Raw genomic sequence first — 288358 nt, forward strand, 5'->3', positions numbered from 1 at the left:
ATTATTTTTATTCCAATCATTTGGCTTTGTAGATGCAGGCTTAAAGTTCCTGCATGTTTTAGAAAAATCACGCCTCTCCCTTGCTCTTCTACACCTGCCAGAATTAATTACTTTTTGTAAGATTTTTCATGAAAGCAAAACACTGTGATATTTGCAGAGGATTCTCAACTACCGTTTCTTTTGTACAGAAGAAAATTTTGTGTAGTAATTGTTATTACTACATTCATAAATAACAAAAAAATGTGTGCATCGCATGAACCATATGAGTATGTCTGTATGTTTCTATATAAAAAACAAGAATGCCCTTCAAAAATCGAACAGGCGGTTCAGTCGCTCCTCACATTCGCTCCACTTCGCTCGATTTACGTCAAATTACGCGCCAAAACGCAAACAACAGCTAATCATTTAGAAATTAAGACAAAGAAAAATAAAAAAAAACTCACACGCTTTTTTTCCTCGTGCTAAAAAAAATATTTTACGTCAAGAATTTATTAAAAAAATCGCTACTTCATAAAAACCTGCGTTAATTTAATTTTTCACTCATACGTCTGTTTAAAACTCTTGTCTTCTGTGTTCTTTCAATAAATCCCGACTCCAATACGCGTTAGTTATGTAATATTTTTTTTCGAACCACGTTTTTTGGAAGAAGTTATTTTTTTCATTGAAAAACTACTTGCTTCCCTCTTTTTGACGATGTTCAACCATTTTAACGAACAATTGACAATAATTAATTGTGAAATTAATTTTAACGGAAATTGCTAATACGGACTAATTAAACTATGTAAATATGTTAATAAGAAACTTCGCGTGTCGACCAATTTTTTTGTGTGCAATATTTTACCTTTGTGATTGAGTAAAAAACGAAAAAAAAATTTTATTATTATTGTACGTGAATTTGTGATAAAATTGCTTAATGCGCTCATATTACATTAATTTGAAAAATATCAATATGAGAAAAAAAATTTAAAAGAATTGTATTAAGTACGGTGAGTAGTTCGGTTTTGTAGAAATTAGTGAAAAAATGGTTTAAAAATATTATATAAATTTCAAAAACATGTACTAAAATATTTTTTTGCTACGCAAATGTTTGTGCTTAAATCGAATATTTTTCTTTAACATCAAAGAGAGTTAAAGTTGTATTTGGAGACAGTGGTATGTCTCTTTTTTTAAGTTGGTGCTCAATCTCAACAATTAAATTAAGCTGGCTCTGTTAAACATCTCAGCGATAAGTGTCTGCTTGTCGCAATGAATACTACCGCAGCATTTGCTAAAGTTGCTAAACATTGCCTGTAACAATAACACAATATAATTCACCACGCTTGTTTATTTTCAATTGATAATATCAGCCAGCGTTTCTTACCACAGACAGGCTCCATATGACTGGGTAGAGCATTGACCCAACGAAAGCAATACCTCTCACAAATACATCACACACATACATATGCACACATTTATAGAATTATGTGTAACTTAAAAGTAAATTTGTGTTTTTTTAACTTTATTTGCAACTCGTCTTAACCCTAAACATTTCCACTAGCACTTCGCAATTCACTTGTTTTTCCTGCGATTGTGTGCGAAATTGATAAAAAAAATTATTTAAAAAATTTTTTAAGTGCATAGCGAGATGAGGAACTGCAGAGTTAGAAACTATAATTTGCATTTTGCAAAAACGGCCAGTTTAGATACAAATTTAATTTTATAATTTTTTTTTTTATAATGCGAGGGAAAATAGTTCACAAAAATTTACATGAAACTCTGTTTGAACTTTCCTAAGCTTACCTGCTGTAATTTGATTAACTATATAATATAGAAAAACCAAACCATTTGAAAGAGCTAAATACCCAACTCTAAGCATAAAAATCGCCAAATTACAAATGTTTTGTTTTATACATACCATAGTGGTATTGCCAATTGCAATAGGCGCGAAAGTCAAAAAAGGCGTACCCGTTATAAACTGGAAACTTTAGCTACGAATTCCAATTGTGTTATGGCTGTGCATCCGATCTAATTTCGGTATTAGTATTCTTTCAAACGCAGAACGATTTAAATTAATTTGTTGGTGGTCGTGATTTAATATCAATTTTGGGACTGACAAACCTTGGTTAGGCGCTTGAGCAACAGGGATTTATACATAAAAAAGTTCAATTCAAGGTCAGAGAACGTCATTTCTGAATTTCAAGTTTCACACGATCTGCGGTGCTTGAAAGCTAAGAAACACATGTTATATTTATATGCGGAGTCCACCATTTTGAAATTTCGACAAACGAGATTCAATTGTTGAGATTGATAATAGAAAAGTGGTACGTATTTTTACAAGCTTTAGCAATTGAAAAGCATTTTATATCTATGCAGATGTGGTTTTTAAAAGTTTTAAGGTTCTTTTTTTTATGGTTTGATCTGGACTATTCCTAACCTATGCTCTACTCAAGGGGTATAAATTACGTAAAAGGAAAATTTTTGTAAATTTAGTTAATATTTGCGAGAATAAGTCAGCTTCAAATAAATAACTGTTATTAAAAGCAAGTGACATACATTTTTTAGCCGAACTTTCGCCATCGAACTTCATCAATGTATCCAAGTTTCTCCTCTTGCGAAAACTTCAAGCTAGGTTTCACATAACCTTAATTTTTCAAAACCCCCTCTTCAGTCGCACTGGCACTCTCAGTCAGTCTGAACTACATAAGAAATACCATCTATTTAACGATCTTGTTTAAATTATTTTCAGCCTAAAAGCTGTGGTGTAGAGTTTTTTGCCGGTCTAACTATACAAGGGTCTTCGACTCAAGTGACAGGATAACAAACATTGAAAGTACCCAAGAAGTGTATTTCTGCCTTGGAAAGCTGCACAGAAAAATGCATCTGCCGTTCGCAGTCTGCATAAAACATTTAGGTCAAATATTTCGTGGGTGGTGCTACCTTTTATTTTTTTCTACAAACTTTTTATGCCGACTTCGAACAGCATCTGCACGGTTAATGATCTTTTGCCGATAAGCTTGCAATGGCAGAATTACACTTAAAGAGTGTTTCCCAAAGCACCACCGAAGAACGGCCATGCAGAAAAATGTAAACATTTTACAGAGATTTGAACCTCAACCCTTTGGTAAGGTAGGTGATCGAATATATGGGCCACCAGGATTTTTAGAGAGTTACTCCTTATCAACAACTTGACATTACTGCAACGATTTCAGTCAATTTGACATACCTACATATGCCTAGGAAAATTTCGCGATTATGTTCCATTAATTTTAATGTGGCATACGTTTTATTTAAAACTCCAGATGTTACAATGGTAATGCCTTCGAAGAAGGTGGACTATACTGCAGAAGATTTGCGTTGAGCATGAAAAGCACTTTACTAACTCGAAAGAAGTTATTACTGCCTAGTTCTTATATGCTGCGATTTTTCGTTTTTAAATTCTCTTTCAATCACTTCCAGAGATGCTATTTAATATTTTTCTTTGTATATTCACGTTCTATTCGAATCATCTTAATTTTTGTCTTGTGAACTTCTGTTTTTTTTCAGTAAAATACTTTACACATTACATAAATAACTCAGACTCCCGAAAGATCAATTTTAAAACCGATCTCATTGAGCGGACATTTAAGCTAGCTAAGGACCACGAAATTGTACATCCCCAAACACCAGCAGAAGAAGCTATAAACTTCTATACGTTATAACATAAAACAAAAAAGTCCATGATGTTGTCCTGTGCGCAAATAAACAAGCTACTTTACTCGAATGCCACATCCGGAGAAACTATCATAGCACCGGCTACTTCGAGCGGACCACATTCTGTTCGTGGTGAATCAAGTGGAGCACCGAGTGAAACACAGAGTGAGATCTCATCAGCTGATAGTGACTGGAGTGATATAAGAGCGATAGCTACTAAATTAGGCGTAGCTAATCCTGATGACTTGCACACGGAGCGTTTTAAAGTGGATCGTCAGAAGTTGGAGCAGATGCTGAAAGGTCAGTCTGAAATATATTTTTGAAAGTTTCAAGTAATAATAATAAAATATATACAAATTTTGCTCGTAGAAGATAGTCTAATCGAAGGCATGAACGGCGCTGAGTACTTTTTTGAGAGCGTAAGTGAATGGTTAAAAGTACTTTATTAAAAATTTCCTAACAAACAACTCCATAAACCTCTTAGGTTATGAAGTGTACTGAAACTTACATAAGTTGGCCATGTCGTCTAAAAATTGGCGCTAAAAGTAAAAAGGGTGAGTTTTTGTGAGTAAATTTTTTAGAGTGTAAGGCCTAATGTATGTCAATTTCAGATCCTCACGTCCGAATCGTTGGACGCATTGAGGAAGTCCAAAAGGCTAAGGACCGTGTGCTTGCAAATTTGGATTCAAGAGTATTTATTTTATAGCTTAGACGACTTTACTATTCACTTTTTAACGACCAAATTCCTCTTTAGGGTACACGAGTCATTATGAAAATGGATGTGTCATATACAGACCATTCATATATTATTGGACGCGGTGGTAATAACATAAAGCGCATCATGGAAGATACATCAACGCATATTCATTTTCCTGACTCAAATCGTTTAAATCCCGTCGAGAAATCCAATCAAGTATCTTTGTGCGGCTCTCTGGATGGCGTTGAACGAGCACGCGCTTTAGTTCGCCTTTCAACACCATTACTAATTTCATTTGAACTACCGGTCCTGGCACCTGGTCACCCACAACCAGATCATGACACACCTTATGTAAAGATGGTAGAGGCACAATACAATGTACAGGTGAGAAATAACAACAAATAAATAAAATGACACAGTTAAGTTTAGAATATATATGTGCTTAATAAATTGCCTGTCTTTTATTCCAAGGTGATATTTTCATCTCGCCCGAAGCTTCACTCGTCTTTAGTACTTGTTAAAGGTTGTGAGAAGGAAGCTACGAAAGTACAGGATGCAACTCAATCGCTAATAAATTTCACATGTGAAAATGTTGCAGTGAGTATGAAAAGTTTGATATGAAAATTCAAAGAAGAAAAAATGTGTTTCCTTCTAGAGCCAAATGAAGGTGCAGATGCAACTAGAAATTTCTCCACAGCATCATGAAATTGTAAAAGGCAAAAATAGCTTTAACTTGCTTGGTATTATGGAACGTACAAAGACTAAGGTGAATGTTTTTATATTACAACTGGCTGGCTCATCTCAACTGGTTAAAAGAATTGATATCTGTTAAATTATCTTTCTAAATAAACCCTCAAAAAATGGGGTGCCAAGTTTAAGCATATCATACATTTCGAAGATATTGGCCCGTAATCATAGTCGCTGACTAAAATACTCTTTAGTTAAAATCTTGCCTAAATTAAAAATGGGATTTAAAATTTTGGTCTGTCATAGACGTATTAAACACAGTTTTCAACTAAAATAAGCATGGACAGGGTATCCGCATCAAAAAGGCATTGATTGGCGCTATGAAGAATTTTTTTTAGAAATTTTAAAAGTTCACCCTGTTCCCTACAACCGTGGTTACTTGACTCCACGTATAAAAAATGGTAATTTTTTACTTGACAAAAACTCTTACAATACCACAAAAATTGTCAAAGCAGTACCTGAAAACGTGTTTTGAACATAATCCGGTGGCGGATAATTATCATTCAATAAATTCTATTAAAAAGTTATTAGCAAACATTTTGTAAAAATTCGCTGTTTTTTATCATCCGTCAATTTTAAATTGAGTGCACAATCTATTAATTGAACATGAACATACTTATTTAAAGAAAATTTACTTAATTTCGTTCTTAAAAAATTCACTCATACACTCGAATTCATGTTGAATAGTTTATATAGTTTGTAAGAATGTTGTAAAGAAAAGTTGTTTGCATTAAGACAGATGTGACGGCCGAAATGATGCAAACCTTAAATGTAAGGTGGCCCTAACCGTTAAAGTCATTTAATTTAGTAGACCCGAAACCGAATAGGGTTATGTCTAACCTCGATACTAATAAGTATGCAGGAAATTCAATGATAATCAGGTTAAATCAAATTTAGGTTTGTCTTCGCAAAGTTAGCATAACTAAAGGGCGTTTAGTATAGTTTTCCGTAGGAAAGAAGTGACCTAGAATGTTGAGCCGTTGTACATGGACTTGCAAAGTGTAAGTCCCTTGTACATTAGAAAATCATTGAACTCAAGTCGATATAGGCTAAGAGGGTGATAAAGGAGGGAAGTAATACAACACCGCCCATACCAAGCAGTTCTTAAAATTGTTGTTGCTAATTTTTGTTGTATTCTGTGTTTTATTCACGCTTTCTTTTAAGAGGAATTGGCAAATGTAAAGGGGAATAGAAGACACAAAAGGAAATGCCAGCAGAACTGAAATCAAGAATTCTGTAATGTAATTCAATAATTCGTTCGGAAGTACGAATATTATTATAGGAATTTTTCTTTTATTAATTGAAATTCACAAAAAATCGAATAATACACTTTCGCAGCCGTAACTGGTGAAAATTGTATAAGCGCAAAACGCCTTTTTAGTTAATTCGTTTCTATGTACAACAATATCACCACAATTACACATGAAAGTCTTATACTATGTTCAAACAGAAAAATAAATTGAGGAAATTTCCATTTGAATTGAGTGCTGTTCATACAACTCGATTTAGCTTACACAATAGTAATTTTATAGCTGGTTGGCTCATCTCTACATCAAGAACATACCTTTGTTCAGACTGTCAAAATGAACACGTACATTATTGGGCGAATGAAATGGAATGAAAACATAAAATTTTGAAATTTTTGTGTGTTGTAAGAAAATGTGTTCAATGTTTTGGTTTCATTTTGAGTTTGCCATCTTCTTTTGACAATCCCTACTCCAGTGAAATGAAAGACATAAAGTCAGCTGATGAGATGAGCCAACCATATAGTTCAGCCATGCGTAACTGACATTGAAATATACTCAATAAACACACTTTACAATGTTGCATTTGCAGTTTGAAACAATTTATTACGCAATTTTTTTTAAATTGGCAATTTATTATTACAATTTATTATATGACAAATTGCGTAATAAATTGCCCAAATAGTAGAAATTGCCAATTTGGTGTGTGTTTGAACTTAGTATTAAACTTTTTTTTTGCAAAACTATCTTGACAGAGTAAAAGTGTTACTTTTCCGCCTTCGGATTATTGCTTCCGAAATTAAAACGCGTCATTTGACACCTCTGCCGAAATTTTTTAACATGTATTACAAATCGAAGCCTGTGGTAAATAATTCTTTCCATTGAACATATATTTCTAAATTTAATGCCAAAATCAGTATAGGATGCTACTTTTTCCTCAAAAGATACTACAATATCAAAACTCACAAATATCTATGAATGCGGAATAGTCTTAATTAAAGATTTCGCATATGTGGAGTCAAGCAACCATTGCACATTTTAAAATTGTGTAATTTTCATCACAAACATATTAATACGCATTCTATGTATAATAAATTAGTTCCTGACGTATATTTGCTTGTCGTGGAAGCCTTTTTTCACTTCCATTTAAGTTCATGGCGTTTAAATAGCAAATTGTTTAATTTCTCGCAACTTTTGACAGCAGACCACCAATTTAAAACCTATTTTAAAAAATTAAAATCGCGCGCATGTCATTTTAAATTTAAAGTACTTTTTTAGAGATAAAATAGTGTTTAAGTGGACTATAACAGACTTAAACTGATAATTAATTTAGAACCATGTTTAAACCAATAAAACTCTATTTTATTTCGACTATGACTACGGGCCATTGTTTCAGTGGTTTTAGAAAGACAAACTTCTCATAAAGCGTACCGTTTATTTTATTAAATACACTTTTCGCAAAGTTAGAAATTTGGTCACGACTTTATTTGCTTATCAAATTGCATACTATTCGGCGAGTTGAAATAAGGCAGTAGTAAAGTAGTCTATACGTAGCTAGCTTCAATCCGTTTTAATTGTTGGTATTTCTAGATTATCTTTCCTGATCTATCGGACTTAAACGTCAAACCGTTAAAGAAATCTCAAGTGACTATTACGGGTACTATCGATGGGGTCTACAAGGCGCGACAGCAATTGCTTGTAAGTTTAAATTAAAATATGTTAAACAATAAATTAAAACAACATCGGGCGATGCCAATTAGCCGTAACAAAATCCTCAAATCCCTCGCTGGCAGTACCTGGGGAAAAGATAAAGAAACGCTCATGACTACATACAAAGCAATTAGCCAGCCGATTACGTGCTACGCGTCACCCATATGGTCGCCAAGCCTAAAAATTACCCACTGGAAGAAACTACAGGCCTGCCAAAATACTACTCTCAGAATCGCCACGGGCTGTCTTCTTATGTCCCCAGAACACCATCTGCATAATGAGGCGAGAATACTCACCATCAGGGAGAGAAATGAGATGCTGACCAAACAGTTCCTGTTGAATACCCAGAAACCTGGGCATCCCAACAGACATCTGATTGATGAGCCAGCACCGTCTAGGGGCTTAAGGAGTCATCTCCGTAAGCATTTTGAAGAAATACGGCACCAGAGAACCCAGCCGTATGAAGTGAAAAAACTCAAGCAGGTCCTTGGTGAACTCCATAAACAGGCGTCGGATATTTATGCCGGGAATTGCCCGGTGAATCTAGTACTTAAAGAAAATTATCCAAAACTCGCGGAAGAGGAACGCATACTTCCCAGGGAAACGCGTGTCACTCTTGCTCAACTTCGGTCTGGACAGTATCCACACACAACTCTTACTTATCCAGAATCAACCCCGACATACAAAATGTATGCCCCGCTTGCAATGTGTCCCCACATGACACCAACCATCTCTTTAATTGTAATGTGGAACCAATGCCTCTAACACCCCTTTCCTTATGGTCCACCCCTGTTGAAACGGCAAGTTTCCTTGGACTCCCGTTAGAGGATATTGATGACAATTTGTGATCGGTCGCGGCTATTAGGTGGGGAGGGCATTGCTACAACAACAACAACAACATGCCAATTAGGGGCGATCCATAAATTGCGTAAAGCTCATTTTTTTTGCTTTTTAAATGACTAATCTTCGAGAAAAATGCAAATACCTACCATTCTTTATTAGGACGGTATTATTGTAGGTCAGGTCGGTGAAGAAGGCCCCCTCATCCGACGTGTTACCACCACTACTCACTACCCCAAGAAATAATGTAAAAGTGTTTTTTTTTTAATTCGATACAGATGACTATGTAAAGTACACATAATCAAATAAGAATAGTTTAAACAAAACCTACTCCGATATTTGACAAAATGAAGTTTATATTGCCTGGAGGCGAGGCCCAGCCCACCTTTCGAGAAATTTTTTGTGAATCTAAGCCATTTTCAAATCCCCTTGAACGCACACAAGAAATATCATCAAAATCGTTCAATAGGAACACAACGCGTCAAGCGGTGACAGTGGTCAACTGCCCTCAAAATCACTAATTTTTTATTAAACTTTTGTTATCATTCTGGTTTTTTTTTTTTTAATTTGCTTGCAAAACATCCTTGAGCCATAACGAACGAAACTAACAAAATCACGAAATTGGCAAACCATTTTCTGCGAAATTATCATAGTTATTCTGTTACAAAAATGTGATCTGAAAAGTTCTCTGATTTTTAGTTTTGGGTATAATTTTCGCCATGTCTCTCCATTTTAAGGGTAATTTGCCTATAGCGTTGATTTTCGACTTTCCGGACAATCAAACCAATGCCTCTGAAATAATAGGACTCAGCACAAAATATGGAGTTTATATTTCACTACGTCAAAAGCAACGACAAAGCACTTTGGCCATTGTTATAAAGGGTGTTGAAAAGTTAATAGGTATGCAATTAATTTTTATTTTATTTTATAATGTAATTGAACTAATTTCACTATTTTGTAGACAAAATCTATGAGGCGCGTCAAGAGATTTTACGTCTCAGTACGCCGCTTATAAAAGCAGTTGTACCCGAGAGTTACTACGCACCAAATGACAGGGAATTCAACGCCGACTATCGTGCGATGTTGACATCGTTGCTAGCTGGCTATCCTGATAGCCCGAAAATGCCTGGTTTGTTAACGGCCCATTTGCAAATGTCGCCCTATGGCAACAATGGGCAACTATGCAACAACAACAATTTGCTGATCAACAATAAGAGTACCGATAATCGTAATGGCAATTGTAAATCCTATCCGCCAGGTTTTGGTCCTTGTACTCCTTGTACTCCAACGAATGCTTGTCCACCCGCTCAAAAATATGTGAATCTGCTGAACAGTAGCTTTGGGCATCAACAACCCAATCATGTCAACAACAGCTACTTAAATGCAACGTCACCCAATATGCCACATCCACGCCAACAGAAGGCACCTTTGCAACAACAGCAAATATCACCACTCAACAGCTGTCATAATACTAGCGGTTATCATAGTTTCAGCAGTAGCGCCAACTCATTAGAACAAGTTTATCCACCTTACGGTGGAGGTGGCAATAGTAATAGTGGTGTTGGTGCAAGCAATCGTTTGATGGTACCAAATGCTGGCCCTGGTGGTCAATACTCACCTGACTCGACCTTTAACGGCGAAATTGGCTTTAGTCGTATGGGGCGGCGTTCGAGTGATGGTGTACTCTTAGGTTTGGGAGCTTCAGGCTCACTAGGGGGGCCATTATTACCGGGTAGTGCCGAGAGTTATCGGAATTTGCATTATGATTTCAAGGTAAGCTAATTTATATGATGCTTGAAAAATTATTTAACTACTCGATATGGCTTATTGCAGCAAAGTCGCATTTTTGACTTCGATATGAAGCGCGCCATGGGCTTTAAGGCAATGGAATGCCCACCGGTAAGTGGTGAATTGCGGACTCCTACACCTAACTGGGCTGGTATGGCATTGAGTCGCACCTCTCCGGGTGTTTTAGAGAGCACAGATGATAGTTTATGGCCTCGCAATGTTTCTGGTTTAAAGTATAATGGTGAAGCCGGTGCAGGTGGCCCACCCATATCCCCATATGCTTTGGGTGTAACAGTTGGGCTGATGGATGCGACTCCAACAAATAGGAGACTTAATTTGGCCCACCATAAAGACATACACACGCTGTTGACAAGTCTTGGCCTAGAACATTATATAAGTGAGTATTTTAACTATCGACTTAGCTCTAGAAACTTTATAAATTATTCGGTTTATTATTTGCATACATCTTTAGAGATATTTGTTACGAATGAAATTGATTTGGAAATGTTCACAACACTCAGCGAAGAAAATTTGCTAGAATTGGGTATAACCGCTTTTGGTGCTCGGAGAAAGTTAATGCTGGCTATTAACGCTTTGCAAGCTGGCGATTTTGCACGTGCAGGCATGTCGATCCCCCCAGGCCCACCGCAATCGAATAACTCTTCGCCACGATTTTCGGGTTCAGCTGCTCCTGGTGCCGAACGGCGCCCCTCAAATCAGTGGTAAAGATACCAATGTATATAATATACTGAGAATGAAAAAAAGTTAAACATTTTTAAATGGAGAAATCATTGAAAATTCACAGAAGCCTGATCCAACATATACTGATTGTCAAAACGACTTAAAACTCACATATATTTATAAAGCCATAACCGCAAATTGGACTTCAGCGACCAAATTTCCGATTTTCCTTTTATTTTTGATAGAAGTCGATAGCTTCATAGCTCTAGTATAAACCGTTGAGAAGTTATGGTTGGAGCTATTATAGCTTAAGAGAAAATTCGTAAAGTTTTTAGAATTATTTTAAGAATCAAAATTCTTCTGTCTACTGTAAAATTTTCATTATGCCGCTTAATACATTTTAGCGTTTATGGCTCCTTAAAGTATAAAATATCTGCTAGAAATAAGTTTGCATGCTGATTTGTTTTATTTTGTAAGCCTATTTAATTTAAAAATCTCTCAATATGGATATGATTGATGTCAATATATCTGATATTGTATTTTAACAACTTAACATAATTGAAAAAAAAAAAAACAAGAAAATCCCAAAAAAATACTAAACACCGAGATCGCAAAAGAGAAAAAAAGCATGAACTTAATTGATTCGATCACTTGCCAAATAAAAAACTTAACTGCATGACAATTAAGCATCCTTTTGACTGAAAACATACAAAAAGGTTAACGAAACGATTCCGTTTGACTTATACACGTATTTGTAGGCAGAATAAATAGCAAGTAATGAATCAAGCTCTCGAATACTTCTCATGTGTTTGTTTTGTAAAAAATTTACTCAGCAGCGCTGTTGTGTCAATTTGAGAAATCGATCTCATTTTATAGATATTATCAACAGATCTATTATTATTTTGTAATTATTTAATGAATATTTATTGAATAACTTAAACTATAAAACAATTATATAAAATACAAAAAAAAAATTAATTCAACATTTCTAAAATAGTATTTATACACATATTTATTTTGTTATGAAATTGCATGCCTTTATTGTGTAGTTTAAGTGTAAAAACCAAAAGATATTGAAAAACAAACTTTATTATACATTAAGAATCAATGAATTAAAAAGAAACAATAAGATTTGGATGAAAAGTACTCTGCAAATAATAAAGAATCCAACAAAGAAAACATATATAAATAAACTTACCTTTAATAAAAAATACAAATGAAGCAATAATAAAAACTCGTATTTATATGTTTTGTAAATTACTAATCTATTAACTCCGCATCAATATTTTCAAGAATTTAATGCTATTGGATAACTGAGCAGGTTCTTTGAAAAACGTGCGTACGTGACGTAATGACACTTGAAGTGCTTTGTGTCAGAGATGCACCTTAACGTTAAGCTAATCGTTTATCAAAAAATTTCCACCGTTTCCGTTGAAACACTTCGAAATATTATCGATAAAGAAATTATCAAGATAAATTGTATCTCGTTTTTAACCGAAACGAAAAGCATTCGTTAATACTAGGTTCAAACACACACCAAATTGGCTATTTATACTGTTTGGGCAATTTATTACGCAATTTGTCATATAATAAATTGTAATAATAAATTGCCTATTGATAAAGGATTTACGGTTCGAAACGAGCTCAAGACCAGAACAATAATTTTTTGTAATGATTAATGTTTTTTTAATTTTTCTATAATTGAAAAATTGTATTTTGTTTTTGGAATAGTAAGTAGAAAATTTTTCAGACAACCTGCCATAGCTGCGCAAATAGATCCATTTCGAAGGGTGCTAAACCTTCATCATCAGTATCTGGCCTTGAGCTCGTTTCGAACCTTGAAGTAATTAGATAAATAAATGTAAGGCGCGATAACCTCCGAAGAGATTTTCGGCAGAGCTGCTCTTCAAGTTTCCGTCGTGCTCCTTCTTATTTTTCCTGCGAATTGACGGGATGGGACCTAGTTGTTTTATGCCAACTCCGAACGGCATCTGCATGGCAGATGAGTTTTCACTGAGAAACTTTTCATGCCCGGAATACACTCGGAGTGCTTGCCAAACACTGCCGAGGGGCGACCCCCTTAGAAAAACTTTCTTCTAATTGGGAAAAAACTTGTTTCTAAAATTTTGATGTTGCTTTGACCGAGGCGTGAGCCCAGGGTCTTCGGTGTAGTAGGCGGAGCACGCGACCATCACACCACAGCAGCCGCCTTCAATCAAAGTAATTAAGCCACTCAAAAACAGCAGGAATCTAATTCCTCGAATTCAATAATTAATTATAAGGAGAGCAAGACAAAACCAAACTACACGCATTAGTGTTGGACATAACAGTCACCTTCGCTATTGGTCAAAGTTTTTATCCAAAAAAAAAAATGAAATACAAAAAAGGCGTTTTCTTATTTTATATTTTATGAATTATATACTTTTATTCACAATTTTTATTTTTTCAATTTGGTTTATTTGCTCTTAAAACAAACATAAACGTGTTCACTCTCGTACATTGTTATTATGTATATTAAATTATTACGCATTTCATAGTAATAATACAAATTATGTTATACATACATACAAATAACTATTCGTATAAATAAAATCTTCTCTTATATTAACTTAGTCGTTATTTTTATATTTTGCGTTTACCTTCATTTTGCATTTCTTACCATATGTTGTAATTGTACTACATATAAGCACAGGTCGAAAACTCAAGATATTTCAGAACAAAGTTGTACATATGTATTAACAACCACGTGTTTGATAAACAATTTTAGTATCAGTACAATTCAAATACAAAGCGGCACTCTTGAAAATTTCGATTTCTTTGTTAATATTGCTATGTGACCTACATATGTATGATATATGTTTCGATTTTCTATTATAAATGGCAATTGTAATGTACATATCGCTCATTTACTTCAATAGTGTCATAACTCAAAAAACACAATTTTCCAGGAGAGCCTTCAAAGATTTTAACTGCCATATGTAGCGCATATAAAGGCATATTTTCATTTGTATAGCACGTGGTGAATTTTTAACGGATCACAAAGATTTTTTTATACAACATAGATCATGTTATTGGGTACGTTTATATGTTATTAACTCAAAATTCATGTTTTTGAGTTATGACACTATTGAAGTAAACGAGCGATATGTATATGCATTCAAGGGTGTATTTTGCAGCTAATTTTAAAATCAAAGACGCCCAACAGTTGGGTTATGTTTATGCGTTACGTTACGAGTGATATACGTTCCTAAACTTATGATATCTGCATCTAAAATTATAAAAGCATTATAAGGTTGAACTTACGGCCAGTTTTACTAGCGTATTAGAGTTAAGGGCTGTCTTGTGCCATGGAAGCTTTTTTCAAATCTTTACTTGATATAGAGTAGCATTTATGTTGAAAACATGAAAGTTTTATTTTGAAAAACCAGACTATTCACAAGAACTGAACCATTAATAAACAACTCATACCACACAAAAAACAATTGGCAATTCACAAGGTCCCACATTGGCCGTATGGGGTATGTTTTAATAAAATTTTATATTGGAAACTATGGCAACAACTCATACCTTAAAATGTTACATGATACGACACTCTTGTGAGTTGCAGGACTAAACTCCAGTTATCTGAAACTCGCACTGGAAAACCGTGCCTTGTACCTATATAAAGTCACTTTGTTTTCCTGCAGAAGGCGTGGCGATATTTACAATAGTTTATGCAATTTTATTGTTATGACTACTACCACAAATTTTTAATTAATTTTTTGATTGGCTCAAATGTCAAACATTTTTCAAGGGTATGTGAAGGTGTTGGTACTACCAATGAAGCAACAGCTCAACTGCCTTTCTCTTTTTTGTCACTAAATGTAAGGCGCGATAATCTCTGAAGAGGTTTTAGGCCTTAGGCAACTAAGGTAGAAAATATGATGAAAGGTTCAATTTTATGTAATAGAGTTATGGTAAAACCTTTGATGGGCGGAAAATTTGATAGGAGAGCAAGCATTTCGTTTGGGAGAAAATACGAAAATCGAGGAATACAAGAGAAGTAGTCCTGCTGGCAGACAGATATACCAAGTGACAATTTCACACCTCACGAGGCATGACACTATCCCCGAACTCAATGAATTCTAACTCGAATTATTATCACAAGTGCAAAATTGAAAGACATACATATATTTAACTCAAATAGCAGCCGTTAAAATATATACAAGTTTTAAGCGGAACATTTCATAGAGTTTTCGCCTTACTGCATATGCCTGTACCTTACAACGCATGAGCCTATATTTTACATTTAATAACTTTATGACTTTATTTGGCTTAGCTTATGGATACGAACGCATTTTTGCATTTATATTGTATTTTCGTATTATTCACATTTTGTATGTTTTATTGTTCATAACGCCTTTACTCTTATTCTAGTTTAAGCTAAGTTTTTTGTTTATTAATATTTTAAGCAATAACAGTATAATAGACTTATTACTCTTACTTATTCTAATTGCATGTACATCAATTATGATACAAACAAAGTTTAACAAAGCTTATATTCTTAAATGACGCTATTTACATCTCCGTTTTGAGTTTTGAACATGAACTGCCAGCAATTATTTGCTAAGACTTATAATACGTTGCTCCATTGTATTTCTTAGCAAAATACTGCCCTTATTAGACGCTATCAGCGTTAAAGTGGTGTAACTACAGGCAAAAAAGCTGCCGTAATCGCTTTTGCCACTTTTGCTTTTTTTAGACTGTGAGTAATATTTGTAGATACCAAGATGTGGTCAATGTACTTCATTATTGTGAAGAAAGCTCGTAATGCATGGAAGTATTTTACGCAATAACCAAGAAAAACATACCACTTTCGCGCTGATAGCTTCATTTATTTATTTTTGGCGTAAAATTTAAAAACATATTTATCGTCCCTAATATCGGCATATATGATAAAAATGTCAGTAGAAATCGAACTCCAAACATCGAACTGATATAACTACTACACGCATTAACTCTTTTCAACTTGTACTTCACAGAACACAAAAATATAGAATTGGTTTTTTATTTATGTTTTCTCTACAAATATATTAGAGCTTACGAATTCTCGAGATTGTTCGAGAAGAAACATTCCGCGAGTCTCGACTTGTCGCGAGATTCTCGAGATACTCGCTCGTAAAGCGCGCGAGCTTCTTGACATTCAATTTTATCGCTGAACTGGCAATTTTATATAGAGCCTAAGATATCTATTGGAGCCCATGAGAAAATTTCCACAAAACCACAGATAAAAACAAGGGAACACAACTAATACAGTTACTGACTTGAGTGACGGGAAGCCCACGAGACTTACGAGTGTTCCGAGATTCGAGAATCTCGCGAGAAGCCGAGTATTCGATTTCTCGTGTCTAGAAATTCTTGCTTGTGTTCGAGAAGAAATTAGCTCTAAAAAATATATGTTAGTACATATTTGCAACATATAAACGGAAGCACTCGATTTATATGTATGTACATCAAACGGTTTTATAAATACAATTCACTACTAATTTTTTTTAATAATTTTTTTTAGTCAATGCATTTGCTCTTAAAATATTTAACGAATCAAAAAAGATTGAATTTATGCCAAAAATAAATTCGATTTCTGCCATTTCGCAGTGTTTTAGTTATTTTATAATTGAATACACTTTGTTGCATTCAATGTGTTTACTAATTTAAATTTTTTTTTTCATTTTAATTTGAATTTCAATTTACAAGTTCATTTCTTTGCGCACTCCAATTTAAGGAACTATCTACCGTTGGATTTATAATTTCTGGAGATAATTTGAAATTACGGTTTGGCTAAATGTTGTGTTAAATGAGAACAAAAAACAATTAAAAAAAAGGATAAGGGAATACTGGAACATTTCTTTTTCTATTTTGTATAATAATACACATATTTTTTCAATACACAATGAAGAGAAGTCGAGAATAACGTTCTGAATGACATAATCGTTACTTTTCTGACAGCAGAAACCTTTTCAAGCAAAATGTCATAGCTCTTTTTTTTGATTTTTTTTTTAATTTGCAAAAATTTAAGTATCAAAATGCAAACAAAAAAAAAAACAAAGAAAAAGTGGTAGGTGTGAATAAAAATATTAGGAGTTGTATGGATTTAGATTTTTAGTGGTAGTCTTCACAAGGGTCGTATTTCATAAAATACTCCGTGAGATAAATTTAGCCCATGTGAATTGCCTAAATATTACAGGTGTGCAAAGAACGAATTTTGCCAAAATTGGCTTTCAGAAAGTTACTCACGACTACCCTTATACTTATATCTTTAGAAGCATGCTATATTTCATTAAATTCGCCCATGCGGTTTGAATGCAAATACCTTCAGTTGCCTTAAAGCATGAATAAATGTTTCGAAAGTGTGCCAACATTAGATGTTGGTCTCGTTCAATCTGTGGCTCGAAAGTTTTCCAAACGTCCAGGTTTTTTCCGAAAAAAAGTGCTAAAACTTACATATGGGCAATTCTCAAGAGTGTAGTATTCATGTAAAATTTTAAGATTTGAGTTGTTTCCATGATTTCTAAAATAAAATTTGATTAAAGCTTAGCACGAACGGTGCATAGGAAACCTTGTGAATTTCCTAATTAATTCACAAATGATTGCAAGTTCAAAATTTTTTGCTTATACCAAATTGTTGTTTAATTATCGATTGTGCTAATCGGTCTCGTTCGATATAAGCTGTCAACATAAAGTGACCCGTTTCACACAAAAATATAAAAATACAAGACTTTTAAAACAAGAAGTCTGAAAACAATTTAAATGAGAAAAAGAACAAAATAAAAAACATATGTATATCTAAAAGTTGCGTCCCTTTTCTGTGCAAACATATACTACCCACATTAACTTCCTAACATTTTTTAATTTATGCTTTTGGGCTTCACATAGGTACATGTTTTTAAGTCCTTGAGCGATTTCGTATAAATCAGCATTAACAGAAAGCTCGCAAATTTTTTAATCTATGCATCCTTGAAGGCAACTGTATACTTATTTCTAAAATGTGTTTACATATTTTATGATACCCTGTCGCTTATGAGACTATCTATCCTAAACACCACCAATCAAGGACACCAACCATTTTCTTTATAGATAAACCTACAGTGGCGCCTACAACTCTTTGAGTATTTTGGTTTATGCTATTACAAATAACGGTTCACAACTTTAGTGATTTTACTATACTTTAAGCTTGTCGTATTTACAATAAAAGCTTCGTACAATATTTTATGTATTTATGTTAAACGTTTTTGTATGTATGTAATTTTTTTGTATGTAACTCAAATACAATACAACATAATTGTTTTTTTTTCTGTTTTCTTAATAAATGTTTACTTAAATAACTATAGTGGGGAAAAATGCACACACAATTGGTTACATCTTTGCATAGGAATCATCGCATTAAGGGCAGCACTGCGTATTTCAGAAAATTATAGCAAACGGTAGGTTTGAGTCCAAAAGAGAAGTGCGCATGTGTTCAATATCTGGTTCATTTAATACAACCAAAGCTGAAAGCAGAATCCATTGTTATAGCATACAGTTGGGGATGAAATTTAAAATGCATAATCCTTTACTGAGTAATAGCAGTTTTAGAAAATTATAGTACATTTTTACAATACTCACAATCAGGTCACTTCTAAATATTCCCTCGGAATTTTGTATTCTCGCGGAAAAATTCCTCCAATTCTTTTCTCCTAGGGAGAACAATAATTGGGGAATAGGAATTCGAACTTTCGAAGTCAGCTGTTTTGTCAATTGAAATTTTGTTGCGCATTTCTGATTATTGTTGCGAATTTGTTTTAAATTGCGAAATAAAATATGAATTGGGCTCAATAAGTTTAAGTCAGTATTTTCTTGAAATATGACTAACGTAGAGGAAGTCCTTCCTCACGCTTCAGTCATTGCTTGCAAATGTCAGTAAGAGACGGCAACAGCACCTTTTGAGATCTCCGTACATAAAATACGATTTCATACCTTAATAATCTCTTTCATGTTACATTTTGTCATCTCTCTCACAAAGTAGTTTCCTCTGAATAAGCAAAAGTACCCCACTACCTACAAATTTAGACATTATTTACAGCGCCTAATAACCAAACTCGGCGGTCTCTCGTGGTTCGGTGGTAGCGTGCTCCACCTACCACACCTAATATCCTGGATTCATGCCCGGGCAAAGCAACATCAACATTTTAGAAACAAGTTTTTTCAATTAGAAGAAAATTTTTCAAGTGGGGTCGCCCTCTGCAGTGATTTGGCAAGTACTCCGAGAGTATTTTTGCCTTGAAAAGCTTCTAAGTGAAAGGTAATCTGCCTTGCAGATTCGGTTCGGAGTTCGCGTAAAACATGTCCCTTCACTCCAATTTGCATGACGCAAATCGGAAGAGAATCTCGGCCCAAAATCTCTTCGGGGGCTACCGCCTTGCATTTTTTATTAAAATAACCAAACTCAAACTATAATACCAGTTCACCAGTAAACACTTTTCTAGAAACGAGAATGCCATTCCGTTTTAGAGTTTATATTAAACTGGACTTTTTACGCTGAAACTAGATTTGTTAGCCTGCTTGGAAACAATAGAAAACATCCAAAAGAGCAGTGTCACATTTATAATAATTTTTAAAGAAACGTTTTTAAATTTATTGTAATACGTGCCGGACCCTGCGCATCTTAAAAAAAACTGTAAGGCGCGATAACCTCCGAAGAGATCTAAGGCCGAGCTTCTCTTCCAATTTGCGTCGTGCTCCTATTTTTTTCCTACAAATTGGCGGAATGGGACATACTTGTTTAATGCCGACTCCGAACGGTATCTGCAAGGCAGATGAGTTTTCACTGAGAGCTTTTCATGGCAGAAATACACTCGGAGTACTTGCCAAACACTGCCGAGGTGCGACCCCGCTTAGAAAAATTTTCTTCCAAAGTTTTGTTTCTAAAGTTTTTTTTTTATGTTGCTTTTGCCGGGGCGTGAACCCAGGATCTTCCGTGTGGTAGGCGGAGCACGCTACTATCACACCACGGCGGGCGTGCGCATCTTGTGCAACTAATAAAAAAATCTCATATCAAATATCAACAGAAATGAGCTGTTCTATCAATCGAACATCTATAAAGTTACATGCGCTTGCGCTGCCATCTGGCGAATGTTATCAACTGCCGGTAATGCAATGTTAGTTCTAATCAAGTATTCACAATAGTACCATAGTACAAATAGATTTCTTTGTGTGCTCACAATTGTTTATTTTTAACAAATTATTTTAATAAAATATAGCTAAACAAAATCACTACGACTAATAATGCCTAAAGCTCGCTAATAGCACGAATCCTCGTCTTTACAACCAAAACTTTATTTATAGATTTGGATTCCAAATAAGAGCGAAAAAGGGACCTGTACATAAAACAGCAATTTGAAATAATATATAAGATTGTGGAAATAATTTTATATGTTTGTAATTTGAAAAGATAGATAAATTGAGTCATAAAATTTAACGATGAATGTGATGTGAGTGAACACATTTCTATGAACATGTTAAAGAACTTTCTACATTTACTGGATGATCATATCGAGGATATGGATCTTAAAAACAAGTGAATATTGAATGGAAACTGCTTATGCATGGCTATTTAAGACTTTGTTCGGAGAAAACCCTATCTTAATATTTCTTAAAAAAATGTCAGTTAATGTGTTCTTCAACAGAACGTGGAAATATGGCCCTATTCAATAACCTTCTGAGAAAGGCACAGCCAAGCTAAGGTGATATTCCGTCCAGCAGGCGATATCCAAATATGGTTTGTGTGCCATAGTTATGAGGGATATTTTATAATAACAGCTATGTACATATTTATGTGTATTTTATTTTTTAACTTTGGCATTCTGGCAACCCAATATTAATAAAGCATTTCACAACTTTTTTCTACTATAATATAATACCTATAAATACACATACTATATTTACAGTTAAATGCTGCCATGATTTCTCTAGAATATGCATATACTTAGGCTTATCTTTTGAAATATTTATTCTTATTCATATTAAATTAGCTTTTGTTGTTCTCATTGCATTTTGAGTGCGGTGCTTAGGGGATTATTATTACTGTTCCTATAGTTATACTTATCTTACATATACATATATTTATTTATTCTTGCGTTCATTTTGTGGTGTAAATTTAATTGTCAAACTGCTCAGCATCAGCAATTGCAACAGAAAAAGCTTGGAGAGATAGCGTTTTTTTGCCAGTAAAATGTCAACACCTTCGTTTGTAATTCGTCATTTTTTATTGATTGTAGCGAGAATATTTGCTTGTGCTTTTTTCTTGTATATTTGCTCCACTGTGTAAGTGTTACAAAATCATCAGCATGTTGACAATCAAAACCTTGCGCAATCATCATTAATAATTTTTGATCCTTTGACGTGTCCTTAGTGAAATTGGCAATTGCTTGATAGTTGCTGCTGCTGCTGCTAGTTTCGCAAGTGATGTTCGAACTGCAAATATCAAGAGCTGCATGCTTGGTAGCACTAGCACCCACAGTGTCAAATGTCAATACATCGCTAGTTGTTGTTGTTGTTGTTCTTATTGGTAATGGAGGTGTTGAGCTCCCATCAGCAACTGTCAGCGACAGCTGTTCATTTGCGTTGCACTGTAAGTGCGTTTCAGCGCGCTGTTTTATAGCTGTACTTTGATGATGCTCTTTTTCTTGTTGTTCTTGTTCTTGTAGCAGTTGCAATTTTTGTAATGGATTCACCGTTGATATCGCGTACTGCATAAACATCTTCAATAACGTGTGGAGCAAGCACACCAATAGCACAATCAATGATTTCAAATTGTTTTCAATGCAATTATGAAAGGATTTTCGTGCTTTTACTGCCCGTTTAACTATCACCGTTGAAGTAGTCGTTGATTTGGTTGCAGCTGCTGTTGTTGCTCTTATTACCTTTGGCGCCAACATATTCCTGGTAAGCTCCGTTGCAAATGCTCGTCTCAGTGTTGAATGTTCCCTTTCCATTGTAGTTGATTTCTTCGACATCTTCTGACAGCTTATAAAATGGCGTGTCAGTACCCGTACAAAGATGGTTGTGAATAGAATGGCAAAAATATAAGCAACACTTTCTTTTTTTACCTCGAAACTCCCCAAAGCTTTTGCTATTTTGCCTTCCTCTTCATTATATCGAGCTTCTGTAATCCTTTTGACAGATTTTAGCTCTAGTTCTTCTACTACAGGTTGCTTAAATTGTTTGCTGAATATTCGAATAGCTGCCATTGATGCCGTCAGACTAGTCCAAATTTGTTTCCAGCGCATTTTTAAGGTTTTCGTGTAAGTATTTGTGTGGACTGTTGTTGCTGAAGATGTAATATCGGCTGCTGGAAATGAGAGACAGAATTGATGCAGTTAGAAAAAGTGATTTACAAAGGTCTTCGAAAAGCAAGAAAAATGGTGCGTTAACACCGTTAACCACATTGACTTCAAGATGTTATTTATATAGGCTGTTCACAGCCTTCTAAGTTGGTCTGTTGTGTTTACCGACTGGCAAGGCTTTGACATATTAGAATGTTGTAGATTTTTTGTTTTTGTTTTGCTTGTACTTCTTAAACACCACTTTAGAAGATTCTTGTTTTATTTGTTGGTAAATATTAAAAGACATAAAAACTCACTTGAACACAAAAAGACATTAATTATTAAAAAATAAACGCACTTAAAATATAAATAAACGTGAAAACTAAAAATAAATACACGTGAAAACTAAATATAAGTAAACGTGAAAACTAAAAACAAAACTGTAAAACTATGTAAAAAAATACGATTGTCAATAACATTTACTATACAGTTTAGCAACTTAAATTGAGGTATGTTGCGAATAGTTGAATGGATTGGAATGAGAAACAGCAGGATAATAACTAAATGCTTGAATGTAAGCAAAAATTTTCTCTGAATTACTGCAGATAAGGTGTCCTAAATGCTATATATTCCAAAATTATCACAGTATATGTCTGTTTGAATATTTAACTTGACTTTTTTTTAAGATTTTCGTAGTTAGGACGTTAGTAATGTTTGTGTGTGTGTGCTAAATTTAAGCGTTGTAAGTTGCGCTACTTAATAAGCTTAACAATGGTCAGTAATTAACATTTTGACGTATAGTGCGAAGATCATAGATTCGATTTAGTAATGTGGTAAATTTTTAATACTTTAATATTTAAAGTTGACTGTGAGCACCCTAAAAGGTTGAATAAAAACATTTAAGTATATTTGTTTTTTAACCATTATATTTCGGTAGCTCACCGGTAACCGTCTTCAGGGAGATTGTTGACAAACGGCGACCGCCGTGATGTGGTGGAAGCGTGCTGATTCTTTTGAAAATCCTGGGTTCAATTCCCGGGCAAAACAACATGGCACCAAAAATTCAGAAACATGTTTTTTCAATTAGAACAAAGTTTTTCTTAGCGGGGTCGCCCCTCGGCAATGATTTGACAAGCACTCCGAATGCATTTCTGCCATGAAAAGCTCTTCAGTCAAGCCTCATCTGCAGATGCCGTTCGGAGTCGGCGTAAACTATGTCCCGTCCCGCCAATTTTGTAACAAAATAAAAAGGAGCCCAAACGCAAATTGGAAGAGGAGCTCGACCTACAAATTCTTTGGAGGTACATATGTATCAGACCTGTAAAGAAAAAGTACCAGTACAAGTATCAGTACCTCAGTACTTCGAAAAATGAATACAAGTATAAGTATCGAGGTACTGGTACTTGAATTGTTGAAGTACAAGTAAAGTACTTGTAAGTACTTTCGAAGTACTTTGATAAGTGTTGAACGGTTTTGAAGCGGATCAACCAGCACCCTTACGATCACCTAACTTTGACAAAATGGTTGAAGAAGAGATTTACCGCCCTCAGCTTCCTCCGACCCAGTAGAGCGTTTATTTTCCTTAGAAGGCATTGTTTATAGTCCTGGAAGGCAATCAATCACGGAATTTTCGTTTGAAAAACTAGTACTAAAGAAGGCAAACACAAAACTACTTTAATATTGTTAGCTGTTGTACAATTTATACTTCTTTGATATGTTGTTTTACTTCTTGTTGCTTTCTAATACAAATTTTACTCATATTTTGATTTTCCGTTTATGAATCAAACTGACATATTTTATCATAAAAAGTACTTTCGTGTACTTGCAAGTATTTCGAAAGTATATCTACTTGTACTTTCGGATTCGAAGTACAAGTACTGTAGTACTAATATTTTGTCTTAGATTTGAAGTACTTGTACTTATTTGGTACTACTACAAGTATGTACTCAGTACTTTACAGGTCTGATATGTATATCGGTACATATATACCAATGTGATATATATAGATCAATTTGTTGTTGCATTTGCATGTTAAATTTCTATCCGTATCTGGATCACGCTTCATTGGAACGCAATATATAAATATTCTTGATTTTATTAGAAATTCCGATATGTGATGCAACATTCGGTAGGTTTATATAAGCAATAACGAGTTTATTATACAACTTCACTACTCAGATATAAGAAAACTTTTTTTTAAATAGTTTTAAATAGATATAATAGAAAATCATTACCAACTTTACTGTCATGATTACTGATGTTTTTAAAAATACAAACAATGGCACCATAAATATCCTCAAAACGCCCTTTAAAAAAAAATTACAAATTTGGTAACGTAGAGCCAATGCTGAGATTTATCTTTTTATATGTGAAATTACATTTTGTTTTACACATCGCTGGCCTCAATCCTTACATTTATACTGTTTTTATTATTATATGTAACTCCGAGAAAATTTAGGCCGAGCTTCTCTTCAAATTTGCTTTGGGCAACTTTTTTCATTTTTCCTACATATTGTCGAAACGGCACCTAAATTTTGTATACCAATTTTACGCAATCAGGCTTATTTCATGGGCCGTTAATATCTTCTACATGAGTAAACAAATGGGAAAAATAATTTGTGTCGTAGAGAACGACATGTCCATTTTTCGATTGGCTTCTATAAAACTATCCTAAAAAAAATTTTACGTCTTTGTTCTTTGCATATGTAAAGATATATGTCGTAAATCTTGTGCGCATTTCACCCAAAAGCGCCGATGGGCATATAAAAAAATAAAAACAGCAAAAACCAATTGGAAGAAAGTCAACGGCGTGTCGCTCAAAATAGTATGAAGAAGAATAAAAACCACAGAACGTTAGGTAACTAACACTTTGTTGACACTTTGGTGTTTGCATGGATTGAATTTGCATGCATTATGAGTTGTAAGTGCCAATCTGGGACGAAAAGACTGGGTTTCCTTTTACTATCAGTATTGGTTTAAGAATAGTCACAGTTAAGTTTCCACTTTGCGGCAAGATTTTATACATTTCCAGTCGTTAACGCCATTAAGGACTGACTGGCACACTTGCTGTGCAGTGTTTCAGGGAATTATAATTATTGACAACAGCAGAAGTTTGCTTTTCAGCGCAAATTACATCACAGAAGGGCAGTTACAACATTTGAGATAACTAACAGAGCATTTAACCTTTCTTCGTCTTTTTTCATTTGGATTACTTTAACTGAATTTTAATTGCTATTATGCATTCGCATATGTATCACTAAAAGTATCTATATGTTTATGTGCCAGCTTTAGTATTTCTTATGCATTTTCTTTTAGGCGTATTTGCTTAAATTTGTGAAAGTCAATGTTGTTTCAAGTAAGTGGCAACACTTTAGCGAAATATCTTTCTATTTACCTCGAAAGGGCATATTCATTCACTTCTTACTACGCTTCACCACTGCATTTACTTCATGAGTTGTCAGTGTTTACATAACTGAAGATTTATAGTCAAACTATTTACAGTAAGATTTTATCAAATAAAGACTAGTAAAACGTTTGTAGCATATATTTTCATTTAGTCGAAAATAGGCCATACATTTCAAAGCTAGTAATTAAGAAATTTCACAATAAAACTCACAAATATAGGGTAAAGGACTGAGCGTCTTGTTCTAGCTGTAAAACCTTACATGTTTTTGAGACGGGTCTATATTTGTATTGAGAAATTTTAAGTCCCGTGCTAAAAGAATGCGAATTTTAATAACTTTTGTGAGAGTTGTCTTACATCTGACAGCAAGTGTTGACGAAATATAAAATTTGGTTGGAATCGGTCTACCTTATTAATATAAACTGATATTTTTATTTCTAGTTTTATGGTAAATGGGCGTGTCCTTCAACAGATACGGTTAAATACTAGTTTTTCTTAATTTGTGATACCAAAGCGTGTATGCAAAATTCAATGGATCTCATTTACTCTATCACGCTATTTTCGACCATTTATTTCAAGGACACGTCACACTGTACGCTCTACACTGTATGCAAGTTCCTTAACAATTTTCTCAAATATTGAGTAAAAACATTGTCGTTCGATGTATTGCATTCTTTGAGGTGTATAACTACATAACATATTTTACTATACTGCGCATATGCATATATTACGTTGAAGATGCTATATCATAGTTATGTTATAGTATAGCTACGTATTGTATGTACGTACATTTGTTGGAAAGTTGTTTGCATTACTTAACGTATGTCAACTTAGATCAAACAAGCGCGTATCAATATGGGTGAAAAAATTTTGCCAAAAGAGGATGGCTAAAGGAAATATTGCCAGAGTTGAAAATAAAGTGTTATATATCTATATATGTACCTCTGTTTATATTTGAAAAAAGGTGCTTGATGATCGAGTTGATTTGCTTTTGATTAAGTATGCTTTCGAAGGGGAGTCGATTTATTTATTGAACGAGGCGGGAAATTTGAAGTTTATTGCAATTTCCATTGAGCAAACAAGGCTAAAAACGAACGTACACATTTATATGCTGCGATTTAGTTTTTTGGAGGCAGTGCGTTTAAATACTAGCAAAATTCTATTAAAATTTTGGTAATCGTAAATTAGAAAAAAGTATTTCTAAGCGGGATCGCCCATCATCAGTGGTTTGACAAACTCTCCGAGAATACTTCTGCCGTGAAAAGTATCACAGTGAAAACTCATCTGCTTTACAAATGCTTTTCGGAGTCGGCGTAAAACATGCCATCCCCGTTCCGCCAATTTGTAGTAAAAACTAAAAAAGGAGCACGACGCAAATTGGAAGAGAAGCTCGGCCTAAATTTTTTCGGAGGTTATCGGTCTTGCATATATTTTTTTATATATAACTATTTCCGGAAAAAAACGATGTCACATTCGGTAAAGATCACTGAATTTGATACTGCAACAATATCTTAAAGTGTTCATTTCATTGTTCAATGTAAAGTGAAATGTTACGTTAGGTTGAATATAATCTATGGATGGGTTTGCAGAATTTTACCAGAAAGTGCCTAAATGAGACTAAAGATGTTTGGTATCCTTACGGTTATCATGGGATATGCGTATAATTCCAATAAGGTTTTTCGGTGGGATATTATGTCCCAATAAGACTAATTGTAGAGTATTCATGGTAAACTTTTTTGTGCTGTTCTTCGTACGTGGCTGGCAACAATATACGAATCATGAATTTACATCGAACATACACTTTAATGAGCTTCCTAAACATAAAAATTAAACAAAAAAGCCACATAAGCAAATTTATACACACAACATCGTGTTTGTTAATAGGGACTATATATATCCCTGAAAATAAAAACATAACAAAATTCTCAACTCTACAATATGCTTTTTAGATATATAACAGAAATTTCCTCAAATATTATTGGGACATAGAAGATACAAAATATATAAAAAAGGAAAAGGTTTTGACGAATAAAACTTTTCCTGGGATGAATTGTGCCAGTAGGAGCGAAAGGGTTAAATGTCAAATTATGTAAGTAAGTATGCATGCAGGTATTCACGGAATTGCTTCCTAAATGGATTGACCGATCTTAATCAAATTTTATAGTATGCACTGAAAAAGGATGGGCGTATTCTAAAAATTATTTGATGAAGATGAAAATTTCATGTGGTTGTTGTTGTTGTAGCGACCGTGTAGTGTACTCAAGTTTTGGGGAGTGTTATCGACGTTGATGCCACTTTGCCGAATATAGATCCGGTACGTTGCGGTAACAAGCACCATTAAGGTACGAGCCTGACCATCTCGGGAACGATTTGGTATGACCACATTGAACCTTCTAGGGCATCCCTCCCCTGATTCCGTGAAGAACTTGTTGTTGTCAAAGCCTTGCGTGCTGAAGAAATAGGATTCGCCACGGGTTAGTGAAGTTGACAATGGGGTTTGAGAAACTTTAAATTGCGCTGGCAACCCCTTAAAAGGATTGCGCTAACCCGTTGAATCATGAAGCTTTCATACTCCATATATCTGCAAATTATTCAGCTACCTTACTTACATTGGCTAAAAAGTTAATCTCTAATACCTCCAGAAAAGTTTTGGATAGGGAAAAAGGGTCTGCTCACTAATGGGAGTGTTTGTAATGAAGTTTGTCAAAAACTTAAGTGAGATTACTCTATAAGACCTTAGGAAATACAAGACGTTAGGAAAAGTGGGACGTTACTTCCAATATAAATGGGATCTTCGTTACTACATATCTCTGGAATATTGAAATCTGGTAAGTAGTTAAATGAGATTGGAAGTGGGTGCAAAGTGGGATTTAGGAATTGGGATTTAGGCTAGGCTGAAGGAAAAGGAGGAGAGAAGAAGAGGAAGTAGAAATTGATGAAAGGGGAAGAAGAATGGGTGTGATAGGAAGAAAAACTGGGTTGGGAGAGGATAAATGATAGAAATAGAGGGGTCATTAAAACCAAAATTCGGGCAAAACAATGTCTGCCGGCCTCTATGTAAAGCAATTAAAATTAAATTTTTATGTAAAACGCGGCTATCTACTTACTTTAAAAAGTATACATTGTCACACTGCAATATTGCTGTTTAATTTAATTATATTTATTTTACTGCTGTCAGCAATTTCACTCATTGTCATATTGAACAGGCAACCATATACATATGTAGATATATACTTGCATATATACCTCTCAGGCAATAATATCTACATACATGTACAGCTTACCTGAATATGTTAAAAATGATTCATTATGATCTTCGAATCCATCACCGCTCGCATGCTGCTCATATGGATAATTATTATGCATATCATATGAACGTCCTGAGGCCATAATGCGTGGTCGATCTTCTTCGATGACACTTTCGATTTCCTCTTTAAATATATCAAATATGCTTGCTGTGCACTTAAGCTGTTGGCATCGAATTTCATATACAAATAAATATACATATTTACATTATTTTTTCAAATATTTATTTATTGTATGACACAGTAAATTACCCTCATTTGTCCTTTAATAAAATGCTGCGTGGTTACCATGAAATGCAATGCGCTGACCACTGACTCCAAATTATTCTCTTCATATCGTTCTGTTTCATAGGTTTTTATATGGTGTAAAGGCACCTGAAATACGAAGAGCAAATATATGTATGTATAAATGATGTATGACGTTAAAAATCCTTATATATAAAATAAAGAAAATCACAAGATTTGCGCAGAGCTAATTGAAATTATCAAGAAAAAGGAAAAATATTCAGGGAGGACAGATTTTTGGCAACTTTAACAAAGCATCACTTATTTCACTTAAAGAGATATAAATAAATGAAAACGCAAATTTAATTATATCTTTTTTAAACAAGTTATAACTATGACTCAGGTTAACTCTGAGTTAAAAAGTTATCTGGCCGGTATGAAAGTGGGCCTTAACTTAAAAATGTATTAGAAGCGTAAGAATTTCATGGAAAGTAATTTAGCGAAAATCAAATGGGGAAACAGTGGGAATACCTTTGGATATGATTAAAGTTGTTGAAATAGGACAATGATTTGTGGCTCATTCCCGGTATGAGTTTTCGAATAATCTTCTTTGGATTATTAAATTGAACGGAATCCTATTAATATGCTCACGTAAGTATACAAAAAACAGTTCGATTAGATCAACAAAAATAGTTATATACTTATATACTGCTGAGAGGTTCCATGAGAAAGTGGATATTGATATGGGGATAATTTATGTTTTGAAATTAGAGCCATTGTCGATAAAAATGTTGTGAAAATCTTCAACCAACCCAAAAATACTAAATTTAGTTTTTAATCCATTTTCGATTTCTTTTCCTTTTCCTAAAGTAAAGTTGTTATTGTAAATTTTGCAACTGCCTCTTATTTCATATTTGTTATACATTGTTAGAAACTCATTTTAGCTTTATGCAGTGATTCAGTTATGACTTATTTGAAGTCGATAAGGAATTAATCATCAATGAAATATGTCCAACCCGTGATACGTTGTCAGAAATAGTTGTTAGAAGTGGGTAGGCATAGCTAATACCCCTTATGATTTTAAAAGAATTATCAACTAATTGCGTCCAATAGAAATTTCCATCAAAATACGACACCTAAAATACTTTTCTTTAATTGAAAATAGTTCAGATCCCTGTGCACCTTCACCCCAGTCACTCCCCCGAGAGAGGAATGAGGAAGAGGACTCATCTGGGGCAGGGGACCCGTTAACTTGTTCACGGATGGGTCGAAGTTGAACGGAAAGGTTGGTGGAGGCATCTTTTTTCAAGAGCTAAATGTAAGTCGCAAATTTAAGTTGGCTAATCACTGCAGCGTCTTCCATGCGGAACTGTCAAGCGTATCTCATAGCCTGCATCGGTACAACTGACCCGGATGAAGATGGCTGTAATGAAACCTCCAGTAAAATGTGGAATGGGGAAAAAAGGGGCGTGGCACCTTCCCTACAAATGGGATTTTTCAGAACTATGGCTGCCGTACAAATTTAAGTTATTTTAACACCTATAGTTTGACTGCATTGTTGAGTTTGGCTGTTATGCCTTTTGGACGTTTAGTAATCTGCCGCAGTTAAAAAATTTTTTAGTTTCAGTCTATCTAGATCTTCTATAAAAATAAAATTATGTGTGTGTGTTCCCTATGAAAACGTGTTTCCCATACTTCAATCATCACCAAATTTTGGCTGTAGGTTCCTTCGATCAAGACGAAAGTTTTTCATATTTCAGAATTAAGAATTTTAAATTTAAATGAAATAAATTTAGAAATTAATGCCGAATGTAATTGTAGCAAAAACCATCAGCGGTAAAAGCAAAATGAAGATGTGCTCATACCACGGATCCCAATGATTCCTACAGATTTGCCATTCAATTTTAAGCGCTTACAGTTTCCTGTACGCCTTGCTTTTGCAATTACAATCAACAAAGCACAAGGACAATCGCTTACTGTTGCAGGCTTAAATTTAGAGTCCCTGCTTTTCCCATGACCAGCTATATGTTGCTTGCTCTAGAGTTGGAATACCAAAAAATTTGTTGATCTTTGCACCGAACGAATAAACCAAAACTATTGTGGCACTACAATAAGATACAAAAACAAGTAAGGAAGGTTAAGTTCGGGTGTAACCGAACATTACATACTCAGTTGAGAGCTATGGTGGCAACATAAGGGAAAATAACCATGTAGGAAAATGAACCGAGGGAAACCCTGGAATGTGTTTGTATGACATGTGTATCAAATGAAAGGCATTAAAGAGTATTTTATGAGGGAGTGGGCCATAGTTCTATAGGTGGTAGGGATATAGCCATAAAGGTGGGTCAGGGTTGACTCTAGAATGCGTTTGTACGATATGGGTATCAAACGAAAGGTGTTAATGAGTATTTTAAAGGGAGTGGGCCTTAGTTCTGTAGGTCGATGGCGTTTCGAAATATCGCCATAAAGGTGGACCAGTGGTGACCCTAGAATTTGTTTGTACAATATGGGTATCAAACGAAAGGTGTTAATGAGTATTTTAAAGGGAAGGGGCCTTAGTTCTGTAGGTGGATGGCGTTTCGAAATATCGCCATAAAGGTGGACCAGTGGTGACCCTAGAATTTGTTTGTACAATATGGGTATCAAATGAAAGGTGTTAATGAGTATTTTAAAAGGGAGTGGGCCTTAGTTCTGTAGGTGGATGCCGTTTGGAAATATCGCCATAAAGGTGGACCAGTGGTGACCCTAGAATTTGTTTGTACAATATGGGTATCAAACGAAAGGTGTTAATGAGTATTTTAAAAGGGAGTGGGCCTTAGTTCTGTAGGTGGATGGCGTTTCGAAATATCGCCATAAAGGTGGACCAGTGGTGACCCTAGAATTTGTTTGTACAATATGGGTATCAAACGAAAGGTGTTAATGAGTATTTTAAAGGGAGTGGGCCTTAGTTCTGTAGGTGGATGGCGTTTCGAAATATCGCCATAAAGGTGGACCAGTGGTGACCCTAGAATTTGTTTGTACAATATGGGTATCAAATGAAAGGTGTTAATGAGTATTTTAAAAGGGAGTGGGCCTTAGTTCTGTAGGTGGATGCCGTTTGGAAATATCGCCATAAAGGTGGACCAGTGGTGACCCTAGAATTTGTTTGTACAATATGGGTATCAAACGAAAGGTGTTAATGAGTATTTTAAAAGGGAGTGGGCCTTAGTTCTGTAGGTGGATGCCGTTTCGAGATATCCCCATAAAGGTGGACCAGGGGTGACCCTAGAATTTGTTTGTACAATATGGGTATCAAAAGAAAGGTGTTAATGAGTATTTTAAAGGGAGTGGGCCTTAGTTCTGTAGGTCGATGGCGTTTCGAAATATCGCCATAAAGGTGGACCAGTGGTGACCCTAGAATTTGTTTGTACAATATGGGTATCAAAAGAAAGGTATTAATGAGTATTTTAAAGGGAGTGGGCCTTAGTTCTGTATGTGGATGGCGTTTCGAAATATCGCCATAAAGGTGGACCAGTGGTGACTCTAGAATGTGTTTTTACGATATGGGTATCTGGGTCCCGGGCCATAGTGATATCCCGGGTAACTGTCAAGCGGATCTCTTAGCCCGCATCGGTACAACTGAACCGGATGAAGATGGCTGTAGGGACTTCGGGATCCCGCTGGCCACCTGTGGATTGCTCCTCCATAGCTGGGCCTCGAATCAGCTCAGCAAACGTTGGGCGGATACCACGTCTTGCAGGGTAGCAAGATCTTTCTGGCCGAAAGTGGATGGCAGGAGGTCTGCTGAAATAATTGGGTTCACTAAGGCTCACCTATCAATGGTCATTGGGGTTTTGACAGGGCACTGTCCCATGGGTATCCATGCGGTACGTCTCAATATACTGGAAACTCCATCCTGCTGCAGCTGTATGGAGGATGATGAGGTGGAATCACCAAATCACTTTATGCTTGATTGTCCAGCTTTTGCCAGAATTAGGCGAAAGTACTTCGGTCGCGACTCACTTGGATCTCCCGAGGATATATCCAAGGTTGAGATCGGTATCATTCGGAGCTTTATCGTTGCTACCCAACGATTCTCTAAGTAGCTGGATCTAGGTCACCGTTATTTTTGGTGTATGTGGTATCACAACGGACCTTCGTGTTGTCCAAGTGAGCTATCCTTATCAGGGCAGCTACCACCTAACCTATCCTATCATAAGGGTATCAAATGAAAGGTGTTAATGAGTATTTTAAAAGGGAGTAATCCTTAGTTCCATAGGTGGGCGCCGTTTCGAAATATCGCCATAAAGGTGGACCAGTGGTGACCCTAGAATTTGTTTGTACAATATGGGTATCAAAAGAAAGGTGTTAATGAGTATTTTAAAAGGGAGTGGGCCTTAGTTCTGTAGGTGGATGCCGTTTCGAAATATCGCCATAAAGGTGGACCAGTGGTGACTCTAGAATGTGTTTGTACGATATGGGTATCAAATTAAATGTATTAATGAGGGTTTTAAAAGGGAGTGGTGGTTGTTGTATAGGTGGTCGCCTTTTCCAGATATCGCCATAAAGGTGGACCAGGGGTGACTCTAGAATGCGTTTGTACGATATGGGTATCAAATGAAAGGTGTTAATGAGTATTTTAAAAGGGAGTAATCCTTAGTTTCATAGGTGGACGCCGTTTCGAGATATCGCCATAAAGGTGGACCAGGGGTGACCCTAGAATTTGTTTGTACAATATGGGCATCAAACGAAAGGTGTTAATGAGTATTTTAAAAGGGAGTGGGCCTTAGTTCTATAGGTGGACGCCGTTTCGAAATATCGCCATAAAGGTGGACCAGGGGTGACTCTAGAATGTGTTTGTACGGTATGGGTATCAAATTAAAGGTATTAATGAGGGGTTTAAAAGGGAGTGGTGGTTGTTGTATAGGTGGTCGCCTTTTCGAGATATCGCCATAAAGGTGGACCAGCGGTGACTCTAGAATGCGTTTGTACGGTATGGGTATCAAATTAAAGGTATTAATGAGGGGTTTAAAAGGGAGTGGTGGTTGTTGTATAGGTGGTCGCCTTTTCGAGATATCGCCATAAAGGTGGACCAGCGGTGACTCTAGAATGCGTTTGTACGATATGGGTATCAAATGAAAGGTGTAATGAGTATTTTAAAAGGGAGTAATCCTTAGCTCCATAGGTTGAAGCCGTTTCGAAATATCGCCATAAAGGTGGACCAGTGGTGACCCTATAATTTGTTTGTACAATATGGGTATCAAAAGAAAGGTGTTAATGAGTATTTTAAAGGGAGTGGGCCTTAGTTCTATAGGTGGATGGCGTTTCGAAATATCGCCATAAAGGTGGACCAGTGGTGACCCTAGAATTTGTTTGTACAATATGGGTATCAAACGAAAGGTGTTAATGAGTATTTTAAAGGGAAGGGGCCTTAGTTCTGTAGGTGGATGGCGTTTCGAAATATCGCCATAAAGGTGGACCAGTGGTGACCCTATAATTTGTTTGTACAATATGGGTATCAAAAGAAAGGTGTTAATGAGTATTTTAAAGGGAGTGGGCCTTAGTTCTATAGGTGGATGGCGTTTCGAAATATCGCCATAAAGGTGGACCAGTGGTGACCCTAGAATTTGTTTGTACAATATGGGTATCAAACGAAAGGTGTTAATGAGTATTTTAAAGGGAAGGGGCCTTAGTTCTGTAGGTGGATGGCGTTTCGAAATATCGCCATAAAGGTGGACCAGTGGTGACCCTAGAATTTGTTTGTACAATATGGGCATCAAACGAAAGGTGTTAATGAGTATTTTAAAAGGGAGTGGGCCTTAGTTCTATAGGTGGACGCCGTTTCGAAATATCGCCATAAAGGTGGACCAGGGGTGACTCTAGAATGTGTTTGTACGGTATGGGTATCAAATTAAAGGTATTAATGAGGGGTTTAAAAGGGAGTGGTGGTTGTTGTATAGGTGGTCGCCTTTTCGAGATATCGCCATAAAGGTGGACCAGCGGTGACTCTAGAATGCGTTTGTACGATATGGGTATCAAATGAAAGGTGTAATGAGTATTTTAAAAGGGAGTAATCCTTAGCTCCATAGGTTGAAGCCGTTTCGAAATATCGCCATAAAGGTGGACCAGTGGTGACCCTATAATTTGTTTGTACAATATGGGTATCAAAAGAAAGGTGTTAATGAGTATTTTAAAGGGAGTGGGCCTTAGTTCTATAGGTGGATGGCGTTTCGAAATATCGCCATAAAGGTGGACCAGTGGTGACCCTAGAATTTGTTTGTACAATATGGGTATCAAACGAAAGGTGTTAATGAGTATTTTAAAGGGAAGGGGCCTTAGTTCTGTAGGTGGATGGCGTTTCGAAATATCGCCATAAAGGTGGACCAGTGGTGACCCTAGAATTTGTTTGTACAATATGGGTATCAAACGAAAGGTGTTAATGAGTATTTTAAAGGGAGTGGGCCTTAGTTCTGTAGGTGGATGGCGTTTCGAAATATCGCCATAAAGGTGGACCAGTGGTGACCCTAGAATTTGTTTGTACAATATGGGTATCAAATGAAAGGTGTTAATGAGTATTTTAAAAGGGAGTGGGCCTTAGTTCTGTAGGTGGATGCCGTTTGGAAATATCGCCATAAAGGTGGACCAGTGGTGACCCTAGAATTTGTTTGTACAATATGGGTATCAAACGAAAGGTGTTAATGAGTATTTTAAAAGGGAGTGGGCCTTAGTTCTGTAGGTGGATGCCGTTTCGAGATATCCCCATAAAGGTGGACCAGGGGTGACCCTAGAATTTGTTTGTACAATATGGGTATCAAAAGAAAGGTGTTAATGAGTATTTTAAAGGGAGTGGGCCTTAGTTCTGTAGGTCGATGGCGTTTCGAAATATCGCCATAAAGGTGGACCAGTGGTGACCCTAGAATTTGTTTGTACAATATGGGTATCAAAAGAAAGGTATTAATGAGTATTTTAAAGGGAGTGGGCCTTAGTTCTGTATGTGGATGGCGTTTCGAAATATCGCCATAAAGGTGGACCAGTGGTGACTCTAGAATGTGTTTTTACGATATGGGTATCTGGGTCCCGGGCCATAGTGATATCCCGGGTAACTGTCAAGCGGATCTCTTAGCCCGCATCGGTACAACTGAACCGGATGAAGATGGCTGTAGGGACTTCGGGATCCCGCTGGCCACCTGTGGATTGCTCCTCCATAGCTGGGCCTCGAATCAGCTCAGCAAACGTTGGGCGGATACCACGTCTTGCAGGGTAGCAAGATCTTTCTGGCCGAAAGTGGATGGCAGGAGGTCTGCTGAAATAATTGGGTTCACTAAGGCTCACCTATCAATGGTCATTGGGGTTTTAACAGGGCACTGTCCCATGGGTATCCATGCGGTACGTCTCAATATACTGGAAACTCCATCCTGCTGCAGCTGTATGGAGGATGATGAGGTGGAATCACCAAATCACTTTATGCTTGATTGTCCAGCTTTTGCCAGAATTAGGCGAAAGTACTTCGGTCGCGACTCACTTGGATCTCCCGAGGATATATCCAAGGTTGAGATCGGTATCATTCGGAGCTTTATCGTTGCTACCCAACGATTCTCTAAGTAGCTGGATCTAGGTCACCGTTATTTTTGGTGTATGTGGTATCACAACGGACCTTCGTGTTGTCCAAGTGAGCTATCCTTATCAGGGCAGCTACCACCTAACCTATCCTATCATATGGGTATCAAATGAAAGGTGCTAATGAGTATTTTAAAAGGGAGTAATCCTTAGTTCCATAGGTGGGCGCCGTTTCGAAATATCGCCATAAAGGTGGACCAGTGGTGACCCTAGAATTTGTTTGTACAATATGGGTATCAAAAGAAAGGTGTTAATGAGTATTTTAAAAGGGAGTGGGCCTTAGTTCTGTAGGTGGATGCCGTTTCGAAATATCGCCATAAAGGTGGACCAGTGGTGACTCTAGAATGTGTTTGTACGATATGGGTATCAAATTAAATGTATTAATGAGGGTTTTAAAAGGGAGTGGTGGTTGTTGTATAGGTGGTCGCCTTTTCCAGATATCGCCATAAAGGTGGACCAGGGGTGACTCTAGAATGCGTTTGTACGATATGGGTATCAAATGAAAGGTGTTAATGAGTATTTTAAAAGGGAGTAATCCTTAGTTTCATAGGTGGACGCCGTTTCGAGATATCGCCATAAAGGTGGACCAGGGGTGACCCTAGAATTTGTTTGTACAATATGGGCATCAAACGAAAGGTGTTAATGAGTATTTTAAAAGGGAGTGGGCCTTAGTTCTATAGGTGGACGCCGTTTCGAAATATCGCCATAAAGGTGGACCAGTGGTGACTCTAGAATGTGTTTGTACGATATGGGTATCAAATTAAAGGTATTAATGAGGGTTTTAAAGGGGAGTGGTGGTTGTTGTATAGGTGGTCGCCTTTTCCAGATATCGCAATAAAGGTGGACCAGGGGTGACTCTAGACTTTGTTTGTACGATATGGGTATCAAACGAAAGGTGCTAATGAGTATTTTTAAAAGGAAGTGGGCCTTCGTTCTATAGGTGTTCGCCTTTTCGAGATATCGCCATAAAGGTGGACCAGGGGTGACTTTAGAATATGTTTGTACGATATGGGTATCAAATGAAAGGTGTTAATGAGTATTTTAAAAGGGCGTGGGGCTTAGTTCTATAGGTGGACGCCTTTTCGAGATATTGCCATAAAGGTGGACCAGGGGTGACTTTAGAATATGTTTGTACGATATGGGTATCAAATGAAAGGTATTAATGAGGGGTTTAAAAGGGAGTTGTGGTTGTTGTATAGGTGGTCGCATTTTCGAGATATCGCCATAAAGGTGGACTAGGGGTGACCGTAGAATTTGTTTGTACAATATGGGTATCAAAAGAAAGGTGTTAATGAGTATTATAAAAGGGAGTGGGCCTTAGTTCTGTAGGTGGATGCCGTTTCGAAATATCGCCATAAAGGTGGACCAGTGGTGACTCTAGAATGTGTTTGTACGATATGGGTATCAAATTAAAGGTATTAATGAGGGTTTTAAAGGGGAGTGGTGGTTGTTGTATAGGTGGTCGCCTTTTCCAGATATCGCAATAAAGGTGGACCAGGGGTGACTCTAGACTTTGTTTGTACGATATGGGTATCAAACGAAAGGTGCTAATGAGTATTTTTAAAAGGAAGTGGGCCTTCGTTCTATAGGTGTTCGCCTTTTCGAGATATCGCCATAAAGGTGGACCAGGGGTGACTTTAGAATATGTTTGTACGATATGGGTATCAAATGAAAGGTGTTAATGAGTATTTTAAAAGGGCGTGGGGCTTAGTTCTATAGGTGGACGCCTTTTCGAGATATTGCCATAAAGGTGGACCAGGGGTGACTCTAGAATGAGTTTGTACGATATGGGTATCAAATTAAAGGTATTAATGAGACCTTTAAAAGGGAGTGGTGTGAAGGCGTTTTCCAGATATCGACCAAAATGTGGACCAGGGTGACCCAGAACATCATCTGTTGGATACCGCTAATTTATTTATATATGTAATACCTGCCAAGATCTTAAGGGTTTTTTGTTTCGCCCTGCAGAACTTTTTCATTTTCTTCTACTTAATATGGTAGGTGTCACAACCATTTTATAAAGTTTTTTCTAAAGTTATATTTCGCGTCAATAAAACAATCCAATTACCTTACCATGTTTCATCCCTTTTTTCGTATTTGGTATAGAATTATGGCATTTTTTTCATTTTTTGTAATTTTCGATATCGAAAAAGTGGGCGTGGTCATAGTCGGATTTCGTTCATTTTTCATACCAAGATAAAGTGAGTTCAGGTAAGCACGTGAACTAAGTTCATTAAAGATATGTCGATTTTTGCTCAAGTTATCGGGTTAACGGCCATGCGGAAGGACAGACGGACGACTGTGTATAAAAACTGGGCGTGGCATCAACCGATATCGCCCATTTTGACAGAAAACAGTTATCGTCATAAAATCTATGCCCTACCAAATTTCAAAAGGATTGGTTAATTTTTGTTCGACTTATGGCGTTAAAAGTATCCTAGACAAATTAAACGAAAAAGGGCGGAGCCACGCCCATTTTGAAATTTTCTTTTATTTTTGTATTTTGTTGCACCATATCATTACTGGAGTTGAATGTTGACATAATTTACTTATATACTGTAAAGATATTAAATTTATTGTTAAAATTTTACTTTAAAAAAAATTTTTTAAAAGTGGGCGTGGTCCTTCTCCTATTTTGCTAATTTTTATTAAGCGTACATATAGTAGTAGGAGTAACGTTCCAGCCAAATTTCATTATGCTATCTTCAACGACTGCCAAATTACAGCTTGCAAAAGTTTTAAATTACCTTCTTTTAAAAGTGGGCGGTGCCACGCCCATTGTCCACAATCTTACTAATTTTCTATTCTGCGTCATAGCGTCAACACATCTACCAAGTTTCATCGCTTTAACCGCCTTTGGCAATGAATTATCGCATTTTTCGGTTTTTCGAAATTTTCGATATCGAAAAAGTGGGCGTGGTTATAGTCCGATATCGTTCATTTTAAATAGCGATCTGAGATGAGTGCTCAGGAACCTACATACCAAATTTCATCAAGATACCTCAAAATTTACACAAGTTATCGTGTTAACGGACGGACTGACGGACATGGCTAAATCAAATTTTTTTTCGATCCTGATTATTTTGATATATGGAAGTCTATATCTATCTCGATTCCTTTATATATGTACAACCAACCGTTATCCAATCAAACTTAATATACTCTGTGAGCTCTGATCAACTGAGTATAATTAAATGTTTTAACAGAAAATTTCACCAAATATACAAATCCAAAAAAATTCAATTCAATTTACAGAACAATAAATTAAATTATCAACAAACAAAACATAAAAAATAACGCAACATTCATTCGATCTCGGGCGTTACAGCGTACGCTGGGTAAAGCTAGCCCCATTATAATTTGCAAAATAAATATATATTTTGAGTTTTGTTTTCATAACTGTAATGATTCAATCGTTTCAACCTACATATCTCTTAAAACCAGAAAATACCGAGCTTTTTACCAAAATGGTTCAACAATGATGAAATATTCCGTATAAGTGTCACGATAATGATAATAATAATCACTGCCTTTTGTTTTTTTTTTTTTGAGCATTAATAATTTCTAAATTGAATGAGATTTAAAAAGAATGGCAAAAAACGGTACATATGAAGAGCTCGCCGCCGTGGGAAGGAAGTTTAACTCGTTTGAGTCGCTAAATGAATACATAACAATACTAAAACATACATATATTTATGATTAGATTCGTATTTGATCGTTAGTTCCATATTATAACCTTAGCTGAGTCAAAGAAATTACATTACATACGCCAATCATGTAAAACACAAAGGTAACTGAAATTTTATACGAGAATTACATATGTATGCTACAAATCCCTCCTCCGCAAACGGTTGATGCATGTGCAGATACTCTAAACCCAAACTCAGCTTAGCAGTTTCTTTAATATACGAAAATAAATTTTATTGATTTATGTATATAATTTTCATTTGCTTATACTCCCCATTGAGTTGAAATTAGTATTACGGTCTTTCAAATACATATTCACTAAATTAGTCGGGAGTTCCTTTTATGCCCTAAAAATGTGCTACGCTTCGTTCTAACTAACCACTTTATGGCCTGAGTTTTTCTCTTAAATGTTAGTTACGCAATGCATAGTTGGTTGCGGTTGTTTATTTCATTCCGCTGACACATGAGAACCGCAATGTCATCTCGGTGGTGAATTCAAACCAGAAGTTTCACTGTCGGCATAACAGCAAGGATTAAGTGTGGCTCTAATTGGATATAGCAAGCTATGCATAGAAATATTTTCGTACTTATCGAGGTTGTTAAATTTGGTTAGAGTAGCAGTCACTTTAAATTTTAGAAAGGTAAGGTTTTAATGTTCTTGAATTTTAAATTAATATTTATAACTGTAGCTTTGTACGCTCACATGCCATTAAAGGATTTTCTAATTAATATTCAATAACATTTTGACTACTCAACGATTGTTTATTTGCTTTCGGGACATAGGAACGTTAACGCAATACATTTGCTTTGCGGTTGATTCCGTTGTGGCTCCTTGAAATATGCTATGATAAAAAGGTATAGAAAATACCGACTCACCAACTCGACAGGACATTTTGATGAAAGATAGTTGCAAAAACTAAGCTGAAGGCATTCCGCGAGCGTCTGACAGTGGCAAAGTTTCAACAAAACAAAGACATAAATAACAGTTGAAAAACACCATAAAGTGTGAACATTTTGGTAACCGCAGAATTTTGGATTTTAAATAGCCTGAAGCTTTGAAAATATAATACTGTACCTATACATACATATGTATCTGAGCTTTGTGAGTCGTTGACCACTGACTGACGGCCATAGTGTCAACATTTACAAGAAGACATTAGCTGTGAATGCAAAATATTTATTTATTTGTTTTTTTTTTTTTTTTTTTTTTTTTTTAAGTTACAATAGCTGTGGCCTTTGATGGGTATGATTCTGGGAGTATAATATATTCGCATTGTGGGAAAATCAGGAATAATGCTAGAGGCATAAATGCTGGAGTTTTAATACCTTTTTCTTTATTAAAATTGTGTTGTGTACGAAAAAATTTGTCTACAATTTTAAAGGCTCGCATAAAATACTACTGGTATAAAATATTTTTGCAACTCCAAGGGTTGTAAGTGAAAAACATGTTTTCTCGTTCTTTATGTATACTATATTTTTGGAACACACAACGACTAATAAATATCTTTAGATCCGCCACTGAGCAATATGGTCCACTGTACCTCTTTGCGTATGACCCCAAATTCTAGCCCCCGGTCAAATTTACAATATTGATATTCCGGACGACGTTTGTTTGCGGCTTTAGTCCAAAAAGCAGCTCTGTAGCCTTACAAAGAAAAATAGCAATAGCAAAACTATAAAATCACTATCTATATATACATATAAAATGTCTATTTAGGTAAGAAGCACTGTTTAATATAACTCCATTTATAAATTGACCTATGTATGTACACCAGGGTGGTCCTTATGAATCAAATTCCAGATTTGTTCCCGTACCACTATTTCAAAGCAAAATTCGACTGATACCGCAGTCATACGTGTTTGACTTTAAAAACTTCTAACATATTGTGTTTATGTAATTTTATTATAAACTTCGGCTTACATAGAATACGCGATATTCTCGTATCTCGAAATAAATACTCGTAAATACTCCAAGCTTCTCGACATTCAGTTTAGTCGCTGTATTGACAGTATTTTATTTTTACTTGTGGTTTTTTCTTGACTACATTGCCTTTCCTAGCATTTATATTTATCATATATCGATGGGTGAGCGCACACTTGTGCTAAATGGCTTTTTGACCAAAACTGAGTTAACTGCACTTTCTGAAACTTCAGCATCATGCCTACCTAGTGTACATTTTTTGTAAGCGAGTTATCAATAATGACGGCTCAGAAGCCAGTGGAAATATCTGTTAAGTGCGTAAAATTTTAAAATAAGTGCGACAAATATGTTAAGTGATCTAACAAGTTTATATTTCACATTGAAAATAAATTTAATATGCGGATCTGGCAATGCGATACATGCTTTCGTATATATTTTGGCGTGCTGAGTCTGCTATTAGAGTTGACCTATCGAGTCTAGTTTCGGCTCTAACATCAAAAAAACAGAAAATAAGCACTGGTGATTTTATTTAAAACTCGATTTTTGGAAAACCGTGATCCGTTAGGTGAATCTGATGGCGGACTCGGATTAAGCATGAAAATTACATCGGAATACATGTGCCGAATTACCAAACGCCTTATTTTGGTTTGTGTGGCTGTGTAATGTGAATCAGGTACTACGACACATGTATTCGCATGTTTTTTGGCGTGTAGAATCCGAGTCCATCAACAGAATTGACCTTGCGGCTCTAGGCTCAGGCCCAACTTGCAAAAACAGAAAAAAAATACTGGTAATTGGGTTTAAACCAGATTTTATACAAAATCGTGACCTGTTAGGTCAACTGAAATTGTGGCCGTGTAATATAATGAACTCTTGCAAAAATTTACTGTATTCTCATTGTATAAACAAAGTGTCTTATATATATACATTTAATGTGACATATGTTAAAAGGTGTCTAATATTGGTTTTCATAGTTATTTTTACGACTTCATATCGTACGGGTCTACAGAAAGTATTCAAATAGTGTTTTTAAACTTAGTGCGTTTTAAAGATGGAATCCATTCTTGAAACCAGTACCTTAATAGTTGAGTTGTAAGTATAGACGTAAAAAATGTCCTCTACAGGAAATAGTGTAGGTATCGTGATTTTTTTATAGAGAAAATAATTTGGTCCCTACATTATTGTCCACAAAATTGGTACCATATTCTGACACCGAGTCTGACAAAGGTGACTCCGATATAGTTTTTCAACCCCCAGCGGGTTAGGCGGTCAGAATATACCCGCGGAAGGTATGCCTGTCGTAAGAAGCGACTAAAATACCAAATTCAAGGGGCTGTGTAGCGCAACCCTTCAGGTTGCCAGCGCAATATATAGCTTCTCCAAACCCAATTATCAACCTCACCTATCCGCCGCGAATCCTGTTTCACTAACAGACGAGGCTCTGGCGACCCTAAGCTCCTCATGGAACTTGGGGTTGGGGAGGGAGGGGATGGCCTGAAGGTTTAATGTGGCCACATAAATCGTTCCCGAGATGGTCGGGCTAGCACCTTAATGGTGCTGTGGTACCGGAGCGTACCGGATCTGTATCCGGCAAAGGACCATCACATCGATAACACTCCCCAAAGCCTTCGGGGAGCAACCTTATAGCTACAACAACAACAACGATATACAGATTTTCAGGACGCAACCGTATTATACCCCAAGTTCCACGTCTCTAGCTCAACGAAAACATAGTTAAAAAATTTAAAAGTTGCTGACGAACCAAAAAGAAATTTATTAACATGAGTGTACCCTACCCAAAGCCATCAATATTTTTTTTAGCATATTTAGATTCAGAATGAATCAACTCATGATTGGGAATCATAATATCCGACAAAAAAATTTGCGTTTACAGGCAATCGCCTCTAAAAGACAAAATATGCTCTCCTGAAAACCTTGAAATTCGTCACTTATCACAAGTGTGCGCTAATCCATCGATATGTAATACTCCTATATTGATGATAGAAAATGATCGGAATGTGTGTTGATGATTTTCTTTGTGTGATTCGAAATCAAAACAAGACAGTCTATACAATTTTTGTGAGCAGCATAATTGTGACAAGAAAAAATTTAAATATAGGTACATTCGATTATTGAATACAAAAACAAAAACGTTTAAACAGCAATATATCGGCACTCTGATGTTTTGGAATGTACCTAGCCTTTTGTAGCAATATAGGAGTATTACATGATATTTATATAATTTTGTTAATAATATTATAGTTTTTTATAGAGAAATCGCGAACCCGGCTTTTCACGAGATTCTCGAATCACGAAGTGCTCGTAATGCTCTCGAGCTTCTCGACATTCAATTTAGTAGCTGCATTGGCATTCTATGCATTTCGGAGCCAGTGCATCGTTTGAATTGAACAACAACAATGACGAGAATATCGTGAGATTTACGAGTATTTTGAGATTCGAATTTCGATTCGGATATCTGGATCTGACTTCATTGCAACTCAGCTAATATCGCACATAAATTTTGGTCACGATTGGAGACGATAAGGGGTGACGAACAAGGGTCAAAATAAAGACTATGGAAACTCAAAAACTTGAAATTTGTGGTTTTGTTTTCCAATACCTGGAATCAATCAATTATAGTAGTCGATATCATTTATAAATTTTCTCCCTGATTAGAATCGGTTAAGGGGTATCGCAAAGTGGTTGAAGCTGATATTTTAATACATCGAGTCTTCATAGGTAATATGAAGTTGAACACTTGTGCAATACGCCTTAATAGTTTCCAATCGGGATCAACATTTTTATACTGCCAACTATAGCCCAGCCAGCATTTTTTGAAATTTTTGATAATAAAATATTCAAATATCATACCCCAAGATGATTAAAAACGTTCAAATTTAAAAGTATTTTCTATTCGAAAATTAATGCATCGTCGGGAGAAAAATGTACCATAAATGTGATTATTCTTGAATAATCATTTTTGATTCATGTTTCGAAACGCTTTTTATTCATATTTGTTATCATTGTAAAATTGAACTTTAATTGTTTTTTTGTTTTAGAGTGACTGCTTTTCACAGTCATTTTCTGATCATATTCGTGAACATATTTCAATCGTTTTAGTTGAGATTTTTGAATCATTTTTGAATAAGATTATCATGATTTATTCTTCATATCTCATACAAAATAAGATACTACATGATAATCATATTTCATCAGGGGAAGAAAGCATGCAGAAGTGCGCTATTTGAACCAAAGGTAATTCGCAAACAAACTTGACCAATATACACCTGCGACTACAACATCCAACATCAGTTATGATCGTCAATATCTTAAAAAACGACGGGATGTGGAAGCCGTATTCAGGTATGTCAAGAGAGTTTCACTTACCTGGGATTCAAATAGCTCACAACCTTTGTATTGTCCAACCATTATGTATTTTCTGGGAAGCCGAAGGTGGAGAAGTGATTGGGGACATCTTAGGTTACAAGCAGCATTTACAATATACATATTTTTTCTAACTTCGTGATTGAAAAAATGTGTAGACGTGAAAAAAAATAAGATTTTTAATGAAAAGTACAATTTTAACAAGTATAAAATTTATTGTTCAGTCAACAAATATAGTCGGGAAAGATTCGGAAAGCTCATTGAAAAATGATTATCAATTTTTGATCACGTAAAGTAAACACATTTGATTCAAATATGATTCCAAAATGTGATTGAAAAACAATATTAAGTTTTTGATAATCAAAAGTATTCATATTTGATTATTCTTTTTGTTGATTTTTATGAAATATTAAAATTTAATCATCAAAGGACTTCAAAAATGATTCCAGAAAGTGATCGAAAAATGGTTTTCAGTTTTTGATCATCAAAAGTATTCATATTTGATTATTTCTTTTGTTCAATTGTATGATAACTCATTATTTAGTCAGAAAGAGAAATCAAATTGTACTGATATGTAGGGAAATTCAAAATTGAATCACCTAAATGCTGAGTGGGAGTAAACCAAATAACACGCTCAAAAAAATTTTAACTAGAACAAAAGACCCAATTACAAAAGAAGAACAAACAGATGTTGTTTACAAAATAACATGCAATGGTAACGAAAACGAAAAATGTAACAAATGTTACATCGGTACAACAAAACGGCAACTAGGTGTTATAATTAATGAACATAAGAAAGATGCAGAAAACAAAAAAACGTCGACCGGTCTAGCGCAACACCTTACAAAGAGCAAACACGTAGCGGATTTCTCAAATGTTAAAATTTTAGACATTGAACGGAGAGAGAAAACGAGAATGACGCTGGAAAGTATTCGCATTCAACAACAATTACAAAACGCGATGAACTTCAAAGAAGATATTGACAACATAAGCAGCGCCTACTCAGCTGTTATACAGAGATGCAAGAGAATGTAAAAAATAAACAAATGTCATTTTAATGTACCTATGTTAATAATGTTGTGCAAAAATTATATTAGTACCTGAAATAAATAATTATTAATGTGAATATTAATGTAAGTAGCTAAATAAGTGTTAAGTGATGTGCCAGTTTTATGTTTACTGTTAGATATTCTAAAATAAAGTTTAATGTATTTAATTTTATATACTTAATATTAAACAGATCCCCAAAGAAAAAGACGTAAGGTAACGTCGAAACGCGTCGGGAATAACAAATATACCCTGTTTTAATTTATGGCCACAAATGCTCATTTTAGCAAATCAAATATTTATAAATTGGCCAAACAACATAATAAAAAAAAAAAAAATATATAGTATTTTATATTTTAGGTATTAGAAAATTTTATTTAAATTTTTGGAGTCCCTATAAAGAAATCTTAGATTTGATTCCTTGAGGTCTTCAATCGGGACAATATTTATATATTTTGACCTTGCAATTCTCGTTTGAAGGAGTGAGTCTGGAAACATTGGCATGCTTGATTTATTATGACCACCCTGATGTAAACTTAGTGAAATCATCACTAATGACAACCACAAGGGTAATTATTGACAAAAAATCTATAAACCAATCAAGCGTTTCACAATTTCAAAAGATTTGTTATCAAAACCTTTGCTTAACGACTAATTTTAGCCAACAATAACGATTACACATTTACTTATTTGTCATTTTTTGCAACATAAGCAGTAATCCCCATAGAGTAAAAATAACTGTCACATAAAAACACTAAAAATCGTGAGCATGCTAAAAGTGCAAGCAGAAAGGAGAAATAAAGCAATCGTGCCTACCTCTAGGCGCATAAAATCAAATTTGTCAAACAATGCCGATACAAAAATGACTACGCGATTGAGCGATCCACGTGTATGTGAGGGATTGCCAAGCACAATTCATATGATATCTCGGTTGATAATAATGGTGACGATGTTATTGCTGTTGGCGATTGATGGCCATGATGAATATACACTTGTTTATGATTTTTATGTGACAATTTGTTCACAGCTCTTTTGTTTGTTTGAATTTTTTTTCTTTACCACGGAATATACTAGTAGAAACGTATGTAGTACAATACTGTTATAAATGGCTTATAAATATATGTGTGTGTGTGGGTTTCTGTTGCCATTATTACTGTTGTCACTGCCAGTTGACAGTTGGTGATGACATATTTGTGGCAAATATTTGCGCGTATTTTTACGGCCAGTAAAGTGAATACAGAAAATATTTCAAAAGCAAAGGAACGCATAATTCACATGACCTATTTCATGTATTTGTACGCACCCAACTTTGTATGTATTGTGATCCTGTAGGACAATTCTAAGCGGGTCACAAAAATTTATGGTTAGGTATATACTTATGTATTTTTCTAAAAATTTTAAAGAAGTTTCTTGGCGCTTTGCTAACAAAACGTATGAAACTTAATTAGGGTACTCCTAATTTTAAACTACATAGATCGGGCTTCTTTTTCCACATACCAAATCAGTATCTTGTTTCCTTACATAACTATTACAATAAATATTTGTAAAATTAAAATAAACAAATTTTAAGAAATTTAGCATAATTTTTATTTTATCAATACTAATCAGACAACTTATTTATAGTTAACTTTATTTACAAGGACCTTAACCATCAGATTTGTCGAAACTGCGTTTTTCACAAATTTTTGTATGATATACTAAAAATACCCCCAGTATACAAAAGGAATAGATTTAGAACCAATAACAACGGATTTAAGCTACTTTAGGAAGCCGTTTCTGCATGTAGTGAATTTAAAAATAAAATATAGTTTTGCTTCTCCTGATACATTTTTAATTTATTGGTTAGGGCCTTCTGAATTGCGCTAACGATATAAGTCTTGAAATAATAATGGGTGCAGTACATTTTTTCAAGTCTCCTTATTGAATTTGCAAAGCCCTTAAAGTAGTTAATGTACGCATAAAGAAGTTTGGGACCAATTAGGAATTTCGTTGCTACGATTTCGAACTTATTTTGGTGTCAATTCTTACCTAGATCGTAGCAAATCCTTAGCAGTCATATTGACATACATAATATTATATATTCTAGTTTGGAATAAGCCGAATAAGAGCATGGAAACACTTCGGTTTGCCGCATACTTGGTCTTTTCGGTAGAAGTTTGGAAAGTTAATTTCGGCGCAAATATTTTATATATTATTTAACAATATATACAGCATGCGGAGCTATAGGCCGAAATTCCGACCAAAATCTTGATTAGCTAGGCACACTGTTTATCGAAGGAAATTGCATAATACGGTCTTGTAGCGGGTTGTCGTTTATTGCAATACTTAATCCGATTGAGAGGCAGGCATAAGTGTAACCCTGGTTTGTTGTCTGGGAAACACCACAACTTAACCAAAAATATATTACAGACCCTCAATCCGACACGAGTCATTAGTCGACACTCGGAAACAGACATCAATAACAGTATTTTTCGTTTTAATTTCTTTCCTAGTAAAAATACAATACATCGAGCTTTATTGCGTTTTCTGTCATTTCACCCTTCGCCTTCTTGAAAGCATCAAACAACTTTCCCATAAAGGGTCCGGACAACCCAAATGTGTCGTTTTTACTATATTCTCAGCTGAACGGTGTTATTCAAATCACTTCCACAGCTACGGTTTTGAAGAAATATTACAAACATCAAAGTTGCATGCCACTTGATCTCTTAGATCCCACAAACCAAGCTGCGAAATCGGAGAAATATTACATTTTTATGTACGGAGCGATTTTATCTAAGATAGAAGTGGCAAACTATGACAGCCCAGCAAATAACTCCCTAACTGACCTGTTTTTGTATATCTTTTTTAAAGATATGTTTCCCTACGAGGAATTTTTGCACCTCTGTATGTGTTCATGAAGTATCTTTGTGTATACAACAGTTATCAATTGTTTTGTAAGTTTATTGCTCGATATATATGTAAATTAAGAGTTTTTTATCACTTGCATATAAATGTATCTACAAAGATCGCGCTATTTTGCATCAACAACGTGTTTAATACTTTCAACGGTGAATGCGTGATGTGTCAACAATCAGTGTCAACTGCAACTGCCAACAGTCAAAAGTTTTCATCAACGTCAACAAACAACTGAAAGGCGTTAAAAAATTGCAGGTATTTTTTTTTACTTTTTCGGAAAATTATGAATAGTTTTCAGACAACAAAGCAATTTCATGTACTTTTAAAAATACTTATTCACACACTTTGACAAAATAAAAGAAAATTGCAACCGAAAAGCACGCCCAGTTACAATGCAAAAAATGCTCATATGCGTTGCAATATTTTTTGATACACAAAATTGAGTGAGTGAGTGAATGAAAGACAGCAAAGTGCTGGTGGGTGCAGCGCCTCCGAAAAGCTTAATACTCAAATAACCATAAAAGAAAAACATACTTGAAAGGGACTAAAGTGGAATTTAATAACAAACACAAAACACAATTTGCGATAATTTACAGATGCGCTTATTTATATGTAAATGAATTTTCCATGTTAAAAAAACCACCCTTAACACGAGGGATAACAACTTAGAGGACCAGTAATATTGAGAGGTGCGTATTCAATGGGTTTACTCCCAACTAGTTTTCTTAATATTCTTAAAGCTCTCAGCCCGCTTTGTAATATAACTTGAGCGTTTTCAATCTATTTCAACCACCATCAGATGAAACATTTCATAGACATAGCCTTTCTAATTTAAATCCGCTTAGAAGTTACTAAGTCTAAATGGAGAGAGATTGCGGTTTAAACAGAGTAGTTAATTTCGGGGTATCTTGGTAATGAGACGAAAGGTTTACCAAAACAAAGCCAATATCCCACACCATCGCTGACCAAAATAGAAGCATTCAATCTTGTATAAAAAACCTACAGATACGAAGTGGAATGTTGTCTTCTTCGGATTTGTATGAAACGCCTTAATTAGCAGGGTTTCCTTCTTTAATAAAATGAGGTTAAAATATTGTAACGAATTTTCTGCAAATCCTCTTATTTGCCCTTTTGCTAGGTTCGTATCGCTAAACTGTTGAATAAATGACTCCAATATTGAATAATGGAAAAATGGCCTTTATTAAAATACTTCATAATAACACTCAAACTGTGCAACGAATAGCTTAATAACCAAACTGATAGCTTAAATGAAACTGACTTTCAAAATAATACTGCTATTGCTCGCTAGATATCGTCTTAGTCGTAACTGCTTGACAACTCAAATCAAACTGAATTCCAGTGCCTCTACATCTGCGGCCTTTTATACTCTCTGGTTTCCTCGTTCGCATCTTCTAGAATCTACTAGCATTGTCCATGAGCTCTCAAACTTCTCAGCTATAACTAAAATTGCACGATTTTATAGCTTCTCTCATACCCCATGCTTGTATGTGTGAGCGACACTTCCACAATTATAATTGCCTAAATTTAGCAGCATCTCAAATAAGATGTCTGCATATGGTTGTGCCTTGCTGCTCAGCTGCGGGTACCTACATATGTGTGGACATAATGATTGAATTATTGATGTGAATGTTTGTAGTTCGCGCACACATAGGCGTATAAGTAAATGCATCTGTGTGTGACATCTCTCGGCTGCCTTATATATGTGTATACATGATTTGATTATTGACGTAAATATCGCTTAGCATGGCCTTAGCATCGCCTTAGTGATGGTATAGCTTAGTGATGCTAATATCCGTGACAATATATTTTCAAGGTATATAGGGAAAAATTAAAGCTTATTTTGGTTTGGTAAATAAAGGTTGAAAGGCATAACTGGAAGATTAGGATGTTGTGGGTTGTGATGATTTCTATATCGAACTAAAAGTGTTTCACAGACAGCACTTGGTGACTTTTATTGCAACATTGAAAGGACAGCGCCCTTTTTCGCCTTTTGCCAACAGTATTGCAAGTTTTTATCAAATTAAAATTTTAAAATGTATATCATAATAATATAAATATATTTTTCTACCAATCAGATAACTTGCGACATGCCGTAAACATTACAAATGTTTGCCTAATAACGATGTGGCAACATACATGCGAGCACAGACATACGCACACCTCTTTAATCTTCACCTGGCTATATCTACCATCGCGATTGCCACATAGCCATGGAAACCTCGCAAATGAAACGATTTTTCTTAAAAAACAAGTAAGGAAGGCTAAGTTCGGGTGTAACCGAACATTACACACTCAGCTGCCACAGCTTGCAAAACTTTTAAATTACCTTCCTTTAAAAGTGGATGGTCCCACGCCCACTGTCCAACATTTTACTAATTTTCTATTCTGGTCATAAGGTCAACCCACCTACCAAGCTTCATCGCTTTATCCGCCTTTGGTAATGAATTATCGCACTTTTTCGTTCATTTTAAATATCGATCTGAGATGAGTGCCCAGGAACTTACATACCAAATTTCATTAAGATATTGTTACGAATATTAGCAACACTAAGGGGTACTGTCATCTCTAAGCCGATGCTAAGCAGTGACTTGTATGCACATCCATAAATCAATCATTATGTATCTACATAAAGGAATCAATCATTATGTCTACACATACGTACGTACACGCAGCGGAGAAGAGATTCACAAACACATGCAGATATCTTATCTGAGATGCTCCCAAAAGTATGCAATTGTAATTGTGGAAGTGTCACTCACAAATACACGCGCATATGAGAGCTACACACGTGCATCTGTAGTTATAATTATATACCAGTAAATAAGTAAATTCTGGAAGCGCCTACAAGATGCAACGAGGAAATCACACAGTATTAAAGCAGCAACAGTAGAGGCGCGACAATCAGATTGACTTAAGCATTCCATCTGCCGAGCAGTAGCAGTGTTATTTTTGAAAGTACTTTAATAAAGGCTATTTTGCATTATTTAATAGTGGTGTTATTTATTCAACAATTTAGTGATTCGAACGTTAGCAGAAGATTGCAAATAAGGAGAATTGCAGTAAAATCGTTCCAATATCAAAATTTACTGAAGTTATCGTGTTTATGGACAGACGCACGGACGGACATGACTAAATTAATTTCTTTTTTCGTCCAGATCATTTTGATATATAGACGTCTATATCTATCTCGATTAGTTTATGCCGTTACGGGGTACCGTTATGCGCACAAAATTAATATACTGAGCTGAGTATAAAAAACGGGGAATAAATAAATATTTCTTGGTTTCAAAATTCGTCCAACGTTACACATTGTACTATTGATATTATGCCAATGGTAATTTTGTCTTATGAATTGATAAGTGCAAAACGTAGAATCAACATTGCTATAGTGTAGAAAAGACATAAAAAATGTGTGTACATTAAACCATTAGCATTTTTTTATCTACATGCCACTATGTCGAATGGATAACGAAAATGAAAACTTGAATTTCTTAATGTTAAAGCAACATGGTCCGATGTGAAATTTACAACAAAAATAGCATTTCGAATGTATAATTTTTAATGTAGTTTTAACGTTGAAAATTGACATTGTAAGGTAAATTTAACGCGAAACACATTAATCACTTCGGAATTATTCCTACGAAATTTTATTATATTTGACTTAGTTACATTGCAATTATTATGACAAAATTTTGGATTTACATTACCATTTTTCATTTCCCCAAAACAAGTAGACCTAGTTTCAGCTTCCCCATAGGCTACACAATTACCTTGAAATTCCTTCTTTTATTTTAAATTTTATGTGAGTCTTCTTATATGTTCATTCTTACAATTTTTTTGCGTACCGGTGTAGTGAATTGAAATGAACTTCGTCAACGAACTGATTGGACATTATCAGTCGGATTTACTTACTTACTTAATTGGCACTTAACCGTCTAAACGGTTATGACCGTCCAACAAGGCGCGCCAGTCGCTCCTTCGCTCCGCCAACCGGCGCCAATTGGTCACACCAAGGGAGTTTACATCGTTTTCCACCTGGTCCTTCCAACGGAGTGGGGGCCGCCCACTACCTCTGCTTCCATAGGCGGGTTCCGATAGAAACACTTTCTTGTCCGGAGCATCATCTTTCATTCGCATAACATGGCCTAGCCAGCGCAGCCGCTGCATTTTAATTCGCTGGACTATGTTGATGTCTGCGTATAGCTCGTACAGCTCATCATTAAATCTTCTTCGGTACTCGCCATCGCCAACGCGTAGAGGTCCATAAATATTTCGAAGAACTTTTCTCTCGAACACTCCCAAAGCCGCTTCATCTGCTATTGTCATGGTCCATGCTTCTGCCCCATATAGCAGGACGGGTACGATAAGTGACTTGTAGAGTATGATTTTCGTTCGCCGAGAGAGGACTTTACTTTTCAGTTGCCTACCTAGTCCAAAGTAGCATTTATTGGCAAGATTGATTCTTCGCTGGATTTCAGTGCTGATGTTGTTGCTAGTGTTGATGCTGGTTCCCAAATAAACGAACTCTTTTACTATTTCGAAATTATGGCTGTCAACAGTAGCGTGGTTGCCAAGTCGCATATGCGCTGACTCTTTGCTCGATGACAGCAGGTACTTCGTTTTGTCCTCATTCACCATCAAACCCATCTTTACCGCTTCTTTGTCCAGTTTGGAGTAAGCAGAGCTAACAGCGCGGGTGTTTAGGCCGATGATATCAATGTCATCAGCATTTGCCAGTAATTGCACGCTTTTGTAGTATATTCTTCCAGTGCGGTTAAGTTCTGCAGCTAGTATAATTTTCTCCAGCATCAAATTAAAGAAATCGCACGATAGGGGATCACCGTGTCTGAAACCTCGTTTAGTTTCGAACGGCTCGGAGAGGTCCTTCCCAATTCTGACTGAGCTGATGGTGTTGCTCAACGTCATTTTGCACAGCCATATAAGTTTTGCGGGGAAACCAAATTCAGACATAGCGGCATATAGGCAGCTCTTTTCGTGCTGTCGAAGGCGGCTTTAAAGTCGACGAAGATTTGGCGCATTGTGAAAATCTGGTCGATGGTAGATTTACCAGGTCTGAAGCCGCACTGATAAGGTCCAATCAGCCGGTTCACGGTGGGCTTCAATCTTTCGCACAATACACTTGAAAGGACCTTATATGCGATATTGAGAAGGCTGATTCCACGATAGTTGGTGCATTTTGCAGTATCCCCCTTCTTGTGGACTAGGCAAAGAACACTTAGATTCCAACCGTCGGGCATGCACTCTTCCGCCCATATTTTGCTAAAAAGCTGCTGCATGCGCCTTACCAACTCCTCGCCGCCGTACTTGAATAGCTCCGCAGGCAATCCACCAGCGCCCACGGCCTTGTAGTTTTTAATCTGGTTATTGCTATTCTAACTTCGTCATAATCGGGCGGGGGGACATATATTCCATCATCATCGATTGCGGGATCGGGTTCTTCATCTCTGCGCGGTGAATTGCTGCCTCCATTTAGGAAATCAGAGGAGTGTTCCCTTCATAATCTAAGCACTCTGTGGACATCAGTTACAAGGTCGCCGTTTTCATTCCTACAGGAGTTTGCCCCGGTCTTAAAACCTTCCGTCTGTTGCCGTATTTTTTGGTAAAATTTTCGGGCGTTATTCCTGGTGGCTAGCAGCTCAAGCTCCTCGCACTCACGCCTTTCTGCTTCTGCTTTTTTCTTCCTGAAAAGGCGTCTCGCTTCCGTTTTCAACTCACGATAGCGTTCGCATACTCCTCTTGTCGCGCTCGCATTTAACGTAGCCCTGTAGGCAGCGTATTTTCTTTCGGCTGCAACGCGGCATTCTTCATCGTCCCAGTTGTTTTTTCGTGGCCGCCGATAACCAATTTTTTGCTCGGCGGCAGTACGAAGTGCTTTGGAGATATGCTCTCACTGCTCCTGTATTCCTTCAGGATGAGTTGTGCTCTCAGAGAGCAGGTGTGAGAGTCGAGTTGCGAAATCATTGGCAGTCTGCTGTGATTGAAGCTTTTCGACGTGTAGCTTTCCTTGTGTTTTATGGATTTAGACCTGTTAAATCTACTATCGACCTCGATACGCTAAGCCCTGAAAACGACTTATTCCTAATGGCACCCGTGTTTTGAAACAGAGGACTTCTGGATTGACTTTTTACCTAGCTGCGAAAATCGGCTAGGCGGCTAAACGTCAATTAATATTGGTGACTTTTTCTTTGGGTGCGAATTGTCAGAGCAAAATTTACAAAAGTACAGGCGGCGTTAACTTGAGTAATCGATACCTCGATACTATGCCCACGTATTCGACACATAAAAAGGTACTTGCACGAGTTAGTCGACTTCGGAAAAAAACGACTCATACATAGTCAAATTTCTGTTGGGCATTCGTTCCCTGTATGTTGGCTTTTTGCATATACCGATGGATTTGTGCAACGCACATATATATGTATATGACACATAGTTTTTTTTGCCAGTTAAACGTTACCGAATTGTGCACATATTTTATATTTCACACTTTTTCTTGTCGGTTCACACTCGATTTTTTTACCTTTATCATCGTGCCGGTGGAATATTTTGGCGGTCCGATGTTTAGTCATATTTTTGGGTTTTCCCACGTTTGTACGTTTTGTGGGTAGATGACAATTATGGTTTACGTTCGCTTACATTTTTTTGTTTACTCATATGATTCTCATGGTTGCCAGCAGTGGCGTCGGTTTGCGTAAGAGAATCAAATAACATTCTTTAGCTTGAGAAACTTTTTTGCATTTGAATGAATGTAAAACTTTTAGTCTCACTTTCCTATGGCAATGATTTGGTTATTGTTGATCACTAAACAATCCATTAGAAGTTTTACGGAGAAATTATACCAAAATGGTCTAAATAAACCAAAAGCTGGGGAGTTTTTGTTGGAGAGCAAAGAGCTTTTGCAAGTTTGTATGGAGTAATGTGACAGCAATACTTTTCAGCATGTTTCCGAGGAAAAGTAAAAAAAAATCAAAAAAAAAAAAAAAACAATTTTACTCTCAAGTATATGTACCTGCATAGCATGTATTTATGGTATTCAGTGCGGAAAACGTGTTACATATAAAGTCAGTAATTTCTTGTTACGCTCGGGTCTTGAGCTGTAACAAAAATTAATACAATTTCAAAAGAAGTTTATCAAATAAATCCTACATATATTTATTAGATTAGGTTAGGTTAGGTTGAAGTGGCTGCCTGAGTGCACACTTAGGCCAGTGATATTAGGCTCGTTGTGATACCACGAAAATATATGTAACTGATCAACAAAATTTTTCATACTTTTAGTAAAATTATAACATCACAGAGATATGTGTATGTCATTTCCCTTTACATCAGTTATAAAAGTGCTAATGATTGACCGCAACTGGTATTGAATTCCTCTATTTTGCACACCACCAAATTCATTGAAATCAATGCTAGACCATGATTTGTTTCTATACAGTATTTCAAAACTTCCTTCCCAACTTTTTGCTGTAAATCTATCAGTTTGTAAATTACAACCTACTTAAAGACAAACTTGCTCCTTTTAAGCGCCCACAACTACGTACACTCAAAACAACAACAACAACAACAACAGCCCTTTCCTTCAATACCCAGAAATTGAATTCCCAAAAACAAAAACGAGAGAGTAGATCCCAAAATGCTAAAAAAAGGGTAACATAAAAAATTAAGAGTCCGTGAGTTCAAAGCAAAGTACGGGTGTGTAAGACAGCATTGTTAGTGCCTCAAAAACCTCTCTACTTACCACAATTCCATTAATAGTCCATGTCAAATTAGCAGCCGGCTTTGAGTATTTAATTGAGCAATTGCCATCAACCAAATCGCCGATACGATAACGTGGCTGGATGCCCGTAACTATGGCTTGTTCCTCTGGCAATTCTGTGATAATGTAGTGGCGCAGCAATGGAAAATGAATAAATAATTAGATACAAAAAAGAATAGCACCGCAGTTGGCATTTGATCAAAATGTACATTTGTTGTTGTTCTTGAATTGGAAATGTATCCAATTGACCAATATGCCAAGCGGTAGTCAAAAGTCAGATAAAAAATTACGCGATTAAATATGTATGTGAATGAGTGAACGTTTTTGAAAATCACGCGCTTGTTTTCTAATTAATTTGCTTTAAACTATGGGGATGAGTATGAAAGCATGCAAAGATGGCAACAACTTTTTTTGCACTAATTCAAACATTTAAGCTTATTTTAATTTCTTCAGTGGGTTCAAGAATATTTGCGATCATGTGTACAGATATGTGATGTGTAGGCGACTTGTATTACTTACCCACAACTTCCAGCTCACCGGATACCATAGCGGTTTGAAAGGTTGGCGCCTCCACCGATATTTCGCATGTAAATTTGCCGGATATGTTAAGTGGCACAGCCAACAGCACGACATGACTTTGATTGGAAAGATTGCGCTGTTGCAGCCACAAAACAAGCAAAGCAAGCATGAAAGAGTAAAAGAGGAAAAATATGGTTAACTTAATTGCAATTAAATATTTTCGTGAAAAGTTTTAAAATTAATAGTGGAAATCGTGTTAAATGCATTTTTCATAATGACACAATCAGCGCTTTAATTATATTTTTTTCTTTTTTTAACGGCATGGCTTTGCTATAAAACCTTTTGAATATGTTTTTACATTGATAATTTTATTGCATGTGCATTTTTAAATTAAATTAGCTCTCTGTCGAAGAAATTTGGCGGGCTATGAAAACGAAATCAAATTTTTGTTTTTCGTTTTTGAATTCATAATATTATTAGTAGAAATATCAAAAAATAAAACCCGAATTATTGAATAAAAAGTTTTACAATAAAAGCTACATCATAAAATAACTAGGAAATTCATAGGGACTCGTAAGCCTGGTTTATCAAACTACAGTTAAATTGACAGTATTTTAACCGTGCAATTTTTGATGCTGTGTGTCGACTTTTCAGTGCAATTGATGAGCCCAATACAATCTCGTCACTTAGGCCATTTACATTTAATTTTGTCACAAATCTCAGTTACAGTGCCCAATTTGGCTGGCTTAAATTCTATTTAACCTAAGATCGCATTGACAAACAGGCCTTATTGTCTAATGTAGTATTATTTAAAATAGAACACTACGTTCAGGTGTATTTCGTATTTAAATACATTCGTGAGAATGATCAGCACTAAGCAGCATTAATAAATCTAAACTTATAAGATCTTTTCGATGTTGGTTATTTTACGGTTTTGAAATTATAGCACAAACAACGAATGAGAGACCTTAGAATTGCTGAAATATAGTTAAAATCTATAATAGGGTCAATAAGAGCTCACTGACATCGATTAAAAGAGCCAGTGGTGATACCAAAATTTACGTGACGACCAAACTGAATACCCCAAATAAGGTCATATACACTTGATCATTTGATATGACCCTTGATTATATAATTTTTTTATCTATGAAATCATTTAAACATATTTATGTTTATGAAAAGAAAATACCTCCCTTACCCATTCAGACACGAACTAATCCTGTCCGAGAAATAGGAGCAGTAAGGTAAATAGTGGAATACGTCCTTTAATTAAAAATTACGTACTCAAATACATGACTACACCAGTTTCAAGAGCAGTAAACTAAAAAACGGTTCCTGTTAAATTTTTGCTGAACTTTAGCATTTCTACTCTACTTTCCTCGGTTTTACTGGTCTGTAAATAATTAAATTATTACTAATTTGTTATCTGAAAGACCAGTTGAATTGTTTTTGTAAAATGTGTATTTCTAATTCAATATAAAATAACTTGTAAAATATATATTTTACAATAACAACAAAACCGGTCTTGAATAAAAAATTAAATGAAGTTCACGAGTTACGAGCATTTTAATACCCGAATGTGAGATCTCCCGCAGCACATACGATTGGCGTCCGCTCGCTAAGCTGATGATAACATATAAAAATGTGATTGTGGTGGCTGACCTTTGATAGAATCAGCTATATATATGTATCTTCGACAAGCCGAATTTAACTACAAGTAATTCATTGAGCTTATTTCAATGCGATTCTCGAGGCATTTATCTTACTGGGTATCTTTTTCGAAATATGCATTACATGTTCAATATTAATCGAAACGATTTAATTGTGTTTTCACATTTTATTAAGTATTTCGTTAATTTGGCAGAACTATGCAAATGCAAACGTAGTAAAATATCATATTTATATAAGTACATGCACAAATATGCAAGGATAGACTACGCTATCTACATCATCGATTATATTTCTTAGCCTCGCATACAGTGAAGCCCATATATACTTTTGCGTGACTAAGTAGCGTTATATTACCTGTTGTATGCAATAAGTAATTATTAACGTTGGAGCATATGAACTGCAAGTACCAGTACAACAAGCATTATTACTCTTTTGAATGGTGTACTAAATGAACCATTCGTTTGCCGTTATTATAAAACATATATTTAGTATAGAGACACAAAGTGTAAATCCATTCAAGGACACATTCTCATATGAATCTACTATTCATTTATATGACCGCACACCTCCGCAATACCGTATACACATGTTTGTGGCACTAAGTACATTGACTACTCATAATGAGATAATTGAACCCATTAAGTAATCATTGCGTATTCAGCGAACTATAAGCGAAGTGATATCGTAGATTTATTTGAAATACAAAAGGGGCTATTAATATACACAAAATGGTAGTTGCATGCACAAGTGGTTTCTCTTTAAATATCAATATGTACTTAAATAGTTAATGGAAATATTCACGGAACTTTGTACTTTGGTTGCTTCCTGTATGAATTAGCTGCTTACAACTGATAATCTGGGAGCCATGCATCAGAAAAAATTAATCAATTTCATAAAATAAAAGAGTGCTGACATTCTGGAACATATGTATATTTTATTTTTCGTGCGAGGGTCGATAACTGGGTAAACGAGTAATAATAATAATAATATTTTGTAGCGGACCCTTCCGAGGAGATTAAGGCCAAGTTTCTCTGCTTATTTATGGTGTGCAGCTTTTAAATTTTTTCTACGAATTCGTGGACCTACCGGTTCTAAACCGACTCCGAACGGCATCTGCCAAAGCCAGCGCCGAGAAAAGACATCGTTAAGAACAACTTTTTATTAAGAAGAAATTTTTCGCGGTGCTCTGTTTAAAATAGTGTTACCAAACAACGCCAAAGTTAGAAAAAAACTAGTAGGAATTGAAAAAATTGTGGGTTTACTGGGCTAATACTCACACACATTATTCAGAATTGAGTTGCAGGTTTATAAATGTGTTCAGGTACAAAAAATCTAGGTTTTAACCGGAACTCAAATACTGCCGACTCATTCAGTCTATGTGAGGTCCCGAAGATTTTGTTATCGATGTTGATGGTCCTTTGACGGATCTGGTACGTCCCGGTAACTAAGCATCATAAAGGTACTAGCCCGACCCGACGATTAATTTCACCACATTAAACCTTCTACCGCCTCCCCAACCCCTAGTGCCATGCGGAGCTTTGGGTCGCCAGAGTCTCGCCTGCTAAACATGTGTATGACACATTCCTATTTGTAACAGGATTCCTCTCGCGTAGGTGAGGTTGAAAATTGAGTTGCAGAAACTTTGAAGCTATAAAGCTTTGTATTGCTCTTATCAACCCCTTGACATTTACAGTAGAACTCACAACCAGTAGGCAAATAAAAATAAAAATTTTTTATATTGTACACAAATTTACATTAAAATGGCTCGTAACTCAACACTTACTTTCGAGAAAAAGTGTATGGGGAATAATAAATCAACTGCATCAAACATTTATTAGTAGAATTTCACTAATATCAAAACCTTTGAGACCTAAAATAGCGACATTTGCGACATTTCATTGACATTGGTATTGTGATGAGTTACTTAAAAAGAAAAAAATGTTTTTCTTCTTAAATGTAGGGTACGCTACATTTAGGCAAAACTATTGGTTCTCCTATTGACACTTTCATATATGTAATATGCAGCTATAATTGCATTCGTATGTAGTAGTAAAACGTACCCCTTAAAAACTGCTATTGTTCTAGAATAAATGCGGGACAAGTCGCGATAATGACGGTTTGATTTGAGCTGGTCCCTTATTATTCAGATCTAAGAATATACTGAAAAAACCTATTTATACCTGAACACCACTTGAGGGCAGGTCATCTCTGTATTTCAGTGTATAAGTTAAAGACTAAATAACCCAATTATACCAATAAGGATCTAGGAGGGACTAGTTTTAGCCACATACGTTATTGGAAGTTACGTATCTTCTCGATGTAAAAATATCCCAAACCAAAACTAAGTTGCACTGTTGTCTGAAACCCACCCACAATGATAATATTGTTACGAATTTACTTGCAAATCCTCTTATTTGCAATCCTCTGCTAAGTTCGAATCACTAAACTGTTGAATAAATAACTCCAATATGTAATAATGCAAAATGGCCTTTATTAAAGTACTTCACAATAACACTCAAACTGTGCAACGAATAGCTTGCTTAATAACCAAACTGATTGATAGCTCAAATGAAACTCTACTATTCAAAATAATACTGTTCTTGCTCACTAGATAGCGTCTTAGTCGAAACTGATTGACAGCTAAAATCAAACTGAATTCCCGCGCCTCTACAATTGCCGCCTTTTATACTCTCGGATTTCAATGTTCGCTTCTTCAAGGCGCTTCCAGAATCTACTAGTTGCCATTAGCTCTCAAACTTCTCAGCTGTAACTACAATTGCACGATTTTATTGCATACTTTCAGGAGTATTTCAGATATATGCATGTGTTTGTGCATTGACTCTCCGCTGCTCGTATACGTACATGGTACATATGTGTAGACGCAATTATTGTTTCGTTTATGTAGATACATGCTGCCCTCCACCTAAGTCTGATCGTCCCGATCAGACAAATCTCTCGATCTAAACGCTGCTAGCCTCTCCAAATGAACCACTTTCATTTTGTTTTGTGGTTTGGTAATGGTTTGTATGCGGTACACTACATCGTTGATCCGTTTTACAACTTTGTATGGGCCTTCCCAGTTACACTGCAATTTCGGGGACAAACCTTTTTTTCGTTGTAGGTTGTATAGCAGCACCAAATCTCCTTCCTGAAACCCTTCGGAATTAACTGCTTTATCGTACCTCGCTTTCATCTTGTCACTCATTATCTTTGCTCATAGCCTTACCAGATCGTGTATCTCTCTCAGCTCTTCTTCCAAGACACCAGTGGATTTCTTGACATTCCTCTCCGCATCGGCATCTATCCCATACTTCAAATCAGCTGGCAGTCGAAGGTCATTACCAAAAATTACCTTTGCGGGAGTTTGGCCCGTTGTGTCATGTACTTCCGATCGGTAGGCCATCAAGAATAATGATATGTGTGTATCCCAGTCCTTATGGTACTTGTCTACTACTTTCCTTAAATGCTCCCCCAATGTTCTATTGAAACGTTCCACCATACCATCGGACTGAGGATACAATGCAGTTGTCCGTGTTTTTCGAATGCCCAACTTCTTGCACATTTCTTGGAATACAGCTGATTCAAAATTCCTGCCTTGGTCAGAATGTAACTCCATTGGTACACCATACCTTGCAACCCATTCGTTTTTAACCACTTCTGCTACTGTTTCTGCTCCTTGGTTTGGGATTGGGTATACCTCTGGCCATTTACTGAAATAATCCATAACCACCAGTACGTATTTGTTTCCGCGGTTGCTCGTAGGAAATGGACCTTCGACATCCATGGCGATCCTTTCAAATGGTGCACTTGAAATATACTGCTTCATCTGACCATGACTTCGGGTTTTGGGCCCTTTCGCAGTTGGCAATCCACTCGGTGACTGACTGACGGCAACCAACCCAATAGAATCTCTGCTTAATTTTCTCGAGTGTCTTCGTGATTGCAAGATGACCTCCACTTGGACCATTGTGCAGCTCGCTGAGCACCTCAGGAATCCTCTTTCTGGCAACAACTATCAGTTTCTTCTTGCATTGACCATCCTCACTCTCCCATACTCGATGCAAGCAACCGGATATCAATTCAAAACTGTTCCACTGTGCCCAATATGACTTCGCAATGGGACTCTCTGCTGACATCTCCTCTCTGCTTGGTCTTTCGTTTCGTTCGAGCCCTTGCATAACATGTGACAGATCTGTATCTTCTAGCTGACACTTTCATCCGTACACGTTATAGTCATTAGCCGAACATCTATAATGTCTTCTTTAGCCTCGGGCTTTGAACAGTGCTTGAATTCCAAACTACATGGTCTTCGTGACATTGCATCGGCATTTCCATGGGTACTACCTTTTCGATGCTCAATGGAAAAGTCATAGCTTTGTAGTCGCTCGATCCACCGTGCCAATTGTCCTTCCGGATTACGGAACTGGAGAAGCCACTTCAACGCTGCGTGATCTGTCCTGACACGGAATCGCTGGCCGTAGAGGTATTTGTGAAAATGTTTAATGCACTCTACCAATGCCAACAGCTCTCTCCGAGTAACACAGTAGTTCCTCTCTGGTTTTCCAATCGAACGGCTGTAATATGCAACTACCTTCTCCTGTCCATCGACCAGTTGTGATAAAATGCCTCCTATAGCATATCCACTCGCATCTGTATCTAGAATAAATGTTGCTCCTAGAATCGGATATGCTAACATTGGGGCAGTGCACAAACGCTCCTTCAATGTTTGGAAAGCTACTTCTTGCTCCTTCTTCGATTCAAAAGCTTTGTTTTTTCTTGTAAGCTCATGGAGGCTATGGGCTACGCTGGAAAAATTTGGTACAAATCGGCGGTAATATGTGCACAGCCTAAGGAAACTTCTCAATTCATGTAGGTTCTGTGGTCTTGGCCAATCCTTTACAGCCTCTATTTTTTCGTTCGCAGTGCAGATGCGCTCTGTCGTTACCTTGTGATCCAAGTAATTGACTTCCTTTAAACAGCGCACACTTTTTGGGATTTAACCTCAGACCAGCGCCAGCTATTCTCTGGAAAACTTCCTCCAAGTTCTTAAGATGTTCATCAAAGTTCTTTCCCAATACGATGATGTCGTCCAGGTACCCCAAGCAATTTTTCCAATGTAGTCCTTTCAGTGCCTGGTCCATGAGTCTCTCAAAAGTAGCTGGTGCATTACAAAGTCCAAAAGGCATCACTGTAAATTGCCACAGACGATCACCGACACTGAAGGCTGTTTTCTCTTTATCTTCCTCCTTCACCTCAACTTGCCAATAGCCGCTTTTCAAATCCAGTGTGGAAAACCATTTCGTACCAGATAGCGAGTCCAGAGTGTCGTAAATTCTTGGCAATGGGTAGCTATCCTTTTTCGTAACGTCATTCAACTTCCGGTAGTCCACGCAAAACCTCATTTTTCATCCTTTTTCTTTACAAGTACTACCGGTGAGCTCCATGGACTAGTTGATGGTTCGATGACGCCGCTGTCGCTCATTTCTTGTATGATTTGACTCACAACTTCCCGCTTCGCCAGTGGAACACTACGTGGAGCTTGACGTATCGGCCTCGCATCTCCCGTGTCAATTTGATGTTCCACAACATTGGTGCGGCCTGGTTTGGAACCATCCTGGTCACATATGTTCGCGTACTTTAGGAACAGTTGTTTTGCCTTTGTTTGTCCCACAATCTCCATCAACCTTTGCCCAGATGACTGCTTCTGATTTTGGTGGTATTTTCTGACTCTCTTCCACCAGCACTCGTTTACTGCTGTAGCCTCTCTCGTAGCCGAAATTAAGTGGCACATCCATGTTCTTATATCGCATCGTCGCGCTTTGCATGTCGATCTTGATGCCCTGGTCGATTAAGAAGTCCACTCCAATTATGATTTCATCAACAATCTCTGCCACTATAAAATTGTGTACTACCGTGACGTTCCCAATTGCGACTTCACATGATACTTCTCCTAGCACCGTGCTGTCTTCTCCAGTGGCTGTACGCAATCTTGCTCCATGTAATGGTCTTATCTTCTTGTTGACTAAATCCGCTCGAATGATGGAATGAGATGCACCCGTATCTACAGTCAGTAAACGTTCATTTCCATCCACATGTCCTCCGATAGTAAGATTGCTTGACCTTCTTCCAATTTGTGAGATAGAGATTATGGGGCATTCAATTGAGGGAGCCAGCTGTCGCCCCATGCGGCTGACTCGCTTTAGTTTAACGATTGATTGGTCTTGGAGATCTGCTCATCTCCTTCAGCTCTGCGTTTACGACCACCCACATTGTTGGAACTGTTAGGGTTGGTGTTGCAATAACGCGCAATGTGCCCTGGCTTTCCACACTTAAAGCATTTGACTGCATCATTATTCTTCTGCTGCGTACCCTTCAAAGCTTCCAAAATTGTGTCTACCCAGTCTGACCTTTCCACTTCCACGCGATGAGCTTTGTATGTGGGCTTACTCAAAAGCGACGCTGTTTCTTGAGTCAGTGCATGGGATGCCGTTTCTGCGAATGTGGGTTTTGGGTTTGCATATGTCGCTCGCTTCGTTTCTACGTCCCGTATGCCATTTATAAAACTCTGGATTTTTACCCTCTCGGTGTAATCCACGGGTGCGTCCGCATTTGCCAAATGTGCCAATCGTTCAACATCCGAGGCAAACTCCTGCAAAGTCTCATTCGCTCTTTGGTGACGGTTTTGCAGCTCAATTTGGAATATCTGTTTTCTATGCTCGCTTCCATAACGTCTCTCGACAGCGGCCATCAATACTTCATAGCTGGTCCGTTCGTACTCTGGAATAGTCTGTAAGATTTCGGCAGCTGGTCCTTTCAATGCTACGAAGAGTCCAGCAACTTTATCTTCAGCATTCCAGTTATTCACTGTTGCGGTCTTCTCAAATTGTAGCTTAAAGACCTGGAAAGGAACAGAACCGTCAAAGGATGGTGTTTTTACCTTTGGATTACTCGTTGAAACTGCTGGGCGATTTAGTTCCAATTGCTCGATACGTCCTCTCAAAGCATCCACCTCGGCCTCGATTTTTTCTTCAAACTGTAAAATTTTTGTATCTTGCGCCTCCAACTTCGAGGAAATGCGTCCTTCTTGCTCTTCCAGTTGAGCAGGGATCTGCGATGATTTCTGTGCTGAAATTTGCGCCGACATTTCATATATTCGTGCCTCTTGGGCTTCAATCTACGCTGTTATTTCAGATGACATTTCTGCAATACGTGTCTACTGTGATTCCATCTTGGATGCCATATATGTCTTCTCTTCTTCCAGTTGAGTTTCCATCTTGGATGTAATCTGTGTCGATATTTCTGAAATACGCGTCTCTTGTGCTTCCATCTTGGATGTAATCTGTGTCGACATTTCTGAAATACGCGTCTCTTGTGCTTCCATCTTGGATGTTACTGTCGATGTTTGAGCAGATATTGCAGCCAATATCATGTTCAGGTCTGTGCTCGTAACTGTCTGCGATGTTTCGTTTTTCTCTTCACTTTTTGTTGTCTCGTCGACATTAAGATGAAAGACATACTCTTCCACGTTAATTCCTTCTGGTTCCATTGCCTCTCGTAGTCGTGCCTGAAGTTCGAGTTTAATGCCGGTTGTATTCAATCCACGGCTCTCCAACTCCTTCTGCAGTTGCTGGATCTTCAATTCACTGAACTTTGCCATGTCCTTGTTGTCCTCTGGAATTTATTCAACAATTCCTCTTCTGACACCAATTGTTACGAATTTACTTGCAAATCCTCTTATTTGCAATCCTCTGCTAAGTTCGAATCACTAAATTGTTGAATAAATAACTCCAATATGTAATAATGCAAAATGGCCTTTATTAAAGTACTTCACAATAACACTCAAACTGTGCAACGAATAGCTTGCTTAATAACCAAACTGATTGATAGCTCAAATGAAACTCTACTATTCAAAATAATACTGCTCTTGCTCGCTAGATAGCGTCTTAGTCGAAACTGCTTGACAGCTCAAATCACACTGAATTCCAGCGCCTCTACAATTGCCGCCTTTTATACTCTCGTATTTCAATGTTCGCATCTTCAAGGCGCTTCCAGAATCTACTAGTTGCCACTAGCTCTCAAACTTCTCAGCTGTAACTACAATTGCACGATTTTATTGCATACTTTCAGGAGTATCTCAGATATATGCATGTGTTTGTGCATTGTCTCTCCGCTGCTCGTATACTTACATGGTACATATGTGTAGACGCAATTATTGTTTCGTTTATGTAGATACATAATGATTGAATTATTGATGTGAATTCACGTCACTGCTTAGCATCGGCTTAGAGATAGCAGCACCCCTTAGTTTCGCTAATATTCGTTACAATATGTTTGCTGCACGCCTACATTTTTATAATTCGATATCACTACGATTGCAAAATTGTTGAAACTTTATTCACCACGACTACAAATCTGAATGTTTTACCTACTTCCTTTTCCCTTTGGCGATAAGTAAGTATCACACTATTCCTTGGAGGGTATTTATTTATATGCTTATAACTGTAGATTTGCATCAAAATATATGCATATAGGTACATACCTCTACATTGAGCCCAGCGGCTGCCATTGGGAAAACTTTCATAGCCGGATTTTCCTTCGGTGTATATCGATAAAACTCTCGTCTTCCCTTATACCATTTTACGGAATATAATGTATCATTTTCCATATCGTAATTGCATATGAGCAATGCATTGCTTCCACGTTTTACCGCTTGCGGTATTGTTACCGAAACATCCTTCAGTCCAGCGATGAAACCTACAAATAAATACGGAGAAACATAATAAGTGAATGCCAGCAAAGCAATTTAGTAAAAAAAATTATCACGCATGGTATGAAGGCGTTCAACTAAAAAAAATAAATAATGCTGAGTGAAAATTCTTAAACGCCGCACCTGCTAACTGGCTGGCCATCCACTCCAAACGCACATACACACGCAAATACACAAGATGCAGCAATGAAAAAAAGTTGCAATTTCCTTTAGTTTAAATATCTCTCATTGGCATGAGCAGCAATGGCAGCTTAAAAGCATAAATTTGTTTTAAATTTGTACTACGGTGGTGAGATTGCTGAAGGCTGCAAGTTAAAAGTGACGTATACGCCACCGCACCTGTGCACTGCTTCGACTAACATCTAATGTGTTAAAGTTTGAGCAGTTTACTTATCAATTTATACGTGCCAACATTTGGCAATTGGCATTAGTTTCAAATATACATACATCTAATACATATACAAGCACACTCACAACCACTAAGCTGTATGAAGTATACTCAAAATTACGTGTACGAATTTATGGTAGTAACCTCCATTCCAGTTGCTTTTATTCCATATCCCCCTTGGCATATAACATTGGCTTTGATCAGAAATTACGAGTTGATTGCCATGTCGAAGTTTTGACCACCCACTGTGGTTTAAAAGCCACAATAAAGATGTTCCAAAAGTGTATTCATATTGGAGCCGCTGGTAGCCTTAAAGACGGGGAGTTGGAGGGTGAGCAAGACTGTAATAGCAATGTGAAGTGGTTCGTCGTTTGGGACGTTTTAGTTTCAGATATTCATAGTCAGGTCTGAGTGCGTGTATGAAAATTTGTTGGCATTTCAGTTGATGGAAAGTTTTTCCACATTAAAATGAATACAACGTATTTGCACTGAAACAAATTTGAAATGAAGAGACTTTGTAGTGAGGGATTTTCCAGTGCGAAATTTTTTTCGAACAATTTTCAGCTGTTCGTAAAATTTGGAACTAAATATTTGAAGTATTTCGTACATATTTATATGTATTACTCATATGTTATATGCACCAAACGATTGATTGGTAGTGGAAGGAAGAAGAGAATGTTAGTTAATAACTAACAAGTGGCACGCTAATATACATACATACATACGTTTTGTGATAAGTGAATACGAAGCAAAAATTTGGTATTGTATTTATGCATAATTATGGGGTATACAACTTTCGTCTAAAGTAAGTTTTTGATGAAACATACCATTGTCAAAAATATACTGAAATGTTGACCCTTGACTTTTGACTTGAGTGTCTTTCATAGCACACATTGTACCGATGGGGTCATTTCACACTATATGTATTTCTAATCTAAGGTCTTCACAAAAATTTGGATTTCTGTCTTTTTTCATCTTATATGGCTATTATTTCTAAGGTTAATTGGACCGAACTTGCGTACAGTTAAAATCTTCAAAAGGTTTACAGCTTAGTTTTAATTAAGTTTTGGTGAGGTGTTTTTCCACATTTATACATGAGGCTATCAGTGCAGGAGTCGTTTAACCCCCAAAATTTGATTAGTGCGGATCTCTTTGTATCATATGCGATGTTACCTGTACACGTACGAAATATGATAAATGCAAAGGTGGTGAAAACCACATTCATTTCTAATTATCAGCTTAATGTAAACAAAAAAGTACACAACTATTGTAGATTTTGTAGAAATTTTTATAAATAAAAGCAAAACTAAACAAAATAAATTATCTTAAATTCCTTGAGTAAAAACTAAAGGCAATATTTTCCATTCAAACGTGATTTCCATAGTAATTTATTTTAAACTTCACTAAAGTGCCCGAAATGACAGGGTTTAACTGTAGTTAACTTTAACTCGCACAGAAAAATAGGTCGCAAACAGCCTTGAATCCTATTTCGATTCCAATCGAATATTTTCCGAATCTCTGAAGGACATCCCTGCAAAAAATATGAAAGTCAACCACGCAATTTGACTTCCTCGGAACTGGTGCTAATCGGATGCATAGCGGGATGATATCGTCAATGCCTTTGCAAAACCATTTGCCGACGAATTGCAAAACCACCCAAATGTCACTGTGGAAAAATTTAGAAAGGGTCTAAAATAGGTTTTTCTGCTCTCCTGTAAAATTCAACGTTTTTCGATACACGGTTTTTTCTATATCGCTAACTTAATTCGCAGAAGTCCCGGTTTTACAAAAGAAGCAAAAACAATTTTATTTCAACATTCACTACATGCAGGAATGGCTTTCTAACAGTCGCATAACTTCGTTATTATCGGTTCTATCTATATACTGGAGGTGTATTTTAATATATCACACCAAAACCTTAAAAAAAAAGTTTCGAAAATTCTGCTGGTTAGGGCCTTTATGAATTAAGCTAACGATATTTACATTATCAAAGGCTCCGATGATTTTAGAATCTCCTACGACATTTCATTTCCTATGAATATTATGTGCCAGCTGGAAGAACTTAGAAATTGTGATGTATTTTAATGAGAAAGTTCGGAACTAGTGCGATTCGCTGCAGGAATGGTAGTCAAAAAACCAATTTTATATTTCTTTAAAACTTCCATTTTATTAATCATTTCGAAACTTCTCGAATCCAATATAACCAGCAACGGATCAAATAAGATCTTGAGTAAGCAAGGAAAACCAATGTGATCTCTTGAGCTGCAATCATAAATTTCCGAACATGTTAATGGAAAGATTTTCATTGTTTTAGTGTGTCACAACTTTCTTATAAAAAAAATTATAAATATATACGGATCTCCTCCGTCTACCACCCACACATGTCTAAGCCAAGCTATGTGTGCCAATTTTTTCCCCCCAAATTTAACGTAAAACGTGCAAACCTATGTGTAACATAAAACTATCTCTACAACTATAAAAGGGAAAAGTGAGGGTAAAAAGACAACAAAACAAAAAACCAACGAGTTACCTAAAACAGCACACGGAAACCACAAAAAACTAAAACTTGATAACGAATAATAAATGTTGTGTGTGATTATAAATTGATACTTCACTACAGGTGGGGGTCAACATTGCAATTGCAAAAAGACCAACAACAAGAGCTGCAATAAAAACAAGAATAAGAACACGAAAAAAAAACTATAAGTGGACAGTGAAGATTGCAACCACATTGTAAATGCCAAACCTCCATGGATACGGTCAACTGTAAATTTGTAGTGTTTGTTTGTTGTTGTTTCATTGAAAATATACCACCATACGAATATGTATATAAACAAATGCCAAAAACATACAACACATGAATACAGATTTAATTCTCAGAAACATACAATGAGTTGTAGTTTCCATTTAGCAAAGCCACTAACAGCCAATGGCAATGTTTTTGGATTTCATTACATTTGTGTGTGTAACCTGAACAAATATACTCTGTATGTGTATGTTTATAGAAGGTGAGCTGTATTGGGAAACGTAACATTTGGAAAGTTTTTAATAGCAACTAAATATAAATAATTTACTATGTAAGCATGGGTGCAAAAAAAGTTGATAAGAAATAGTGATGAGCACATTGGTTTCACGTTTTCGATCTTGTTTTTTATTTCTCTACCTCGAATATTTCTCTGAAATCGAAGCAAAAGTATTCATATTGCATCAGTTCCAAAATGCAGCGACAATGCAATTTTAAGTATAAATAAATTTGTAAGTTTCATAGCTACGTCTTTTCTTATTTAAGTTTTTTTGGTTACAGCATAGAGTAGTTAAAGTTAAATAAGGCGGAAGTTTTTACAAGAAACACCGTTTATAATACAAATCAAATATTTATAATAAAAAGATACCCCTACAAATTTTTTGTTATTTTATGTGGTATGAAGGTAGTTTTTTTAGCGAAAATACACCGACATTGCAGATACTGTTAGGAGTATGTATAAAACACGTACGTTTCGAAAATTTGTAGGAAATAATTAAAAGTATCACACCACAACGCCAGTTGACCACAGTCTACACACTTCACATGTATCTGTGGTTGATGTTACATGTGTTTGCACACTTGAGTTAGTTGCAACCAGTTGCCGAAGAGTGGAAAAAGGACATCAACGTTATCATTAAGAGCCGAGGCGATTTTGGCTGTTCCTAACAAGTCACGCCAGTTGTCCCAGCTGCACAATAACTGACGCCAACCGGGGGATGAGATCAAATCTTCCTATATCTGTCCCTCCCAACACAGTGGAGGTCTGCTTTCAAGTGCGAGTGCCCAAAAGAATACTTTTATTTCCCGGAGCGCCTACAAAAATGCGCATAACATGATCTAGTATGCGGAGCTGAATTTGCATCATTCGGCAATGGCGTGGCCACCAAGACTGAAATGCGTCGATTCTTTATTTGATCACAGCAAGTACTTTGTCTTATGCCTCATCACATCTAGACCAACTTAGCTTAGTTACACAAAATAATATCAACGAACATGTAGGTAGTAAGATTGTGACTCTAATTTAGGCAGCTGTTAATCATTTCGAATTTATAGGCGTTTCCACGATCCATGGTAAAGCAAGAATTTAACTGGTGAACATCAATCTTTCAGATAGCTTCATTTGGCATTGTTGCTTTCATTCACACGGGTGGCTAGCCCAAAGTTAAATTAATGAATAATTTGTACGACGAATCCTCAAATACAAATCCGAACACCAACAAATCTTTCAACACGTTTGTCTTGCACCTACCTGACAATCGGTACCTATCCCACATATCTTGTCTCCATCGATTGAATATGAACACACATGGAGGTAACGAGAATTTTGATAACTTGTAGGTAAGTGGCTAACTGAAGACAGTGAAAACGACTCTTAATCCAGTAGGATCCAAACAATTAAACAGGGATTGTGGGTTTAAATGTATTTAAGTATTTTACCTGCTATTCATTTGCAAATGGCTAACAAAAGATTGTGACTCTAATTTATATATTTATTAGTTGTTATTAACAGCGACTTGATTAACTCGCTGCTGGGGGCTAATTGTGCTAGTACATCATGTTCAAATACATACATATGATTGCATAGCTGTGCTGGTTGGTCGGTATACCCAGAACACGTTCGTTGGTAAGAGATTTGGTTTGCTCCTGGTACAGCAACCACATGTGAAAATGTGTGTGCATATGGGTGTTTCATTAATATGTATTAGTTAAAACTTTAGCAATCAACTTTTGCTTAGTACTTTAACGATTCTTTTATTTATTTTTTATTTACTCCATTATAACTCATTGAGGAAAAGCCAAACATAGCAAAAATTCGAAATAAATAAAAATAAAATAGCAAAAGCTATAAAAAATTTGGTTGTTTTAAGGAGCTAAAAAAGTTGTACATCGTGTGTTTGTTGAAAACAACCACCGCTGATTGGACGTAAACTTTTATTTGCTTATTTATTACTTTATCATTCCATTTTATTTGATCATTTGTTTCTTAGTTAGCTATATATCACTCCATATTTTTATAACAAGCATGTTTTAAGTTGTGAAGCCATGATTTGTTTTTCGCTATTGATTTCATATTACAGTATATTTTTTCGATTTTTTAAGGGCATGACCTCTAACTCGCTCTCAATTTCTTAGCAGGTTTTAACCGTAGTGGAGTTTTTGTAGTGCATCGGACTTATCTTAACTACATATTTCATGCATATTTCATGACATTGCCAATGCGGTAGGCACAAGCGGTAACAGCCAAGGTCGAGATTGGTCGAAAATTGGTTACTACCAGCACCACGTTTTCGTATTTACAACTAATATCGGACAAACTTAAGTTTCTTTTGCTTTTTACTTGCAACGTAGAACAATAGCTCAATTGGTCATTCCAGCAACTGAATGTTTTAATAATAGACTTCAAAATAAAAGCCAAAAAAAGTAGCAAAAAAGTTTTGAAAACCCAATTGGGACTTAATAAAAATGTTCTGCGAAATTGTCAGATATCAATTGAAATGGAATTTTGCACCTTTCAATATGGTGCCTATAGTGAACACATAAATTAGAAACAAAAAAAAAAATATCAACAAAGATATCATTCGAGGTAGTCCCGACTATACAAAATAAATACACATACAAAAAAGTTGATAATGAAATAAAAGCGAATGTGCACCAAAGTGACAGTCAGCGGGACAAGAGGGTGGGGCTGGCGTAGGCCGAATATAAATACCAACTCGCAATTCACGTCATAGCTGATATCAGGGATGTGCGAATGAAAAATGTGATCGGTTCGTTTCGGTGTTGGAAGACAACTTGGGCCACTTCATTTTACATTTTACCTGGGTTGTTATTTCATAAGTTTAATACATCAATATTATTCGGAAGCCGCTTTATTTTATTGGACAATTTGACTTCATCTTTCAACCTTTCTATTATTCTCTATTTCTTTTAAAATTTTATTAATTTCCTCATCAGTACTGAATTTTGGCGAGATTGATAGTGCCAAATAATAAACAATCAAACTAAAAAATTATGAACTTATCGATAGAAAATACAAACATTGAGTGAACCATTGTAATGCTGATAAAATATTTGTGGACGATAGCGGTTCGGTTAATGGTTATTTAACAGAACATGACGGTCTTCCGGTTCAGAACCGGTTCACGTCCCTGGTTGATATTGCATGTTTTCTATTGAAAAATGCACAGAGGCGAACGTGAGCTACAATAAATTTTGCGAATGCAACATGAAATTCCATAAAACAATGAAAAATATACTCTTGGTTGGGTACAATACAATTACATTTAAAAACTAAATCCTTTGTTTACGAATGTGGCTACAAGTGAAAGTTTTATCATTAATGATTCTACTTTTTTAACGATAAAAACCAAGTGCTTTGAAACAGTTTTGCCTTCTTCAAAAGTTTTACAGCACTCGGTTGCTATATAGACGAGAAAATTTAAAATAAATCTTCCAGCCTCTATTTTCAAAGGAAAAAAAAAAAACAAAAAATTCAGAAACCCCTAAAAAAACGTTCGAAATACTCATAAAATGTTCTTGCAAATGTATTAATTTTTTTTTGTTAAATTGTCTGAAGTAGAAAAAATACGAATATAATAATTGACCAAGTTTGATAAAAGCTGCCACTGCAATTTTGGTGTTTGCTGCTGTATGTGTGGGGGTTTGCAAGTTTGCAACTCAATGGAAAGTTTCTTACGCCCAAAAAATCTAATTATCCACCACTTGCCAGAATCTTCCTCCTTATTAAAATTTATAGCTCAATAGTAAGTCTCCCAAAAATGTATCGTAAGATGCCATCCTATCCGTATGTTTCTATCTCAATGAGAAGTTACTTGAAAATCAATCGCATGTATTCGTATTTTTGGATTTTCCTAAAGTAGCTCACTGGAAAGTTATTTAAAACTCGATCTCAAAATTTCCAAATTTAGACTAGTTTTTAAAATATCACGATCCCTGCACCACCTAGCGGAAAATCTTGGGGATTGTTATGGTTGTTGATAGTCCTTTGCCGGATATACTTAGATACGATACGATTCCCAAGGCAGTCGGTTCTATGTACCGGGGCGACTCGGGATTTTTCCCGACCAAGGACGGTCATTTCAGTGTAACCCCATTTAATTTGTTGTGTCTCTCCCACAAATTGTCATACTCACAGCAGCTCCTTGCAGCGGGACTACTCCATATTTTCTTGCTCCGGGAAGGTATCGAATCCAATCCGGGTCCGTCTCCTGACCCCGGTCCTGAGAAATGGTTTTGCTGCGTCTGCCGGAAAAGAATCATTTTAGGAGAGTCATACTCTTGTCAGTGTGTCTCGTGTAAGGGATGGTTGCATCGGACAGGTTGTTCTGGGCTAGATCCCAAAAGCAGACGTCCACGTAACTTCTGTAAATCTTTTGTGGCTCCTTGCTGTTCACGCCCAAGGGTGCCGCGTAGTCTACGCCTTAGTGCGCCCCAACTACCGTCCAGCAGACCGCTGCTCAGCAAGCCACAACAAGTACCCGCTGCTGCTCGCGCCCCACGGCGCCTCCAACTCATACGGCTGCTCCCACTCACACCTACAATCTCCGTAGTAGAGTGGGAAGCAATGCCGAGCAGCTGCTCCTGCCCCCGTCTTCTCTCCCCCTCTTTTCCGACAGTAATCGTGTAGGTCAGGGAAACAGACTCTTAATCCCTACCTCCTTTTGCACCGTTTGCCAGCACAGAATATATATGTTTCCGACATCCGCCCAATGCAGCTCCTGCTTTGGACGGTGTCAATTTCCTAGATGTTCTGGCCTCCGCGACGGCAACTCCCCGACGGGTTTTCGTTGCGCCATGTTGCCAGGCCGCATACCCAAATACACCGGGTACCCCAATTCTTACCCAAGGACGTCCAGTCCCAGGACCACAACAGCAGTTGCGTCCTAGCCTTTCACAACCCAGATGTAGTCACCCGTCACTTACTCCCAGAATGACGGCGTCCCCCGTTGCACTTCGGTTACAATTCTGCAGTTAAACTGTAATGGATTAACTGGGAAGATCACGGAGATAGTCGATTTCATGAAGCGGCACAACATCCACATTGCTGCGATTCAAGAGACTAAACTCACAGCAAGATCTGCTCTGCAGACCTGTTCTGGGTATAATGTCAACAGAAAAGATTGCGAGAGTGGAAATGGAGGCGGCCTCGCGTTATCATACACCACTCTGTGCAATATCATATATTTGATCCCGACATCGGCCGCAAGGACAGTGTCTTAGAATGTCAAGGCTTATCTGTCCGGTCAGGCGATGCAAACCTAGAAATCATCAACATCTACATCCCTCCTGCAACCTGTTGCCCCACTGGATACCGCCCTAATATCAGCGCCTTACTACTCGCAATATCTTAGGCGATTTCAATGCCCATCACGATCTATGGCATTCAAACAGTAGGGATGAGATGTTGGCGGACCAAATAGAAGAAACGGCGTTCTGCAAAATAAACGGAGACGCCCCCACACGTATGGTAGGAAGCTGCCACAGTTCGCGGATATATCAATCGTTAGCGCAGGACTCGTAAACTGCGTCAACTTGCAGCCGATGGTAACATTGGCATCTGACCACCTGCCTATACTTACTTATTTCGCTCGAGCTTACCGCCGACTTCATCGTCACAGAAAAACGCACTTTCATAAACTTCAAAAAAGGAAAGTGGGATGAATACAAATCCTTTACAGACAACCGGTTTGCTGCCATCCCTATCCCGACTTATGCTCGCCAAGGGGAGCGTGCTTTCCGCAAGGTCATTGAATCCGCCTCGGCTCGCTTCATTCACGCCGGTAGAATTTCCGAAATTCGGTCTCACTTTCCGGCGGAGGCCGCAAATTTTGGGAGAGAACGTGACCTTATAAGACAGCTCGATCCCGGCGAACCCCAAATAAGGGATATAAACCAACGCATCAGATTGCTTGTGAATGAACACAAGCGGGCGAAATGGGAGGAGCACCTAAGTGGTTGTAACCTCTCTGCCGGACTTTGGTTTGGTAAATTCAGCGCGTCTCCAATTACCATCACCGCCAAAGAGGTTGAGGACGCCATTGTTCATGCTAAGCCATCCAAAGCAGTGGGCCCAGACGGCATAGCCATGCCGATGCTTAAAATCCTAGGAAAAGAGGGTTTCAAATATTTAGCACATGTCTTCAACCTGTCTCTGTCCACCTTTGTCATCCCCGAAAAATGGAAAATGGCCAAGGTGGCCCCGCTACTAAAGCCTAGGAAACCAGCTAACATAGGAGAGTCATATCACCCGATATCTCTCCTACCGCCAGTAGCCAAGACGCTTGAAGCCATTTTGCTCCCCTACTTCAAAGCAAATTTGCAGCTAGACTGTCAACAGCATGGCTTTAGAAAACTCCATAGCACCACCACCGAGCTAAATGCCATTAGCACCCAGATAAATTGCGGTTTAAATCAAAACCCCCACCATAGAACAGTACTCGTTGCGCTAGACCTATCAAAAGCTTTTGATACGGTCAACCATGGCACGTTACTGCAGGAACTGGAAGGGTCTACCCTGCCCCCATGTCTTAAAAGGTGGACCGCAAATTATCTGGGTGTTCAGCAGGCATCGGTGCAAATTAGAAACGAAACATCAAAACCAAGAAGAATTAAAGAAGGAGTGCCACAGGGTGGTGTCCTATCCCCACTTTTGTTTAACTGCTACATATCAAAGCTACCTTCGCCACCAGAAGGAGTTACTATCGTTTCCTACGCCGATGACTGCACAATAATGGCCACAGGCCTAGGCCCACAGATCAATGAGCTTTGTAACAGAATAAACGGCTACCCCCCTGATCTCTCCAGTTTTTTCGCCTCGCGAAACCTGGCATTATCACCGACTAAATCCTCCGCGGCCTTATTTACAACATGGACGTTCCAAATGTCGACCATTTTGAACATCCACGTCGATGGCACTACGCTACCGACTGTCCTACACTTCAAAATCTTGGGTGTGACGTTTGATCAGGATGTAGATTTTGGTGAGCATGCTGCCGCTATTATACCTAAAATCCAGAGCCGTAATAAAATCCTCAAATCTCTAGCTGGCAGTACTTGGGGAAAAGATAAAAAAACGCTCATTACCACTTACAAAGCAATTGGCCAGCCGATTGCATGCTACGCGTCCCCGATATGGTCGCCAAGCCTAAAGACCACTCACTTTAAGAAGTTACAGGCCTGCAAAAATACTGCCCTCAGAACCGCCACGGGTTGTATTCTTATGTTCCCAGAACACCATCTACATAATGAGGAGAGAATACTCCCTATCAGGAAAGGAAAGGAGATGCTAACCAAACTGTTACTGTTGAATACACAGAAACCTGGGCATCCCAACAGACATATGATTGATGAGCCAACACCGCCCAGGGTCTTAAGGAGTCATCTCCGTAAGCATTATAAGGAACTACGGCACCTGAGAACTCAGCCGTATGAAGCCAAAAAACACCAGCAGGTGCTCAGCGAACTCCACAAACAGGCGTCGGACCTTTATACCAGGAATTGCCCGGTGAATCCAGTATTCAAAGAACTACGGCACCTGAGAAATCAGCCGGTTGAAGCGAAAAAACACCAGCAGGTGCTCAGTTAACTCCACAAACAGGCGTCGGACCTTTATGCCAGGAATTGCCCGGTGAATCCAGTATCCAAAGAACAGTACCCAAAATTGGCGGAAAAGGAACGCATACTCCCCAGGGAAACGCGAGTCACTTTAGCTCAACTTCGATCTGGATACTGTAACAGGTCAAACTCTTACCTATCCAGAATCAACCCCGACATACAAAATGTATGCCCGCTTGCAATTTGTCCGCACATGGCACCATCTCTTTAGTTGTAATGTGGAACCAACGCCTCTAACACCCCTCTCATTATGGTCCACCCCTGTTGAAACTTCAAGCTTCCTTGGACTCCCGTTAGAGGACATTGATGACAATTTGTGATTGGTCGCACCTATTGGATGGGGCGAAGCACTGCTACAATAACAACAATAACATACGCTTCGGTAAGAAGCACCATAAGCTATCAGTCCTTCCAGCATGTGGACCTAAGGATTCATCAATATTGTTTATGTCGAAATTGTTGTCCTGAAATAATGGCATGATTAATTTTTAAAAGTTTGCACGTTACGATATATTTTGACATTTACTGGTAGCTTTTTGTATAACTCAGAAGAGTCCATAGAAAAATTGATCCGAATGTCTTGAATTTAATGACAAACACATAGAAGAGAACCAACTTCTAGGACTAAAAACAAATATGTAGCAATTTATTGATTTTGGTCAAATGGGCGAACTATTGTTAAAACCCTCGTATACAAGTATGTAAGTATTATATATTTTCCATTTTTCCATCACCACTATTATGCGCTCCTGAAGCATTTTTTTTATCCACATCAGAAACTTTAATACTTGTGTAGAAGTATAGCGAGAATGTTGCGTTTGCTGCCTGGCTTTGAAACCGAAATCCAACACTGCGTATGAGTAACACGAATCGAATGAGGCAATACACGGGTAGCCATAAAAAGAAGAGTGAATTTAAACAAGTAAGGAAGGCTAAGTTCGGGTGTAACCGAACATAACATACTCAGTTGAGAGCTATGGAGACAAAATAAGGAAAATCAATCTGGGGTAACCCTGGAATGTGGTTGTATAACATGTGTATCAAATGAAAGGTATTAAAGAGTATTTTAAGAGAGAATAGGCCATAGTTCTATGGATGAACGCCATTTAGGGATATCGCCATAAAGGTAGACCAGGGCTGACTCTAGAATTTGTTTGTACGATATGGGTATCAAATGAAAGGTGTTACTGAGCATTTTAAGAGGGAGTGGGCCTTAGGTCTATCGGTGGACGCCTTTTCGAGATGTCCCCATTAAGGTGGACCAGGGGTGATTCTATAATGTGTTTGTACGATATGGGTATCAAATGAAAGCTGTTAATGAGTATTTTGAAAAGGAGTGATCCTTAGTTCCATAGGTGGACGCCGTTTCGAGATATCGCCATAAAGGTGGACCAGGGGTGTCTCTAGAATGTGTTTGTACGATATGGGAATCAAATGAAAGGTGTTACTGAGCATTTTAAGAGGGAGTGGGCATTAGGTCTATAGGTGGACGCCTTTTCTAGATATCGCCATTAGGGTGGGCCAGGGGTGACTCTAGAATGTTTGTACGGTATGGGTATCAAACGAAAGGTGTTACTGAGCATTTTAAGAGGGAGTGGGCATGAGGTCTATAGGTGGACGCCTTTTCGAGATATCGTCATTAGGGTGGGCCAGGGGTGACTCTAGAATGTGTTTGTACGATATGTGCATCAAACGAAAGGTGTTACTGAGCATTTTAAGAGGGAGTGGGCATTAGGTCTATAGGTGGACGCCCTTTCGAGATATCGCCATTAGGGTGGGCCAGGGGTGACTCTAGAATGTTTGTACGATATGGGTATCAAACGAAAGGTGTTACTGAGCATTTTAAGAGGGAGTGGGCATTAGGTCTATAGGTGGACGCCTTTTCGAGATATCGCCATTAGGGTGGGCCAGGGGTGACTCTAGAATGCGTTTGTACGATATGGGTATCAAATGAAAGGTGGTAAGGAGTATTTTAAAAGGGAGTAATCCTTAGTTCTATAGGTGGACGCCTTTTCGAGATATCGCCATAAAGGTGGACCAAGGGTGACTCTAGAATGTTTGTACGATATGGGTATCAAACGAAAGGTGTTACTGAGCATTTTAAGAGGGAGTGGGCATTAGGTCTATAGGTGGATGCCTTTTCGAGATATCGCCATTAGGGTGGGCCAGGGTGACTCTAGAATGTGTTTGTACGATATGGGTATCAAATGAAAGGTGGTAATGAGTATTTTAAAAGGGAGTAATCCTTAGTTCTATAGGTGGACGCCTTTTCGAGATATCGCCATAAAGCTGGACCAAGGGTGACTCTAGAATGTTTGTACGGTATGGGTATCAAACGAAAGGTGTTACTGAGCATTTTAAGAGGGAGTGGGCATTAGGTCTATAGGTGGACGCCTTTTCGAGATATCGCCATTAGGGTGGGCCAGGGTGACTCTAGAATGTGTTTGTACGATATGGGTATCAAATGAAAGGTCGTAATGAGTATTTTAAAAGGGAGTAATCCTTAGTTCTATAGGTGGACGCCTTTTCGAGATATCGCCATTAGGGTGGGCCAGGTGTGACTCTAGAATGTTTGTACGATATGGGTATCAAACGAAAGGTGTTACTGAGCATTTTAAGAGGGAGTGGGCATTAGGTCTATAGGTGGACGCCTTTTCGAGATATCGCCATTAGGGTGGGACAGGGGTGACTCTAGAATGTTTGTATGATATGGGTATCAAACGAAAGGTGTTACTGAGCATTTTAAGAGGGAGTGTACATTAGGTCTATAGGTGGACGCCTTTTCGAGACATCGCCATTAGGGTGGGCCAGGGGTGACTTTAGAATGTTTGTACGATATGGGTATCAAACGAAAGGTGTTACTGAGCATTTTAAGAGGGAGTGGACATTAGGTCTATAGGTGGACGCCTTTTCGAGATATCGCCATTAGGGTGGGCCAGGGTGACTCTAGAATGTGTTTGTATGATATGGGTATCAAATGAAAGCTGTTACTGAGCATTTTAAGAGGGAGTGGGCATTAGGTCTATAGGTGGACGCCTTTTCGAGATATCGCCATTAGGGTGGGCCAGGGATGACTCTAGAATGTGTTTGTACGATATGGGTATCAAATGAAAGGTGGTAAGGAGTATTTTAAAAAGAAGTGATCCTTAGTTCCATAGGTGGACGCCTTTTCGAGATATCGCCATTAGGGTGGGCCAGGGTGACTCTAGAATGTGTTTGTACGATATGGGTATCAAATGAAAGGTGGTAATGAGTATTTTAAAAGGGAGTAATCCTTAGTTCTATAGGTGGACGCCTTTTCGAGATATCGCCATTAGGGTGGGCCAGGTGTGACTCTAGAATGTTTGTACGATATGGGTATCAAACGAAAGGTGTTACTGAGCATTTTAAGAGGGAGTGGGCATTAGGTCTATAGTTGGACGCCTTTTCGAGATATCGCCATTAGGGTGGGACAGGGGTGACTCTAGAATGTTTGTATGATATGGGTATCAAACGAAAGGTGTTACTGAGCATTTTAAGAGGGAGTGTACATTAGGTCTATAGGTGGACGCCTTTTCGAGACATCGCCATTAGGGTGGGACAGGGGTGACTCTGGTATGTTTTTGTACGATATGGATATCAAATTAAAGGTATTAATGAGGGTTTTAAAAGCGAGTGGCCCTTAGATGTATATGTGAAGGCGTTCTCGTGATATCCACCAAAATGTGGACCAGGTGATCCAGAAAATCATCTGTCGGGTACTGCTAATTTATTTATATATGCAATACCACTAACAGTATTCCTGCCAAGATTCCAAGGGCTGTTGATTTCGCCTTGTAGAACTTTTTCATTTTCTTCTCCTTAATATGGTAGGTGTCACACCCATTTTACAAAGATTTTTCCAAAGTTATATTTTGCGTCAACAAACTAATCCAGTTACCATGTTTCATCCCTTTTTTCGTATTTGGTATAGAATTATGGCATTTTTTTCATTTTTCGTAATTTTCGATATCGATAAAGTGGGCGTGGTTATGGTCAGATTTCGCCCATTTTTTATACCAAGAAAAAGTGAGCTCAGGTAAGTACGTGGGCTAAGTTTAGTAAAGATATATCGGATTTTGCTCCAGTTATTGTGTTAATGGCCGAGCGGAAGGACAGACGGTGGACTGTGTATAAAAACTGGGCGTGGCTTCCATCGATTTCGCCCATTTTCACAGAGAACAGTTACCGTCATAGAATCTATGCTCCTACCAAATTTGGGAAGGATTGGTAAATTTTTGTTCGACTTATGGCAATAAAAGTATTCTAGACAAACTAAATGAAAATGGGCGGAGCCACGCCCATTTTGAAATTTTCTTTTATTTTTGTATTTTGTTGCATCATATCATTACTGGAGTTGAATTTTGACTTAATTTACTTATATACAGTAAAGATATTAAATTTTTTGTTAAAATTTGAATTTAAAAAATTTTTTTTTTAAAAAGTGGGCGTGTTCTTAATCCAATTTTGCTAATTTTTATTTAGCACATATAGAGTAATAGTAGTAACGTTCCTGCCAAATTTTATCATGATATCTTCAACGACTGCCAAATTACAGCTTGCAAAACTTTTAAATTACCTTCTTGTAAAAGTGGGCGGGGCCACGCCCATTGTCCAAAATCTTACTAATTTTCTATTCTGCGTCATAACGTCAACCTATCTACCAAGTTTCGTCGCTTTATCTGTCTTTTGTAATGAGTTATCGCACTTTTTCGGTTTTTCGAAATTTTCGATATCGAAAAAGTGGGCGTGGTTATAGTCCGATATCGTTCATTTTAAATAGCGATCTGAGATGAGTGCTCAGGAACCTACATACCAAATTTCATCAAGATAACTCAAAATTTACTTAAGTTATCGTGTTAACGGACGGACGGACGGACGGACGGACGGACGGACGGACGGACGGACGGACGGACATGGCTCAATCAAATTTTTTTTCGATCCTGATTATTTTGATATATGGAAGTCTATATCTATCTCGATTCCTTTATATATGTACAACCAACCGTTATCCAATCAAACTTAATATACTCTGTGAGCTCTGCTCAACTGAGTATAAAAAGAACATTGGGGAAAATGGCAAAAAGAAACAAACGGAGAATTAAATAAAAATTAAAAGGATATGGAAAAATACTATTAGTCTCTGTACCAATACATGATGCTCTGCATGAAGGCGCATACAGCTTCTATAATTAAAAGAATTATATCGCCGATGCCGTGGTAAAAGCTGCTAACTCCACTTTTCACTCTAAACAACTTTTTGATACTGATGGAATGGGGAATGATTTATGCACATTGTTGTTAGAAAAAAGCGTGTATATAATATCCAGAACCACTAAAAAAATGACTGGAAATAAAAGCCGCCACCTCGAACAAAATTATGTAACTCTGCTAACTCCATATGTTTTTAATACAATTTGAAATTTCAACATTTTAATTTAATTGAGTTTTTTCGTTTTACTGTAGAAATTTATTGAGTGGAGATAGCAGCTTTTAGCGCGTCGTCGACGATATATATATATTTTTTAAGCCAATTTAGCTTTGCCAACTGCGTGCCTAGTACTATCGCAAATAAAATGCGCCTTGATTATCAATGATGAACCAAAGAGTTGTTACTTGTATTACGCTGCTCTTTACATGAGCAATGGGCGCATATGAATACAAATTGTGGTGTATGGCAACAAAATAATACAAAAGATTAATGCAAGAGAAATACCAAAGCAAAGCAGAAGCATCGCCACCATTTTAAACTTAATCTTAATATACAAAAAACACGTGTCACACAATTGAGGCCATTGCACTCCTAAACTACTGAACCGATTTTGAATTTGTTTTGCACCCCGTGTGTAGTTTGATCTAACTTGATATATAGGATAGGTGACTGGGTGACTAGGGTCTCGAGATATAGGCCAAAACGTGGACCCGGGTACCCCTAGAGTGTGTTTATAGAATATGGATACCAAATGAAAGCTGTGGATGAGTGCTTTAACAGAGGGTAATTTTCATACCCCTGCGTGACTAGGGTCTCGAGATATAGGCCAAAACGTGGACCCGGGTACCCTTAGAATGTGTGTATAGAATATGGATATCAAATGAAAGCTGTGGATGAGTGCTTTAACAGAGGGTAATTTTCATACCCCTGGGTGACTAGGATCTCGAGATATAGGCCAAAACGTGGGCCAGTGAATGCCTAGACAGTGTTTATACAATATGGATATCAAATGAAAGCTGTTGATGAGTGTTTTAGTACAGAGTAATATATTATCCAGAGACGGACTGGTATTAGGACTAGGACTGGGACTGAGACTCGGAGTGGGACTGGGACTGGAATGTAATACATAGCACCTTCTGGGACAGGCAATAAGGGATGCAGAAAAATGAGAAGAAATTGACAGAAGAGAAAAGAGAGAAGGAGATTGAGAAATAGATAGAATGAGACGTAGATGGAGATAGAGGAAGCGAAAAAGACGGAGGGAGGAGTGAATAAAAGGATTAGGAAAAAGTGAAGAGGGGGGAGGGCAGAGTCAGACGGAAAAAGCTTACTAAAATGTATGCAGATTGGCCAAATTTAGGGCAGGACAACGTCTGCCGGGTCTTCTAGTTTAAATGTAAATATTAGCATGCGTGAATTTAGAAAATGCGAACTTTAACTTCTTTAAATTCAATGTTATATGGGCCGTTTAATTTTGAAAAACGAAGGAAGCTCAAAATGTTTAAAAAGATGCAAATTAGTTTTATAATACATTTTTCGACATAGCGTTTTTCATAGATTTCGGGATGATATATGACACCCGCGGGAAGAACCCAATACTCGAAAAAAATCAATTGTGTTTTTAACAATTTATTGCAAATGATAGTTCGTTCTAGAAATTGGTTTAAACCGGCGGTCGATGTCTTTATCACATTTTCAGTTATTAGCAGCCAAATTCGAGAATAATTGTGCCGTATACGGGCAAGCATGCGAAGGCTAGGGCACACGACCTACTATACTAGTTCTATATTAGAATTAAAGTATTTTCCCAATGCAAACAATTCTCAGGAAGTAAAAATCAATCAATAAAGTGAGTTTAAATGAACGCAAACCAAATTAGTGCGATGCAAATCAGTGCTAAAACCTGAATATTTTAAGTGTGTTTTAAAAATGTATTTTAGAGAAAAAAATGATTAGAAACCTCGAAGATTGTCTTAAAGAAATGTTTTATCATACTTGTATTAGTTCTATGTAGTTCTAAAAGAGGCTTTAGCAGTTTTTAGATGTGTATTTTATATTTATGTATTAAAAATTGATAATTTACAATTCATTAGATGCAACTTATAAAATCAAATACACATAAAATTACTACCAAATAATTTTTTTCTAAATTTAAGCATTTTTTAACACGCTTATGTGCCCCTTCAGTTGCATTTTTGTGTGTCATTGTATACCAAATCAAAGAGTATATATTTGTTAAGAGGCGTCACTCGATACTTTTGTTGTTGCCAAAGCAAATTACTCGATGTTTTCTCAAGGTAGTTGTTGTTTTTTTTTGTCAGATATATTTATAAAATCGCCTTCTATACATTTTCGTGGGGTATTTGTGTTTATTTTATTGATTGTATTAAATTAATTAATTAATTCTCTTTCCAAACATTTTAATTATGCAAAGTCACTTTACCGCATAACTATATAGGATTCAATAAAAAAAAACTAAACAAAACTTCCTTGAGAATCACATTCGACATGACAGAGTTGCTTTGGCAACAACAAAAGTATCGAGTGACACCTCTTTGACCAAATTATAAAAAAGAAAATGTTACTTGTACGCACTGGTATCCGTTGTTGTTGTAGCGATAGGGACACTCCCGAAGATTTTGTAGAGTCTTATCAATGTTGATGGTCCTTTGCGGGATATAAATCCGATAACAAGGTCCGTTATTGTACTAGCCCTACCATCACGTGAATGATTGAATATGACCACATTGAACCTTCTAGCCTTACCCTTCTAACCCTTACCTCCTAACACCATGAGGTACTTGGTGTGACCAGAGCCTCGGCTGCTAAATATGTGTATGATACATGTATATTTGTTATAGGATCCGCCTCACGTAAGTGAGATTGACTATTGGGTTGCGGATGATATGAATTGCGCTTTTCAACCCATTGAATCCCGTCCTGCCGTCTTTTCAGTTGGCATATGTTTGCGTGTAATTGGTTGGTTTTTAACAAAGCAAAATGCTTTTTATACTCAGCTGAGCAGAGCTCACAGAGTATATTAATTTTGTTCGCATAAAGGTACCCCGTAACGGCATAAACTAATCGGGATAGGTTTAGACTTCTACATGTATATCAAAATGATCTGGGCGAAAAAAGAAATTCATTTAGCCATGTCCGTCCGTCTGTCCATAAACACTATAACTTGAGTAAATTTTGAGGTATCTTATTGAAATTTTGGTATGTAAGTTCCTGGGCACTCATCTCAGAAAATTTCGAAAAACCGAAAAAGTGCGATAATTATTTACCAAAGACGGATAAAGCGATGAAGCTTGGTAAGTGGGTTGACTTTTGACGCAGAATAGAAAATTAGTAGAATTTTGGACAATGGGCGTTGCACAGCCCACTTTTAAAAGAAGGTAATTTAAAAGTTTTTCAAGCTGTAATCACTGATGACCTGATATGAAACTTCTCGCTCTCTGAGAGCGCGTGAAAATGTGCATTTTTTATAATATTGGTCATAGATACCAGCATGCTCAAAATCAAATTTGGGCATTTCAGAATAAATTTGGGGTATTTTACATGGTAAAGGTTTAACTTATGATTGTCACCGAAAATTTACACAAGATTGTCAAATGGGATATCAAAAAACTCGAATTTTTGTCAGAATTACAAATCTGAAGAAAAAAATAACTCTTTTTCACCCGTGGAAAATTTATCAGTGACAACACCTTTCATGGAAGGGCTGCACACGAAACGGGTTTTGGTAGCAGCTTTCGATTGGTGAAAAAGTCAACTTCTTAGTCTTCTCATTGATGTAAATGGATGCATAAAGGCCATGTTTTTGTGGAGCGTTGCAACATTACACTTTTGACAGCTGATATAAATTGTAGGTATACGTATTGGTTAACGCAACGTGAATAATTAACAGCCTTTTGCCAACGACAACGCAGATACTTCACCAAGTGATCTAATTTCATAATTTCTTATAAATGTTTTGCATTTTTTATTGTATGTGGATAAACATATGAGTGCACATAAACGTTTTGGTCGCATCAAAGTGAAAAAAGTGGCTAGCCGTTCATTGTTATCTCATAGCGGTGCCAGAGCAACAAAGCAAAGCAACGCAATCGAAATATATTATTTCATATTTTTCACTTATCTACCACAAAATATTGCTACAAAACTTTGCCTTTTTTTATAAATTTTAATAAGTTTTTATCAGCTTACTTGCTGATTTATTTTAAAATAATGAAACCGAACAGATTTCTTGGAGGTTTTTTGGCGTGTTTTAGGCAACTCTATAGCCATCTGATATTCAAGACCCATTCTTGGAAACGAATGAACTTTTGTTTACAATCGAATGAACCAGTGTTTACAATGGAGTGAACTTCAAGACCCAATCCTGGAAACGAATTAAGAGAGAATGAATGTTTCGTATCAGGTCATCAGTGGCTGTAATTTGGCAGTCGTTGAAGATATCATGATGAAATTTGGCAGAAACGTTACCCCTATTACTATATGTGTTCTAAATAAAAATAAGCAAAATCGGATGACGAACACACCCACTTAAAAAAAATTTTAAAAGACAACTTTTAACAAAAAATTTAATAACTTTACAGTATATAAGTAAATTATGTCAACATTTAACTCCAGTAGTGCAACAGAATAAAATAATTAAAGAACATTTCAAAATGGGGGTGGCGCCGCCCTTTTTCATTTAATTCGGCTAGAATACTTTTAAGGCCATAAGTCGAACAAAAATTTACCAATGCTTGTGAAATTTGGTAGGTGCATAGATTCTATGATGATAACTGTTTTCTGTGAAAATGGGCGAAATCGGTTGACGCCACGCCCAGTTTTTATACACAGTCAACCGTCTGTCCTTCCGCTCGGCCGTTAACACAATAACTTGAGTAAAAATCGATATATCTTTACTAAACTTATTTCACGTACTTATCTGAACTCACTTTATCTTGGTATTAAAAACGGGCGAAATCCGACTATGACCACGACCACTTTTTCGATATCGAAAATTTCGAAAAATGAAAAAAATGCTATAATTCTATACCAAATATGAGAAAAGGGATTAAGCGTGGTGATGGGATTGGTTTTTTGACGCAAAATATAACTTTAGAAAAAACTTTGTAAAATGGGTGTGACACCTACCATATTAAGTAGAAGAAAAGAAAAAGTTCTGCAGGGCGAGATCAAAAGCCCTAGGAATCATGACAGGAATACTGTTCTTAGTATTATATATATAAATAAATTAGCGATACCCGACAGATGATGTTCTGGGTCACCCTGGTCCAAATTTTGGTCGATATCTCGAAAAGGCCTTCACATATACAACTAAGTACCATTCCCTTTTAAAACCCTCATTAATACCTGTAATTTGATACCCATATAGTACAAACACATTTTAAAGTCAATCGCCACTAGATGGCGCAGGGAATAAGATATTCAAAAAATCGTATTTGTGGTGCGATTAGGCTCATATTTGGAACACATATTACATACATGAATAGAAAGCGTATTACATACAGAAATAGAAATCACTTCATAAAAAAATATCCCGCTAGGTGTGGCAAGGATCGAGGTATTAAAAATACTCATATTTGTGATCCGATTTGGCTCACATTTGGAACAAATATTCCATACAGTCCGGTAGAAGTGACATCAAAATATTTTGAAGTTCGAGGAGGGCAAGCATACTTGGCGCCGAGTAGATTAGAGTCTTTGGAAGGATTATGTGACCTAGATTGTAACAAATTGTCCCGCAGACAAGCTCCTATCTTCGCGGGTTAAGTGTAATCCTGTTGTAAATCATGTGAATAATAATAAATAAATAAATGAATGAATGAATGTATGAATGAATGGAAAGAGTCCTAAACAATGAGTCACTAAATGAACTAAATAGAATGAGAAATAATAGGCAAATAAATAAAGACTAAAAACTTGAAAATAAAATAATAAAAACAAAAAATTTTATTTAAAAGGTTTTATTGAAAACAGTACTTACATTAAGTAATAATAATACTAAAAGCTAGAAAATAATTAGGCAGGTCCTATTTAATTGTCTGATCGACGCCATAGATTGATAAGGAGTGTAATGACTAGTACCTAGGACCTATCTAATTATTTTCTAGCTTTTAGTATTATTATTACTTCATGTAAGTATTGTTTTTAATAAAACCGTTTAACTTAAAAACATTTTTTAATTATTTTATTTTTGCGTTTAGCTCCAAAAATTCCGGTTTAGCCCCTAGCTGTTTTTTTGGCCCTCTTTAAAATGTTTGCCTCTTTTTGGCTCCAAATCTATTTCAGCAATACGTATTGTGAAATTTGTAATGTGTTTTATGTATATTGAAGTTTAATTTTATTTGTTTCGTTATGTATGATATAGCAACTCGGTACTCAACTGATAACAAAAACTTTAATCGATAAACCGTGTCAAGAGGTTTTATATTTGCTTTCCAGCTTGTGCAACAGCATAGTGTCACCTTCTAAGAGTCTCGACCCTTTAACATCAGATTATAATAAATTTTTGTCTCCCGTACCTTATTTTCATTATACCTTTGAAGAATATATACGAATTAAAAAACAAAATAAATGTATAGACGAATTCATTGAAATAAAGATACGTAATATATGTCGCGACTTCATAATTAAATTAATAGAGCAATTAAGGCAACGGTTTACGCACAATATAAAAACGCTTAGCAAAGTAGATTTCTTTTCGGTTGAAAACACATTGAGAATTGTAAAACCTCAAAGGTTTTCATATTTAACAAATGAAAAAGACAAGTATAGCACAGATGAAATAACGAGATTACGAATGCAGTGGAAAAATTGGAAAAATGTGACTTCAACATTAAATTTTTGTTATGTTGTTTGGGCCAATTTATAAATATTTGGTTTGCTAAAATGAGCATTTGTGGCCATAAATTAAATTTTTGGTTTGATGTTAAACATTGTAATTCCAAAAGCTTGTATATTTTGTGCTGCCACTAAGTAATTCTGAAGTTGCAAGAACGATTTCAAACATGAGTTTGATTAAAAGCAAACACAGAAACAAAATGAGTTTAGTTATGTTGAATTCGCTTCTGACAATAAGAAGTGGTCTTAAACGGCTGAATAAATGCTGTCATGACTTTGAAATAAACAACGATTTCTTAAAATTTATGAACACAAAAAATATTTATGAGTGTAGCAAAAATAATAATTCATCTTCTGTGGAGGAAATCATAGATTTTGAAGTCCCAACATAAACTTGAATATAGCACACGTGTATTTTAATGTTGATTCGTGCATCCGTAGGACATTAAACATTTAATTAAAAAAATTAGTAAAAATCTAAATTTATTTTCATCGGCCAACATTTTGGCAAGTCGTATTTTTGCCGAACGTATAGCCGTGCCGTGATTGTAGTAGTGGAAAAATACTTCTTTTTAACGACACCTTACCGCCAAATGACCAAACAAAAGTGAAAAAAAAAATACTATAAAAAACAATATTATTTATGTACCCATCTTGTACCTTATTTTTTTTTTTTTTTTGTTTTTTTTTTTAGTTTAATGTACCTTTTTTATAACTTTGTTTAAGTTTGATTTGAAATAAATGTGAAAACTTACATTGAAATATATATCATATGTATACTTTTAGCTCTTTTTGCAGCGGGTTTTGGATTTTCTTGAAGAAATTTAGAACTCTCTAACCTTTTCTTCTAGATTCTAGCCCCAAAGATTTTTTTTTTCTAGCAACACTGGTAGTGACAACTACGGCTTCAAACTGAAAGTGGGTTGCTTTAATTTCAGCAAAATGCAACTTACGATCTTTAAATTGTGCAATAAAGCGCAAGCAAAAAACAGAACTGCGCGTCAACAAAAACTAAATATATACAAATGACAGCTTTGATTAATGAAATCACTTCCTCCTGACCTCAAAATGGTGAATTATTACCAGGTACATTCCTAGTAAAAAGGTTAGTGATTGCAAAGATTTCAATTTTTTAGTGCTTCTTACTTATGGCTGAACATATATGAATACGACACACGCAAAAAATTTAACAAAAAAAATTACTAATTGGCGCGATTTACCTACGATGAGATCGAGCTTTTCTTTTAATATGCGTCATGCTCGTTTTTCATTTTCTCTACAAATTGGTGGGACGGGACCTACGTCTTTTATGCCGACTCCAAACGGCATATGAAAGTCAATTGAACTTTGAGAAGCTTTTTATGGCAGAAATGCACTCGGCGTGTTTGCCAAATCACTACCGAGGGCGACCCCGATAAGAATTTTTGTTTCCAATTAAAATTACTCTTTTCTCCTTTTTTGTTGTTATTTTGCCCGTGAGTTGAACACAGGACCCCCGACGTGGCAGGCTGGGCACGCTACCAACACACCACAGCGACCACCATACGACGCACAAATTCCCAGCTGATTTTATGAAATTGCTCGAACCGATACGATAAGATCATCGCAATAGATTATGCCGAATTCAGAAAAAATTAATCAGGTCATATACGTAAGAGATGTGAAACTACGTAAAGACGACATAGCATCACAAAATCCAATATGTGACCAAGTATTTATGGATTAAAAAATATTGAAGGTAATTTTATAAGATAATACTCGTCCAAAAAAAAAAGTGGAGTATCAGGTGGTAATTGCTTGAAAAAGTATTACAAACAAAAATTAATTACTCACCTTACCTGAATATAAATTAACCCATTTTCTTTATTGTGTGATTTCCACTTCTTTTTTTCATACATTTTTATTAATTTTTTCTATAAATTACGATTCATGTTTCAGAGCACTTTTACATATTTAGCAACTTTCACTTCACTTACATACATTTTTCATTTTTACATAATAACAAATTTACAGCAATATTGCTCAATATTTTATTTCAAAAAAACCTTTAACCACTTTTTTCTTGCTTTGCGCTATAACGATTTTTTAAAAGCAACACTTTTATATATACACAAGTATGTATGTAGGTATGCGCATTGAATCGGGAGATAAAATTAATTTCAACTTTCAATATTACTACCAAAGAGCACAAACACAAAATCTAACATTAGATATCTATGAAACGGTCTAATGTACATACCTAGTTACACAAACGTGCATATATAAATACATACATACATATGTATAGACTTTTTCTGCACTTCTGGAACATTCGTGCTTCCGCAGCCACTTGTTGTATTATCGCGGCTTGTGAACTTAAAATTTTCTTACATAAATGCAATACACTGAACTTTTTACATTTTCATTTAAATAAATTGATCTTAGCTTACTTTTAATGATAACTATTTTTTAATAGTAATTATTCTTTCATAATATTTCACACACTTTTCACTCGCGTTTCAACTTACGTGTTTAAAGTTTCACGGCGGAACAGGAACTAGCAAAAATTTTCGAACATTATTTCCATGTTGCCGTCTTCCTCTGGGCACACGGTTAAAAAAATATAACTTGCATACATAGTTACTCCTCACATGCCTTCAATATATATACACAAACTCACCCATATTTTTCGAAGTTAAAAACTAACGTTAGTTATATGTACATAGTATAGTCTCTCGCATGCATCTCACCACTCAATCGATCGACTACCATTCCTCAATTGAACTTCGCTGTTAGCCAACAACTCTTTAGTGTAGTGTTTGGTACAGATGTATAGACCAAGATGTTATATAAATTGGGCCTGGGTTCAAATTCCGTTTAATTTGGTCAAAAAAAAAATTTTTTACCTGACAAAAGAAAAAATAGATAATGCACCAAATTAAAAAAAATGTTGCCGATAAAGCGCGTTTTCTTACAAAGCAAAAGCTTTTGCACGTAGTATATCATAATTTTGCTAAAACCTACACTTACTTAAAACTTATCGAAAATGAGGAAAACATTTTCTTTAAATAATTTCAATATAATGCGGAAGAATATTTTTGTTCAAAACTCTTCTTTAATTTGAGGAAAAGTGTTTTTTAAATTTTTTTCAATCAAGAATAGATTGAACATTTCTCACAATATTTACATATACGGGTTATCTCAGTGAATAAGGCACACTTGCATAATGGCAATTGAAAATTTTAACTCAAAGCCAAACGGACATGGGCTATGCTCATACATTTTTGCAAACTTTTAAACTAACCCTGAGCTTAAAAAGTAACTTGCCATTCTGCAAGTGGGCCTAAGAAATAGTACTCTACTGAAAAGTTGTGGAACTGTACTAGAAATCCGTGACAGTTACACAATTCAATTTTTAATTTTTTTTATATATAATTGTCTTATTTTTTAAGAAAATTTTTCTGAGCTGTCGAGAAAATTAATTGCATAAATTAAGGAATGGTTTCTATGGCGCAAAATCAATCCAATCTTTTCTTTGTTTTCAGGAATTATTACGAACTATTTTTTTCGTATTTTCGGAAAAATCGTTCGGATTTCAGAAAAATGTTAATTTGGTTGCAGAAATGGTTTATTTTATTTCAGAAAACTCCATTGGATTTCAGAATCGGTAACCATTTCGGAATGTGAACATAGGATTAAAAAAAATTGAATTTCGTTATTTTTAAAGAAATCCATGTAAAATGCAACTATTTTATACCATATTGTCGTAAAAGCCAATTTGTTGCAAAAGTGCAAGGTTTCAGTATTTCGGAGCAATGGCTCTAACACCTAGCGAGAAGAATGGAAAATAAGCAAAGGCTACCAGGCATTGGTTGTACTCGAGCAGCACAACACGGTACAACCTTCTATGCATTATTATGTTTCAAAATTTTTCTAAATATACATACCTATGTATGTATGTGTATGCAAACCTATGCATATATATGAACATATATCCTATTTTAACTTATATCCACAGAATGGATAATTGATGTCACTTGGAACGATGTTCCGTCATCGGCGTTGCGCTGGTTTCTCTCGAAATCCAATTTGACAAGGGTTGACGGAAAATCGTTCCAATATATATGTTATTTAATATATTTTGATATCTAAATGCCGATTTCCGATATTTCTGAAATTCAATTTGTACATTTTGGAATTTAATTAAAAATTCTGAAATCCATTTTCAATTTTCTGAAATCAAATTGCCTTTTCTGAATTTCTATTCGCACTTTCTGAAATCCAATTGGCTATTCTTAAATCTAATTCTTAATTCTACAATCCAGGTACCTATTCGGAAATACAACTCCCTTCAATCTGGAATAAGTGTAGTAAGGATTTGACGTTATCTTTCAGAGTAGGGTAGGATGAATTAAAAAAATTTCATATCTTTTGTAAAGCTATAAATAAATATTTTTGCGCACTTTAGCCTTTTCTGATTTCGATAAAAAAAAAAGAAAAATTTAAAAGAAAACTGAACGGGATTCGAACCCATAACAAATTAAAACAATACTGCAGTCTATAAGAAACTGCGCCCTACTTTCTCATCAGAGTTCAATGGCTAATAGCGCACTTCAACGCATGAATGTCAGTCAAGTGAGTGGTAGATGAATGCGGGAAACATATATACATTAAACTAACGGTAATTTTTAACTTCGACAAATATGGATGTGTTCGTCTAGTAATTCCCCTACAAAAAATGGTGCGATTAATCCATAAAGAAACTGAGCTCCGATTGGACTCTTTTGTCTACATTTGGACATAATTGATCCCCTATAGTCGGTTTCGGGTACAGTTGGGATTAGTCAGTTTGATATCTATATAGCCCACTTTACAAAATATTAAAAAAAAAAAAATAGCAACGAAGTAAAATAAAAAAGACTAGGTGATTGAATCGAATTATTTAAGAAAAATGCGGAGCCCCATACCAAACCTAAATTACTAGGACTTAACTCTACGCCAGAGTTAGGGTTAAATTTTCGGAGAATGTTTTTTATTTCATTTAGAAAAGCTGTTCCACGCGCTCAAATAGATTTTGTGGCTTGACAAACTCTTCGATTGTGTTTCTGTGATGAAAAATGCGTCTGGGCCCTAATTGAGTCCTTATAAAATCGAAAAGGGACTAGTCTTCTTATAATCCCATATGGCTACAAAGAGGATGGGTCCTATCGATCCCTTTCGGGTATAAATGTGTACAATTAGTCTCTTCATAGGACATGCTCAAATATACGAGAACAGTTCAACTCATACAAAGAGATCAAAACTGGCATTGGTCGCATTTTTTGCAGTATTACTTTGAAATATATGTTACGGGTGTGTATGAGTATGTATGCAAGCTATATTTTTCTGACCCATTCCCGCAACCCTACACATTTTTCGGTTGGCCTGCTGAATTTGGCCCTTTAATAAATTTTCGATCATTCTCTGTTGATTCTCATTGATCACAAAGAAATAAAAAAATTTATGAAATTGCTCGAACCGATACGATAAGAACATCGCATAGATTATGCCGAATTCAGAAAAAATTAATCAGGTCATATACGTAAGAGCTGTGAATCTACGTAAAGAGGACATAGCATCACAAAATCCAATACGTGACTAAGTATTTATAGATTAAAAAATATTAGAGATAATTTTATAAGATAATACTCGTCAAAAAAAAAGTGGAGTATCAGGTGGTAATTGCTTGAAAAAGTATTAGAAACAAAAATTAATTACTCACCTTACCTGAATATAAATTAACCCTATTTTCTTGATTGTGTGTTTTCCACTTCTTTTCTTCATACATTTTTATTAATTTTTTCTACAAATTACGATTCATGTTTCAGAGCACTTTTACATATTTAGCAACTTTCATTTCACTTACATACATTTTCATTTTTATATAATAACAAATTTACAGCAATATCGCTCAATATTTTATTTCAAAAAAACCTTTAACCACTTTTTTCTTGCTTTGCGCTATAACGATATTTTAAAAGCAACACTTTTATATATACACAAGTATGTATGTAGGTATGCGCATTGAATCGGGAGATAAAATTAATTTCAACTTGCAATATTACTACCAAAGAGCACAAACACAAAATTTAACATTAGATATATATGAAACGGTCTAATGTACATACCTAATTACACAAACGCGCATATATAACTACATACATACATATGTATAGACTTTTTCTGCACTTCTGGAACATTCGTGCTTCCGCAGCCACTTGTTGTATTATCGCGGCTTGTGAACTTAAAATTTTCTTACATAAATGAAATACACTGAACTTTTTACATTTTCATTTAAATAAATTGATCTTAGCTTACTTTTAATGATAACTGTTTTTTAATAGTAATTATTCTTTCATAATATTTCACACACTTTCCACTCGCGATTCAACTTACGTGTTTAAATCTCGCGGCGGAACAGGAACTAGCAAAAATTTAATTTTCGAACAATATTTCCATTGTGCCGTCTTCCTCTCGGCACTCGGTTAAAAAAAATATAACTTGCATACATACTCCTACACATGCCTTCAATATATATACACAAACCCATCCATATTTTTCGAAGTTAAAAACTACCGTTATTTATATGTACATACATATTCTCTCGCATGCATTTCACTACTCAATCGATCGACTACCATTCCTGAGTTGAAGTTCGCTGTTAGCCACAAAAACTTTAGTGTTAAGTTTGGTGCAGTTGTATAGACCAGGGTGTTCTATAATTTAGGTCTGGGTTCAAATTCCGTTCAATTTAGTCAATTTTTTTTTTTACCGACATAAGAAAAAGTAGATAATGCACCAAATTAAAAAAATTTGCCGATAAAGCGCGTTTTCTTACAAAGCAAAGCTCTTGCACATAGTATATGTACCATAAGTTTGTTAAACCTGCACTTACTTAAAACTTATCTAAAATGAGGAAAACATTTTCTTTAAATACTTTTAATATAATGCGGAAGAATTTCTTCTTTTTGTTCAAAACTTTTCTTTAATTTGAGGAAAAGTGTTTCTTAATTTTTTTCAATCAAGAATATTTGATTGAACATTTCTCACAATATTTACATGTACGAGTTATCTCAGTGAATAAGGCCCACTTGCATAATGGCAATTAAAAATTTTAACTCAGAGTCAACCAGACATGAGGGGCTAAACGCATACATTTTTGCAAACTTTTAAACTAACCCTGAGCTTACAAAGTAACTTAACGTTCTACAAGTTGGCCTAAGAAATAGTACTCGACTGTAAAGTTGTGGAGCTCGACTAGAAATCCGTGACAGTTACACAATTTAATTTTTTATTTTTTTTTTAAATATAATTGTCTTATTTTTTAAGAAAATTTTTCTGAGCTGTTGAGAAACCTAATTGCATAAATTAAGGAATGGTTTCTATGTCGCAAAATCAACCCAATATTTTCTTTGTTTTCAGGAATTTTTACGAACGATATTTTTCGTGTTTGGATTTCAGAAAATGTTAATTTGGTTGCAGATATGGTTTATTTTATTTCACAAAACTCCATTCGATTTTCAGAATCGGTAACCATTTCGGAATGTGAACATAGGATTAAAAAAAATTGAATTTCGTTATTTTTAAAGAATTCCATGTAAAATGTAACTATTTTATACAATATTGTCGTAAAAGCCAATTTGTTGCAAAAGTGTGAGGTCTCAGTATTTCGGAGCAATGGCTCCAACACCTAGCGAGAAGAATGAAAAATAAGCAAAGGCTACCAGGCATTGGTTGTACTCGAGCAGCACAACACGGTACAACCTTCTATGCATACGCAATTGCGATGCGAGGTATGACTGTTGGAGAATTATTATGTTTCAAAATTTTCTAATTTTTCATACCTATGTATGTATATGCAATCCTGTATATATGTACATATATCCTATTTTAACTTATATCCACAGAATGGATAATTGATATAAATAGGAACGATTTTTCGTCATCGGCAGTTTGTTTCGATACCAAATTTGACAAGGGATGACGGAAAATCGTTCCAATATACATACATGTTATATGTTATTTAATACATTTTGATATCTAACTGCCGATTTCCGCCATTTCTGAAATCCAATTTACACATTTGGAATTTAATTAAAAAATCTGAAATCCATTTTCAATTTTCTGCAATCAAATTGTCTTTTCTGAATTTCTATTCGCACCATCTGAAATCCAACTATCTATTCTTAAATCTAAATGAAAAATTCTAAAATCCAGCTATCTATTCTGAAATACAACTGCTTTCAATCTGGAATAAGTGTATTACGGATTTGACGTTAGCCTTTAGAGTAGGGTAGGACGAATTAAAAAAATGTCATATATTTTGTAGAGATATAAATAAATATTTTGGCGCAGTTCAGATTTTTCTGATTTCAATAAAAAAAAGATAAATTTAAAAGAAAACTGAAGGGAATTCGAACCCAAAACAAAGTAAAACAATGCTGCAGTTTATACGAACTGCGTCAAACTTTCTCATTAAAGTTCGCTGGCTAAGAGCGTACTTCAACGCATGAATGTCAGTCAAGTGAGTGGTGAGATGAATGTGTGAGACATATATGCATAAAACTAACGGTAGTGTTTAACTTCGAAAAATATGGATGTGTTCGGCTAGTAATTTCCCTGCAAAAAATCGTCCGATTAATTCCTAAAGACATTGGTCTCCGATTCATCTCTTTTGTCTACATTTGAACATAATTGAGCCCCTATAGTCCCTTTCTGGTACAGTTGGGATTAGTCAGTTTGATATCTATGTTGCCCACTTAAAAAAAAAAAACAGCACCAAAGTAAAATAAAAAAGATTACAGGTGATTGTATCGAATTATTTACGAAAAATGCGAAGCGCTATACCAACCTGAGTTACCAGGACTTAACGACTACGCCGCAGTTAGGGTTAAATTTTCGGAGAATATTTTTTATTCCATGTAGAAAATCTTTTCCGCGCGCTCAAATTGATTTTGTGGCTTGGCAAACCCTTCGATTGCGTTTCTGTCATGAAAAATGCGTCTGGTCCTATTTGAGTCCTTATAGAACCGAAAAGGGACTAGTCTTCTTATAATCCAATATGGCTGCAAAGAGGATTGGTCCTATCGATCCCTTTCGGGTATAAATAGGTACAATTATAGCGTTTTCTTTTCTGAAATAAATTGTTGCTTAAGTAAATGGTAAAGATTTAATAGAGTTACTCTTACCTAGAGATATACGCCGCCGATTTTTGTCGTTTTTCGCACGCCGCGGCCGAATGTCACAGATAACGGCGCGGCATCGGGGGCGTCCGGTGCGTTACTGTATTTTCTACTCGTTTAAGACTGTTTAGGCCATTTATTGTTCATGTGGAAAATTGGTCGGATATGGTCGAAAGTGGTATCAACGGATGCACATCACTGCCAGTTATAAGAAACTAATTGCGAAATTTAACTCCTTCTAACTGTTCATAAGTTATTAAAAAAACAGGCGCTTTTGATGTCAACTTAACACTGACTTGGCATCACCCAATTTACCAAGTTATTAAAACAAAACACTAAAAGAAAAGGTTTATAATAAAGTTTTTCAAAAAAGGTGTCGATTAAAAAAAATTACATTGCGATTGGTTGAAGGAATAAGCGAAATCAGTGATGCTTAATCCTATAGTAGGTTCTAGGGTCATAAACACTCCTTTGAAATGATTCTTACCTCATAGTTAAGTTGAGGATATATGTAGGTATAAGAACGGTTTGAAAAATCACTTGGGCTTACATTTAAACACCTGCTCTTTATTTGCGAAACCATACAATAGCGTCTGAAATGTTAATTTAGACTTTACACTTCATCCTTGAATACCCAAGTCTCTCGGTTTGACATTTCCTAAAGTTGGCGGCCCTATCCAAAACTAGTCCCTTGGAGTGAATCACATTGGATATAGCCTATCAACCATGTTTAAATATAACATACGGCTCCTTTTACAAATGTGAATACATAGGCACATATATTTACCAGGTGAGGCTTTGTCCTTCGCAAGAACAGTCAAAGTGGTGAAGCAAAAGCTTTCCCAAGACAGTCGAACTAATGACCGTGTGTGCTACTACCCTAACGTAGTGGACAGTCGAACTAGTCTGAAAACTGAAGCTACGCTGTCATCCATTCAAAAATATCGTTTTGATTTAACGAAGTCTATTGAAATCAATGTTGTGAACACAAACGTCTGCAAACTTTGGCCTACATTTTAAAAATTGTATCCAGCGTCCTTGCAAAGTTTTAATTATGTAGATGCGCCGAGGATTATACGATTTTCTCCCATGAGTTACGCAATGACATCCACTTAGACTGCTTATGATTTAGAGGGGGCACCCCTGGCCGAATAGTCACCCCCTAACGTTTCAAGGTGTTTCTCTGGTGTAGCTCGGCAGCATAGCGCGACAAAAACATCCGTTAGAAAGCCTTCGGAGTTACACCTAGAGCTTCTAGGAAAGTGACGTCAGGGTAGGTATAATTTCGAAGTAGCAGTCCTATAGCTAATAGCAACCGTAAGTCACCTTTGTGCGTGAACGCAAAGTAGCCACAAATGATTTAAATAAATTGTGTTCGCCACGATTAGTAGGAGTTAACCCCAGGTGAAACTACGCTTTGCACGAGATATACAGACAAAAGTGCCTCCATTTTATGTAGCTCTATTTCTTTTCAGCAGACACAGCAGTACCAATTCCAAAGACCGTGGTTAGGCTCAAAGCCTCCCTGGAATAAGTGAACGAGGGAAAATCACTCCGCAAAGAGCTACTCCTGAAAATTTTAGAACGATCTGCGAGTTTTTGGGGCAAAAACCCCGGATCTTTCTGAAATGGCCAAAAAGTTGATTTTCTTAAATACATAGAAATAAAACCTTTCCTAAATATTATTTTTTTAAATAGAAAAACCAAGCTTTTTAAAGTAACAACACCAGCGCGCTGCCCACGCCGCCGCCGCCGATAAAGTGATAGTCGTAAACCGCTACTCCTACCCCAGAAAATTTTGAACATTTATAGTGCATGCAAAAACATAAATGGCTACCCCGTGTATTAGCTGATTTTATCAAACGCGCTGTCAATGATATACAAATTCATTAGCGATTCTTTCCTTCATTTCAATTTTCTTCGCCTAAAAATATGTGAAGTTACGAAAATAAATTGTCACAATCAGCTAGTTTAGCAGAGTTGCACTGCAACACCGCCATTTTATGCAGGGTACACGTGTAATGCTTTTGCGCTGCGAGCAGGCAACAATTTTTACAAAGGAACGAAATACCACGTAAAGGCGTTACCTGCTTTTTAGAACAGAACAAAATATATTTACAACCCTTGCGCGGCATACAAAAAGCGTAACACTTTTGCCAGAAAAGAAAACGCTATTAGTCTCTTCATAGGACATGCTGAAACAAAATGGAACAGTTAAACTCATACAAAGAGATCAAAACTGGCATCGGTCTTTTGCGATTCATCCCGGATTCATCCTAGACTAATCGCATTTTTTGCGGGGTTACTTTGAAATATATGTTACGGGTGTGTATGAGTATGTATGCAAGCTATATTTTTCTAACCCATTCCCGCAACCCTACACATTTTTCGGTTGGCCTGTTGAATTTTGTCCTTTAATAAATTTTCCATCATACTCTGTGGATTCTGATTGATCACAAAGGAATAAAAAAGTATGGGCCACAGCATTAGTCGAACCAAGAAACTACAAAACTCCTAACCAACTATCTAAAATCATTTCGTTAAATAAGCCGAATGTGCGATGAGGAAGAACACAAACAAATTTGTAGATGGGGAAGATGGCAACATGTAAGTGGGGAAATGTTTATAGTCAATTAAAGTAATATTCGAAAAATTGATTTGAATATGTATTTGTTAGTTATGGATGCAATCATGGCGGAACCATACAAGGTGGCAGAGTGGTGACATTAGGGTTGCCAGATTTTTATTTCGGTTTCCCGGGACAAACCTCAAATTTGAGCCAAATTCCAGGGTTTTTTAAAAACTTCCCGGGACATTTGAAAAATAAGAAACGCCTATATATTTGTATTGGTTGCTCATTCGGCGAAATAATTTTTACATAGAATTAAACTTTTTAAACTCTTTTATTTATAACAAATATTTTTATGAAACAGGCTAACAATTAATACGTTTACTGTGTTTAATGCGAATTCAATATTCTATGGATTCATTTTCCAAACGTTATTTTAAAACACAACACTTGCCTTGCAATATGAATATTTAGGTGTGCGAAATGTCAAACATTAACAATACTCAGAACCACAGTAGGGATGAATTCTTCTTCTTTACAGAGTTGCATGCAATATGCTAAGGAGCTGAATACAATCGAAGCCGCAAATATGGCTATGTTTCGTAGCAGATTATAATTTATTAATTATTTATTAGCTGTGTTTTTTTTTACATCTGTAGGAGTTTACGCTTAAACTTTATATGGACTGCTAAGCGCCAAACTTTAAATACACCTCTGAAATTGCTGCGCATAAAATTAGTACTACTAAATTTAAATACGCATTATACTCGGATGTAACTGAAATATGTGTCAATGTTTCACCTCTACACTAATTCTATGTATCACCTCTTAAAATGGTGCGCGTCCACAATTGAGGGGATGTGTGGAATAATGGTATAAGTCGAGTTACACCGTTTTTCCATAAATCAACTAAATAAAAAGAGCACGATTACATACACATACCATATTAATCTTAGAAAATAATAGTGATATTTAACAAAGATATTACGTTCATTTATGGAAAAACGGTATAACTCTCTAATAAAATTTTGCAGTAGTGAAGCATCGAAATGGTATGAAAATATATTCAATGTCGTAGACCAGAAAGAACTGAAAAATAAAAGAATTGAAGTAGTTTCAAAAACGATTAAGCAGGCATAGAACTCCATTGTTAAAAATAGAAAAAGTTTAAAAATGATAAAAGTAGTAAAAAAAAATTTGGTAAAAATTACAAACGGAAATAACAAATAGTTATAAGCACATCTAAATAATAGAATATAATGTATTTAACAATGGTTATTAATGTATCTACTATTTTGTGTAATAAAGTATCTTAATCAAAATATTTGATATTCGATCTATGGAATAACGGTATAACTAAAAAAAAAAGAAATCATCCATTTTCTAATAAAATTATGTATATATAAAATTTGGTACTTTTTCTTATCAAAAAATCATACTATCTAAAATCCTACCAAGTAGGATTATTATAAATTTATTTTTACCTGCATTGTTAAGTTTTTTTCACTCTTCTCAAAAGGTTGATTCTTGAGTTATACCGTTATTCCACTCATCCCCTCAATTCATCGCAACTGATTCAGCTATATGTTTTACATTATGGCTGTCAGAGGTTTGTGTCTCCGATTTTAGGTACAGGGTGTTCTGTAGCTAGTTATTTAACCACTGCCGCTATATGGGTCTTCTAAGCATTATGTAGGCGAGGATAAGCGTTTTTTTACGCGCAAGCGTAAACGTATATGCTTCTAAAAAACACGGCTATTGTGAAAATGCCGGGACATAGCATTTCCCGGCGGGACATTTTAAAATTCGTGCAAAATACGGGATGTCCCGGCCAATACGGGACATTTGGCAACGCTAGGTGACATACCTACAGACATAAATAAAAGTTCCATGTACTTTGTTTTTGTGAATTCGATAGACTAATGTCAAAATCGTACTGCGCCGGAAGTTGGTGTATCAAATCAAATAAAAAAAGTACTAACACCACTCTACCTAAACAAAGAATTAGAAAACATATGCACTTACACATTTAACTTTCTTCGGCCTTAAGCCCATTTTTAGTACCCTGCAAAAATCGTTAGGTCATGTGGTGCACTGGAGTATTTACCATTATACTCCACTGTAATACAGCAATGGACCAACTCATGTTTCTACACGAACATATTGTAAGCCGATCCCCTGCAAAAATCGTTGGACCATGTGGTCCACTGGAGTACTTACCATTCTACTCCACTGTAATGCAGCGATGGACCAACTCATGTTTCTACACGAACATGTTGTAAGCCGATCGTTGATCGTTTTTAACGATTGTAATCACTACACGATGTTTATTGGACTGTGGGTACTCCATGGATTACTCTGATGTAATGCGGAGATGGAGTATATGGTCCGGTCCTAGGACATCGCAATGTTAATTGGACCATATTTTTTGTATGAATTGTGGTTAATTTTGGAGCACTCGCTTGGTCCATAGCGTGTACTCCATACATGCATGCATGGAGTACTCGCGATTTTTGCAGGGTCATTGCTCGTTTTTAACGATTGTAATCACTACACGATGTTTATTGGACTGTGGGTACCCCATGGATTACTCTGATGTAATGCGGAGCTGGAGTATATGGTCCAGTCCTAGGACATCACAATGTTAATTGGACCATATTGTTTGTATGAATTGTGGTTAATTTTGGAGCACTCGGTTGGTCCATAGCGAGTACTCCATACATGCATGCATGGAGTACTCGCGATTTTTGCAGGGTAGTGAATGCCGGACAATGAGGCAATGAAATGGCCATTTTTGTTGGCCAACATGTATTTGCCTATTTTGCTGAAAATAGGTTAGTCGAATACTCACACTCGCACTTCTCAAACGAAATGGTTATAAAACAATTGCTTATGTGTCTTGCAAGTATAAGTTCCCTGCAAAAATCGCGAGTACTCCATGCATGCATGTATGGAGTACTCGCTATGGACCAACCGAGTACTCCAAAATTAACCACAATTCATACAAAAAATATGGTCCAATTAACATTGCGATGTCCTAGGACTGGACCATATACTCCAGCTTCGCATTACATCAGAGTAATCCATGGAGTTCCCACAGTCTAATAAACATCGTGTAGTGATTACAATCGTTAAAAACGAGCAATGATTGGCTTACAATGTGTTCGTGTAGAAACATGAGTTGGTCCATTGCTGCATTACAGAGGAGTATAAAGGTAAGTATTCCAGTGGACCACATGATCCAACGATTTTTGCAGGGTTATGACCAAATGTGTACCCCTTTTCAAATGCTACAAACAGCAAAACGGCCAAACACATAAATCGAAATGGGGATAAAATAGGCGGCGCTATAAAGTTGGTCAGCTAAAGTGTGTTAAATTTAGAATTTCAAATGTCAATACAGTTTTAAATACGAAGTACCTATTTAGCTTTTGAAATTTTTAAACGATCGGGTGGAAGTTTCCTTAGAAAAGGGTTAGTTTAAAAGTTTGCAAAAATGTATGAGCTTAGCCCCTCATGTCTGGTTGACTCTGAGTTAAAATTTTCAATTGCCATTATGCAAGTGGGCCTTATTTACTGAGATAACTCGTACATGTAAATATTGTGAGAAATGTTCAATCAAATATTCTTAATTGAAAAAAATTAAAAAACAATTTTCCTCATATTAAAGAAAATTTTTGAACAAAAAGAAGAAATTCGTCCGCATTATATTGAAATTATTTAAAGAAAATGTTTTCCTTATTTTAGATAAGTTTGAGTTTTGAGTGTAGGTTTAACAAAATCATGTTACACTACGTGCAAGAGCTTTTGATTTGTAAGAAAAAGCGCTTTATAGGCAAAATTTTTTAATTTGGTGCATTATCTACTTTTTCTTATGTCGGTGAAAAAAAAAAAAAGTTTACTAAACTGAACGGAATTTGAACCTAGAACGAATTAATAAAATGTTATAGTTTATATGATTGCGCCAAATAATAACCTAAAAACGAAATGGCTAACAGCGTAGTTCAAATCAGCAATCTCAGTCGAGCGATTGAGTGGTGAAATGCATGCGAGAGACTATCTACATATAAATAACGGTAGTTTTTAACTTCGAACTATATGGATGCGTTTTTGTAGTGATTTACTTTGAAATATATAGTGACGGCATGTGTAGGAGTATGTATGCAAGTCACATTTTTTTAACCGAATTACGAGAGGAAGAAGGCGACATGGAAATAATGTTCGAAAATTTAATTTTTGCTAGTTCCAGTTCCGCCTCGAAACTTTAAACACGTAAGTTGAATCGCGAGTGAAAAGTGTGAAATATTATGAAAGAATAATTACTATTAAAAAATAGTTATCATTAAAAGTAAGCTAAGATCAATTTATTTAAATGAAACTGTAAAAAGTTCAGTGTACTGCATTTATGTAAGAAAATTTTAAGTTCACAAACCGCGATAATCCAACAAGTGGCTGCGGAAGCACGAATGTTCCAGAAGTGTAGAAAAAGTCTATACATATGTATGTATGTAGTTATATATGCGCGTTTGTGTAATTATGTAGGTATGTACATTAGACCGTTTCATAGATATCTAATGTTAAATTTTGTGTTTGTGCTCTGTGGTAGTAATATTGCAAGTTGAAAGTAATTTTATCTCCCGATTCAATGCGCATACCTACATACATACTTGTGTATATATAAAAGTGTTGCTTTTAAAAAATCGTTATAGCGCAAAGCAAGAAAAAAGTGGTTAAAGGTTTTTTTGAAATAAAATTTTGAGCAATATTGCTGTAAATTTGTTATTATATAAAAATGAAAAATGTATGTAAGTGAAGTGAAAGTTGCTAAATATGTAAAAGTGCTTGGAAACATGAATCGTAATTTTAGAAAAAATCAATAGAAATGTATAATAGAAATGTATGAAAAAAAGAAGTGGAAATCACACAATCAAGAAGAGAGGGTTAATTTATATTCAGGTAGGGTGAGTGATTAATTTTTGTTTCTAAAACTTTTTCAAGCAATTACCACCTGATACTCCACATTTTTTTGAAGGAGTATTATCTTTTAAAATTATTTCAAATATTTTTTAATCCATAAATTCTTCATTACATATTGGATTTTTTGATGCTATGTCGTCTTTACGTAGATTCACAGCTCATATACGTACAGGTCATATATGTACGTAGACCTGATTAATTTTTTCTGAATTCGGCGTAATCTGTTGCGATATTCTTATCGTATCGGTTCGAGCAATTTCATAAAATCACCTGGGAATTTGTGCGTCGTATGGTGGTTGCTGTGGTGTGTTGGTAGCGTGCCCAGCCTGCCACGTCGAGGGTCCTGTGTTCAACTCACGGGCAAAATAGCAACAAAAAAGTAGAAAAAAGTAATTTTAATTGGAAACAAAAATTCTTATCGGGGTCGCCCTCGGTAGTGATTTGGCAAACACGCCGAGTGTATTTCTGCCATGAAAAGCTTCTTAGTCAAAGTTCAATTGCCTTTCATATGCCGTTTGGAGTCGGCATAAAACACGTAGGTCCCGTCCCACCAATTTGTAAAGAAAATGAAAAACGAGCATGACGCATATTAAAAAAAACCCCCTCTCCTCGTAGGTAAATCGCGCCAAGTTGTAATTTTTTTTGTTTAATTTTTTGCGTGTGTCGTATTCATATATGTTCAGCCATAAGTTAGAAACACTAAAAAATCGAAATTTTGCAATCACTAACCTTTTTACTAGGAATGTACCTAGTTATAATTCACCATTCTGAGGTCAGGAGGAAGTGATTTCATTAATCAAAGCTGTCATTTGTATATATTTAGTTTTTGTTGTCGCGCAGTTCTGTTTGTTGCTTGCACTTTATTGCATAATTCAAGGATCGTAAGTTACATTTTCCTGATGTTAAAACAAACCACTTTCAGTATGAAGCCGTAGTTGTCTCTACCAGTGTTGCCAGAAAAAAATTTCTTTGTGTCTAGAATCTAGAAAAAAAGGGCTAGAAAGAGCTAAATTTCTTCAAGAAAATCCAAAACCCGCTGCAAAATGAGCTAAAGGTATACATACGTCATATTTTTCAATGTAAGTTTTCACATTTATTTCAAATCAAACTTAAACAAAGTTATAAAAATGGTACAGTAAACTAACAAAAACAAAAAAAAAATAGGTACAAGAGGGGTACATAAATAATATTGTTTTTTATAGTATTTTTTTTTAACTTTTGTTTGGTCATTTGGCGTTAAGGTGTCGTTAAAAAGTAAGAATTATTTTTCAACTACTACAATCACGGCACGGCTACAGGTTCGCCAAAAATACGACTTGCCAAAATGTTGGCCGATGAAAATAAATTTAAATTTTTCCTAATTTTTTTAATTAAATTTTTAACGTCCTACGGATGTTCGAATCACCATTAAAATAAACGTGTGCTATATTCAAGTTTCTGTTGGGACTTCAAAATCTATGATTTCCTCCTCAGATGACGAATTATTATTTTGGCTACACTCATAAATATTTTTTGTGTTCACAAATTTTAAGAAATCGTTGTTTATTTCAAAGTCATGACAGCATTTATTCAGCCGTTTAAGACCACTTCTTTTTGTCAGAAGCGAATTCAACATAACTAAACTCATTTTGTTTCTGTGTTTGCTTTTAATCAAACTCATGTTTGAAAACGTTCTTGCAACTTCAGAATTACTTAGTGGCAGCACAAAATATACAAGCTTTTGGAATTACACTGTTTAACATTATATCAACATTCAAGTTGATATTTTAAAAAAATCTTTTATTTTTGGTTTGAAATATAAAAATTTTTTTTTTGTTTATTTTTGAGTTTAGATATTTTCCAACTAATTAGAATTTTCTTTTTTTTGAAGTTATTCAAAATTTTAAGTTAACACGAAAACTCAATTAAAATTATTTTAAAAATTAAAGTAAAGAGTACAAAGTAGTTAACACTATATTTACTCCCCCTCCAAGAAAATTTGAAACAAACAAATTATTAATTAATATTAAATGTAACCTTTTTTTGTTTTTTGTTGTTTAATGTATTTGTATTTAAATTAGTGTTAATAAGTATGTTTGCTGGTTTAAGTAAATCAATTGAAATATTTTTAATAGTATTATTGTATTGAATTGTAAATGTTTTTTGTTTCTTAGAGATAACTTTAAAAGGTCCTTCATAAGGTGATTCTAAATTAGATTTACGAAGAACTTTAACAAAAACATACTCACAATTTTCTAATTGTTTAGGAACGAAAAAATTTTCTTTGTTATGATGAAAAACTTTAGAACGAACAAGCGAAAAATAATCTCTTATTTTATGAAGAGCGTCATTAGAAAAATCATGTTCTTTATTACTATTTGAAATAATTAATTCACCAGGTATTCTAAGTGTTTGGCCATAAACAAGTTCAGCAGATGAACATTTTAAATCTTCTTTAATAGAAGTTCGTAAACCAAGTAGAATGAATGGTAAAATGTCAGACCAATGAACCGAGTCGTTTGATGCTATAATTGCTGCTTTTAAAGTTCGATGAAATCTCTCTATCATGCCATTTGCTTGGGGATGGTAAGGACATGTATGAATTTTATGAGAACCTAAAAGTTTAGTTAATTCCGTAAAAAATTTTGAGATGAATTGTGAACCTTGATCTACTGTAATATTCAATGGTATACCAAATCGTGGTATATAATTTTGAATAAAAGTTTTTACTATAGTATTTGTTGAAATATCTTTAAGTGGATAAGCTTCAGGCCAACGTGAAAATCTGTCAATAATTGTTAAAATATAACAATTTCCATTTGAAACTGGAAGAGGTCCAACAATATCCATATGAATATGTTCAAAACGGCCTGATGGTATTTGAATTTTTTGGATAGGAGATTTAGTATGTCTTGAAATTTTGGATTTTTGACAATTGATGCAAGATGAAGTCCAATCGTTAATCTCTTTACGCATGTTAGGCCAATAATATTTATTTTGAATTAATTTTCTAGTTGTTCTTATACTTGGATGAGATAATGAGTGAATTTTGTCAAAGATAATTCTTCTCATAGAATGTGGAACATAAGGTCGAAAAGGTTGTAGAGAAACATCACACCATATGTTTAAATTAATAATTGGAATATGAATTTCTTTTAAATTATTTTTAGAATTTGGATCAGAAATGGTTTTTTGTAAAAATGTATCAGTTTGCTGTTCTTTATATAAAGTTTCTAAATTTATATCTTGAGTTGAAATTGCATTTATTTCTGGAATACGGGAAAGTGTGTCGGCAACTATGTTGTCTTTTCCACGTATATATTGAATATCATTTGTAAATTGAGCAATATATTCAAGATGACGTAGTTGACGAGGAGATCTATCTACTTTAGAATTTAGAACATGAATTAAAGGTTTATGATCAGTATAAATTGTAAAAGTTCTACCTTCAAGAAAATGTTTAAAATGTTTAATTGAATTATAAATTGCCAAAAGTTCGCGATCAAATGTTGAATATTTAGTTTCTGTTGTAGTTAGTTTTCTTGAAAAATAAGCTAAGGGTTCTAGTATATTATTGCTAGTTTGTTGAAGAACTGCTCCAATAGCAACATTTGATGCATCTACTGCTAATGATAAAGTACCATTTTTGTCGAAATGTGTAAGTAAAGTATTTTTAGCAAAAAGTTTTTTAACATTTTCGAAAGCTGTTGTGGTTTCATTTGTCCAATTTAATTGTTTGAGTTTGTTTTTAATTGCATGTGTTAACATTTCATGCAGAGGACTAAGTTCTGTTGCTAACATTTTAATATATCTGTGATAGTAATTTATCATACCTAAAAATTTTTGTAATTTATTTATAGAAATTGGTTTTTCAAAATTTGTTATGATTTCAATTCTATCGAAAGATGGTTTAATACCTTCGCCTGAAATTTCGTAACTTAAAAAATTTAATTTATTTACACCGAGAGTACATTTTGAAGGTTTGATATTTAAATTATATTCTTCAAGTCTTTTGAAAACTGATTTTAAATGATTTATATGTTGATCTTCATTATCACTGGCAATAAGAATGTCATCAATGTATGTAAATACAAAATCGAAATCAGAAAATACTTCATTAATAAAGCGTTGGAAAGTTTGAGCACTGTTTCGTAAACCGAAAGGCATTCTTACGAATTCAAACATTCCAAAAGGGGTAGTTATTGCAGTTTTATGAATGTCTTCTTCTGCCATTGGAATTTGGTGGTAAGCACGCACAAGATCAATTTTGGAAAAAAATTGTTTGTTTTTTAAATCAATTGTTAAATCGTGAATATGTGGTAAATGATACCGATCTGGTGTAGTAGTAAAATTAAGTCTTCGATAGTCTCCGCAAGGTCTCCAATCATTTGGTTCTTTTTTAGGAACGAGATGAAGTGGAGATGCAATAGGAGAATTTGAGGGTCTGCATATACCAGTTTTAACTAAAAATTCAAATTCAGTTTTAGCAATTTTAAGTTTGATTGGATCAAGACGTCTGGGTTTCGAAAATGGTAAAATACCTTTTGTTTCTATCCTGTGAACCGTATGGTGTTTAACTTTTTTAGTATAATCTGGTTCACAGGTAATAGACGGAAATTCATTAAGTAATTTTGAAAACTTATTTTCGACAATAGGAATTTTTAGTGAGAAAATATCAGAAAATCCAGAAGATCCAGTAACTTTAATTTTTGTAGTAGAATCCATTATTTCTTTATTTTTAATATTGACAATAATTCCGAATTTTTCTAAAAAGTTTGCTCCTAAAATTGGTGTATCAATATTCGCAATAATGAATGGAAATTCAAAATCTCTTCTTAAACCTAAATCAATTTTAAGTAGTTTTGTACCGAAAGTTTCAATTGAAGAACCGTTTGCTGCAGTTAAAGTAAGATCAGAATTTCTTTTATAAATTTTAAATTTAGAAAAAGGAATAACTGATACAACTGCGCCGGTATCGATAAGAAAATTAAGTTTATTGAATTTATCAAATATGAATAGGCGACGAGTAGGTTTAATAATAGTTCCATTATCCGTCACCGTCATAATGGATCGTTTCAGTTTAAATTTTGTTCGTAATTTGAATTATGATTTTGATTAAAATTGCATGGGGGTATACATTTGAGAGCGTTATTCTTAAATTTTTTGTGATACCAACAAATAGTTGTTTGTGAATTAAAATTACGATTGTTTGAAAAATTTCTTGATCCTGAAAAATTTCGAGATTTAGATCTATTTCTATCTTTAGATCTTGAACGGATTTGTAATTGATTAATATCATTCGAAATTTTATTTAAATTTTGATAAATAGCCGTAGTTAATTCAGTTAAATTTTTAACGCATTGTTCTAAAATATTATTATTTATACTTGAGACTACAGGAGATTTGGAAGAATGAGGTTTATTGATTAAATCAAAAAGTTTGTCAGCTAAAATAATAATTTCATCTCTGTTTTGATTATTATTGGAAGTCAAATGAATTTGTATTTCTTGTGGTAATTTACGAATCCACAATTTAAAGAGTAATTCTTGGCTAACTATGGAGGCAGAACCTATAAGTGATTTCATAAATCTGAATAATTCAGATGGTGAACGATCACCAAGTTCAGTTTTTGAAAATAATTGTTCTAATCGTTTTTCTTCGCTAAGAGAAAATCTTTCACATAGAATTCTTTTGATTGTATCATATTTATTAAAAAGAGGAGGAGGGTTAATAACATCTAAAATTTTAGATATAGTATCTCGTTGAAGAGTAACTAGAACATTTTGAAATTTGAAATTATCATCAGTGATATTATTAATTTCAAATTGACCTTCAACAAGTAAAAACCAGGCATCGGGAGATTCTTGCCAAAATTGTGGTAATTTAATAGATTTAATAGAAGAAACATTTGTAAAGTTATTTTGCTTTGAAGTATCTTGTGTTATATTAGAGATGTTGTTTTGTGTTGTATTAATGTTAGAATTTTGAGTTGTATTGTGAGTCATGATGTTATTTGTATGATTGTTATTTTGATTTTCACAACTTGTAAAATTACGAGCTCGTATTGGTGAAAAAAAAAAATTTTATTAAAAATTTGAAAATTAGGAAATATTTAAGAATTTTTTTGGAAAGGGAGTTAACAACTTAAATAAAATATATATTTTTATATAAAAAAAAAAAGTAAATTTAAATAATTTATATAAAATTGTTAAAATATAAAAATAATCTTAAAATAAGTTTGAAAATTTAAAGGCTTTAAAATTTTAATTTGAATTATAATTGAAAATTTTAAATTTAATATTAAAATAAAAATTATACTTACATAAAATTTAATTTAATAAAAAAAAAAAAATATTAAAATTAATAAGTAGTTGATTGAAGCGAATCAATTGCGTTTTTTTGACGTGATGATAATTAAATACATCGTTGTTGTTGTCTATGAATGGCTTTGTTGTTTTGCAATGGCATTTATGATTTTGTTGCTCAATAAGTGAAATAGAATGTGAAAATTGATTTAAAAATACAGCAGTGAATGACGTAGATATCTATCTGGAGATGAGGAAATTATTTTGTTTGTGGATGACGTTTCAGTTTTGTTTTTTAAATCTGCACTATGATTTTTGGTTTCTGTTCAATTTTTTAAAAATTTCTTTTTTTTTTTTTTTGTTTATTTTTATTTATCTTTGTATTGTTATCTCTTAAGATAAATTTTGTTTAAATGATAAATTTTTATCTTTTTATATCGGAATTTTAGGTAAATTTAAGGAATAATTTTATTATAAATTATATTTCTTTGTTGGTGCAATTTCATTTTGTTATTGTCTATGTCACGTTGTAAAATATATAATAATATATAATTAAGCGCGAAAGTTCGGTTTAATTATTCATTTCGTTCATGTATTAAATGTTCTACTTCACAAACTACACTGGGTTGTCTTCATTTTTCTTTATATATTTTTAAATTCTCTTGAGCAATTCATGATCACTTGAACTAAATATGTCTTTTATATTTTAGTTTTGCATTTAATATTGACAAGGCGACTGTTGAAAATATATTGAAACTTCTTATTAGCTTCTTTTAGAAGCTACTTTCAGTTAGATGGGAAAAATTGGTTGCGCGGAAGAATTACACAACTTTTGTCAAAAAAGATAAAATATATTGTTCTTGAATTTATTGCGATTTAATTGGTTCGATTGAGGATCGCCAATATATCAACATTCAAGTTGATATTTTAAAAAAATCTTTTATTTTTGGTTTGAAATATAAAAATTTATTTTTGTTTATTTTTGAGTTTAGATATTTTCCAACTAATTAGAATTTTCTTTTTTTTGAAGTTATTCAAAATTTTAAGTTAACACGAAAACTCAATTAAAATTATTTTAAAAATTAAAGTAAAGAGTACAAAGTAGTTAACACTATAAACATCAAACCAAAAATTTAATGTTGAAGTCACATTTTTCCAATTTTTCCACTGCATTCGTAATCTCGTTATTTCATCTGTGCTATACTTGTCTTTTTCATTTGTTAAATATGAAAACCTTTGAGGTTTTACAATTCTCAATGTGTTTTCAATCGAAAAAAAATCTACTTTGCTAAGCGTTTTTATATTGTGCGTAAAACGTTGCCTTAATTGCTCTATTAATTTAATTATGAAGTCGCGACATATATTACGTATCTTTATTTCAATGAATTCGTCTATACATTTATTTTATTTTTTAATTCGTATATATTCTTCAAAGGTATAATGAAAATAAGGTACGGGAGACAAAATTTTATTATAATCTGATGTTAAAGGGTCGATACTCTTAGAAGGTGACACTATGCTATTGCACAAGCTGGAAAGCAAATATACAACCTCATGACACGGTTTATCTATTAAAGGTTTTGCTATCAGTTGAGTACCGAGTTGCCATATCATACATAACGAAACAAATAAAATTAAACTTCGGCATATATAAAACACATTAGAAATTTCACAATACGTATTGCCGAAATAGATTTGGAGCCAAAAAGGGCAAACATTTTAAAGAGGGCCAAAAAACAGCTAGGGGCTAAACTGGAATTTTTGGGGCAAAACGCAAAAATAAAATAATTAAACACATTTTTTAAGTTAAACGGCTTTATTAAAAACAATACTTACATGAAGTTATAATAACACTAAAAGCTAGAAAATAATTAGGTAGGTCCTAGGTACTAGTTATCACACTCCTCATTAATCTAGGGCGTTCATCAGACAAATAAAAGCGTTGGGCGCGTGGCGTAGGATAACCTTATTAAGGTTCATGTGGTCTTATATATGACTATCAATAGAAATTTGACGCGTCCAACGCCTTTATTTAATTGTCTGATGAACGTCCTAGATTGATGAGGAGTGTGATGACTAGTACCTAACACCTGCCTATTATTTTATAGCTTTTAGTATTATTATTACTTAATGTAAGTATTGTTTTCAATAAAACCGTTTTAACTTAAAAATTTTTTTAAGATTGATTCTTCGCTGGATTTTAGTGCTGATGTTGTTGCTAGTGTTGATGCTGGTTCCCAAATAACCGAAGTCTTTTACTATTTCGAAATTATGGCTGCCAACAGTAGCGTGGTTGCCAACTCTTTGCTCGATGACAGCAGGTACTTCGTTTTGTCCTCATTCACCATCAAACCCATCTTTACCGCTTCTTTTTCAAGTTTGGAGTAAGCAGAACTAACAGCGCGGGTGTTTAGGCGATGATATCAACGTCTTCAGCATATGCCAGTAATTGAACGATTTTATAGTATATTGTTCCAGTGCGGTTAAGTTCTGAAGCTAGTATAATTTTCTCCAGCATCAAATTAAAGAATCGCACGATAGGGGGGGGGGGGGGGGTCACCCTGTCTTAAACCTCGTTTAGTTTCGAACGGCTCGGAGAGGTCCTTCCCAATTCTGGCTGAGCTGATGGTGTTGCTCAACGTCATTTTGCACAGCCGTATAAGTTTTGCGGGTTAACCAAATTCAGACATAGCGGCATATAGGCATCTCCTTTTCGTGCTGTCGAAGGCGGCTTTAAAGTTGACGAAGAGGTGATGTGTGTAAATTCTCTTTTCACGGGTTTTTTCCAAGATTTGGCGCATTGTGAAAATCTGGTCGATGGTAGATTTACCAGATCTGAAGCCGCACTGATAAGGTCCAATCAGCCAGGTCACGGTCGGCTTCAATCTTTCGCACAATACACTTGAAAGGACCTTATATGCGATATTGAGAAGGCTGATTCCACGATAGTTGGTGCTTTTTGCAGTATCCCCCTTCTTGTGGACTGGGCAAAGAACACTTAGATTCCAACCGTCGGGCATGCACTCTTCCGCCCATATTTTGCTAAGAAGCTGCTGCATGCGCCTTACCAACTCCTCGCCGCCGTACTTGAATAGCTCCGCAGGCAATCCATCAGCGCACACGGCCTTGTTGTTTTTCAATCTGTTTATTTCTATTCTAACTTCGTCATAATCAAGCTTGTAGCTTATCGGGAAGTTGTTTAAATTTTAATTACAAAATTCGTTCACAACGGCCGTGCGGCCGGCCTGTCAAGTCAAGCTAAATAGACCCGTTTAAAAAGGGATGATTGGATTGGTTTTTTTGACGCAAGATATAACTTTGGAAAAAACTTTATAAAATGGCTGTGACACCTACCATATTAAATAGAAGAAAATGAAAAAGTTCTGCAGGGCGAAATCAAAAGCCCTTGGAATCATGGAAGGAAACCTGTTCGTGGTTATACATATACGGTTCTGGGTCACCCTGGTCAACATTTTGGTCGATATCTCGAAAACGCCTTCACATATACAACTAAGGGCCACTTCCTTTTAAAACCCTCATTAATACCTTTAATTTGATACCCATATAGTACAAACACATTCTAAAGTCACCCCTGGTCCACCTTTATCGCGATATCTCGAAAAGGCGTCCACCTATAGAACTAAGGTCCGCTCCATTTTAAAATACTCTCTAATACCTTTCATTTGATACCCATGTCATACAAACACATTCCAGGGTTACCTTAGGATCATTTTCCTACATGGTGATTTTGCCTTATTTGACAAATGATGAAGGAAAATCGTTCCAAAAAATTTCACTCTTGGTCCACAATTTCGGACTCTTATAGGACTCATAATTAAGAACGCTTCGAAAATATTTCACGGGTGATTTAAAAAAAAATGACAAAGAAATGTGTTATAATTTAACCAAATTTTCATATTTAAAAAAATATTCGATTAAAACGAATTGATAGCTGAAGAAAAATAGCAAAGGCAAGTTGCTCCACTTTTTAGTATTACCATTTCTATGTATCCATGAAAAAGACAATTTTGTCTCCAAAGCTCTCAGCTGACTATGTAATGTTCGGTTACACCCGAACTTAGACTTCCTTACTTGCTTTTTTTGTGTGTTATGTATATTAAATACAAATTACATACAGATTTTTCAAAATTTACATTTACTAAACAAAAAAATACCGCAGCCTCAAGTAAAACTTGTTGATAGGTCTCCAAACGCAATTTATAAATATGCTAATATTGAATGTTGTTAAATTTGTATACTTGTTGTAGCTTTATATGTTCAGAGAAAATCTATTATATTTTCAACAAAATTTTTATATATGAGAGTTTCCAGTGTTGCGGTCGCGACACTTTTGTGCAAAAATTTAATAATTTTAAAGAAAAAGTAATGGTTGGATTGTTATACGAATATATACTGCAAGAAGGATGAAATACATTTACGGTCGCACCATTCTAAAATTTATAAATTGTGATGAGCTCCCCATTTCCGTACCATACACTCTAAAATTGTTATCACTGAACTCTTTAGAACCATCTTACCATATCTAAATCTATAATTATATCTATTGATACTGCAATGAAAGAAAAAACGTTTCTTAGCAATTTCTGATGTATAAGTTCAAAATGCTAAGGTCGCGTTAGTGTTTTTTGGGCGATATCTCCACTACCGGTTGTTGTATACAAACGAAATCCATACTATCTTGAAGTAAAATATTCATCCAGGTCCAAGTTTTGGTCGATATCCCTATAATGAGGTCTTACATAGAACAATTATTAGCACCACCAAAGTCAGTGGACTTAGTATAGTTGAATTTGTACATTTTCTCGCTACATTAAAAAACTCGGGTTTAAGGTTAGTGCCTTTAGTCTCATAGAAATGTGCCAAATGCTACGGTCGCGACACGTATAAAAAGTTAGAAACGGAATAAACGGTCTAACATTTCTTATTGAAATTTTGGTATTGTAGTATTTAAATGTTTTTTGGCACGTATGCATATAATTAAATTTGCGAAAATTCTAGTTCTTTTCCCCCTGTTTCTGTTATGGTCGCGACAACATTCCTTTTAAAGTTAATATATTTACTATGACCCTTACATACTTCCAAAGATATTGAATTTGTTGCGAATTAGAGAAGAAGTTTGCCAAATTCATCCCAGCTTAATTTGATGTTTTTAAAAGAAGGGCAACTTGATCGTGAACGTATATGAAGCTTTTTGCATTGTGCAAGATACAATTTAATTATTAGCTCAGAGGGGTCTGATTTTGTGGAATCTCTCATATATATCCACATATACATACATATGAAAGCGCATGCTGTTTTTATCATTCAACTACACACCAAACTAATCCAAAAGCCTAATGGAATCCAGTTTGTTAATGAAATAATTAAGTTTTCCTTTCCGTCTGCAGCCTTTAAAAAAATATTACGTTTTTACAAACGGAAATAATTTTTTTCCTCTTTAAATTTGAAGATAATCGAATTAAAAAGCATATGCAACTATTCATATGTAGATGTTATCCTTACAAAATATGTTCCTATTTTTTAAGAAAAGACCATATTATATATTGCTGCAAACGAAATAAATTTTTTAAACTCCAATAGCTCTGAAATGGTTAATTGGATTAGGGAAATATGTGAAATGGTAGCTGCCAGTACTCATAAGATCCATAACTTATCATTTTCACGAATCTTTTGACAGTCTCTTATTTATCATTTGAGTGAAATTGCTTTTCGATACGATACGGGCCCAGACTGGATTTTTGAGTTCATTAGGCATTCAATGAAGTAATAACGAAAAAGTTAAGAATTTGTATGGAAGATTGAGTTCAATAAGCGTTTTAATAAAGAAAGTTCAACTCATTTACTATCTGTGCGAAATTGGTATTAGTTTAAAACAAAAATTATTTCTTCACATCCTTATAAAAAAGCAATAGTCACAATAAAAAAAATATTTCGGTGCGGTATATCTCAGAGGAGATTAAAGCGGGCCTCTCTTGCAATTGTGGTGTATGGCTTATTCACATTTGCACACACTTGAAGGTCTTGGACTGCCAAGTGCCGACCACGCTTAGAATTTTTTTTTTTTGTATTTTAAAGTTAGTTGGCAGAATACTTGAGTCGGGACCCGTTAATAAGTTAAGCCAGCAAAACTATGTCTACGCCTCTAATTGGCTAAATATTTGGGATTGGGATTCACACAAGTTGTGGAGTACTTTACAACTATTTCTTTAGACTGATGGTATATGCCATAAAAGTAAATATGTATGTATGTTTGTAACATGCATGCGACACATGTCACTTGGGAGACATGTCAAATGCATGAATAGCCAATTTGAACAGTTTTTTTTTCAATTTTGTTTGTGAGTACTCATATTGTTAGTATTTATACTTGTCTATTTTTATTTACATTCTGGAATACTTTTAATTTTGTTTTGAATATAGCCATGTACATAATGAAATACATGAAACTGTTTTTGTTTAAGCCTTATTGCAATTTAGTGTGGTTTTAAGTTTTTATTTATTTATTTTGTGTTTTTGATATACCAACTAAATATAAACTAGAAATCAGACATTTATTTTTTTATTCCTTTCAAATTCAACATTGCTCTCGCAATGACTCACTTTTATTTAGTATTTTCACACATTAATTGGTTTTTAAGCATTCATGTATTTCTACTTCATTTGTTTTGCCATTGATTTTATTCCTTTTTCTGATGTTCATTTGTAATCAGTGTTGCAAATAATTGATGAGTTTCGTAGGGTTGTTACATGGGAACTTCGACTTACTTTATATCCAATTTTTTTTTTTATTTTATCATAGTTATGTTCACCGCTCATATATACATACATAAATACATATGTACTTTTTATGTTACTAGCGGTCTGTGGTTGCTGTTATTTTCTTTTTTACAGATATCTATTATACGCCAGAGTGATATATGTACATACTTTCGATTAGCAGCGTTTAGCAGGGATCGCCAATAATATTTAGTTTCATTTTCTATGAAAAAATAAATAGCATAATATAAAAAACATCATTAACAGATCAGGTGCAGTCAATATGAAATATCAAAATTGTAATAAATATGAAATGAGTCCTTCAAAAAAAATATAAAACAAAAACCATCGGCGGTCCCTGGCATTTAGAGTGTAGTTATTTTACAATGTTAAATATTAGCTTTAGTGTGTATATATGCTTGTATGTTTGAGTTTTCAGTCATTACAGCCATTGTTTTCCTTACAAAACTTCATTGCGCTTTTGAAAATATTGCAATATATTACTGATTTTCTTTCAGCTTGTTTCCGTTTCCGGTTTCAGTTTAATATACATACATAGTTCATAGCTGAAAATTGCTTTAGTGGTTTTACATTTTTTCTTTTATGTTTTTATTGCAGTGATCTATTAGCGAACACGTTAAATTTTAACTAGAAATGTATGTGGAATTTTTTGGTATAGTGGGGAATTCTATGCGCAACTTTTTAAATATGTATGGGTGGATAATTATAACGAGCACAACATGGAAAATGAAAATTTTCGGCCGATTTACTTTTAGTGGTAGTATATTTTAAATGTATCACACTTTAGTGAACAGAGAAAAATAATTAAAATTTTGTTTGTTTAAGTTAAGGACTGGAATGCGCCATATATTCATTAAGCATAATATAAAACAAAGATGGACAGGGAAGAGAGCGAGGAATGAACTGATATAGAGTTAGAGTAAGGAGAGAGGATGATGGAAAAAGGCATTTAAAGACACATAACTTTTGTTCTTTATATCTAGAAAATTTGTTTGAAACTTGTTCGCTTGCAAGAAAATTATAGAGTGGATTGACTTCATAACCCCAAGGGATTGGCAATTGTTGCTTTTTTTTTTTTTTTTTTTTTGTGCACAAGACTTACACATTTAACCGAATGAATGTGAATAATTCACAAATTACAAAAATTTATTGTTGTATTAGTAATCTGATCCCTCAGCTCCAATGGTTTCCAATTTAGGTTATAAACGTTTTGAATTTATTGATTTAACTGGTTTCAACTATCAAAATGCAAATAACTAAATCAACACCATTGAATAGAGTTGCCCTAAACAGACAAAACGTAATACAGCTTTACTCAAAATTAATTATCATAGAGGCGACAATTCACTGTAAGCAAATTGTAAATGATGGGTGGGAACCGCCAGCAACATGAAAGCAAAATCCAGAACAAAAGCTACCGAAGAACAATACCGATTTTGTGCGCTTAGTGTGAAAATTCACTAAAAACAACACTTCGTGAGTGTATAAATGTATAGATTGGTATTTACATAAAAGTTTTATATTTATGTAGGTAGGTAAATAAATATTTCAAGAGAGGATATTACCATTGAATTGTAAACAGATATTCACTGCTATTGACACTCCACTGAGCGCACTTTGCAATAGATTGATCTACGAATATACCTGTATGTATGTAAGTGGTACTAAATATCTATTTCTAGCGAATTGTAAATTAATGACTAACGGTGGTCCCCAATTGACTAAAATAGGCCAATAAGAGGTGAAAAGGACGAAGGTCATTAAATGTAGGTAGATTCAATATCAGCAAATAAAAAAATGTTGTCCACTGTTCATAGTTACAATGGCAGTGTGGCAGGTAAATGCCTGGAGTGATGAACAATGTAGATGAAATCAATGAACAAATGATTCGAATGATAAATTAAGTGCTGGCACCGGCCATGCAAATTCACAGATTCAATAATTGCCTTATTACTTATAATTACAATTTTCAGAGCTGAGTAATTCTAACATGGGATAGATAACCTTGGCTCATAGACAGAAAAAATAATATATTTTTTCGCTCTACCCTATATGAAATTTGGTTAGAAATCATTGGGTACTGGAAATCCGCATTCAGTCAGTTTTTTTTTTTTTAATTTTGGAAATGTTACGTTTTGGTATGGATCTCAATATGAATTGGTTTTTGTGATAGCTCATATATTTCGTTCAACATAACTTACTGGTACATTCCGGTAACAAGCACCATTAAGGTACTAGCCCGACCACCCGGGATATGACCACATTGATCCTTCTAGGCCAGCCCACACCCCACCTCCTATTTCCATGAGAAAATTGGGTTCGCCAGAGCGTGATAAATATGTGTATGATACATTCATATTTGTAACAGGATTCCCCTCGCGTAGGTGAGGTTGATAATTGGGTTGCGGAAGCTCTGAAGCTATAAAGCCTTGTATTTCGCTTATCAACCCCTTGAATCCCATACTATTATTCTATTTTCCATTATAGAAGAATTTGTATTTGTTTTATTTTCATACAGTACCTAAAAAAATTTTAAATATTATACTAAGCCCACTTGCAGAAAGGAAAGGAATTTTTTTCTCAGAGTTAATTTTAAATTTTCGAAAATTTTTTAGGGCTTACATGAAAAGCTAAAGTATAACTTTTCGTTCTGCCAGTGGGCCCTAGAATTAAAGAAATTATAAAATCAGTAAGGATTCCCGTAGGGGAAGGAAGAACAAAACGGACCACACCAACGCATATAAAGATATAACAACTAGCTATAGTCGCATATTCTTTTGCGACTCATCGTGTATCCATCCAAGACTTATCGCATATTTAGCAGGATAATAGCAGGAATGAGGATTACATACTAATACTGTTACATAATATGTTTTAGCATGAAAAGATTATTTATGTGCATAAAAATATTTGTAAGTACGTCCACAAATACATGTCAAATAAGTGCACTTGAAGTTTTTTTTATGGTTCTCGAAAAAATCAATATCGTTCGACTCAGCCTAGCCCTTTTTGTTACTCAGTGTTGACCTTATTTGCCTACAACAACAGGATTGCCAATTAGAGCGGCTGCTTATGTGCTCAATAGCTGTAATTTTCAATAGAATAGCATATTAACATATTGCCGCTACAAGCAGTCAAACATTGATCTAACCAACCGTTACTTAAGCAATCAACAGCAAACACCCGATGATTAAAGTAATCGGTTCGAACAGACGCCAAACATTTTGAATTAGCAATAAAATAAAATTAAATTGAGTCATGGAATTTATATGGAGGAGGGTGCCTAACAAGAGCAATGTGCTCCCAGATTAAATAAATACAAGCACTCGATAAATCCTAGTGTTATTATCAATACCAATATGTATCGCTATATACAATTTTGCCCACTTATATAAGAAATTTTCTTCTTTTTAAAGGAAACAAGTGTAACGGGTGTTTTTTGCGATATGTCGATTCTTCTTCCAGTTATGGATCCCGAAAAGTAGAGGCGATGGTCCGACCATTTCCAATCACTTTAAATTTTTCCTATTTTTTTCATAACCATATTTCGAACGTGAAATAGCATTATTAAAAGTTGTTTTTCGCTTAAAAAAATTTAAAAGTGGGCGCGACTAAGGACCGATTTCGCCCACTTTTCATGCCAAGATAATCAATTTTCCGAGTTTTGTGGTGAGGAGTTAAACCGTTTTTGATTTATGAACAATAGTATTTTAAATTGATTTTAGTTGGGGCCACGCCCCTTTTCCAAAATTTTAAACTGTCCTACACAAAACACTACTGAGGTGAGATATCGGTATAATTTAGTTAAGTACCGCAAAAGGTATTAAATTTTTTGTTACCAAAGAAACCTGAAATTTTTTTTCAAGTGGGCGTGTTAATTTTCACAAAATTTATATGTGTATTACAACAAGAACAACATTCATGCCATGTACGTATATACCTATAAGCATCCTTGTTGATACAACAAAATGTATTTACTTATGAACTCGTGTGGCTGAAGAGATCCCCAGTGTTACTCTTGTTGCGGTTTTACTTTTAATTAACAGGCTACGTTAAACATTTTGAGCTAACCAAAAATTGGTTACATACTAAAGAAATTTTTCTCTAAAATATATAAGGACAAAATTATCTACGCGTATCGTACATGCATAAATATGTTTAATATGTAGACCAAAGCGAATGTACTTTTTTAGAAATCTATATGCTGGTGCTATATGTATTTATATTGTTTAGTACAAACGAAGATAACTTATCATCAATAATTATTTGGGCCCACTTGTTTTCCTACTTAGTTGATGAGGGCCCTTAACGCAATTATGTACGCGTAGTGGAATTTTTTTTCCTGAGCCCAAATCCTATCGTAAAATTGATGACGCGATATCGTTTCGTCCATATAAATCGACCCAGGTTAATGTACATACATACACATACATATGCGTATAAAATTCTGTGGATTACCGTGGCATAGCCGAAAAAGTCACTTTTTTCTTAAAACTGAGTTTGTGCGTGATTCGATATCAGTAAACGTTAATCTTTCCAGAGAATATCAATTTATACTGTAATATCTAACATTCAGTTCATAATATCGGCATTTTTCAACCAAACAACTGAATTTTTTCCGGCATAACCGCTTCATAGTTTTCCCGGCATAAAAAAGAAAAGCTTTTAATATTTTAACCTTTGCAACGCAAACAATGTTATTATAAAAAAGTCATAGCTCCGATTTCGCCAACTCGACTTAGGCTAAAACTTAGTTGCAACTTAAGTTAGCCCGAGGCTAAGTTTTTTTTTGGTTTCACCAACTTAGCTACTAAACCCATTTGACATACAAAAACCCTATCAGCTGTTTTATACATAGTAGTATTTTTGACTACGTTTTAATAACACGCCACCCAGTATCATTGCTGCCATTTAATTCGACTCAAAATTTGTACTACAGCAACACTGTTGAAGTCGAGAATAAGCCAGCTGACAGGAAGGCTAGTTTCTGACTCAGCTAAGCATTGGTGGTGAAACAGAAAAATTTAAATATATGACTTAACTAAGTTAAGTCGATTTGGTGAAAACGGCCCATAATAGTTTCAAAAGCTTTAAGACTTTTAGGTGACTTTTTCGGTTATTCCGGGAAGCCACAGAATTAATTAAGTTATTATGTTACAACCAGGGCCGTAGAGAGAAAATTCGGGCGCGGGACTGAACAATTTACGGGCCCCCTATAAAAAATCCACTAATACATTTGATTAACCTGAATTAATGACGTCTCATTCATGAATCATTATTGATGGATTACATCAAACAAAATTTTACCATATCAACTATATGATTTTTGGACTAAGAGCTGACGTAGAAATAAAATTCTTTTTTAACAGCCACATATTGTTTCAAATAATCTTTTCTAGTTATTTGGTAACGTTTTAATACATTTCTGGTAAATTTAATGATGATTATAAATTTAGTTATTCAATATAGAAAGTTTGGATATCAAAGAGTGGCTTTACTGCAAAATTTTTTTAATATCAAAATTTAACTGTCTTGCCAAAACGGATTCAACACAAAGCGTGGCAAGTCCGGAAACTCACTCTTGAGATGAACACGATCTATGAATTTTTGATTCTTTAAAGGACGCTGAAGGAACGTTCTGTACTAGCTACAGTGACAGGTATAATGCAAAAGATACGTAAAGCAACACAAATGTTGGGGAAAATCGTATTGTATGGTGGTGTCTCTATCTTGGAGGACCACGTTTCTTTCATTAATGGTAGTTAGTATTTTGAACCAAGTTGAGGACAGCAAGATACATTCGAACCTGTTGATGTTCTTGAGAATGCCGGTAACATCGCCGTATGCTTGTGCAGTCAAATTTGGCTTTTGGCTGAAAGACTATGAAGAGAGCTCGGTACATTTTTTTTGAGGATGTCCCATCTTTGTGGAGTGCTGCTGAAAATAGTAAAACATTTTTGTACAATTCCGAAGAATGTAATTACAGCCGTACAACATTCTGCAGCACCAACACCACATACATTGAGGCTGTGGGTTGCACAAGGCGAGTAAACAGCATTCGAGTTTTTGTCGAGAATGTAACGTAGTGCTCCGTTGTAAGCTCCTTTCATATTGGCGCCGTTATCGTACCCTTGTGCAGGACAATCTTCAATCAAGTATGGCAAATTAGATCAGCGATTTTTTGACCAGTTTTTTTGGTTACAATTCACGAAAGCCAAATTTACGAAAGAAATGAACGTAGACAACGTGGCTAGCATCAGGCATAGCATCAACGATAATAGAAAAATACTTGGCTTTCTTGCCTTGATATAATATAGCTTCCCTCACGTGCTTTGCACAAATTTCTATAAACTCGTTCTGAATGTCTGGGGAAAGATAGTGAACTTGTATAGGTTTGTGCTGCTGTTGTGAAATCCCAACTTTCTCCAAATGATCTCTAAGTGTGGGATCATAATGGCTTATGAGATCTTAGATGCCCAAAAAATGTCCATCGTTTCGTTCACCTAGATATATACCTTGAAAGCTAGATCTCTTTCACCCAAAAATAAAATAGCGTCCAAAATTCTATATAAAATTTCTTTCCACTTTAGAGTTTCAGTGATTAGCTGTTCATTGATAAGGGTATTAATTGTAGCCTCCTTCTGAATTAGATTTTTTAAAGATCGCCATTGAATATAACATTTAATGTGATCTTGAGTATTTTCGTGTGATGGCAGTTTATCCTATAGCTTCTTCCATACCTGGGATTTCGAATATCCGCCAGGACAACAAATTTTAGGTCGATTTAAAGTATTGGTGCTTAACAGACGACTTGGTAGGCAATAAAAAGCATTGCTACTGGCACTCCACACTAACCAGTCACGCTCCACTTTCTCTCCATTTGGCAAGATTCTGTTTAACAACGAGGTAGGAAATATCTCGTCACGACGACAAGTGGAAAAATAACAGGACACTCTTGATGACATGTACGAATTATTTCGTTGACGACTACAATAACCTATTACTCACGATACCGATGTCGAAGTCGTTTAAATAATTTGGACTTTGCTACAGAGTTGGTAGTATTTTTGGAAGACTTTTTGAAGATGAACCTTCATAAGTGTCACCACGAAACATTACGATTTCGGATTCATGTAAACATACATTTTTGTTTGATGTTTTTCTTGTCTCCTCCGGCCCAGGCAAAAAATCATTATCAATATTCGTTGGTTTTGAAAAACGGCTTAAAATTTGCACATGGAACAACTAAAGAATTAAAAAAAAATGTCTTAGTACCTCTAAATCGCGGCCCCCCTGAGAAACCCCGGGCCCGGGGGGAATCCCCCCCCCCCCCCCTCTCGACGGGCCTGGTTACAACTACTCTTTAACATAAATCTTAATTTATGTTTGTATGTTTAATGGTATGTTGAATTTTTACCCAATATTTAAGAATTCATGGGCTTAAGAGCGGTATATGATAATTGAATATTCCATTATAATTTTTGTTTAAGAGAAACTGAAAAGAAAAAAAAATTTACTGGCATATAGCTATGGTACCATTTCGAAAACCGCTACGTAATAAACATCAGGCAATTTCGTAATGTTATCAAAGCTTTCACTGAGATTCGAACCACGAATCACACAGTGAAACTGCAGATGCCTTAACCACTACGCTATCCTGCTTGTATTTGTTTTCCTTATTTCAGTTTATCTCATTATACATTGTACAAGCATAATAATTGAATATTCACTTATTACACACTTTATTAATATTCCTGAAATTAGAGCTTGTAGCTCTAGCTGGATATAAACCAAAAACATTCTCACTAAAATACGTACCCTAATATCAGAAAATCATATAGCCAGTTAAAGCTGCGTAGTGCCTTAACTTTCTCTTTTCTTCTTTTTTACAATTTCTGTCGAAACCTAGGTTGGGACTTGCATGTAAATACACACCTATGTATGTACTTGTACAGTCTGAGCAGTGATCACTCCCTTTTTTTCATATCATTTTAAATCTAGCCTTGGGATAACTTTCAAGCATACATGATGACCCAGTTCGCAAGTATGTACAAATGCATGTCCCTGCAGAAAAAAACCAAACTCAAACGATTCTAAGTCAGATAACAACTGTCAAAAAATTGCGAAATATAAGACAATTTTTATCTTTTCGTGCCGTTCTGCACGTCCTTTTTTAACCTTAAGAATTTTATTTAAAACTGCCATCCGTCTGTTGTTGACTTTTATTTGGATCATATGCTTCGCAGATGGGGCATGTTTTTTAGTATAACAGTAACATGCAGCAGTTGCCTAACTTATTATATTTCGACAAAAACTAGTTGACTAGTTAGTTCACTTCTAGGGCAGGATTAACCACCCTTGCCTATCTTTCGGTCATTGCCATGCAAAAGTTGTTAGCTTTTTTCAAGGAAAATACGCAGATAATAGTGCAGGTTAGTTAATTTGAAACTAACTTGAAGTTTAATCGTAGGTAACTTCTTTTCCTGCTGGGGTGCGTATACACATCGAGGAAGATATGTACTATGTAGGTATGTAGATGGATTTAAATAAAATCCCCCCCCCCCCCCCCCCCCCCGCCCCCTTCTAAACGCTCTCGTATTCCTTGGCCACAAATTTTAAGTGTTTATCTTGTGGTGCTCTTGATTGAAGGTTACATAGTGTGAGCTCATAACTACATAGACTTACTGCATACAAGTTTTTATTATATAGTTTGTATGTTGGCATTTATGTATATAAATATGTTGCTTGTATTTACTATCATTAAGTTTAGTGTCTGGATTACGGTAATATTATATGATTGAGTAAATGCGTCGGAAATTCATTAAAAATTTAGCCCCTTTTATTTTTGTAAATTTGTACGTTATGAGATTTGGGGGCATTTGAAGTGGGCTTAACTAATTAATGATTAATTATACAAATTAACCAAAATATGGCACAGTAATTATTTTATAGCTCTTTCTGGCAATACATAAAATTTTATTCAATGGTTATTTCATATTTTGTATTATACAAATTAAAAATGTAATATGAACGTTGTGTATTGTGTTAACATAGAAGTTATAGTGCTTAACGGGCTAATAAGTAATCTAAGACTTGTGGGTTGTCTAATTATTTTGAAAAAATAGACTAGGTTTACGTATTTCACGATTAAAATTCTTACCTTGGAAAAATTACAGCTTATTCTAGAAGGCGTTGTTAATGTGCAGCGTCATATCAAGGTGAGGTCATAGAGATAGTGTTTCAGACAGTTTAAGTTATTTTGAGGTCCTCGTTTTTCAGTTATTTATTTATTTATTTTTTTTTAAATTAATTTATTAAGTTTCTATCCAAACACATTTCAAAAAAATTAATTTTATTATTTTTTTTTTAGTTTTAAAATTGTTTTTGTTATTTATACCGGTTAATTAGTCCGTGTTCTCTACTTAATATAATTGCTTGCCTTTTTATTGTTTTTATATATATTTGCAAAGGAAAATGCGAAGATTGCATAGTTAAGACCACCTCAACAGCATATCTTACAAACTGTCTTACGAAATTCCGAAAACCGGTTACTAGAAAGACTGTTTTAGGGTGAAACACAGTAGCCAAAATTGTCCTGTGAATCTCCAACACCTTCAGCAAAATGTAGGAATGTAGCGTGGCATCTTGCAAAATAAAAATATATATTGCTAAGCATACTCTCTTATGACAGTGATTAGTTAAAGAAAAAAATTTTATTTAGAAAAAAGCGGAAAAATTACATTTGAATACTTTTAATATATGAACTTGTGAATCATTTCATATAGCGGAAATTTGCACGTATTTACTTACAAAACACAAATAACATATACATATTTACAAGGTTACAAGCTAATGTTATAACTACACCAACAAAATGTAAATGAGTCGAAATTTCAACGAGGAGTAACTTGCTAAAAGTTGGTCAATTTTGTTATATGTGTCAACAGCAGAGAGTAATTTTCCGTTAACAGACATGTACCTATTTATATATAATTGAATGTGCACATATGGCTGAGTGATGACGAGTAGTTCATATTATGTCTGGTATGCGAACTAACACGAAATGTATAAATAGCAGGAAACGGAAACCCGGCAATATAATGTGTGCCTTTGAAATGAAATGGTTAGCGGGGACGTCGATGCTTCTTGGTAATAATATATGGAGAGTACAGCAGGCAATTAGCATAAGACAGTAAAGCAAAAACATTGAATAAAGTAGTTTTTAGTTTTTTATAAATTCGCATTTTCTATTCGAATGTCACAATAGGGACAGCCATCAGTTGCTGACATTTGCTAGCAATGACTTGTCGCTTTAATTAAATTTCAACTTACACTGACTGACTTCTGAGGCCTAAATATATATGTACACTTTTGTTGTTATTTTGCATTGCGCACATAGATCCATAAGGAGCTAACTCAACTCAGGCTTCGCAATTTAAATCCTACTGAACTTTATAATCAACTTAATGATACCTGCACTGAACCCTGAGAAACATCCAATCTCAATAATTTGTCCAAAGGCGGCCGAACTCAAAATAAAATTGAATAACGCTCTGTCTCAGCATAAGCCTTAAAAATACTCTACCTCAGACTTTGGTCGATGAACTAACTCCCTATTTCAGAATTTGTTTAATCAACGCCCTATCTCAGATCAAAATAAACTACGTAATTCGCTATGCCTTGCAAAGTGCACAAATTCCATAAATCCTACGACAAAATATGCAATACTTCGAGAGTACCCGTTTCCTAAGTTATAGCGACTATCTTTACGAAGCGCCAAAAATATGGCAAAAATAACAAAATACGATGAAGAATTATAAAACGAAATACTAAATTTTTGTCGTGAGGGAAATGAGAGGAATTTCGTGGAAGCACGGTTGACTTTCAAACAATAAACCTCCCCCATCGGGTTAGGGGGCTTAGAATATACCCGCGGCTGGGGTGCCTGTCGTAAGAGGCAACTAAAATACCGAGATGATTCAAGGAGTTGTGTAGCGCAACCCATTCAGCGGGTTACCAGCGCAATTTATAGCTTCTCCAACCCAATTGTCAAATTCACCTACCCGTGGCGAATACGGTTTCTTTAGCGGCCGAGGTTCTGGCGACCCCAAGTTCCTCATGGAAGTAGGGTTTTACGGGCGGGATGGCCTAGAAGGTTCAATGTGGTCATATTAAATCGTTCCCGAGAAAGTCGGGGTAATACCTTCATGGTGCTTGTTACCAGAACGTACCGGATCTATATCCTGCTAAGAATCATCAACATCGATAACACACCAAAAACCTTCGGGGAGTGTTTTTAACGCTACAACAATAACAACAACTGCAAACTATAAATTGAATATACTTTTTGCATATACTATTGTGAGTATATATTTTTTTTTTTGTTACTTTACAATCCGTGCAATCCATGCATGCATTTGAATCCGTGCACCGTTTGGAAGACGAAGCGAGTCCCCCTATTAATTTGTTGCTGTAATAGGGAATTTTGCTACATTTTCGGGGCTAGCTTATTATTCAAGCAAATTATGAAATAAGTTTTTTTTTCAAGTAATTGACCGGATAGGAAGGGCGTTTTTGAAACGAAAACCAAGATATGCAGACATGTAACTTGGCAAACTGCTTTCGATGGTAAAAATTCAAATCCCATTTTGGAGAAAATCGTTTTAAGTGTACTTATTCACAATAAATAATCTTAGTACATTATATCAAGGAATACAAGTAAAATTTTCTAAGCAAAGTGAAATATTTCAAATTCCGAAAAAAAATATTGGATCAAGCTTATGAATTTACAAAATGCATTTTCAAAATAAGTTCTGTTAAATATTTGCATTGAAATGTGCGTAAGAAAAAGTTTAACGAATGTGCATTCCAATATGTTTTTGTCTCTGCGGGACACCGCTAACAACATAACATTCTAAAACGAATAGCATGGCATGACATAACCGCAGCTTGTTACATGACAGCCGACAAATGTTTATGACTTGTTATACAACAACTTTTTAAATTTAGCAACACCCGCACGCACAGAGTAAATATGATTAGAAAATATGTGAGGAATCATGTAAATTGGAAGTACATAAATATGTATGAATAATAGGGTGGTTCACAAAAATTTACAGTTAGAAAATTCATTGATTCCTGTAACAAAAAAAAAGATTTTTAAGCTATTGCATAGATTTTATCGCGGGCTTGGCGACTAAATCAAAAAAAACCGTAACGGATATTTGTCAAAAAAGATCCGGAAAGGCTCGAAAAAGTTCGTAAAGGTTCGATGTTAGCAACAGGCCAAATACATAAAATTGGATCTCTATCATAATAAGCGGTGGGCAGGTTACCAAATTGAGAATGTGTTAGCAAACACGAACGCGTAGCGAGCACGAAAGCAAAATCAATTATTTATTTAGTTTGATTTCAATGCTTGAAGGGGAACACGTGTCACACGCACTCTTTGGTACTCTGTTTTAAGCGCGCGTGCGACACTTCCTCACCGTACGACCATCGAAATCAAACTAAAAGAGCTGTCGTTGATTTTCACGAAGTAGCCATTGTGCTATCGCTTATCGTATACATATATGGTCGCTTACAAGCCAACCTAATAAAACCGCACTGCGTTTTTTTAACGCACGCAAACAACCGGCGTTTTTTGCTCTAACCCAAATAAGCATGCGTTGCCAAAATGTAAAGCATGTGTGCAAACGTCAAATCTAAATGTCACGCAGAACAAAAATTGGAAATCGAGTTCGGTTTTCACGCAGCAAATTCAATTTCAGTTGCTCTCATACAAGTTGTATGTGCATGAGACATTTTTGACAGAAAATGACTTGCGTGCGTTTATATTAGGTTGGCTTGTTAGCAGGTGCTAAGCTCACGCCCACTCCGGATCATTAAGTTAAAATTAAAGTGAATGTTAAAGTTAAAGCGAAAGTTAAAGTTAAAAATAAAGTTAAAGTTAAAGTGAAAGTTAAAGTTAAAGTCAAAGTTAAAGTTAAAGTTAAATTTAAAGTTAAAGTTAAGGTTAAAGTTAAAGTTAAAGTTAAAGTTAAAGTTAAAGTCAAAGTTAAAGTTAAAGTTAAGGTTAAAGTTAAAGTTACTGTTAAAGTTATAGTTAAAGTTAAATTTAAAGTTAAAGTTACAGTTAAAGTTAAAGTTAAAGGTAAAGTTAAAGTTAAAGTTAAGGTTAAAGTTAAAGTTAAAGTTAAACATAAAGTTAAAGTTAAAGTGATTGTTAAAGTTAAAGAGAAAGTTAAAGTTAAAGTTAAAAATAAAGTTAAAGTTAAAATGAAAGTTAAAGTTAAAGTCAAAGTTAAAGTTAAAGTTAAAGTTAAGGTTAAAGTTAAAGTTAAACATAAAGTTAAAGTTAAAGTGATTGTTAAAGTGAAAGAGAAAGTTAAAGTTAAGGTTAAAGTTAAAGTTAAAGTTAAAGTTAAAGTTAAAGTTAAAGTTAAAGTCAAAGTTAAAGTTAAAGTTAAGGTTAAAGTTAAAGTTAAAGTTAAAGTTAAGGTTAAAGTTAAAGTTAAAGTTAAAGTTAATAAAGTTAAAGTTAAAGTTAAAGTTAAAGTAAAAGTAAAAGTTAAAGTTAAAATCAAAGTTAACGTTAAAGTTAAGGTTACAGTTAAAGTTAAAGTTAAAGTTAAGGTTAAAGTTAAAGTTAAAGTTAAATTTAAAGTTAAAGTCAAAGTTAAAGTTAAAGTGAAAGTTAAAGTTAAGGTTAAAGTTAAAGTTAAATTTAAAGTTAAGGTTAAAGTTAAAGTTAAAGTTAAAGTTAAAATGAAAGTTAAAGTCAAAGTTAAAGTAAAAGTTAAAGTTAAAGTTAAAGTCAAAGTTAAAGTTAAAGTTAAATTTAAAGTTAAAGTTAAGGTTAAAGTTAAAGTTAAAGTTAAAATGAAAGTTAAAGTCAAAGTTAAAGTTAAAGTTAAATTTAAAGTTAAGGTTTAAGTTAAGGTTAAAGTTAAAGTTAAAGTGAATGTTAAAGTTAAAATGAAAGTTAAAGTTAAAAATAAAGTTAAAGTTAAAATGAAAGTTAAAGTCAAAGTTAAAGTTAAAGTTAAATTTAAAGTTAAAGTTAAAGGTAAGGTTTTTTTTTTTTTTTTTTTTTTTTTTGTGTTTCGTGGAAGGAGGAAATGCTTTATGCACTGACCGGGATATTTAAGCCTCACTGCGAGACTCTCCGAGTGTAGGACTCCCTTCTTCCATGAAGGCCTACCCACTAAAACCTAACCTCCCACGGCCCGCGCAAATCCCCGTACCTGGGACCGCGTTTAGCATTACTTCGGGTTAAGGTTAAAGTGAATGTTAAAGTTAAAGTTAAAAATAAAGTTAAAGTTAAAGTTAAAGTTAAAGTGAATGTTAAAGTTAAAATGAAAGTTAAAGTTAAAGTTAAAGTAAAAGTTAAAGTCAAAGTTAAAGTGAATGTTAAAGTTAAAGTTAAAAATAAAGTTAAAATGAATGTTAAAGTTAAAATGAAAGTTAAAGTTAAAGTTAAAAATAAAGTTAAAGTTAAAGTGAAAGTTAAATATTAACTTCTCATTTATTCAATAAAAGTAAAAAAATTGTTTTCTTATCGGTCACCACGCTGAAAAAGGTTAACTTGAATTAATATCAAAGAAAACAAAATGTTGCTTAAATATAATAATTGCCTAAGTTGATAATATGCAATAGCTTTACCGCGGCAGTCCTCGAGTGCCACACGTCCTTTTGTTATTTAAATTAATGATTAAGTTGAATAAAACCTTTTTCCCGTTTAAATTAACATATTTGTCACAAGAAATGATATTTGGAGGCAACGTTTACGAATTTCTAAAAGGAAATTTTGAACATTTCTAAGTTTGTTTACGTGGCGAACATATCTGCAAAGATTTTGTCTAAAACCATAATCTTAAACTTTTATTATTCCATAAATTTAGGGTAACGTTCGAGCTCTAGACCAATATTGGGATTCAGAACTTCCGTAAGGTGAATCCTGTTACGATAATGAATCATACACATACTTAACAGGCGAAACTCTGGCGACAACAAGTTCCCCATGGAACTAGGGGGTTCTAGAGATGGTCGGGCTGGTATCTTAAACCGGAACGTACCGGATCTATATCCGGCAAAGGCCCATCAACATCGATAACACTCCCCTTCGAGTAGTGTCTTTATCGCTACAACAACAACAACCAATATATAGATACGGTTCATTAATACCTATACATACTACATATTTGTCACCATCAGGACTGAAACGCGTTAAATAATAGCTGTGTTTTTTTTACATCTATATGTAGATGTTTACGCTTAAACTTTATATGGATTGCTAAGCGTCAAACTTTAAATACACCTCTGAAATTGCTGCGCATAAAATTAGTACTACTAAATTTCAATATACTCAGATGTAACTGCAATATGTGTCTATGTTTTACCTCTACACTAATTCTATGTATCACCTCTTAAAATGATGCGTGTCCACAATTCATCGCAACTGCTTCAGCTATATGTTATACACTATGGCCATCAGAGAGTTGTGTCTCCGCTTTTCCGTAAACCCTGTGCTGTAGCTAGTTGTTTAACCACTGCCGCTAGATGGGTCTCCTAAGCATTATCTATGCGAGGATAAGCGTTGTTTTACGAGCAACCGTAAACGTATACCGGTTAAAAAACACGGCTAATATTGAGATATACATACATACACACATGTACAATATTCGCAAGTTCATCTCACGCTCTTGAGTTTAGGAAAGGAGAGGAAACGTATTTTTGTAGGAAACGTGCAGCTGGATTATCGCACGGTTTACTCAATATTAAAATATTCTTCACTTTCTTTCGAGAAAATAAAGCTAATTAGGTGAACAAACACCCTAATAGTATATGGAATTAGGTAGGTACAGTTGTACTTTAACTAATGTTAAAAATATTGTGCAAACAACATTACCAAATATCAAATGCTTATCAATACATACACAGCCATATATACATTAGGGTGGTCCCTATTATTTAAATTAAGGAGTTTGCGATTATCACCCCTTCAAACGGTAATATTTAGGTCGGGAAAAAACATTGCATATACATTTTGGTCCCCAGGAGGGCGGTTAAGAGGTGTGGCACTGGGGTCTTAGTTTAGATTTCACTTTGGAGGCTTTTTAACTTAGTTTTTTTTCCTAATACCCAAAACCGTTAGTACTATGGTGAGTATGTAGTAAGTCACATCATATATGTGTTTTGGACCGATTGAAACGGGTTAGGATGTGTTGCATAAGGATTCTAGTTCAGATTACGTTATGAAGACTCAATATATTTATATATGAATTTAAAGTACTGCGCGGGACCCTTAACGAGTTCCGACCAGTTCCAAAATTTATACATGATAGCCTACTTTGTTATTAACGCCTTTGGGTATTAAAAACAAACAAAATTATTTTAATATTATATGAGCAGGTTATTTGATTTACAAGAACTACCCTAATGTACATATAACACTTTAATGCAGCCATGAAATTATTCCACAAAATATTTTTTGTACAAAATTCGGCTGCATTTCTCACAATGTAGTATATATTTGAAATTAAAATATACACATACATATCCAATATGTATAAGCAATAGATTAAGATTTGTCAATTCATTGGCTGATTTCATTTAAAGTTACCACTATGGCGCCAGCTCAGTTACATTACCGCAAATACCAAATAATGTGCGTACATGGCTGCAAATGTAATAAAATCTACTTGGAGTTGTGAGGTATTTACAGAAATCGCTTATGCAAGCTAATGTTAGCTTTTTCAACGATTTAAAGGATTTTATGTGCCAAATATTAGATTTTCAGTTCGATTTGTTTTAAAATAGATCTATATATTAGTTTATGTACAAATGTCTATGTAATAGAGGTGGTGCGCATAAGGATTTTAATGTGCTTATTTTTCTAAGCACTCACCGCCTCCCCCAATTTTTTCTTCTAAGGTAAATATAATTTTACAAGCATGACGACACTAAGAACCGACCCGAAAGTTCAAGTGGTCAAAAAAAGTTAGTTCCAGCTTGTCGGGCTACTAAGAAGATGCTCCTTTAGGAGAAACTTTTTTTAAATAACAACAATAACTACAACTTCTTATGGTAGAACTGACAAGAGCCGTTGCGAGCTTCAAAAAACTCACGATAAATATTTAGCTGACTGGAGTTATTTTTTAATTCTATGTAGGGTGGTGATTATAAAATAAATCTTCTTCATTAAAGTGTTGGTTTCAAAACTACTGCTTCGCTCAGGTTTATTGACCATTAAACAACAACATATTTTTCTATTTGTTGCCGTTGCCTCTTTTATCTTTACATTCTCAAATTTGCATAGGTTTTCCTCATATTGTTTCCAACAACCAACCCGGCTTTGCTATCCTGATTGTCACTGTAGTTGTTTTTTTTCATGTTTATGCTACCCTTATGTTTATTAAGTCTATGTACATATATGTGCGCATATTCTTGTACAAATTTCTGTACATATTTGGGTTCTTGGCTGGTGTTTTTATACCTTTCATGAAAATGAAATGGTATATTAATTTCGTCACGAAACCCAAAATTGTCCTTAAAGGAAAATAGATAGACCCACCATTAAGTATACCGAAATAATCAGGATGAAGAGCTGAGTTGATTTAGCCATGTCCGTCTGTCCGTCTGTCTGTTTGTATGCAAACTAGTCCCTCAATTTTTGAGATATCTTGATAAAATTTGGTGAGCGGGTGTATTTGGGTGTCCGATTAGACATTTTTCGGAACCGGCCGGATCGGACCACTATAGCATATATCCTCCATACAACCGATTTTTCAGAAAAAGAGGATTTTTGTCATATCTTCCCCAATTTAACAGATTGAAGCTTCAAACTTCACCATATACTTTCGTATATTGCACATATTGTTGTCTCAAAAAATCAATGAGATCGGTCGTATATATAGTATATATCCCCCACAAACGATTGTTCAGATAAGAAACTTTTCGTAATTACTGCCCTATTTTAAGAGCTAGAGGCTTCAAATTTCAACGAATGCTTACGTATATAGCAAATATTGTTGTCTGAAAAAATCATAAAGATCGGTGATATATATAGTATATACATATATGGTGGTATATATAGTATCTATATATTTTTTTTTGCAATTTCAGCCCCATTTTAACAGCTAGAAGCTTCAAATTTCACCAAATGCTTACGTGTATAGCATATATTGATGTCCGAAAAAATCATTGAGATCGGTGGTGTACATAGTATATATCTCATACAACCGATTGTTCAGATAAGAAACTTTGCGCAATTTCTGCCCCGTTTTAACAGCAAGAAGCTTCAAATTTCACCAAATGCTTACGTATATAGCATATATTGTTGTCTGAAAAAATTATAGAGATCGGTGGTATATATATTATATACCCCATATAAACTGTCATTTTTGCCCCTTTTTTTACGGCTAGAAGCTTCATAATTCATCAAATTTCATCAAATAGTTACGTTTACGTCATATATTGATGAAATACGTGATTCGTAGTCATAGTTTTTACATGCAGACCACAAAAAACATGAAGCTTTGCATCCTCACAAAAATTACTTTGTTATTTTATATTTATCTTAAAAATCGTTTAGGTATGTACATCTGTTCACTATATACTTCTTATCTTATACATCCGATTATTTGGAGATTACGAACGGGATAAGATTATTGTTCAGCCCCATTCATGAAAGGTATGAAGTCTTCGGCACAGCCGAAGACAGTCCCGTCCTTACCTTCTTTTATATTATATCCATTGTTTTTTTCTATACAATTTTTCGGGTTTCGAATGGTGCGAAACGCCTTGCATGCTTTTGTGCGCCGCCATGTGGTAATGGTCTACTGCACAATTTTAATTAAGTGCAGAGATTTTCAATTTGTCTGTTTGATTTTTTATTTTAATTTTTTTGTTTTTTTTTCTTTGCCAAGTTTAAAGCTCTATTTGGTTCGAAAGCCATGCATGTATGTGTGGAGTATATAAGCGTACACACAATATCATTTTCGCTCACTTCACACTTCCGGCCATTCCTCGTATTTTGTTAAAAAAAATTTTTTTTTTGTGATTGTGTGCATATTTTGTCACAAACCTTTTTTTGCCGCTGTTAATGGAGTGGTTAGAGTCTATTAATTTTTCTATCTACCCTACAAGGGCAACTGTTGTTGGTTGCTAAATCGTTTAAGTAGAGTTTTAAGCCATTTTTGATTTGCTGGTCGGAACTTTTAAATGGTTAATTGTTTACATGCGGGTTTTGGGATGAGTCTGCGTACGAACAAAACATTAAGTAAACAGAGAATTAATTTTTAATGTTTATTCAGGGAAATTCAGATTTTCGGTCTATACCAATTGTATGCTTATTACATATAACTTTTTAGTCTTCAAAGCGTAGCTTAAGATGTAAGTAATGTATGTTTGTTGATGCCTTTTTTGGTTTTAATAATTATGTTTTGTTATTTCCAGTCCTACATTGAAAAATAAAAATAAAATAAAATACACATCCCAGTGTTTTATTTAAGAAACCCGGCCTTGAGCTCAACCAAAAATTTCAGTTTTTCTAAACACTAACGGCCAAAAACGAGACAAATAATGTTAAAACGGAGTGCACACCGACAAGTTCTAGACCCTTCAAATGTGTACAAAAACATCAAAAAGGGTTATGATATAACCCCAGCGGGTTAGGGGATCAGAATATACCCGCGGTAGGTATGCCTGTCGTAAGAGGCGACTAAAATACCAGATTCAAGGGGCTGTGTAGCGCAACCTTTCAGGTTGCCAGCGCAATATATAGTTTCTCCAAACCCAATTGTCAACCTAACCTATCCGCGGCGAATCCTGTTTCACTAAAAGACGAGGCTCTGGCGACCCCAAGCTCCTCATGGAACTTGGGGGTAGGGAGTGGCCTGAAGGTTTAACGTGGCCACATAAATCGTTCCCGAGATGGTCGGGATAGCACCTTAATGGTGCTATGGTACCGGAGCGTACCGGATTTGTATCCGGTAAAGGACCATCACATCGACAACACTCCCCAAAACCTTCGGGGAGCAACCTTATCGCTACAACAACAACAACAACAACATATTACCACTAAAAAACACGTAAAACAATACCAACATATTTCACATCAAACAACAAGAATGTCAGAGTCGGCGATATTGCTAGCAAGGTGTAGAAGAAATGGAGTTATACCTAATTTCATAAATAATGCAACCAACAACATCCTGTACACAATCAACAACAACACAACGAACCAAAAATTGCCAACAAATATTTCGCGCGCAGTGAATGCATACTTGGAGAAGATCAAAATTAAGCTTTTAAATATTCTTATCACCATCAAATACCAATTTCTTCTACAAAAAGGAAAAGAGGTAAATAGACTTAAAACACAAATAAAACAATACATGAACCAAGGCGACTTCAACGCTTTCTTTGAAAGTGAAGAGCTTCTGACGAAAAAACGAAAAATCAAAATCAAAAACACGTAAATTAACAAATACAAGAGGTTGGAAGACAAACAACAACAATTTTTGAATATGAGGGCCATACCTGAATTTATTTGTAACACGACAAATTTACAAATACCGACAAACGTTCAGTTGCTTCTCTCTCTTGGCCCCAAATACGCTTTACCAACAGATAACAAATAGGTTCCACTATTTAAAATGATAGCGGATGGGTAAAATTACATCAAAACAATTAAAGATAAAGATACACAAGAGATTGAGTGGAACAACTTGACGACACTTATAAGAAATCACATGAGCAAAAAGACAACTTCGGTAAGAGCCAAGTTTACACGAGATACACTTCGTTCCACTAAAGAATTTTTGAAAGGACATACGCAACTTTTAGTATTAAATGCAGACAAGGGTAATGTCACGGTAATAATGGACAAATCAGAGTACGACCAAAAGATGCAGAGTATAGTTAATGATATAACTACCTACAAAGTGTTGAAGCGAGACCCCACTAATCAACTGCAAGAAAAGAATAATGAGATAGTAGAGAAAATGTACAACAATAAAGTTATTGACTTAAAAGAAAAATTTCGTCTCAAATGTATAACGTCCAATGCTCCCCGTATATATGGTCTGCCCAAAATCTACAAGAGCGGCATTCCTCTCAGGCCCATTTGTTCTTCCGTCAATTCTCCGTCCTACAATTTATGTCAATTTGTTGTCCAAATTTAAAAAACAATTGACTATATCATCGAAGTATAATGTTAAAGATGCGATAGAATTCAAGAATAAAATAAAAGATACATATGTTTATGACGATGAGAGTTTAGTGTCGTTTGATGTTGTTTCGTTATTCCAGAGTATCCCCGTAGATTTGGCTCTCGATATTATAGAGTCTAAGTGGAACAAGATTAAGGAACACACCTCCATAACCAAAGAACTTTTCAATGACAGTGGTCAAGTTCTGCATAAAAGATAACAGGTACTTTAAGTACAATGAAAAAATATATGAGCAACGTTCAGGGATGCCGATGGGATCACCCGCGTCACCTGTCGTAGCAGACATTGTAATGGAGGATCTGTTAAGAAGGTTTGAGAAGGACTCGATAAATAAACCACGATTACTCACGAAATATGTGGATGCCATATTCGCTATTATCAAGACAGAACACGCAGACGTGATGCTTAATCTTCTTAATAGCTATTATAAATCTATAAAGTTCACGATAGAGATAGAGAAAGATGGACAGATACCATTTCTAGATACACTAATAATTAAAAGGAACAACAAGTTGAAGATAAATTGTTACAGAAAGCCAACCGCATCTGGGAGGCTTATAAACTTCAACTCAAACCATGAAAAGAGTTTAATAATAAATACTGCCAATAATTTTGTAAAACGGGTTCTTTCCATAAGCGATAAAATTTTCCACCCTGAGAATAAGAAGATTATCGAAAATATACTCGATGATCACGATTTTCTGTGAAATTAATAAGGAAACTGATTTTTAATTATCGGCCCAGTAATAAAAATACCGAAAGATCTTCAAATGATAAAGTATATAAATCGGCCAGGTACGTCGCAGGATTGTCCAAAAAAATAAAATATTCTAATATGTATAATAAAGAAAACGTGCGACTAGCCTTTACATATGGCAATACTCTGCGGAATATTTTCAGTAACATGAAAGATAAGATACCCATACAGGATCAGTCCGATGTGTTATACAAGATTCCTTGTAATGGCGACGGGTCCCACGTATGTATGACAGAAGGTATATGTGGGTACTACAAAATCAAAACTCAAGACAGAGATGTCTGCACACAAATCAAATATAAAACAAGTAAGGAAGGCTAAGTTCTGGTGTAACCGAACATTACATACTCAGTTGAGAGCTGTGGAGACAAAGTAAGGGAAAATCACCATGTTGTAAAAAGAACCTAGGGTAACCCTGGAATGTGTTTGTATGACATGTGTATCAAATGGAAGGTATTAAAGAGTATTTTAAGAGGAAGTGGACCATAGTTCTATAGATGGACGCCATTTAGGGATATCGCCATAAAGGTGGACCAGGCCTGACTCTAGAATTTGTTTGTACGATATGGGTATCAAATGAAATGTGTTAATGATAATTTTAAAAGGGAGTGGGCCTAAGTTCTATAGGTAGACGCCTTTTCGAGATATCGCCATAAAGGTGGACCAGGGGTGACTCTAGAATTTATTTTGTACGATATGGGTATCAAATGAAAGGTATTAATGAGTATTTTAAAAGGGCGTGGGCCTAAGTTCTATATATGGAAGCCGTTTTGAGATATCGCCATAAAGGTTGACCAGGGGTGACTCTAGAATTTATTTTGTACGATATGGGTATCAAATGAAAGGTATTAATGAGTATTTTAAAAGGGCGTGGGCCTAAGTTCTATAGATGGACGCCGTTTCGAGATATCACCATAAAGATGGATCAGAGGTGACTCTAGAATTTGTTTGTACGATATGAGTACCAAATGAAAGGTGTTAATGAGTATTTTAAGAGGGCGTGGGCCTTAGTTCTATATGTGGACGCCTTTTCGAGATATCGCCATAAAGGTGGACCAGGGGTGACTCTAGCATTTGTTTGTACTATATGGGTATCAAATGAAAGGGAGTGGGCCTTAGTTCTATAGGTGGACGCCTTTTCGGGATATCGTTATAAAAGTGGGCCAGGGTTGACTTTAGAATGCGTTTGTACAATATGGGTATCAAACGAAAGGTGTTAATAAGTGCTTTAAAACGGAGTGGGACTTAGTTCTATAGGTGGACGCCTTTCGGAATATCGTTATAAAAGTGGACCAGGGGTGACTCTAGAATGCGTTTGTACAATATGGGTATCAAACGAAAGGTGTTAATAAGTGTTTTAAAAGGGAGTGGTCCTTAGTTCTATAGGTGGACGCCTTTTCGGAATATCGTTATAAAAGTGGACCAGGGGTGACTCTAGAATGTGTTTGTATAATATGGGTATCAAATGAAAGGTGTTAGTGTGTATTTTAAAAGGGCGTTGGCCTTAGTTCTATAGGTGGACGCCTTTTCGAGATATCGCCATAAAGGTGGACCAGGGGTGACTCTAGAATTTGTTTGTACGATATGGGTATCAAATGAAAGGTGTTAATGAGTATTTTAAAAGGGAGTGGGCCTTAGTTCTATAGGTGGATGCCTCTTCGAGATATCGCCATAAAGGTGGACCAGGGGTGACTCTAGAATTTGTTTGTACGATATGGGTATCAAATGAAAGGTGTTAATGAGTATTTTAAAAGGGCGTGCGCCTTAGTTCTATAGGTGGACGCCTTTTCGAAATATCGCCATAAAGGTGGACCAGGGGTGACTCTATAATTTGTTTGTACGATATGGGTATCAAATGAAAGGTGCTAATGAGTATTTTAAAAGGGCGTGGGCCTTAGTTCTTAAGGTGGACGCCTTTTCGAAATATCGCCATAAAGGTGGACCAGGGGCGACTCTAGAATTTGTTTGTACGATATGGGTATCAAATCAAAGGTGTTAATGAGTATTTTAAAAAGGAGTGGGCCTTAGTTTATATGTGGACGCCTTTTCGAGATATCGCCATAAACGTGGACCATGGGTGACCCTAGAATGTGTTTGTATAATATGGGTATCAAATGAAAGGTGTTAGTGTGTATTTTAAAAGGGCGTTGGCCTTAGTTCTATAGGTGGACGCCTTTTCGAGATATCGCCATAAAGGTGGACCAGGGGTGACTCTAGAATTTGTTTGTACGATATGGGTATCAAATGAAAGGTGTTAATGAGTATTTTAAAAGGGAGTGGGCCTTAGTTCTATAGGTGGACGCCTTTTCGAAATATCGTTATAAAAGTGGACCAGGCTTGACTCTAGAATGCGTTTGTACAATATGGGTATCAAACGAAAGGTGTTAATAAGTGTTTTAAAAGGGAGTGGGCTTTAGTTCTATAGGTGGACGCCTTTTCGGAATATCGTTATAAAAGTGGACCAGGGGTGACTCTAGAATGCGTTTGTATAATATGGGTATCAAATGAAAGGTGTTAATGAGTATTTTAAAAGGGCGTGCGCCTTAGTTCTATAGGTGCACGCCTTTTCGAAATATCGCCATAAAGGTGGACCAGGGGTGACTCTATAATTTGTTTGTACGATATGGGTATCAAATGAAAGGTGCTAATGAGTATTTTAAAAGGGCGTGGGCCTTAGTTCTTAAGGTGGACGCCTTTTCGAAATATCGCCATAAAGGTGGACCAGGGGCGACTCTAGAATTTGTTTGTACGATATGGGTATCAAATCAAAGGTGTTAATGAGTATTTTAAAAAGGAGTGGGCCTTAGTTTATATGTGGACGCCTTTTCGAGATATCGCCATAAACGTGGACCATGGGTGACTCTAGAATGTGTTTGTACGATATGGGTATCAAATTAAAGGTATTAATGAGGATTTTAAAAGGGAGTGGCCCTTAGTTGTATATGTGAAGGCGTTTTCGGGATATCGACCAAAATGTGGACCAGGGTGATCCAGAACATCATCTGTCGGGTACCGCTAATTTATTTATATATGTAATACCACGAACAGTATTCCTTCCAAGATTCCAAGGGCTTTTGATTTCGCCCTGCAAAACTTTTTAATTTTCTTCTACTTAATATGGTAGGTGTCACACCCATTTTACAAAATTTTTTTCTAAAGTTATATTTTGCGTCAATAGACGAATACAATTACCATGTTTCATTCCTTTTTTCGTATTTGGTATATAATTTGGCATTTTTTTCATTTTTCGTAATTTTCGATATCGAAAAAGTGTGCGTGGTCATAGTCGGATTTCGGCCATTTTTTACACCAATACAAAGTGAGTTCAGATAAGTACGTCAACTGAGTTTAGTAAAGATATATCGATTTTTGCTCAAGTTATCATGTTAACGGCCGAGCGGAAGGACAGACGGTCGACTGTGTATAAAAACTGGGCGTGGCTTCAACCGATTTCGCCCTTTTTCACAGAAAACGGTTATCGTCCTAGGATCTAAGCCTGTACCAAATTTCACAAGGATTGGTAAATTTTTGTTCGACTTATGGCATTAAAAGTATCCTAGACAAATTAAATGAAAAAGGGTGGAGCCACGCCCATTTTGAAATTTTCTTTTATTTTTGTATTTTGTTGCACCATATCATTACTGGAGTTGAATGGTGACATAATTTACTTATATACTGTAAAGATATTAACTTTTCTTTTAAAATTTGAATTAAAAAAATAAAATTTTTAAAAAGTGGGCGTGGTCGTTCTCCGATTTTGCTAATTTTTATTAAACAGGCATATAGTAATAAGTGTAACGTTCCTGCCAAATTTCATCATGATATCTTCAACGAATGCCAATTTACAGCTTGTAAAACTTCTAAATTACCTTCTTTTAAAAGTGGGCGGTGCCACGCCCATTGTCCAAAATTTTACTAGTTTTCTATTCTGCGTCATAAGTTCAACTCACCTACCAAGTTTCATCGCTTTATCCGTATTTGGTAAGGAATTATCGCACTTTTTCGATTTTTCGAAATTTTCGATATCGAAAAAGTGGGCGTGGTTATTGTCATCAAGATACCTCAAAATTTACTCAAGTTATCGTGTTAACGGACAGACGGACGGACATGGCTCAATCGAATTTTTTTTCGATACTGATGAATTTGATATATGGAAGTCTATATCTATCTCGATTCCTTTATACCTGTACAACCAATCCAATCAAAGTTAATATACTCTGTGAGCTCTGCTCAACTGAATATAATTAAAAAAAAAAAAAAAAATAAAATTTTTCGGACAACACAACGGCGTTATAATCCCACTGTAAGGATACCGGACACTACCCTGACTTCGATAATGTAATCATCTTAGAAAAAGAGAAAAACTATAACAAACGATTTATATTAGAAATGCTACATATTTTAGACACCCCTAATGACAGGAAAATGAATTTCAAATCAGACACAGCCGATTGTGCATATGCATACCGCAACCTGTTACTTAGGCCCAAAAAAACAATGCTGATCGAATTATTTACATATATGTATGTATGTACGTTCGTCGGGACAACAACTATGACATATTGGGATGATCATCTGTTTGCTGTCTTATGTATGGTTGTTTTTTATGAATTTTGTTTACGATTACTGTTCTTTTGTTGGTTTACTTTTTCGGTCTATACCAATTGTATGCTTGTTACATATAACTATTGTAGAGCTTTTTTAGTCTTCAAAGCGTAGTAAGATTTAAGTAATAAATGTTTGTTGATGCCTTTTTTGGTTTTAATAATTATGTTTTATGTAATTTCCAGTCCTGAGGATGACTTCAGACTGAAGTCGAAATATTGAAAATTAAAAACAAAATAAAATACACATCCAAGTGTTTTATTTAAGAAAACCCGGCCTTGAGCTCAACCAAAAATATCAGTTTTTCTAAACACTAACGGCCAATAACGAGACAAATAATGTAAAAATACTTTTGGAAAAAAAATCTAATTTTTGCAACTTTGACTAGACATCTGTTACACCTTCAACCTTCATTTAAAACTGATTTTAACGCTGTAGAGGTAGCGAGGTGGTTGAAAGACACTTGAATAATAAAAAATGTGGGTATCTACACTCTGTCGGAAACTCACATATTGACTAATTGATTGGAACTTTCCTGCATATGATGATTTTGTTAAAACTAAGTGTATAAGACTAATTTGGATATGATCTTTTAAATTATGCAAAAAAATTTTCAAATTTAAACTCCTCATACACGAATTTGACCCTTTTGTAAACAACTTATCTTGGAAAACAAAATGCAGATACCCACATTCTTTATTAGCACGGCAGAACAGTCTTGATATCATAAAAAAAAAATAACTGTACATATTTACTTTGTCTATTATACAGGAAATATCCCTATTTGGTATTAAACCAGATATGCCGAGCGTTGTATTACACCTGTTATTTTCAAAATATTTCGTAAACAGTAATTTAAACTAAGTAACCAACCTTTCGCTGTGTTACTTTACAAAACAGGCATCGTAGTTGGCTTTTAAAAAAATGTCTGTTGCAATTCCTTGATTGCATTTTTTAATATCAAAAATGCGAGTTTTGTGAAATTGTCAAAAGTGTGAAGATGTCGCGTAATAATCGGTAAGAAATATATTTAGGCCTATTTTGTTACACTCAGTTGAGCAGAGCTCACAGAGTATATTAACTTTGATTGGATAACGGTTGTTTGTACAGGTATAAAGGGATCGAGATAGATATAGACTTCCATATATCAAAATCATCAGTATCGAAAACAATTTGATTGAGCCATGTCCGTCCGTCCGTCCATCTGTCCGTTAACACGATAACTTGAGTAAATTTTGAGGTATCTTGATGAAATTTCGTATGTAGGTTCCTGGGCACTCATCTCAGATCGCTATTTAAAATGAACGATATCGGACTATAACCACGCCCACTTTTTCGATATTGAAAATTTCGGAAAACCGAAAAAATTCGACAATTCATTGCCAAAGACGGATAAAGCGATGAAACTTGGTAGGTGGGTTGAACATATGACGCAGAATAGAAAATTAGTAAAATTTTGGACAATGGGCGTGGCACCGCCCACTTTTAAAAGAAGGTAATTTAAAAGCTTTGCAAACTGTAATTTGGCAGTCATTGAAGATATCATGATGAAATTTGGCAAGAACGTTACTACTATTACTATATATGTGCTAACTAAAAATTAGAAAAATCGGTTGAATAACACGCCCACTTTAAAAAAAATTTTTTTTTAAAAGTCAAATTTTAACACAAAAATTTAACAAAAATTTGCAAAATCGGAGAAGGACCACGCCCACTTTTAAAAAAAAATTTTTTTAAAGCAAAATTTTTACAAAAAATTTAATATCTTTACAGTATATAAGTAAATTATGTCAACGTTCAACTCCAGTAATGATATGGTGCAACAAAATACAAAACTAGAAGAAATTTTCAAAAATGGGCGTGGTTCCGCCCTTTTGCATTTAGTTTGCCTAGAATACTTTTAATGCCATAAGTCGAACAAAAATTTACCAATCCTTCTGAAATTTGGTAGAGGCATAGACTCTATGACGGTAACAGTTTTCTGTGAAAATGGGCGGTTGAAGCCACGCCCAGTTTTTATACACAGTCGACCGTCTGCCCTTCCGCTCGGCCATTAACACGATAACTTGAGCAAAAACCGGTATATCTTTACTAAACTCAGTTCGCGTACTTATCTGAACTCACTTTATCTTGGCACAAACAATGGCCGAAATCCGACTATAACCGCGCCCACTTTTTCGAAATCGAAAATTTCGAAAAATGAAAAAAATGCCATAATTCTATACCAAATATGAAAAAAGGGACGAAACATGGTAATTTGATTGTTTTATTGACGCAAAAAATAACTTTAGAAAAAACTTTGTAAAATAGGTTTGACACCTACCATATTAAGTAGAAGAAAATGAAAAGTTCTGCAGGGCGAAATCAAAAGCCCTTGGAATCTTGGCAAGAATACTGTTCGTGGTATGACATACATACATAAATTAGCGGTACCCAATAGAAGATTTTCTGGGTCACCCTGGTCCACATTTTGGTCGGTATCTCGAAAACGCCTTCACATATACCACCATGGGCTACTCCATTTTAAAACCCTCATTAATACTTTTAATTTGATACCCATATCGTACCAACACATTCTAGAGTTACCCCTGGTCCACCTTTAGAACTATGGCCGACTACCTTTTAAAATACTCTTTAATACCTTCCATTTGATACCCATGGCATACAAAACAGATTCCAGGGTTACCCTAGGTCCATTTTCCTACATGGTGATTTTCCCTTATTTTGTCTCCAAAGCTCTCGGCTGAGTATGTAATGTTCGGTTACACCCGAACTTGGCCTTCCTTACTTGTTTTGTTCTGTTTTTGTATATTTTTATTAAAAATAGTTGTAGAAATTGAGGTACACCAGTAGTGGAAGTGTAAAACCCAATTATATGTGATTTTTGTTGATTTATTTGCTGGCTTGCTACATGTAGTACGCTCGGCACAAGAGTACAAAAAAATTAAAAAAACAACAAATTTTTTGTTTCCAGTTTTTAACTTTAAATGAAATAATAAGTACTCTGGAAGAACAAAAACGATTTTTCCTATATAACCAAAAATTACTACTTTTTCTTTGTGTATTTGCCGAGCGTACTACATGTAGTGTACCCTACAAAATCGTTTTAATATATATATATTTTTTAAATTTATCTTAGTTTCTGTAATATTTTATGTTAAAAGAACGGTATTAAAAAAAATTGTGGAAATTGCTTCACCAGGAGGTCCGTCGGCATATCTGGGTTAAAGCCTAATTTCTATAAGGCAAATTATGCGAAAGTACAAAGTTTGCATGCATCCTAAACAAAAAGCTATTAAGCAGAGAAGTACACCACTAATAAAATTCCCTGGTGCATTTCATATAAGCACAAACATATGTACATATATACATAAAAAAAATGTACAATATAAAAACTTTTTCGGTATTTTAATAGCTATTAAATAGCAAACAATTTTATTTGCTTGCAATGCTTCCAATTTTATTTCATGTTTTAATAATCGCAAATATATCTGTGCGCTGCCATTGTGGCTAGTGGCGCTGTGCGCAATTTTATTACAATTTCACTAATATACATACGTATACGCCACGGTGTACTTAAACTCGCAAACCTACGAAGAATGAAATGCAGCATATTTATTGGCTACATGTATGAACCCAGTATGATTGTATGTGCATTTTAGAGCAATAACATTTATCTTGAACGCGTTAAATCAATCAGGCTACGGCGCCATTAAACAAATAGTAATGCTTCAGCAATTGCTTCAATGTGTTTTTATTTTCATTTGTACACCACTTTCAATATATTCTATTTCAAATTCCTACGAAATCCACAAATTTTTTCATTGTAAATACCATGAATGTTTCATTTTGTTGCTTTCGTTTGTGCGTCTTTTGGGATCATTGTGTATGCACTAATAGTGTATTTTGTGTTGATCCCACAAATTCCCCGAGCATCAATTGTTTTTTAAGTGCTGCTTTACATTATTTTGTTGCAAAGTATAAGCAGATATAACATAAGCACATACATACAAACTCACACACACCTAGATACCTAGCCCCTCTGATAGACGCTCAGCTTGGTATCACCTTCGTGTGCCATGCCCTATCTAAAATGGCACTCACGTGTTCTTCAATTTAAACTATGCAATGCTGAAAAAAACTGCAATGACAGACGATGTTGATATGCTACACTATTGAAATGATCATCATCAAACTTAGAAGTGGGAGGAAAGAAATGCAAATTGGGCAAGTAAAACAAACAACCATACATAGCTGACATAGGACAACCATAATCAACGCATCATCATCAGCAGCGCAATATCATCATCAAGCATCATTATCTTCATCATGACCGTTAACAACGCAAACGGGAGTCTACTTTCGGGTAGAACTGAACATATACCCATATGTGAGCTTTAGCGACAAAGTTTGAGTTTCAGCGCAAGTCAAAACATCGGCGGAACCCCACCCCCACTTCAAATATTTTACCCATAAATAGATTTATCTTGGTAAGAAAAAGAGTACTTTCTGCAAAGATTAATAGTACACTCTAGTTACTTTGAGAAAAATTTCCTTCTGGCTTTCTGCTGAACCGACCGCCAAGGTATAGAGATATTGTGCTGTCACAACCAACCTAAGGTCACCGACACTAGTGGCAGGAAAAATCACATCAAATCAGGCAAGTTTTCGAGTGCACTCAGGGTCTGATCAACAGACATGGCTTATTCAATCCGAAGATTTAGAAACATAGAAGTCAGTTTTTATCTTGTTTGGTTTATGGTATTAGAACGTACAACGTACTAAAATTGTAGTACCGTTCGTGCCACTAACAGCTGAGTATAAAAATGCTTATATTTTCCCACACCAAACAACTTTAGCTCGTCAAATGCTCACCTAAGTCAGCTCCTTCGTACGTATCTACATGCACATTTTTATGTATTAGAAAAGGTAGTGAAAAGAAAATTGAGGAAAATATATTGGCAGACTTTTGGGTAACATTAGAAATATATTTCCTGCATTCCCGCTGGTAGCATGTTGAGTAAGAGGCACTAGCATTTATTCTGTTAAATATTTCTTTTGGTTATTTTTGCAAATTCTTTTCGCTTTCGACATTTGACATACTCGTTGTGAGAACGTTCATCTGTCTGTAGACGTATACATACGTATGTTTAAGAGTGGCTATATCATCCATCTCAGCCCCACGGCAACGTTAATCGATCTAAGCTAAACTCGCAACCCGAAAGCAACTAAGGTCATATAGCAAATTTCATCCGGATGTCAGTTGATATTTTGAAATGTGAGAGTTTATGTATTCAAATCATGCATTTTTAGAAGAAAGTAATAGACGAAAATGTGCAGTGACTGATACGAGGTGAAAGAGAATGATGTATTGAAATTAAGAAGGAAGTAAATTATTTCACTACACAACAGCAATTTAGTTTACGTCTTATATTTAACGGGTAGTTCAATCACAAGGTCTCTTTCGGCCGTGGGTGCAGATGAAGAACACTTAGAATTTCCATCATTTCTCCTTCTACCACTTCTTCAAATATCTCCCTTATGTATCTTAACTTCTGGAAAAAAACTATGGAAAGACTAGTCTTGTGAACGAAATTTGTAATTGAACTTTAAGTAACTTCCCGATATGCTACAAGCTTGTAACTTGGAATATAGTTCAGAACCCGATGGCAATGCAATATTAAGAAAAAAGTCGCCGCTAGGTGGCACAAGGATCGCGATATTCACAAAAATCGTATTTGTGGGCCGATTTGGCTCATATTTGGAACACATAATACATACAAGAATAGAAAGCGACCTATGAAAAACAAATCGCCGCTAGATGGTGCAAGGATCGAGATATTCACAAAAATCGTATTTGGCTCATATTTGGAACACATAACACATACAAGAATAAAAAGCGACATATGAAAAATAAAATAAATAAACGCTCTTATTTAATTGTCTGATCAACGCCCTAGATTGATGAGGAGTGTGATGACTAGTACCTAGGACCTACCTAATTATTTTCTAGCTTTTAGTATTATTATTACTTCACGTAAGTATTGTTTTCAATAAAACCGTTTAACTTAAATTTTTTTTTTAATATTTTATTTAATAGTGCAAATAAAAGAAATTACTTTGGAAGTGCCTTAAGAAATAAAAAAAAAAAAAAACTAAATGAAAAGCATAAAATCCAGACTGTACTGAAAACAAGAAACAACGTTGGTGAAATATTATATAGCTGCACAAACGAGGAGAGCTCATTAAACATACAAGGGGCATATAAGACAACTTGTGAATGCAAGGAGAGCTAGAAACGAGATCGGAAAACTAAAACAAGATTCCGGGAATACAAACAAGATTTTAGCAAGAAAACTCGGAAATCCAGCAGCTCAATAGAAACGAACTTTACAAACCACATGTTTGAAAAGAAATGTACTTTAATGAAAATTAAAAATACCGCCAAACTTCTTCATATACCACGCGAACGCTTAAGATTGAACATACTTTATAGCATGGAAATATGCAATTATAAAACATTTTAAGGGGGTATAATAAACGAATAAGCAAAACACCAAATCAGACCAAAAAGCAAGCAAGGCGCGGGTAGTTGACTCGAGCACAAAACCACGAAATCAACCTCCAGAAGACAAAGAAATCAGAACGACTGACTTCCTACTTACTTACGTAATTGACGCTTAACCGTTTAAACGGTTATGGCCGTCCACCAAAGCGCGCCAGTAGCTTCTTCGCTCTGCTAACTGGCGCCAATTGATCACACCAAAGGAGTTTAAATCGTTCTCCATCTGGTCCTACCAGCAGAATGGGGCCGCCCTCTTCCTCTGCTTTCATAGGCGGATTCCGATAAAAACATCTTCTTTGCCGGAGCGTCATCTTTCATTCGCATAACATAGCCTAGCCAGCGTATCCGCTGCGTTTTAATTCGCTGGACTATGTTGATGTCTGCGTGAAGCTCGTACAGCTTATCATTATTAAATCTTCGTAACTCGCCATCGCCAACGTGTATTTCCCTCGAGATAACTCAAATTACTGAGAGAATATTGGAATTTTTCGAGCATTTTTATGATTTTCTACAGGCTGTTTGACGGACTTGGTCAATATTGTTGTTAGATATGAGGGAGTGCATCTACTTTGATACAATTTCATTTAATTGAATAGGAGCTACAATTAACGTCGTTCTATCTTTTTATTTTTTAAGCAGCGCTTTTTTTGCCTACCCTGAGGATTCGCACAACCATCTGACTTGTCAATGAGGTAAAAATTATGGCATGAAATATGGATATGAAATTCGTTTTTATTTAGTTGTTTTTCACTATAATTCTCATGCTAATGGCTAACGAAAAATTTTCCAATACATTTTATTTTTTATTTTTACATTTCATCTATGACTTCTCTGTTTGTTTGGCTATCTGCGGCTGTTATGTTTACATTTGGTTACTTATTGTGCAATCGGTTATCAAATATTGGAAATATTCCAAACAAACATGATATAAAAAAGGAAGGAAAACAATACATCTTTTTATCATTTATTTGTCAGTTTTGGTGTTTCCCCCCAAGAATATCAACAAAAAATATAAATAAAAACTCCAAAAAACTTTCGGATTTGAGAGTTCCCTGTGAGAAATATGGTTTATATTCATTAGGCATTGAAGTCCTGTACAGGTCCAATCACTTGTGTATGTCAGTATTGACTCGCTATGGCAAACGATTAGGATTCACTTGACAACAAATCTTAACCCGAGTTGAGCGGCAATGAAACCGCTCTTTTTATTTCAAGCATGAGTGGTTTGTTTTGCTACATATTTGTTTGACTTTCGGGTAATGAGCTAGGTAATAGCTACAGCAACAATGTACAAAATAAAGCACTCGGTTCACTCGACTCAACTTTGCTTTGTACCTTTTTCTTTTCAAAAAGTATGAAAATAATACGACACTGCAATAGAAGAAGGCGTAGGGACATTATTAAAAAAAAACATAGTTTTGAATCACTATTTCTTACTGTAGGCATGATCTTCAGGATTTGAAAACTAAGCACTAATCAATTGGAACAAGATTTGGGTTGAATTGATTATAAGGTTAAGAGTCGAAGCCTGAAACCTTCTTTAAAAAACATTGAGGAAATAGTCTTTTTGAACAGTCAAAGAATCTTAACCTCTTAACAAAATATTTTTTCCTTTTGGGCTATGACTGCCCTTTGTAAGGGAAGCTGTATTGACTCATATACATTTATTTATCAGCTGCATGTTTTGCACCCATAAATATGTCGAATAAATTACATCACAAGTCAAGCTGCATGTAACCTATCGAATGTGAAAATAACGAAGCGTAACATAGTAGCAAAAAATACATTACAAAAACAAAATACTCAAGAAATGAAGTTGATGAAATAGCAGAACATTATTCAGTGTACCTTAGGGCGGGTCGATTTAAAAATCGCTCATTGCTCTGTAAAAATCGTATTCTAGGGATCAAAATAAGAAACTTTGGCGAAGGAACCATACCTCTAAAACGTATTCTGATGTCCCCCCCCCCCTTTGGGTCGAACTTTTGGGTAGGGGCAATTTCAATTCTACCTGCTGTGTCTTGTGGTAGCTTAAAAAACAACACAAGCAATTTTACGGTCTGCAATTGTGTCACAGTGATACCTTCATTTTTTAAAACGGTTGAATAAAAAAACCACACAACTATGTTTACGACATGCAATAATAATAATTTTTTTAATTTCTTTTCTATTACTAAGTTAAATTCATTTTTTCATTTACATATGTTCTGACTAAATAAATTTCTAAAGAGAAAAATAAACTCCAAAAAGAAAAAAAAAAGGCATTATAGTGGGATTTTTCAAAATTTGCTCCAACGACCCAAAGGGGGGGACATCAGAATTCGTTTTAGAGGTATGGTTCCTTCGGCAAAGTTTCTTATTTTGATCCCTAGAATATGATTTTCATAGAGCAATGGCGATTTTTTTGCCTCCCTACAAATCGACCCGGCCTAGTGTACCTACATATGTACATATACATATCTTATGGTACATAGATATGTACCCTTAAGCAGCAATTGCAGATGCACTTTACACTATTTTGAGCAATTTTGCCCCCAAAAACATCCGGAAAGAATTTTCAGAAATGTTTTATTTTTTATTTATTTTTTATATATTTTTAAATATTGATAAATGGTATTTATTTAATAACCATTTGAATTTGTTTACATATTTCGGTTTTTTTTGGCAACGGTTTGAATTGTTTAGGGAACATTCTATCGTTCTTGAATAAGTCGCCTCTATTCTGCGTGTTTATTGTACGAACAACTATGTACATATGAGGATAATATTTACTTTTCTGTTTACAGTAACAAATGGTTCTAATTTGCGTTCCCAGTTTGTATGATAAAGCATTTGAAAAGGTATAAAGGTAAAAGGTAAAGGTTGTAGTAAGAATAACTCAAGGGAACAGTTAAGCAGGATGATATGGCTATGCTCAAAGCCGAAAAGCAAAAGGGACTATGAGTACAAGAAAAACGGATATACACCACAACACCTAAGCCCAAAACAGGCTTAAGATTCTTTTTGGCTCCGAAGATACTCGAACTTCTCATGGGTGTATGGTTAACTAACAAAAAACCTTTAAACGTCCAACATATCTGTTTGAACTGATTTCTATTTAGCTAAAAAAAACCTGCCCTGATTTTTTTTAGTTTATCTGGTTTCCTAATAAATACTGTTGTACTGTTAAGTGTAGATATCTACATGGCCCATTCGAATTTGTCGAAAATTTGTGTAGATACTGCAGAAGTGTGAATTTAAAACCACTATAATTTGTATCTATTTGCAATTTTAAAAGTAGTTTTGCATGAATAAATTCGCAATTTGAGTTTGCTTATGTAAAGAACTAATTTTGAAAAACAAAATTTACGTACCTACATTTTTTATTCGGACGGCAGTAAAGAGTTGAGCTTTTTGTCGGAACCACATCAAGCAACCTGGTCTTATCCTGGTTGATATTTTTCTCTGCATGAAATAGCAATGCTGATAGATTTTTGTTTCTTAACATATTTTTATGTATTAACTCCAAATGAGCAAATATATATTTTGATATGGCTTTGAATTTTACCTATTAAACATTGTTTACTTCTCACATGAATTTGACATAGATAAGGGCAAAATACATAAAAACGTACATACAAACATATGTTTGTCTGAGAATTTCATATTGATGCAATTTCCAAATGTCCATTCATTTTGTATGATGCAATCAGTAGTTTGGTATGTACTGCATTTGTACTTTTGGGTAAGTTAAAAAGTCATTGAGGAACTTCCTGCCTCCTAAGCTACTTACTCAAAAACATAACCATAAGGAGAATAACTTAAGTTTTTTGTTGCCACGAGCTCCCACACTTCCGCATAAGAAAAATTTTACCTAAAATACATATTTCTCTTTTATCTTGAATAATTTTTCTATCAGAAGTTATCTACTGCAACGTTCTCGCCTACATTTGTGCATATTCTAACCGCTTTATGTTTACATCTTAGGCCAATGTTACATCCATGACAACATATGTATCGACAACTGTTGGAATGAACTCAACGTGCCTTATTTGGCCTATATGATGTCTTAAAGCATCTAAAGTCAAATACATTAGCATATTATATAAGCTCCCTTATTGGTACTTAGGAAGTAGTTAGTTTGTTGCTTTAAAGAAAATGCAGCAAGCTTTCAAGAGATAATTGAACAAAATGAGAAGCATTCTGTCACTTATATTCATGGTGTACTATATACATACATACATATGTATGTATATAAGTAGATATAATAACTCTACATATCAGTTGCATGTAAAAAGTAAACCTTTGATATTGCGGATATGATTTTGCATTAGGTCACCTGAGCTGTTGATTTTCTGAAACAAATCTTATTTTTTAGTTGTGAATTAAAAGGTTTTCTGCGTGAAGTATTGCTATTTCTCATTGGAAATTGGATTACTTTGCTAATACAAAAAACTTCTTTCGATGTTAGCAAGCTATTTGTTTATGTGGTTTGTAAGAACTTGTCTTGGAAATAAAAATCTTTAAAAACAAAATTATAGCTTTATTTATTATATTTTATATTATTGAGTTAAAATGTCCGTCTTAGTGTAATGATAGCATGCTTGCCGAAGTGTGCCGAAGAATTAACTAGTAAGGAAGGTTAAGTTCGGGTGTAACCGAACATAACATGCTCAGTTGAGAGCTATGGTGGCAACATAAGGGAAAATAACCATGTAGGAAAATGGACCTAGGGTAACCCTGGAATGTGTTTGTATGACATGTGTATCAAATGAAAGGCATTAAAGAGTATTTTATGAGGGAGTGGGCCATAGTTCTATAGGTGGACGCCATTTAGGGATTTCGCCATAAAGGTGGATCAGGGTTGACTCTAGAATTTGTTTGTACAATATGGGTATCAAATGAAAGGTGTTAATGAGTATTTTAAAAGGGAGTAATCCTTAGTTTCATAGTTGGACGCCGTTTCGAGATACCTACATAAAGGTGGACCAGGGGTGACCCTAGAATTTGTTTGTACAATATGGGTATCAAAAGAAAGGTGTTAATGAGTATTTTAAAAGGAAGTGATCCTTAGTTCCATAGGTGGACGTCGTTTCGAGATTTCGCCATAAAGGTGGACCAGGGGTGACCCTAGAATTTGTTTGTACGATATGGGTATCAAATTAAAGATGTTAATGAGGGTTTTAAAACGGAGTGGTGGTAGTTATATAGGTTGTCGCCTTTTCGAGATATCGCCATAAAGCTGGCCCAGGGGTGACTCTAGAATGCGTTTGTACAATATGGGTATCAAACGAAATGTGTTAATGATGCGTTTGTACAATATGTATATCAAACGAAAGGTGTTAATGAGTATTTTAAAAGGGAGTGGACCTTCGTTCTATAGGTGGATGCCTTTTCGAGGTATCGCAATAAAGGTGGACCAGGGGTGACTATAGACTTTGTTTGTACGATATGGGTACCAAATGAAAGGTGTTAATGAGTATTTTTAAAAGGGAGTGGGTCTTCGTTCTATAGGTGGTCGCCTTTTCGAGATATCGCCATAAAGGTGGACCAGGGGTGACTCTAGAATGGGTTTGTAAAATATGGGTATCAAACGAAAGGTGTTAATGAGTATTTTAAAAGGGAGTGGGCCTTAGTTCTATAGGTGGACGCCGTTTCGAAATATCGCCATAAAAGTGGACCAGGGGTGACTCTAGAATGTGTTTGTATGATATGGGTATCAAATTAAAGGTATTAATGAGGGGTTTAAAATGGAGTGGTGGTAGTTTTATAGGTGGTCGCGTTTTCGTAATATCGCCATAAAGGTGGACCAGGGGTGACTCTAGAATATGTTTGTAGGATGTGGGTATCAAATGAAAGGTGTTAATGAGTATTTTAAAATGGCGTGAGCTTAGTTCTATAGGTGGACGCCTTTTCGAGATATCGCCATAAAGGTGGACCAGGGGTGACTATAGACTTTGTTTGTACGATATGGGTATCAAATTAAAGGTGTTAATGAGTATTTTAAAAGGGAGTGATCCTTAGTTCCATAGGTGGACGTCGTTTCGAGATATCGCCATAAAGGTGGACCAGGGGTCACCCTAGAATTTGTTTGTACGATATGGGTATTAAATTAAAGGTATTAATGAGGCTTTTAAAAGGGAGTGGTGGTAGTTGTATATGTGAAGGCGTTTTCCAGATATCGACCAAAATGTGGACCAGGGTGACCCAGAACATCATCTGTTGGATACCGCTAATTTATTTATATATGTAATACCTGCCAAGTTTTCAAGGGTTTTTTATTTCGTCCTGCAGAACTTTTTCATTTTCTTCTACTTAATATGGTAGGTGTCACAACCATTTTACAAAGTTTTTTCTAAAGTTATATTTCGCGTCTATAAACCAATCCAATTACCATGTTTCATCCCTTTTTTCGTATTTGGTATAGAATTATGGCATTTTTTTCATTTTTCGTAATTTTCGATATCGAAAAAGTGGGCGTGGTCATAGTCGGATTTCGTTCATTTAAGATAAAGTGAGTTCAGATACGTACGTGAACTAAGTTCAGTAAAGATATGTCGATTTTTGCTATATGTCATTTTGCTCGTGTTAACGGCCAGGCGGAAGGACAGACGGAAGACTGTGTATAAAAACTGGGCGTGGCTTCAACCGATTTCGCCCATTTTCACAGAAAACAGCTAACGTCAGAGAACCTATGCCCCTACCAAATTTCAAAAGGATTGGTATATTTTTGTTCGACTTATGGCAGTAAAATATCCTAGACAAATTAAATGAAAAAGGGCGGAGCCACGCCCATTTTGAAATTTTCTTTTATTTTTGTATTTTGTTGCACAATTTTTTTTTAAAAAGTGGGCGTGTTCGTTCTCCGATTTTGCTAATTTTTATTAAGCAGACATATAGTAGTAAGAGTAACGTTCCTGCCAAATTTCATCATGATATCTTCAACGACTGCCAAATTACAGCTTGCAAAACTTTTAAATTACCTTCTTTTAAAAGTGGGCAGTGCCACGCCCATTGTCCAAAATTTTAAAAATTTTCTATTCTGCGTCATAAGCTCAACTCACCTACCAAGTTTCATAGCTTTATCTGTCTTTGGTAATGAAGTATCGCACTTTTTCGGTTTTTCGATATCGAAAAAGTGGGCGTGGTTATAGTCCAATATCGTTCATTTTAAATAGCGATCTGAGATGAGTGCTCAGGAACCTACATACCAAATTTCATCAAGATACCTCAAAATTTACTCAAGTTATCGTATTAACGGACGGACGAACGGACGGAAATTTTTTTTCGATCCTGATGATTTCGATATATGGAAGTCTATATCTATCTCGTTTCCTTTATACCTGTATAACCAACCGTTATCCAATCAAACTTAATATACTCTATGAGCTCTGCTCAACTGAGTATAAAAAATAATAAATATTTGGAGCGATTTACCTTCGAGGAGATTAAGGCCAAGCTTCTCTTCCAATTTGCGACGCGCTTCTTTTTTAATTTTCCCTATGAATTGGCGCGGCGGGACCTACATGCTTTATGCGACTCAGTATGGCATCTACAAAGCAGATGAATTTTCAATTGAAAAACTATATTTCTCTTTTTATAAAAACGTGTCATACATGTTTTTTTGTTCACTCAATTTGCAAAAAAAAAAATGATTACCTTTTAAATGCTGAATTGCATAATAATTCTAAAATTTATGCCATGCTGTGCCCTTGTTCGTTGCATTGTGATAGTAAATGGGTTGGTGCATTGGCGTAAGTGCTTTTCTGCATGATGGTAATATTTAAAGCAATCCCTTGAAAGCTTAAGCAGCACCAGACCAGCAATCCGACCATTTTCCATTTTTCATAGCAATAGCGTCGCTGCAGAAAATGCTTAAGAATACTTCAACCTCTACACATACATACACATATACGCGTTCCTACACATTTATCACCATATATCAGTCTTGCTTGTTGGTAAACATACATACATAAATATTTGTTAGAATATATTATACACATACCTCCATATATATAGATGACAGCTAAAGTAGTTCAAACAAAAAGTATATCTTGAAAGATAAAAAAGGCGAAGAAAAATGAAAAGTGTTACTTTCTTCGGTAGACTGCTTTTATTTTATACTTTTTAGCTGTTTTCCACTTTGCGGCTTATGTTTTTTTTTTTGGTGTTATATGGTTTCCTTTTCAACTTTTTAGTGCGTATATCGCGGCAAATTTGGCGCTTAAGTGCACGCCGAGTGCAGCAGTACACATTCACTCTATGATACTATGCCTAACTTTCAAGAGGGTATTACGGGAGTTTCAACTCCTTCTCACAAATGCTGAGAAACCTATTTTTTGGAAGTCTGCATGATTTCTTATTCAGATTTGAAATTGATTCTTACGCCAGTTGAAACTTGAATTGAAGTCTCAAAATTTGTTCCAAATTTCTGAAAATGTCGCGAGTTATAGAGGCCAAATTAAAACATGTAAAATCAACGTGGTGTTTTCAATTCAGCTTGATAACTTTAACAAGTCAACAATCAAACACCTTTTACAAATCAAATTAACAATACTGGAAAATTTATAATCCGTCACAACTTATACATACTTTCCAAGGAAATCGTAACTTTGGTGGATCTTCGAAAAGTTTCCGACTAAAAATCATAATTAAGAGTTCAACGAGTATTCATTTTCCTATGTTTAAAACTAACCGGGTTATTAAAACTTTCATAAAAAAAAAAAAATAAAAAAAAAAATTTTAAATTAAGAAAAAAATTATAAATCTTAAGAAAATAGTATTAGAAGATTATTTAAAGCTGGCCTGTTCAAAAGCAAATCTAACAAACTAAATATGTATTTCTTGAGAACAACAACTAAAAGTTGAGGGAAAACAAGGAATTTTCACTTCTTAGTGCACCTGCACGCACACTAGATCAAAAGGGGCTAACTCAAATCAACTCTGAAATTTCGTAGTTATGAGTACTACCAGATTTTCTAAATCCATGCCCACCGAACTGTATACTCGATTTAGTAATATCACCACTTATCAACGAGAAATGGCTTTGTAAAAATAAAAATTGCACTAGCGCATGGGGGAGGCAGTCAGTTTTCGCGTTTTGCTGAACATTGCGATTTTTTTTTTGGTTGATCGCTGTTTTTATCTGCATAGGCGTGCGGTATGTTCAAATTATAAATAAAAAATTTTATTTCATGTTTTCTGTTAGTCCCTCTTCACGAAAAAGAGCTTTCTACGCCTTTGGACGCATATGGGTAAATAAGTTGAAATACTTTCTCATCGTCATATTTTAAGAAATTTAGTGCATATTTTTCATGGATAGCCTAAGGATGAATGTGATATTTAGTAACATTTTATATGCTTTCATTTGTTTAATAGTTTTTTTGTAAGAATGCTTTTTCCATGAACATTTTGTATTGCTTAGTTATTTGCATTAGCGTGAAATACTTGAAAAGGATCCCCCAGCGTGTTAGGGGGTCAGAATATACCCGCGGTAGGTATGCCTGTCGTAAGAGGAGACTAAAATACCACATTCCAGGGGTTGTGTAGCGCAACCCTTTCAGATTTCTAGCGCAATATATAGCTTTTCCAAACCCAATTGTCAACCTCGCCTATCCGTGGCGAATCCTGTTTTATTAACAGAGGCTCTGGAGACCCCGAACTCCTCATGGATCTAGGGGGTGGGAGGGCGTTATGGCCAAGAAGGTCGCATGTGGTCATAACAAATCGTTCCCGAGATGGTCGGGCTTGGTACCGGAACATACCCGATCTGCATCCGGCAAAGGAGCATCAACATCGATAACACTCCCCAATGCGTTCGGGGAGTGTCCTTACCGCTACAACAACAACAACAACTTGAAAAGGATTTCTAATACGAAGACGCAAGAAACAAAATACTTTTTTTGTTGGGTATTGTATTGTTCAAAAGAGTTTACATTAAAATTTTTATGAAGGCAAATACTTTTTGATCAACAGTAATTTTGAAATGAAAAAATGTTACAGTGTGGTAATATGACCTTTTCTCCTATGCTAACAGTTTTTTAATATAATTGGCAATAATAGCCGTGTTTTTTAACACGCGTATATCCGTTTACGCTTAAACTTTATATGGACTGCTAAGTAACAAACTTTAAATACACCTCTGAAATTGCTGCGCATAAATTTTGTCCTACTAAATTTCAATACGCATTATACTCAGATGTAACTGAAATATGCGTCTTTGTTTCACCCTCTACACTAATTCTATGTATTTTATATGTGTCCACAATTCATCGCAACTGATTCAGCTATATGTTATACCCTATGGTCATCAGAGCGTTGTGTCTCCGCTTTTCGGCACACCCTGTTGCTGAAGCTAGTTTTTTATTATATAAGCGAAGATAGGCGTTTTTTTTCACGCGCAAACAAAACGTATACGCGTGTAAAAAAAAACGCGGCTAATACTAAGATTGATTTATCTGTGAAGTTATCAACTAGTACTAACTAAGCATTCTAAAATATATTTATTGCATGCTGATGATTTCACAGATAAATCTTAGTATTATTGCCACTTATATTAAAAAACTGTTAACATAGGAGAAAAAGTCATATTAGCTTTGTTTTTTTTTACTTCTATATACGTTTACGCTTAAAATTTATATGGATTGCTTAGCGACAAACTTTAAATACACCTCTGAAATTGCTGCGTATAAAATTTGTCCTACTAAATTTCAATACGCATTATACTCAGATGTAACTGAAATATGTGTCTTTGTTTCACCCTCTACACTAATTCTATGTATTTTATGTGTGTCCACAATTCACCGCAACTGATTCAGCTATATGTTATACCCTATGACCTTCAGAGGGTTGTGTCTCCGCTTTTCGGTACACCCTGTGCTGTAGCTGTAGTTATTTAACCACTGCCGCTAGATGGGTCTCCTAAGCATTATCTAAGCGGGGATAGGCGTTTTTTTTCACGCGCAAACGTAAACGTATACGCGTATGAAATAAACACGGCTATTATCACACTGTAACATTTGTCGCACGAGTTTTCTCTCCTCTAAAAACATCAATATATTGTGCTCATATTTTCACCATTATTTTTTTTATTTTGCCACAACAAAGCCTCTCTCCCCATTCACACATTAGATGGTTAGCAAATTATTGAAATTAGGTTTGATAGCAAAAATATGTGTCATAAATTTTCTATGCGCATTCGCATGCTGTGGAAGCGCCAAAAGCTGAAGAGCAGAAAAAGTAAAGAAGAAGCGGAGAACAAAATGAAGATAATTGAATTTTCCAACGTGAAAGTGGAATTTTAATTTGCTATGCTTCAACAAATTTTCATAGAAGTTTGATATACCATATCGTGATACGTAGCCAATGCGAGGCTGTTTGTGACACTTGGTTGAGTATTCTTGAATAAATTTATAGTATCGCTTATATTAAAGTTAAAGAAAGAGGGGATGATTACAAAAATTAAAACTTGAAACAATTTTTATACTTCAATTAAATGTGTAAAAACTAGAACGTTTCTGATAAATATTGTTAAAACCTTTTAAAACCACGGGGCGTATAAGTAACAATACACTTTCATTTACATTTCGAAGGTTTAAGTGATCCAGATCGCATTCTTGTTTTGTGAAACGATAAAGTAAAACAATATTCATACGTTTGAATAAATTCGATTTTTTTTAATATCACCACTTCACACTCTCAGGAGGGCTGTTAAAAAGGTTGTAGTTGAAATTAAAAAAATTTTGAAAGAGGAAAAACGACCTAAATTTAGTTTAATTTCTTTTCACAATTTGTTTACGACTTGAAATGCTAAACTATACTACAGAAGACACATGAATCTATATTCTACTTTTTATATCTTTTGCGAATTGTGAATAGGAAATAAATTAAGTTAAATTCTGAGCTTTTTGACAAAAAAAAATTTTAGTTACAATCTTTATAACCGGTTTCTGAGATACGTCTTTATTAACGACTTCTCTCAGATACGGCCTTGTCTAGGATACGTCCCTCTTAACAACATTTTCAAGTTACGACCTTTCTACAGGATAGGTCGAATTACATTTTGTCTGCTAGTTTTATAAGCACTTAGCTTATGATATACATACATATGTAGGTAAGCCAATTTTTTTTTAAATTGTATAAAATGTTTTAATTCAGCGTAAAAAACGCTGAAATCGGATATTGAAGTTGAGTCTGGTTAGGCGTACAGAGAATGCAAAATTAAAACCAGTTTAATTCCAATTTCAGATTATCCAACCTTTTCAAAGTAGATACATATTTCAACGTTAAATTCTCCACTAAATGATGCAAAGCTTATACAATTCGTTGATCGCCAAAAGAAAAGAAGAATCCAAAAATTTTACTTCTGCTTATAAAAAATCTTTTAAAGAGTCGCATATGTTATTGTATCTATCTGAAAAATTTACGTTTAGTTTCCTTCTACAAATGTAAACATCTCAATATTATTATTTGTATATAAAGTACCTGTTGAGATATTAACCACTTGATCTATACACAATTTTTTGTTTTATGTTTAGATTTTGAATCATCAAGTTTCGTTTAGAGTATATTTGACAAACTTCCTTCATTTTTACACTAAGAAACAGTGATTCTTATGAGGAATTTTCTTACTTCGGTGACGTTGAATTGGAAAGGGCAAAAGAAAATTTATATTAGAACAACATTGAAAGCAAATGAACGGGAAACTCAAATAGGAAGATCAAAATTCAATACAGTTAGTTAAAGTTGTAGAAGAAAAGTGGGGTCCAAAAAGAACATCAGTGTCACGCGGATTAACAATTTAAAAAATCACAAAACAAAGACTAGGAAAGCAACAACAAAGTGCCGTGAATTCTCGTTCATCCAATCAAAGCTTGTATACATACAAACATATATACATAAACTTTTTCAGTTGAATGCAAAGTATTTTACACGCAAATTGAAAACAAACAAAAAAATGTGAGAAGGCATAAAAAAGGGGAAAAATTGAAAATAATTTGTAAATATCGGCTTGTGTTAGCGCTTAAAAATTTGAAAAGTTTTCCATGTGGAATTCTCATTGTCACCCGTCATTCGTTTAGGGCAGCAAAGATGGAATATGCCACTGAACACAAACAAAATTCGGAGGGTTGAACTCAAAAACTGTTTGTTGATTAGTTTGCATAAGCTGGTGCGGGGGTGAATGTCAAGGCAAGTATAAAAGTCGCATGTTTTACTAATGAAATGAAAAATCGAAAATTATCGAAAGCTTTGCAGGCACAAACAACAAATTAGCAACTAAAAACAAACTGCCTTTATTATAACAAAAAAAGTAAGACGTTCGCTCGAATCCTCATTGAAGGCCGAAAATTTGTGTCACGACATCCATTAGTGAAAGATTGCCCGTATTGACCGTTTTTGCATAGATAAACTGCTTCCTACATTTGTTTGCCATGGCTATGAAACTAAAGGTAATGTAGCGGAAGTGTGAAACATGTTACTAAATCACTCGAAAAAAACAAATTCTCATAACAATGTTGTAAGGGAAAGAAAGCGTGTTCAGCGCTCTTTTTATACTCAGTTGAGCAGAGCTCACAGAGTATACTAACTTTGATTGGATAACGGTTGGTTGAACAGGTATAAAGGAATCGAGATAGATATAGACTTCCATATATCAAAATCATCAGGATCGAAAAAAAATTTGATTGAGCTATGTCCGTCCGTCCGTCCGTCCGTCCGTTAACACGATAACTTTAGTAAATTTTGAGGTATCTTGATGAAATTTGGTACGTAGGTTCCCGAGCACTCATCTCCTCAGATCGCTATTTAAAATGAACAATATCAGGCTATAACCACGCCCACTTTTTCGATATCGAAAATTTCGAAAAACGGAAAAAGTGCGATAATTCATTACCAAAGACGGATAAAGCGATTAAACTTGGTAGGTGAGTTGAACTTATGACGCAGAATAGAAAATTAGTAAAATTTTGGACAATAGTCGTGGCACCGCCCACTTTTAAAAGAAGGTAATTTAAAATTTTGCAAGCTATAATTTGGCAGTCGTTGAAGATATCATGATGAAATTTGGCAGAAACGTTACTCCTATTACTATATGTATGCTTAATAAAAATTAGCAAAATCGGAGAGCGACCACGCCCACTTTAAAAAAAAATTTTTTTTAAGTCAAATTTTAACAAAAAATTTTATATCTTTACAGTATATAAGTAAATTATGTCAACATTCAACTCCAGTAATGATATGGTGCCACAAAATACAAAAATAAAAGAAAATTTAAAATGGGAGTGGCTCCGCCCTTTTTCATTTAATTTGTCTAGGATACTTTTAATGCCATAAGTCGAACAAAAGTTTACCAATCCTTGTAAAATTGGTTAGGGGCATAGATTCTGGGACGATAACTTATTTCTGTGAAAAAGGGCGGAATTGGTTCAAGCCACGCCCAGTTTTTAAACATAGTCGATCGTCTGTCCTTCCTCTCGGCCGTTAACACGATAACTTGAGCAAAAATCGATATATCTTTACTAAACTCAGTTCACGTACTTATCTGAACTCACTTTGTATTGGTAAAAAAAATGGCCGTAATCCGACTATGACCACGCCCACTTTTTCGATATCGAAAATTACCAAAAACGAAAAAAATGCCATAATTCTATACCAAATACGAAAAAAGGGATGAAACATGGCATTTGGATTGGTTTATTGACGCAAAATATAACTTTAGAAAAAAACTTTGTAAAATGAGTGTGACACCTACCATATTAAGTAGAATGAAATGAAAAAGTTCTGCAGGGCGAAATAAAAAACCCTTGAAATCTTGGCAGGAATACTGTTCTTGGTATTATATATATAAATAAAATAGCGGTATCCAACAGATGATGTTCTGGGTCACCCTGGTCCACATTTTGGTCGATATCTGGAAAACGCCTTCACATATACAACTACCACCACTCCCTTTTAAAACCCTCATTAATACCTTTCATTTGATACCCATATCGTACAAACATATTCTAGAGTCACCCCTGGTCCACCTTTATGGCGATGTCTCGAAACGGCGACCATCTATAGAACTAAGGCCCACTCCCTTTTAAAAAGACTCATTAACACCTTTCATTTGATATCCATATCGTACAAGCAAAGTCTACAGTCACCCCTGGTCCACCTTTATGGCGATATCTCGAAAAGGCGACCACCTATAAAACTACCACCACTCCCTTTTAAAACCCTCATTAATTCCTTTAATTTGATACCCATATCGTACAAACATATTCCAGAGTCACCCCTGGTCCACCTTTATGGCGATGTCTCGAAAAGGCGACCATCTATAGAACTAACGCCCACTCCCTTTTAAAAAGACTCATTATCACCTTTCATTTGATACCCATATCGTACAAACAAATTCTAGAGTCACCCCTTGTCCACCTTTATGGCGATATCTCGAAACGGCGTCCACCTATACAACTACCACCACTCCCTTTTAAAACCCTCATTAACACCTTTAATTTGATACCCATATCGTACAAACACATTCTAGAGTCACCTGTGGTCCACCTTTATGGCGATATCTCGAAGAGGCGTCCACCTATAGAACTAAGCCCCACGCCCTTTTAAAATACTCATTAACACCTTTCATTTGATGCCCATATCGTACAAACAAATTCTAGGGTCACCCCTTGTCCACCTTTATGGCGATATCTCGAAACGGCGTCCAGCTATGGAATTAAGGAAAATTTTTATATCTTTACAGTATATAAGTAAATTATGTCAACATTCAACTCCAGTAATGATATGGTGCCACAAAATACAAAAATAAAAGAAAATTTAAAATGGGAGTGGCTCCGCCCTTTTTCATTTAATTTGTCTAGGATACTTTTAATGCCATAAGTCGAACAAAAGTTTACCAATCCTTGTGAAATTGGTTAGGGGCATAGATTCTGGGACGATAACTTATTTCTGTGAAAAAGGGCGGAATCGGTTCAAGCCACGCCCAGTTTTTATACACAGTCGATCGTCTGTCCTTCCTCTCGGCCGTTAACACGATAACTTGAGCAAAAATCGATATATCTTTACTAAACTCAGTTCACGTACTTATCTGAACTCACTTTGTATTGGTAAAAAAAATGGCCGAAATCCGACTATGACCACGCCCAGTTTTTCGATATCGAAAATTACGAAAAATGAAAAAAATGCCATAATTCTATACCAAATACGAAAAAAGGGATGAAACATGGTATTTGGATTGGTTTATTGACGCAAAATATAACTTTAGAAAAAAACTTTGTAAAATGGGTGTGACACCTACCATATTAAGTAGAATGAAATGAAAAAGTTCTACAGGGCGAAATAAAAAACCCTTGAAATCTTGGCAGGAATACTGTTCTTGGTATTATATATATAAATAAAATAGCGGTATCCAACAGATGATGTTCTGGGTCACCCTGGTCCACATTTTGGTCGATATCTGGAAAACGCCTTCACATATACAACTACCACCACTCCCTTTTAAAACCCTCATTAATACCTTTAATTTGATACCCATATCGTACAAACATATTCTAGAGTCACCCCTGGTCCACCTTTATGGCGATGTCTCGAAAAGGCGACCATCTATAGAACTAAGGCCCACTCCCTTTTAAAAAGACTCATTAACACCTTTCATTTGATATCCATATCGTACAAACAAAGTCTACAGTCACCCCTGGTCCACCTTTATGGCGATATCTCGAAAAGGCAACCACCTATAAAACTACCACCACTCCCTTTTAAAACCCTCATTAATACCTTTAATTTGATACCCATATCGTACAAACATATTCTAGAGTCACCCCTGGTCCACCTTTATGGCGATATCTCGAAACGGCGTCCACCTATACAACTACCACCACTCCCTTTTAAAACCCTCATTAACACCTTTAATTTGATACCCATATCGTACAAACACATTCTAGAGTCACCCGTGGTCCACCTTTATGGCGATATCTCGAAGAGGCGTCCACCTATAGAACTAAGCCCCACGCCTTTTTGAAATACTCATTAACACCTTTCATTTGATGCCCATATCGTTCAAACAAATTCTAGAGTCACCCCTGGTCCACCTTTATGCCGATATCTCGAAAAGGCGACCACCTATACAACTACCACCACTCCCTTTTAAAACCCTCATTAACACCTTTAATTTGATACCCATATCGTACAAACACATTCTAGAGTCACCTGTGGTCCACCTTTATGGCGATATCTCGAAAAGGCGTCCACCTATATAACTAAGGCCCACTCCCTTTTAAAATACTCATTAGCACCTTTCATTTGATACCCATCGTACAAATAAATTCTAGAGTCAACCCTGATCCACCTTTATGGCGATATCCCTAAATGGCGTCCACCTATAGAACTATGGCCCACTCCCTCATAAAATACTCTTTAATTCAAGGGTTACCCTCGGTTCATTTTCGTACATGGTTATTTTCCCTTATGTTGTCACCATAGCTCTCAACTGAGTATGTAATGTTCGGTTACACCCGAACTTAACCTTCCTTACTTGTTACAAGTAATATTAATTTTGTGGCGATTTCCCTGATCAACCAAATCTCGAAATAGAAGAAATGGGGGCAAAGAACTCGCCTTTTGTAGCAAAGACGCATCATCGAAAAACTTTTAGCTTTTACAGTATTTTTGTGGAACAAATCAGCTGAGTTTTTAATAATTCCGTCTGATTTTTAATATTTTTTTTAAATTTTTTTCAAATTGAAACTCTAAGCACCGTCAGTAAAAAAGAAGGCTTAAAAGTTATCGAAAATTTTCAGAAGTTTGGGTTTTGCACATTATAATAATAAAATTCAAAGGACTGTATAACTAAATACTTGAATATCCTGAATTCTGAATAAAACGTGTAAACATTTTATGCAAATTTTTTTAACTTTGAATAGTTCTCATGACCTCAAATATAAGTACATATGTATGTTTTTAAATAAAAAATCTTTTTTTTTTATTTGTTTTTGGAGTAAGATCTGAAACTCACGGGATTATAACAATCGAAAAAATTGGCATCCCTAGTTAGCGGGGTCGACCCTCGGAAGTGGTTTGCCAAACACTCTAAGTGTATTTATGCCATTAAAAACTGCTTAGCGAAAACTCATCTGTTATTGAGATACAAAAAATTACATAATTTGTCTCACAGCGATTGTTACTAGGACATGTACATTTGTAGACAAAGCCAGACGTTGTGCTAAGAGACGAGTTCAGAAACATAAACACGATGTCCGATCCATTACCATCACCCCAACAGAAGCAGCCATCCACAAGGCCAAGCCCTCCAAATCAATAGGCCCATACAGAATAGCCACGCCAATGCTAAAACACCTTGGCGATGAGGGAATAAAATACCTAACACACGTTTTCAACCTGTCGCTTTAATCCTTTGTCATTCCCGAACAATGGAAAATGGCAAGGATAATTCCGCTACTAAAGCCTGGCAAACCAGCTAACGAAGCGAGTCATATCGACCGATATTACTCTTTTCGCCAGTAGCAGACATTGGTAACTGTTTTGCTCCCTCATTTCACGGCAATCTTCGCCTAGCCACGCACCAACATGGCTTCGGCAAAATGCACAGCACCACCACCGCGCTGAATGCCATAAATACACAGATCAATTACGGATTAAATCAGGAAAAACCCCATCATGGGACGGTGCTCGTGGCACTTGACCTGTTAAAAGCTTTTGACACAGTCAACCACGACACGCTACTCCAAGACATAGAAGGCTCACACCTTCCCCCTTTTCTAAAAAGATGGACCGCTAATTATCTGAATGGTCGGCAGGCGTCGGTTCGATTTAGGAACGAAATTTCTAAACCTAGAAAAATTAAACAGGTGGTTCCACAGGGTGGTGTCCTATCCCCGCTTCAGTTTAATTTCTACATATCAAAACTCCATTCCCACCAGAAGGAGTAACAATTATTTGCTATGCTGACGACCGCACGACCTGGCCCTTCAATTGATGAATTATTATTTATTTATTTATTATGATTCCAAAATAAAGAGCTATCTGCCCAATCTTTCCGGTTTCTTCACCTCGCCCAACTTGGCGTTATCACCGACAAAATCCACGGCAACTCTGTTTTCGACGTGGAAGGAACAAATGTCGCAAATATTGGACGTACGCGTCGATAATGTCAGACTAGCGACTGTCAGTCACCCAACGATCTTAAGCGTAAAGTTCGATAATACTCTAACATTCAATGCTCATGCCACAGAAATAGTTTCTAAAGTACAAAGTCGCAACAAAATTCTCATGTCGTTTGCCGGCAGCACATAGGGAAAAGATAACGAAACGTTGCTAACCACGTACAAAACAATTGACTGGCGACTCATGAGCTACGCGTCACCAATTTGGTCGCCTGGTCTTGAAAATACGCACTGGAAAAGACTACAGACCTGTCAAAATGCTGCAATCAGAACTGCCGCCGGATGTCTCCTTATGACCCCCGAACACCACCTTCATAGTGAGGCCAACGAGCTCAATATTAAAGACCATAACGAAATGCTGAACAAACAGTGTTTGCTTTAGCAAACATCTCCTTCATATAGCACCGCCTGTACGGGGATTAAGGGAACATCTGTTAAAGCACTGTCACGATATTCGGCACCTGTCAACACAGCCTTTTGATCCAGGCAAGCATAAGCAGGCCCTTAGCCAAATCCACACAGAATCGGTAAACGCCTTTGTCAGAACGCGCCCCGATGTTGATGTGCCTTTGCCGGATGCAGATCCGGTACGTTCCGGTAACAACCACCATTAAGATACTAGCCCGACCATCTCGGGAACGATTTAGTATGACCACATGAAACCTTGTTGTTGTTGTAGAAATGTTTCGCGTCACCTAATAGCCGCGATCGATCACAAATTGTCATCAATATCTTCTAACGGGAGTCCAAGGAAACTTGCTGTTTCGACAGGGGTGGACCATAATGAAAGGGGTGTTAGAGGCGTTGGTTCCACATTACAATTAAAGAGATGGTTGGTGTCATGTGGGGACACATTGCAAGCGGGGCATACATTTTGTATGTCGGGGTTGATTCTGGATGTGTAAGAGTTTAACCTGTTACAGTATCCAGAACGAAGTTGAGCTAGAGTGACTCGCGTTTCCCTGGGGAGTATGCGTTCCGCTTCCGCAAGTTTTGGGTACTGTTCCCCGAGTACTGGATTCACCGGGCAATTCCCGGCATAAAGCTCCGACGCCTGTTTGTGGAGTTCACCAAGGACCTGCTTGTGTTTTTTTGCTTCATACGGCTGAGTTCTCAGGTGACGTATTTCCTCAAAATGCTTACGGAGATGACTCCTTAAGTCCCTAGGCGGTGCTGGCTCATCAATCAGATGTCTGTTGGGATGTCCAAGTTTCTGGGTATTCAACAGGAACTGTTTGGTTAGCATCTCATTTCTCCCCCTGATGGGGAGTATTCTCACCTCATTATGTAGATGGTGTTCTGGGGACATAAGAAGACAGCCCGTGGCGGTTCTGAGCGCAGTATTTTGGCAGGCCTGTAGCTTCTTCCAGTGGGTAGTTTTTAGGCTTGGCGACCATATAGGGGACGCATAGCACGCAAACGGCTGGCCAATTGCTTTGTATGTGGTAATGGGCGTTTCTTTGTCTATTCCCCAAGTACTGCCAGCAAGGGATTTGAGGATTTTATTACGGCTTTGGATTTTCGGAACAATTGCGGCTGCGTGCTCACCAAAATGTAGATCCTGATCAAACGTCACACCCAAGATTTTGGGGTGTAGGACAGTCGGTAGCGTAATGCCATCGACGTGGATGTTAAAAATGGTCGACATTTGGGACGTTCAAGTTGTAAATAGGGTGGCGGATGATTTAGTCGGTGATAATGTTAGGTTTAGCGAGGCGAAAAAACTGGAGAGACCTTCTTAACCAAAAGTTACCAAATGTAAGTCGCAACACGTTTTAAAAGTTAAAAATGAATTAAACGGCTTAACTTTTAATGATATTGTGATATCTAAATCTTGTTTAACACGTGTGCAGATATTTTATTTGCGAAAATTCCAGTTCTCATGTTATTAAACTTTTTCCCCTGTCCCTGTAACGCTTGCGACACAATTTCTTTTAAAGTTTAGATATTTACTTTGAATCGTATATATGTACTTTACATACTTCCAAATTTTCAGAGGCCTTTTTCGCATTTTCATAAAACGTTTAGGCACGGCCCCGAGGGCGAACACCTTATATTTTTGAGACGAGTCTAGTGGTACACACTTATATCTGTGTATAACTTTCCAATACGTTCAACAGCTGCATTGAATGCGTCAGTGCACGCGCTGTGAAGTTCGTTTCATATTTTCCCCAAAAAATCACTCGAATGCATTAAAGTGAATGCACACGTTTGGAAACTAATTTCATGCTAGAATGCATTCAGCAAAATATAATGACCTTACTCACACATATAAGTGAAAATTTTGAATATAACTGATTCTATAACTATACGTTAAAATTCATATACTCACCTCAAGTGCATAAAAAAATTATTAATCCATATTTTAGAGATGAAAATGTACATATGCCAACGGTATTAAAGTGTATTACATAGTTTTATTCTAAATTCTTTAATTTCAATCGCAATGTCCACTAGTAAAAATTTTCCTACAATTATTTCTGGCTAGTAAGTGATCATACTAATTTAAGAATAATACTGTTTTCACACAGACGGCTTATTGAATAATAAAGGCAGTTTTCTACATTAAGACGCTTATTGAGCTCAATCTTCCCTACAAAATTCGAATCTATAATTATTTCATTAGTAACTAATCGAATGCCTAATGAAGTCAAAAGCACAATGCAACTCTGTTGGGAGCGTTCAGTTTCTTAGTTTTTGGTGTGTTCAGTGATTAAAAATGTCATTTGTCAAAGTAAATGTCATTGTCTGCATAGCGGAACGATACAAGGTGGCCGCATCGAACAGCTGATTATAACCTTTTTTTATTTCATTTGATACATTAACTTCCGGCGCAGTACGATTTTGACATTTGTCCATCGAATTTACAAAAACAAAGTACATGGAATTCTTATTTATGTATGTAGGTATGTCATCACGCTGCCACCTTGTATCGTTCCGCCATGATTGTCTTTCATATAGCATTATCATTTTATTCGCTTGACATTTCATCCTTCATACTAATCGAGCAGTTACTTCTGTGCGAAAGCAAAAAATTTACTATTTCATTAGAAGGTGAAACGAGATCATTAAGTTTCTGTGGGAAAACAGTATAACATTGGCTAGTGTAAGAGTAATTCTATACGACTGCATGACACTCTTAATACACGTCCAAAAATATTTAGAAAATATTATATATTTATATATTTTATAATATCTAGAAGACGCGTTTTGGATCCAGGATCGCGAATCCGAGGTCAAACATTTTGGGTCTATCAAGATATATATGCGAAAGAAATTGGAAATTTCCATGTGGTTGTTGTAATTTTGATGATTTTGTTCTTAGCAGTGTCATGCTGTCGTATAGAATCAGTGTAAGCTTATCATTCGTCATGTTCGAATAAATAGGTGCCTTTTTTAAAACCAAACAGATTTCAGAGCATCAATAAGGAAACTTAGTCGGTAATAGTGCAGTTTATGGTACCCACCGAAATTTGGGCCAACATTTTCGAGTGAGGTATCAAAATACGCATATTCACGCCTAGATTAAGAATCCGAAAGCGTTTAAAAGTTATCCGCGAAAAACAGGTTTTGTGTGATACATATTGTTCCCGCACGTTTAAAATCTTTTAAGCGCACACATCACTTTACTTTTTATATTTAGTATATCAACATAATCTAATTTGCACGAATTAACGAAACAATCATGTTAAATTTCACTAATCTAATATATAAAATTCTTCTGTCACGGTTTTAGAGGCTTAACTCCTCCGAAACGGCTGAACCGATTCTCATGAAATTTTGTGAGCATATTGGGTAGGTCTGAGAATCGGCCAACGTCTACCTTTTTTTCGCTACGTGCCTAGCGTCTTGAGATCAAAACGTGGACCCGGGTACCCCTAGAACGTGTTTATACAATATGGATATCAAAAGAAAGCTGTTGATGTGTGCTATAGTACAGGATACTTTTCATACTCCTGGGTGACTAGGGTCTCGAGATATAGGCCAAAACGTGGACCCGGGTACCCCTAGAACGTGTTTATACAATATGGATATCAAATGAAAGCTGTTGATGCGTTCTATAGTACAGGATAATTTTCATACTCCTGGGTGACTAAGGTCTCGAGATATAGGCCAAAACGTGGACCCGGGTACACCTAGAATGTGTTTATACAATATGGATATCAAATGAAAGCTGTTGATGAGTGCTATAGTACAGGCTAATTTTCATACAACTGGGAGGCTAGGGTCTCGAGATATAGCCCAAAACGTAGACCCGGGTAGCCCTAGAATGTGTTTATACAATATGGATATCAAATGAAAGCTGTTGATGAGTGCTATAGTACAGGATAATGTTCATACAACTGGGAGGCTAAGGTCTCGAGATATAGCCCAAAACGTGGACCCGGGTACCCCTAGAATGTGTTTATACAATATGGATATCAAATGAAAGCTGTTGATGAGTGCTATAGTACAGGATAATTTTAATACAACTGGGAGGCTAGGGTCTCGAAATATAGCCCAAAACGTAGACCCGGGTACCCCTAGAATGTGTTTATAAAATATGGATATCAAATGAAAGCTGTTGATGAGTGATATAGTACAGGATAATTTTCATACAACTGGGAGGCTAAGGTCTCGAGATATATCCCAAAACGTGGACCCGGGTACCCCTAGAATGTGTTTATACAATATGGATATCAAATGAAAGCTGTTGATGAGTGCTATAGTACAGGATAATTTTCATACAACTGGGAGGCTAGGGTCTCGATATATAGCCCAAAACGTGGACCCAGGTACTCCTAGAATGTGTTTATACAATATGTATATCAAATGAAAGCTGTTGATGAGTGCTATAGTACAGGATAATATTCATACAACTGTGAGGCTAGGATCTCGAGATATATCCCAAAACGTGGACCCGGGTACCCCTGAAATGTGTTTATACAATATGGCTATCAAATGAAAGCTGTTGATGAGTGCTATAGTACAGGATAATATTCATACAACTGTGAGGCTAGGATCTCGAGATATATCCCAAAACGTGGACCCGGGTACCCCTGAAATGTGTTTATACAATATGGCTATCAAATGAAAGCTATTGATGAGTGCTATAGTACAGGATAATGTTCATACTCCTGGGTGACTAGGGTCTCGAGATATAGGCCAAAACGTAGACCCGGTTACCCCTAGAATGTGTTTATACAATATGGATATCAAACGAAAGCTGTTGATGAGTGCTATAGTACAGGATAATGTTCATACTACTGGGAGGCTAGGGTCTCGAGATATTGCCCAAAACGTGGACCCAGGTACCCCTTAAATGTGTTTATACAATATGGATATCAAATGAAAACTGTTGATGTGTGCTATAGTATAGGATAATTTTCATACAACTGGGAGGCTAGGGTCTCGGGATATAGCCCAAAACTTGGACCCGGGTACCCCTAGAATGTGTTTATACAATGTGGATATCAAATGAAAGCTGTTGATGAGTGCTATAGTACAGGATAATTTTCATACAACTGGGAGGCTAGGGTGTCGAGATATAGCCCAAAACGTGGACCCGTGTACCCCTAGAATGTGTTTATACAATATGGATATCAAATGAAAGCTGTTGATGAGTGCTATAGTACAGGATAATGTTCATACAACTGGGAGGCTAGGGTCTCGAGATATAGCGCAAAACGTGGACCCAGGTACCCCTTAAATGTGTTTATACAATATGGATATCAAATGAAAACTGTTGATGTGTGCTATAGTATAGGATAATTTTCATACAACTGGGAGGCTAGGGTCTCGGGATATAGCCCAAAACTTGGACCCGGGTACCCCTAGATTGTGTTTATACAATGTTGATATCAAATGAAAGCTGTTGATGAGTGCTATAGTACAGGGTAATTTTCATACAACTGGGAGGCTAGGGTCTCGAGATATAGCCCAAAACGTAGACCCGGGTACCCCTAGAATGTGTTTATACAATATGGATATCAAATGAAAGCTGTTGATGAGTGATATAGTACAGGATAATTTTCATACAACTGGGAGGCTAAGGTCTCGAGATATAGCTCGAAACGTGGACCAGGGTACCCCTAGAATGTGTTTATACAATATGGATATCAAATGAAAGCTGTTGATGAGTGCTATAGTACAGGATAATTTTCATACAACTGGGAGGATAGGGTCTCGAGATATAGCCCAAAACGTGGACCCAGGTACCCCTAGGATGTGTTTGTACAATATGTATATCAAATGAAAGCTGTTGATGAGTTCTATAGTACAGGATAATATTCATACAGCTGTGAGGCTAGGATCTCGAGATATATCCCAAAACGTGGACCCGGGTACCCCTGAAATGTGTTTATACAATATGGATATCAAATGAAAGCTGTTGATGAGTGCTATAGTACAGGATAATGTTCATACTCCTGGGTGACTAGGGTCTCGAGATATAGGCCAAAACGTGGACCCGGGTACCCCTAGAATGTGTTTATACAATATGGATATCAAATGAAAGCTGTTGATGAGTGATATAGTACATGATAATGTTCATACAACTGGGAGGCTAGGGTCTCGAGATATAGCCCAAAACGTGGACCCGGGTACCCCTGAAATGTGTTTATACAATTTGGATATCAAATGAAAACTGTTGATGTGTGCTATAGTATAGGATAATTTTCAATCAACTGGGAGGCTAGGGTCTCGGGATATAGCCCAAAACTTGGACCCGGGTACCCCTAGAATGTGTTTATACAATGTGGATATCAAATGAAGGCTGTTGATGATTGCTATAGTACAGGATAATTTTCATACAACTGGGAGTCTAGGGTCTCGAGATATAGCCCAAAACGTGGACCCAGGTACCCCTAGAATGTGTTTATACAATATGTATATCAAATGAAAGCTGTTGATGAGTGCTATAGTGCAGGATAATTTTCATACAACTGGGAGGTTAGGGTATCGAGATATAGCCCAAAACGTGGACCCGGATACACCTAGAATGTGCTTTTATATTATGGGTATAAAATTGAAGCTTTTGATGTGTGCTATAATACAGAGTGAGTTTTACACCGCTAAGTGACTAGAGTCTCGAGATATAGGCCAAAACATGGACCCGGATACTTCTAGAATGTGTGTGTATTATGGATATCAAATGAAAGCTGTTGCTGAGAGCTCTAAAGTTCATTGTGATATTCGATTTAGTCGCATCAACCTGGCAAAACGGATAAATGCATGCGAAGCCGAAATAAAGACAAGAATTAATAAAACCCACATACCTATTTACATACGTCCTATTCGATTTGCCTGAAATTTCGTATATACATTTGCCTATATTAGTATTTACGATGCTTTTTTCCGGGAAGTATACCAGAGACGGACTGGGACTGGGATTAGGACTAGGACTGGGACTGAGACTGAGACTCGGAGTGGGACTGGGACTGAGACTCGTAATATGACTGGAACAAAATACATACCACCCTCTGGGACTGGCAATAAGAGATGAAGAATAAGGAGAAAAACTTGAGAGAAGAGAAAAGAGAGAAGGAGACTGAGAGAGACATAGAATGAGACGAAGATGAAGCGTGAAAGACGGAGGGAGGAGTGAAGAAAAAGATTAGGAAAAAGTGTAGAGGGATAGGGCAGAGTTAGACGGAAAAAGCTTATTAAAATGTATACAGATAGGCCAAATTTGGGGCAGAACAACGTCTGCCGGGTCTGCTAGTTTACTTATAAAATATCAACACAAGCATTGCAAAAAATGTCTGTCCAAATGAAAACACATGAAAGTGAACAGTGTTGCCAGCTCAGCAACGATGGAAATTACCTTTGTTGTTCTCTATTAGGAGTAACACAAGGGGGTGGCGGCTCAACATAAATTTAAATGACTTAAGTGCAGAATACATACATTGTAAAAAAAAAAATAAAAAATCGGACTTTACAGAGATTTTTATGCTGATTCCAACGGTATATTTCTTTTTTGGTGCAAATGAAAGATTTGGGGGTAATTCCATGTCAAAAGGCGAAAGTATGAATTTTTCAAATCATAATATCTCCGAAACTAGTTGATGGATTTCAAAAATTAAAAAACCGAAAAATAACTTATAAAATACCTTTCATCTGATGTATACATATCTTTAACTTTTCTAGTCTTTATTTAACATAAATTTGAAGAAGCTCTTTTTTGGTGGAAATTTTTTAAATTTTAATTTTAATTCTGCGTAGAACACCTTCTGCATAGGCGGCCTTCGGACGCGCTTATAAAAAATAACCGTGGGCTACGCCATGTCAAGTCCGGGTGTGTGGTATAACCGTGGCTACCGCCACGGTGATGACCTTCTGCACTTCCGCTTTCGGATTCTTGATCTAGACGTGAATATGCGTCTTTTGATACCTCACTCGAAAAAAAGGCCCAAATTTCGGTGGGTACATTGCACAATTACCGCTTAGTCCAACCGTAACGTACTGCAGTCAGCCTACTACCAAGTTTTGGTAGAACTTAACGGTTTCAGATTTGGCAAAATCGTGTTTAAATCCGTAACAGATGTTCCTAACACGGCTTCGACGATTAAACAACTTTAACATAAAGTCCGACTAAGAAATGAAGATTATTACAACTAAATCAACCCAATTGGAGAACGATTTGAGTTTAACGTTAAAAAGACGATGCACCACTTAATTTTCATCAAAAATTATTGAATGAGGAATGGACCGACTTTACCTTAAAATCGAGAATCCAGAAGCAAATTTTTTTTTATTGTAATAAAAAGTTCTTGGCAAAGAATAGTTCGAAATTGTGACACACTTTACAAGTTTTTTCTAAGAACACGCGCACGCAAATTGACTACTATTGAGTACAAATACATTTCTTGCATTGTTAAGAAGCTGTTTTATTTAAAATATACCACAATATTTAATTATCAGCACGATATTTGTATTAATGAAAAATCCGCAAAACTATTGAACTATCCAACTTTTCACAAAAACACTGTATTGCCACATCGTAGCACCAGAATTATATACCAAAGGAAATATAGGGTAAATAAGTAAATAACGAGAAGACACCTCAAAAAATAGTAAGTGACAGTAAACCTGGGCCCTTATAACATTCTCCGATCAGTGACTGAAAACCATTTTCACTCAAACCGACTAAAAATTATAATAAGTTATATTTTTGCTAGTTCACAATTGTCATTGATCCGATCCAACATCTCGGACTTTTTGGGATTTATGAAATGAACTTAAATCACGAATCGTAAAACGTTTACGTCACGTTTGTTTTTCTGGACAGACCGTAGATTATGTTGGAGCACATAAATAGCACATAATTCCCACATTTAAATTTTTTTGTTTGATCTAGTGCTTATGAGGGGGGGGGGGGGGGGGGGGTCTTCCTGGACGTCCAGCTGGACCTCCACTTTTGAAGTTTTAAAAAAATCATTAAAAGTTGTCAAAAACCGAATTCTTTTTGGCACTATTGAGCACATAAATAGCACATAATTCCCAAATTTAAATTTTTTTGTTTGGCCTAGTGCTTATGAGGGGGGTCTAGCTGGACGTCCAGCTGGACCCCCGCTTTTGGAGTTTTAAAAAAAAATCATTAAAAGTTGTCAAAAACCGAATTCTTTTTGGCACTATGGAGCAAATAAATAGCACATAATTCCCAAATTTAAATTTTTTTGTTTGGCCTAGTGCTTATGAGGGGGGTCTAGCTGGACGTCCAGCTGGACCCCCGCTTTTGGAGTTTTAAAAAAAATCATTAAAAGTTGTCAAAAACCGAATTCTTTTTGGCACTATTGAGCACATAAATAGCACATAATTCCCATATAAAATTTTTTTTTTTGCCTAGTGCTTATGAGGGGGTCTAGCTGAACCCCCCACTTTTGGAGTTTCAAAAAAATCATTAAAATTTGTCAAAAACCGAATTCTTTTTGGCACTATTGAGCACATAAATAGCACATAACTTCCACATTTAAATTTTTTTGTTTGGCCTAGTGCTTATGAGGGGGGGGGGGTCTAGCTGGACGTCCAGCTGGACCCCAACTTTTGGAGTTTTAAAAAAATCATTAAAAGTTGTCAAAAACCGAATTCTTTTTGGCACTATTGAGCACGTAAATAGCACATAATTCCCATATTTAAAATTTTTTATTGGACCTAGTGCTTATGAGGGTGAGGGCGGGATCTAGCTGGACGTCCAGCTGGACCCCCCACTTTTGAAGTTTTAAAAAAATCATTAAAAGTTGTCAAAAACCGAATTCTTTTGGCACTATTGAACACGTAAATAACACATAATTCCCACATTTAAATTGTTTTGTTTGGCCTAGTGCTTACGAGGGGGTTCTCCACCACTTTTAATGTTTTTCTTAAAAAAACGAATCGTTTTTGGAACTATCGAGCCCATAAATAGCACAAAATTCTGCACCTTTCCCGTTTCGATTTTGCCGTCTGGGGTTATATGCCACGCTCCCCCTTGCCAACCCTTCGTTTTTCTGGACAGACCGTAGTTTATGTTGGAGCACATAAATAGCACATAATTCCCACATTTAAATTTTTTTGTTTGACCTAGTGCTTATGAGGGGGGGTCTAGCTTGACGTCCCGTTGGACCCCCCACTTTTGAAGTTTTAAAAAAATGATTAAAATTTGTCAAAAAACCGAATTCTTTTTGGCACTATTGAGCACGTAAATAGCACATAATTCCCACATTTAAATTTTTTTATTCGAACTAGTGCTTATGAGAGGGGGGGGGGGGGTCTAGCTGGACCACCCGCTTTTGAAGTTTTAAAAAAATCATTAAAAGTTGTCAAAAACCGAATTCTTTTTGGCACTATTGAGCACGTAAATAGCACATAATTCCCATATTTAAAATTTTTTATTGGACCTAGTGCTTTTGAGGGGGAGGGCGGGATCTAGCTGGACGTCCAGCTGGACCCCCCACTTTTGAAGTTTTAAAAAAATCATTAAAAGTTGTCAAAAACCGAATTCTTTTGGCACTATTGAACACGTAAATAACACATAATTCCCACATTTAAATTGTTTTGTTTGGCCTAGTGCTTACGAGGGGGTTCTCCACCACTTTTAATGTTTTTAAGAAAAACATTAAAAGTTGTCAAAAAAAACGAATCGTTTTTGGAACTATCGAGCCCATAAATAGCACAAAATTCTGCACCTATCCCGTTTCGATTTTGCCGTCTGGGGTTATATGCCACGCTCCCCCTTGCCAACCCTTCGTTTTTCTGGACAGACCGTAGTTTATGTTGGAGCACATAAATAGCACATAATTCTCACATTTAAATTTTTTTGTTTGACCTAGTACTTATGAGGGGGGGTCTAGCGGGACGTCTAGCTGGACCCCCCACTTTTGAAGTTTTAAAAAAATCATTAGAAGTTGTCAAAAAACCGAATTTTTTTTGGCACTATTGAGCACGTAAATAGCACATAATTCCCACATTTAAATTTTTTTATTCGAACTAGTGCTTATGAGAGGGGGGGGGGGTCTAGCTGGACCACCCGCTTTTGAAGTTTTAAAAAAATCATTAAAAGTTGTCAAAAACCGAATTCTTTTTAGCACTATTGAGCACGTAAATAACACATAATTCTGACATTTAAATTGTTTTGTTTGGCCTAGTGTTTACGAGGGGGGGGGGGGGGGTCTAGCTGGACGTTCAGCTGGACCCACCACTTTTGATGTTTTAAAAAAAACATTAAAAGTTATCAAAAAAACGAATCGTTTTTGGAACTATCGAGCCCATATATAGCACAAAATTCTGCACCTATCCCGTTTCGATTTTGCCGTCTGGGGTTATATGCCCCCGCTCCCCCCTTGCGCTCCTTTATTTTTATGGACAGACCGTAGCTTATGTTGGAGCACATAAATAGCACATAATTCCCACATTTAAATTTTTTTGTTTGACCTAGTGCTCCAGCTGGATTCCCCATTTTGAGGTTAAAAAAATTCTTAAATTTTGAGCACAAAATGTTTTATTTTGGGAACAAATTACCACATAAATAGCACATAATACCTGGCCTACCAAATTTGGTTTCCATCGCGGGGGGGTACAGCTTGACGGACCTGTTGGTTCATGGGATACAGGTGATATATCTGCTATGAAAAAAAAATGAAGTGAACTCAAGTTCCTTCATACAATTGTTTTTTGAGACTAGCTCAACTCTATGCTAACGCGAAGCATACACAGAAACACGTCAGCAACAAAAACAGAAACATAGGATGTCATTCGCCAAGAATTCACAGGCAGTACAAGAGAAAATACGGAGTAGTCTAGTACAAACGTTTCAACTGTGTAAGTACGAAAACGATCTAAGCACGATATGCGAATTAAGCTTGCTGTGTATATATGCTTTAGACAAAGTTTCCTAACTAAAGTTTAAAAGTCATGCTCCTATTTTGATAAATTGTGTTCGAAAAAGGTATATCGTTAGCTTAATGTGTAAATGTGCTAAGTCACTTTTTTTATACCTTTATATTAAGTCGCTTTCATGTTTGTACCCTCATTTCCATACGAATTTTTGACCACGGAAAAGTCTTTTTCGGTAACTTCCCGTTGAGCTAGACACTTGATACTTAGAACAACAATGCAAGTGAAAAAAAACCGCTGGGTGGCGCACGGATCGAGATATACAGAAAATTTATTTTAAAATGGAAATTTTGCGATCGACTTTTAACTAACTTATCGGTGATCCAGAGACTTGAAACTTAGCACATAGTTTGCGAGTCAATGGTTCTACCAATGGTACTACAATCCGTGGAAAACAAAATGCCGCCAGGTGGCAGACGAATCGAGACAAACGAAAATCCCTGAAAATCCTTGAAAAAACGCAGGGAATCTTGCGATCGATTGTTAAGTAACTTGCCGGTGAGCTAAAGACTTGAAGCTTGGCCCGCGAGTCAAAACCCGGTGACAATGCAATATTTGATCAAAAAAATTTCGCTAGGTGGCGCACGGATCGAGATACTAAGAATATTTATTTTGATTTGAAAATATTTCAATTCATTTTTAACTAGCTTCCCGCTGACCTAGAGACTTGAAGCTTGGCACACAGTTCGAGGCTTGGTGACAATACAATTTACAGAAAACAAAATTCCGCTAGGCGGCGCGCTAAGTGCGATAACTACAAATCCTTGAAAAACGAGGGGAATCTTGCAATCGATTTTTGAGTAACTTCCCGGTGAGCTGGAGATTTGAAACTTGAGCCGTAAGTCAGAACTCGGTGACAATGTAATATTGTATCAAAAAATTCCGCTAGGTGGCGCATGGATCGAGATATTAGGATAATTAATTTTAATTTGGGAATCTTTCCATCCATTTTTAACTAACTTCCTGGTTACCTAGAGACTTGTATCTTAGCACATAGTTCGAGACCCGGTGACAATACAAGTTATAGAAAACAAAGTTCCGCTAGGTGGCGTGCTAATTGAGATAACTACGAATCCCGATAACTACAAATCCCGAGGGATATCTTTCGATCGATATTTGAGTAACTTGCCGGTGAGCTAGAGACTTGAAACATTGGCCGTGGCTCAGAACCCTGTGACAATGCAAAATTTGATCCAAAAAAATTCGCTAGGTGGCACGCAGATCGAGATAGTAAGAAAACAAATTTTAAGTTGGGAATCTTTCAATCAATTTTTAACTAACTTCCCGCTTACCTAGAGACTTGAAACTTGGCACTTAGTTAGAGGCCTGGTTACAATACAATTCATCGAAAAAAAGTTACTCTAGGTGGCGCACTAGCCAAGATAACTGCAAATCCTTTAAAAACGGGGGGAATCGCCCTCGGCAGTGTTTGGCAAGCGCTCCGGGTGTATTTCTGCCATGAAACGCACTCAGTGAAAACTCATCTGCCTTGCAGATGCCGTGCGGAGTCGGCATAAAAAATGTAGGTCTCGTCCGGCCAATTTGTAGGGAAAATCAAGAGGAGCACGACGCAAATTGGAAGAGAAGCTCGGCCTTAGATCTCTTCGGAGGTTATCGCGCTTACATTTATTTTTATTTATTATTAATCATAAATCAAAAATCGTTAAACCTATCGTAACAAAATTTGGCAGAGCGGTCGCCATTACCATAAGGAATGCTTTGAAGAAAAATTAACGAAATTGATTAAGGAGCACGCCCCCTTTTATATAAAAGATTTTTAAAAGAGTCGTAGACGAAAATAATAAGTTAGATCTTAGCGAAAAAGAGCTGTGTATAAATAGAATTTTACTTTTTAAATTGAATTATCACATTAAATTGGAAAACACTAAACATTCTGGAAATGGGTGTGGCACCGCCCCTTTTATGACTAAGCAATTTTCTGTATAGGGAGCCATAACTCGAAGAAAAATTAACGGATCGTAATAAAATTGGGTACACAAATTTTCCCTATAGTAGAAAATATTTCTAGTAAAAATGGACGGGATCGGTTAAAGACCACGGCAACTTAGATATAAAACAAGTTTAACAGGGTCGTAGACTAGAATAATCAGCTGTAACTTAGCAAAAAATAGTTTTGAACCAATGATATTTTACTTATCAAGTTTTATTTTAAGAGGAAATGGAGAGACAGTTTATTTAAACGGGCGGTGCCACGTGTTATGTAGAAAAGCAATTTATCTGAAATGAGATTTGCAATTGAAGCTCACGCTGAGTATATAATGTTCGGTTACACCCGAACTTCGACACCTATACTTGTTATTTATCTTTTTCAAAGCTTTTACACTCAAAAGTATTGCAATTAAGACATACTCATACACAGTTTTGAAAAAATAAGGTTATTTAAAAAAAATATTCATTTTTTTTCGTCCCCTGTAAAATTCGTAAAAGTTGACTTGGCGCATTTTCACACTAAGCTAACGATATTGTAAAAACGCCTTGCGGAGGGAGGGAGAAATACTCAAAATTGTCACAACTTTGTAGCTGTCGTTCTGGGCTAACTCTAATACTCGTCGCCGGCACGATTTCTTTAAATAATTTGGGGTTCCATGCTGATCATGCACAAAGGCGACTTAAGGTTGCAATCAATTATCTCCTATAGTCATGACTCCCGTGGCACAGTTTTAACGATTAGCATCAATGCTGGCTTATTGTCACCCGAGCGGGTTAGGGGGCTTAGAATATACCCGCGGTAGGTATGCCTGTCGTAAGAGGCGACTAAAATACCAAATTGATTCAAGGGGTTGCCAGCGCAATATATAGCTTCTCCAATCCAATTGGCAACCTCACCTACCCGTGGCGAATCCTATTTCGTTAACATCCGAGGCTCTGGCGACCCCAAGTTCCTTATGGATCTAGGAGGTGGGAGGGCGGTATGGCCTAGAAGGCTTCATTTGGTCATACCAAATCGTTCCTGAGATGGTCGGGCTAGTACCTTAACGTACCGGATATGCATCCGGCAAAGGACCATCAACATCGATAACACTCCCCAAGGCCTTCGGGGAGTGTCCTTATAGCTACAACAACAGCTGGCTTATTGTTGATCACACCAAAGGGCGCTTTCACTTTTTTCGGCTGTTTCTAAGACTGCGACTTCAAACTGATATCTTCGTCGACGTCACTAGAAGCTCTAGGCGAGCTCCGAAGACTTTCTGACGGATATTTTTGTCGCGCTTTGCTGCCGAGCTACACCAAAGAAACACCTTGCAACGTTAGTAACTATTCGGCCAAGGATGCCGCCCTCAAAATTATAAGCAGTCGAAGTGGATATCCTTGCGTTACTCATGGGTGAAGACCGTGGATAAAATTTAAAAATGTCTTGGGAAAGCTTTGTTAAAATATTTGCGTACGTATTTCCAATTGTAACAGGAGCCGAAACGTATATGTGATATTTAAACACGATTAATAGGCTATATCCAATGTGATTCACTCCAAGGGACTAGTTGGGTATAGGGCCGCCAACTTTAGGAAATGTCAAACCGGGATAGAATTTCGGCACATTTTTCTGTTAATTTGCTTTTTTAACAACTTGAGGACAATTTGAAAACATGTTCGACTTGGGTTAATTTATTTAAATACATTGTTCTTTACTAATTTTTTGAAAACATTATGCGTGTTTTGTTTTAATAACTTGGTGAATTCGGTGATACAAAGTCCGTGTTAAGCTGGCATTGAAAGCGCCTGTTTTCTCAAATATCTTTCGAACGGTTAGAAAGTGTTAAATTTCGCAATTAGATTTTTATAACTGGCAGTGATGCGCATCCCTTGATAGCCCTTTCGACCATATCGGACCAATTTATGAAATGAACAATAAATGGCCTAGACATTCTTAAAAAAGTAGAAAATATAGTAACTATTTAATAGTATATTTTTTAAATTCGCCGGAGGCTTATATATCTACAAGATACAGAGATTGCGGTCATTTCGTTCCACATTTTTCGTTATTTCAGTTCTTTTTCTTTAGCATGTTAGAATCATATTAAATAATCAGCGTCTGGTTCAAATTACTTAGGAGAAAATTATACGTTTATATACTATTTGACCGATAAGATAATTTATTAGGTAAATCAATTAAATTGATTGGGATATAAAACGGTAACACATGTAGCTATGTTTATAGCTTCGTATAGTTTTTTTTGTTTATCCAGATATACTAGATGTTTATTTGGCTGGATTTGTTAGATAAGGGGAAAATATTTCATCTTAGACGTCCCCAGTTCAAGTGCATGCCTAAATGTATATGCATGTATGTATGTATGTACATAAATTAAAACTTGAATCTATCAATTAAATAAAGTCTAAAACTAAATGAAAATTGAAGTGGATTTACATGTATGTGTTTATATATAAAGACAGAGCAAAATACTACTAAGTAAACAGAAAATTTTGATTTTCGAAATTATAATCAATAAATCAAGTACGAAATCACAAATGAAATGTCATAACCCCGCTATTAGTGCCAAACCATACTTCCATCGCGGTGATTTCAAAGGTAAAAAAAAAAAAGTTCAACACCCTGTAAAAACAGTGATATACGTTTTCTCTTTATAACTTATCTATATTATCATTAATTTGAATATCAAGTATCAAAGCTACATAAAAACGTTATTTTTATCAAGAACTAAAAAAATTTGCTTTCTTCTGTTTTTCAATCAGTTTATGGATGTCCAACAAACAATTTATTTGCTAATATCAAAAACACAAAAACAAAAAGTCGCTTTCGGTTTCGAGTTTCCATTCAAAGTTTGCTTAAAAAATTCAACTTCGAAATATTCAAAAGAAAGCCAGCGGCAAACCAATGGGTTTTAGCCCTTGGACTCGTTTATGGCGATGCATTTTATGTGCATAATGCCTTAAAAAACTAATATTTCTGGTTTCAAAAACAAATCTAATTTACGAAATTTCTAAATATATTTTTTCTTCATTTTTGTGATAGTATGAAATTATATACTACATATCCTGGAAAAACAGAAATCGACTTTTCACGACTTAGAACACAACGTTTAAGGCTAAACTGCTTGGAGTACAGTTTTGCCCGAAGAGCCGCTTTGCATCTGCCTCTTCATTGTGCCCTACAAACTTAATTATTTTCAAAACATAATAATGTTTAAGTAAGCTCGTTTAATTTTAAATTTATTTACTAAATTCTTGACGTAAAACTTCATATTAATAAATGTTAGTTTAAAACGCATAAGCGCAAATGTAAATATTTGTCTATTTTATATATGCATACATATATTATAAATATTTATCCACTAAATCTCATACATACATACAATATGCAATGCAGCAGCACAAAATTCAAATCAAATTTCAATAAAGCTATGGCATACACAAAAAACCATTTACATAAGTGAAATCGAATTAGTTGCTTCCAAATAATACAAATCTGGAGTGAGTATATTGAAACACAAATTAATACATACATACATATACAAATGTACATATCCTTTATTAGTACAGGTTGCAGCACTCACTTAGTACGTAAGATATTTGTGATTTGAAAATCAATGTCAGCAAGAGTGGACTTATAGTAAAAGTAAAATGCAATAATCAGCAGCTATTCATTCGAGTTTACGAAATGCTGATTATGAGATTTCAATTCAATTTGTGGAAGCAAAAGCGAACGAACTTAAATTTGTTTATTATACATATTCGAATGCACGTACATATGTAACTATTTAGGATTATATGGCATGGAAATAACTGTAAATACCTGATATATGAGTATTTTCTGTAATATTAAGTTTGTGTTCGTGTAAGTATACTTGTGTGCATATACAAATGTACGTACCAAAAAATCTGGACCTTATATAAGGCTTTTTTCAAATGAAATCAGGCCTTATTCTATAAGGAATATTAATTGTATGGCGTATTCTTTATAATACTCCTTATTTTTCTTTACCTATGTCATCATACATGAATTATTAAGTATATCTGAAGGCTTATGGCCTACATAAAACAAGGCTTATATAAGGAATTATTATAAGCCATTAGGAATTATATAATGACCTTAGAACATTTTGTACAAGGCTTATAACCCACTATACATGAGGCGTTATAATAAGAGTTACCTGATTACAAGGTTCATGAACCAAGTAGAATAACGAATAGTATGTCACATTACCACCTAATTATAAGTCTTATGGTACATATGAAATCAGACTTGCATAGGACTTACAATAAGACACAATCTGACTTTAAATTATTTTATTTGTCTTTATAATCACCCATATCAAAACTTGATTTGGGTACAGAAATGTTAATTTATCGCAAATTCGCTGTGATTTCCTTTGTTTAAGTTACGACCCAAGTAACATTACAAAAAAATATATAGAAAGTTTTTTTTTAAACAGGCTCGCTCGTCTGCAGTGGCCCGGCCAGCCCAGAAAGTGTACATCAACCATGTTCTCTTCAAAAATTTATTCGCCTTATGTCATAAAACTGCTCAAACAGTGAGAAATATATAATTAACATCTTTTATGAGTTCTTTGAAAGGACAAAAAGTACATATACTTATTTAAAGTAATATTTCAAATAAAAAGAAAATCCAGTTTCCTTGCAAATATTACGAAAATTTATCGACTAGAGCTAGGCTCTATAGGGCTGATGTACTATATTTACCTTATTCTAGGGTTTAACTGTCAGCAGTAAAACCAGTATTCCTTATTTCTTACAACCGCTTATACCAGTTTTTGCTGGATATTTATACGCATATTAGCCAACTGCTGCGTAGGTGTTTTTATGAGGATGTAAGGAAATTTTGGCAAAATTTATTGAATTATTATTTGAACTTCCATGGTTACACACACATTGTCATACATAGCAAGCTATAGTAGGCTGGCGTAAAACTACATTATATGCTCGAATTTTTTCTTCATTTGTTGTTTCCATACGTCGTTAACTTAAATACATGTGAGTGTTTCCAAATGAAAAAGATATGACCAGGAAGAATGCTTCTAACAAATCCTCCAAAGTACTCTTAGTGGTGATGCCAATTGTTTGTATTTCAGGAAGTTTAATTAATAGTTGTTTGAGTATTACGCAAAAGCGAATAAACGCACAAAGGAAATTTTGGTGAGGTCATGTTAGGGGTATGGCAGCGAAATTTCGAAAACTGCGGTGTTTAAAAGGATAATCTGCCTCTGATCTGAAAAGCGTTACCCTTTTTTATCCCCAATTTTTGAGTAATTGGGTTCCAGTTTGCACAATCTGTTGCCAATTATTTAAACTTGTTCCTTTTCCACCGCTATTTTAACTATCTGACAAAACATTGACAAATTTTCTCTGAAAACAAGTAAGTGAGTAATTGGGTTCCAGTTTGCACAATCTGTTGCCAATTATTTAAACTTGTTCCTTTTCCACCGCTATTTTAACTATCTGACAAAACATTGACAAATTTTCTCTGAAAACAAGTAAGGAAGGCTAAGTTTGGGTGTAACCGAACATTACATACTCAGCTGAGAAATTTGGAGACAAAATAAGGGAAAATAACCATTTAGTAAAATGAACCTAGGGTAACCCTGGAATGTGTGTGTATGACATTGGTTTCAAATGGAAGGTATTAAAAGTATTTTAAAAGGGAGTGCGCCATAGTTCTATAGGTGGCCGCAATTTCAGGATATCGCCATAAAGGTGGACCAGGGGTGACTCTAGAATGTGCGTTGTACGATATGGGTATCAAGTGAAAGGTGTTAATGATTGTTTAAAACGTAGTGGGCCTTAGTTCTATAGGTGGACGCCTTTACGAGATATCGCAATAAGGGTGGACCAGGGGTGACTCTAGAACGTGTTTTTACGATATGGGTATAAAATGAAAGGTGTTAATGAGCATTTTAAAAGGGAGTGGGCCCTTTGTTCTCTAGGTGGACGCCTTTTCGAGATATCGCCGTAAAGGTGGAACAGGGGTGACTCTAGAATGCGTTTGAACGATATGGGTATCAAATGAAAGGTGCTAATGATTATTTAAAAGGCAGTGCGCCTTAGTTCCATAGGTGGACGACTTTTCGAGATAACGCCATAAAGGTGGACCAGGGGTGAATTTATAATGTGCTTGTACGATATGGGTACCAAATTAAAGATATTAATGGGGGTTTTAAAAGGGAGTGGCCCTTAGTTGTATATGTGAAGGCGTTTTCGAGATATCGACCGAAATGTGGATCAGGGTGACCCCGAACATCATCTGTCGGGTATCGCTAAATTATTTACATATCTATGTAATACCACGAACAGCATTCCTGCCAAGATTCCAAGGGATTTTAATTTCGTCCTGCAGAACTTTTTCATTTTCTTCTACTTGATATGGTAGGTGTAACATCCATTTTACAAAGTTTTTTCTAAAGTTACATTTTGCGTCAATAAACCAATTCAATTACCATGTTTCATCTCTTTTTTCATATTTGGTACAGAATTATGGCATTTTTTTCATTTTTCGTAATTTTCGATATCGCAAAAGTGGGCATGGTCATAGTCGGATTTCGGCCATATTTTATTCCAAGATAAGGTGAGTTCAGATAAGTACGTGAACTAAGTTTAGTAAAGATATATCGATTTTTTCTCAAGTTATCGTGTTAACGGCCGAGCGGAAGGACAGACGATCGACTGTGTATAAAAACTGGGCGTGGCTTCAACCGATTTGGCTCATTTTCACAGAAAACAGTTATCGTCTTAGAATCTATGCACACACCAAATTTCACAAGGATTGGTAAATTTTAGTTCGACCTATGGCATTAAAAGTATTCTAGACAAATTAAATGAAAAAGGGCGGAGCCATGCCCTTTTTGAAATTTTGTTTTATTTTTGTATTTTGTTGCACCATATCATTACTGGAGTTGAATGTTGACATAATTTACTGTAAAGATATTAAATTTTTTGTTAAAATTTGACTTAAATTTTTTTTTTTTTTAAATTGGGCGTGGTCGTTCTCCGATTTTACTAATTTTTATTAAGCATACGTATAGTAATAGGAGTAACGTTCCTGCCAAATTTCATCATGATATCTTCAATGACTTCCAAATTACAGCTTGCAAAACTTTTAAATTACCTTCTTTTAAAAGTGGGCGGTGCCACGCCCATTGTCCAAATATTTACTAATTTTCTGTTTTGCGTCATAAGTTCAACGCACCTACCAAGTTTCATCGCTTTACCCGTCTTTGGTAATGAATTATCGCACTTTTTCGGTTTTTCGAAATTTTCGATATCGAAAAAGTGGGTGTGGTTGTAGTCCGATTTCGTTCATTTTAAATAGCGATCTGAACGCCCAGGAACCTACATACCCAATTTCATCAAGATACCTCAAAATTTACTCAAGTTATCGTGTTTGCAGACGGACAGTCCGACGGACGGACGGACGGACATGGCTAAATGAATTTCTTTTTTCACCCTGATCATTTTGATATATAGAAGTCTATATCTATCTTGATTAGTTTATGCCGTTACGGATTACCGTTATGCGAACAAATTTAATATGCTCTGTGAGCTCTGCTCAGCTGAGTATAAAAATGTTGAAGCAGAATAAGAATTGTCTAAACAAGTTTAAAAGGGTTGTTGTTGTTGTAGCAGTGCTTCGCCCCATCCAACAGGTGTGACCGATCACAAATTGTCATCAATATCTTCTAACGGGAGTCCAAGGAAACTTGCCGTTTCAACGGAGGTGGACCATAATGAGAGGGGTGGACCATAATGAGAGACGTTGGTTCCACATTACAATTGAAGATATGGTTGGTGTCATGTGGGGACACATTGCAAGTAGGGCATACATTTTGTATGTCGGGGTTGATTCTGGATAGGGAAGAGTTTAACCTGTATCCAGATCGAAGTTGAGCTAGAGTGACTCGCGTTTCCCTAGGGAGTGTGCGTTCCTCCTCTGCAAGTTTAGGGCATTGTTCTTTGAGTACAAGATTCACCGGGAAATTCCTGACGCAGAGGTCCGACGCCTGTTTGTGGATCTCTGAGGACCTGCTTGAGTTCACTGAGGGTCTGAATGTTTCATACCTGTGAAATCCTGTCGAAAAAGGTACCAGGCGTACAAATACAGATAAAACACGCGCTGTAACTCTTCTCCTTTTCGACTGCGAACAGATCCTAAGAGCGTGTTTAGTGTTTTAATTAGTTCTTAAAAATAGTTTTTCGGATTAAACAACGTGGTGCTACATGCCTATTCAATTATAAAACCATACTAGTTCCGATGTTGTCAAAAGCTAAATATAACTATCAGTTTTTTGAAGCCGACTGACATCAAGCTAGCCCCACCAGCTGATCCCTAAGGTGCGGTGTCTGGTGCGATGGCCATTTTCTTCAGAAGTAAGACGCCGCTGATATATTGTTATATGTTTGCTTTGCGAACTAATTCACCGCCATTTCTACAAAAGCTAAGCTTTAACGTTTTGCGTGCTTTCGTTTCGCACTGCGTTCAGTTTTGCTTTCGGTTTCCACTTTTAATTAATTGTCCAAATATAATTCATGTGCTGCTCCAAGCTAAACTTACTATGCACACATGAACAAATACTGTTATAATTACATACTTTTTTTACGAGTGCATAAAGGCATTAATCGCTAAATTAGGATTATACTCTTAAGCGAGTTTGTGGGGGCCATGCAGTTTACAATTGTGTGCGGCTGTGATTTTGCTATTTATGAAAGTGACAGCTTGTTTGAACTGGTCTTTGTGTTTGATTCTCAGGTTAGGTTAGGTTAGGTTGAACTGGCCGGTCCATGAGGACCTCACATAGACTGATTGATTCCGTAGTGTTACCAGAAGTTTGTTTTAACGACCAAACTGAAAAACCCTATCAGAGACCAGGACCTACGTTATAAAATAACTCCGTCCTCTTGGAAAATACTAGAAGCTTCCTAGGACTTAAGCCACTTGCATCTACTAGATCTGACAGCTGTATCAATCCTAAAAGCTGGACTCTTAGCCTAGCAAGTGCAGGGCACGAGCACAGAACGTGCTCTATCGTTTGCTCCTCCAACCCGCACTTCTACATCTTCTATCACTGACCAAGCCTAATTTAAAGGCATGTGACCCCAGAAGGCAGTGTCCAGTCAGAATACCCGTCATAAGTCTATAGTCCTCTCTTTTTAATGATAGAAGCAACTTTTTTAGGCTAAGGTTGTAGACCTACACATAATCTTCGACATTTTACAGCCCCGCACGTGAACCCACGCCTTTCCTGCTTGGTCGATCAAGTGCACCTCTCGGCTTCGCTTAATCTCGCCCAGTCTAATTGGGACGTCTACGGAGCAAGCTTCAAGAGATGCGCCCTTTTTAGCTAGTTCGTCCGCTTTTTCATTCCCATCTATTCCCTTATGCCCTGGGACCCAATACAGATGTATGCTTCTCCCTGTCCCGATTCTCTCCAGAGACTGCTTACACTCTAACACGCATTTAGATGCTGTGCTATGCGAGATTATTGCCTTAATTGCTGCTTGACTGTTAATATACAAGTTACACGGTTACAGCTTAAGCTATTCTTTTCCAGGGTTTCTACTTCATTGGTTACGGCTAATATTTCCGCTTGGAAAACGCTACAGTAATCCGGCAGCCTTTGGGATCTGCTTATTTCCGGATCAGTACAGTATACCGCAGACCCTACTCCTTCCACAACTTTGGAACCATCTGTGTACACATGTATCGCCTCGTCCGCCATTTGCGCACCTTTGCGCCAACCGCCCACCTCTATTGTGGCCTTAATATCTCCCTCGAAGCGCAGATAGGGAATGAGGTAGTCTGTTCATCTTGTGATTGATGACGCTATACTACTATGGCCATATGGTCGGCGCTCAAGCTGCCCCGAGGCACCGAGCCTGGTTGAAGTTGTTAATGCTATGTTCTTTGCTACCAGGTCTACAGGTGGAATGTGCAGAATGGCATACCGTGCAGCCGTCGGGGATGTTTTCAGGGCTCCCGCAATGCTAAGCATCGATAGTCTGCACACCCCCTCTAATTTTTTGAGGTAGGTTGTTTTTTGTGTGGCTTTCCACCAAACAAGAACTCCATAGTATAGAATAGGGATTACAATCGCTGTAAAACCCCAATGAGAAAGAGAGGGCGATAAGCCCCACGTACACCACAGCATTCTTTTACATGCACAGAATGCCGTTGAGGCCTTTTTCCCCACTCCTCTACGTTGAGCTTCCATGACAGCTTACTGTCTAGGATGATTCCCAGATATTTTATATTTTGGGCAAGGTTTCTCCTGTAAGGTTACCCCCCCTAACTTAGGCCTGGCCCTATTTGGGATCTTGTACCTCTTTGTAAACAAGACCATATCCGTCTTCTCGGCATTAACTTTCAACCCGACATTAGATGCCCAGGTATGAATATCCCGACACTACCCGCTCCGTGATCGAAGGGTGAGTGATGTCTGCTGGCTTTTCTAAACCGTCTCCCGATTCGCGGGTTAAGAAACTAAAAGAATCGGACAATATTTTCATCATGGCATATGAATTTTAAGTAGAAATTAATTGTGCTCAGCTAAGACATTTCGTGATACTGAATTATAAGTGTCAAGCCTTCGATAACAATACTCATCTCACTCTCCTATTAGCGTCTAATTTTGAACTCTGTATCAGAAGTGGAAAGATGCAAAAAAAAAAAAATAAAGGGCGCGACTTCTTTCATTCAGGTGTACTTTATTCAAAATAATAACAAAGTCACCACAATTTGTTCGTATATCAGCTGATTTCGAGACGTACAGCATAGCATCCGTTTCTCTCAGGTATCGTCAACAAGAACTTAAGCCACACTTTTCCATGTCCGCGCAAATCATAGCAATAAAAAAAGAATAATTATTTACTATGTCTTTACAATGTAAGTCTATAGACTCAGTTATTATAAGTTCATAGCCGCGAAAAGTAATAACTAGGAAAAACTGAAATAATTGCAAGAAAATCCCATTTAATCCGACCGGACGCGACTTCATCACGCAAAAAATTAAATTTTTTTCGTCTTGTTTATATAACACTCAGAGCATTACTGCTGTACAATGGTTTGTTGTTACTTTTACTACTGCTTGCCGTTTTTGTTGTAGTCACTTTCGAGTTTTGTTTTACTACGTGTTCGATTCATTGCCCCATGTCCGGGAAGTTTTTGATTTTATTTCCATTAAAATTTTGTTCTTTCATTTTATTTGGGTTTCCACTTTTCTTTAAATAAAATTCCATTATTGGCTACAGTTTTTATAAACACACCTACGAATTAAATGTTTGTAAGATTTTTTTCATAAATATGTATGTATGTGTTTATAATTTTGATGCAATTATAGCTTGGATGATTTCGTACGGCATTGCGAAATCAGATGCATATTTTTGAAACATTTTTCATAGCAGAAATATTCTGGCAGTATTTGTCGGAAAGTAAATATGTACAATTGCGTTTGGAAAGCATTTTCCCTATCACCCACCTCCATACTGAAGATTGAGAACTATGGTCGTCTTAATGACGAATCCAAACCAAACCAAGGTTAATTAGACAACTTTTTTTCCGTTTTTAATGTTCCTAAAAAGTCATTATCATCATTGAATGGCGCTTAAACACCTTAGCGTTTTTGGCTAACTGACGGTTTTGCGATAATTGACGCAATTGGGAACACCAAGGGATATCAAGTCTTCCTTCACCTGCCTCTCGAAAATCAGCGAAGGTCTCCCCCTTTCTCTGCATCCGAATCCGGCGATGGATTAAAATACTTTATTGGTCGGAGCGTCTTTATCCCTTCGTATAACATGACTTAGCCAGCCAAACAGCGTGCCACCCATACAGCTTATCATTATACCTCCTTCGATACGGCATCACGCACAGCACCATAAATCTTCCGGAAAACTTTCCTCTCGATCACTCCCAAGAGTCATCTTACCTTCTCTTGACACCGTCCATGATTCCGAACCGAACTTCAGGGCATGTATGACGAGTGACTTGTAGAGCGTGGGTTTTGTTCGTCGAGAGAGGACTTTACCTTTCAATTTCCTACTCAGTTCCAAGTAGCACTAGACTGAAAAAGTTATTCCCCTTTTGATTTCTAAGCTGACCCTGTTAATGCTGTTTCCCAGATAGGCGAAGTCCTAAAAGGTTACGTGACATAATCCTAAGTAGCGCAAGTCTCCATTAAAGTTGAAATTATGGCAGGTTTAAGTAAAATATTAAAGCGGTTGTAGCTTCTTATTGAAAACTAGTGTATTGAATTATTCCATTACTTAATCGATTCCATTGTTGGTAGGTTAGATTAGTTTGAACTGGCCAGTCCATGAGGACCTCACATAGACTGAATAAGTCCGCAGTGTTACCAGAAATTTGTTTTAACGACCAAACTGAAAAACCCTGTCAAAAACCAGGACCTATGTTATAAAATATCTCCGTCCTCTTGGCAAGTACTAGAAGCTTCCTAGGATTTAAGCCACTTGCTGCTTCTAGATCTGACAGCTGTATCACTCCTAATAGATGGAGTCTTAGCCTAGCAAGTGCAGGGCACGAGCACAGAACGTACTCGATCGTTTCCTCCTCCAGCCCGCACTTCCTACATCTGCTATCACTGACCAAGCCTAATTTAAAGGCATGTGACGCCAGAAGGCAGAGTCCAGTCAGAATACCCGTCATGAGTCTACAGTCCTCTCTTTTTAATGATAGAAGCAACTTTGTTAGTCTAAGGTTGTAAAACCTGCACATAATCTTCGACACTTTACAGCCCCGCACTTGAACCCACGCTTTTCTTGCTTGGCCGATCATGTGCACCTCTCGCCTTCGCTCAATTTCGCCCAGTGTAGTTGGGACGTCTACCATTGTTAGTAAAAATTTTAGAAAAATATTTTAATAAACTTTTAAGTAAACGGTGAAAGTGAAAACAAGAGATAAACAAATTAACGGAATATAGATTATTTACATTGATAAATCCATGAATGTACTGCAAAAAGAAATCAGTTGTCAGAAAAAATTTAAAATTATTTTAACGCATGCACAAATGAAACGTGCCTATTCTTGCCAAATTTTTGAATTTTCCTAAAACTTTTCAATAAACTGCACTGCGCAATAACACCAAACTTCAAAATCATTATGATTATGTATAAAGGTTTTCGTTCAAAGTTTAAATTGCTTTTAAAATGTCTGCGCCAAACAAATATCATTTCTCCTGTGTCAAAAGCTAATCATTATTATTTTTTCTATTTTAATATCTGCACATATCAATGGGGATTTCAGTTAGTTTTCGGCACAAATCGAATTTTTATTATTTTTCGTTTTAATTTGACTATCAAACAAATTAGTTTCAGTAATTCTATAATATTCATATGCTTGACCCGATTTCAACGCTTAATTTGTTCGTTGTTAATTCGTAATGGAATAATATTGAATTGTTATTACCGTTGTAATGACCTGTTTGGAAAAATCAAGAATATAAAACCTGTGGATAAATATGCTCTCTGAAATAAGATTGAATTTGTACACATATGTATATTAGTGTGTTCCTTCTGACAATAAGACCTATAAAATAAATAAATACAAAGCGCGATATACCTACGAAGAGAATCCAGGCCGAGCTTGTCTTGCAATTTCCGTCGTGCTCCTTTTTAATTTTTCCTACAAATTGGCGGGATGGAATCTACATGTTTTACGCAGACTCTGTACGGCATCGGCAAAGGCAGATGAGTTTTCACTGAGAAGCTTTTCATGGAAGAAATACATTCAGAGTGTTTGCCAAATCGCTGCCTAGAAGCGACCCCGCTTAGAAACACTTTTTTGTAATTCGAAGAAAAAAAACTTGTTTCTAAATTGTTGGATGTTGCTTTGCCTGAGAGTTGAACCCATGATCTTCGGTGGGGTAGGCGGATCACGCTACCACGGCAGCTATACATGTGAATGCCAAAAATATCGCATATTAATTTGGCCATCATTAAAGCGGTCAAAATTAAGTTTCTCTATGCAGACTAAAAAAAAAAGGAAAATTGAGTATTTTGGTTTCTTATACTCCAAAAAATACTATATTTAGTTGGCGATATCACACATACATATGTTCATTTTGTTTCCGATTAGACACTGCTACTCAATATACTTAGATTGCCATATGAAAACTCACAACATTAAAATCTGAAATTTCTTCACTGTGCAATACCTCTTAGCCGTTTCTTATCGGGAGTAAAATTTGTATGTGCTATAATTGACTTAGGTATTATAGCCTAAAGACGTGGGACTGAAAAAAAGCAGTATTTTTTTATTTATAAGCACAACCCTAATGTAGATACATGCTATGGGCATGATAACAACATGAAATTAACAACAAGCTTATATTCAGTGTACGGAAAAATTAAATCACAGCCCAATTTCAATAGCAAAACTTTAGCAATACAAAATAAACTTTGACATTTTTTGCATACACGAACTAGAACAGAAGAGATGAGGGCTCCAGCAACTGCGGCGTAGATAACAACTACTACTAATAATAACTTTACGTGATATACCTCCGAAGAGTTTTAGGCGGGGATTCCATTCCAAATTGTGGCGTTATAGTATTAATTTTTACCTATAAATAGGCTGGACCTGCATGTTTTATGCAAACTCCGAACGACATTTGCAAAGCGAACGAATATTTGCTGAGAAGCTTTTCATAGTGCTCGAAGAGTTTGTCAAACCACTGCCGTTTAGATATCCATTTTTCCAAGTCTTTTACCTAGGCCTAAGAGAACACTCTCTCCATTATCGGCTTGTCCTCGTTAAGGTGAGATGCGGAAAAAATCATTCGAACAACTTCAAGGCGTGTTAATGAAAAATCTTGCGACCTTTGGAAAAACTGTACTTAATGAGATTTTGTTACTCACATCCGACCCTGAATTATTTTAAGAAAGTAATACAAGATCTAATGGTATGGTATATAGAAAATACCCAAATTTGTATTATTAAATTTTTTTAAACTCAGCAATGTTATGATTTTAGACCGTCTAATTGAGAACTGTATTTGAAAGAATGGTCCTAAATGAGTGATTTGAAGAACATTTTAGTGAAATAAACTACGGCTAACACTTACCAGGCACTGCCATTAAAATTATCAGCATCAAACACCATCTCAGCCAACTTTTGTGTGCAGATATCCTCGATTGACTGCTTTTGCAATGAAACGAATTGTCGATTCCTTTACACGACGTGCATCTTGGTGGCTCGCGCGGGTATAATTTTTGATTTCTGTCATCATATATTTGAAGTTTAGCAAACATTTTGACTGTCGTTCGGATGTAATTCGCGTTTTTGTTTTTACGTTTGCGTTTGCTTAATGGAGGGAGGCTCGTTTAAGTTTTATAAATTGGTCGACGGATTAAAGGTTCTAATTTTTGTGTTATGAAATGAAGTAAATGCGAATTAATTTTTTATTTTAATTATTGCAGTTTTGAAGAACTTTTTGTTGAGATTTACTTTAAATGTTGACTATTTCTTATTGTTGAGAAAACATTTTTTAAGAAAATTTGTAAACGGTTGGATTATAATTTTTCTTTCAGCTTTGCGCGCGAAGTATCTAAGAAGATAAGAAACAGAAAATATTGCTGAGAATGCATTATTTTATAATAAATACCACACAAAAACTGAACTAAATCAACAAGTTTTTATAGAATAAATTTATTATTTTTTTGTTCCCACTAGTAAACATCATAATGGAATTATTACAACTTTAAAAGTAAAAAATTCTATTCTAAAATTAATTAAATAGTTTTTGTTAGCAAGAGAGACTACAGTAATGCGAAAAACGTGAAGAAAAGTATTATCCGCAAAATTCCCAGAATAGGCATTAGGTTTGATCGTCAACTGCAGTTATCTCGACAACAAAGAATTTTGAAAAATAACTGGACTATCCTCCTACAAAAAAAAAAAATTATATATATTTATAGTTTTTGGGCAACGTCCTATGAATTGGATATTGTATCCACACTACATTTTTTTTTTGAGACCAACATTCAAAATAAAAAATACCTAAGCCATAAAAAGTATAAAATTTTTTTAAAAGTGAAGTACTGATTCAAATACTTTGTTTCAAGTAATTTCTGTCACTTTACGGTGTTAGCATACAATATTTCTCTACAGTACTCCTCTTTTAAGTTATGGCTGTGTGCTTAGTTCGTACAGAAAGGTCTCTCTGGGTCAGACTTTGTACGACGCCGAGACACTTTGCGTCGCAGTCACTCACATTCACAGTTACCACCATAAAACCAAAAATTGCATATAGGCATTCAGGTTTACTGTCACTCACTTAAGCCTTGGATATATGATAGGAATTTGGGTTTGCACGAGAAAAAAATGCCTCCTTGAGCGAGTCGAAAATTTTTTGGAGAGCCTCCTCTCGATTTATCTGAGCCCGCAGCGCGGAGAATGAAACAAAGGTGAAACTCGCTTTAAATATAGACAGGTAATTAAATAAGTTAATCTTGAGAAATATATATTATAAACATATCAAGGAACAAGCTCAAGCAGATTAAGAAAAACAAATAACAGTCCGCAACACCAATTATGCAAATACTTTCTTTTGCAACTGTATCTCGATTAATTCTCTTTGGAATATAAGCACTTTTTACTAGTGAAAAAGTGAAAAGAACGTGAATCCTTTGAATAACAATCCATGTTTTTTTTGTTTTCAAATAATAAAAGAAAAATCCAGGGCGAATTACTGAGATAGTAAATATTGTGATTTAGTAGTATATTTTGCCGTTTATGCATATCCTTAAAATAAAAAGCAAGCAATACCGGTAGTCATGTTTTTATACCCATCTGTACTTGTACACAGGGTATTATAACTTTGATTGGATAACGGTTGGTTGTACAGGTATAAAGGAATCGATATAGATATGGACTTCCATATATCAAATTCATCAGTATCGAACAAAATTTTATTGAGCCATGTCCGTCCGTCCGTCTGGCTATCCGTCTGTCCGTTAACACGATAACCTGAGTAAATATTGAGATATCTTCACCAAATTTGGTACACGAGCTGGACCCAGAATAGATTGGTATTGAAAATGAGAGAAATCGTATGATAACCACGCCCACTTTTTAGACATATAACATTTTGGAAAATACAGAAAACCTGTTTATTTAGTAAATAATCCACCTAGAATGTTGAAATTTGACGTGTGGACTGATATTGAGTCTCTTGATTAAAATTTGAAAAAATTGTTTAAAATGGGCGTGACACCGCCCACTTGTGATAAAATCAATTTTACAAATATTATTAATCATAAATCAAAAATCGTTAAACCAATCGTAACAAAATTCGGCAGAGAGGTTGCCTTTACTATAAGGAATGCTTTGAAGAAAAATTAACGAAATCGGTTAAAGACCACGCCGACTTATATATAAAAGATTTTTAAAAGAGTCGTGGACGAATAAAATAAGCTATATCTTTACAAAAAAAGAGCTTTATATCAATGGTATTTCATTTCCCAAGTGGATTTATAATAATAAATAGGAAAAACTTCAAATTTTAAAAAATGGGTGTGGCACCGTCCCTTTTATGACTAAGCAATTTTCTATGTTTCGGGAGCCATAACTCGAAGAAAAATTAACAGATCGTAATAAAATTTGGTACACAATATTTTCCTATGGCAGGAAATATTTCTAGAAAAAATGGACGAGACTACGCCCACTTTTATATAAAAGATTTTTAAAAGGGCCGTAGACGAAAATAATAAGCTATAACTTAGCGAAAAAGAGCTTTGTATCAATATAATTTTACTTTCTAAATTGAATGAACATTAAATTGGAAAACACAAAAATTTTTGAAAATGGGTGTGGCACCGCCCCTTTTATGTCTAAGCAATTTTCTATGTTTCGGGATCCATAACCATATGTATATGTATTATTGCGCAGCGTTGTAACACTATTAAGCACACAAAACAAACAACAGAATTTCAATTGTACAGCTGGGTATGTAATGTTCGGTTTCATCTGAACTTAGACTTCCTTACTTGTTAGAAATAAAATATCGCTCACGCACACTAATCCATATAAGACGCGGTGTGTTGTTGTACTTAGCTGGCACTCAAGACCGCATAAGTTCTTTCATATACACATACATACATAGTACATCTAAATTTAAGCGTATGTGAAAAATATTTGTTGTATTCCATAACAAGGATCAAAAAGGATTTTTTTATGCTGATGCTTTCAATATCATACCAATACAAATACATACGTGTAGTATTTGTGAAGTGCAACTTTTTATATCTTACGTTGTAGCAAAAAAATAATTTTACGCTTCTTGAATGAAACGGAGTGGGCCGCGAATGCTGTGGGGTCTCAAGCGAACCGTCAGACATAGACGAATTTCATTTTTATAGAGTAAATAGCTATAGCTACGTGCTATTTTGGTTCACGAGAGGTATTGTAGTTGTAATGGTGTTATCAATAAGAGGAAAAGGTTGTCTTAGATGTCGTTTACTGTCTTTTGGTTGGGTGATGCTGTGCAGCATGTAAGCAGCGGAATATGGGAAGGTAGAAAATTGAATAGTGTTTGTGTGTGAAAGGATATAAAAGAGCCAAAAATAGGAAATATTGCGAGAATGACAAAATCATAAAACTATAGTAAACAAATATATAAATGGAAATAAGAAACAAAGATATCAAGAAATGGTAACAATAATAAACTTTACTCGAGCTTTTGGTTCGATGTGGAAAGAAAGCATACGAAAGTATGTTGAAATGATTCAGAAAAAAACTCTGTGCAGTGTATTTTTTATAATTTTTCACATACCTGTAAATAAACTATTTTGTTGTTTTTTTTTGGTTCTTTGTTTTAGGAAACAAATTTTTTAACAGGGTATAGTAAAAGTTGGAGAACAATTGTCTGGATTCGAGTTAATTTCATTTCATTCATTTCAAAATTAAATTTTGTTTAATAACAACAAGTTGGCTAAGATATGCTTTGGTATTGGGGTAAATTTGAAACTGTTAGTAACTTAGTAGTATGCGAAAAGTGGCGACTTTATTCTACATGAACTCTCTGAAGGTTTGGACAACATATACCTGAATATTTCTGAACATATTGGCTAGCCACAAGTTTAACTTTTAATTTTCTTAACTCTTTAATTTAATAACAATTATGGCTGCATATATATTATGATGGATCGAAAAAAGCAACAAAAATCTCCCCCTTAATTTTAAGCTTATTAAAAGGTGCTCGGAAGGTAGGTAGGTTGAACTGGCCGGTCCATGAGGACCTCACATAGACTGATTGAGTCCGTAGTGTTACCAGAATCAGTGTCCAGTCAGAATACCCGTCATGAGTCTACAGTCCTCTCTTTTTAATGATAGAAGCAACTGTGTTAGTCTAAGGCTGTAAGACCTACACATAATCTTCGACACTTTACAGCCCCGCGCTTGAACCCACGCCTTTTCTGCTTGGTCGATCATGTGCACCTCTCGCCTTCGCTTAATCTCGCCCAATCTAATTGGGACGTCTACGGAGCAAGCTTCAAGGGATGCGCCCTTTTTAGCTAATTCGTCCGCTTTTTCATTCCCATCTATTCCCATATGCCCTGAGACCCAATATAGATGTATGCTTCTCCCTGTCCCGATTCTCTCCAGAGACTGCTTACACTCTAACACGCATTTAGATGCTGTGCTATGCGAGATTATTGCCTTAATTGCTGCTTGACTGTCAATATAAAAGTTAACACGGTTGCAGCTTAAGCTATTCTCTTCCAGGGTTTCTACTGCTTTGGTTACGGCTAATATTTCCGCTTGGAAAACGCTACAGTAATCCGGCAGCCTGTAGGATCTGCTTAATTCCGGATCAGCGCAGTATACCGCAGACCCTACTCCTTCCACTATTTTGGAACCATCGGTGTACACATGTATCGCCTCGTCCGCCATTTGCGCACCCTTGCGCCAACCGTCCACCTCTATTGTGGCCTTAAGATCTCCCTCAAAGTGCAGGTAGGGAATCATGTAGTCTGTTCGTCTTGTGACTGAGGACGCTATACTACTATGGCCATATGGTCGGCGCTCAAGCTGCCCCGAAGCACCGAGCCTGGTTGCGGTCGTTAATGCTTTGTTCTTTGCTACCAGGTCTACAGGTGGAATGTGCAGAATGGCATACAGTGCAGCCGTCGGGGTTGTTTTCAGGGCTCCCGTAATGCAAAGCATCGATAGTCTGCATACCCCCTCTAATTTTTTGAGGTATGTTGTTTTTTGTGTGGCTTTCCACCAAACAAGAACTCCATAGTATAGAATAGGGCTTACAATCGCTGTAAAAACCCAATGAGAAAGAGAGGGCGATAGGCCCCACGTACACCCCAGCATTCTTTTACATGCATAGAGTGCCGTTGAGGCCTTCTTGACCCTCTCCTCCACGTTGAGCTTCCATGACAGCTTACTGTCTAGGATGATTCCTAGATATTTTGTGCAAGGTTTCTCCTGTAAGGTCACCGCTCCTAACTTAGGCCTGGTCCAATTTGGGACCTTGTACCTCTTTGTAAACAAGACCATATCCGTCTTCTCCGCATTGACTTTCAGCCCGACATTAGATGCCCAGGTATGAATATCCCGAAGCGCCCGATCCATCAAAGAACTAATCGTTGGAAGGCATTTTCCACTTATGACAATTGCAACGTCATCTGCGTAAGCCGTAAGTTTTACGGGTCCCTCATCGAATTGCCTGAGCAGTTGGTTGATGACCAGTGTCCACAGCAGAGGTGATAGCACCCCTCCCTGCGGCGTGTCCCTGTCCACTGATTTCGTGGCCTCGTACAATCCCCATTGTGATGTAATCTTTCTGCAATTTAACATGCAGCCGATCCATATGATTAAGGCAGGATGTACTTTAATGTAATTAAGACCATCCATAATCGCCCATTTTGCAACATTATTGAAAGCCCCGGCAATGTCCAAGAATACTCCTAGAGCATACTCCTTATATTCCAGGGATTTCTCTATGCTTATTACCACCCTATGCAATGCGGTGTCTACCGACTTGCCTTTGGTGTACGCATGCTGTGTTGTGGAGAGCAGCTTTCCATCCACGTTGGACTTTATGTACACATCTATCAGCCTCTCAAAGGTTTTGAGCAGAAATGATGTTAAGCTAATGGGTCTATAGTCTTTGGGATACACGTGACCGATCTTCCCCGCCTTTGGTAGAAAAGCTACACGAGCAGTTCTCCAAGAGTGCGGAACATGATTCAGTCTTATGCACCCATCGAATATTATTTTAAGCCATTCCACGACCGCCCTGCTTGAGAATTGTAGCATGGCCGGGAATATACCATCTGGGCCCGGCGATTTAAACTTAGAAAACGTCTTCACTGCCCACTCGATCTTGGTATCGGTCACCAAGCCCGGCACCACTAGCTCCGTGATCGAAGTGTGAGTGATGTCTGCTGGTTCTTCTAAACCGTCTCCCGATGGGAAATGTGTATCGAGAAGCACCTCAAGGGATTCCTCACTATCACGTGACCATTCCCCGTTCTCTTTCTTTATTAGTCCCTGGACTATGTTTCCCTTTGCTAGGACTTTTTTCAACCGTGCTGTTTCACTGGAGCACTCTATGTCCGTACAGAAACTTTTCCATGAGTTTCTGCTCGGAAGAATTAAAACACATTTTTTTTTTGATCAGAGTTAAACTCTAGTCAACTGGAACTGTAATTTAAACTCGCACTTAAAAACTGGGCATAAATGTGTTTTCGTTAAATATCCCTCTATGCCGTTTTGTCGGAGAAGAACAATAATTTTTCTTATTTAATGGTAATTATTGTTTTTTTAATTTTTCTATAATTGAAAAATTGTACATATTTTGTTTTTGGAATAGTAAGTAGAAAAATTTTCAGACAACATACAATAGGCCGATAAAACAAAAAAAAACCGACACTGATGATTTTGATATATGGAAGTCTATATCTATCTCGATTCCTTTATACCTGTACAACCAACCGTTATCCAATCAAAGTTAATATACTCTGTGTGCAAAGCAGGCTGAGTATAATCAAAATGCCAACTTTGCAAATATTTTATTTGCCTATAAGGCATTTTTGGTGTTGCTGATTTCTATTTGCCTACGATTAAGAGCACATTACGCTAAGCGCGCAGTAGTGCGGCCTTAGTGTTTTGCATCATAACATTAAATTCGCCCCGAAGTATTTAATGCACCAGGCACGCAAATACACCAGAGATCAGCTTTGAGTACTAATAAAATTAGTGCACTTAGTCTTGAGCCAAAAAATTGTGTCTAAATGTATACTTAGTCAAGTACAGAAAAATTCTATGAGTTATTAGCACATAAAATACAAAATACATACTAGTGCCCCGCAACACAGATGTCCCATACATATATGACATTGTTGAGTATACACTGAAATCATAGTCGCTTTAACTCAGTAGCACGTTGGTTGCGTGTGTAATACACTGTATACTTCGTTTATTATCGGTTTTTATTTAGCGCTGTATTCAGTTTAGTTTCGTGTACATCGTTGTGCTGCTAGCGTCAGAAGACTGATATGACTATATTCATTTTATTGCATTATTAGTATTACTTATTCCAATTAGTGTCTTCGTATAACACAGTTGACTTTCTTCCTCAATAAGTCAATTGAGTACTGAACTGCTTCGTGGCTTATGAGCGGTTATTCATTTTGCGAAGCATGACTATGTAAATGTGTTTTAGTGAATATAATTGCTTGATATTCTTTGTTTGTGTACGCACTAATACTAATTTTTTGGTTAGTCCACCAATAACCTTAAAAGATGAATAATGCAGCTCACTGAAACACACCAAACACACAAAGATGTAAGCGCCTAAAAGAATATGAAGACACTTGTCCACTGCTGCTCCTGCATTAAGTCTCCAGCTGCACCCAAGCCAATAGTAATTACGTAAGTAAACATAAACAGTGTATCCAATGCGTTATTGTTTTTTGGTTTTGCAAAATTTTTCCCTAATTTTCGCTAGTTTGTATTTTCTGTGCGCTCATTTGTATACTCAGTGTATCCTTTATTGTTTTTGTATGCTTGTTTTCCTAGGTTTTCTTTTATTAGTTCACGCTGTGCTTAATGAGTGTACTTTTATTTATTTATTTGTTTGTCGTGTACACCTATATTTAACATACTTTTGTTTGTATGTATTTAAGTGCATATGTTCCCCTTAATAGTGGCTGTAAGAAGTGCAAACGGCTGCAATTCCCGGAAGTTCTAGTCAATACTTCGTGTATCCATGAGCACAATGAAATTTTGTCTTTCGCTACACTTGTGCTGCAAACAATAATTGCGCTTTTTTATTTTATTTTTGCTTCACTTTTAACAAATTTTTATTGTTTGCTTGTTTTGGCAGTCATCTTAATGCCAAATTTGGCAACTGCGAACTATGGGTTGTTTTGTTGGTTGTGTTTGTGCTTGGGGTTGGTGAGAAGGGCAATTTTCGATGTCCCTTCTGTCATTTGGTACTAATAGTTTTAAGTTAATGCACTTTTTCTTGTCCCCACAGTGGGGTTTCTGGCTTTAGTTTTTTTTTTTTTTTGGTTGTCTTACTTTTCCTGTCTGATTTTCAACTATGGCGAGGAAACGAGCTAAATGTGTTTAAAACCGTCAGCAAAGTGAGTGTAAATATGGATGTGAATAAGCGTTTAAACATACATTTGTTATATGGATGAAACCTGGAGACTCAATATTTGCGATCCCGAGATTTCCGGTATTTTATATAGCAGTCCCGGAACCCCGTGCTCAGTTCCGATATTTAGGTATTTTATTCACTTTTTTGGTATGAAAGGTAAAAAACCCAGCAGAGCTAAAATATAGATGCAATATGCATGCTTGTCGATAGAAACGAATGAAATTCAGAGATATAAATATCGAGTGATAAATAAAATGGTTCCCAAGGCGGGTTAGTAGCAGAAGGTGATAGTAATCCGGCAAAGGACTAGCCATATCCGTAGCACTTGTGAGTGTTGCTTCTTTACAAGTACCTATTTTGGTATGGTAATAACCTAGAATTTTATTCATTTGTCAAATGTTTCTTTGCATAACGTCAGATTTGTTGAAGTCCACCCTTAGCCTCCTTAAAAACTTAGCTAAGATTACAAATGTTAAAGGCATCATTATATTTTACAATTTAGCTTAATGGTTCTACTATATGTATGTATGCGTATACTAACATGCCTTTATACATGATTTTTCTAAGTAAATTGTGTACTCTTAGTTGTAAGTTGCACATCTCGGAATTTTTTGGCTTATAATTCTGGAATTCACAGATCTCGAAAGCACGGAGTCACGAGATATCGGGATTCTAATCCGTAATTTAGACAACAAAAATGCTAGAATAGTTATTAGTACACTAAAAGACAGACGCTTATACTCATATAACAACTTACATATGAATATATCTATCCACATCTACACAAACGATCATAGCTCTAGGGCCGTTCATACAAAATAATGTCTGTTGCTGGCATTTTGTGAAATTTGTCGCTGAAGTTGCTTTTGGCCCACTGCACTCTGTAAATGGCATTGCGCAAAGTAAACCCAACCATTATACATATACAAGTTGGTGAATATGTCTGTCTCTTCTTAAATAGAGCCAGTATAAATGTAAGTGTAATTTAAATGGCAACTGTAATTAAACTTACGATTTAAGTTGTTTGTGCTATTTTTACTTACCTTCTTATTAAGTTTTCTTAACACAAATACTTTTCCGCTTCCCCTTAATTGCTGTTCTTGGTATCAGCATAGTAAACCTTTTGTGGGTATTAAGCTCACATCCGACTTTATTGCGTCTATCTTCAGAGCTTTCATGATAAATTAAAAACGGTATCTTAAGTAAAAACAAACTGTGAGGTAATGTCTCGCTTGAAAACAAGAAACAAGTTTTGTTTTTTATTAACACAGTGAAACAGTATTGCTGTTGGTGGGGCGATTCAAGGTCAGAAATAAGTAGATCTTCTTAGGAAAAACTTGTCTGCTATAGCCATTTAAAAATTGCATACCTTTCATGCAACGTGCTTATATTAGCTGCACTTGTGTGTTTGTATGTAAGCAACCCTTTTATTACAAAAAAATATCTGTCCCGTATACGCACATGTACCCGTGGGGGTGGTATGAGGTATCAGGGGATACGAGTATGTTTGCTTGTAATTGATGGTTTTCAATAAAATAACGTTTTTATTTTCCATACGCAATTTGTTCAAAAAAAAGAGCATACCATACCGATTACACACAGAGCCTTTTTCTTCATTAACGAATATCTCTCAGCAGCCCCAAAAAAATAAAATGCTCTTTACAAAAAAAAAATAAAATGGATAGCAGCCCCTTACTCTTTAACTTTAAAAACAATAAAAAACAAAATGCATGTGTAAATGTTCATAGATGTTGCACCTATCCCCATATGTGCCTATTTTTAAAAAAGCCATAAAATATTTTGCTGCAAATGCTGAAAAAAGAAAAATTTGAATTTTCTGATAATTTTCTATTTATCGTAAATAATTGAAAATGATTTATTTTTGATTGCATTTGTTACATTGCCAATAGAATCCGAAACATCAAGCAAAACCGACTTGATTTTTGACCCCGTTAGTAATTCAATAAAGAATACAGCTGTGTTTTTCTTTACATGTATATACTGTAACGAATTTACTGCAATTCCGCTTATTTCAAATCTTCTACTAAGGTTCGAATCACTAAACTGTTGAATAAATAACACCACTTTTTAATAATGCAAAATGGCCTTTATTAAAGTACAATAACACTACTATTGCCCGACAGATAGCGTACTTAATTCAAAACTGATTGTAGCGCCTCTACCGTTGCGGCCTTTTATACTCTTTGATTTCCGCTTCTGTTCTAGAATATACAAGTTCGTTATCTGCTATAATTATAACTACAGATGTACGTGTATAGCTCTCATACGCGCGTGTGTTTGTGAGCGACACTTCCACAATTATAATTGCATATCTCAGATAAGATATCTACATGTGTTTGTGCGTTGCTTCCCCGCTGCGTGTACGTACATATGTGTAGACATAATGATTGATTCGTTTATGTAGATACATAATGATTGATTTATGGATGTACATACAAGGCGCTGCTAAGCATCGGCTTAGAGATGGCAGTACCCCTGAGTGTTGCTAATATTCGTAACAATACATATGCACCTAAATTTATATGCACTGCTAAGTGCTTAACTTTATGTACACTTATGACATTGTTCCGCACAAAATTAAAACTGCTAAATTTCAGTATATATTATGCTCAGTTGCAACTGAAATATGTCTCTCCATTTTATCTCTACGCTGGAACGTCTACCGTAAATTCTCCAGTGCTGCAACCTTCTTATACATTCTATCCCTTTATGACCGGGAACCCAGTATAGATGCATAGTCTGGCCATCGTCATATAAAAGTAGCTAGGTTTATGCGGCTTACAATTTGCGACCTTTGAACTCGAATATCTTAAGACGCTTATACATGACTTGGAATACCACTCATGACGTAGAAATAAAGCCTTTTGCCAGTTTCCAACTTTTTCTCTCAAGTGCCGAAGTTGTACCCCAAGATGCTGACCCATAAAAATGTGTACAAGGTTTTCAAAAAAATAAAACTCTACTTACATCTGTTGTGTTGAATCTAACAAACTTTTATAATGACATAAAAATGATAATTTTGAAATAAAATCAATATAAAAAACATTGCAGTACTGTGGTCAGCATAATAAAAGAACATTATGCACTAACATTGCTAAACTTTCTCTTATCGCCTCAAGCCATCAACAAATAAAACGATATCAGTTGTTTATTGGATATTTAACATTTTATTGCCTATTCTCACAACATTTGCTTTTCCATTCGTTTATTGTTGTGCAGTTAAGCGAGAAGAAAAAATCAACATTTCAACACATCAACACTGACCTTATAAAATGGCCATACAAAAATTGCAACAGTAGACGAAGTTAACTTCGATAACTGAAACGACTACAATAATAACAAAAACAACAAAGCATCTTCTAATGGCATTGCATATGCAGTAGATAAAACTGAATTTTAACTGTCAATCGCAAACATCGAAAAGCAAAAGTCGCCTACATATGCACTCATACACGTACATAGTCCGTAAAGGTATTTTCGCACACATGTTAGCAGTAAAAGGCAAACTCACTTTTGACACATAATATGCATATGAATGTAGCTTGTTTACTTATAAAGGAATATAGTTGCATTTTTTACGATGTTTTAACTTGTGAGACACTTTCAAAGCGGCCACAGGCAGACAACAATCTGCCTTTTCGTTGGCTTCTGCTCAGTTACCGTTCGTTTGCGCCCGTTTGCGATTTTTCTTGTTGGTGTTGCCAATCTTCCATTCCATTGCATCGACACTAAGTGCACCGTTTTACCTATATACATAAGTGTATACTTTGTGCATTTGTATATGAATGTAATTTCTGTGACATGAGGCAGTATAAAGATAAATAGCTACCGATAATGTGGCAAGTAAAACGAAGTTGTGTTCTCTACCACAAACACACTCATTCACTGAGCGATCATCGCCGTATGTGTTTGGATATGTGTGTTGTGTTTTGTTTTTATACTCAGTTGAGCAGAGCTCACAGAGTATATTAAGTTTGATTGGATAACGGTTGGTTGAACATATATAAAGGAATCGAGATAGATATAGACTTCCATATATCAAAATAATCAGGATCGAAAAAAAATTTGATTGAGCCATGTCCGTCCGTCCGTCCGTCCGTCCGACCGTTAACACGATAACTTGAGTAAATTTTGAGGTATCTTAATGAAATTTGGTACGTAGGTTCCTGAGCACTCATCTCAGATCGCTATTTAAAATGAACGATATCGGACTATAACCACGCCCACTTTTTCGATATCGAAAATTTCGAAAAACCGAAAAAGTGCGATAATTCATTACAAAAGACAGATAAAGCGACGAAACTTGGTATGTGAGTTGAACTTATGATGCATAATAGAAAATTAGTAAAATTTTTTACAATGGGCGTGGCACCGCCCACTTTTAAAAGAAGGTAATTTAAAATTTTGCAAGCTGTAATTTGGCAGTCGTTGAAGATATCATGATGAAATTTGACAGGAACATTACTCCTATTACTACATGTACGCTTAATAAAAATTAGCAAAATCGGAGAAGGACCACGCCCACTTTAAAAAAAAAATTTTTTTTAAAGTAAAATTTTAACAAAAAATTTAATATCTTTACAGTATATAATAAATTATGTCAACATTCAACTCCAGTAATGATGTGGTACAACAAAATAAAAGAAAATTTCAAAATGGGCGTGGCTCCGCCCTTTTTCATTTAATTTGTCTAGGATACTTTTAACGCCATAAGTCTAACAAAAATTAACCAATCCTTTTGAAATTTGGTAGGGGCATAGATTTTATGATGTTAACTGTTTTCTGTGAAAATGGGCGAAATCGGTTGATGCCACGCCCAGTTACCTTGAGCAAAAATCGACATATCTTTAATGAACTTAGTTCACGTGCTTACTTGAACTCACTTTATCTTGGTATAAAAAATGAACGAAATCCGACTATGACCACGCCCACTTTTTCGATATCGAAAATTACGAAAAATGAAAAATATACCATAATTCTATACCAAATACGAAAAAAGGGATGAAACATGGTAAGGTAATTGGATTCTTTTATTGACGCGAAATATAACTTTAGAAAAAACTTTATAAAATGGTTGTGACACCTAACATATTAAGTAGAAGAAAATGAAAAAGTTCTGCAGGGTGAAATAAAAAACCCTTAAAATCTTGGCAGGTATTACATATATAAATAAATTAGCGGTATCCAACAGATGATGTTCTGGGTCACCCTGGTCCACATTTTGGTCGATATCTGGAAAACGCCTTCACACCACTCCCTTTTAAAACTCTCATTAATACCTTTAATTTGATACCCATATAGTACAAACTCATTCTAGAGTCACCCCTGGTCCACCATTATGGCGATATCTCGAAAAGGCGTCCACCTATAGAACTAAGCCCCACGCCCTTTCAAAATACTCATTAACACCTTTCTTTTGATACCCATATTGTACAAACAAATTCTAGGGTCACCCCTGCTCCACCTTTATGGCGATATCTCGAAACGGCGTCCACCTATGGAACTAAGGATTACTCCCTTTTAAAATACTCATTAACACCTTTCTTTTGATACCCATATTGTACAAACAAATTCTAGGGTCAACCCTGGTCCACCTTTATGGCGATATCTCGAAAATGCGACCACCTATACAACAACCACCACTCCCTTTTAAAACCCTCATTAATACCTTTAATTTGATACCCATATCGTACAAACACATTCTAGATTCACCCCTGGTCCACCTTTGTGGCGATATTTCGAAACGGGGTCCACCTATAGAACTAAGGCCCACTCCCTTTTAAAATACTCATTAACACCTTTCGTTTGATGCCCATATTGTACAAACAAATTCTAGGGTCACGCCTTGTCCACCTTTATGGCGATAACTCGAAAGGGCGTCCACCTATGGAACTAAGGATTACTCCCTTTTAAAATACTCATTAACACCTTTCATTTGATACCCATATTGTACAAACAAATTGTAGGGTCACCCCTGGTCCACCTTTATGGCGATATCTCGAAACGGCGTCCACCTATGGAACTAAGGATTACTCCCTTTTAAAATACTCATTAACACCTTTCATTTGATACCCATATCGTAAAAACGCATTCTAGAGTCACCCCTGGTCCACCTTTATGGCGATATCTCGAAAAGGCGACCACCTATACAACAACCACCACTCCCTTTTAAAACCCTCATTAATACCTTTAATTTGATACCCATATCGTACAAACACATTCTAGAGTCACCCCTGGTCTACTTTTATGGCGATATTTCGAAACGGCATCCACCTATAGAACTAAGGCCCACTCCCTTTTAAAATACTCATTAAGACCATTCGTTTGATGCCCATATTGTACAAACAAATTCTGGGGTCACCCCTGGTCCACCTTTATGGCGATATCTCGAAACGGCGTCCACCTATGGAACTAAGGATTACTCCCTTTTAAAATACTCATTAACACCTTTCATTTGATACCCATATCGTACAAACGCATTCTAGATTCAACCCTGATCCACCTTTATGGCTATATCCCTAAATGGCGTCCACCTATAGAACTATGGCCCACTCCCTCATAAAATACTCTTTAATGCCTTTCATTTGATACACATGTCATACAAACACATTCCAGGGTTTCCCTCGGTTCATTTTCCTACATGGTTATTTTCTCTTATGTTGTCACCATAGCTCTCAACTGAGTATGTAATGTTCGGTTACACCCGAACTTAACCTTCCTTACTTGTTCCTTTTGCTGTTTCCTTGCGGCTGCACTTAGCTGGTTCCGCCTTATATGTTCGCAAATACAATTTGCGGTTTATTGATGGTGCATGTGGCAGCTGTATTGTGGTAGTGTTGGTAAGTTTATCGATGCCACAATCGCGCTTTCATTTCTTTATTGTGCTTTGTGCTACATATTTTTGTCGTCGACAAATGGTAAAGATATGCCTTGATTTTGAATTTTTGCTTCTTGCTGCGGCTTCTTTCCAAACTTTTTTTTTTTAATTTTTATTGCTTTAAAAAGTTGCTTAACTCGAGTTTATAAACTTGTGTTTAAAAAAGATAAACAAATCGAATGGCGCTCTACCCATATATACTTCAGGCAGGGTTGAAACGAGGGTAAAGTTATGACAAACAAAAACAAAATACCCAATGATTTCAAAAAATTTTCACTTCAAGGACATTTCAAACCTGAATAAAATTAATAAATGCTGGTTTGGATCCAAATCCCTACTATGCTAGTTATGTATATGGAATAAGATGAGGTAGAGTCATCTTATTACGTCATGCTTCGTGCACGGTAAGAAATTCGCCTTGTATTGACATTAGAAATATATTTAAAAAAAGTGAACTAATTTGCTTTTTAATAATGTTTTGCTCGAATCGATTCACAGTTTCCCGCAAAACACCCGTAGGACGTAACAAATTAATTTTTATTGGCGTATTTGTGTTTATTTTAATGATTGCATTAAATAAATAAATTGATTCTCTCCAAAAATTGCAATTAGGCAAAGTGACTAAACCGCATAAATATATAAGCTGCAATTAACCAAAACTTCCTTGAGAAAACATTCAGCTTGAATTGGTTGCTTTATTGTTGCCAAACTATCGAGTGACGGCTCTTATGAATAAAAAACTAAACTCTTTGCCTACATCGCTTGAGGTTATTTTAAAACCGAATGGAGAATTTGAAGCAATTTGATTTATACTTACATAAATACCAGCTAGATTGAAAACTATTTTGGTTTAAAATGAAGAAAATACTATAGTTTTAATTTCAAACTTAAAACGAAGTGCAATGTTCATATTTTCATTAAACCCTGAATAGTTTAAATGTCAAACCAATTTTAGTTTGGTCATAACTGTAGTACAAAAAAGTTTTAAATTTAGGTTCAAACTTTTAAACGCGTAACGAAAACGCGTTATTGGGAATTATGTCGATGCAACGCAGCTTTTCGACATGTTCGTAAGTAGAAACCAGTCTTGCTGTTAGAAGATATGCTATCACAAGCTTATTGATCAAACCGTTTTTATAATAGTTGAGAGTAAGGAACGCTAAAATGTCTTATTCCTCTAAGACAAAGTGTGTGAGTGCATACACGTCGAAAGTAGTAGCTCACTCGTTCTAACAATGTAATTTTATTCAATTAAAGCAAATTACTACACCTTAAACACCGCCAGTAATTTTGATCTTGGCCTTCTTCATTAGCATTTCCTGCGGAGGTGCGCTTCGTCGGCACAAACAGTTCGTTGCCAATTAGGCAATGGAGATATTGCGTAAAGCTTATTAGCTGTTTCCTGCAAAGAATGCTGTCGCTTTTCATTAATTAAAATTAATGAATTAATGTGTTTTAAATTTGTCGTGAAATTATTTGAGCGATGTGAATTTTGCACTTTCGTTGGTGCTTAAGCTTCAGAAGAGTGCAATAATTTCGCTAGAAGAAATCTAAAGCTAATTTTCAAATTTAAGTGATTTAAATAATTTTGACCATCCGCTGTGTAATTTCATTTGTTTCAAGACTGTGCTCGTATTTGCATTTGAAACTTAATTAAAAGCTTTGTTTTAATACCTACAAAAGTTACCTTTGTACTTTGTAATGTAATTGTAGAATGTCATCCAGTAGCGCTGCATTTGACGCAGGTTGTTTCTGTTTATTTTTTTTATTTACTTTCTGTCGCAGCGCGTAATTTCTGAACGCCTTTGTACGCTTAGCAACAAAAGAAATTAATTAAGTTTTGCTCTAACATAGAGCGGCATTCCAATGTGAAACAAGGTTAATATAAATATGTCTACTATTGGAGCATATACAGTGGTGCTCACATAATAAGAAAAAACTGCTTCGCAAACTTCGGCAGTTATTGACATGCAGGATGCAATTATCCAAATCGGATAGATATCGGGGAAATTATTGTTAAATGGTTTAGTGTGTCTAATTATATGACTACCACTGTATATAAATGTAGCATTAAGTCAAAAAGGTGAGTTGAAATTAATGTCTACTGGCAGGAGTACAGACACAGGTTTTGCTTTGGTATTCTCTGATGTTAATAAGTCAAAGCGCCTATAAATTTGCTATTAAAAAAGGATTCAGTGGCGCTAATGTTGTAATGAAGCGGACGTGATTAAGGCACATACACATTATATATCAGAGGAAGGCGTTTCTTATATGTCCTCTTTGCCAACACTAATGTAGCTCGTAATGACACCTTTGGTTGTAATAGTGAGTTACACAAAATATTCGTCTACAGCACATGCAGCGCATTTGAGTCGACACCAATTCAACACTCTTTATACCCAACAAACACCAAAAAAATGCATTTATAATCTTTGAGAAACAAACATAAAAATGCTATATTGAGCGTCACAAATTTTAGAGAAATAAGAATAAAATTAACATTTATACATACATATATAAATAAAAAATTGGTATACATATATGTATACTTGGTAATACAAATTAAAATTCAATATTGATGTTTGATTGTATTTTCAGTGTTGAATTTTTATACCAATTTCAGACAGAAACTTAATGGAATCACAATTTTATTTAACTGTATAACTAATTTTTCCTTTTCCTACAAGGATACTTGCTTTATTAACGAACATGATTCAATCACAAGAGGAGAGGTTTGCTCGGCTTACAAATTTTTTGACAGTTGCAGCCATTTTGCTCCCAAATCGAGTTGACATCCGTTAACTGTGTTGATTCTTTGCCATTTTTCGAAAAATATTAGTAGTAGAAACAGGAAGCAATTAGCTTACAAATACCCGATAAGTACTGAACTGCAAATTCCTTAGAATTTTTTTTTATTTTATGATGAATTTATCAACTTCGAAATGATCTATTAGTGTGGCTGTACATAAGTAATTTAATGAAAAGTACGGACACCAAGGAATCGTGCATTTTCGTAAACCTATGAACATACGAAACCTAAACCAATTTAAAATTCATCGTTCAAAGTCAAAAACTCGACTATTAAATCGATTCATTCATTTTATATTTGCAATATATCTATATACTTATTTGGAATATTCGGATCTCGTGAGGTAGTATTAAACGAACGTGCTCCGAATATTCTAAATTAACGGTTTATCCGGAACACTACCATTAATACCTGAATGAAAAGAGCTTTCCGAAATTTCATAATAAAAAGATAAATACTCCCTGTGTAGAAGGACCGCACAAAAGCTCAACCCTTCTGTCAAAGTCAAGACTGGAATATAAAGTTCTAAGACAATAAGCCATTTTCTTTTATTTGTTCGTCAGTTCATTGCAGCTGTTGAGTAGAGTATCACCCCATGTCGGCTGTCAGCTCGAAATAGTCCTATATCAAAATATTTTTCAAAAACTTCCCATTTCAGGATTTGTCACAAAAACGCCCTATATCAGAATTAGGTTGAATAACGCCTTATCTCAGAATGCTTTTCATTAACTCCCTCTTATGTCAAAATGCATTGAACTTATGTTCAGATAGGGAGTTTTTGGAACAAATCTTGAGATATTGTATTTTTGAATAAAATGCTGACGTACGGCATTCTTCAAACAAATTCCAAAAGAATGAAGAAGCCAACATATCGTTAGCTTAATGTGAAAATGTGCTAAGTCAACTTTTACGAATTTTACAGGAGACGAAAAAAATGAATAACTTTTGAAATAACATTCTTTTTCAAAACTGTGAATGAGGATACCTCAATTGTAATGATTTTGAGTGTAGAAGCTTTGAAAAAGATAAATAAAAGTCATGTATGCCAACCCAGCACAATTTCCGCACTCAAAACAAATTTTTTCTCCTGACTTAGCACTTTTTACTCAATATGTTTTCCCATCACTCCTCTCTTTTAATGATTGAAATATAACACTAAAACTATATATTTCAAAAAAATTACTATTTATTTGTCAAACTATTTCTAACGGTTCTGATCTGGACTCTTTTGGCGGATGGTGCGCAGACAATAATTTATTTTTAAATTCAAACAAATGCTGTGTTGTGTCTTATTCCAAAAAGACAACTGCCACATACTTTATCTGCAAACTAAATGCTAAATCTCTTAATCGTAAGAGAGTAAAGACTTGGGTGTAATATTTGACTCCAGACTCTCTTTTTCTAGTCACATTGACTTCATTGTTTCAAAATTTGTTGCAATGGTTGGGTTCAGTCAACGTAATACCAGTGACTTTAAGGACCTTATGACGTTGAAGGCACTTTATATATCCTTGGTCAGAAGTGGTCTTGAATATTGCTCAATAATATGGAATCCTTTCTATGAATATAACTCCTATAAAATTGAGATAGTTCCAAAATTTTTTACAAAAATTGCTTTTATGTAAATTTAAGCTTGAATTGTTTTCTATTTTTAACGAGTCTGTAACAAAGCATGTAGTTATGGACATGTAAGAATGGAAGTAGATTATGGTCAGCGTAGAGCATTTATCAAACACCAAATGTATGTCTCAATTGGGTGAATCCAATTTCAAGGTGTTGTGTAGCCAACCCTCTCAAGGGGTTCCCAGCGCAATATATAGCTTCTCCAACCCAACTGTCAACCTCGCCTAACCATGGCGAATCCTGTTTCATTGACAGCCGACTGGCGACCCCAAGTTCCTCATGGAACTAGGAGTGGGGAGGGCGAGATGGCCTAGAAGGTTTAATGTGGTCATATAAATCGTTCCCGAGATGGTCGGACTAGTACCTTAATAGTGCTTTGTTACCGGAATGTACCGGATCTGTATGCGGCAAAGGATCATCAACATCGGCCCAAAGCCTCGGGGGGTGTCTTTATCGTTAATACAACAACAACAAAGCATGTACTTTTAGACTTAATGAATTAAATAAGTAAATAAAATGCGCGCACAAAGAAATGACTAGTAATTCAGATTGAAATTATTGACTGGTTGACTTAGCACATTTTTTTTGAACAGTTGACGACTTAGCACATTTACACATCATTGCAAACAGCACGTAAAAATTAAAAATTTACATATTTTTTTCTTGTGATCGATGTATTTTGAATTCAGTTTTAAAACTGCATTAAAATACAATTTTTCAAAAAAAGTGACTTAGCACATTTTCATATGTATAACTCTTTATCAATTCACGAAATATTTAGTAGAAAATGAATTATTTCCCCAAAAACCTGTTGGCCTTTACAAATTTATTATTACTACTAATAAACTACTAAAGGTACTTTTCAACTAAAATTTTCGCTGAGGGGGATAACCAAGTATGTGCCTAGTTTCAAAAAAGCCATTTTATCTTTTGCTGCAAATACTGCAGGAATACAAATTTGCATATTTCTGGTGTTTTTCTATTCTTGGTAAATTATTGAAAATAATTTATTTTTCATTGTCATTTGTTACATTGACAATAAAATCCGAAACGCCAAACAAATCCGACTAGATATTTCACTTAATTAGGCACTCAATAAAGTAATAATGAGATAATTAAGATTTTGTATTTAATATGGAAGACTGAGTTCAATAAGGAAATCTAGACAAATTATTTCATTGAGAATCTGTGTGAAATTGGCATTAGATAAGAAAGTACTTGGGACAATTGCTTTCTCAACTTGAAAAACGGCAAACATTCATTTTTTGGGCGCAAGCTGAAGCACTGTTGAAAAAATAAAAAATTTTAGACGTAGGTTAGGTCTCCACTGTGTCACAAGCCTAAATGTTTATTGGGTACTAAATATAACACTAAATGTGCCGTATATGTACATGTTTCAAAATACATTTGTATGTTTGGGAGCAGCTATATATGTATATCATACCATTTTGTTAGCAATCATTGCATTTAAATATTTGAAAGAATTGCAGTAGGAAGCGAGAAGTTTAAACAACAAGAAACTTATTACTCGCGTGTTGCACAATTAAAACTTTCATTAAAGTAATTAAAATTGAAACAATATGTGGAGTGCCACACCAAAATGTAAAATTGCGTAAATTTAAAAAAAAATTTTGAACGAAAGTTTAAATCAGGGAGCAAAAAAATTTAACCATTGCTTCACTAAGCGGTTTGAAGTCATCAGCTAATACATTTGCTCTGACATTCATACTAAAAGCCCTTTTGCTGTGATGGAAACCAGCCTTAAAAGTTTTGTTGTGTTTTTCAAAGGTTGCAAACTTTAAAGACCTTTTCTTTAACAATATCATTTTTTGCGTTGCAAAAGTTTAAACATTAAAAAAACTTTTTGATGCCGCATAAAATTTAGCACTTGTATCAAGATTTTGTCAAAATGTGGCTTTCTGTATACATATATAGGTTTTGACAGACCAACCTAATATAAACGCAAGAATTAAGGATGTGTTGCGGTAATGAACTACATACATATAAGTAAACGTCAAACCGAAATTGGAAGTCGATTAGGCTTTTTACACATTAACCCTAGACCGCCATCCTTTGTCGTAACGACTAACACGATTTTATTATCGCTGCTAATATGTTTATTCTGTCAGTTTTTAGTTTTAAGAATATACGTCTTTTTTTTTGTAAAATAAGTTGAACAAAAAAACATGTTGCTTATTTAATTTATACTCACACCCTCCTAAACATGGATGAGGAATAAGTCATAATAACGAAAAATTACGTTCATGTACAAAAAAATAAGGACGACTGTGCAGGGTTAAATAATAATTTTATTCACATTATATATTCGTTTTTGATATAAACTTGCCGAAGGACAACGGAAACTTCTCTTATAAATATAGACATTTTCTTCATTTAAAATAAATACATATACCAATTGAGGAAAAAATGTTTATGGCGAAGAATCAAGCCCTTTTTCCATGTTCTGAAGAGCTTTTCTTTGAGTGCACATTTATTTTAGGTAGGGGTAGATGTAATTGATGAAAGTGCGTATTTAACCCTGTCGTTTTATACTTATCTAAAAAAAAGTTTTTCATATCAAAATACAACTTTCATTAGGTATCGAAGGCAAAATTTACTTGAATTCACTTATGAATGAAATGTTACGTTTTGGCGTGGACCTCCACATATGTATGCCGAAATTAAAACGAAATAAATACTTTGTACATCTAGCTACATTACATTAGGCTACCTTCACAATCTATTTGAATCCATGTGCTTTGATTTTGTCATTGAACATACATATATATGGCTTTTTAAAATATTTTATTAAATATTATACATATATGTATGTACATGTTGGTTGCGTGCTGGTCCAACTAATCAGTGGTCCCCGGCTCAAGTAACGGCACAGGTAAAATCAAAACAAAAGTTTGCTACTTCCTTACGTAGCGGGTATGAAAAAGTGGTTACATTCTCTTCCGATCTAAAATTGTTTAATCCAATAGGTCGGAACAAATTATTTTTACCGCAGGGTAGTAAATTGAAATTTCACATACACCGTTAAATGTTGCAGCTCGAACATTCTCGTACAAAAATATAGCATGAAAGCAATAAAGTAACTATAAGTAAATAAAAAGTTATTCATCGCGAACGGGGAAAACAAAATTTTTTATATGTACTTCATTGTCAACAATAGAATAGCAGTGTTAACAAAAATAATCAAGCATTTAATGGCAATGTACAATGCAATAAAAATCGTAATCATATTGGCGTTGTTGTTATAGACGAGTGGATGTTGTGGTTGGCGCTTTGTTGTCAAGTTTTATTTTGTTATATTCTCTACTATTTATCGTTCGCTGATGGGTTTAACGGAATACATTTATCTGTCCAACTTTGAGTTTTTGTTGTGTGGAAGAAATTAAGCATTGGCTTAATTAGTACATACATATATGTTTATATTTGTAAGTATATATACTTATTTATATATTTATGTTTTTATACTCAGCGCGCTTTGCACACAGAAGAAGAAAATTTGGAAGTTTAACAAGCCGTAAATCAAAAGCTGTTAAAGAATCGCCTGAAAGCCACTCCTACTTTTTATACTCATCACGCTTTGCACACAGAGTATATTAACTTTGGTAACATAACCGTTTGATCGTAACGGCATAAACGAATCGAGATAAATACAGAGTTTCATGTATCAAAATGCTCAGGATGAAAAAATTAATTGATTTATGCATGCTCGTCTCTCCACCTGTCCGTCCGTCTGTCTGTGCACACGATAACTTGAGTAAATATTGAGTAATCTGATTGAAATTCGTTTTACACATATAACACAATAAACCTGATTATTATGTAATACATCAAGAATGTTGAAATTTGATAGTTGCACTGATATTGAGACTCTTGATAAAAATTTTAGGAGGGTGGAGCCGTGTGTAGAAGTCCACGAAAGTGGGGAAAGCTTCTGACCGCCATTCACCTGGGAATGGCCAGAGCGATTCTTTTGCATACGGTTCAAGCAGCTCACTACTGCCGGTCGCTTGCGGCCAAGTATCCTCTGGGTAGCCTCTAAATATCCGTTTAGCGGTGAGCTAATGTGAGAAGGCGACAACCTGGCTAAGTCACTCTGACATGATCGGTTTAAGGGCTAGCCGGGGGAGATCTCATCGGCAGCGTCTGTACACCTCTAGGTGCGGCTGCAAGCGGGCGTCTGTCTTGGAGCAAGCGGCTCGCTATATAAACGTGCAAGTAATATTTTCACCCCCGCTGAGCGGGTTGTGCGCTGGGCTTGGGACCCGCCACGTAATACCATACTCCAATGAAATATAAAAACAAGCCTCGGATAAATACACTCTCTATTGATGACGACCATTGCAAACGTTTGAAGGACAATGAATTGAGGGCATGCACCTGGAACGTCCGCTCCCTGAATGGGATTGGTGCAGATGCCCGGCTGGTTGATGTCCTCGTCAAAGCAAAATCTGACATCACCGTCATCCAAGAAATGCGTTAGACGAAGCAAAGAAGACAGAAGATCAAAAATTGTGACATCTATTGGAGTGGCCATACGAATAAGCGCAGTTTCGGCGTCGGATTCGTGGTGGAAGAGAGACTTTGTCGCCAAGTGCTGGCGTTCACGCCTGTGGACGAGTGTCTCGCCGCTATCCGAATAAAAGCAAAATTTTGTAATATATCATTCATCTGCGCCCATGCGCCGTCAAAGGAGAAAGACGATGAGGTGAAAGACACTTTTTATGAACAATTAGAACGCACATACGAGCGCTGCCCCCGTCATGATATAAAAGTCGCGCTTGGCGACTTTAACGCCAAGGTGGGCAAAGAAGGTGTTTTTGGCCCTACAGTCGGAAAGTTCAGCCTACACAATGAAACTTCTCCTAACGGACTGAGGCTGATTGACTTTGCCGGTGCTCGAAACATAGTCATATCCAGCACGAGGTTCATGCATAAAAAGATACGTCAAGCTACATGGCTATCTCCTTCGAAATACTCGCAGTCAGATCGATCACGTTGTGATAGACGGACGGCATGCCTCCAGTGTTTTAGATGTGCGCACGATCCGAGGACATAACATCGACTCGATCCATTATCTCGTTGCAGCCAAAATACGCACCCGCCTCAACGCGGCTAAAAACAAGGAACAAAAAACACAAGGAAAGCTAGACGTCGAAAAGCTTCAATCACAACAGACTGCCAATGATTTCGCAACTCGACTCTCACACCTGCTCTCTGACGGCATAACTCATCCTGAAGGAATACAGGAGCAGTGGGAGCATATCTCCAAAGCATTTCGTACCGCCGCCGAGGAAAAAATTGGTTACCGGCGGCCACGAAAAAACAACTGGTACGATGAGGAATGCCGCGTTGCAGCCGAAAGAAAATACGCCGCCTACAGGGCTACGTTAAAAGTGAGCGCGACAAGAGGAGTATGTGAACGCTATCGTGAGGAAGCGATACGCCTTTTGAGGAAGAAAAAAGCAGAAGCAGAAAGGCGTGAGTGCGAGGAGCTTGAGCTGCTAGCCACCAGGTATAACGCCCGAAAATTCTACCAAAAAATACGGCGACAGACGGATGGTTTTAAGACCGGGGCAAACTCCTGTAGGAATGAAAACGGCGACCTTGTAACTGATGTCCAGAAAGTGCTTAGAATATGGAGGGAATACTGCTCTGCTCTCCTAAATGGAGGCAGCAATTCACCGCGCCGATCCCGCAATCGATGATGATGGAATATATGTCCCCCCGCCCGATTATGACGAAGTTAGAATAGCAATAACCAGATTGAAAAACAACAAGGCCGTGGCCGCTGATGGATTGCCTGCGGAGCTATTCAAGTACGGCGGCGAGGAGTTGGTAAGGCGCATGCAGCAGCTTCTTAGCAAAATATGGGCGGACGAGTGCATGCCCGACGGTTGGAATCTAAGTGTTCTTTGCCCAGTCCACAAGAAGGGGGATACTGCAAATGCACCACCTATCGTGGAATCAGCCTTCTTAATATTGCATATAAGGTCCTTTCAAGTGTATTGTGCGAAAGATTGAAGCCCACCGTGAACCGGCTGATTGGACCTTATCAGTGCGGCTTCAGACCTGGTAAATCTACCATCGACCAGATTTTCACAATGCGCCAAATCTTGGAAAAAACCCGTGAAAAGAGAATCGACACACATCACCTCTTCGTCGACTTTAAAGTCGCCTTCGACAGCACGAAAAGGAGATGCCTATATGCCGCTATGTCTGAATTGGGTTTCCCCGCAAAACTTATACGGCTGTGCAAAATGACGTTGAGCAACACCATCAGCTCATTCAAAATTGGGAAGGACCTCTCCGAGCCGTTCGAAACTAAAAGAGGTTTCAGACAGGGTAACCCCCTATCGTGCGATTTCTTTAATTTGATGCTGGAGAAAATTATACTAGCTGCAGAACTTAACCGCACTGGAACAATATACTATAAAAGCGTGCAATTACTGGCAAATGCTGATGACATTGATATCATCGGCCTAAACATCCGCGCTGTTAGTTCTGCTTACTCCAAACTGGAAAAAGAAGCGGTAAAGATGCTTGGTCCTGCCTGGTGATGCCTGCTGTCATCCAGCAAAGAGTCAGCGCATACGCGCCTTGGCAACCACGCTACTGTTGGCAGCCATAATTTCGAAATAGTAAAAGACTTCGTTTATTTGGGAACCAGCATCAACACTAGCAACAACATCAGCACGGAAATACAGCGAAGAATCAATCTTGCCAATAAATGCTACTTTGGACTAGGTAGGCAATTGAAAAGTAAAGTCCTCTCTCGTCCAACGCAAATCATTCTCTACAAGTCACTTATCGTACCTGTCCTGCTATATGGGGCAGAAGCATGGACCATGACAACAGCAGATGAAGCGGCTTTGGGAGTGTTCGAGAGAAAAGTTCTTCGAAAGATTTATGGACCTCTACGCGTTGGCGATGGCGAGTACCGAAGAAGATTTAATTATGAGCTGTACGAGCTATACGCAGACATCAACATAGTCCAGCGAATTAAAACGCAGCGGCTGCGCTGGCTAGGCCATGTTATGCGAATGAATGATGATGCTCCGGCCATGAAAGTTTTTCTATCGGAACCCGCCTATGGAAGCAGAGGTAGAGGGCGGCCCCCACTCCGTTGGAAGGACCAGGTGGAAAACGATTTAAAGTCACTTGGTGTGACCAATTGGCGCCGGTTGGTGGAGCGAAGGAGCGACTGGCGCGCTTTGTTGGGCGGCCATAACCGTTTAGACGGTTAAGCGCCAATTAAGTAAGTAAGTAAGGATAAAAATTTTAAAAACTTTTTGAAAATTGGCGTGACACCTTCCACTTGTGATAAAATCAATTTTACAAATATTATCATTCAGAAATCACGAACCGCTAAACCTGTCTTAGCAAAATTTTATATGGAGGTTGCTTTTACTATTTAGAAAGCTTGAAGGAAAATTTTACGAAATCGGTTAAAAATCACGCCCACTTTTATATAAAAGATTTTTAAAAGGATCTTGGATAAATAAAAAAGCTATTTCTTTGCAAAAAAGAATGGTATTTATTTTGCTTAGTGGAATTATAACAAGAAAAAGGCAAAAATTGAAATTTTTAAAAATGGCCGTGGCACCGCCGTTCTTTCGATCAACCAATTTTCTATGGTGCACATATTTTGCTTATAGCAGGAAATATTTCTAGGAAAAATGGACTGGATCGGTTAAAGACCACGCCTACTTTTATATATGAACGATATTTAAAAGGGTAAGCTATATCTTAGCGAAAAATAGTTTTGTATCAAGATATTTCACTTACCAAGTTTTATTGAAAGAGGAAATTGTGAGAAATTTTTTTTAATGGGCGGTGCCACGCCCCTACTTCGATCAAACCTTACACAATATTTCTAGAGCTTCGAGAAAAACAAATCCCTTGTAACAAAATTCGAAAAAGTAATTTATATGAAATGAATTGAAACTCACTCTGAGTATATATGTACATAATTTTCGGTTACACCCGAACTTAGACATCCTTGCTTATTTTAAATAACTTTACACAGTTTTCGCCCCTTTATTTTTCTACCTTTCATGAACATGAAATGGTACATTAACTTTGGTCCGATGTTTGTAACGTTGAGAAATATAGAAGATAGACTCACCATTAAGTATACCGAATTGATCAGGGCGACGAATAGCAATGACCGTCTGTCCGTCCGTCCGTCTGTCTGTTTGAACGCAAAATAGTCCCTCAAATTTTGAGATATTTCAATGAAATTTGGCACAAGGCTGTATTTTTTTATTATATTAGACATTTGTCGGATCCGGTAGGATCGGACCACTATAACTTATATCTCCCATACACCTGATCGTTCAGATAAGACGATTTTGGTCATTCCTGCCGCACTTTAGAAAGTATAAACGTGAAACTCGGTGGTATATATTCTAATATATCATAGAAGATTTTTTGAAAAAATCACTTTGATCGGAGCTATATATAGTATATATCCTATACAACCGATCGTTGAGATAATAAGATTTTTGGGCATTTCTCCCTTAGTTTCCATTAAAAAAACGTGAAACTTGGTGATATATATTCTAATATATCATAGAAGATTTCCAGTAAAAATCATTTCGATCGGAGCTATATATAATATATATTCCATACCACCGATCGTTCAGAGAAGGGGGTTTTTTACCATTTTTTATTTTATATTTATCTTAAAAATCGTTTAGGTATGTACATCTGTTCACTATATATTTCTTATCTTATACATCCGATTATTTGGAGATTACGAACGGGATACGATTATTGTTCAGCCGAAGACTGTCCCGTCTTTGTTTTTTATTATATCCGTTGTTTTCTTCTATAAAATTTTTCAAATAGAAGTGGCCAACTAATCCCAAGACTAAAACTAAGGCTTTCTACATATCTATATATCTACAGCTGAGTGGAATATTACCCTTTCTTGACTGCCATTTCGAAAACGCAATATCTCTCCGAAAAAAATATAACGTTTATGTCTGCGTGTAATTGGTTTGTTTTCAATAAAACAACGTGCTTATTTACAAATCAGTAAAATAAAAGTTGTGATTACATAAGCACCTACACGTATATGGAGGTAAGTGTATACATATATGTATATTAGGGTGGTCCTTATAAGGCTGCAAAATTTTCTTTTTCGATTTTTTGGCAGGGTATCATCACAATTGGTTATCTATCCTGAGGAACTCATTCCGGTCTTGTCTTTCCTCGCGAGCGGTCGTACGGGTCATCCTCTACTCAACGTCAATTTTCGGGCATTTTGCGTTGAGTGAAAAATTAAAATAGGCCACAAGGTTGGCTTCAGTGCTTCCTTCGTGTGTTTTGGCGGAGTTAGGAGATGCATTGCCTCCCTGACCTGGAGTTAGGGTGGTTTCTTGCGCACCTAACAGGAATCAAAAACTCGTGCATATTTAATAACTGGCGTGGCGCCATGAAAGCCAATTCGCTTTAAATACATACATAATTGATCATAACGGGTCGTGAAAGACACTTGGCAGCAGGCCACTGAAAATTAATGTTCATATACATACAAACTAATGGAAATAAAATTCTCGAAAATAAACGGGACAATTTAACGGAGTGTATATAATTGATGCTGAAAAAGCATGCTCGATTTACATATGTACTATGCAGTGTCATTGCATACATCTAACTGCAAATTTTATTGCAAAAAGAACTAATAACGGGATTGAAAATATCCTTATTATGAATAAATATAAAATATAACACCTGATAAGACGAAAGTACTTTTACAAAAATGAAATAAAAGAAAAATAATTACCCCAATTGGACAAAAACCAACAATTGAATGGACTAGAGTGAATATAAATTCTTTATAATATAACACTAAATACGAAGACAAATTGAATAAAACCTGGCGTGGTGCCATTTAAATACCATTTTACAAATCACGGATAGTCTAATACTAATGGCAAGCTGCTACACATGGTTCTGACCGAATTGGTATTACCATTGTGTACTGGTGGAGCTCCAAGTGCATCTATACAACACTGGAAATTTAATCCATTAATTAAAAAACATATAATATTGATAATAACCTGGAATATGGGACTTTTGATATAGTCCCCTCCATTAAACCATAAAAAAAAAAAAAAATCCTGAGGAACTATTTCAGTATGTTTCTACAATTTTTTTGAAGAATATTTAGAGGCCGCTACCGAGGATTGAAATATGTATGGCGCATGGTCCCTTTACCTTTTCTAGTAACTTTCAACAATTTTTTTTTCAAAAATAACCTAGATTATCTTTAAGGTTAGCAGACTTTTTGGAAACCTACATTGATCCAGATAAGCATAAGAAGGCTCTAATACTAATCCACATAGAATCTGTAAACACCTTTGCTAGGTCGCGCCCGGTAAACCCCGTTATCAATATACACTATAAAACCCTAGCAGAAGAACAAAGCAGACCACCAAGGGTAGCACGAGCCACTCTGGCCCAGCTTCGTTCTGGATGCTGTAACAGGTAAAACTCTTACTTGTTCAAAATCAACCCGACATAGGTTATGTATGTCCTGCATGCGATGTGTCCCCACATGACACCAATTTAATTGTAGGGTGGAACTAACGCCTCGAACTGCAACATCTATTTGGTCCAACCCTGTTGAAACTGTTAGTTTCCTTGGACTCCCGTGAGAGGACTTAGATGACAAAATGTGAGTGGCCACACAAAAATTATAACTGAAAATATATTTTCTTTAAATGAGCCATCAGGTCGATCGTGCCAAATCCTTTAAAGTTATTTTTAGCAACAGTTTTCCTTCTAATGATAAGAGAAATAGAAAAGATTTAAGCAGAAAAGTAAAAAAAAAATCGTAGAAACTATTTTGATGTGAGCGCATTTGATAGCAGATTAATAAATATTTCAATTGAATCATCTTGAATCTGAACAGCCCTAGGCCATTCTTATCCTTATTTCTTAATAATTCCGTTATTGTTTACTTCCAAATAAACTGCTTTGCTTTAAATAGGCACAAGCACACTTTCAGGACAACACAAAATACCAGCTCAGAGTTTTTAGTTTATGCGTGTGCTCTGTTTTTGTTTAAATATTATTGCTAAAAATATTTTAGTACCCATACTTTCAACATGCACCCACAGATTTTGTTAACACGAGCGTGTAAGTACATCGTTTCTTCGAAGAAAGGCAACTTCCTTTGAGTAGCCTACAACAACTGTATGCTTTTTTTAAAATCCACTTAAGAAAAGCTGGTTTTTTGCCTAGAAGTCTTAAAGCCATGACTCTAAGGCTGAGGAGTGCTTACACATGTATTCGAAAAGAAAACTTGATGACCATCAATAAAATACTCCTACTCCCTCACAAATTTATTTTCAGCAGATGAAACCGCAACAGATTTCAACTCCCCGACGCCCTTTCAGAGCTTCATACATTCTTGTGGCCACCTTTTCATAGACCGGGTCACATATATTTGTGGTAAAATTAAAAAAAAAAATAAATAATAGTGATAAAATAAATAAATACTTGGCACGATTTCTGTGCAATTTGCTGCGTGCTCCCTTTTTCAATTTTTTCAAAAAAGTGGCGGGACGGTTTATGCTTGTTTTATGCCAACTCTGAGCGGCAGCTGGAAGGCAGATGCATTTTCACGGAGGAGGTTTTCATGGCAGAAATACACCCGTATTTTTTGCCAAACCAATGCCGAAAGGCGACTTTTTTCTGATTAAAACAACTTTTTAGAAATTTTTGATTGCTAGGAACTTGAAACCATGATCTTCAGGCGGCGGCAGTATAGCTAACAAGCGTTCAAAATAGCTGAAGCAAAGTAGAAATTATCGTTTTGCCACCGAAGAAAGCAAATATAATGCAAAGAATCATCACCTACCATATTCTTTGCTAGGTCGCCACAATTTCATAGCAGGAGAAATACCTCATTTGCGAGTAAATGAAATTGTAAATATTACTTTAAAATATATTTTTTTAATTAAAACATTAAAAAAAATAAACTTCCAGATGTATATTTCAAGAGAAATACTTTTCTCACTGCAATCCACCCGAATATTTGCATTACTGTAAATACAAAGAAAAACCAGACTCATACATTAACATTTGAACGTAACATAACAACGGGGGGCTTTTGCCTTCACCGCAAATAAAAAAAGAATTAAATAAATCACAATCTTGAAGGCACATTACCATCAAATCTATTGTACGAAAAGAGAAAACGAGCCAAGGCAAGTGGTGAAAGACCGACCCACTTAGTTAAAATTTTATAGAAAGTGGAATATCATTGAAAAACATGTAGGAAAAATAACAAAGACATCATAAGTGAATGTACATATAAGTAAGTAGTAAATGTATTTTGAAATTATAACAAAAAAAAAAAAAACAATGTAAGGCGCGATAACCTCCGAAGAGATCTAAGGCCGAGCTTCTCTTCCAATTTGCGTCGTGCTCCTATTTTTTTTTTCCTACAAATTGGCGGGATGGGACCTACTTGTTTTATGCCGACTCCGAACGGTATCTGCAAGGCAGATGAGTTTTCACTAAGAGCTTTTCATGACAGAAATACACTCGGAGTGCTTGCCAAACACTGCCGCGAGGGGCGACCCCGCTTAGAAAAATTTTGAAATTATAAGATATTACAAAAATAATATGGCGCTGAAAAGGAGAATTAAATAGTAGGAACAAATGAAAAATTGGTGGGACTATAAAGAAAAGTTAAGTTGAGTGAAAAGCGAACCGCACGAAATGGTTAAAGGAACACATTTTTAAACGAAATCTGTTACAATATAGTTATTATCATAAAAATTATTGCTACAGACCTTCAGCTTGAATTCGAACCCGGAATCCTTAATCAATAGGCCTATAAAACAAAAAGAAAATCTGTTAAAGAGCAAGTTTAAAATGTCATATATCGAAACTGAACACTTGTAGCAACCTAAAAAGCATGCATCTAATGTTGTGTTTTCTGATCTTTAACGTGTTAAGGGTACATTCTGTATTGGGAACGATAGCTCAGACGAATGAATCGCCTCTTAGCGATTTTGTCTAGCAATGATATTCTCTATAATTTTCGTTCGTTTCTACGTTATGTCAAAGAGGAAGACGAAAGCAATTTTCAAATAATATGCTGCTATCTTTTTACATAATTCAAAGATAGGGACAATTCGCCCCTGAGGCAAAACGAATGTTTGTTTCACAAAAGAGAATAAGGCCCTAAACAATTTAAAACATATAGAAAATGATAAGTAATCGTTTTCAGTAAAGACTCAAAAAATCAAAATGTTCAGTAGAGGCAGACTTCCCCATATGCGCCAAAGCAATTTTTAGTTTTAACCGAGTCCAATTAGGGTGGGTAGTGCAACTAATATTTAATTGAGTATACAGATCGGTAGATATTAAGTTGGTGAGCTCAGTAGTGTGTATAATTTCAAATTTAATTTCAGATTTTTGACTTAGCTCGCTATTGAACTAGGTGTGCTTTATGTATACGACCAAGTGTTGGTCGCTGATATGGCATATTTGCAGACAAACGTTCTTGGAATTTATTGAAAAATGTTCAATATGTATTTATATCTTTATAAATACACATGTATGTACGTGTCTCCTTATATTTTAGCAATCAAATCAACTACACAGAAAGCACACATTCTTACAGCATATATGTTTGTATGTATATGCATTCACTCATTGATGCCTGAATATTAGCTAAACATAAATTACACAGAAGACTGCACGTGAATTGAGGCGTTCAATCTAATGCCATGCTCACACTCGTCTTATAACAATATGGCAGAAAAAAAGGAAATGAAAAGTGGAAAATGTATAATGCACATGGAGTTCTATTACAGTCGCTTGATAGGGTGTAGGTAGTAGTCGAACAATATATACCTACGGTCTTAATTTATGCCTTTCTCATTTTGGTATATTTGTTAGTTTATTATAAGTTTTGCCTGACTACTGAATTCAGAATTACTCGGATGGAAAACTTCATGTGGATAGCACTTAAAACATAAGCCTTCCTTCTAGATATTTTAATTCGGGATGGTAAAAGGTAAACTTTCTTTTGAATTAGAATCAGTGTTTTGGAAAACACTCCGAGTTTTTTCTGCTATGAAGAGATTCTCAGTGCAAATTCCAATGCCTAAGAAGATGCCGTTCGGAGTCGGTATAAAACATGAAGCCAAAGCAAAGACCGTTAATTTTACTTAATATAAATAAGTTTATCTCAAATCAGGAATTTCACATAGACTGAATGAGTCCGTAGTGTTAACAGAATTTTATTTTAACGACCAAACTGAAAAACTCTATCAAAAATCAGCACCTATGTTATAAAATAACTCCGTCCTCTTGGCAAATACTAGAAGGAATTTCATGTAAAGATTTGAAGTTTTTAAACAATTTTTTGAAAAACCTCTAAAAAACGGCATTGAGTGTTATTGCTTTTTGCTACAGAAATAAGATCAATAACTAAGCAAAACAAATATTTACTTACAAAAACACAAAAAATATTTTAAGTCTATAATAAAGTCTGTTACCTTAAATAAATAAATACGAAAAATCTATGCAAACGACATAAAACACGCGGTACATGAAAGGAAGCAGCCTCCATAAAATAAAACGAAAAAAAACGTTGCTTAAGCGTATGTCTTCGAAAGCAAAGAAAATGAGAGCTTAATACAAGTATGAAAATAAAATTTCCATTAAATTTAATTTGCATGGTTTTAGGCGTTAAACCTTGTCGACACTTTTTCTCATCGTGGGACAACAACGGCAACAACAATATTTATATTGAATTCTAAAGTAATTCGGCCACACTCGTTCCTATTTTTCCCTTAAGCCATGTTCTTTCTTTGCTTTTTAGTTGAAAAAACGTAAAAGATTTGTTTGTACAGGAAAATTGAAAACAGGCTAATCTTTTGTACGAAAAACAAATGAACTACTAAAGCCTAAGAAGAATTTATTGCATTAAACCAAAGCAACTAAAGTAAAACGTAAACAAGGCATTATCTACAATACCGTTTAGAAATTGAAATGAATAACAATATCGTGAAGTATTATTTAAAATAAGTAAAGCATGCAGCAGATGAAATACTTTGTTTTGGTGTAAAGTAATGTGTCGTGGGAAAATTTTTAAAAATTATTTATAATGCATAATGGAAAATTTTTAGTACCAAACGAACTAAGTATGGATGTATGTTTATTTGCAGAACCAAACAATAAAACAATATTTTTTCATTTCTACATTTTTAGTGCTCATAAAAAGTGAGGAAAAAATGAAAATTCAGCAATAAAACAATTATTGTTAATAAGAAACACAAAAAAGTCATATTAACGAATTAAAAAATTGATCGTAAAAAAATATTATAAAATTTGCTATAAGCCAACAGCTCGTCTAAACAAAAAATTTCCAATACAAAGTCATGTCTTTCTTAACAAATAAAATAGGAAGCAAAGACCAAAAATAGCAAGACAACGAAGTTTTTATGGAATGCTGGAACTCAATATTTTATTTCATCATCTTTTGTTAACATTAAAATGTTTGAGCCACGTTTGAAACATTTTTGAAAAAATAAAAAAGAAATGTCTGTTCAAAGTTAAAATTTAATAGCAATAATTTGACCCGACTTATTTTCGGGGAGATTTAGGAATTCTCTCTTAATTTGTAGTGATCCACTCTAAACATTTGCTACGAATAACTTCGTCCTACCGACGCTCAACTGCTGTTGCTAAGTAATAATAATTTTATGTTGTTGTTGTATTAACGACAAAGACAATCTTCGAAGGTTTTGGGGGAGTGTTATCGATGATCCGTTGTCGGATACAGATCCGGTATGTTCCTGTAACAAAACACTATAAAGGTACTAGCTCGAACATCTCGGGAACGATTAATATGACCACATTAAACCTTCTAGGACATCCCACCCTCCACCCCCTAGTGGCATTAGGAACTTGGGCTCACCAGAGCCTCGCCTAGTAAACATGTGTATGATACATTTATATTTGTAACAGGATTCCCCTCGCGTAGGCGAGGTTGACGCTTATCAACCCCTTGAATCCTTTATATACATTAATTTTATAATAACTTGGTGCAATATACCTTCGACGAGATTAAGGCTTTTCTTCCAATTGGTTGGAAGGTATGTATTATATTTTAAACCGGTTCCTAACTGATGATGAATTTTGGTTAAGTTGGGCCCTTGCTCGACCTATATTAAGGTATACTATTTTTTATATTAAAAATGCCACTCAATTAGTTTAATGCTACATAACGTAGGTAAACAGTCATTTAAAGTCAATCTAGGCTGTAGCTTTGAATTGAAAAGAATATTGGATGTGCATAGGTTGATTCTTGTTTTATTTCGGATAAGGTGTTTACCATAAACTACCAAAAATTTCAAAGTCCAAATGTATCAACATTATGTTTGTATTTTAGGACAATTTTTCTGCTGCGTTTTGATCCTTTTTTATAAAGGAAGTTTTAAAATTTGTTTATATTCTTTTTATTTTCTCTTGTTGTATCGTATCAGTGCTCTGCACTATGTGTGAAGTTTGAAGTTTGGGGCTCAAGGGCAAGTCTCTTAAAACTTATTGCAAGATTCCGCCGCCTTTTCCGTACGGGTTTTCTAAATGCCTTGACGGAACTTTTTGTGATAGATATTGCAATTCCCTTTGGCGTTTAGTTTGCAATTATTTAAGCGTCTATCCAAATACCCCAAATCGCATATGTTTTTTTATTATCTTGGTCCTTGTTTCTTTGCCTTGTCACGGTGTCCTGACTAAGTGTAAGGTTCGAAGCTTCTTTGTAACCGATGACAAGATTACCTCATTTTGTAATGAAATTTGCTGATAAACATGAATCGGTTTCATATGTAAGGGAAGTAAAATACTGCAATGTGAATTTAAAGGGACCTACTTCCGCGACATTTACCCATACATACATACATATATCATATTTTTGGGCTTATAACTAATAAATTTAAATTAGGAAACGCTCTTGTAAACACACAAATATACATGCGTGTTTATGTTTTGTTTATGCAAGTTTTATGTAGAATCTGTCACAAAAACGCATCGACAGGAACTTGAAACTTTTTTAAGTTTTCTACACTACTCTTTTGACCCAAATAAATGCTGTTGTAGGTTTCAGTGCTGGTTTTCTTTCTTTGTTACAGTTTATTTCTTTCATTTAATGCTTTTTTGCATACGTTTTTATGTACTCCGTGGGCATTTGAGTAAAGAGACTTGTTGCATAAGTGGTTTCTTGTACATACATAAGTAGCTTTTTAGTAGAAAGCAGCCATCCATTTACACATTTAAAACGTTAATAACAACATCTGACTTTTAAAATTATTTAAAAGTGCGTGACATGACAAGATAGTGGATGGAAAATTTGTTTCATAACACTGTGCGACAAAATCAACATTTTTTGGGGTATTGGACCAAACCCACTTTTTTGTATAGATTGAGGCTTAAGTAGACAAAGTACTATCTCCATTTTTCGAAGTTAGCCTCCAAAAAATAGATATCGGCTTTCAAAGTTCGAAATTCTACATTTCGAAATTAAATTTTTTTTCCTAAGGGGTTCAGCAAATTAAAAAAAGTAAAAATGTGGTCGTGGTCCGCTCTTTTCCCTTATTTGGAGGCTGAATTCTTTTTTTGAGAAATTTAGTATAACAGCTTTTATACCAGGGGAAAAGTCAGATAGTCCCATGATAGTGGCTACTACTCTCATATCTGCACATACTCTCCACTGGAATTGTTCGTACTGTAATTTTTCAAAAAAAGAATTCAGCCATTCAAATGTGATGAACACGTTAACAAAAAAAAAATAAATAAAATTTCGAAATGTAGAATTTAGAACTTCGAAAGCCGATATCTATTTTTTGGAGGCTAACTTCGAAAAACGGAGATAGTAATTTAGACTAACCAGACTCAGGGGAGAGACTGTAAAGCTTTTCATAACAGAAAACCCCTTGGCCGAACCTCTACCGAAGCGCGCTCCAATCATGTGAATACTTTTTAAAGAATTTTGATGCTAATTGTACCTTTACAGTCTAGAGCAGCTCCATTGTCAAAGGGCAATCACTGTGAATTTTTGAAGACCTATGGTCTAGAACCTTCTGTTAGGCCAGGATCCTATCTCTATAATAAGGCGGCTGCCATCAGTAAATTTACATAACTACCCCACAAAAAAATACTAGCAATTGCTGAAAATAAGCTCGCTAGTAGTTAGGTAATAAAAAATATGCAAATAAATGTAAGGCTTTCAATGCCCAGATCTGGTTTCATGCATCCCAAATTGTTTTTTTTTTTTTTGCGATGATATATTCCGCAAATACGACAAGTTTTTATTATAATAATTAAGTATAACAGGTGCTAAGAGCCTAACTTATTCTTCGGCTCAAAATAGGGCGGCCACCGTGGTGTGATGGTAGCGTGCTCCGCCTATCACACCGTATGCCCTGGGTTCGCACCCCGGGCAAAGCAACATCAAAATTTTAGAAATAAGGTTTTTCAATTAAAAGAAAATTTTTCTAAGCGGGGTCGCCCCTCGGCAGTGTTTGGCAAGCGCTCAGGGTGTATTTCTGCCATGAAAAGCTCTCAGTGAAAGCTCATCTGCTTTGCAGATGCCGTTGGGAGTCGGCATAAAACATGTAGGTCCCGTCCGGCCAATTTGTAGGGAAAATCAAGAGGAGCACGACGCAAAATGGAAGAGAAGCTCGGCCTTAGATCTCTTCGGAGGTTATCGCGCCTTACATTTTTTTTTTTAAATAGGTGATTAGTAGTTAGCTGACAAGTAATGCAGAAATAACCACCTCTAACTATTTTCGGTCATTCTCATATAAAAGTAGTCTAGATTTTCAAAGAAAAAACAGACACTAGTGGCACCCATCTTGTAGTTAGTTCTTAATTAGTTTCTTTTCCTGCTGGGTAAATATTGCACTCAATTTTAGTGACAGTGATATTTTTCTAATTATATTTTGATAGATAACTAAGGCTCAGACACACAATGGTCTTATGACACAGTGCAAAAAATTTCAAGTAGGTTGCCGAATAACTTGATAATTTGTTATGCTTTATATGAATCAATACTGACAATGACTGATTAATTTCAGGGTACTACTTTTATTTCCTCTCATTGCCTTCACTACCACTTCAATCACAAAGATGTCACTAAATAATGATGAACTGATTGTTATTGTCAAAGAGAGGCAAGTGTTGAGTTTCCCATAATATCAAGTATATGTAATTAACTAAATTCCTTATCCGTTAATTATGCAATTGATAATGAAAAAAAATAAATAAAAATAATAATTTGATTAACGCCATAAGATTTTGCCATATATATACATATGTGCAATACGAACATACATAAATGAGTTCGATTTGTATACCAGTTTCACACAGAGAGCTAATGTAATAATTAGTCAAGTTTTCTACGTACATGGCGGCCGCCGTAGTGTGATGGTAGCGTGCTCCGCCCACCACACCAAAGATCCAACACAAACAAGTAGGTCACGTCCCGCCAATTTGTAGGACAAATTTAAAGGAGCACGACCCAAATTGGAAGACCCAATTGGACGACCCAATTGGAACCTCGGCCTAAAATCTCTTCGGAGGCTGTCGCGCCTTCAATTTTTTTTTCTTCAGTAAAGCTCTAATCGAACTCAGCCTCTCACACACACACAAAAAATTAAGAATAACGTAAATTGGAATAAATGGCTTTTTCCATTTAATTTTTTTTTTTTTAATTTAAATAATTACATAATGCTACTGCAAGAAAGTGTATTTGAACCAAGAAAAACTACTCAACGTAAATTTATTTTCCCTGCAAATGCCGTTGGAGGGTTAGCGCCCGTATTACGCCATACGATCCGTGATCGAATTTCATTTTTAATTCACAATAGTTCTGAAGAGGTCGATAGGATTAATGGACTAGATTAATTTCAACTAGCGACAAAGCATAACTTATTATAATTTTTAGAAATAGTTTGACAGCTGCATAGTTGTCATTTGAGTGAAAATAGTTTTCAGTGACTGAACGTAATACGGGCCCTGAATCTTCAAGAGAAAAGCGCATAAGTACATACAAATCAATTTCTTTACATAAATAAGCAATTACCGACTAACGAATTAACGAGCCAGCTAAGAATATTTTTTCCAGAACACAGCATTGAGGGTTAGTAGGATAGTGCGATTAAAGCACGCAAACATGTACCCAGTATACCGAGATAATCGGCTATCAGTAAGTAGTTAAGGATTTAGTTCCATTCGGACATAACTATATATTTAGTTCTGTCATTGTTTTCACAACGATTTGCTCAGATCTTATATTTTCGACAATATTCATTTCAATATAATCACCTTCAATTGTGAACTATAGCCATGCTCGCCTATAGGTTTCCATGAAACTGAAAAATTAGCGGCAATAATTTTTAAGGACCAACAGTTTTCGCATATGCAACTTCTATAAAAAAGATGTTTAGTAAGAGATTTGGTCCCGCTAAGGAAAAAGATAACCAAGTATATACCTACATTAAAAGAAAAACCTCATATACATATATATCTGCTAGGCTGGATACAAAAATTTCGTTAGAATTTCATAACAAATATTTACCTTTGGGATAACAAATCATGCAATTTTATGGTTTGCCATGCAATGATTGCTGTTTCTATTTTTCCTTCGTTCCACTAACTGTGTGTTTATGGGAGCGTTGAAATGTGGACGTTGCAGCAAAACATATCAAAACTTAAATTTATGTATGTCTATTTGTTTGTTAAATAAAAATTTTGTTGAAAGTTACGAAATTTCCACTATACACAGTGGTATCATAAATTTGTAACAACTCTTGCCACACTAACACATGCCACTTTAAATTGTGTGCACTTGCAACATCATACCCGAACAGCAACAACAATAACAACAACAAACACACAGTGCTCAATCGTGCAACATTCGTAATGAAATTTCACACTTCAAAAACAATCGCAAATTTATGAAATGAAATATGTATGGATGTAGGTATGGCACTTGGCTATTTATTATTTTGTTTTTGTTTTTAATTCGATTTACCGACAACGACGCACGGACGATGCGGAATCTGCCAACTGTGCCACATGAGCACAATTTTGTTACCAAAAACAGCACCGATTTCACATTCAATCCAGTTTCAGTTCGGATGGGTTCAATTCAGCTGCGTTGAGTTGAAAATTTACCGAATTAAATTCCCAGTTGCATTTATGAATTATTGTAATATTACACCTATACAACGTGCCACTATGTTGCGTAAATCCGTACACAGCTAATACATATTTATATAGACCACTTGAGCGCCTGTAATTATGCTTCGCTTTGAAATGAAATCGCTATTCAAGTATTTATGTATGTATGTATATCTTAGTGAAATCACAGCACACGCCTTTAGTGTTGTGATTGTTTTTGCTTTTATTTTATGGCTTTCAAAGAATTATAAATTTGTGTTTTCGTATCTTCGCTAGACTTTATCTTTATATTTGTTTAATTTACGCAACCAACCCGAAGATGTGATTAGAATATTAACATGAAAATAATCGTCATTGTTGTACATTGTGCTTGCGTTTGAATTTTCATATCAGATCACACGCTCACATAAATTCGTAACTTCTTTAATGCTGTAGTTCACTTTTTTATTTTCTATTTATATTCGACTTCTTTTTTGGCGTAGAAATCTCACTATAACTTCACTGCTTCATCATGAATTTGACAAATCCCTATTGACATAAAATCAGCGTAACCATTTCGCTAAAACTCGTCCTATTAATATATTTATCGTCCTTGCAATTTGACAACATCAAAGCAACTAAAGCTGCTGCCCAGCTTCGGCTCAATGCAGAGTGCATACCTAACCGACAACGAATGGGCACACGAAGTTTTTTACGATGTTAGTTTGTGCTTCGCAAATTCTTGGAGAGGCATGCTTGGAGTAGCATTAAAACAGATGAATAGGTATATAGGACTATCAAAGCTGAGTGTTCATAACTTTATTAATAGTCCTGTTCGCGTTGTCGTTGTAATTCAGCTAAAAGAGAGTGAGCAGAGAGAAAAATTTATAACTTACAAAGCGGCTGATTTACATCGTTTGTATCCTGGCGTTGTCGAGTTCACAGTGAACGCTATCCGCGCTGGGATGAATTCTAAATAGCAAGTACCAAGCGCTGGATACAAAAGCGCGCAGAGTGCCAACTTTAAAAGAGTCGAAAAAAGAGAAAGTTAGCTTATCGCGTAGGAGGTTGTAAAGATTTCGCACAAATTAGTGTGTATAGCATTCGATGGATATTTATGAGAAAACAAAATTAAGAATGTCACTTATCCTTCGCAATTTCTTTGAATTTATAACACCATTATTAATAAAAAGCAGTATTTAATTTCAAATATTTACCTAGTTTAAAAAGTTTAAACAATAAGATATAGCTCTCCTACAGAATTCTCTTAGTTCCAGCGAAAATTTCCAATAGATTTCCCCGTATTATCGCATCTCCAGTGTAAATTTGATGTTTCACAACGTTGGTGCCGCCTGGTTTGGAGCCATCTTGGTCAAATATGTTGGCGTAATTTAGGAGCAGTTGCTTTGCCTTACTCTGATAATCTTCCTCTAGCCCCTCCGTCCATGCCATGATGTAATTTCAAAGATCAGTCTTGCTAGTTGAAACGTGTTCCTGGAGCTGTTCACAGTTAATAACTACTTCAGCCTCTTGGAATCTTTCCAATATAGCTCCTTTTGTCAGTTTGAGTGGTGACTTGAACTCATAGAGTACTGTTACCGGAATACTTCCATCTTGTTTTGACATAGCCAGGGTTTTTCCTACAAGTACATTCGGTGTTGATCTGTTTGCTGCTTCAACAACCCACAATTTGTTTGCCCCACAATCTCCATCAACCTTTGCCCAGATGACTGCTTCGAATTTTGGTGGTATTTGCTGACTTTCTTCCACCAGTACTCGTTTTCTGCTGTAGGCTCTCTCGTAGCCGAAATTAAGTGGCACATCCATGTTCTTATATCGCATCGTCTTGCTTTGCATGTCGATCTTGTTGCCTTGGCCGATTAAGAAGTCCACTCCAATTATGATTTCATCAACAATCTCTGCCACTATAAAATTGTGTACTACCGTTACGTTCCCACTTGCGACTTCACATGCTACTTCTCCTAGAACCGTGGTGTCTTCTCCGGTGGCTGTACGCAATCTTGCTCCATGCAATGGTCTTATCTTCTTGTTGACTAAGTCTGCTCGAATGATTGAATGAGATGCACCCGTATCTACAGTCAGTAAACGTTCCTTTCCATCCGACAGTAAGATTGCTTGACCTTCCAATTTGCGAAATAGAGATTATGGGGCATTCAATTTCGGGAGCCCGCTGTCGCCCGTTGCGGCTGACTCGCTTTAGTTTAACGATTGAGTAGATTTAGAGATTTGCTCATCTCCTTCAGCTCTGCGTTTACGACCACCCACATTGTTGGAAATTGTTAGAGTTGGTACTGCAATAAAATGTAATTTGCCCTGGCTTGCCACACTTAAAGCCTTTGACCGCACCATCGTTTTTCTGCTGCGTTCCTTTTAATGCTTCCAAAATTGTGTCTACCCAGTCCGGCCTTTCCACTTCCACGCGATGAGCTTTGTATGCGGGCTTACTCAAAAGTGACGCTGTTTCCTGAGTCAGTGTATAGGATACCGTTTCAGCAAATGTTAGCTTTGGGTTCGCGTATATAGCTCGCTTGGTTTCCACGTCCCGTATGCCATTTATAAAACTCTGGATTTTTATCCTCTCTGTGTTTCCACGGGTGCGTCGGCATTTGCTATATGGGCCAGCCTTTCGACATCCGATGCGAACTTCTGCAAAGTCTCATTCGATTTTTGGTAACGGTTTTGTGATTCTATTTGGTAGATCTGTTTCCTGTGTTCGCTTCCATACCGTCGTTCTACAGCAGCCATTAATGCTTCATGACTGTTACGTTCATACTCTGGGATGGTCTGCAAGATCTCAGTAGCTGGTCCTTTTAAAGCCACGAACAATGCAGCAACTTTATCTTCGGCATTCCAGTTGTTCGCTGCTTCTCAAATTGGAGCTTAAATACCTGGAAAGGAACAGAACAATCAATTTAGCTTCAGAGTAGACGTTGAAGTGATTGGACGGGTCAATTGTAACTCCTGAATCCGATCTTTCAAAGCATCCATCTCGGCCTCCATTTTATCGTGTCTTTCACTAAAAACCTCCAGCTGCGATGAGAATTTTGTATCCTGTGCCTCCAGCTGCGAGGATATGCGATCCTCTTGTGCTTTCAACTGCTCAGCCAACTGAGATGTCATATATGTCTTCTGTTCTTCCAGTTGTGATGCCATATATGTCTTCTGTTCTTCCAGTTGGGATGACATATGCGGCGACATTTCGGATATACGTGTCTCCTGTGATTCCATCTTGGATGTAAAACGTATCTTCTGGGATTCCAGATGGGATACCATATACGTCTTCTGTTCTGCTATATACTATATATACCACCATATATATACTATATATACCGCCGATCTTTATGATTTTCTCAGACAACAATATATGCTATATACGTAAGCATTTGTTGAAATTTGAAGCCTCTAGCTCGTAAAATAGGGCAGTAATTTCGAAAAGTTTCTTATCTGAACAATCGGTTGTGGGGGATATATACTATATATACGACCGATCTCATCAATTTTTACAGGCAACAATATGTGCAATATACGAAATTATATGGTGAAATTTGAAGCTTCTAGCTGTTAAAATGGGGCTAAAATTTGCGAATATATATATATATATATACTATATATACATACTATATATACCACCGATCTTTATAATTTTTTAGGAAACAATATATGCTATATACGTAAGCATTCGTTGAAATTTGAAGCCTCTAGCTCTTAAAATAGGGCAGTAATTACGAAAAGTTCCTTATCTGAACAATCGGTTGTGGGGGTATATACTATATATACGACCGATCTCATAAATTTTTTCAGGCAACAATATGTGCAATATACGAAAGTATATGGTGAAGTTTGAAGCTTCAATCTGTTAAATTGGGTAAGATATTACAAAAATCCTCTTTTTCTGAAAAATCGGTTGTATGGAGGATATATGCTATAGTGGTCCAATCCGGCCGGTTCCGACAAATGTCTAATCGGACACCCAAATACACCCGCTCACCAAATTTTATCAATATATGTCAAAAATTGAGGGACTAGTTTGCATACAAACAGACAGACGGACAGACGAACATTGCTAAATCAGCTCAGCTCTTCATCCTGATTATTTCGGTATACTTAATGGTAGGTCTATCTATTTTCCTTTAAGGACTTACAATTTTGGGTTTCGTGGCGAAATTAATATACCGTTTCATTTTCATGAAAGGTATAAAAAGACCATAAATAGTCATAAATATATTGACAAAATATTGACAATCACTTTAGCATAGCTTTGAAACTCGAAAAATAGTTTCATTTGAGCTGAAAAAAGTTTCGTTTGACATGAAAAAATCTTCGAAACATTTATCAAACCACTGCTGAGGAGCGTCCGTCTCTAGCAATACTTTTTTCTAAAGTATTTTGATTTTTATTTTTCTGGTTGAAGATAGTTTAGTAAAGCTCCAAAACCGAATATGAAAGCATATATACTAAAAAAAAAATATTAAAAATGCTCGCAATGATATTGAATATTAATATTGGGAGCATTTTCAAAAGGACTGGACTCCGTCAAAAGGTATAGGCTGTCCCATATCACATTTTATTTACACATATTTCCATTTGATAAAACTTTCATGATTTTCCAAGGGGTCCACAATTTTATTAAAGTATCTCAATACAGGGCGCATTTTTAAGAAAAAAGCCTGATTAACAGCATAGCTTGAAAAGAAGGTTAATCATTCCCTAAGATGAAATACACAAACATTTACCACTCGAATAAAATAGGGAAGTTCTAGAGAAAAAATAGATTTCGCTATTTTCAAAGGCTGCATAAAATATTTTTTAATGTTTGAAATCCTTACAGTTAATTATTTAATTAAGGCAAGTATTTTAACTCTACCTACATATTTTCATATAATTAAATTTGTGAAACATAATAAAACTTGACACAAAATGGCACTTATTCAATATTTACACGCCATTTTAGTTAAATTCATCGTTTTGTTTTTCTTTTTTAATTTTGCATCTAAAATAATCGGATTAGCTAAAAGCATTTGATATATGTAAAAGCGATTTAGACTTTCACGAAAAATGAGAGCGCCACAGCAATCATTTTTTAGTGTAAATGTTAGCAAAAAGTTATTAGATTATTTTTGTGTTGAAACATCATCAAAACTTTTATTTTATAATGCTAGAAATGAAATATGTTACCGCTATCTCATATGTATGCATCTACAATATGAATATGACAGTTAAACAAATATTTGCAAATTTCTGCGACAGATAGATGATGTGACAGATACAGTAATACATATACATATACATACATACGAGCATAACGAGCACGAGTATGTAACGGCTAACGCGAAAAACAAACGCAAGTACCAAATAACCAATCAATGGAACGGCTAAACGCATCTATTATATGTGGATCATACATATCAATGGCATGTGCTTAAAAAAGGGTAAAAAAAACCGTTCAACAAAATAGTTATACGGCATTTGTGTTGTGAGCGGAGTATATCTGCCTCAGTGTGGGAGTTAGCGTAAGTGGTTTAAAAAATAGTAGTTTGAAATGATCTGAAGTAGAAATGCCACGACGTGTCTTGGCATAAACTGCATGCGGCTCAATGTGTCCATGTATTATGTGAGAGTGTCTTGGATAGTTTGAGCTAAAATTTCTCTAAAATTATGAGAAACGAGCCTATAAGAACTGGACGTAAAAGATAATCCCAACTTACACACTCCCGAAATGCATAATCCTGGCACGATTGAATGTTAAATCACAAACGCTCGACGAGGCCGTTTTGGTTTCCGTATCCTGATATGAGTACTTTAGTTTTCATATTGCAAAAAGAGTTCATAAATGTTTTTGAAGCTATCAAAATATTTTCTATTGTGGAAAAAAAATCATTTTTTTTAAATAACTCAAAATTATAAATACGAATATGCAAATCCATAGCTAAGTACCTATCGAATAGTTTTTTATTGAACGTTAGGTACGACGCGCGACATTTTGTGTGATGAAAAGCGAAAAAGATTACTTAATACTCGTTATTGTTTGATATCGAATTACGGAAAGCTACCCTTAAATAATTTGGTTTAGCTTTTTCGAAGCGAATTCCTAATGTTTCAAGCGTTTCAAACTCTTTGTGATGTTTGCAAGATGATATTATCCCTAAAGAGGTTTTTTACATTCAAGTCTGTGAATAAGTCGGTTTTACAGATGTCGTTCGGAGTCGGCATTAAGAATTGGACGTAAAAACGTTGAAAGTTTACATATGTAAGTAGCACGACACAAATTGGAAGATTATTTTGTATTATTATTATTTAGCACTTTAATCACATATGATACGCTTGATTAGTAGACAAACTATTTTTCCAGTTCAATCATTTGAAATTGAACGCCATCATTGGAAGAAGCAGTAATTCATAGACCTTTCTTCCAAAATAAAATGTGGAAATTAAAACCGAATCCAAGTCGATATTATCCGCAAATCTATGTCTAGCATTCCATGGGAAATCGCCGCTTTAGAATTGCTTTCATTATTTATTTTTAACACCAATGCATTTTATAAATGTCACACCTCAACCTATTTAGGAAGAAGAATTAAAAGTTAGTATCAAATTAAGAAAAAAGTGGAAAGAGTAGAAGCGAGAAGTGTTGCTATAATATAAAGATAGAAAGCCATGAATACTATTTCTTATGGTAATTTTTTAAAGATGTCAGAGTGGCTGAAATGTTTGAAGTTTGTAAAATGTATGAAAATAAAAACTGCTTCTCGCCTAGCATAGCTTAAAGCGAGCACTCTTTCGTCAGCCTAAGCCTGAGATGGAATAAATTTCCATACGTAAACAATGCTTTAGATTACCACTGCATCAATTTTTTTTATATAGCATATAGGATACTTATATTTTACCGTATTATTATTTTTGAATAATTTAATTTTAATTTGAGTTTATTATAATAAACCTTGATACAACTTCTACCAAAGGTGAGCTTTGGTTTTTTCAAATATTATTAGTTTACCTGAAATGTCACCTGACTCACTGTAAACAGAAAATCCTGTGAATTTTTACTGTCCCGAACATGCTTATTTTGGATTTTTCACACATATCCATATATAAATATTTTAAAAGCAGATATAATTTTTTATTAATGCACTAAATAGTTTGTGTTAACAAGTGAAAGCTTGTTTTTAGTTAAGGTCGAGAACCGTAAAAATGCGTACGATTTGCACCGCACCAACTATGGAATGCTTCATGTAATTCCTCTTAAATATGAACGGTAGCGGTGAAGAAGCACTTACAGATATTTTGAAGCGCCTGCCCGGTAGCCAATTAGTATTACAATCCGTGCCCAGCAATATAAGAATATTTTATTCTTATCACATACATTACGACCACCCTATAGTAGTTATTTAGATATAGATATATTCATATACATATGTATGTATGAACGGCTATTTGGTTACATTGGCGACAATGCAAGCAAACGCAATTTTATAAAACTGGCTGTCGTGTAGCCCATGCAATAGTGAAAGCAATTTTGCCACACGATTGAATGGTTTAATGAGTTTTTAAAAAAACTAAAGTGAAAAAAATTTCAAATTTAAATCAAGAACAAAGCTGCATCATAAGCTGACACCCGGAAAGGGCCATGGATAAATCCAAAAAAAAAAAAAAAAGTGTAATCCGTCAATGACCGAAATGCGCAACACAAGGCGGTCATACAACGTGGGTCATGAGCCGATTTTAGAATGTAAAATTAAAAAACCAATATGAAGGGAGTTGAGGTTAGAGAATGCATGCTATTTTATTGAAAACAAAAAAATGTCTACGAAAAATATACATACACATGTGTACATACAATATATGTATGCATATAAAAAATACAAAGAAATGTCCCACTAATAGATTCATTTGTATTTGTATGTATATTTAAATGGATACATGTATTTAGGAATATTGTGTAACACAATGGGCTTGCCTTTTTATTTTTGTAGGCGTTACCTGTGTAGCTTAACTACAAATTGATATTGCAAAAAATGTATTAGTTTCCGGAGGAGAAGCTTTCTGTATTGAATGAAAATTGAATGTGTTGCGCGGGGATTAAAGCTGAAGTGTTATTGAATTTTTAAGCAAAAAGTGTGCTAAAAAGTAATTGACTTGATGAATGGGTTATAAGCGAATATGATTAATTTACAACCATGTCACCTTTTCTAAGAGACGCTGACAAAAGCTGTTGGTTTCATGGCCAAGGGCACAAAATCTGTTTTAAACTAAAGTAGTTAGTACTAACTCATTCACATAACTGACACGTGAAGTTTTCATTAAGTATTAATGCGAATTTCTCTTTGAATATGAAACTATTTTGTTGTACATACTTGACTTTTCATTAAATTTGTCACGTTCGCTTACAGTATAAAGCCTTTTTGGTTTTAATTAAAAGCAAATTAAAGCCATCTTAATCACGACGTCTTGCGCTCATAAAGTATGTTTATTTCAATAAATTTTACAATCCTCTTGCTTGTTCTTATTTAAATGCTATCTACATACATGTGCATGTACACACATTGCTTTTCTTATATAAGGGCATATTTTCCTATATTTATTTCATAATTAGTTTCAAAATACGGTGTGCCTTGTAAGGGGAACATTGGCTTCCCTGAACTAAACTTTGATAAACATTTGTGAATTGCAACCATATCATAAAAGCTGTTAAAAAGGTTTTGTTATAATAAGGTTAAAAATAATATATATCTTTTCTGTAGTTCCACTTCACAACTAGTTTATTTATTGGTATTTTTTCGATAGTTTGAAACTAGTGTGACTAGTGTGAAAATTTACAGTTGAGATCAATTTCTGTTTTTTTTTTTTTGCTTCTATGTCGTTGGTTCCGAACCAGACCGAAATTCCAAAATGATTTTCTTCCCTTTTTCAAAAGTTTCAAACCACTCATAAATATCTGCATTGAAAATATCAACTCCCTTTTTAAGATAATTATAATCCATGCGCAAATACGAAATATATATGTATTTTTAGCTGGTACCTTTCTGCATTGCCGGTCTTCGCTATGATAAATATACTTCCGCGTAGAAACCCTGTCATAAGTTTGTGTGTGTGTGCCAATTACTTGAAAGTGTAAGGAATTAAGGCATGCTCAAAGTCGAATCTCCTTAAGTTAGTAGCGTTTTTTTAGTAAATATCATATTATCAAATATATCGACTATGAATTTGTAAACTATGGAATACATATTCAAACCCACACTGCCGATTTTGAACTTAAGGTCTTGTTCTAAACTAGAAATTTGTTGTTGTTACTGACTTCCCTACAGAGATGGCATCTGGTGTAGCACCGCTAAACAGAACAAGACCCCCGTCTCTCAATACTCTACCTGATAATAATAAAACAAATTCTAAACCAAATGTTTCTACGATACCCCTAACTGACCTTGGATCTGTGAATTCATGGAACATAACATATTAATTAGAGATCAAGACTAAAAAGCTGATAATTTATTAAAGCATATCTAGCTCGCTGTTAAATTCTCAGCGTAGTAAAAAGGATAGATCCAATAGAGTAATTGTGCGAAGTTGTTTTTAATTTATGTACTCTTTCATTACTTTGTTATTGCTATTTTGTATAATTTTCGTGAATGGAAAATGCAGTTTTGCACAGCAAACTTAATCCAATCACGAACACATGCAAATATTTTATATAACTAAAACAACAATAAATACCCCAAATACTTAAACTATAGCCGACGTATGCATATGTATGTAAGCGTGCAAGAATACACATAAATAGAGTTGGGTCGTTTCGTTCTGAACTTGTTCAATTGACCGGGTCTCTCAACTGAACAAGTGAACTAGATCTTCGATTTTGGTTCTATTTGTTCTTTTAGTTCGTTTCTTCTTTTAGTTCGTTTTATCTAATGTTATTCTTTCTTTCTTCTCGTTCGCGAACATTGTAAATTCATACATACATACGAGAAAGTTCACAGTGAGCACGAATGTCGATGATGCCACTTACACTAAAGATATGTGTGGTCATCTTTGTGTGTCGCACTGCTACAACAATATATGTATGGACTCTTTATGAAAAACATCTTTTATAAGAAACTAATTATTACATTTATTAAGCTTGAAAAGTTCATATTTACAATTTGTGTCTATACTCTTTCAATTTACTGGATCTTCCGAAATTTTAAACTTTTTTTGAAGTTAATTATACATATATATATTAACTTATTTATTCATAACACATTTAAATATACCTACAAAAAGGATTGCTGCATACACACCTCCATCTATACTTGTTGGCTTTTTTCGCGGGTGCGAGCAGCAGTGAACAAATTTGCTCGAAAAAAAAGAACAGATGAACAAAAAGAACAACTTGTTCGTTCATCAGAAAAAGAACGAAAGAACCGAATCCCTGAAATGAACGACAAAGCACAACTCTACACATAAACATATACAGATATACTTGATAACAGGATAGCTGTGAGAGATACTTTCAGATATTCAGAAACACGCACTACATCAAACACTTTGGCATTTGTTTTCATGAGATTTTATGTTTTGTACGTGCAAAATTCTGCGAATAGACGAGCGTAGCGTACAAAATCTCAGCTGCAACAACAATAACATAAAAATAAAACTAACAATTAATGCTTACATAACCCCACTATACGAAAAACTTGTTATGCAAAACTTAGCTGCGAACAAATATATTATTATTTGGTTAGCAATATTTTGCATTAAGTGCTTATAAAATGTGTTAAGTTAGTTCAACAGAATGCTAGTGGAATATTTAAGTGATGCAACGTGCGTGCGTGGTGCAATGCAATGCGTCCAACCACCGTACACACATACAATCATACATACTCGTACATAAATCCAATGTTAATCGGTGAAATTAAAACGGATATGAGGAGAATAAGTTGTTTACAAATGCACATGCAATTACATGTGTTCTCCCAGTGATTTAGTGGAATAGTTGGAAATATAAAATTATTCGAATTATAGAAAAAGCGTTTGTTTTTGTTTTAGTGATGCATAAAAACTATGCATGCAATAATATGAAACATATTTGCGGTTAGCTAATTTTGACAAAGAAATATTACACTTTGTATTTAGTTGACATATGTATATATACATATTTGCAACATTTATTTCAATATCAGACAGACATGTGGCTAGCGTTTTTTCTTAAACCCACAATAATGTTTAATTAAAATTATAAAATTTTATTTTTGATGATTAGTCCACCGCATTATGGAAGATATTGAAAATTATAATAGCGCTAATTAAACCTATGGAAATTGAATTTAAATAATAATTACGAAATATACAATAGCATAACGGTTAAAAATGGTTTATTAACATTAAGTATATATGTATATGTGACTACAATAATCCACTACCATATCGGAAATGGCTTAACCGATTTGAATCAAATTTGGTACATCGATATAGTATTACATTTTAAGACTTTTCGCCTAGGTGTTGCCACTTAGGATGTTTTCACAAGGTTGCCACCTTCTGCCAATAAGGGTATCAGTCTCTTACAAAATTGATCAGCACTCAAAAAATCGCGGGTATACGCAGCTGTTTTTGTAATTAAACTTTGAAACAAATACAGGCTTATGTATTGCCAAAAAAATACTGACATGATATGCCATGAAGAAAAGATATATCCTTTTGTTTGCAAGGTTTTTAAAAAATTTAATATTGAAAAGTAGTAGTATTACAAGTAGAATAACTCAGTTAAAACATGTGATATAAAAAGTCCAATATATGAATTAAAAACACATTTACCTGTCCTAAAAGAAAATGTAACTAGATTTTATTAAGGCTAAATAAGTGAACAAGTATTTAGGTTAGACGGGTATATTGCTTTTTAATAAAAATACATCGAACTGCACACAATTTTTATACAACTTTAGATGTGCGCGGTTAGCTCGGTTGACGTTGCAGATGGGTTTTGGGGTATGTATACTATTTAGTGGACATGTAGGAACGCCAGGGAGTATATGTAAAAAAAATTTGAATATTTTGAAAAATCGACTTTTGGTCAGCTAGATTGATCAAATACCCCACCGTGAGTCGTGACAGCCGTAATATTTAATGCCCTGCCGCTATATTACATTACGATGAACTTCGCCGTCTTCTTAGTTTCCACATAATTACTTTTAAATTGCAACATTTTTGACATCATACTCTACCGCTATGTAACGGCCGCTATATAGCGGCACCGCTTTAGAGGAAAACAAGCCTTAAGGAAAATCGAATTATTTGGAAAGTTGAATACCCCAAATGTCATTTCGAAAACAGTTACAAACCATGCGATTCCCAGGCCGGGGACTATAATTTTGCATGCTTTTATTTTAACTCTTATCATCGGCCGCCGTGGTATGATGGTAGTCTGCTCTGGCTGGCTACCAGACCAAATGCCTTGGGTTCAAGATCTGGGCAAAGGAATATTAAAAATTTAGAAAAACTGTTTTTCTAAGCGGGTGCGCCCCAAGGCAGTGGTTTGTAAAACACTGTGTGTTTTGCTATGAAAAGATTCTCAGTGAAAATTTATCTGCCTTGCACACGGCGTGGAGCGAGGTTTGAACTCCATTTCACATGCAATATTTGTATTATAGAATATGCGTCTATCCATCAGCCATTTGAATGCTCCGCTGCGTTTTATTTATCTATTTTATCATCGTAAATGTATACTATAGTCTCGTTACTCAATTACAGCCTCATTACTTAGTTACAGCCTCATTACTCAATTAGGCAGCTCACAAGAGTATGGTATTCTTTGCTAAGTCTTGAAACTTAAGTTTTTTCCTTGATTGTTGACAAAACATCAAGCAGTTTTTAGCTTCAAAGTTTTTTCAGATATTAAAATTCACCGATAAGCGAACCATCGAATCGTAGAAAAGATCGCTTATATCTGTTCTTTAACAATATATATATATTTCTTATACAACTGTTTGTTCTGATATTACATATTTCCGCTCAGTTTTGTTTTCAGCTCCATTCATGCAAAGTATAACGTCTTCGGCACAGCCAAAGACAGTCCCGTTTTACCTTTTTTCATTGCGTTTTCACTTTCCTTTGAAGCAGCAAGTAAGCGTTTTATTTCCTAATTAAGTATTAGCATATGCTTGAATAATTGACAGACAAAAATAGCTGTCTTCTTTTAGTAGCTATTCATTGGAACGTAAATAATGTGTGTGCATAATTAAAAAACTACACAGAAACAAAAAATTTAAACAAGCAAGTTGGCTTAAGAGAAAAATAAAATTTCATTGATTTCTCCGATAACATAATTAACATTTTTAATTAATACTCATGTAGCCTTATCCTTCAGCCCAGTCAGCTGTGAACATTAAGAAATATCTTCATGAAAGAGAACTCATTGCTGTTCCCTAATCACGTAGAATAGTGAGCGTTTACTAATCGAAATTGAACATTTTTGTAACAATGGTGTCACGTCTTTCCTCAAATTGTACGAAATAGTGAAAACATTTTAGAACTTCGTTCAACAAAATTTTACCGTAGAATGAAAGTTTTGAAATTTTGAAATGTATTGAAATATATGGAGTAAGCAGCTTTTCATAATTTTGTTAGAGCTAGCAGGTTTTATTTGTAGTAGTTCTTAGTGATTTTGGACATAAAACACTATAATTTTACAACAATTTGCAGAAATCGTGCCTCATTCCATCCTTATCAAAAAGTCGTTCTGAGTGAAAAGTGTTGTTAGCACCGCGGCGTCGATGACTTTTTTCAGTTTACTCTCTCAAACATGTTGTTTTGTATGTCCCATAATTCTTCTTTGAGGTAGATTTGCCTCAAACACTTGTGTCACTGGTATATACCGCAGGTCGATACACATATGTATGTATATACACGCGACGGAATACTTACGTTTTCAGGATGCCCGTTTTTATTAAATCGTACACAAAAGTTTAGTATAGTAATGATTTAGAAGTTTAATACTTATAGAGAATTAATATTGTTTATTAAATACAGATCATGTACTACTAAATGTAATCGACATCGCACCGCTCGTACTACCCATCGTCGGATGTCCTCGCCAAACTCTACTGCTGGACTTTTGTATTTCTAGGGTTGCCGTGTGTTTGACTAAGTGCATTTTAGCAGATTGACAAAGTGGTGCATTTAGGAGTAGTAGGAGGTATGAAACAAAGAGGTGGATTTCAGGAATTGTTCAGTATGGACTTATAACGTTTGACAACTCGGCTTTTCCTGACCTGAATCGTCCTCGATTTCGTCTTCGGACTCAAGCTCGGGGCTATTACTACACCATGGTTTCATTTTATCCGAGGCATAAACGGAACAAAACTTTTTGTTAGTTATCTGGTACCCTGGGATATCTTCAATTCCGTAACGATCATTTCCCAGAATTTTGCGGACTATATATGGCCCACGATATTTGGGTTCGAGCTTTCTTGATTCGCCTGTTGAAGGTGGTTCATGTTCGATGACAACTAAGTCTTCCTCGGCGTATATTTTTGGTGGTTTATGTCTTTGATCGAATCGCGTTTTCAATTTTTGACGTTCGTTGGATATATTAGTCACCGCTTGGTTACGTTTGTTAATATACTTTGATTAGCGCGCTCAACTTGGCCATTTGCACGAGGAGTGCGAACGGCAACTTTAGTGTGTTTAATGTTATTTTGTTTGCAATATTCGTCAAAATTTTTCGATGTAGAAGATGTTCCTCGATCAGTTACGATGTGTGACGGGAGACCAAAATACGATGAAATTTCATTCAGCGCTTTTAGGACATGCAGGGTTTTTGTATCGCGAACAGGTTTTACAACGAGGAATTTACTGAATGCGTTGGAGAGGGCTAAAACATAACTATTTCCTCTTTTGCTACGAACAAATGGACCTAAGTGATCTAAGTGAATACGGTAGAATGGAATCGGTTTAATGTCATCTATATGCAAACTAGCTTCGCGTTTGTTAGAACCTTGTGTTTGATAGCAGCATTTAATACAAGCGGCTATATAGCTCTTTGCATATCGTCTCATATTGGGGAACCAGTACGTTTTCTTTATCCGTTCGATCGTTTTTTCTAGTGCGGGGTGTCCTGCCTGATCATGGCAGCACTTGTACTTTGGGTACAACGAATTTAGTACCATCAGGTAGCTTTTTATAAAGGCGATTATTGCGTAGTAGATATTGTGATTTTACAGTATTTTTATACTCAGTTGAGCAGAGCTCACAGAGTATATTAAGTTTGATTGGATAACGGTTGGTTGTACATATATAAAGGAATCGAGATAGATATAGACTTCCATATATCAAAATAATCAGGATCGAAAAAAAATTTGATTGAGCCATGTCCGTCCGTCCGTCCGTCCGTCCGTCCGTTAACACGATAACTTGAGTAAATTTTGAGGTATCTTGATGAAATTTGGTATGTAGGTTCCTGATCACTCATCTCAGATCACTATTTAAAATGAACGATATCGGACTATAACCACGCCCACTTTTTCGATATCGAAAATTTCGAAAAACCGAAAAAGTGCGATAATTCATTACAAAAGACCGATAAAGCGACGAAACTTGGTAGATGAGTTGAACTTATGACGCAGAATCGAAAATTAGTAAAATTTTGGACAATGGGCGTGGCACCGCCCACTTTTAAAAGAAGGTAATTTAAAACTTTTGCAAGGTGTAATTTGGCAGTCGTTGAAGATATCATGATGAAATTTGTCAGAAACGTTACTACTATTACTATATGTACGCTTAATAAAAATTAGCAAAATCGTGGAAGGACCACGCCCACTTTTAAAAATAATTTTTTTTTAAAGTAAAATTTTTACAAAAAATTTAATATCTTTACAGTATATAAGTAAATTCTGTCAACATTCAACTCCAGTAATGATATGGTGCAACAAAATACAAAAATAAAAGAAAATTTCAAAATGGGCGTGGCTCCGCCCTTTTTCATTTAATTTGTCTAGGATACTTTTAACGCCATAAGTCGAACAAAAATTAACCAATCCTTTTGAAATTTGGTAGGGGAGTAGATTTTACGACGTTAACTGTTTTCTGTGAAAAAGGGCGAAATCGGTTGAAGCCACGCCCAGTTTTTATACACAGTCCACCGTCTGTCCTTCCGCTCGGCCGTTAACACAATAACTTGAGCAAAAATCGATATATCTTTACTAAACTTAGCACACGTACTTATCTGAACTCACTTTATCTCGATATAAAAAATGGCCGAAATCCGACCATAACCACGCCCACTTTATCGATATCGAAAATTACGAAAAATAAAAAAATGCCATAATTCTATACCAAATACGAAAAAAGAGATGAAACATTGTAACTGGATTGGTTTATTGACGCAAAATATAACTTTGGAAAAAACTTTGTAAAATGGGTGTGACGCCTACCATATTAAGTAGAAGAAAATGAAAAAGTTCTACAAGGCGAAATCAACAGCCCTTGGATTCTTGGCAGGAATACTGTTAGTGGTATTCCATATATAAATAAATTAGCAGTACCCGACAGATGATTTTCTGGATCACCTGGTCCACATTTTGGTCGATATCCCGAGAACGCCTTCACATATACATCTAAGGGCCACTCGCTTTTAAAACCCTCATTAATACCTTTAATTTGATATCCATATCGTACAAACACATTCTAGAGTCACCCCTGGCCCACCCTAATGGCGATATCTCGAAAAGACGTCCACCTATAGACCTAATACCCACTCCCTATTAAAATGCTCCGTAACACCTTTCGTTTGATACCCATATCGTACAAACATTCTAGAGTCACCCCTGGCCCACCCTAATAGCGATATCTCGAAAAGGCGTCCACCTATAGACCTAATGCCCACTCCCTATTAAAATGCTCAGTAACACCTTTCGTTTGATACCCATATCGTACAAACATTCTAGAGTCACCCCTGGCCCACCCTAATGGCGGTATCTCGAAAAACCGTCCACCTATAGACCTAATGTCCACTCCCTCTTAAAATGCTCAGTAACACCTTTCGTTTGATATCCATATCGTACAAACATTCTAGAGTCACCCCTGGCCCACCCTAATGCGATATCTCGAAAAGGCGTCCACCTATAGACCAATGTCCACTCCCTCTTAAAATGCTCAGTAACACCTTTCGTTTCATACCCATATCGTACAAACATTCTAGAGTCCCCCCTGGCCCACCTTAATGGCGATATCTCGAAAAGGCGTCCACCTATAGACCTAATGCCCACTCTCGCTTGAAATGCTCAGTAACACCTTTCGTTTGATACCCATATCGTACAAACATTCTAGAGTCACCCTTGGTCCACCTTTATGGCGATATCTCGAAAAGGCGACCACCTATTGAACTAAGGATTACTCCCTTTTAAAATACTCATTACCACCTTTCATTTGATACCCATATCGTACAAACACATTCTAGAGTCACCTCTGGCCCACCCTAATGGCGATATCTCGAAAAGGCGTCCACCTATAGACCTAATGCCCACTCCCTCTTAAAATGCTCAGTAACACCTTTCGTTTGATACCCATATCGTACAAACATTCTAGAGTCACTCCTGGCCCACCCTAATGGCGATTTCTCGAAAAGGCGTCCACCTATAGACCTAATGCCCACTCCCTCTTAAAATGCTCAGTAACACCTTTCGTTTGATACCCATATCGTACAAACACATTCTAGAGTCACCCCTGCCCACCCTAATGACGATATCTCGAAAAGGCGTCCACCTATAGACCTCATGCCCACTCCCTCTTAAAATGCTCAGTAACACCTTTCGTTTGATATGGCGATATCTCGAAACGGCGTCGACCTATGGAACTAAGGATCACTCCTTTTCAAAATACTCATTAACAGCTTTCATTCGATACCCATATCGTACAAACATATTCTAGAGTCACCCCTGGTCCACCTTTATGGCGATTTCTCGAAAAGGCGTTCGCCTATAGAACTAACGCCCATTCCCTTTTAAAATACTCATTACCACCTTTCATTTGATACCCATATCGTACAAACACATTCTAGAGTCACCCCTAGTCCACCTTAATGGCGATATCTCGAAAAGGCGTCCACCGATAGACCTAAGGCCCACTCCCTCTTAAAATGCTCAGTAACACCTTTCATTTGATACCCATATCGTACAAACAAATTCTAGAGTCAGCCCTGGTCCACCTTTATGGCGATATCCCTACTCTCTCTTAAAATACTCTTTAATACCTTCCATTTGATACACATGTCATGCAACCACATTCCAGGGTTACCCTAGGTCCATTTTCCTACATGGTGATTTCCCTTATTTTGTCTCCATAGCTCTCAACTGAGTATGTAATGTTCGGTTGCACCCGAACTTAGCCTTCCTTACTTGTTTTCTGATGATTTTAATGTACCATTCAGCACATTTATATGTTGTCGTAGCTTTTCATCTTGCATTTGCATTGTGAAGAGCCAATCATTGATATCGGCAGTTGCGTTTAATACGAACCCAGCTGGTTCGACCTCCCTAGCAGGTTGATCAGGCATGCGACTCAAAGCATCTACATGTTGTAGACGACTACCTTGGCGATGTATGCATTCAAAATCATACTCTAACAATTTCAGCCACCATCGCGCTATCTTAGACTTAAGTTCTTTATTTTCTTTGACGTGTGCTACTGCTGAACAATCGGTTACAAGGCGAAAATGTTTGCCTAATACGTATATGCGGAAACGCTGTAGGGTCTCGACCACAGCAAGAACTTCCAGCTCGTAGCTGTGATATCGGCTTTCAGCATCCGTGCAATGGCGACTGTAATGACAGACGGGACGGCATTCTTTTCCATCGGATGATTGAAGAAGTACCCCAGCCAACCCAACGCTGTTAGCGTCAGTGTGTATTTCGTGCACGGAGGACAAGAATCGGTTCATTTGTTAGTGAGTTAATTAAAGTTTCGAAAGATTCTTGCTGCTCAGGACCCCAAGTAAATTTGTCCTGATTAGCTTTGGTTAGTAATATGGTGATTGGTTTCGATATTATTGAGTAGTCCTTCACGAATTTTCGGAAGAGACCCGTGAGGCCTAAGAATCGTCTTACTTCAGTTACGTGGTTAGGTCGTTGAAAATTCTTAATAGCGTTTACTTTATGCGAGCCAGGTGTGACGCCGTTTTCACTTATGTTATGTCCAAGATAATCGATGTTCGATCAGTGTAAGCCCCGCCTCTTTTAAAAGGTTTAAGAACCGCTCTAGACGCAGCAGCCCTTCATTAACCGTTTTACTTGGAATAATAATGTCGTCCAAGTATATAAGTACCTCACCCGGATTCATTTTAGCCGCGATTTTGTTCATTATACATTGAAATGTTGCAGGCGCGTTCACTAGACCGAAAGGCATACGTTTGAATTCGAAATGTCCGTCTGACGTCACGAACGCAGTATATTGTTTAGACGATTCGTCGATTTCGATCTGGTGGTATCGCGTACGGAGATCTAGTGCACTGAAAAATCGATTTCCCGCGAGTTGAGCGAATTGGTCTTCCATGTTTGGCATGGGATATGGCTGTTTAACCATATTTTTGTTTAAGCAACGATAATCTACACAGAGTCTATACTCGTTATTCTTTTTTTCTACTAAAACTTCGGGGGAAGAAAACGACGATTCACTTGGCCTTATTATATCATGTGCTGGTAACTCTGCTATTATTTGTGATATTATTGGTCGTTTTGCGAAAGGAACACAATATGGTTTTAATGAAATAGGCGTATCGTTTTTCAAGACAATTTTCATCTTAGAAATGCCGCACTTTCCAATATTTTCAATATTTGTTGCAAACACTCCACTATATTCGCTCAACATTTTCCCGAATGGTTTGTTTTCATTTTCATTTAGCACATCAGGGACGGCTATGCAACGAACTTGTTCGACGCGACACTCATCATTTTCTATAATTAGACGCGTACTTGAACAGCAAAGAACATCCTTCCCGAGTAAAACGTTTTCTGAAATTAAATCGTCTTTAACAACCACGATATTTGCATCTAATGTTTGGTCATCTATCATGATCAATCACGCAATTCGAAACGTATTCGCCACCACCGAACCCTCGTAATTTTGTAATTTCGCTTTTGAGAGTACCTATATTGCTAGCAAACGTTTTGCGAACGAGCGTACGTGTACTACCGGGGTCAACAAAAGCACGAGTTTGATGACCATTTACGTTTATTTGCTTTATTATGCCGTCACTTGTAATTTCTGACTTTTGGTTTACGACCGGATTTCTTATATTGTTTACGTTATTTTTCTTTTTTTCTGGACACTCTTCACTCTTATGTGTCGTACGTTGACACTGCCGGATTCTTTTACATTTACCGGTTGTGATTTTATTGCGAAATAATTCGGTTTTGGTTTATTTGCGTTTTGATGTATATCATTATATACACTATAATTCATTATGTCTTTCAATAGATCTTGACACCGCGAATATTCATTGGAAATTTTACGTTTAAGGTCATTATCATTAACACCATTAATTATGTGTCGGGCCATACTCGATTCTGCTAAGCCACCCTTATTACCAAGTGCTAACATTCTGTAAAAGTACTCGATAGACGACTCACTTTGTTGACGTTTCGTTCGCGAAAGTTTTATATGCGTATCTGCTTCGTTAACCGTACACGGAAAATCGGTCAAAAATTTATTTACAAGTTGAGGCCAATTTACGAACGCGCACTGTAATGAGTCGATCCACAATTTTGCAGCAACTCGCATCTTCTGTTGCACCGCAATAATTACAATACTTTCTTGCCAGTTGTAGGCACTTTTCAGCATTTCAACACGTTTAATAAATTGTATTGAGTTTAAGGAAATTTCGCTTGTTGGGTTGAACTCGGGCAACAACTCAACAATATCTTTTATCTTATAAGAATTGGAATAATCACTACACATTGGAATTGGACCATTGTTTGGATGAAATATATTAGTTCCAATTGGAATCTGTTGTATTGGTGCAGATGGTACGTTTGGCCTCTGCCACTGCGATGTGAAATTGCCATGCGCATACGAAGTTGTTGTTATGGGTTGCATATTTGCTGTACACGCATACACTGTTGACACGGACGACGACGTTTGCGCGGGCTGAAAATTTTGCACACACGTATTCACTCGCGTATTCATATTTGTTGTTACTTGCGAATTAATAAACTTTTCGATGGTTCTTTCAAGTGCTGATATACGTTGCACTATAGTAACTTCTTCCTCTAGTTCACTTTCGTAATCATCGAGATTAGTTTGTAAACGCTGTATTAGTTGGTTTTTCGAACCTGATGTAGGCAAACCAGCATCTTTGCACTTTTTTCGCAATTCTTTTATAGTTACCTCTTTTCGCGACATTTTGTTTTGATTATTGTTTTCGTTTCTAATAAGATTTACTCGAACAAAATATATGTATGATTATCGATGTGAAATAATAACGCGAGTACGAGATGGGTATAGTACGCAAACACGAGAACGATATATTTAATTTTGAAGTTAAGAGTGCGTTATACGAAATTTTGTATGCACAAACGAGAAAAACGTATTTTATGTATTATAAGCTACAACGTAACGAAGTGGTGAACGTGATAAACGATGAATCGCTGCACAACTACAAAACTGCAAGTTTAAATTTTAGCCGTTGAGCTCAGGAACAACGTATGTCGCCGGAGCCCTAAAATTCTTGGAGTCTCACACAAAGTGTGGTTGTGTACTATGGCAAAACGTTAGCCACTGAAACTTTAATTTTCACGTTCACACAAACGATTCGTTTTTCTTTAAACAATTTTAGCACTTCTTTTTGCTTAATACATTTTATGCACACAAGTATTTTTACTAAATTTCGAAGGCGTAGAAATTCAATCCTTCTTCTGAAACTGTCACTGGAATATACCGCAGGTCGATACACATATGTATGTATATACACGCGACGGGTTACTTACGTTTTCAGGATGCCCGTTTTTATTAAATCGTACACAAAAGTTTAGTGTAGTAATGATTTAGAAGTTTAATATACTTATAGAGAATTAATATTGTTTATTAAATACAGATCATGTACTACTAAATGTAATCGACATCGCACCGCTCGTACTACCCATCGTCGGATGTCCTCGCCAAACTCTACTGCTGGACTTTTGTATTTTTAGGGTTGCCGTGTGTTTGACTAAGTGCACTTTAGGAGATTGACAAAGTGGTGCATTTAGGAGTAGTAGGAGGTATGAAACAAAGAGGTGGATTTCAGGAATTGTTCAGTATGGACTTATAACGTGTGACACTTGTCAGTTCGTATATCATGGTTTATTGCAACTCAGAGGGACTGCCTACTTAGTATTTCATTGTGCTCCTTACCTATGCATAAGCGAAAGCTTTTAGGAGATCATTTTTTTATTTTACTTGATGCCGTCTTACATTCGATTTTCATTACAGATTTTAGCTCTCAAGTTATAAGCAGTTCGACCAAAGGAAGCAAAATAAAAAAAAAATAAGTAAATTTTTTGTTGGATAAACGTAATCAAATTTTTTATTTCTTTATAACGAATATATAAATTAGTGCACATATTTTGTTGAAATGTTTTTCAGCCTTTGCTAATCATTTATTACGTGTTCACATTTGTTGTTTTTGTTGTCACATGTGGCTTTTATTTGCTGTCAACATAAAATAAGTTGCATACATTAAGGCGTTCATGAACGTTTTTAACGCTTGAATAAACACTTAGTTAATGTTCTAACGTGAAACCTTTTATTACTTTCATTTATATAAAAAACTTTCCAATTGGAAAATCTGCTGCCTGAGCTTTATTTTTGTATGAAAACAACAAATTTATATAACATCAGCCGAAATTCAAAACTTTCACTTAAACGCATTTGCATATAGAAGAGTAAAAACAAACAATGTGCAGACGTATACGTGTGTATGTGTGCAAGAGTGGGTGCGTTGCTTTGTGTTTGTGGTTTAATTTGTGGCTTAGCTGTGTTGTTTTTTCATCTAAAACCTCAAACTCAAAATATTAACTATGCAAAGCGGTTAAGATCATTAAATTTCGTATGTAAACGAATGTGTACATACATTCATCATTTGAACAAGCATATATACTTACATATCTGCATATATATATGTATATTTATACATGTAATTTAACACCTTCAAAATTGTGCGTGCTAATGAGTGCTTCTAATTAAGCAGTTGAGTAATTCAGTTAAAACTAACTTTAACGTGAGTGTCTATATATATGTTTTTATTAATTCACCCAGCAAAAGTCAGTATAAGCTTAAGTAAAATGTATGGATTGCAGCGAAGCCTCCGAGGTGTTTATAAAGCGTTTAGCATTTTATATACATACATATAACAGTCATAATAAAAATAAGATGAAGCTCGGCGAAGATTAAAGCCGAAACCTCTTTTACATATCGCTATCGTACTTTAAGTGTCCCTTATTTGATAGTAAACATATAGTAGAAAAACATTTCGACAAACTTGTCAAACTCCTTTCATTTTTTTTTAATTGCTTTTCAACTTTTTGATGTAATCTCTTAGTAAGTTGTTTCTTTATTTATTTCTTACACTTTATACTAAACCAATTTACAGTAATTGACACATGATCTGACCTAGACTAAAAATTTCCTTAAAAATATGAACTGCCAAAATGATCTGATTGCCCCTGTGCTGCTAAATGAATGCCACTTCATCTGGAATAGTTTATGCAACAACTTAATAGCCTCTAATCTTATAATGCAAGCTTTCCATTCAACCTTTCATACTAACTCTCCATTATAAGTCCTTGCAAACTCCACTTGCCCCTGGAGAAATGGTGAAATGTTGAGAAAATACCATGGTTAGATTAGGCTGAATTGGCCGGTCAGTTAGTACCTCAAATATACTGAATGTCCACAGTGTTGCCAGAGCAAATGAAAAAAGGCCAACTTGGTAGCAGGACTTACCTTGTCCTCTTGGTAAATACTAGAAGTTTTTTAGGACATAGCTTAGTAGCTGCCTCGAAATATCGCAACTTTCCATATATAGTAGCTAGAGCCTTGACTTTATGGTTACTTTGTTGCAAAAGTGCTGTTGTACTGTGTTATCATTAAATTTTTTTTAAATCTTTCAATAGCAACAATGTACAACAAAGGTATTATACTGTAACGAATTTAGTGCAATTCGGCTTATTTGCAACCTTCTACTAACGTTCGAATCACTAAGCTGTTGAAAAAATAACTCCAATATTCAATAATGCAAAATGGCCTTTATTAAAGTAATTCACAATAACACTTCTACTGCTCAACAGATAGCGTGCTTAAATCAAACTGATTTGCATGCCTCAGCTGGTGTTGCTTTGTTACTTTTCGATTTCCTCGTTTGCATATTTCTATGCGTTTCTAGAATTTAATATTTGTTTACCAGTTATAAAATTACTAGCTATAGCTACAGATGCACGTTATAACTTCTCATATGTGCGTGTATATGTGAGTGATACTTCCACAGATGATTGGTTACTTTTGGGAGTATCTCAGATATATGCATGTGTTTGTGCGTCTCTCCGCTGCTTGTTTGGACATATGTATTTGTTGATGTGCATACAATTCACTGCTTAGTATTGGCTTAGAGATAATAGTATCCCTTAATGTTGCTAATATTCGTCACAATGCATTGCCTTTGAAGGCTTGCAATTAAAAGCTGTACAACGGCGATTCACAATATCATACTTGGTTTGTACTGATGTTATTAAGAGCACGGAATATATAACTAGAAAATTTGGGCTAAAATGGTTTACATAATAGGTTCGCTATATTTTTATATTATATATATTCCTTTAAACATAAACTTCGTTTTATCATATTTTTAAGTATTCCAAATATTAATATTTACAAGAAAATGTTTCAAAATGCACAAATCGTATTAAACCGTGTTAAAAAACTTGAGCAAAACTTTCATAAAGTGTTAATTTTATGGTGGGTATTAATATAAAAAGTCAAATAAATACGAATACCCATTCGCCTTTATGATGTTCATCCCCAATTAGTTTTTGATTTGTTGTTTTGTGGTTTAGCGTAAAAAAGTATAAACTTTTTGTTTAAATTAATTAGCAAAGTGAGTAAATAAAATAACTAAAAGTGTTTTTTGCGTATTTGATTAATTTGAGATTTTCTATATAGTCTCTTTCTGACAATTTTCCTAGAACTTCTAGGAATATTTAGAATGAAATTGCTGAATAGTATTTTTGGTTGGTCTTCTGTTTATGTGTGTATATCTCGGATATACTCAGGAAATTTCTCTTCGTTATTTATTGTGTTTTCATATATACTTATCTCTTTTGTTGTGATTTATTCATATAAAACCTTCTTGGCTGATGCTGAGGGTGTTCCTACTTCGACGCTTCTTATTTCCAGTAGTCCAGCCTTCAAGTTAAATTATACTTCTTCCGAAGAGATTTCATTCACCCTATGCAGGCGTACTCAGCACATGTCGTACGACCACCTCATGCAACTGAAAAATTATCTTCGTATTGAGGACCCATTTCTTACCGAACACGTGTTCATGTTCACACCCGCTCCTCCAACTTTATGTACAATCGACTGCTTCAAAAGCTCAAGTGGTGATAGTCATTCAAAAAATGGGGGCTGTTTCATCAAAAAGGCGTGAGTGTCAAGTACTCGTGAAGATGTGTAAAACGTCTAGAAAACTAAGGTTTTTAACAAGCATTAATTTTATTTATAAGCTATCAATTTTCAATTTCATTGAAATTTGAGTGATTGTACGTTTGCGCAGCTGATCTCTGTGAAACTTTGTGGGCACTGGACATTTTTCCATAAACGTTCTCAGTCACATGTGGGTAGTTAGCCAGTTTAGGTGTATGTATGCCGGCGTTTGTCTTGCTCTGTTTGGTTACTTTGTTAAGCAGAATCATATTTAGTTCATTCGGCATTACTTCCGTTATTTGTTTCATTTATTTGTTTTGCTTTGTGTTTTCGAAATCAGTGCTTTTCCTAGCACCAGCTGCACCATGTTTCAATTTTTCACCACACCGTATTTACTAAAATCCGAACAAAATGTGCGTGAAATAAGGAGGAAGTTACTTGTATGTATCCACACGACTGCCAATTTTATATATTTAGATGCATATGTATATAAAAGCAGTTAAAAAAGTGGCTTGTGGCATGCCGCGCTATTTCATTTTGTGTGTGTATTTGTGTATTATTTTGTATGCGTGCGTGACTTTTATTAATTGGTTTAATTAAGCGTGATTGTTTTGATCGTAAAACGGTCGTTTTGTATGGTTTGTTGGCTGGTTGCCTCAGTTTAGTTTGGCACAATATCTAATATGGTTGCTTTGTGTGTTTTTCTTTTGGTTCTTTATCTCGTCGTCGCTGCTTGTAGAACGTGGTTTATGGCAGGTGGTAAAACAAAATATACCACAAACCATACACATTAATCTCCATTGCTTTCCACCTGCAGCACCATCTCGAACTGGATGACGTTGGCATTGATTCATTAAAACACAACGAAATGCAGATATTGAATAGATTTTGAAAGAATATGTTTAACCACAAAACTGTTTTGTACATTAAAAGATATTGCTGTTGTGTAACTGTTGCGGCTTCATACTTTGCTTTTGTGTAATTTTTTTAAATTAAATATTAAGTTTGGGAGAAAGATACTGTGAATTCAATCAAAATAAATCGGCATTCAAATATTTGGTGCCCTTTAAATTGTTTGACCAATGAGCTAATATATTGTGTACTCGATTATGTGGAGTAGCTGTCTGGGTCAGTTCATCACAATCGCCCCAAAGACTTATTGTAGTTAGGAGAGGTGAAAAGGGACATCTGTTCAGTATAGAAATTTCTAAATGTTTGTTGTATCTGATCCAGCAGACAAATTTAGCGGGCACTTAGTACAACGTCACGATGTAAACTGTATTCCGCCCTTATTAATTTTAGTGCTTGTATGAAATTATTTACTACCTTGCGTTTTCTAAGTGATTTCTGAGCACAATATTCGCTGTGAATATTTTAGCCTTTAGGTCATTGCAGCTTCGACTATACACATTTCACATTTCTTCACAACTTCTTGATCAAGTAATTCGAAAATCCGACAAATATTACTAAGCAAATATCTGCATCTAAAAAAATGGCACACTTTTCAGCTTGCGTAGGAAAAAATTTATGAAATTTTGCATAATTTTCCAATCAAAATGAAGTTTCTTTGAAATATTAAAATAAAATGTACAAAGTACATTTCTTTCGCGTATCTAAACACATACATCCCTACATGTAGTATATATTGTATATATCTCGAAACATAAATACAAAAGACAGTAAGCGCATCAAAACTTTTGCAAACAAAATTAACTGTAATATGCACGAGCGCAGTCACCAATGTGCGATGTTATGAAAGCGAAAATAAAACAAACAAATAAGTTTTAGTAAACATGTAAATATTTTATTCAATAACAAATGCACGACTATAGCAAATACGAAAAGGAATTACCAAATAAACAGACAAAATAACGCGAATAATACAAATCCGCAATATAAACTTGCACGTAGGTCGCCATTTCCATATATAAATGTATTGTATGTTTGTGCATGTAGTGAATTAAATTCCTACAAATGCAATCGACGCCCCAAACTATGCAACGCGGCGTGGCATGTAGCCTCTCATTCATGCACCTATGTACATGGCGAGGAGACACTCAACTCAGAGTTGCTACTCAAAAACACTGCTACTCGATTCTTTCACTTTTTATTCTTTCTTCATTTAGTTTTTTGCTTTTGGCTTATCTTAATGCCATTGCAGCAGCAGTGCCGCGCACATTCCCTCACATTCACAATATTCTGTCGCTGTAGCTGGGTAATTTACATGTTTTCCTGTGTCTCCATAGTTTGTTTTGCTTGCCTTATTTTTTCATTGAAGTTTTTTTTTACAAAAATGTTTTCTCATTTCCTCATTTTTTTACATTATTTGCGTTTATATTTATCACTCGCTCCTTTTTAAAAGTCCCGTCTACGATGCTCATACATTTGCGCTAGAGAGAACGTGTAGGTGTATAAAAATGCGTGTACTCATGCCTTAGCTCTTTGTTGTATACAATTGCCACTCGAAATGCAACACAATTACAAGTTGCAAGAGCTTCATTGTCTGAGTTTACGACAAGTAGGTAGTGCTGTGTTGAATACACTGAGATAAAACTTCATATTTGTGATGAGATAAGTATATACAACATATATGATAAGAACACCAAACCTGCCCCAAATTCAATGTAAAGGGTCGTGTGTACCGATTATGTTTTATAAAAAGAGTATTTTTTAAACTCACTCCGGGAATGATTTTTGTTCGACCGCCTTTAACTTAGTTTAATTTTGTATAAATTTTTGCAAGTGTATTTTTATCTAAAGAATTGATATGGTTTAACTGTAGCTCTTATTCAGTACATAACCTATATCTATATGTATGTAGGAAATCTCACTAATTTATTCGTATCCTCCTTTATTTGTGTTTGGTTGGGTTATTACTTGAGTGATGGTTCCTTATTCGCTGAATTCGGTGCTATTTCAATAAAAGTTTTTTTTTTGGAATCAGGAGTATCACTGTTGCAAATGTTATTACCCGACTTTGTGAGATATAAACAAGGCTTACCGTGGTGTGATGGTAGCGTGCTCCGCCTACCACACCGTATGCCCTGGGTTCACACCCCGGGCAAAGCAACATCAAAATTTTAGAAATAAGGTTTTTCAATTAGAAGAAAATTTTTCTAAGCGGGGTCGCCGCTCGGCAGTGTTTGGCAAGCGCTCCGGGTGTATTTCTGCCATGAAAAGCTCTCAGTGAAAACTCATCTGCTTGCCGTTCGGAGTCGGCATAAAACATGTAGGTCCCGGCCGGCCGATTTGTAAGGAAAATCAAGAGGAGCACCACGCAAATTGGAAGAGAAGCTCGGCCTTAGATCTCTTCGGAGGTTATCGCGCCTTACATAAATTTTTTTATTTATTTAATTTTTTATGAACTTTTTTATAACATATTTTTTATTTTATTAAGACCAGCAAGACCAATGAGCCACGTGAATAGCATTTCAGCAAATACTTTTCCTCAAAGTTTTCAGAAATTTAAGCTTTCATGGAGAAGATTTCAAAATTTTTATAAAGGTTATAAAAAGAACTTCCTTCCTTCCGTAGATATATAAATAAATCTAGGTATTATATTATATATTGAATTTAATTTTAGCGGAAAAGAAAATGTTGCGTATACGCCGTGGCTCACCAAAAGGTATACATTTGTACTAAGTAATGGAACTGTTAGAAAGAGTATCGATACTAAAGCTGAAAACTCATACCTTAACTCGGACAATAAAGAATACCGAAGCGAATGGTGCAATATTTACATTAGGGTCATCCGTTTTAATAAGCGTCCAGTCTCACCCTTTCAAGCGACAATACCAGGGTCAAAAATATCACATATAAATTTTGGTACCAATTGTTAAAGAAAGATGTCTGCATTGAGACTACAAAATTGAAACCGTCTCTAATCGGGACTAATATTATATACAATGACATCGCCTACCATAATATTATCAATGTTGTCTAATAGCCAAAAATTAAGTTCACATTTTTTTGAGCCTCCATAGAGAAATCTCCATAGAGGTCGGGGGTGTTTAAGCCGCCTCCTTCATAATTTATACGGCGGCGAAATCCTTATGCGCATCCGTGCGCGGCGAATGGAAAGGCGCCAACGCGCATACACTACCATCGTCACCAATTATATATGGCATTCGACAGTCAAGCATTCTTACTCGGCAATCGCGGACGCGCTTCTTTTGTATAGTTACATACACAACTTTTATATGAAATTCTTTTAAATATATGTGTTTATTTCTGAAGTTTGAAATTAAATTATGATAATTAAAGCAATCGAAACTGTGTAAAGTGAACTTGAAAAATTATAACGTTTTCGAAAAAATTAAACAGACCCTTTTTATTTAGTGAAGTGGTGCAGCGAAGGAAGACCAAGTGAGCATTCACTTTTGTTCATGGTCCTTCGCAGCCATCTTTGGCCCGCCCTAAAAATTACAAACTATAAAATTTAATTAAAATCGAATTTTCGTTCATGCAAAAAATTATAAATTTAAAACAAAACTACACAAAAGTGTAAAAACAGTGGGTGTGAAAAAATAGAGCTACTTATACATATACACAGAAACGTATAAATATAAAACCAATTGCTTAGTTAAAAAGCAATATATACAAAATATACAAAAAAAAAAAACGTTTTTTGGTGAACACCTATTTTATAGAGAAAAAAAATTGTTTGAAAATTTTTGAAAAATATAAAACAATCAGACAATTATAAAAATCAACTCTACCCAACAACCAGCTAAGCAGCATCATCACCAAGAGAGCAACAACAAGCAGACCAACATACATAAATAAGGAGCAACAGAATACAAGAATTGGTGAGTAGGCTGTTTTTTATTTTCCATAAAAAAAAAAAAATATTTGAAAATAATACAACTTCTTTCCACAAAAGTTATATTATTTTTGTAAACTGCAAAAACATATATATATATATCCACATATATACATGAATATTGCGGAAATTTTCTTACCGTTGGTTTTACTGCACCTTTTTTGCAACCAAAAATTGGTAGAAAATATTCCGCTATACCAACAGGTAAAATCCGCCAATTATATATATATATATGTATACATATTTCCAGTGGTATTTAACCAACAAAAAATTGCAGTTTACTTGCCTACTCAAACCCACTGTGCAAGAACAACATCGGCAAAAACTTCTTCTACAGCTGAGTTTACCCCGTTGTTCGCACAGAGCGTTGAACTTGTCGATACAGTTCAACTTCTTCCAACTGATTTTTCTTGCTTGCCAGCATATATAAAAATCATAATATTCATACGTACATACTTACATACATGTACGAATAATTTCAAGTTGCTTTTCCAGCATTCATACTCTGAGAACATCATACGTGTTTACTCACACGTTCAATATTCACATATAGCTACATTAGCAACGAGAGCGTGTACTGCTGATCAAAGTTCTCAACCTCTCTCATATTTGCAAGTTTTTCATCTTTCTTTGCTGCACTCTCCCAACAGTGCAATCAAGCGCACTCAGCTTCACAAAGAAACGCGACATTAAAGCGACGAAGAAGCGAATCAAAACAAACTCTTCTGTTTGTAAACATAAACAGAGAAGCTCATCTGATTCACGTGCATACGTTCGCACAAATAAACATATATACATACATACATACGTTTGTATATTGCGCATGTACATTTGTACTTATTCTGTCGTACAAAACTAAGTTTGAGATATTTTCGTCCCTATAGGAACTTTTCAAAAAATATCCCTACACACCTCAAAGTATTATTATTTTCTAATATATACATACCTATATATACCAGTAATTTACAAATACACGTTTATTTCCACACGTATATTTACACGTATAAATTAGTGAAAAGTGTTTGTGATTTTTTTTTAAATTTTATACTTTTTGTTTTTACAAAACAATATACATACTATTAAATTCCGAATTTGGCGGATTTAAATCATTTAAGGAACGTCCCGTTGTCCGTGCTTGGCTCTATTTTTCAAAAAAAACAAAAAAACGCAAACACCGCCACCAATTTAAATTCCCTTTTTTAAATTTCTGTGGCTCGAAGAGTTTTCCATCTTCGAATTTTGCGAACGTTCTCTGAGCGTAAAAATATTTTATTGGTTTTTTTTTTTTGGTGAAAACCCAAAAGTTTGCATAAAATGCCTCTCAGTCCCCCCAAAAACGTCCGAAACCGGGAAAAAACCAAAAGGTGGCCCAAAGGAAGAAACGGCCAAGGAAAGGTCAACATCCCCCCCGCCAGAAATCCAAATCAGTTGACCCATCCGCGCAAAAGTTCATAGCGGAAAGTGACAATCTGATGAGATACTGTGCAAAATTCAACGAAGCACCGATTCAGGATCACACTGAATCGTATCTCATGATAAAGGACAAATCACTAAATGATTATTGGGCACGACTTCAATCGGTTTAAGATCTGGTATTTTCGAAACCAGACGAAAGTTTCCCTGAAGACTTCAAGAGTTCAGTACAAGGCAAACAATGCGCCTGCCTTGATACGTATGAAGTGACAAAAGCAAAGATTGCCGATCAACTTTCCTTGATCAAAATGATGGCAACGCCGAGTCCACCACCCGCGTGGACCAACCCCCGTCTGAGGCAAATATTTACCTCAAAGTCCCAGCATGCGACACGGAGACCTTTTATGGTGGCTATGAAGAATGGCCCGCTTTTCGTGATATGTTCACAGCGGTGTACATTAACCACCCAAGGCTCTCCCGTGCTCAGAATTTGTACCATCTCCGGTACAAAACGCAAGACAAAGCCGGCTCCATCGTCAAGCAATATGCGTTGAGCGATGATAACTTTGACCTTGCCTGGGAAGCTTTACGGTCACGATACGAAAACAAGCGAATCCTGGTTGACAACCAGATAAAATCCTTACTGACTCTTGCCACTATACCATCCGAAAACAGTGAGCAACTTCAGAAATTGCAAAATACAATCAACAACTGCCTATCCGTCCTTCACTCCCAAAGAGTTACGACAGACAGTTGGGATCCGATTCTGGTGTACATTTGTTCATCAAAGCTCCCAGAAACAACCCCGTCTCTTTGGGAACAATTTCTCTCTTCTCGAAGAGATCTACCCTCATGGTCACAAATGAACGACTTTCTCACCTCGAGATATGAAGTCGTTGAAAGGGTCAATAGGCTTCAACCAAGCAAACAAAAACCAGTCGCTCATCAAAATTCTGCGCAAAACAGGTCCTTCAACAGGACGCAAACCCTTGTGGCAGAATCTAAAAAGGAAACTTGCCATTGTTGCAACTCCCCGCACCTTATTAGATTCTGTCCACAATTCAAGCGAATGTCTGTGCAAAACCGGACAAAATTCGTAAAACAAGCTAAGCTGTGCACAAACTGCCTTAGCAGCACTCATATCATCAATGAGTGCACGAGCAAGTGGTCATGTTCGACATGTCATCAACGGCATCACACGCTGTTGCATGCGAGCCCGCAAGCTCAACGTTCCACCCCGCGAACGAATGCACCAAACGTGCAGCACACAACTGCTGAGTCAACACCTCCCGTTCGACAAACGCAGAATAGCTCTGATTCTAGCGAGCTACCGTGTTGTTCAAAACACACACCGGTTCAATCATTGCATGCAGCCAATGATAACCAAATTCTCCTTCCTACTGCTATGGTCGCAGTCGAACACGAAGGGGAATTATTTCAACTGAGAGCCCTTATTGATCAGGGCTCGGAAAGAACTTTCATTTCTTCGAAAGTTCAAAAACGGTTGAAACTTCCATTCGAACATTCAAAGTTCGAAATCTCTGGCATGGGTGGACAAGTCGTCCAAAAGTCCTCCAAGCTTTGTCCTTTGACACTGGTTGCATCCAAGGCCATGAAAAGGATAAAGGCTCATTCCATTGTGTTGCCGCAACTGACAAAAAATCTGCCAACATCCACCATTAGTCGCAAAATCTGGCAGCAGTTGAAACTCCTTGAGCTCGCTGATCCCAGTTGCCACATACCGGGTCAGACTGACATGGTCATTTGCAGCGACATACTTCCACAAATTCTGCTGGAAGGTATAAAAAAGGTGTGCGGTAGCATACTTGCGCAACAAAACATTTTTGGTTGGATTCTCAGTGGTCCAATAACTGAAAATGTTGTGTCATTCTCGACGCAAGTCCAAGCGTCAAACGAGACACTCAGTTCTCAACTGAGAAAATTTTGGGAAGAGGAGGAAATTTCACAACCTCCACAGATATCCCCCGAGGATCAAGCGTGTGAGCAGATATACGCAACAACCACGACACGTGCACCAAAAGGTCGATACGTTGTGCGACTTCCATTCAAGGAAGAGTTTCCTGAAAAACTCTACCTCGGCAAATCCCGCCCGGCTGCTGTGCAGCAGTTTTTCAGCATGGAGCGATCGCTTCAGAAAAAGGGGGAGTTAGGTACAATGTACAACAATGTGTTGCAAGAATATCTCGACCTTGATCACATGGAATCTACCGACCCATGCGAAATAACTTCGAATGGCAAGGTCTTCTCATTTTACTTGCCACAGCATGCGGTAGTCAAACCAGATAAGGTCACCACCAAAGTACGTGTGGTTTTCAACGCCTCTAAAAAATCTGGGTCAGGAAAATCCCTGAATAACGTGCTATACACTGGTCCAACTCTCCAACCAGATCTCATGCTACTAATTCTACAGTGGCGCATGCATAAGTATGTGTTCAATGGAGACATTGAAAAAATGTACCGTCAGATCCTTATACACGAGGACGACAAAGATTTTCAGCGAATCCTATTTCGCAAATCGGCCAACTCCAATATTAGCGATTTCAATCTAAAAACGGTTACATTCGGGGTCAATTGTGCACCATATCTCGCTATTCGTACGTTGCATCAACTATCCGATGACACGAAAGCGACATTCCCGTTGGCTGCAACAATTCTCAAGACGCAAACGTATGTCGACGACATCCTATCCGGAAGTCATACCATCGATAGCGCCACTGAATCACTCGTTCAAGTGATAAACGCCCTAAAATCAACTGGTTTCATACTAAAGAATCTAACGGCTAATCACCCGGCCATATTAGAACAGTTTCCGAAGGAGGATCTTCTAGACTCCAACTTCTTAAAATTTGAGAGCACTTCCAATACCAAAACTCTTGGCATTCGATGGAACGCGCTCACGGATAAATTTTCATACACCATGCTGCCGGAACACACCCAAAATACGGTCACAAAGCGACAAATTCTATCTTCTGTTGCAAAACTTTTTGACCCGGCAGGATGGCTGTCGCCAGTTATGATCCAGGCCAAGATGCTTCTCCAAGAAATCTGGCTGGATGGAAGCGATTGGGATGAAAGCGCCAAACCCGCGACATTATCAAAATGGCAACATTTTGCAGAAAATCTGCCAGATATTTGCCATATCGAAATCCCTCGATGGATTAATGTCGTTCCAGGGCAAGACACCCAAATACACGGGTTCTGTGATGCCTCGGAAAAAGCATACTGCGTAGCGATTTACATCCGCATACATGGGGACAGCCAAATACAATCTTCTCTTTTGGTTGCGAAAGGCAAAGTTGCCCCATAAAAACTGTAAGCTTACCCCGCTTAGAGCTATGTGGTGCAGCCCTACTCGCCAAACTGGCTTCAACTGTTCGAAAACAGCTCGACTTACAAGCATGCAACACATTCTTATGGTCAGATTCTGAGCTTGTACTAGCCTGGCTAGAGAAATCTCCATCGACCTGGAAGACTTATGTGGCCAACCGTACCTCTCAAATTCGAGAATATCTTCCCAGCGGCACCTGGCGCCATGTATCTAGCCAAGACAACCCTGCTGATCTTGGCACACGTGGTTGCAAGCCGCATGATTTGATAGGTTCTTCACTTTGGTGGCACGGACCACAATGGCTTTCTTGCCACGTTTCGGCATGGCTAAAGCCGAAAGCAGGTAGCGCTTCTCCACCCGAGAAACGCAAGGTCGAAGCATATCACGCACTCGAGGAAGAGGACGATATTCTCCAACGCTTCTCCTCATACTCTCGAGCTCTCCGTGTGATTGCATACGTGTTCCGCTTTGCGAACAATGCCTGCAACAAATCCAAATCAGTGGCAACAACACATAATCCCCATCTGACGTACAAAGAGTTGCAACATGTGAAAACGCGGCTTGTGGCAATGGCATAATCTCGCCATTTCGGGGCGGAAAAAAGCGCCTTACAAAAAAAAAAGCCAATAAGCAAAAAGAGTTCCCTTCTGGCTCTTGACCCATTTCTGGATGGATACGGGCTCCTACGTATCGGTGGAAGATTGAAACATTCTACAATGCAATACAACGGGAAGCATCCAGTAATCCTTCCTCCGGATTCAAGGCTCTGCCAGTTGTATCTGGAGTTCTTACACCGCCTGCTTCTTCATGCAGAAATGCGGTTAATGCTCCAAATGTTGAGGCAAGAGTACTACGTACCAAAACTAAAGCCTCTTATCAAGAAATGCATTTTTCAATGCAAATCTTGCACGCTTTTCAAACAGAAAACGCGCACGCAAATAATGGCAGCTCTACCACCTGAGCGCTGCAATTTCTCACTCCCCTTTTCCACAACAGGAGTAGACTTTGCAGGTCCATTCCAAATAAAAGCATCGGTTCTGAGGTCGACCACTATCATAAAAGGGTACGTGGCTGTATACGTCTGTTTTTCCACAAAGGCAGTACACCTCGAGCTATGCTCGGACCTTACCACTGAAGCCTTTCGCGCAGCATTCGCCCGATTCGTTGGCAGACGAGGTTATCCCTCAAAAATGATGAGCGACAATGGTAAAACGTTCATTGGCGCTCAGCGCGCACTCGAACGCGACTTCGTTAAATTTCTTAACGAATGCTCTGCGGACATTGTGCAGAAATATGCCCCCCAGGGAATAAATTGGCAGTATATTCCACCCAGCGCCCCTCATATGGGCGGCTAGTGGGAATCCGCAGTAAAAAGTTTTTAAAACCCAATTCAAAAAAACCGCTGCATCCCACAAGTTTACATTCGAAGAATTCACGACGCTGTTGGTACGTATTGAAGCAGTTCTCAATTCGAGGCCTCTAACCTCACTATCCCAGGACCCAGCTGACTTCACAGCGCTCACTCCGGGTCACTTCCTTCGAGGTGCATCGCTATTAGCCATTCCTGAGCCAAACGCGGAAGACCTCTCCTGGATAAATCGATGGGAAAAGCTCAAATCGCTTCATGACCAATTCAGTCGACGCTGGAAAGAGGATTATCTGAAGGACCTTCAGAAACGCTATAAATGGCAAACGCCACAGCGAAATCCTCAACCAGGCGACCTCATCGTAATTAAAGAAGATTCACTCCCACCCACCGAGTGGCGTCTGGAACGAATCGAGAACGTTCGCCACGGACCTGACAACCATGTTCAGGTTGTAGAGGTCCGCACCCAAAATGGGCTTGTCATGCGCCCCTTAGTTAAACTGTGCTTTCTTCGAATGGAGCACTCTTCGAGCACAGCGCTCTAACTTATATACGTTTCCCCTGTATAATTAAATTTCCGTATCATCCGCTGTATCCAACTACTTCTCGTTTCTCTCTGCTCTTGTACTTTCAGGACGACACCATCATAGCATCTCGACCAGCATGCCCACTGGCTCCACAGCAGAAACCGATAACTGCCTCCAGTGTCGGCTCTGCCACCGCTACCACGCGCTGCGGACCTGCCCGGCTTTTAAGGCGATGCGGCCACCGCAGCGTGCTACAGTGGCCAGGGCACAGGGCTATTGTTTCAATTGTCTGGCACTCACGCACACCACGGGGGAATGCGACTCCCGAGGGTCGTGCATTATTTGCGGCCTGGCACATCACACCCTCCTGCACGAGAGGCCAAAAGGCCGAAATGGGCAGCGCAAAGCCCCTCCACAGAAAACCCCCCAAGCATCCCGCAAGCCGAAACCCAAGCCGAAGAAGGAAAAAGAGAGAACCCCGACCTGCGCCTGCAGCGCCCAAAAGGCGCATCCTGCATTTAAAACAGCGGCAACCCCCAAACTCGCAAAGACGGCCAAGCGCACGATCGCGCGCACCCCTCAAGGCCTGCAAACGGCGCAATGCCAACGGCGCAATACGAATCGCGCCTTAGATACTACCATCCGCGCCCTGCAGGAACTGCAGAAGGTGCTTACTGGCACCTCCCTGCAGGGCGGGCAGGATGTTTAAGCCGCCTCCTTCATAATTTATACGGCGGCGAAATCCTTATGAGCAGCCGTGCGCGGCGAATGGGCCTCAGCCATTCTAGATATAGCTAGTTAGATATGCAACTTACTATATCAATTCCTAATTAAAAAAAAAAAAACGAGTTCAAGATTAATGTGGAACAATTTTGTATTTAAAGCATTTTTCCACATTTCTCTAAATTCAATTTATTTAATTCTTAAATTAGATTTTCTGGCCTCCTAAAAGCAACATTTTCCGATTTTTTGTGGTTTATTTTCAGATATTTTATTATCACAACTTGGTATATTACATTATTTTCTTTCGTTTTTTTACCACGCCTTCGCCTGCTTGCTTTTTCCTACGCCACAAAATTATGTTTATGGGAATTCTCTTCATCTTATTTGGCGTTGCATTCATTGTGCCACATATAGAAATTAAATTACATTTTCTTCGCCTTCCGGTTGCCTTAGCCCTCCTTCTGCCGCCATTGCAGTGGCAACAGTAACGAGCCGACAAATAGAATCAAATAATATAAAAGTGGAATTGTAATAACCCAACGCAGAGAAGCTTGCTTAATAATAAATACTAAATTGTATTTTCTTTTGTGCTTCGTTCGTAGAACTCCTCTTATCCGATACCTTCAAGCAGTATCCTGAAACATCTTTAATTTTATTTATGAACTTATTTTTTATTTTCATTTTATTGCATGTGGCTTATTTTGCATTCAATTCCAACACTTTGCTGACGCAATTTTACCGCAAGTATTTTTATTTGATATTTTTTAGACTACTTTTGAATATTTTTTTTTTTTAGAAAATTATAACACATAAACATGCTACTATAAAGTGCAGTCATAATTTGCTTTTGTAGCAGCTGTTCATTTTTGTTTAGGAAATAAATTTGTTTGTCTATATAAAGTAAACTGAAATTGGCTTAGTGGCAGCCTGATTACATCACTGTCATTAGTAGCCAAATGTGAAAAGCTAACGTTCTGTAAGTGAAGATTATAAACCTGTGCTGTGGGTCAAATAAGAATTATGAATTAAAAGTTGATTATTATCACCTAATATTTATAGTCTGAAAATAAGGTAATATTTCTATGCAAATAATAAAAATTTCGTATATGAGGCCTTAATAACACAAAGAAGTTCAATGTAGCTGTGATATCCGAAGTATTAATCTTGCCAGTACCGGACACAAGCGCAGTATTTAAGCAACCATATCGTTATGAAGCCCGTACTTCCATCATCTTATGTTTTAAAGTAGGCCTTATCGGTTGAAAATCGATATTGGAGGTTATTTGAATATAATGTATTTTCTGAAGATATGGAAACCTTTGATTTGGGTTTGGACCACTAAAAGTGATCGAAATAAAAAATTAAAAGGAGATAGGTGAAACAACTTTGAAATATAATAACTTCGTTAATTACTATGTATATGAGAGGAGTGTCACGCCTATTAAAATGCATCCCTACAAGTTCAACACTGACAACACGACTCTACCGGCGTCACTAGTAAACGAATATCTCCGAAGAGCGGTCGTACGAGTACGAGCAGTGCGGTTTCATATAAAATATTATATATTAATTCATAACTCTGTAATCACAAATACCTTTGCTATAAAATGATTACTAATTATATCTACTAATTTTAACTAACATTTGAACGATTTTATTAGTAAACGAACATCCTGATACGTAAGTAATATATCGTGTATATACATGTGTGTCGACATTCGGTATATATACGACAGGAGTTAAGCACAATCATAAGGCTCATTCAAAACAAGATTTTTGGTTTTAATTTTACACACGCATCTGAGGATAGATATTGATAGAATAAAAACAAATCTTAAAATAAGTGGCATTACATATCGAATGCTTTCACGCTCTATCTCAAAATTCAGCTGCAGAACGTTCTATCTCAGAATTTCTTCCAAAAATGCTCTATTTGAGCTCAAATACAATACATTTTGACATTAGCTGGGGCGCTTATGAAACAAATTCTGAGATAGGGCATTATTCAACCGAATTCCGAAATGGGGCGTTTTGAAAAAAATTCTGAAATAGGGTGTTATTTAAAAATTTTCTGAGATAGGGCGTTTTCGAAACTGCAGCGGAGATAGGGTGATAATCCACTCACCAGTCGAAATAAATTACACAGAAATAAGTAATTGTCTACATGGGACGCTGATGTTGTATTATGTGTACCAAGCGTAGCCTGTTTGCAATACAATATCCCAAACTGTTTTTAAAATATCGAACAAAATGGGGAAATTGTTAACTTCAATAACAAATCATTACAACCATCGCTGCGGAAAACTTGTATATATATTGTCTTGCATTAAAACAACAGTTTAAGAATTGAACAGTTGACTAGTACTCACTTCTACTGAACTGGAATGTGAAAAATCTCGAATGTATAAGGGGTATTCCATCCCATTTCGACCAATTTTGAACCCGACCCCTTGAGAATTGGCTGAAAGTTTTTCTTCTTTTTCTAGCTTACGAAAAACGTTTTTCAGAAGTTTTTCAAATTTTTTCATCCAACTCAAAAAAAAAATTTGTTTTTAAATGTACTTTTCGGAAAAAATTCAAAAAAATGTTTAAAGTTTTTTTTTTGTAATTTTTCAGTTTTTCGAGATTTTTCGAATTTCGCCCTTTTTTTCTCATAAAAAACTTCAATCAATTCTGCAATCATCCCCACTAATCCCGGAGTGGGCCGAGAATTTTTTTGTTTTTTTTTTATTTAATTGAAAAAAAACTTTAAAATTTTTTTGTATTTTTTCCGAAAAGTACATTTAAAAACATATTTAAGAAAAAAAATGGTCCCAAACGGTCAATTTTTGAAAAAGTTATAGCATTTTGAAGAAAACCCCATTTTCCAACTCAAAATAAGTTTTAAATATTAAAAAAAAAAAACGCTGTTTTTTCCAAAATGTTATAACTTTTTAAAAAATTGACCGTTTGGGATCATTTTTTTTTTAAATATGTTTTTAAATGTACTTTTCGGAAATAATACAAAAAAAATTTTAAAGTTTTTTTTTCAATTAAATAAAAAAAAAAGTATCGGCCCACTCGGGATTAGTGGGGATGATTGCAGAATTGAAGTTTTTTATGAGAAAAAAAAGGGCGAAAGTCGAAAAATCTCGAAAAACTGAAAAATTACAAAAAAAAAACTTTAAACATTTTTTTGAATTTTTTCGAAAAGTACATTTAAAAACAAATGTAAAAAAAAAGATCCCAAACGGTCAATTTTTGAAAAAGTTAAAGCATTTTGAAAACAAAAACGGTGTTTTTTTTTAAATTCATAACTTTTTTTGAGTTGGATGAAAAAATTTGAAAAACTTCTGAAAAACGTCTTCGTAAGCTAGAAAAAGAAGAAAAACTTTCAGCCAATTCTAAAGGGGTCGGGTTCAAAATTGGTCGAAATGGGATGGAATACCCCATAAATAAAACCCAGAAAAACGTTCGCTTAATTCTTCCCACTTCATTTAACAGCTACTTCGTTTTAGTGTTCCCCATAAAATAAATAATAAATGTAAGGCGCGATAACCTCCAATTTGCGTGGTGCTCCTTTTAATTTTTCCTATAAATTGGCTTGTTTTACGCCGACTCCGAACGGCATCTGTAAGGCAGATGAGTCTTCACTGAGAGATTTTCATGGCAGAAATAAACTCGGAGTACTTGCCAAATACTGACGAGGGGGGGCAACCCCGCTTAGAAAAATGTTCTTCTAATTGAAAAACCTTGTTTCTAAAATATTGATGTTGCTTTGCCCGAGGCGTATACCCAGGATCTTCGGTGTGGTAGGCGGAGCACGCTACCATTACACCACAGCGGCCGCTGTTCCTCATATAAGTGAAAAATAAAGGCTTTTCCAAAATGTCAAGCTTATGTTTGTAGGTAGTTTCCCAACTGGTTGTTATTCAATAAATTTAAATAATGCTTGGAAATACAAAATATTTAATACAAATCTACCACTTTTTTTTGGATCATTAAAAATATATTTTTATCTTCTTTGGGGAATAATAAAGCCATGAAATTTATTTCGGTCTTAACGCGCAAACAATTTTTCAACCCGTACATTTTTTTTTTTGTTTGCAAATACCACCTGCTGCGAATTGAAAAATATCGATAGAATTTGTGTAACAACATTTTAATTAAAAAACAGTTATTCGTCACAGATCACATGGTAAAGTTTATATCAAGCGCATAAAAAATAAATGAATACAATTCGTTATATACCTCCGAAGAGAATCTAGGCCAAGCTTCTCTCTCCGTGCTCCTACATCTTGTACGCCGACTCCGAACAGCATCTGCGAGGCAGTTGAGCTTTCACTGAGAGGCTTTTCATATCAGAAATACACTCGGAGTGTTTGCCAAATCACTGCCGAGTGTTGAACCCGCTTAGAAAAACGTTTTCCTAACTGAAAGTACTTGTTTCTAAATGTTTGATATTGCTTTACTTGGGAGTTGTACCCAGGATCTTCGGTATGATAGGCGGAGTACGCTACCACCACTCCACAGGTGCCGCCACAAGTGAACACTAATATTTCTCTTATCATATTTACACCCGATTATTGTCGTCATTCATGCATCCATGAGACTCACTTACGCCACGCTGCCTGCCTGTCAATTTGTGAATAAATCAGCTGCGCTGCTTACTTTTGAATTTGATGTCAACAGCAATCAATTGCGTGCCTAGCAATTTTTGCATACCTTTTTAATTTATTGTATTTCTATTTTCTGTTCGTTTTTACTTAACTTTTTTTCTCTCCTAAGCTGTTGATGACAATCAATTTATGTTGCAGCAACATTCCAAAATTGATTGAAAATTACTTTTTTATTCTCTTCTTTATTCCACATGACTCCTGTCTATCGGTGTAATACCCGCTTTCCTCTTGCTCAGCTTTGTTTGCTCTACATCTGGTGTCATCATTATTGTTAAGTATTTGGCATATTTGCCACATTAGACACACTCACAGCGCAAATTTATACAAAGAATGATGCTGACGACATTTACCTAGGACAGCGAAGCATAAATAGCTGTCAATGTGATTTCGCGAAAGGTAAATAATAACGAACTTTATGTGAATAAAAATATGAGGAGTTCAATACAAAACTCTGAGCTACGCTCCCTTGCTGAGATGATTTATTTTCCACAATAAAGTGAATTTTATGATGATATGTGAAAAATCGAAACCTCTCTGATATGCCCACCATGCATAGGGTGGTTGGATACGTGGGTGCCTGCGAAGTTTTGCATCCAAACAACGTAAAATGCAGCTAAAAGATTGACAGGCTTGTCAATTTGATCTATGTTTACATTTACATACTTACAACCAAGGTTCCATTTCGATTAATTACTTAATACTCTCTAAACGAAAAACCAGCGTTTTGTATTTTTAAGGTCTACTTTTGTGAGCTTTTTGAAAACTTGGTTTCCGTTTACTTTGCTTGCTGGATTATGAGGTGAAAAAAATTTCTCATTCATTTGAACATATTTTTGTTTGAAATATTTTTTTTTCATTTCACCACTTTACGGAACAAGAATTTTTCCCTGAATCCAAATACAGCACAAAACAAGCATATCAGGGATATTTTTTCGAATTTTGATAATTAAAGTCTTCTTTTTAAATTTTAGGAAAAAAGCTTCAAAAATTTTATTAGTGAAACTTTAAAAATTAATCTCGAAAGTATTTTCGAATAAATTTGAAATTTCGAGAAAGTTTTGCATCTGAATTTTTTAGAGTGCAGTTTTGTAGCCCTATCAAATTACAAGTT

At 35.9% G+C, this 288358-nt stretch overlaps 2 protein-coding genes across 5 annotated transcripts; one reads left to right on the forward strand and one right to left on the reverse strand.

Annotated features, from left to right (window-relative positions):
• Positions 1 to 329: 329 nt before the first annotated feature.
• Positions 330 to 12610, forward strand: BicC (protein bicaudal C). Of its 4 annotated transcripts, none has more exons than XM_067763993.1 (14): positions 331 to 986; positions 1900 to 2300; positions 3523 to 3969; positions 4039 to 4088; positions 4154 to 4223; positions 4281 to 4360; positions 4424 to 4750; positions 4838 to 4963; positions 5022 to 5132; positions 7948 to 8055; positions 9645 to 9807; positions 9869 to 10680; positions 10741 to 11092; positions 11168 to 12610. In XM_067763993.1, the coding sequence occupies exons 3-14, from the start codon at positions 3696 to 3698 to the stop codon at positions 11419 to 11421; spliced, it is 2727 nt and encodes a 908-aa protein (XP_067620094.1). In that variant the 5' UTR covers positions 331 to 986; positions 1900 to 2300; positions 3523 to 3695; the 3' UTR covers positions 11422 to 12610. The 4 variants fall into 4 exon arrangements, with proteins under 4 accessions (XP_067620097.1, XP_067620094.1, XP_067620096.1 ...); XM_067763995.1 differs by having other exon boundaries at positions 4042 to 4088; XM_067763996.1 differs by lacking the exon at positions 7948 to 8055 and having other exon boundaries at positions 330 to 986.
• A 1167-nt stretch (positions 12611 to 13777) lies between these two features.
• On the reverse strand, positions 13778 to 203783 carry LOC137239092 (uncharacterized). Its single transcript, XM_067763997.1, has 7 exons — positions 203632 to 203783; positions 68703 to 68917; positions 58493 to 58628; positions 57956 to 58089; positions 29676 to 29798; positions 29403 to 29586; positions 13778 to 22741 (listed from the first exon to the last, which is right to left on the reverse strand). The coding sequence occupies exons 1-7, from the start codon at positions 203657 to 203659 to the stop codon at positions 21570 to 21572; spliced, it is 1992 nt and encodes a 663-aa protein (XP_067620098.1). The 5' UTR covers positions 203660 to 203783; the 3' UTR covers positions 13778 to 21569.
• Positions 203784 to 288358: the final 84575 nt, after the last annotated feature.

This window comes from Eurosta solidaginis, chromosome 2 (genome assembly GCF_040869045.1).
Source record: "Eurosta solidaginis isolate ZX-2024a chromosome 2, ASM4086904v1, whole genome shotgun sequence".
NCBI lineage: Eukaryota > Metazoa > Arthropoda > Insecta > Diptera > Tephritidae > Eurosta > Eurosta solidaginis.

Excerpts from the sequence above, each read along its gene's own strand:
- BicC (XM_067763993.1), top strand. The coding sequence starts at position 3,696 with ATGATGTTGTCCTGTGCGCAAATAAACAAGCTACTTTACTCGAATGCC. Across the intron at positions 5,133-7,947 it reads TGGAACGTACAAAGACTAAG|ATTATCTTTCCTGATCTATC; the intron begins GTGAATGTTTTT and ends TGGTATTTCTAG. Across the intron at positions 8,056-9,644 it reads AGGCGCGACAGCAATTGCTT|GGTAATTTGCCTATAGCGTT; the intron begins GTAAGTTTAAAT and ends CTCCATTTTAAG.
- LOC137239092 (XM_067763997.1), bottom strand. The coding sequence starts at position 203,659 with ATGCTGATAATTTTAATGGCAGTGCCTG. Across the intron at positions 58,629-68,702 it reads CCGCTGGGCTCAATGTAGAG|CGCAATCTTTCCAATCAAAG; the intron begins GTATGTACCTAT and ends TGGCTGCAACAG. Across the intron at positions 29,587-29,675 it reads TTATTAAAGGACAAATGAGG|CTTAAGTGCACAGCAAGCAT; the intron begins GTAATTTACTGT and ends CGATGCCAACAG.